The sequence below is a fragment of the Sorex fumeus genome, unplaced genomic scaffold, assembly GCF_029834395.1.
Source record: "Sorex fumeus unplaced genomic scaffold, SorFum_2.1 ptg000018l, whole genome shotgun sequence".
NCBI lineage: Eukaryota > Metazoa > Chordata > Mammalia > Eulipotyphla > Soricidae > Sorex > Sorex fumeus.
This window is the reverse complement of record NW_026606075.1, coordinates 29,907,436-30,125,464: the sequence shown is the minus strand read 5'-3', so window position 1 is coordinate 30,125,464 and position 218,029 is coordinate 29,907,436. Positions and strand designations below refer to the sequence as shown.

The 218,029-nt window shown below is 44.6% G+C and overlaps 5 protein-coding genes, 1 non-coding gene and 1 pseudogene across 7 annotated transcripts; 5 read left to right on the top strand and 2 right to left on the bottom strand.

Moving 5' to 3' along the window:
• Positions 1-1,226: 1,226 nt before the first annotated feature.
• Positions 1,227-27,302, top strand: NAIP (NLR family apoptosis inhibitory protein). The gene is made up of 14 exons (XM_056112418.1): positions 1,227-1,785; positions 2,917-3,016; positions 6,065-6,146; positions 7,601-7,652; positions 8,577-8,696; positions 10,040-10,136; positions 11,819-11,900; positions 14,683-14,740; positions 15,654-17,759; positions 18,740-18,907; positions 20,606-20,758; positions 22,693-22,779; positions 23,526-23,690; positions 26,938-27,302. The coding sequence occupies exons 1-14, from the start codon at positions 1,227-1,229 to the stop codon at positions 27,300-27,302; spliced, it is 4,194 nt and encodes a 1,397-aa protein (XP_055968393.1).
• On the top strand, positions 19,624-20,322 carry LOC130021801 (40S ribosomal protein S6-like; annotated as a pseudogene).
• A 555-nt stretch (positions 27,303-27,857) lies between the features above and the next one.
• LOC130021749 (survival motor neuron protein-like) lies at positions 27,858-40,715 on the bottom strand. Of its 2 annotated transcripts, XM_056112542.1 has the most exons (9): positions 40,610-40,705; positions 39,164-39,235; positions 36,577-36,693; positions 35,350-35,550; positions 35,043-35,216; positions 31,501-31,590; positions 29,770-29,880; positions 29,368-29,418; positions 27,858-28,178 (listed from the first exon to the last, which is right to left on the bottom strand). In XM_056112542.1, the coding sequence occupies exons 1-8, from the start codon at positions 40,682-40,684 to the stop codon at positions 29,371-29,373; spliced, it is 888 nt and encodes a 295-aa protein (XP_055968517.1). In that variant the 5' UTR covers positions 40,685-40,705; the 3' UTR covers positions 27,858-28,178; positions 29,368-29,370. The 2 variants fall into 2 exon arrangements, with proteins under 2 accessions (XP_055968517.1, XP_055968518.1); XM_056112543.1 differs by lacking the exon at positions 39,164-39,235 and having other exon boundaries at positions 40,610-40,715.
• Positions 40,716-42,794: 2,079 nt separating this feature from the next.
• Positions 42,795-48,594, bottom strand: LOC130021793 (small EDRK-rich factor 1). Its single transcript, XM_056112604.1, has 3 exons — positions 48,454-48,594; positions 47,295-47,403; positions 42,795-43,072 (listed from the first exon to the last, which is right to left on the bottom strand). The coding sequence occupies exons 1-3, from the start codon at positions 48,458-48,460 to the stop codon at positions 43,000-43,002; spliced, it is 189 nt and encodes a 62-aa protein (XP_055968579.1). The 5' UTR covers positions 48,461-48,594; the 3' UTR covers positions 42,795-42,999.
• Positions 48,595-49,624: 1,030 nt separating this feature from the next.
• On the top strand, positions 49,625-125,853 carry BDP1 (B double prime 1, subunit of RNA polymerase III transcription initiation factor IIIB). The gene is made up of 39 exons (XM_056112415.1): positions 49,625-49,966; positions 53,583-53,862; positions 54,120-54,229; positions 56,198-56,257; positions 59,124-59,252; positions 61,505-61,638; positions 63,389-63,483; positions 64,691-64,745; positions 66,238-66,381; positions 68,266-68,544; positions 71,225-71,366; positions 72,252-72,407; positions 76,181-76,340; positions 78,083-78,174; positions 78,999-79,197; positions 80,010-80,140; positions 82,660-84,421; positions 85,975-86,150; positions 86,960-87,170; positions 87,899-88,077; positions 90,124-90,337; positions 92,226-92,314; positions 94,584-94,785; positions 95,043-95,236; positions 97,258-97,642; positions 100,316-100,438; positions 104,537-104,573; positions 105,214-105,306; positions 107,052-107,280; positions 109,340-109,491; positions 110,439-110,580; positions 111,358-111,544; positions 112,337-112,400; positions 113,127-113,316; positions 114,552-114,750; positions 118,132-118,171; positions 119,009-119,279; positions 121,495-121,747; positions 123,040-125,853. Exons 1-39 carry the CDS (start codon positions 49,752-49,754, stop codon positions 123,169-123,171), a joined length of 7,905 nt encoding a protein of 2,634 aa, XP_055968390.1. The 5' UTR covers positions 49,625-49,751; the 3' UTR covers positions 123,172-125,853.
• Positions 53,099-53,232, top strand: LOC130021871 (small nucleolar RNA SNORA36 family). The gene has a single exon (XR_008792218.1). It is a non-coding gene; the product is annotated as a small nucleolar RNA SNORA36 family (small nucleolar RNA).
• A 12,518-nt stretch (positions 125,854-138,371) lies between the features above and the next one.
• On the top strand, positions 138,372-203,896 carry MCCC2 (methylcrotonyl-CoA carboxylase subunit 2). The gene is made up of 17 exons (XM_056112496.1): positions 138,372-138,577; positions 153,728-153,794; positions 162,866-162,950; positions 163,854-163,955; positions 166,108-166,235; positions 167,543-167,655; positions 176,380-176,493; positions 179,361-179,425; positions 183,678-183,777; positions 183,869-183,964; positions 186,010-186,082; positions 189,420-189,496; positions 191,362-191,428; positions 192,641-192,797; positions 194,964-195,078; positions 198,704-198,789; positions 202,278-203,896. Exons 1-17 carry the CDS (start codon positions 138,449-138,451, stop codon positions 202,393-202,395), a joined length of 1,692 nt encoding a protein of 563 aa, XP_055968471.1. The 5' UTR covers positions 138,372-138,448; the 3' UTR covers positions 202,396-203,896.
• The last annotated feature ends 14,133 nt before the right edge of the window (positions 203,897-218,029 follow it).

Below are 218,029 nucleotides of genomic sequence, written 5' to 3'. Positions count from 1 at the left end.
GTTTCTTAGGGTACAAGTGGCATGACCTTCTGCTCGCAAGTCATATGTTCCAGCCCTGTGAGCTATGTCCCGACCCCAGGTATTCTGTTTCATGCCTCCAATGTGAGTGACATTGTTGGATGCTGTGCCATGAAGTCCTCCTCCACTGCACAGTCCCAACTCCCCAGGCACTCTGCAGCCAGGAGGGCGGGAGCTGGGGAGACAGAGCTTCTAGAACATTGGCTTTGAGTAGACTGAAGATGTACAGAAGGCTATCTTTTTAAAAAATATTTTGAATTTTACTAAAAAATTATGATTTATGAAGTGATTGATGGTTGAGATTTTTTTGGGGGAGGGCTCCAGTTCACAGGGCTGGAACACATGATTTGCCAGCAGGAGGTCATGCCACTTGTACTCTCAGAAACACTAGGAGTGACTCCCTAAACACAGGCAGGTGTGACCCCCAAAACCCCAGCGATGCTCGGGGGTTACTTCTGGTTCTGTACTCAGGAATCACTGCTGGCAATGCTCAGGGGACCATATGGGATGCCAGGGATCGAACCCTGGTTGGCTGTGTGTAAGGAAAATGCCCTAACTGCTATACTATCGCTCCGGCCCCAGTGGTTGAGTTTTAGATATATAATGTCCACCACCACTGTTCCCATGCTCCCTCTGCCCCTTAGCCTGTCACTTAGGCAGGCATGTTTTAGTATGTTCGATCTAGTTTGGATCTCATGTTCTCAGAGTTGCCGAGTCTGTGGTTTGGTTATGCAGCTATACCACTCTCTATATTCCTGGTATATCTGGAGCCTCTGACTCCCGTTCCCCTATTACTTCCTTTTCTCATCTTCTCCTTCCCCCTTTAAATTTTTTGAAAAATGTTGTTTGTTTGTTTGTTTGCTTTTGGGTCATACCCGGCAACGCTCAGGGTATGCGCTCATGGCTCTGCACTCAGGAATTTCTCCTGGCAGTGTAGGGAGGGGATCAGACGGGATCTGGGCATCAAACCTGGGTCTGTTGCGTGAAGGGCATGCACCTTCCCTGCTGCATCATCACTCTAGCCCCATCCACTTTCCTTCTGTCCTTCTCCCTATACTGTGGGCTCAGGGGCGACCAGAAAGTGCAGTGTAGTAGAGGTTGCTGTCTTCAGAGGCAGGAAACCAGAATAAATGGTTGGAAAGGCTTGGGGAATGGTAAAGACGCGGGAGCTCTAACTCTTCATCAGTGCCTTCTCTCCCTTCTAGAGAATGGCCTCCCCGGAGCAGAGCATTTTCCAGGTGGATGACACAACAATCCAGCACGTGTCTGACCTCCTGGGCCGAGATATGACTGAGTTTGTGAAGGAAATGGTGGCAGAGGAGGAGAAGGCACGGGCCAAGATGCGAAAGGGCTTCAACGCCCAGATGCGAAGCGAGGCGCGGAGGCTGAAGACTTTTGAGACCTACACATCCTGCAGTAACTGGGTACCCCAGGAGCTGGCAGCCGTGGGCTTTTACTACATCAAGGCCGAACATTCCGCCGTGCAGTGCTTCTGCTGTAGCTTAATCCTCTTCCACTCCAGTTTCTGGAGGTCCCCCCTCGAAGACCACCAGAAGCTCCATCCAGACTGTGCGTTCCTTTTGGGCAGAGACGTGGGGAACATTGCCAAGTATGACGTGAGGGTGCAGAGGCTGGAGCAACCACAGGGAGGGGAGCGAGCAGGGTACCGGGAGGAGCGGGCCAGGCTGGCCTCCTTCCAGGACTGGCCCTTTTATGTCCAAGGGGTCTCCCCGCGGGACCTCTCGGCTGCTGGATTTGTCTTCACAGGTAATTGAAATGTTTCCGGAGCATTTTTCCAACTTTAACATAAGTTCCACATTCCCCGCCTCCCCCCCACACACACACACACACATTCAACAGTTTGTAACTTCCTTTCCTTCTTTGTCTTAATGTGCTGATTAGGGAGAAGGCCCATTTAATTAATTTTACTGGAGGTGCAGTGGGTAGGGCGCTTGCCTTGCACGAGGGAAACCCAGGTTTGATCCCCAGCAACCCATATGGTCTCTTGAGAACTGACAGGGATGATTCTGAGTGCAGAGCCAGGAGTAACCTCTGAGCATCACCAACCAGGTGTGGCCCCCAAACAAACAAAACTCAACTTTAGTCATTTTACTTTGGCTTTATTGTATGTTTAGAGGAGCATATTAATTTGCCACACATGCACACACACGCGTTTATTCACACACACACACACACACACACACACACACACACACACACACACAAGTTTCTTTCCCTGTGGGAGAGGTAGCACAATAGCTTGGAGTACATTGTGTGCAGGAGACCAGGGTTAGAAGCCCAACACAGCATGGTCCTCTAAGCGCTGTCATAGCTGATTCCACCCCCCACCCTCCAGCACTGAGCTGGGAGTAGCAACCAGCACTCCTTTTTTTTTTTCTTTTTTTGGGTCACACCTGGTGATGCACAGGGGTTACTCCTGGCTCATGCACTCAGGAATTACTCCTGGCAGTGCTCTGGGCACCATATGGAATGCTGGGAATCGAACCTGGGTTGCAACAACCAACACTCCTGGGAATGACTTCCCCCACCCCAAATAATCAACACCCTTTCCCTCACTCCCCCAGTTATAGCACCAGCTTTGTTGTGGTTCCCTCTGCCAGCTGTCTCAGGGAGGTTCCTGCTCACTCCTGCCCAGACACGGCCAGGCTGTACTCATCATTCCCGATACCAGGGCCAGACCCAGCGGGGCTGGGCTTCCAGGCTCTCAGCACAGAGAGCAATCATGGGTTCTGAGAAGCAGCCAATGGTGGGTGGGGTAGGAATCCCCAAAAGTGGTTTCCTGGGGTGATGTGGCTGTGGGGAAAGGCCTACAGGCAGTGGGCTCTGGGTCTCCCATGGGGGTCTGTGTGGCCGCTCCCACACTTGCCTCTCATGCAGGGAGGAGGGACACTGTGTGCTGCTTCTCCTGCGGTGGATGTTTGGGAAACTGGGAAGAAGGAGATGATCCTTGGAAGGAACATGCCAAATGGTTCCCCAGGTAAGTCAAGAAGTGGCTTTTTACTTGTGATTGTTACTTTTTTGTTATTTTTTGGTTTGGGGGCCATACCTGGTGATGCTCAGGGGTTACTCCTGGCCCTGGACTCAGGAATTACTCCTGGTGGGCTTGGGGGACCATATGGGATGCCAGGGGATTGAATCCAGTTGCATGCAAGGCAAGAGACCTCCTCACTATACTATTGCTCTGGACCCATAATTATTACTTTAAAAAATAGAGAGAGAGAGAGGCTGGAGCAATAGTACAGTGGGTAGGGTGTTTGCCTTGCATGCGGCCAACCTGGGTTCAATTCATAGCATCCCATATGGTCCCTTGAGCACTGCCAGGAGTAATTCCTGAGTGCATGAGCCAGGAGTAACTCCTGTGCATCACTGGGTGTCACCCAAAAAGCAAGAGAGAGAGAGAGAGAGAGAGAGAGAGAGAGAGAGAGAGAGAGAGAGAGAGAGAGAGAATTGAGCTTTCCAAAGTAGAATACTTGGTTTTGATCTTTGCCTGTTCAAGCAAAGACTTCACATGTAAGGGGTTGTGGTCCCCTCTCCTGCCAGGCTTCCCTTACCCTCATGGCCAGACCAGGGCCTCCCAGTGCCCGCCTGTCATGCTCACATATGCTCCCAAGGACCTGTGTTTCCGGGCCACGGGGCTCACACAACTTTAGGGTTTTTTTTTTCTTTTTGGGTCACACCTGGCAATGCTCAGGGGTCACTCCTGGCTCTGCACACAGGAATCATTCCTGGCGGGGCTCAGGGAATCATATGGGATGCTGGGAGTTGAACCCAGGTTGGCTGTGTGCAAGGCAAATGCCCTACCCACTGTGCTATCGCTCCAGCCCCCATCTTTTGGGTTTGGGTGCTTGCTGGAGGCTGCACCCCTTTTCATGGCATTCACCCACAGCAGTCCCAGGAGTTAGACAGCTTTGTACTCAGCATGTGGCACACCGGGGGTTTGAACTTGGAACCATATGCTTTAAGGGCAGATATTCACACACATACACATACACACACACACACCCCACCCTGGGCTGGTCCTCCAGGCCTCAGGAGCAGCACACATCTGTGTGTGGCGGCAGCAGTCTACCCCGGGCCTGCCAGGTCAGGTGAGAGCTAGCACTGAGCCGTAGCCCCAAGCACTAGTCTAGGTGCTCTGCGGTTGGGTCCCTGGAGCCACTGCGGGTGAGCCCAGACCCCAGAGGTGGGGTCTGGGGACCTTATGTGCAGTACAGCAGCCATTCCTCAGCACCACAAGTACCACAGTCCCCGGGGTGTGAGCCTCAGTGACCCCTCACGGATCGGAGTGAGAGCCGACCCCAAGGCTTAACAATATCCACAACAAGGAAGGGAGGTGGGGCAGGAGAATAAAAATCAAGATTAAGGGGCTGGAGCCCCTTAATACAGTGGGTATGGTGTTTGCCTTGCAAGTGGCCGACCTGGGTTCGATCCCCAGCACTACGTATGGTCCCCTGAGCACCGCCAGGGGTAATTCCTGAGTGCAGAGCCAGGAATAACCCCTGTGCATCGCCAGGTGTGACCCAAAAAGGAAAAAGAAATCAAGATAAAAAATTTCTTCTGGCCCCTGGGTGGAATACAACAATCCTCAACAACCTCTTTCCTCTAAGCATACTTTTTTTGTAGCATTGTCAATGGTTTTTCACAACAAACAATGCAAAATATATTATTTCGGTTCTGCTTTGGAGTAGGGGTTGGGATTCCGGATGGAAACACCCAAAGTATGGTGGTTGGAAGGTGTAATGGTGGTGGAAATATTAAATGCAACGGAAAATTGTAAACTACTTTATAAAATAGAGTAAATCAATGAACAACAGGAGGACAGTGCTACGGGCTATTTTAAAAAATTGCTTCTCGTGATAGTCTAGCAGGTAGGGCTTTTGCCTTGCACTCAGCGACCCTGGCCTGATCTCTAGCATCCCATGTGGTCCCCGAGCACCACTAGGCGTGCAAAGGCAGGAGTAACCCTAAGCAACGCCGGGTGTGGCCCAAAAAGCCAAAAACAAACAAATAAATAAATAAATAATAAAAATTACTTCTCTCTGGGGCTGGAGAGATAGTACAGCGGGTTTGCCTTGCACACGGCCAACCTGGTTTGACCCCCGGCATCCCATATGTATTACCAGGAATAATTCCTGAGTGCAGAGCCAGGAATAGCCAGGTGTGACCCTAAAAGAAAAAAAAGTGGCTTTTCTGTGCTGAAGAGATAGTTCAGCAGGTAGGGCTCTTGCCTTGCACATGGCTAACCTGGATTTGGTCCCCAACACTCCATACCGGTGTCCCAAACCGGTGCCGGGAGTGCCCTCTGAGTGCAGAGCTGAGTAAGACTTGAGCATGGCTGGGTGTGGCCCCCAAACCAGAAATAAATAAGTAAGCAAATATGGCTTCTCTCCTGTGGAAAGGACTTAATTTATCTTATGTTAGTTTATGGTCACTCTTGGCAGAACTCAGGGTTAATTCCTGACTCTGTGGTCGGGGGACCAGGTGGTGATCGAACCCAGCCCTCCCTCATACAAAGCTGCATTCGGCCAATTGTGCTCTTTGCCCTAGAGATTAACTTTATACTATTGCACCCTAGCATTGTAGCACTGTCCTCCCATTATTCATCGATTTGCTCAAGCGGGCACCAGTAGCGTCTCACAACAGATTGTGAGGCTTGTTACTGTTTTTGGCATATCGAATACATCACGGGGGGCTTGCCAGGCTTTGCCGAGCAGGTGAGATACTCTAGCTTGCCAGGCTCTCCAAGAGGGGTGGAGGAATCGAACCCAGGTTGGCCTCATGCAAGGCAAACGCCCTACCCTCTGTGCTATCGCTCCAGCCCTACTATTGCACATTATTGATAACAGAAATAAAATAATTATTACATGAAAATAATGATACTCCCCAAGGTTTAGGATACATTTTAAAAGTCTCTTTGAAGTAACGTTCTCCAGTTTTCATTATGTGATTCCATATGTTTAACAGACGTTCATTGTGTATCTATCACAGTATCAGGCTAATGTTCAATTATGTTTACTTATTACAGATGTGAATTTCTTCGAAGTATGAAATCCTCAGAGGAAATTGTCCAATATATTCAAAGCTACAAAGGATTTGTTGGTGTCACGGTAATTTGTCACACCAAATATTCTCTCTCAGTTTGATTCCTGCCATCGGAGATTTAAGGAGGAGGAAGGCTTCATTCGCTACTCTTCCAGCCCACCTTTCATTCTACTGCTCTCTTGGTTCGAGTGAAAAAAATTTCAACCCACTGCTAAACTAGAGCCCTCAGAATTGCTTTTCCAGGGACTGCTTTTCCCAGTCTCATCTCCCCAAAGCCTTCCCTTCCTCTGAGGTTTCCTTTCCTTTGCCTTTCCATCTGGGTATCTGGAAAGATCTTCTGACCTGACCATGACCCACAGTGACCTCACAGCTGCTGCCTGCCTCTGGTCACTCTGTCATGAATTCCCTCGAGGAAGGTGACTAATTCCAGCCCAGAGGGGCTGGAAACAAAGCGTTCACTAGCTATGGTGTGTCCAAAGATCAGAACCCAGCAGAGGGACGTGAGAGAGAATTGTGGGTGGGGTGCTTGCTGTGCGCGGGACCGGCCTAAGGTTTGATCTCAGGTGTAAGCTGGCCCCCAAAATAGCAACCACAAAGAACCCAGCAGACAAAATGGGAGAGGAGTGTTTCAAAGTATGAAATCTGGGCGCAAGGATCAGAGGAATCATGCATACCTCCTCTGACTGCATACCTCCCTACCTCTGACTGTCCTTCCTTCCTAGGGGGAAACCTTCTCACTCATTCTCACTCATTTCTAGGAAAGTGGGTCGGCCTATAGCGTAGCGGGTAGGGCGTTTGCCTTGCACGCAGCCAACCTGGCCAACCCGAGTTCGATTTCTCCGCCCCTCTAAGAGAGCCTGGCAAACTACTGAGAGTATCTCGCCAGCACCGCAAAGCCTGGCAAGGTACCCGTGACGTATTCGATATGCCAAACACAGTAACAACAAGTCTCACGATGGTGACGATGCTCGAGCAAATCCATGAACAACGGGAGGACAGTGCTACAGTGCTACTTCTAGGAAAGTGACTCCACAAGGCCCCCTACTGGGTATTAGTAAAAGATCTGCAGTGCATGAAAATAATTCCAAGGGCTTTCACGAAGCTGACCCAGGTTCAATCATTGGCACCACATATGGTCTCCCAACCCCTGCCAGGAATGATCCCTGAGCACAGAACAGGTCCTGAACACTTCCAGGTGTGCAAATCATTGCCAACACCTCCATCCTACCCCAATTCCAACACTGAGAGATAGAATAACTAAAGGAGTCTGCAAAGGCCTGAGTGCAAGCTTCCTGTGGGGCCCATAGGTTTGACCTCCATGACCATGAGCACTGCCAGGTGCTGCCCCCCACCCCCTAAATAATTAAAGGAGTGACTCTCCAGTAATCCTACCACTCAGTCCAGTGAACACTTTGTGTGGGGGGGAGGGGAGGAAGGAGGGGTGGTGCTTTAATATTTATTTCTAGATATGTATTTCATAAGTTAAACTCTTTATAACACACATTTTTCTTTTCCTCAGGGAGCACATTTTGTGAATTCTTGGGTCAGGAGAGATTTACCTATGGCATCAGGTAAAAAACCTAAGCCTGTTTCTAAAACTCTCTCTCTCTCTCTCTCTCTCTCTCTCTCTCTCTCTCTCTCTCTCTCTATCCCCCCGCCCCCTGTCTGTTTTCAGACATTTCTCAGGGGTTACTCCTAGCTCTTCACTCAGTTATCACTCCTGGTGATATTTAAGCCACTATTAAACCTGGGTCGGCTGCATGCAAGATAAATTCCCACCCATTGTACTATCACTCTGGCCCCCATTTTTTTCTCATTTAATAGTGCAACAAATTATGGGTGGGAACTGTGGTGGGAGGGAACAGAGATAGTACTGCAAGTTAGACACTTAATCTGGCATACAGGAATCTCCAGCATCCATATGGTCCCCCAGCACGCTCAGGAGTGGTTCCTGAGCACTGGGTCTGTGGACCCAGGAGTAAGCGCTAATCACCTCCAGGCATAGCCCCAAAACAACATTTTTTTTAAAGAACTTATACCAGGACCGATGGGATAGTTCAATGGGTAGGGTCTTGCTTTGCACACAGCTGACCCAGGTTTAATTCCCAGCATCCCATAGCACCGCCAGGAGTAATTTGATTCCTGAGTGCAGAGCCAGGAGTAGTACCACCAGATGTGACCCCAAAACAAAAAACAAGACAATAGAACATATACAGGGGCTGGAAAGATAGTACAGGGGTTAAGGCAGTGGCATGTAACTAACCTGGTTCAATCCCCAGCACTCCATATGATCCCTCGAGCACCACTGGGAGTGATCCCGGAGCACAGAGCCAGCAGTTATCCCTGAGCGCTGCCAAGTGTGCCCCCCCACCGAAAAAAAAATAACATAGAGCAAATGTGACATATTCATTCTGTCTGTAGATGTAAAGGGATAGCTTAGGCTCGGATCCTTACAGCATCAGTTTGCTGGTCTCACAGAGTACCTTTTCTTCCAGCATATTGCAACAACAGCATCTTTGCCAATGAAGAACTTCGGCAGGATACATTTAAGGAATGGTCCCAGGTGTCCCCCGAGGCAGCCATGGCTCTGGCCAGAGCAGGCCTCTTCTATACAGGTGAGCCCATCGCTTCAACCCAGACCTGTCCTTGCTGTCCAGTCCACCTCCAGATACACCTTATGGTTCTGGATTGTAATTCATCTAGACTCAAAAATCTTCATTCTTTTCATCTATCACTTTTCTTTGATTTATCATAAATCCTGTTTCCTCACTCTACCTTAGGTGGCAAAGCTTCTGACTTGAAACCATGAGGTCAGGATTAGCAAGAAGTAAGAATATTCTGTCGCAGTCATTATTTTATTTTCCACATATCACTCACCACCTCATCTCCTCTCTCCTCTCATAAATGGCCTTTATATCCCTGCACACATAGAGCGGTGTAGGAATATATAGTAGGATACCAGAAGTACAATGTTTGGAGAGGCAGAGTTCAGCCCTTTCCCCCTACTTCTCTCCCAGCCTTCCTTGAGGCCCCCTCACCCCATGTCCTCACCCTCTTCCTTGCAAACTCCCATCTCTCTCCCCCCCCCACAAATCCTGGTCATTTCACCTTTTTTAGGGTCCTGCAGGCTCTATAACTTCATATTTTTGGTCAAACATAAAGGGAGAATCTAGCCTATTTCTGTAGTGCCTACAGGCCCCAAGACTGAAACAAAAACAATGGTCGCTCCATTTCTAAGTTGATCCTTTGGTAGATTTAAGTACTAATTTCCTTCCAAAGAAATATTAGCTCCTGGGGTCCGAGAGAGATAGTATTATGGTTAAGGTTCATGCATTGCATGCAGATGACCCGGGTCTCCAGCATCCCATACGGTCCCTCAAGTACCACCAAGAGTTCCATGAGCGTCCCTGAGAACTGAGTCAGGAGTAAGTCTTGAGCACCAGTAGGTGTGGCCCCCAACCAAAAGAAAAATAAAATAAATATTAACACCTGAGGACAGTTCATGAAATGCAATAATACAATAATAGACACTGGATTCTTCATAAACTCCCATAGGGGTTGCTCTGTTTACTTTATTTTTTTTCCTCCTGAGCTTCAACTATATTTTTTCCTGATTTATTCATTAAGCAGACTCTTTGGGGGCCATAATAAATGTTAAGTGCAGGGAATTGATTAGGTTCTCTAAAATTAAGTTCTCCTCTTCATTGGGCCTCATTGGACATTCTGACTTGCTGACCTCTTGCCTGGAGTTGGGTTGGAGAGGGGCAGTTATTCAGCAAAGGCCATGTGTATGGGAGCGTTCAGTGGAGTTTGTCATCGCCCCATCAGCCAAGGAGAACATTGTCTTGCTCCAGACATGGTTTGTGGCTTGGTCTTGCAAATAAAGGCCTAGTCACTTTAACTCCGTCAGGTAACAGATGAGTATGTGCGCAGGGCTGACCCTGTCCCCTGCTTGTAGGTATTGATGACACGGTCCAGTGCTTCTCCTGTGGAGGCTGTTTCCTGGGGAAGGCAGGCGCTGACCCATTAAAAGATCATGCCAACTCCTTTCCCAGGTGAGCGCAATGAAGGTCTGTGAGTTTGGGGGCTTGTTCACAGTTTGCCCTCATATTCTTCCTCACTTTGTCTTCTCGGTATCTGTGCCACATTTCTCTGGTTACATGATGAAGAATGAGTCATTTTCTGCCCTCAACAACCTTCCCTCTATGGTTATATTCTCATCATATTTACAGTTGGGTTAGAGAAATACTTTTTGCGGGGGCAGGGGCCACACCTGGTAAGGTTCAGGACTTACTCCTGGCTCTGCACTCAGGGGTCACTCCTGACAGTGCTCCAGGAACCATCTGAAATGCTGGATATAGAACCTGGGTTGGCCGTGTGCAAGGCAAGCACCTTACCCGCTGTTCATCCATATGGCCCTAGATTACCTCAGTAGTTTTGAGGTCCTTCACCCAGTGTCCTTACCCTCTTCCCTGCACACCTCCATCTTTCCCCACAAGTACTTGCTATTTCACCTTTTGGGGCGCTTGCAGGCTCTACACCTTCATATTTTTGTCCAAAAAGCTGGGGCTTGAACTTGCTGTCCTGAGCTTGTTGGGCCAGTGCTTTTAGTCACTGAGGCATTGTTCAAGCCTTTCTCGCCAGGCTTCCAAGCAGCAGGACTGTGTTAATCACCTCGTGAATGGGGTGGCACTGAGGTTTGAACTCACAACCTTGTGACGTCCAGGCATCTCTCTCAAGTCATCCAGCCCCCCTGGAGCTGTCTTCCAGCCCCCCTAATTTAATAGTTAAGATCATTCCCACTGTTTAATGAATATGTTAGTATGAACTCATGCCACCAAATTCACTGGTTATTCTACCATTGTTGTATAAATCATTGACTTTTTTAAAATCCATTGGTCCATCCCTGTGATACTCAGGGACTTGTCCTGCCTGGCCCTGTGCTCACGAGTGACTCTTGGTGGTGGTTGGGGACCTATATGAAGTGACAGGATTGAACCAGGGTTGGCTGCATGCGAGGCAATCACTGTATCTTCTATACTAAACTACAAGAGGGCACTACCTAAATGTCTCCTCAAATGACAACTCTAACAGAATCCATGAAAAACACCAATTTTACAGGCCAGAGATATAGTACAGAAGGTCAAGTGTTTGCCTTGCATGTGGCCATCCCTGGTTCAGCCTTTAACACTGCATATGGTCCCCTGAGTATAGAGCCAGGAGTAAACCCTGAGCATTGTCAGGTGTGGCCCCAAAGCAACACCAACAAAAAGGAAAGAAAGAAAAAGAAAATGTCTATTTTATTCTTAGACATTACCATTAAAACTGTTTTTTGGTTTGGACTTTGGGTCACACCCATGGATAGCTCAGTGCCAGGGATCGAACCCAGGTCTCCTACCTGCAAAGAATGTGATCAGACTATTGAGCCCTAAAACTCCAGCCCTAAAACGGAGTTTTAAAAAATATAATTGATAGTACAACAGGTAGGGCATTTGTCTTGCACATTGGCTGATCCGGGTTCAATCCCCGGCATTCCATATGGTCTCCTGAGCACCGCCAGGAGTTAATTCCTAAAGTTCAGAGCCAGGAGTAACCCCTGAGCATCGCTGTGTGTGATCCAAAACAACTATATATATATATATATATATATATATATATATACATTATACATATTGCCAGTGCTAAATTGCATGCAACAATTTTTTATAACATAACTATTTTTATAACTTGTGCTTAGTTGTCAGTTTCTCCAAAACATGAAGTCCTCTGCAGAAATGATTCCAGACATTCAGAGCAGTGCAGAACTTCCTGGATTCATGGTAATGGGTGACACAACATTGTTTATTTTGTTCATTTTAACAGTCTGTGACCATGTTATTGATTTTGTACAGAAATTTCTCATTATAAATAAGCAGAAAAATTCTACAAATGTCCACTAAACACTTATCATGTGCTAGGTATGGATGGGGAATACAATCATAAACAAGTTAGACATAATGTATAGCTTCAGGGCTGAAGATATAGTAGCACAACAGGTAGGGCACTCGCCTTGCACATGGCCGACCTGGGTTCAATCCCTAGGAATCCATTTGGTCCTCTGAGCCCACCAGGAGTGATCCCAGAATGCAGGGCCAGGAGTAAACCCTGAGCATAGAGAGGTGTGGCCCAGAAGCAAACAAAATTACATAGCTCCCTGAATGTGGATCAATCCCTTTACCTTGGGGCCTACATTCTTGTAGACTTAGAATTGGTTAATATGGTGTCAGCTGGGATTGCATCTGTAACATTCACTAGGAGGATGGTAAGGTCTGACAGGCTAGACTTTCTCAGGGTGGGACAATGTTTTGGCTACAAAGGCAAGTGATCCCGGGACTGCAGTGGCAGTACACTGTGTAGGGCACTTGTATGTAGCCAGCTCAGGTTTAATCCATGGCATCCCATATGGTCCCCTAAGCCACCAGGAGTGATCCCTGAGCACAGAGTCAGGAGTAAGCCCTGAGCATCACTGAGTGTAAACACCCAAACCAAAAAAAAAACAGGAAAAAATACACAAGAGTTTATGTTGACCACTTTAATCTGTGAAATCCCTCAGAGTTCCCTGGGACAGGAAAACCACTCTATTTAAAATGGACACATACATTTGTGGAGGCCGTGCAGTAAGGATAGTTGTCATTCCACAAAAGGAAGATCAAGTAACTTGCTATTCACTTCGTGTGTTTTTGACATGTGTGAGCTGAAAAATTAAATTAGAGGGGAAAAAGATGTAAATAGCTTTGTTGTTATGGAGAAGGCACTATCCACTGATGCCAGGACCTAGGGTCCCACATATTCAAGTCATGTGCTTTACACCTTAAACCATACCCCCAGCCCATAAGTAGCTTATTTTACTTTTTTTTATTTTAATTTTTGTATTTTTTTTTTAGGCCACATCTAGTGGTGCTTGGCGTTTACTTTCAGCTCTGTGCTTAGGGATCACTCCTGACAATGCTCAGGGGATCATATGAGGTGTTGAGAATTGAACCTGAGTCAGTTACGTGAAAGACTAATGCCCTACTCGATGTACTATCATTAGGGCCCCCATGACTTATTTTATGTTTAAATTTATTTGATTTGATTTGATTTGATTTTTGGGACCATACCTAGCTGTGCTTAGGGCTTACTCCTGGTTCTGTGCTTAGATCTTGGTGGTTCTTGGGGGACAAAATAGGATGCTGGGGGTCCAACCTAGGTCACCTGCAAGAAAGGCGAGCACCCTGCCTACTATACTAGCTCTCTGACTCTATTTTTATGTTTGTTTTTGTTTTTGTTGCTTTTCGAGTCATGCCCGGCAGTGCTCAGGGGTTACTCCTGGCTTTGCACTCAGGAATTACTCCTAGTGGTGCTCAGGGGATCATATAGGATTCTGGGATTCAAACCCAGGTCGGCAGCGTGCAAGGCAAACACCCTACCTGCTGTGCTATGACTCCAGCCCCCTCTGACTCTATTTTTATTTTATTTATTTATTTATTTATTTATTTCCGACTCTATTTTTAAAGGGTAAAACACAACTTTCCTTCTTCCCAGGTATGTAACATGAAACCCATTAACAGCTAAGGTCAGAAACTGCACCAAATGGTTCTTAGATACTGTCTTGCCCTAAATACTAAGGATCTGATGTCCTGGCCTATCGTCAGTGCTTGATTGGCCCTTCAAATGGTGCCATGTGACTGCAGATGTGGGCAGATCCTTCATTGTTTCAAATTTGTGGCTCTCCTTCTCTCCATCAGTATCTAAGTCTGGGCTATGTTTATTTGTGAGTGTCTGGGTTATGGCCATTAACGAGCTTATATGTCACCAGAGGCAGTTTGTGAGCGTGACTGCCAGGCTCCTGAAAGAACAGGAAGATGGCAGGATGGGAGATGCATGCTGAAAGTAGACTATGGACCGAACATGATGGCCACTTAGTACACATACTGCGAACCATAACACCCAAAAGGAGAGAGATAGTAAAAGGGAATGCGCCTGCCACAGAGACGGGGGTGAGGGAATGGGGTGGGGTGGTGGGAGGATACTGGGAACATTGGTGGTGGAGAATGGGCACTGGTAGAGGGATGGGTACTCAATCATTGTATGACTGAAATATAATCACAAAGTTTGTAAATCTGTAACTGTATCTCACGGTGATTCATTAAAAAAATTAAAAAAACAAAGAGAACAGGGAGATGAGGGGGAGGTCAGCTATTCCCAATTCCATGTGAACCATGTGAGCCTGGAGATTTTGGGCACAAAACCCTCATACCTGAGTTTTTCAGCAGATTCAACAGATTGGATGGATGAGGCTCATCCAAGCCGGTGTATAGCATGGCAGCAATTGAGCTCTGGAGATTTTTGGCTGCTGGAGCTCTGTTGCGGTGGGTGGGGGGACTCACTTACCCCCCTCCAGGTTGTCCTGAATGAGACTCAGCCTGGCGCAGGATCTGGAGGCATCTCTGCAGCTTGTTGCTATCTTCCGAGATTGTATTTTCATTGTGGGCTATGTTTAGATGGTCAGTTCCCATCTATTACAGGAGGTCCTACCCTATCACATGAATTCTGAATTCATAGAGAATTTTCTTCTCCAAGGAAAGCACACGTGAGAGCCCCTGGGAAGATTTAGTAGCACCCAGTGCTGTCCTGCCAGGTAAGGATTTTGAAGCCACTCATGGGAGTATACAGATATGAGTACACATATTTCTGGGCAGGGGATTATTTGTTTATTTTGTTTTCTTGAGGGGAGGCTCACCTGGTATTGCTCAGGACTTAATTCTGGCCCTGTGTTCAGAGAACATTCCTAGTGATGCTTGGGGGAACATAGGCAGTGCCCAAAACTGAATCACGGTCAGGTGTGTGCCAGACAAATGCCTTAACCTCCTGTACTATCTCTCCAGCTCCATAAAAATGAAACTATTTTTTGTTTAATTTTTGGCCACACCCAGCTGTACTCAAGGCTTACTCCTGGCTCTGTGCTCAGTGCCACTTCCTGGCAGGGCTTGGGGGACTGTGTAGGTGCTGGGGATTGAGTGAGGTTGTCTGCATGCAAGACAAGTACCCAACCCGTCATACATTACTCAGGCCCAAGAAGCAGGGGGCTTTATTTAATTTAATTTGTTTATTTATTTCTTTTTTGGACACACCTGGCAACATTCAGAGGTTATTCATAGCTCTGCACTCAGGAATCACTCCTGGCGTTGCTCAGGGGAACCTTATGGGATGCCAGGAATGGACCTCAGGTCAGCCATGTGCAAGGCAAATGCCCTACTCTCTGTACTATCTCTCTGGCCCCAAAGCAGGGGGTTTTAAAAGAGAGAGTATTTGTTTTTTTCGTTTTGTTTTGTTTGGGGGCCACATCTGGCAATGCTCAGGGCTTACTCGTGGCTCTGCCTCCTGGAATTACTCCTGGTGGTGCTCGAGGGAGCATATGGGGTGCTGGAGATTAAGTCTGGGCCTGCTGCATGCAAGGCAAATACCTTACTCGCTGTGTCCCTCTGGCCCCATAAGCAGGTGAATCTTAATCAAAGACGGTATTTGTAACATTGCCTCCCTTCTCTCCACAGAGACAGTGCAAAGTGAAGCCCAGTGGTTTCAGGAGGCAAAGCGTCTGAGCGAGCAGCTGCGGGAGGCTTACATCAAGGCCAGCTTTCGACGCCTGTCTCTGCTAGATGTCTCTCCCGGGGTGCCCACTGACCTGCTGCTCGGCTGTGACCTGTCTCTTGCTTCCAAACAGATCGGCAGTCCCGGTCAAGAGCCCGTGGTGTTATCTGAGGTCTTGGCCAACTTGAACTCGGTCATGTGTGTGGAAGGCGAAGCTGGGAGTGGAAAGACGGTCTTCCTGAAGAAAATCGCCCTGCTCTGGGCATCGGGATGCTGTCCTCTGTTAAGCAGGTTCCAGCTGGTTTTCTATCTCTCCCTGGGCACTGCCAGGCTGGAGCAGGGGCTGGCCAGCATGCTTGGTGATCAGCTCTTAGAGGCAGGAGCATCTGTCTCAGAAGCATGCCTGGCACACATCATCCAGCAGCTGAAGAATCAGGTGCTGTTCCTTTTGGATGACTATAAAGAAACGAGCGCCGTGCCACATGCCATAGAAAAGTTGATCCAGAAAAACCACTTGTCAAGGAGCTGCGTGTTGATCGCCGCCCGCACCCACAGGGCCAAGGATCTCCGCCGGTACCTGGATACGACACTGGAGATTGGGGTGTTTCCTTTCTATCATACAATCTTCATATTAAAGAGGGTCTTTTCAGACCATTTGCCCTACGTGGAGAAATTTTCACTTTTCTTCTTTATGAATAAGACTTTGCAGGAAATGAATAAAACACCCCTCTTCGTCGAAGGGATCTGCACTCACTGGTTCCAGTACCCCCTGGATGAGTGCTTTGAGGTGATGACTTTCAAGTCCTATATGGAGGGTCTCTTCCGAAAGCACAAAGACACAGCGGCACTGAAAACCGTGGTTTCTGCCTGTGGTGAGCTGGCCTTAAGAGGGTTTTTTGCTTCTTGCTTTAAGTTTAGCGATGAGGACCTTCTCGAAGCCGGGCTTGGTGACAATGACGAGCTAGTCATGGGCCTGATGAGCAAATTCACAGCTCAGAGACTGAAGCCAGTGTATCATTTTCTAACTCCTGCACTCCAGGAATTTCTTGCTGGGATGCAGTTGGTGGCACTCCTGGGTTCAGAGAGACAGGAGGAGCAAGAGCTGGGACTTTATTATTTGAAACAGATGAACTCGTCCATGATGACTCTCGAGGCCTATAATAATTTTTTGAAGTACGTCTGCTACCACTGCTCCTCCAAGGCGGGGCCAATCATTGTCTCCCATTTGCTTCACTTGTTGGATAATCAAGAGTTGTGCGAGACTCTAGCTGAAAATGACGAGTACCTCAAGCACCACCCGGAAATGTCAGAGAATTTACAGCTGATAAGGATGCTGTGGTGGCTTTCTCCGCAGTATTACTTTTCCATAGTCTCAAAACATATACTGACTCTCGCCATCAAAGTGGCTTATCAAAGTGGCACAGTGGCCACCTGCTCTCCATTCCTCCTGCAGTTCCTTCAAGGGCGAACCCTACCTCTGGACCTACTTCAGTTACAGTATTTCTCTGACCACCCCGAGAGCCTGTCACTGCTAAAGAGCGTCGAGGTCTTTCTACAAGGAAAGGGAAGTTTTCGCAAACCAGATCTATCCAAGTTGAAAACATGTTTTGACAAATCCCAGGCACCCTCAATAGAGCAGGACTGTGTGCCTGCCTTTGTGACTGTGGAAGAATGGGAGCAGAATGTAGCTGAGAATGAGGCAGATATACAAAAATATATGAATAGTAAACGCGTCACACCACCAGCCGTCTGCTCTGGTTACTGGCAACTTTCTCCAAAACCACACAAGATCCCCCTTCTGGAAGTCCGTGTGAGAGACATGGGGGCTGTGGATGCAGAGATGCTCAGTGCTCTGATGACCATTTTCTCTGCCTGTCAGCACATTGAGCTCCACCTAGCACACAGTGGGGGCTTTATTGAAAGCATCCGCCCAGCCCTTGAGCAGTATCAGGCCTTGTTCACCAAGTGCACCATAGAGAAATTTGAGCTGAGTACGGTAGAATGGGAATTGCTACTGAGTCTGCACTCTCTGGAATCTCTTGAAGTGTCAGAAATAACCCAGGGACACGGTAGGCGGGAATGTATTGTGGATCACTGTTCTGGTGCATTACTTTATTCTTTTTTTTTCTTTTTAAAATTTTTTTTATAAAGTTGTTCACAATAATTCATTACACTTAATATTCAAACACCAGGGGGCTGGAGTGATAGCACAGCGGTAGGGTGTTTGCCTTGCACGCAGCCAGCCCGGCAGAGCCGGGTTCAATTCCTCCGCCCCTCTCGGAGAGCCTGGCAAGCTACCGAGAGTATTCAATATGCCAAACACAGTAACGAGAAGTCTCACAATGGAGACGTTACTGGGCCCGCTCGAGCAAAATCGATGAACAATGGGAGGACAGTGTAGGACAGTGTATTCAAACACCAATCCCACCACCATGTTATGAATGTTTCCACCCCAAATCCCAAATCATGCCTCTCAAAGCTTGGTACATTAGTGGTGTAGAGTATGAGAGGTCACTCCAGGAATTCTGGAATTTAGAATATGATTATACAGCACATTCACTCATGGGTGAGGCCTATGTCACTCTCTTTCAGTAGCTTAATTTCTGAGCCTCTGGATCATGGCCGTTGATGAGATTTACCTCTGTTTTCATCTAAGAGTTGTACAAAATCAGATAATTAACAACCTAATGTAACTGGCTACATTTAGTTTGTTGACCCATTTTGAGTTGTGTATATAGTAGTCGAAAGTAAAGATTTAACTTCATTCTTTTGCAGGTGGAAATACAGTTATCCTGGCATCATTTGTTGAGGAAATACCTTATTTTTGTGAATCCAAAGTATAACACATGGCTTTCCTTATAGTAACCCAGTAAATTCTGTAAAAAGTAATATCCCCCTGTCCGTATCTTCTTAAAAATGAGTAGTTTTATAAGACACAGAGTGCTTTTATTTGAAAATAGAAAAGTAGCTTAATAAATGAAAATGAAATTTTCAAATAATTTTTCCCTTTGGAATTGTGGACTAATGACAACTATATACTATTTTCTAGAGAAACTCTTCACTAATTTGGACAAGTTCCAGTGCCTGAAAGAACTCTCTGTGTATCTGGGTGATAAAGAAGATGTTTTTGCAGTCATTCCTGAAAATTTTCTGAATCTTAACCATATGGAGAAACTATTGATCAAAACTTCAGCTGAGCATAGTACTTCCAAACTAGGTGAGCGTGATGTTTGATCTACTTGGTTTTACGTGATTTGAGGCAAATAAATTAAGAGTTAAGCTTTTTGGATCTGAGCAGGTCGCTTGGATTCATGGTAAATTGTAGGATTAATATTCTTCATTTGAAAAAAGAGAGCTCTTTGAAATGATTGAACCCCTGCTACATGCAAGTTGTTCTAAGAATGGTATTGTTATTACTTCATTTAATCCTTGTTCTCATTCTCCATGAAGATATAATTATTCTCATTTATAATTGGGAAAATTGAGACCACTGATCCATATCACCACTGTAAGTAAAGCTCCGATGCCTGATCACCCATTACTTCCACCAATTCTCTTCCTCCCACCTTGTAAATCTGAGCTTTTAACCACCAACAATTCCTAAATAGATGGAGGGTACCAGAGATTGAACCTGGATTGACTGCATGCAGGGCACGAATCTTACCCATATACTATCTCTCTGTCCCCAACTTTTTTTTTCCCTTTTTGCCACACCCAGTGGTGCTCAGGTCTGACTCCTGGCTCTGTGCTCAGGGATCACTCACTCCTGGCTGGCTCGGTTGACTGTATGGGATGCCAGGGATTAAACTCGAGTTGTCTGCATGTAAAGCAAGTGCCCTACCTGATCACTCCTTGGTGATCCTTGGTGCCCTTATTAAGTGAAGAGAAAACTGATCTTGAGATGGTGGCTAAGAGGCTCTGGGCTGTCTGAACATGAAGCCAAACATGTCTTACACAGCCACTGGCTGCCAGAAATTCACTGAAGTTGGCCATGAACACAAACATCATTCCTTATATGAGAAGCAGATAGCAACCAAAGTTTCAAGAAAAATGGAAGGGTCATGAGGTCCGGATCAGAGACAAGACTGATAAGCAAGGTTTGCCCATGAAGTTGGGGGTTGACTAAGAGTCAGGTCTGACTGCTGCTGAGTTTGGAGCCTTCCTGTAACAGACCACCGATGACCCATGAAAAAAAGAGCAAATCTGTTTGTGGCTGCATTGTGGATACCAATTTGAGCCTTCTCAACTCGGTCACTATAAAGAACCGGGAGAAGGATATTCCTGGACTCTGATACTACTGTACTCAGTATCCATGGCCCAAAAGAACTAGTAAAATCCACAATCTTCTCAGTTTCTAAAGATGATGTATGTTGTGAATAAGCCCCTAAATAAAGGTAAGAAACCTAGGACCATCCAGTTCAGCATCTTATTACTTGACATGTCCTGCAACACAAAGGCCAGTATATTGCACTGAAGAAACAGTGCTAGGAAAAACAATGAAAAGGATGCAGGGAATACAAACTGTTGGCTAAGAGAAGGAAGGAGGCAAAGGAGAAATGCCAGGGGCAGACTGCCAAGAGTCTGAAGCTGTCTTCTTCGAGAACATCCACCTCTAAGTCTGAATCTAGTTAAAAATGAGTTTTCTGAGTAATGAATAAATAAGACTAGGCATTAAAAAACCAAACCAAACCAAACCAAAACCCATGGCCTTGAGACAGGGTTAGTGACTGTGTCCAACAGCTCAACAGTTCACACAGCTCACTATTTCATTGCAAATTTGTTCCAAGGCTCTATTGGCCTCATTCCTGGCCTGGATTCTAATTTAGCGTTGTTAAAACAGAGTAGTTAAGTAGATGACTAATGCTGCAGAAATTTGCAACCTTTTCTAACTTCTGAACTTTTTGGTATTTTGCAGTGAAATTAATTGAGAATTCTCCAAACCTTCATGTTTTCCATCTGCAATGTAATTTATTTTTGAGTTTTGAGTCTCTCATGTCAGCACTGGCCTCCTGCAAGAAACTTGAAGAAATTAATTTTTACGGACCATTCTTTAACACTGTCCAATTTGGTAAGAAAATGCTGGTAATTTTTTAGGTTAAGATGCCTTTATAGTCACAAAGTAATTTAAATCAGTTTTTACATGAAAAACAGTCCCCACTCAGTATCTTATTTTATTTGGACAAGGCCATATCCAGTGGTGCTCAGGGCTTACTCCTGGCTCTGCGCTCAGGAATCACTATAGGTTTTACTCAGGGGATCATATGTGGTGTAAGAGATCAAACTGGGGCTGGCCATGTGCAAGGCAAGCACCTTAATTCTATCTCTCTGGTTTACAACACTGTATTTTAGGAGAACAGGTGCACATCTCTCTAAATGTTTGCTAAATATCCCACACCCACAACCAAAGTAGCATAAACCCTTCACACCATCCACTAGACCCCTCACACCATTTGTTCCCACTCTACAATTCTCGTCTGGTGACCTCAGTTCTGCAGTGAGAATCCAAGGATTAAGACAGTAAACTTTGTTCTGTTTTATTCTGTTTTGGGGTCATACCCAGTGATGCTTAAGAGATTACTCCTGGCTCTGCATTCAGAAATTATTCCTGGCAGTGCTTGGGGAACCATATGGGATGCTGGGGGTTGAATCTGGGTGGACTGCATGCAAAATAAGCACCCTATTTACTGTACTATGGCTCCAGCTCCAAAATAGTCAACTTTAAAAAATGCAACTGATGGGGCCAGAGCCACAGTACAGTGGGTAGCGTGCTTGCCTTGCAACAAATAGGCTGACCTGCGTTCGATTCCTGGTGCCACATATGGTCCCCTGAGCCCCACCAGGAGAAATCCCCAAATGCAGAGTCAGGAGCAAATCCTGAGCTCTGCCAGAAGAAGCCCCCAGACAAAACAAAACAGCATGATGTTAAAACATAAAAACATTGTGATAAATATGACTTTTTCTTGGTGCTTGCTTTTTTTCAGGGTCACACTTGGCAGTCCCTAGGGGCTACTTCTGCTTTTTGCTCAGACAACCATGCAGTACTGGGACTTGAACCCAGGATTCCCCCAAGAAAGCACTGAGCTCTCTTCAGCTCTACATCCTTGATCTTAAATGATCAAATAATAAGGCGTATCTAGATGTTTAAGCTTAGTTTTCTTTCCGGGGTGTGGCGTGCCCATACTTGGCAGTGCTCAGGGCTTTTCCATGGCTCTGCACTCAGGAATTCTTCCTGGCAGGCTCAGGGATCATATGTGGTACTGGGGATGGAACCTAGGTCAGCCATGCAAGGCAAGTGCCCCATCCACTGTACTATCCCTCTGGCCCCAGTTTAAATGTTTTTTTAATTTTAATTTGGGGGGGGGGCGGAATTGGGCCATACCCAGAGAGTGCTTAGGGCTACCTCCTGGCTCTGTGCCCAAGGATTATTTGTAACAGGCTTGGGGGACTGAAGTACCGGACTGGACCTGGGTTATCTGTACATCAGCCTCTAAACAGTTTTGGGTATCAGGATTATTTATTGGGCGGGAAAGATGGCTCAATGGACTGGACCACATGTTTTGCATGCAGGAGGATCAGGTTCAATCCCTGGCTCTGCATACCCCCCAAAGTGTCAGGAATGATCCCCAAACACAAAGCTGGGAGTAGCTCCTGAGGATTGATGGATATAGCCTCAAAATGTATCTGTTTAATCCTACTAAGCAGTTTTATCTGAATCACTAAATAAGTTTCTATCACTTTAAAGATAACTTTTTAGAGAGAGAGGTAGTATTGCTGGTAAAGCATCCGTCTTTCATGCCGGCTGACCCTGGTTCCATCCCCGGAATCCCATATAGTCCTCAGAACACTGCCAGGAGTAATTCCTGAGTGCATAGCCAGGTATAACCCTTGAGTATCGCTAGGTGCGGACCAAAAACCAAAATACAGAAATAAAATTTTTGTAAAGTCTTTAAAAGCTCTAGTGTTTGGTAGCTGACAAAACGAAATTTTTATTCTTCCTTATAGTTACCACTTTGCAGAATTTTGCTTCTTTGAAGATTCTAAATATTAGGCACCAAGAATTTCCTGACATGGAAACATCAGAAATATTTGGTATGTTTGCAAAATGGTGAGCTAACTCCTGATTGCCCCCTCCAGTGCTTCTTTTTGCACTAGCTGCGTGCAATATGGTTGAATTGATTAACTGCCCTGGTTCATCGGAGGAACTGCCAGTGCTGCACGAATTTTATTTTCCAGTGCTTCATCTCATTCAACACAATATTGTTAGAATGACTTTCTTGTTCTTGTTGTGTTTTTTTGGTTTGTTTTTGGCCACATGTGGCAATGCTCAGCCTGGTTCTGCACCCAGGGATCATTCCTGGCAGTGCTCCAAGGACCATAGAGGGGTACCGGGGTCAAACAAAGATCAAAAGAGGATTGGCGCGTGCAAGGCAAACACCCTACCGACCTGTGGTACTACCTCTCTGGCCCCTGTTATATACATTCAAAAACCTTTTATTGCAGATTTTTTCAAAACCTTACATTCAGTTATTCAATCCCATCATGGAGTCATGAGAAGCAGTTTTAGAAATTTGAGTCTAATACTATATGAAACATCCTAAGCTGTACATGACTTTTTATTTTGTTTTGTGGCCATACCTAGCAGCTCAGGAATTACTCCTGGTGGGCTTGGGGTACCTTAGGTGGTACAGGAATCAAATCCAGGCTGGCTGTGTGCAAGGCCAGTGCTCTCCCAGCTGTCCTATCTTGCTGTCCCTGTGCATTATTGAGGGCCTTGAGTACCACTATTTGACAACGTAGAAAATTCTTTTTTGGCTTGTCTTTTGGTCTCCTGATAGCCCATGCTTTAGGTTCTCTTAGTGACTTGGAAGAACTGTTCCTTCCTGCTGGTGAAGGGATTCACCGGGTAGCCAAGCTGATCATCCAGCAATGTCAGCATCTTCAGTATCTTCGAGTGTTCTCGTTTTCCCGGAGTTTGAATGATGACAGCCTGATGGAAATTGGTGAGTGTTTACCCTCAGGGAGATCTACCTCCAGGTAAGTTGTTTCAGTTTGTATGAAAGTCATCCAGCATTACTCAGTCTTTTTGCTGCAATGTTTTCATAAGAGCATCTGCCTCTTGAAAAATACTTAACTCACTCACCTTTGCATCTAGCAGGTTTGAGTTTCTTCTGGTTAGATTTCAGGGTGGAGGGGATCTGAGATGATCAGGTGCTCAAGTCTATGTTCTTGATGTTTCACATACCTGACCACATACCTCCAGGTTTAAATAGTCCTTTATAGTTTTTTGCTTTTTGGGCCACACCCAGCGATGCTCAGGGGTTACTCCTGGCTCTGCACTCAGGAATTACTCCTGGCGGTGCTGGGGAACCATATGGGATGCCAGGGATCGAACCCAGGTCGGCCGTGTGCAAGGCAAATGCCCTACCCACTGTACTATCACTCCAACCCCAAAAAGTCCTTTATAGTTTTAAGCAATCCTTTAAAATGAAGACTGTTGGGCCAGAGAGGTAATACAGTAGGTAGGACATTTGCCTTGCATGCAGCCAACCTGGGTTTAATCCCTGGCATACTATATGGTTCTCCAAACACCGCCAGGAGTAATTCCTGAGTGCAGAGCCAGGGGTGACCCCAGAGCATTGCCGGGTATAACCCAAAAAGCAAAAATTAAAAAACAGAAATAAATTAAAAAAATAAAATGAAGATTGTTATAGTTACTGAAAACACACACAAGCATACGTGCAATGAATTTTATGATTTTTGGTTTTGGGCCTCAGCATATGGTGCTCAGGGCTTCCTCCTGGCTCTGCACTCAGGAATTATTACTGGCGGTGCTCAGGGGACCATATGGGATGCCAGGGATCAAACCTGGGTCAGCTGCGTGCAAGGAAAATGCCCTACCTGCTGTACTATCTCTCTAGTCTGGATTTTGTTATTTCAGTTGTCTTGGAGTTTTTTGTACTTGGATTTATTCTATCATAAAGGAATTCTTTGAGCTCAGATCTGAGGGTCTCAATCCTCAAATTAGGAAAGTCTATAATACCTTAAACCAAGTTCTTCATAATCTGTTCCCCTGAGGTCTTTGATAATTCAGATATTGTTCCTCTTACAGACATCTCATGGTTCCCTGGCTCTTTCTTCACTTCTTTTCACTCTGATTTTTCTCCATCTTTGGTTCTTTTTTGGTTTCTCACATTTACCTTGAGCACGCTGGTTTATTTGCTGGCTTGTCATGTGACAGAGGCCATCTGTCCCTCTGTCTTGAGCTTTTAGCTCACCTCCCATGCTCTGCAGTTCAATAGTTTCTGGGTGAAGTTTTCTCAAGCTGGCTCTCATACTTTTCCTTTGAAGTCTGTTTTTTCGTTTCATCTTGTTAAACAGCCTCCCTATGGTCACGCTGAAGGGTCATCTAGATTATAGGGGTGGTGAGTTCTAGGGGATCCTTTTGACTGGTTGTCACCTGTTAATTCTTGTACTTATGTCTTCAGCACGATGAGGACTATGCGTGAGTATCTGATTTTGTGCAGCTCATGTAGCTGTTTCAGGATTGTGCTCAGGAATAGCACCTGGAGTCACACACACACACACACACACACACACACACACACATCCAGTTTTTTTTTTCATCCAGAGTTTTTGTGCCACTTAGGAATCACTCTTGGCAGTGTGAGGGGAAACATGTGGGGCGTCTAGGATAGAATCGGGTCAGCTGCATGCAAGGCAAGTGCCTTACCCACTATACTATTGTCACTGTGTTCCCACTGATCTTTTTTCCTAAATCACCTAGTTCTGAAATGAGGTAGAAGCCTAGCTGCAGTCTCAGGGTATGGGAGAGGTACTGGCTTTGCCTGACGTGCACTGCCTTTGGGGGAGTCGTCATCTAGGTCAGTGTGTCTCAACTTTCTCCAACTATAGACCCCTTCCAACCTCCTTTTCTTTTTGTGCCCCCTCTTACTGGTTGTCTCCCTAGGTTCAAGCCATGGCCCATTTATACAGTTTTTACCTTTAAGCCCCCTTGGAGCATCTGGGCGGGGGTGGGGGGATGGGGCGTGTGGGGAACGCCATCAGGGAAGAAGACCTGGTTGAGAATCAGCATGTTCTCTGTTGCCTTCCTTGCTGGGTCCTGGTCCGTCTGGAGCACCTCAGGTTCTCTGCTTTCCACTTCGCCTAGCGGTCTGAGTCTCCATTTGGTCCTTCTGTCATGCTTCCTCCCACATGCAGTCTTTGGCTGAGTGAGACCTAAGCCCACCTTCTCAGTTCTCTCATGGAGGGCACCTCTGCAAGTCCTTTTCTGCCCGCCTTCACCCAGCGCTGCTCAGATCTCCACTGGCCCTCCTAATGCAGTCAGCAGAGGTCTCAGGTTTCCAGGGTGCTTCATCTTCAGCCCATGTCATAAAAATATTGTTTTCTTTTTCTTTTCTTTTTGGGTCACACATGGCGATGTACTCAGGAATTTCTCCTGGCGGTGTTCAGGGGACCATATGGTATGCTGGGAATTGAACCTGGGTCGGCTGCTTGCAAGGCAAACGCCCTACCCACTGTACTATCGCTCCAGCCCATTTTCTTGTTCTTTAACTGTGTTAGGTAATTTATTCTTCCTCACAAAAACAACTATAGCTGCCTGTTGATGTTATTCTGGAAATCTAGAAGCTATTTAAAAATACATTGGTATTTTCTGCTTTTGTTTTTGGGCCACACTTAACGCTCAGGAGTTACTCCTGGCAGCACTTGGAAAACCATACGGGGTGCCAGGGATTGAACCTGGGTCAGCCACGTGTAAGGCAGTGCCCTTCCTGCTGCATTGTCTCTTCAACTCCAAATTTTGTTTTTTTGAGCCACACCTGATGATGTTCAAGCCTTCCTCCTGGCTTCTATGCTCAGGGATTACGACTGGCAGGGTTGTGGGGATTCTGTGGTACCAGAGATTGAACCATGGTCAGCTGCATGCAAGGCAAGTGTATTTCCTGCTGTACTCTGTCTAGCCCCCATTTTCTACTTTTGGTGGTGGTGGGAAAGAAGGTTGGTTCAAAGAACCCAGTTTACCATACCTGAATTAGAAATCTTGACGATTCCAGAGTGATACAGTATAGCAGGTAAGGCGCTTGCCTTGCATGCAGCTGACTGGGTGTGATCCCTGGCATCCCATATTGTCCCTTGGGCCAGGAATAAGCTCTGAGCACCGCCTTGTGGCCCAAAACAAAAAACAAAGAAATCCTGATGACTGATTTCATGCGCATTTTGATTTTACAGCTAAAGTAGCCATCAATGGAGGTTTTCAGAAACTTGAGAACTTAGATCTTTCCATGAATGATAAGATTACAGAGGAAGGATATAGAAATTTCTTTCAAGCACTGGATAACCTGCCAAATTTGCGAGAGTTGAATATTTCTAGGCATTTCATAACCTGCATCAGAGCTCAAGCCACAACAGTCAAGTCCCTGAGTCAGTGTATATCCCGCCTGCAAAGCCTCACCAGTCTTGCCATGGGAAGTTGGCTCCTGGATGCGGAAGACACGGCACTGCTTAATGCCATGAAGGAAAGACACCCGCAAATGAAATACTTAACTCTGCACCAGAAATGGGTGCTACCGTTCTCTCCGATCATTAAGGAATAGATTTAGCAAAAAAAAAAAAGGAATCAAGAAAGTGTTTACCATGCCTGGAGGAATACTACTGAGACTTGGAGTATCTATCTGCCTTACAGAGTCTGAGGGGACCCATCAAGTCTACCAAGTAAGGATGGGGAGTGTGTCGAAAGAGATAGACAAGACTCCAAGGAAGAAAACAAGACTCTGGTTCCGGACTGGATAGGTCTGCTCCTATGCCAGCCCTGAGGTTTTGTTCTCTCATCTTGGATCATCAGTTAATAGAGTTAAGAGAGTTTTACATTATGACTCTTTGCCTCAGTACTTTGCTTTCATCTGTAGACAAATTCTTTTTATTTTCTGGGTTTTTTTTTGGGCCACACCCAGCAGTGCTCGGGGGTAACTCCTGACTCTGCACTCAGGAATTACTCCTGCTGGTGCTCAGGGGACCGTATGGGGTGCTGGCAACTGATTCTGGGTTGGCTGTGTGCAAGGCATACACTCTATGTGCTGTACCGTCTCTCTGGCCACTTTAGACATTCTATCTAACCATACTTTTTTCAAATAAAAAATTCAAGTCACACATAAAAAATTATCATTTATTTTTTAAATGTATTAAAAAAAACTCAATGTACTAACAAAGTTACAATGTACAAATGTGCTCAACCGTGATTTTGACAGATGGGAGTCTTCTGCACTACATGCGACCCTGAGCTCCTGAATAATTCACATTTCCACCGTTCAGTCACTCCAAGACATTATGCCCTGGAAATACCTGACTGGTCACTTAAGCGTGAGTCACATACAATGAGAGGAATGCAGACGATCGTGCACTGAAGAGGAGGCATGCTTGCTCCCATCACCCAGGTGCGCCTTGCTGCCATCCTCCTTGGGGGAGAACTCTTCCTGAATCGGAAAGAAAGCCGGGCTAGAGTCAGTTTAGAAATTTAAAAACTATTTTCCAAAGGTTATTAAGAGAAAATGCGTAAAACATGTTCCTTATAAAATGAAATGACAAGAAAAACAAGCTAATATAAAGACATCCTAATTCCAATTTTGTGAGACAAATAATGGAGAGCAATGTGAAATTTATCTGGAAAACAAAATGGGCAGGAATACTAGGCTGGAAAAAGCACTTGCCTATTAAAGAGTATTACACAAATTGCCTATAAAAATTTAAAAAGTAAAGTTTAACAAAGTGATGATAGATCTACATTTACTAGATTTAAAGACGGCTTTTTGGGGGGCTGGAGAGTGAGCACAGCAGGTAGGATGTTTGCTTTCCACATGGTCCACCCAAGTTCGATCCCCAGCATCCCATATGGTACTCCAAGCACCACCTGGAGTGATTCCTGACCGCACAGCCAGCAGTTAAGCCCCGAGTATCACTTATGGCCCTAAAACCAAAACCCCAAACATCAGTAATGTAATTTAGGCTGGAAAGGATAGTAAGCAAGGAGCCAGGAGAATGGTCTGGCGCAGCAGTGTGTAACCCAAAAATCAAAATCAGAACAAAATAAAACTTGAATTGAGTGCAAATAATCTAATCCATTAATGAAATGAGTAATTCCACTCTTAACCTTCTGAACGCCACAGGAAATGAAACCTGAACACCCAGGTATGGTTCAAACATTGAAAGACAAAAAAAAAGGAAAGAAAGAAAAATGGTATTCACTGCAATGTTATCTATCCAGAATGCTGAATGTTCTAAATACTGGCATAACACACAGCAACTGAACTAAAGAAGTGTAAAACCATTAAAAACACAATGTTAGGAATTTATAGGCACTAAAGTCAGCATGTAGCTGACTCCGTTTCAATCCCTGGTACCACAAATGACTGAGCACCACACCATCCAAAAAAAAATTTTTTTCCGTACCTACACCAACAAATATTTGTGAGATAATTTTTTGGTAACATGCAAATTCTATTAGGGAGGAGAAGATGAGCCCTTTATCAAGCTGTCTCAGGTCCAAAATGTCTTTATGATGTTTTCCATACTTTTTAATACTTTATCATTTGAACATTTTAGCATTTGATTTCTACAAACTAAACAATTCAGACAAAAGGGTAATTATGACAATGGCATACTTACTCTTTAATTGAAATGGGAAGACCTTCCTTCTTTTTGATTTTGTTTGAAACCCTACGAAGAAAGCAAGAATTTTTTAAAAAAAGGCACACTTTGTATAATTTGTGTAACATAAAGGCAGGACCATAGTGTTTCATAAGACATTTTTACCAGCTCTTTACCAAAACATCAAGAATTAAGTTTATAGCCTTTGACTCTGCATTAGAGATGCCAGAATATGCAGGATTTTAAAATGCACTACAATATGCTTAGTAATACAAGAATTATTAAAATTTTAAGGAGAGTGTATTTTTTAATTTTCTAACCCTTTAGATATATGATATTCATCCGCATTTTAGTCACCCACACAAAACAAAATCACAGAAGCACCTACCTGTCAGGAAAAGATTCTGAGTGGTAACTTACCATATAGTAACCAGTGTGATAGCCGCTCATATACCACGAGATCAACATACTGCCCAGTGCCTCAGCATCCTCAAAAGACTCAGGACATATGGGAGGTGGTGGGGGAATTAGCTGGAAATGCAGAAAGAAAAACTTTATTATTATTATTATTATTGCTTTTTGGGTCACACCCAGTGATGCACAGGGGCTACTCCTGGCTCTGCACTCAGGAATTACCCATGGCGGTGCTCAGGGACCATATGGGATGCTGGGAATCGAACCCGAGTTGGCCGTGTGGAAGGCAAACAGCCTATCTGCTGTGCTATCACTCCAGCCCCAGAAAGAAATATTTTAAAGAGAGTAAATGGAACTATGAAGTACAGAGAGCCATTTTACACAGAGAATACTGGATGTCAGTTCTCTTTCCCCATATTCCGTGTCATTTCCCAAGTGAGAATTTTAAAACATGGGGCAAGTGAAATAGTACAGGGGTTAAGGCACTTGTTTTATATTTTGATCCCCGGCATCGTATATGGTCACTTGAGCACTACCAGGAGAAAACTCTGAGAACCCAACCAGGACCTGAGCTCTGCCGTTTGTCAGTCTCCCCTGCCAAATAAATAATAAAACACAAAGCCACTTAAGGTTGCAGATCTGATTCAATGATAGTGCACATGCCTGGCATGGGTGAGACCCTCAGTCTAATCCAGGTACTACCCCGAAGTCCAGAACAAGCCAAAAAACTTGACATTAGAAGGATACCAACCAATAACAAGAGGGGTCAAGAATGGCGAATGGGGCCTCCAGGCCCCCTGAGCACTGCCAAAGATGCTCTCCTCCCCTCCTGCCTCAAAAGAAATTCCTGTGAATAGGAGATACCTCTCTGAGGAATGATACACAACATCTGCCAGGAAGTGGGTAGGCAACAGAGGTCTCAGTTTGGGTGATATAAGGACTGAGCCTGGGAAACAAAGCATAACAAAAAAAGGAAGGGGGGAGTGGAGTGATAGGACTGTGGGGAAAGCACTTGCCTTTCAAGTGTCCAATCCAGGTTCAATTCCTGGCACTCCACATCATGGTTTTCTGAGCCCGCTGGGAGTAACCCTGAGCACAGAACAAGGGGGAAGTCCTAAGCGCAGCTGGGAGGGGTCTAAAAGCCAATAAAACAGCTTGAGGGAGCGTGAGAAATAGTACAAGGCTGAGGCACTCACCCAGCGTACAGCTGTACAACTGCGGTCCCAACTCTGGCCTGAAGCCCAGCACCACACAGCACATGGTCTCCCACTGACAGTCTCCCAAACTCATCAGGTGCAGGTCTGAGTGCAGAGCCAGGAGAGGCCCCAAACAAAAATAGAGCTTGAGCTTTAGTTTTGGGTGTTTGGGCCACACCCAACAGTGCTGCCCTCATATACCTTGCTCCGTGCTCAGATATCACTCCTGGTGGGCTCAGAGGACCACACAGGATGCAGGAGATCAAACTTGGGTCAGCAGCGTGCAACAGAAATGCCCTACCCTTTTTACTCTCTCTGATCCCAGAGCTTGAGGGTTAAACTTTTTTACCTGTTATAATCAACTTCCAGGGGGTGTTAAGAAATCTTTTTTTCCTCTCCCTGGAAAGAGGACAGTCAAATAAGGCAGGTCACAGTAGTCTAGGAACCTCTGATCTAAATGATAGTTCCTAGGCAACTAAATTTTGCTAAACCTCAAAATAAATGTAAAAGTCAAATTTCATCAGAATCCTTTTACACTTACTGGTGGTCCAGAAGGAAGTGGAGGCATCCAGCAGGAGAGGAAGTGTGGTGGCAGTGGAGGTGGCGGGGGACCACTGAACTTCATACCTGGCTGCAAAACACATTTTATCGATTGAATTTTTGTTCTGGCCACACCAAGCAGTGCTCAGGGCTTCCTCCTGGCTTTCTGAACTCAGGGATTGCTGTTGGTGGGGCTCAGGGAACATATGGGATATGGGAAATTAAATCCAGGGCAGTCAACTGCAACCAAAGTAAAACACACACACACACACACACACACACACACACACACATATTTTGTATGTGTGTATGTGTATATATTTGTTTTTTCAGTTACACCTGATGTCAGGGGTTATTTCTAGCTCTGCATTCAGTGATCACTCCTGGCAGGGCTCGGGACAACATGGGCTGCTGGGGATTGAAACTAAGTCAGCTCTGTGCCCTGCAAGTGCCCTACCCCCTATACTATCTTTCCAGCTGTGAAAACATTTTAAAAATAAATTAACAGACCAATTTCAGCATGAAAGCAGAAAAATGATCAATGCCCAGTGTAATTGTGTCCAGGATGATACACAAATTATGTAATACAAAATAAAGAATTTCATGTACTAAATAAATAAGTCGAGTCAAATAGACCCAGAAGTCTAAATTGTTCTCATTTTTCTTATAGACATCCGTGGAATAGAATCCAAGAATTTCTTATTACCAAATGAGTTACAGAACGAATATTTAGCAAGGTACTTCAATCATAAAAGATCCCATCTCTAGGCTGGAAAACTGGTTCCAAAAAACCAGTGGAGTATGTGTTCTGTATGCAGCAGCTGCAGGCTCAATCCCACAATCCTTTGAGCATGAGGCTCAGAGTATCCCAGAGGAATGCTAGATATGACCCTCAAGCCCCACCCCCAATAACAAAAAAAGACCATGTCCCTTAATTTTACTAAGTTAATTATGTAATTTTTTACAAACCTTTTTGGTTGCACAAACAGACTTAAGAGTATATTGGAAAACTGATAAATCTCTAATGAAAAAAAATTAGTCCCGGGTCCAGTAATATGTGATTACATATCTAAGTTCAATCATTCTAGAAACTACATAAACCTTGATAAGAAACCTATTATAGGCCTGGGGATATTGTTAGGGATAGAACTCTTTCTTTAAATATAAAGCCCCTGGTTTGATCCCTGGCACAAGAGTGGTGGTGGATGGGAGGGGGACACTGAAAAATTGAAAAAAATTTAAAGAGCTTTTGATGAGCATTGCTTGATGCTTAAAAAAAAAAAAAGGAAGAAAATTGCACAAGTACCATAGCTTCCAGTAAATAAAGTATTTATGCAAAAGAACTAGACCCTACTTGGGTCACATGACACATAACCTGTAATAAAAACTTTAAAACTTTTAAGTTCAACCATGTACAAAAGTAAGATCAAAATGGATTAAAGACCTCAACATCAGACCGGAATCCATAAGGAACGTTGAAGGCAAAGTCGGCAAAACCTTCCATGACATTGAAGCTAACGGTGTCTTCCAGGATGTCACGCCACTGGCTAAGTAAGTGAAAACAGAGATAGACAAATAGGACTATCTTAAACTAAGAAGCTTCTGCACCTCAAAAGAAACAGTGACCAAAATACAAAGACAGTCCACAGAATGGGAAAGGATATTCGCCAAATACACATCCGACAAGAGGTTGATATCAAGGATATACAAGGTACTGGTTGAACTCCACAAGAAGAAAACATCCAACCCTATCAGAAAATGGGGCGACGAAATTAACAGAAACTTCCACAAAGATGAAATTCGAATGGCTAAAAGACACATGAGAAAATGCTCTACATCATTAATCATCAGGGAGATGCAGATCAAAACCACAATGAGATATCATTGCACAGCACAAATACTGGCCCACATCCAAAAGAACAAAAGAAACTGGTGCTGGCGTGGATGTGGCGAGAAAGGGACCCTCCTTCACTGCTGGTGGGAGTGCTGACTGGTTCAGCCCTTTTGAAAAACAGTATGGATGATTCTTAAAAAATTAGCAATTGATCTCCCATTTGACCCGGCAACACCACTCCTGGGAATATATCCCAGAGAGGCAAAAATGTATAGTCGAAGTGACATCTGCTCTTGTTTGTTCATTGCAGCACTCTTTACAATAGCCAGAAACTGGAAGAAACCTGAATGCCCACGAACAGATGACTGGTTAAAGAAACTTTGGTACATCTACACAATGGAGTACTGTGCAGCTGTTAGAAAAGATGAAATCATGAAATTTACATATAAGTGGTACTACATGGAAAGTATAATGCTAAGTGAAATGAGTCGGAAAGAGAGGGACAGACATAGAAAGACTGCTTTCATCTGGGGAACATAAAGTAACAAAATAGGAGAGTAACACCCAAGAGTGACCGAGATTAGTACCAGGAGGTTTGCTCCATGGCTTGGAGGCCAGCCACACATACTAGGGGAAAAGGGAGCGCAGATAAAGAAGGGAACACCAAACAAAGGGTATTGGGAGGATCCTCCCAGGATGGGAGAAGCATGCTGAAAGTAGACTATAGACCAAACATGATTGCCACTCAATGCCTCTTTTGCAAACGATAGCACCCAAAAGAAGAGAGAAAACAAAGGGGAATGCCCTGCCACAGAGGCAGGGTGGGATGGGGGGATGGGGGGTGGGAGGAATACTGGGACCCGTGGTGGTGGAAAATGGGCACTGGTGGAGGGACGGGTATTTGATCATTGTATAAACAGATACCATTGGGCTACGCTAGCACGCAACCGGGATGAATGGAGACGTTACTGGCACCCGCTCGAATAAATCGATGAATAACGGGGATTAAGTGATTAACTGATAAGTGATAATTGAAACCCAAGCACAGAGATCTGTAGGTCTACAACTGTACCTCATGGTGTTTCACTAATAAAAATTAAAAAATAAAATATGAAAAAAAATAAACAAAACAAAAAAGTTCATGTTCTTAAAACCAAAAGAAACACAAAAATATTAGTATAGTGGGTAGGGCCCTTGCCTTGCATGCAGCTAACCAGGGTTCCATCACTGGCACTTCATAAGGCTCCTGAGCCTGCCAGGAACTCATCCTGCGCACTGCTGGGTGGGACCCATGTATCCCTCCCCACAAACAACAACAAACAACATTTACACTTAACAAAAGTAACCTGGGAGTTCTTTACCATTTATTCATAATAACTATGAATACTGTGCTCTCAAGTTTTGCTCATCTCATCCAAGTGACATGCGAAATAAGAGCTTATCAGCAGTGGACAATATGTATATCTTCAGCTTAAATTTATTTAAACTCTTAGCCTAAAACCTAATATTCCCCAAAAGCAGTGCGAAGGTCATGAGAAACAATTCTGCAACACCATCATATTCTTTTTAAAGATTTCTCAAGTGTATATTTATCTCTACAGAGAGCTACAAAAGTTTCATGGGAAAAGCTTGCAGTCACTCAATGGAGGGTATGACTGTTGATACACCATTAACAGTTTCTCGAGAAGCCTTTTCTGGGTAGACTCTACCTTTCCTGGTCCTGGTCGTGGCCCCAGCCCTGGCCCTGGCCCTGGCATGGGGGGTGGTGGAGGAAGAAACGCGTTCCATGGAGCAGCTTTTGACTTGATGTGATTGGGTTTATTTCCAGGAGATCTGGAGGAGTTCTCACTTTCATCTGTTGAAATTTGACTTTCATTTTCATTCTTTAAAAAGAAAAGACACGTGCATTTTATATAAAGGTGTCATTAAGAAACAGCTCGTGTCAACGGGTCAAACTGACCATTCAGTTTCTCATCTAACTCTCCCTCCATGGCTCCCAGTGCTCTGTGGCCTTACCTCCGTGGCATTCTGTTCTGCAGGGGGTGCAACGTCACAGGTGGGGGTTAGGAGATCAGACAGATTCTGTTCCTCTCTGTTTCCATAGCCAGTGTAAACCACAACACAGGTCTCCCTCTTGAAATCAATGGAGGCGATGGTAGCTGGGTAAACGCAGCCATCCTCGGACCAAACGGCAGTACATTTATCACCAACTTTCCACTGGTTAGAAAGAATCAAAGACACACATAATTCTTCCAAAGAACTTGATCTACAATTTTGTTCTAACAGGACAAGGACGGGGGGCAGGGAAGAGAGTCTTCAGGTAACTGGCTGGGATGGGCAAAGGATGCAGTACTATATCTCAGGGCTAAAAACACGAATTCCAATATACACAGAATCCTTCCCTTTACTTAATAAAGCCCCCAATTTGTCATATAATTTCTGCTATTTATAAACCATGAACAAGTTTCTTAAGTCTCTGAGTCTTATTTTTTCCTCATCTGTGAAGTGGATATAACAGAATCTACCTCAGCTATTTGTTGTGAAGAAAAGAAAAAAAGAAACGTGTGACAAGCATCCAGCATCGTGACCCGACAAAGAGCAAGTGCTGGGCAAATCCTCACTTCCCCTTCATGACCATCAAACGAACAGGATTCAAGAGACTAGTCTCAACAAATTTTAGTATCCAGGTCCATGCTAGAAACAGAAATCCTTCTACGCTGAACTTCTGGCTCCTGATACTGAGTAGGACACCCATTTCTTAGTTCAGGAAATCAAATGCCGCCGGTCAGTTTGAGCCCTCTGAACTCCTTCCTAACAGCACTGCCCCCACACCCAAGTTGTCTAGCCCCTCCCCGATAAAGTTATCATTCACCTGCATTCCTTACATCTTTATTAACATCTGTATTCCCAAACAATGAAGGATCTGACAGCTGTCTTAGAAAATTAGAATCAAAGCAAAAGCAAGCACAGTATTATTAAGTTTAAAGATATGTCATATAATAAGGATAATTACAAACAGTCTTTTGAAATTAAATCTCAGGATTTAAAATAACTTGTATCGGGGCTGGAGCAACAGCACAGTGGGTAGGGTGGTTGTCTTGAACGAGGCCAATCCGGGTTCGATTCCCAGCATCTCATATGGTCCCCTGAGCACCGCCAGGGAGTAATTCCTGAGTGCAGAGCCAGGAGTAACCCCTGTGCTTTGCTGGGTGTGACGCAAAAAGCAAAAAGAAATAAAATAACCTGTTTCGAAGGAGTTGTAGCATTCTTCTTCTGGCCTTTATTCTTCTTAGGTTTTCTTTTAGGTGTGTTTTTTGGTTTATCTGAAGATTCAGAAATATCACCATTCTTTAAAGCAAGCTGTGAAAATATAAACAAAAGCATCATATTAGAAAGTTCTAGGGACTGGGGCAATAATACAGCAGGCAGGGTACTGGCCTTGCATGTGACCTACCTGGGTTTGATCCCTGGCATCCCATATGGTCCCCGAAACCCCGCCAGGAGTGATCCCTGAGCACAGAGTCAGGAATAACCCCCGAGCACCGCTGCGTATGACGCCCAAACCAAAAAAAGGAAAAAAGAAATCAGAATGGGGCTGGAGTCTTGTTTTAATTAATGCCTCACAACGATGGTATTATGTGATCTCCAACCATCATCAGGGAAGCAACCTCAATTAAAAAAAATTGTTAAGTGCTGTGGCCAGAATGACAGTACAGTGGGTAGGGTCTTAACGCATGCCTGACCTGGGCTGACCCCCAGCATCCCATATAGTCCCCCAAGCTCCAATGGGAGTGATTCCTGAGTGCAAGGCCAGGAGTGAGCTCTAGGCACTATAGGGCATGGCCCCACAACAAGCAAAATTAAAAAAAAAAATCAATAAATGCTAAAATGGCCCATGTGGCTAAAGCACTTGTTTTGCAAAGTTTGATCTCTGGTGCCACATCAAGTCAGTGCAATCCTGGCAGCTCTGCTGCCTGTGATCCTGAGCACCACAAGTGATTGTGGCCGCACTGTAGCCAGGCATGTAGGAACACTAGGATAGAAAAGATGTTTGAGGGCCAGAGCCATAGTATAGTGCGGAGGGCACTGTGAGACCAGCGAAAAAAATCTGAAGTTCAATCACCAGGTAAGTACAAACAAGGGAGGGAGGAGGGAGGGAAGGGGGGAGGGGGAGAGAGAGAGAGAGAGAGAGAGAGAGAGAGAGAGATCAATGATCAAAGTGCTTTCTTAATATGCAGCAGAGGCCACAACCCTGGTTTGAATCTTGGCACCACATATGGCTGCCTGAGCTCATCCAGGCATCATGGCCTCCATGCACAGAGTCAGGTGTGGCCCAAAACCCAAAAGAAAAAGAAAAAAATAGGAGCATGTGTGAACTCCTACTCATCACAACAACTGGTTACAAGCTGGTCTCAAGAGTCTAACACATCAGATAGTCTTCGCTTCCTCTTCTGCCACTGGCTACAGAAAATGTTCTTTAATCATCATACACTAAGGGCTTTAAAATAATCAAATCTCCTCCCTCTAACTTTCTATAATATTACATTCTGTTGATCAATATTCTTCTTGCTATTCTCTATGCTTTCAATTTTAGACTAGATCCCTGCAATATCCACAATCCCATCATATACTCATCTTTTCTCCTGGTCACCCTGCATTAGTACTTCTGTTCTAAATGAATATTGGTATGTATTTTTACCAACAAATCTATGAAATGCCTTTTGGTGGTCAGGTAAGTCCCATGTGGTGATGCTGGGGGGAACCATTCGATACCAGAAAAAGGGCCTGGGTTCCTGTGTGTAAAGTATATGTTTCAGACCTTTAAGTCATTTCCCCAGCTCCTAGAAATCCTCTTTAAGGAGGGCCTTAATGTCTAGTTCTTGCCACATGCTACAGAATGACTATGGTAAAGAAAAGGACTCTGCCACCTGGTATGGATGTCCACTCTGTGGACCACTGCTGGTCCATTCACTGTGATCAATCAGACAAACTCAGACACTTGGGGAAGCAACGAAGGGGGATCCTCTGCAAAAATCCTATCGGAACCCTAAAATCAAAAGTGCAACCCACCTTAAAAGAATGATGGATATCAACATTCAGAAACACTGGACACTCAGAAAGATTTGAAGGAAAATTAAATCTAACACACATAACACTTCAAAGAGTGCCCAGAACACCGTAAATACTCTTATCAGCATTAATTACCATACTATTGCTAATTTCACCAATACTGTAATTCACCAAAAGCTTGTTAAATGTTCAAGGGCTGGGGGCTATGGTTCAGTGGCAGAGCTACAGTCCTGACCTTGTGAATTCCTAAATTCTATCCTTGGCACTGTCAACACAATTTTCAAAAATTCAGACTTTTGTCAATCTGGATAAAAAGGACTTCCACACTTAGATACAATGTGAAAGCTTTAAAATCAGTTAATGTAGGGGCTGGAGCAGTAGCACAGCGGGTAGGGCGTTTGCCTTGCATGCAGCCAGCCCAGGTTCGATCCCCAGCATCCCATATGGTTCTCTGAGCACCGCCAGGAGTAATTCCTGAGTGCAGAGCCAAGAGTAACCCCTGTGCATCGCCGGGTGTGACCCAAAAAGCAAAACTAAATAAAATCAGTCAACGTTTAAACTTCTACTTAAACTACCTTTGCTTAAAGAATGACATGGATAGGGTTCTAATTTATAAAGGAAAATACCTAATTAAATTGACCTTACCTCTCAATATTCAAACCTGAAAGTGAATAATGTTAGTACCTTACTGTAACTTTGCTATGTTTTTCTTCCAAATGATGAGGATATAAAAAAAAAGAATTAAGCAAACATTTTATACCTTAAATGAAGCCACAGCTTTATCGTAAGCTTTTATCAATGCTGTATCATCCCATATGTCAGAATCATCACTCTGAGGAAGAAAAATAAAAACTGCATTTTAGGGTGGATTTTATTTTTTAAAGGTTTATTAGGTATTGCTAGGAGTCATCTTACTCCAGTCCAAACAAGATGACATCTCTACACTCTCAATGCATGACCTCTCTGAACAGTCGCTTCACTTTCCTGTTCACATTGAAATGTGGCCACTGTAAATGTTTTCTCTCCACCATAGTTCTCCAATTCCTGTACTGGAGGTGGGGAAGGTATCATCCTTGCTCCTCTGTTTCATTTCCAGATGATTATTCCTCCTTTTACCTAAAAAACTCAAAGTTCTGACTTGGTCACTTAGCCCTCATAGTGGACCAATGAACGGTTTCCCCCATCCCTGTTCTTTCCTTGAGGCTTACATCCTAGTACCCTCTCACACCTGGCGTGATTCTTGGTTATTAAAAAGCCTGTATAGAAGCTGACCCGGGTTCCATCCTTGGCACCCATTGAGTCCCCTGAACCTGCCAGGAGTGATCCCTGAGTGCAGAGCCAGGCGTAAGCCCTGCAAATTGCCAGGTGGGGCCGGCCGCACCAAAAAAGAAAAAAAAAAGGCAAATTCATTCTGAACGACTCTAGAGCACAGCTCCACTAATTCTTTCCTTTCCTGGCACCATCACAAGTCTCGTCCTAAGTCTGAGATCTTACCAGCCCACAAACACGCTTCACTGTTTCTCTTACTTGAAAACAGAAAAGTATAATCACTCCTCTCACCACCCCCCCCCATCTACTTATTAGTCAATTTCTCCACCTTCCAGTGGCGGGATGAATCTCCCGGAAGCGCTCGTTTACAAATGCTGCCTCAAATTTCCCCGTTCCCTACTACTGGATCCTCTCCAACAAGATTCCACGCCACCATTTCACCCGGACCGAGCCGCCGACCCTCTCCGGCTTCCACAAACCCGTTTTACGTGCAGTCTTGTGCCCTTTGTCGGTAAAGAAGCGACTTAAGATTTTCTTCGACTGTATTTCCGTACCAAACCTGCTGCCACCGACTTAAAAATGCTCCTGGTGGGCAGGAACTAGCAGCGAAGTCTTAGCACCGCTGCCCGCTGCGCGATCCAGGTTCGTGCCTCACTCGCCGGCTCAGGGTCGCCGAGCGCGCCCCAAGCCCAGAGCGGGCGAACACAGCCCGGCGCGATGCACGCGGCTTCGGTCAACGCCACCGGGGAACCGCGCCGGGAAGGCGGCGTCCGAGCCCGAAGCCCCCGAGCGCGCAGACGAGGGACCCATGTGCCGTGGCCCGCGGCGAGTCCGACGACCAGTTCCTGCCTCCTCGGCCGGGTCAGGTGAGGCCAGAGCCTGGAGCTTCCGCGTGCAGCGGGCGGCGACGCGAAGGCCGCCGAAGCCGCGTCCTCACCTGGCCGGTGCCGCGCCGGAACAGCACGGACTCCGCCTGCTCCCGTCCGCCGCCGCCGCCTCCGCCCATCGCCATGGCTAGCCTGCTGCCGGCGGCGTGGCGCCACTTCCGGCGCTTCCGGTGACGACTTCCGCCGCGCCACCGCTCCGGCGACGGAAGCGCGTGGTGTCTGGGGCCTCCTGGCCGGCCGCTCTGCGGGCGCCTGCGGAGGGTCTTTGTGTCTCTTCGCCAACGCTTTTGGGACGCACCCAGCGGTGGTCAGAGCTGACTCCCGACTCTGCTCAGAGACCAGAGACCACTCCTGGCGAGGGGCCGTATGGGGTGCTGGGGATCGAACCTGAGTTGGCCGGCAAGGCAAACACCCTTCTCGCCATCTCGTACCATCGTTCTGGCCCTGCTCCTCCTTCACAAATTTTTTATCTTGTATTTTTTTGTTTATCAAAAGGTGGTTACACCCACCACCTGGCCCCCTGGCCCCCTGGCGCCGTGTAATCCCATCAACGGCCAAAACTCAGAGACTATAAAATCCAGCTCCTGGAACCATACGGCTGCATTTGCGGCAGCAGGACATCTTATCAGGACATCTTTTTATGACGTCTTACTATCTCATTCCTACTTTGGATAAACTTGCAGGTTATCCAATGTAGCCTGCCCACAGGGCAGAGTCTGGCAAACTCCCCTTGGCGTGGCGTACCAAATATGCCAAATACCAGTAACAATGATGGGTCTCATTCTCCTGAAGAGCCTTGAATATAATCTCAGGGCTAAGATGAAAGAGGCATTACTGGGGCCTGCTGGAGGCAATCGATGACTAACAGGATGATGAATGAATGAATGAATGAATTTTTTTGTTTGTGGAATAATTCAACCAAAATGCCTGGTGTTTATGTTTGTGTATTTGGGGGCCACACCCGGTGGTGCACAGGCCCCTCCTCGCGGTAGGGGGAACTATTCTCTGACCGGCGACCTTGCGGGGCTGTAGATGGAGGCAACAGCCCCGGCCCATTGAATCACGCTCTGCCAGGGCTCGCACATTTAGACAGTTTGTGACCCTAACATTTAGGTAATGTCAATTTTCTCTCTTTCTCTTTTTTTTTTTTTGCTTTTTTGGGCCACATCCAGCGATGCTTGGGGGTTGCTCCTGGCTCCGCACTCAGGAATTACTCCTGGCAGTGCTCGGGGAACCGTATGGGATGCTGGGAGTCAAACCCTTTGACCAAATGCAAGGCCCTGTCCGCTGTGCTATCGCTCCAGCCCCTCGCCCACATCTTTTACGTAACACACTCAGCAGTGCTCACGGTTTACTTCTGCCTTTGCGCTCACCCCAGGCTGGGGATGAAGAAATGCCAGCAGTGCTCAGGTCTTACTCTTGGCCATGCGTACTGGGATCACTGCAGGCAAGCTAAAGGGGTCATTTGTGGTACTGGGAATCAAGCCTAGAGGGCTTGCATGCAAGACAAGTGTCCTACCAGTTTTACTCTCTCCAGTCTACAAAGCTTGCACATGCACCTAAACCCTGAACTATTTCGCAGGTTCTTGCCCAGCTTTTTTTCTTTGTTTAATGGGGGTTGTATTTGTTTTTGGGCTACTCCCAGCAATGCTCAGGGGTTACTCCTGGCTCTGCATTCAGGGAATTAACTCTTGGTTGTCCTTTGGGGGACCATGTGGGATGCTGGGGATCCAGCCTTGGTCTTCTGAGTTCAAGGCAAATGCCCTATCCATTGTACTATCTACTCTGGCCCCTTAATTCATGTTTTAAAAAAGCTATAAAAGAACTGAGACTTCATTTTATGTTCTTTAGTTGCAATTCCAGGTGGCTTGTACTAAATCTTAAAGCCAATAATTTGATAACAATTTTAAATTAGATTTTAAATTTGGTTATGCAATAGAGTGGATTTTAAAGATCTACTTAAAATTCATGACAAAGATTCTAAGTTTAGGGCTGGAGAGATGGTACAGTGAGTAGGGTGCTTCCCTTGCATGCAGCTGACTCTGGTTTGATCTCGGCATCCAGAAGAGGTCCCCTGAGCACACTAGGAGTATGAGTGCAGAGCCAGGAATAACCCCTGAGACTGGCCCAAAATCCAAAAAAAAAAAAAAAATTCCAAGTTTATATAAAAGGTTAGCTACCCACATTACTTCTCTGAAAATATTCACTACTGATAAAAAATAGTATTCACCAATATTTTGCATGCATAATATGTGTTTTATTCTTTGAAGATGGTTCTGGAACACACTAAGTCAGGCCCAAGGTTAAGTTGAAAAGTTTATAGAGTTTTGAAATGATATGTTACAGCATATGTTATGACTGTTCACTCTACCAAATCTTGATCATAGAGTTTAGTGTCCACCTTGCTGACAGTAGCACCAGTTTTCCAAGTAGCCAACCATCATTTTTCTCTTGTCTGCATGGACTTCTTCTCATTAGCTGCCTTCTGCTTTTGTTGCATGATCTCAGAGTCCCTATAATAAAGGTGAAGTTTGTAAGTTGTTATAGAAAAACTGATTTTATGTTCTCACTTGTTCTCTATATTATACAGAATTAATATTACATATAAATTAAGGAGTAGCTCTGTCTTCATGACATAGCACATTCCTGCAAAGGAAAAACAAGACAGCTACAAAGAAAATGAGATAATGGAAAAAGAACAGTGCTTTTTAGTTCTCTGTTTGAAATAGGCTTTGCTTGCTGTGTGACCGTAATAAAGTTACTTAAGTTTGGAGCCTCAGTATCTGATTCTATGCATTAGAAATAATCTTTTCACTCATCACTTGTCATCCTGTTGATCATCGATTTGCTCGAGTGGGTGCCAGTAATGACTCCATTTGTCCCTGTAGCATGCTAGTGTAGCCCAATGGCATATTGGGGGCTCTTTCAGGGTCAGGGAAATGAGTTATTGTTACTGTTTTTGGCATATCGAATACGCCATGGGTAGCTTGCCAGGCTTTGCTGTGCATTGGAAATAATACAATACCTTTTACTGGAATTCACTGGAGAGAAAATATTAAACCAATGTTACTCAACTGGAAGTCATTTGTCCCATTCCCCATGTGAACTCCCCCTCTCCAACGATACTCCATAGGGACTACTTATAAAAAAAATTGCAAAAATTGGGCTGGAGAGAATGTACAGTGGGTAAGGTGCTTGTCTTGCATGTGGCCAATCCAAGATGCATCCCTGTCATCCTATCTGGTCCCCCAAGCACCACCAGGGGTGATTCCTGAGTGCAGAGCTAGAAGCAACCCCTGAACATAAGTATAGCCCAACAACCCCCTTCCCTGTCCCCATCACAGTTGCAAAACATGGGCCAACGTTATAGTACAGACAGTAGAGTGTTTGTCTTGCATACCATCAACCCAAGTTTGGTCCATGGCACCCCACCGTGTTCCCCAAGTCCTGCCAGGAATGATCCTTGAGCACAGAGCCAGGAATAAGCCCTGAGTAAAAACCAAAAGAAGTCAAAAATATTGCAAAAATGAGGATCTACAATATGAGAGTAGAGGGCTAACTAGTAGGATGGGCAGAGGGGAGAAAGGAAAAGAAACGGAAAGGAAACAGGGTTAGAAGGGACTACAATCACAAGATGGTTGGAAACGTTGCATTAGTCGAGAGTGACTTAAACTTTTTCTATTTGTGGCTCTTTTCACCCTAAGAACTAGGAATTCATTACGCAAGCTGACTTGAATTAATTTTTGTTTGGGGGCCACACTTGGTGTCCTAGTGCTATTTCTGGCTCACTGCTCCGGGGACCATGTGGTATTGGGGATCAAACTGGGACATTGCTGCACCTTTAGAAACCTTTTATTATTGGGGTCTGAAGTGATAATACAGCAGGAAGGACACTTGCCTTTCATGTGCTCAAGCTGGGTTTGATCCCTGTATTCCATGTGGTGCCCCTAGCACTGCCAGGGTTGATCTAGTGCAGAGCCAGGAGTGAGATCTGAGCACCGCTGGGTGTGACCCCAAAACAACAAATACGAAAAAGAAAACCTAAGCATTAGGTATCTAATTAAACACTTTTATAAAGAGTTATGGTTTTTTTCTTAATCTTTATTGTGATATCAGTGTGACATTTAATTGGATGTAGATTTTTTTCAGCTCTGTGTTCCTGGTTTGCTCCTGGCTATGTCAGGGATGAACCCCAGGTCAGCTGCATGCAAAAGAAATGTCTCAACCCCTGTTAAGGCATACTTGTCTCTGGCTCTTATCACTTTTATTTCATTTATTTATTTTGGGTTGGGGCCATGCTCAGGGAATACTCTGACTGTGTGCTCAGGATCACTGTGACCATGTGTGAAGCCAGGGAACAAACCTGGGTCGGCTGTGTATAAGGCAAGTGCCCTACTGCTATACTGTCTTCCTGGAACCTATCAGTATCTTTTTAGTTTTTTATTGTGGTGCTGGGGATGAAACCCAGGCCCTCACACAAGCAAAGCAAGGGCACTCTACTGCTGAGCTAAAGCCTTGCTAAAACTTATCACAAAAAGTATCATAGAAAGAAGATATGAGCAATACAGGCTTAAACCTCAGCAAACGATACTTTTAATACTAATGCTTTGCTGTTCAGTTCCACACATATCAGCAAAGCATTAGTGTTAAAAGTATCATTGTTTGCTGAGGTTTAAGCCTGTATTGCTCACATCTTCTTTCTATGATACTTTTTGTGATAAGGGCTGGAGTGATAGCACAGCGGTAGGGCATTTGCCTTGCGCGCAGCCAGCCTGGCTGAGCCGGGTCGATTCCTCCGCCCCTCTTGGAGAGCCTGGCAAGCTACCGAGAGTATTCAATATGCCAAACACAGTAACAAGAAGTCTCACAATGGAGACGTTACTGGGCCCGCTCGAGCAAATTGATGAACAACGGGAGGGCAGTGCTTTGCTGTTACTATTTTGCGATGCTGTGGATCAAGCCCAGGACTTCACAAGCATGTGCTCTACTGTTGTCCCACACATGTGACAAAATGATTTTTTTCTCTTTGTTTTTGGGTCACACTGGCAATACTCAGGGGTTACACTTGGCACTGCACTCAGAAATTACTCCTGGCTGTGCTTGGGAAGACCATATGTGGTTTCCGCTTTTTTTTTTTTTTTTTTTTTTTTTGCTTTTTGGGTCACAACTGGTGATTCACAGGGGTTACTGCTGGCTCATGCACTCAGGAATTACTCCTTGCGGTGTTCTGGGGACCACATGGGATGCTGGGTTAAACCCGGGTTGGCTGCATGCAAGACAAATGCCCTACCCGCTGTGCTATCACTCCAGCCCTGGTTTCTGATTTCTAACCCAAGTCAGCTACACGTCGAATTATCTGGGGAGATTTTTTAAAGTCAGATTATCTTAGATATGATAATATATATCTGTAGTACCTCATAATTCCCATTCTTGATTCAATTAAATTGGGCTTGGGTGTAGGACACAGGGTTATGCTGATGGCAAGTTTTCCCTGGTGGTTCTGGCCATTGGACTATACTAGCACGTGACAGGGATGAATGGAGATGTTACTGGTGCCCGCTCGAGCAAATTGATGAACAACGGGGCAATAGTTATAGTGATTTGTTTTGGGACCATGGCAATGCTCAGGAGTAACTCTTGGCTCTGTACCCAAAAATTCCTGTCAGTGCTCAGGGGACCATATAAGACATTCTGGATTGAATCTGGGTCATTCACATGCAAGACAAGCACCCCACCTGCTGAATTATCACTCAGGCTCCACATGAATGCAAATTTAAACTTAAGCTAAGTATTTCTGTGGCAGTTTTATATTGTCAAATAGAGTCATATATCGCTGTATTGGTTGGAGCATCTAATTTCTCCAACCAAAAGATCTTAAAATGTCAATTCAGCTTGGGAACCCTCTACCCCACCAAATATACTTTTTGTCTCTTTCAGAACAGATCTCACTATAATTGAGCCTTTCTGGGAGAAGGGTGGATGTCTCCCAAGTTGTGCTCAGGGGATTTGGGAGCCACTCCTGGTGAAACTTGGCCTGGCTGTGTAGGTCAGATGGTTCAGTGCTTCACCTGGTGACATGCTGCTTCTAGGGAGCATCAGTGTTGGAGACACCAGGTCCGCAGCTAGCAGTGCTCAGGGAGTTTGTGATGGCAGGGATCAAATTTTTTTGGGTCACACCTGGCAATGCACAGGGGTTACTCCTGGCTCTGCACTCAGGAATTACCCCTGGTGGTGCTCAGGGGCCATATGGGATACTGGGAATTGAACCTGGGTCTGCCGTGTGCAAGGCAAACGCTCTACTCGCTGTGCTATTGCTCCAGCCCCAGGGATCAAATTTAGGGATCCGCATGCTAGGCATGCACACAAGGCCATTTCCAGCCCATATAATTGAGTCCTCTGTAATCCAGATTATCTTGGGTAAACTGTTCACTTTGAACATGTTGCAACCCTATCATCTAACTGGGTCTTGCATGTGGAAGATGTTCTTTTACTTTGCTAAAAAAAGTCCTTATAGTTTGGTGAAGTTGTATGAGATTCCCCACACAACAAAAGATAGCCTGAGAGCTTTAAACATTTCATTAGTGGGTTGGAATAATGACTAGTCCCTGTAGTTTTTTTATACTCGACACACAACAAATTTCTGCAAGATAGCACAAGTCTACCATGGATTTCAAAAAATGGTTTCATTCTCTAAAATGAAACCTATGAGCTGAGAATTCCCTTAATGTCACTCACCTCTGCTTTCGTTGGGAGGCAGTCAAACTATCCTCTTTTCTTTTCCCCTTACTAATTTCCTGGGATTTCTTCATATTTTTCTGGCGAGCAAGTTCTCGTTGATTTCCACCTCAGAAAAGAAACAGTGACGCCTTTTCCATCTCCAAAGTCAATAATTACAATATAAAGTTCTTACTGAAATCCATTTTTTTCTTTTGGTTTTTGGGTCAGTGACACTGACCCAGCGATACTCCTTGCTGTGCACTGAACAATTACTCCTGGTGGGCTCAGGGGACCATATGGGATATGGGAATCAAACTTGGGCTGGGTGCATGCAAGGCAAGCCAGTTTACCCATTTTACTATCTCTCCAGCCCCTTGAAATACGTTTGCTTTTTTATAGACACACCAGCAGAGTATAGACTGGGGATCTAACAAGGTCTCTTAAGCATCTTTCCTGATCTGACAAGGAAGAAGCTTAGAAGACAAGCACTTAAGCTCTTAAAGAGTATCATTATACCAAACAAAGTGCTCACTATATATATACATCTACACACACACATATATATACATCTATATACATACTCCCATGCATTTTTTTGGGGGAGTCACACCTGGGCAGCTTAGGCCTTACTCCTGGCTTAGCACTCAGGAATTACTCCTGGCAGTCCCCAGGGACCATCAATGGGCTGCACGCTCTCACTAGCATAGACCCCATCTTCAAAACTGACATTCCAATCGTCTTTTGTGTCATTATTTCAAATTCAAGTACTACTTTTTGAAGAGGGGAAAAAAGAGTCCCAGAGCTCCCACCTCACACAAGTTGGACTATCACAACCCCAAGGAGAGATGCTTGTAAAACACGATCCATGAGGGCAAACAAAAGAAGCAGGGAGGAGACTCAGCTGTCCGGTCCCCATCAGGCCTTAGGACTTTAGGTACCCGCAGAAGTCACCTGAAGATCAGGCTCCCCACGCCACAAATCTCACCTCCAGGGCAGCAGCTCTCTAAGGGCTAAACTCCTACCCGAGGGGCAGACACCCGGCTGGCCCTGACCCGACTGGGGCCGATCATCGTCTCTCCTGAATGAAGCCGGGGTCCGGGCCCGCTCGCTTTAAAGGCATTCACCGGCGGATCCCTGGCTCCCCGCGGGCACCCCCCTCATCCACCCGCGTACTCACGGGCCATGCTGGTCAGCCGCCGGGGTCCGGAGAGCGCGCCTTGGAAAAGAAAGGCTCCGGTGCAAGCCCTGCGCGGTGCCCACCGGTTAGTGCGCAAGGCTGAGCCGGAGCGAGGCCCTCCACCCCGCAGAGCCTCGGCGGCGCGGCTGCCCCGCCCACTGAGCCCTGACAACCGCCGCCGGGGTGACTGCGCGTGCGCGGCGGGCCGGGCGGGGCCGCGGCTCCGGGCGGGTGGGTGCACCGCAGGCCCCCTTTCACCTCGCGAGGGTCTGAAGTCTGTTTGGTTTTGGCGCTACGCGAGGCGGTGCCTAGGGCTTACTCCCGGCCCGGCGCTCAGGGACCGTTCCTGGAGGGGCTCGGGGGACCAGTGTGGTGCGGGGGAATCGAACCTTAGTCGGTCGCGTTCAAGGCAAGCGTCCTGCCTGCTGTTCTGTAGAGCCCCTATCGCTGCTGAACAGCTGAGACGGGCTCATTAAAAGCTCGGGCCAGGCTATAGGTAGACGATCTCCGTACAATATGTCTCCCAGGGACCCCATTCTCTCTCTAGCAAGAAATCACGTGCAGTTTCTTCACCCGAGTTTTAAATCTATCTCCACAACTTAAAATTTCTACGGACTTTTGTTTTGAGTTTTGCCACACCCGGCGGTGCTCAGGATTTACTCCTGGCTCTGCGTTCAGGGGTCACTCCTGGCGGGGTTCGGGGACCTTATGGGATGTCAAGGATGGAACCCGGCTTAGCCGCTTACAAGGCGAGCGCATTTCCCGCTGTACTATGACTCTAGCCACACAAGTTAAAATTCCAAGCCCTGCTAATGCTCTACAGACCCCTTTACAAACAATCGAAGAGCGATCAGATAAGAGAAAGAAGGAAAACGGAAGAACAGTTCCCGTAAACCTAGAGGCTGAAGAAGAGCGGGCCGCGGGTTCCTGGGTCGAGCGAGCTCCCGCGACCGGAGCGCGCCTCGTTCCGTAGTTTGACAGTTACCATGGCTCCGGTCGCCGCGCCTCTGACGTCAGCCCGCGGCGCTCCCTGATGACGCGCCGGCCCCGGCGCCGTGGAAGGGCGGGGGGACAAGGTGCAGGGAGACTTGGCTCTCGGTGAAGCAGGGTCATGAAGAAGAGGCGGTGGCGGGAGAAAGGAGGAGGCGGTGGGGGCGCGAAACTGCGGTAGCTGCCGGCCGGGCGGGTGCGGGGCTTCGTGGGGGCGGGCTTGGTTCCGAAAGCCTCTCTCGGGCAGCGGCGGGGCTCGGGGCTGAGCGCGGCGGCAGGGCCGCCTCCCCGGGCCCCCTGGCTCCGCCATGTTCCGCCGGGCGCGCCTGAGCGTGAAGCCGAATGTCAGGCCTAGTGTGGGCGCTAGAGGCTCGGGCGCCGCCGCCCCGCAGCGTGGACCCGACGCAGCTCGGCCCCCGGAGCCCGCCGCGCCCGCTGCTGCCCCGCGGCCCGCCGAGCCCGCGGAGGAGGCGCCGGCCGATTTCGGGGGAGCGGAGCCCCCGGAGAAGGCTCCCAGGAGCGGGTGAGTGTGCGCGGCTGTGGAGGGGAGCGGCCCCGGCAGCTCGCCGGCTTGAGCCGCTGCTTAACCCGGCGAGGACGCCGCTGTTTGCTCCCGCGCCTTCAGTTGAGGGTTCCTGAAAGCCCCGCCGAAGTGCAGTTGGCCCCTTGGACCATCATCACGTCCCCATGCGGCCAGCGGGGATTTGGTCGGGGACTGCAGATCCTCGGCGTGGGGGCGGGGGGGGGGAGGTGAAGGGAGGAATCCGGGCTTAAGACTCTTGGAAGGATACCCCCGCAGGGTGTGTTCGTTGGAGAAAAAAAGACTACCCAGTCTCCAATCTTGAGCTGTGCGTAGCCGGGGTAAATCGTTTAAACCGTTTTCAAAGCCTCTCTCTCTCTCTCCCTCTCTTTCCCCCCCCCCCCCCCCTTTTCTCAAAAACGAATGTGGCCTTTGGTTCTGCGGATGTGGGTCGCCGGGGAGGGGGACGGCGGTCTGGCCCCTGGCTTTGGTTTGGGAGCGTGCCCCTTTAATGACGGTGACCAAGCTTTCTGAGCGGAAGAAGCACGTGTCACGGACCACAGTTTTGGAATCGGGATTCCTCTTCTGGATTTGACAACTTAGTAGGCTTGGCCCAAGTAGAGTTGACCCACCTGTAAAATGGGCATGGTTCTATTCCCGGCTTGGGAGAGGTGTCGTGGAGATTAGAGCTAGCCCAGAGAGTCTGGCTGGCGCAGGGCTCAGCAGGATAGCTGCCTAGAACAAATTTCTCGTTTCGAATCAATGGGATGGGGCCGGAGCAATAAAACAGAAAACCAAAACAGACAAAGGTGGTGGAGTCCAGTGATTAAAGACGAGGCATGTTGGACTGTTTATGCCTCTGTGTCCGTACTGCGTATGCGAGGAAACCAATAAAAACCATGCCTGTCAAATGACAGCGAGATGAGACTGTATTCTGGGAATTCCTTTCAGGTTGGCTTGTTGACATGAGGAGATCTGGTGCTTGGCAGAAGTTATTTTGATGCTTAGTTTTTCCAAGTTTCTTATATAAGTTTGTTTCAAAATTTCTCCTCAGGTGGAGAATACAAATAGTTCTCACTGTTAAATGGCTACAGTATCACAAGATCGGTGACGCTGGATAATTTAAATAAATTACTCAGTCTGTAGTCTTAAAATCACAGCTGTAATCTTTAGCTAGTAGATATGAAATCTTGTGACATTTCAGCTAGTTGCTAAGTCATTTTATTTTATTTTTGCCTTGTTTTTGGTCCATACCCTTGCAGTACTCAGTGGTTACTTCTGGCTCTGCACTCAGGTGATGCTGGGGAGACCTTATGGGATGCTGGGGATCTAACCGGGCATACTTTTTAAAAATTTTTTGGCTGTACCCAGTTGTGCTCAGGGCTTACTTCTGGCGCTGATCTCAAGAATAACTCCTGGCTATGTTTTGGGGGACCTTATGGGGTGCTGGGGATGGAACTCAGGTCAGCAGTCATATGTGAGGCAAGTACCTCCCCACTGTGCCATCTCTTTAACCCCTATTTTTTCTTTTAACCACACTTTTTTTTTTTTGGTGGTCCTTGACAGTGGAATTTTCTTTTTCTTTTGAGGTGCGGGGATTGAACCCTCTTCACACAAGCAAGGCAAGTGTGCTCCCACTGAGCTAGGTGCTTGGTTCTAGCTATAAAAGTTTTTACTTTATATAAGAATTTATTTTGGGGGCCGGAATGATAGTACAGCGGGTAGGTTGTTTGTATTGAACACAGCTCATGTGGGTTCGATATCTGGCACCCCATATGGTCCTCCAAGCACTGCCAGGAGTAATTCCTGAAACAGAGCCTAGGGTAACCCCTAAGCATCGCAGAATGTGACCCCAAAAAGAAAAAAAAAGAATTTTTTTCCTGTCCTTATGCATTTAACATAATTGTATTACATGTAAATGATGTGTGTGCCACATGACAATAAGGGCTGAGATAAGGGTTTCTTAAATTGAATAATTTTTTTTGGCCACACCTGATTTGCTGGGGCCCACTCCTGGCTGTGGTGCTTATGTACCAGGCGGTGGCTGGCATTCTGCATGGCCAGCATGTGCTCCAGCCCACTGAACCATCAGCCCAACTCAAGTGAGATTTTAAATTGAAGACTTTTTTGTAAAGTTTAGGGTTTTTTTTAATTAGTTTTTTTTTCAGTAATGTTTATTGAGACACTGTGATTTACAAAGTTGTTCATAATGAAGTTGTTTCAGGCATACAGCATTTCAACACCAGCCCTACCACCACCGTCCCCTTCCCTCCTCCAATATCCCTCCCACACCCTGCCTTTCCCCGTGACAGGCATATACCAAATTTATTTCATATCGCTTGGTCCAATAAAACTTAAAGGAATGGCAAATAGAATTGTCTGAAAATAAATCTATAAAAGTCAATTTGTAATGAATTGCTATTTGTTCTTAACCTTTCTTAATCTACTAGAGGACAACCAATTGCCCCATCTGTGAGTACAATACTCAGTGCTACATGATAGGAAGTTTTTCCTGTCCTTTAAGGGAGCTTTTAAGGTTTCTTGCAAAACTGGTTTCAAGGCTTGAACTTTCCTAAACTGTTGCCTGTGAGAAGATCTATATAGTGCCTTAAATCTGAACGATAATCTATCTGGGTAGAATATTTTTGGTTAGGTATTCAATTCATTGAGTTTTTGTACTATATCCTTCCATATTCTTGTGGTTGGAAGTGTCTCATTTGATATAAGATCTGCTGTACATCTAATGGGCTTTCCTTTGTACATAAGTTCCTTTTTTGATCTTACTGCATTTAGTATTCTGTTTTTATCTCTACATTTAATTTTTCTGAGTATAGCGTGTTTTGGAGTTTTCCTTATGGGTCTCTTTTCACTGGGGTCCTTTGGATCTCTTGGATTCTGTGCCTGTAATCGTCAACTCTGGGAACTTCTTAGGTAATGTTTCTTCACATTTGACTTCCTGTTCTTCAGGAACTCCAGTGATTCTTATATTGTTCCTCTTGAACTCATCCCATGGTTCGTTGATAGTGAGTAACTTTATAACTCTAAGTCATGATGATTCAATAAAAAAAAGTCAGTAATTTAATCTAGTCTAGGAAGATATCGATATGAGCAATAAACTGAATTTTAAAAATTCTTAACCAAAGTGTTGAGCCTAGTTCAGGGCTGCTTCCCTGTGCTGGTAATTAAACTTTGGGACAGTAAGACACGGGCTGGGGGAGATGATTGGGTAGAAGGTATTTCTCTATTCATTTCTCTCCCGGCCTACAACACACACACACACACACACACACACACACACACACAAAACCACTAAAGAATTCTCTGTTATATAGTAGTTAACTGTTCTAGTATAGGTGCTCTGTTTTAGAGACAGCATAAATATAAAACTTAAAACTTAATGTGCTTTTTAGGGACTTGGAAGTTTAAGAAATGTTGCAATCTTCATAATGATTTATATGCTTAAAAAAATTTGTTGAACAAAATTTCAACCTTTCCCACAATTAGTATACAGTGATTTTTAAAAATATGGAGATTTTCAGATTTTTGCCATAGTTTTTAAAACTAGAATATTTAAAGGTAGATCCATAAAGGTGCCATTTTTCTCTTCCAATTTCAACAGTGATGAAAAGACCGATGGTGAGAATGATGTTGTTGAAGAATCCAGTAAATCTTCCTCTATTGTTTCACAGAGAAGAAAGCGAATATCAAGTACTTCTAGTGTGGTTAAGCCTAATGTCAGTGTTCCTTCAGAACCTGAGCCCTTGTCTGCAGTTAACTCAGAAGTTCCTACACCAAGCCCTGTTCCAACAGCAGAGAAACAGCCATGCTCAGATAGATATCGGATATATAAAGCCCGGAAACTGAGAGAAATGTTAAAAGAAGAACTGAGAAAGGAGAAGGTAAGTAAGAAAAGTCAGAATTTTTACTCTTAGGTGCTCTATTTCTATTTTCATATGGGTAAGACATCAGAGGAAAAGTGAGCATCTGTAATATTTTGGTAGAGGAATTAAACCAAATAACATTTTCCATGTTCATAGAATATCCCTTTTTGTAAGCAGAATAAGAGAAACTATGGACTTAATAAGCTATTTTTTCATGATATTAATTTTTATTTACTTTGTTTACCTACATTTTTATTGTGCGCTTGTGTTTCTAGAAACAGTGGAAAAACAAGTATGCCACAAATGAAAGTCAGAGGCCTCCAGATCGTTCAAAAATGACCATGAGAGACTTCATATATTATCTGCCAGATAACAATCCAATGACGTAAGTAAATTTTATTTGTTTTAGTTTCTTTACATACATAGTGATTTATATACTTTTATTAAAATAAAAAAATACCATTTAAATTTTTTTGTGGTGTTGGGTATTGAACCTGGAATCTGACACAATCAAGGCATGTAGGTCCACTGTTGAGTTACTTCTTCCTCCCTGATGCATCACTATTCTGGTATAGGCTATTATTATCCAAAAAACTGTGGCAAAATTTACAGCATTGTGTGATGATTTCCTTTTAGATATCCTTACAGTTTTGGGGGCCACACCTGGCAGTGCTTGGGTCTACTTTCATCTCAGTGCTTTGGGGCCATGCAGTGCCATGGATCAGGTGTGTGTTGTAACCCTTTGAGCTATCTACCCAGCACTTAAATGGAATTTTATAGCGAAATCAGTGGTATTTCAAGTAACTGCTTTCTTGGGAGGATAAGTTATGTGGTTTGCCTCTGATACTGAACACGAGTTTTGAGGGGCCCGGGGGCTGCGGGGAATGACTCAAGTGGCAGAGCACTTGCCTGCCTTATGTGACTCCCGGGGTCTGGTCTTCAGCCTGGCTTGGCTGTCCAAGTTTCATGGGGTGTGGCCTTGGGAGACCTTTGTGCATCTCTAGGGTGGCCAGTATTAAAAACAGAAAGGTTTTCTTTTTTCATATTACTAGGATAAGCCAAGCCAACTAAATAACTGTTTTGTAATCAAGATTCCAATTCCGATTTTTGTATATTCTAATATTGCCTGAAGAGGTGATACAATGTTTGTTTCTACCTCCTAGTTAAATACAGTGGTAAATTGATCAGTAAAGGTTTTATGAAGAAAGTTTTCATCAAAGGTAGCCTGGGAGGCCCAGAGTTTTCAGTAAACCGTCTTACGTTGTGAGTGTAGTTTTTTCAGGCCCCAGAATGCATTGGTCTCTTTGAAGGAAGGGTCAGCCCTAAGACTTAGTTCTCCTTTTTTTGTGTGTGTGTTTGACAGTAATTAGTCCTCTGTGTCTGGGCTTGATGATTCCCAGCAGGACTTGGAAGACCACAGAATGTCAGAGATTGTACTCAGGACTCTTGCATGTTTTCAGCTCATCCAGCTCCTGGCTTGTGAGTTGTTTGACTTGTAGGAGTTGGAGACAGTCTCCTTGTTACTTCTTGCCTGAGTCCTGGGAGCCCTTTTTATTGAGGAATTAGATGATAAGAGTGTTCTCTACTTAGCGCTTACCAAGTTCATTGTACCTGAGGATCCTTTTTGGGGGGGAGTTTTGGTACAACCCCTGGTACTGTTAGCCCCTGCATCCAGTTGGAAGTTGCTTCTGAAAGTTGCCGGGACACCATTCGGTGCTTTGGATTAAATCTAGGACTCCCATGTGCAAAGCATGCACTGCAGTCCTTTGAGCTATCTCTGTCATCTCTTGATTATGTAAGTTTTGTTTTTGTTTTGGGAGCCACCGCTGGCAGTGCTTAGGACTTATTCCTGCCTCTGCACTTTGGGATCTCCTGACAGGGCTCAGGAAACCATATGTGGTGCTGGGGATTGAACCTGGTTAGTTGAGTGCCAGGCAATTTCCCATACCCTCTGTATTCTCTCTCTCCAGCCCAGTGATATAGTTCTTTTTTTATATATATATATATAAGTTTATTTATTTTTGCCTTTTTGGGTCACACCCAGCAATGCTCAGGGGTCACTCCTGGCTCTGCATTCAGGAATTACTCCTGACGGTGCTTGGGGGACCATATGGGATGCCCGGGATCGAACCCAGGTCGGCCGCGTGCAAGGCAAATGCCCTACCCGCCGTGCTATCACTCCAGCCCCAGTGATACAGTTCTTGACAGAAAAATTGATTGCTGGACCAGAGTGGTATGGTCTGTAGATCTGTATCACCAAGAAGAAAAACAGCAATTTTCTTCTTGAGTATGAATAGAGTTGAAAAGATGTAAATTAGTTATTAAAACGTGTGCTGTTGTTTGTGTTTAATAGTTCTTCACTGGAGCAAGAAAAGAGAACGGAAAAATCCTTGACAACAGTCCAGAGCAAAGAGTGAGTTTCTCATATTATTCTTTTCTGAATATACTCTGCTACGGGTACATAAAAATAAATGAATAAATAAAGTCTCCTTTGCCTTGCCATGCCTGTATTGTTGCCATGACAGGGCCTGCATTGTGGCTGTGGTGGTCGCGTGCATTTGGTGGCAGTGTGTTGGAGATCGCACACTTAGCTGCGCTGTTCAGCCTCCCAGCCACATGTTTATAAGGCAGACATTCTACCACTGACTCTATTCTGGACCTCTTTCCTCCCTCTTTCCCTCTCTTACTCCCTCCCTTCCTCCCTCCTTCTGTCCTATCTCCCTCCCTCCCTCCCCCCTTCCTCTCTTGGTGGGTTTGGGAGGCCCTTTGGGGCACTGGGATAGAACCTGGTTTTTGGCTATATGCAAGGCAAACACGTTCTGCCTTCTGTATTTTAACTTGGACCCCTCAGAAAAGTCTTTGAGTTCTTTTTTTTTTTTTTAAATATACATTTGAGCTTTTGGGTTACAGTTAGTGAAGCTCAGGGGTTATTCCTCGCTCTGCCCAGGTGTCACTTCTGGTAATGCTTGGGGGACCTTATGGAGAATGGGGGAGTGAACCAGGGTTGCCCAATATAAGGCGAGCACCTTAATTCCCTGTGCTGCCACTCCCACCACCTAGAACCTTTCAAACATCAACAGATGTTTCCAATTTTTATTTATTTTTTGGCTTTTTGGGTCACACCTGGCAATGCACAGGGGTTACTCCTGGCTTTACACTCAGGAATTACTCCTGGCAGTGCTCGAGGAATGCTGAAAATCAAACCCGGATCGGCTGCGTGCAAGGCAAACGCCCTGCTTGCTGTACAATCACTCTGGCCCCTGTTTCCAATTTTTATTTTTTATTTATTTATTTTTTGCTTTTTGGGTCGCACCCGGCAATGCACAGGGGTTACTCCTGGCTCTGTACTCAGGAGTTACTCCTGGCGGTGCTCAGGGGACCATATGGGATGCTGGGAATCGAACCTAGATCGGCTGCATGCAAGGCAAACGCCCTACCCGTTGTGCTATTGCTCCAGCCCCCCCAGTTTCCAATTTTTAATATATCATCATTGGCATCTTAGTTGATGTCAGTATAGGCTAGCATGCATTTTATATACTCTATCCCGCAACAGATACAGTTTTGTTGCCACCAGAGACACTATTTTTTGTTACAAATTGTCTTCCATATTAAGTTAGCTTATATCTTAGAAATGTCTTGGAGAGGTCACATGGGAAGTTACTGTAGCCTTATAGTTCAAGACTCAGGGATGGGTGGGAATATTTTGGAAAATTAGCTGCAACAATGGGATTCTGGTTGTTACTTCAAGGGTTATTAAGTAATGATTACTTAGACTCCACATTTAATTTTTTTTTTTTTTGTTTTTGTTTTTGCTTTTTGGGTAGCACCTGGTGATGCACAGGGGTTACTCCTTGCTCTGCACTCAGGAACTACCCCTGGCAGTGCTCAGGGGACCATATGGGATGCTGGGAATCGAACCCGGGTCGGCCGCGTGCAAGGCAAATGCCCTACCTGCTGTGCTATCTCTCCAGCCCCTCCACATTTTAATTTTTTATAAGTATAATTAGATTTTTTTCTCAGTTGGTAAAATATTTTTATTATTTTTGTTTGTTTTTTTTAGCTATACCCAGCAATTATTGAATATTATCTAAGATCATTTGTTCTGTTTTGGTGCTTGGGGTTTTTCTCGGCTCAGTGGTTGAAGGGGGAGGAGGGCTGGGGTTATAACTGGAAGTTCTTAGGGAGTCTGTTGGTATTAAGGATTGAGCATGGACCTCCCAAGTGGAAAATATGTGCTCCAACCATTTGAAATACCTTATGGCCCCGATTGGTAAAAAATTTAAATACAGAGAAGTGTTTTCTAAAAAATATCTATGTTCTCAACTCTAAGAATTTAATGTTGTTATCATATAATATTCACTTCTAAGTTTTCTGACATAGTAGAGTTTAAAGTAAAGGCTTCTCTGTATAACTCCCTGGAGAAAGCCACCAAGACGAATTTGGTATCTGTAATTCCAAATATTTTTATACTGCTTCTGTCTAGTACTGGTTGAGTCTTGGAATATTGTCTTAAGAAAATCCACATTGCTTCAGTTTATTCCAAACTAAAAGTTCTGGAATAAGTCATATGTTACAGACTTTTAGGTTGTGTTTGGGTTAGTAAAACTTTAAGGAAACATAGCCAAGTGGAATTCATTTACTTGTAGATTTTCACCCAAACCTGAGTGTGGTGAGGTGCTCTCCTGGTTCAGAGCTTAGGGGTTGCATCCCAGGGGTACTTGGGTTACACCCGGTGCTTGGGGCTCCCACAGGCACAGCATCATGCCAGGCCTTTGTGTCATCCTCCCGACCCAGCACAGGGGATTTAGTCAGTTGAGAGATATTTGACTTCTTGCTTTACCCCGCTGGTTGTGTAATCTAAAGCAGGTTCTTTTCTCTGAGCCTCAAATGGGCGTGGAAATACTAACCTCAATGGGTTAATAACAAAATTGAATTAATAACAAGATTGGAAAGCTAAGTAACTGTAAGAATGAATTTTGTAGTTTTTTTATAATATCTAGATATTTTAGTCTAATACTTGATTTCAATAGAAAAGAAGAGTATACTATTTCTTTAATTTCAGAAATAGTAAGGATTTCTTGTTGAATGCTGTTAGGTAAAGTGTAAGAAAACCTTACAACCTTGTGCTTATGTACTTAACAGCACGTGTTTTTTAAGTTATAGGGAAAATTGGAAATAGCTAGAAGGATAATCTTGTTGTAATTTATTTTCGGAATTCTCTATATTCAGGAATACTCCCTATCTATCCTTAGGAATTAATTTATCTTTGCAATTGGCAGGCAAGAAAATAAGAATCCTCCTGATACTGAAGATAATGAAGACATAGAAGAAGAGGCAGATGATGGGCCATTGCTTGTTCCTCGAGTGAAGGTGGCAGAAGATGGTTCTATTATTTTGGATGAAGAAAGGTAAATGAAAAATTAAAGAGGGGCTGGAGCAATAGCACAGCGGGTAGGGCGTTTGCCTTGCATGTGGCTGACCCAGATTTGTTCCCTCGCATCTCATATAGTTCCCTGAGCACTGCCAGGTGTGATTCCTGAGAGCAGAGCCAGGAGTAACCGTTGAGCATTGCTGGATGTGTCCCAAAAAAGAAAAAAAAAATCGAAGTGTGGCTTCATGAAAACAGGTGTGCCTCATCTAAAGAGATTGAGTTTATCTGTCACTGTTAATTAGAGTCTGTTCTTTTATTTGTTTTTGGTTTTGGTTTTTGGACCACACCCGGCTGTGCTCTAGGCTTACTCCTTACCCTGTGCTCAGGGATCTCTTCCAGTGGGGCTCTGGGGACCATATGCAATCTTGGGGATTGAATTCAGGTCAGTTGGGTGCAAGTGCTTTACCTGCTGTAAATCTCTACCCTTCATTTAGACTCTGATGGTTATACTTACCTAATGGACATCGTTAAATAGAAAGGCGGTATTAGATTATTTTAGTTTTTGCATTGCTCTGTTTTGTTTGAGAAGATGGTACTGCAGCAAATGTCTTGTCCATTAGCATCATTGTTTAACTGGACATTAGGCTGAGTCATTGAAATGATCACATATTGCCCTCCGGAGAAGTCAGTATTCAAGTTTTATGTATTTTTTTTATATAATTTCTTTTTGCTTTTGGTCACACTTTGCTGTGCTGTGTTTGGGGGCTGCCCCCAACTGATTGCTTGGGGGTGACTCCCAGCAGTGCACTGGGCACCATGTGGTACCAGGTATCAAACTTTGGGTCTTTGCTCAAGCCCTTTGATGTCTCCCTGGTCCAAGTTTTTATGTTATTAACTAATAATATATTCTAGTGTGTGGTGATAACAAAAATACAATGAAATATAGGTTTAACTTGTATTTATTTTTTTTGTTATGGAAAAATTTAATTATACTTTCTGCTTAGTTTCTTAGTTTGGGCCAGAGAGATAGTAGAGAGGGTAAGATACTTGCTTCACATGTGGCTGACCCAGATAGTATCCCCTGCACTGAAGAAGGTTCCCTGAGTACCACAGGAGTAAGTCTTGAGCATAACCAGGTGTGGCAACCAAATCAAACCAAAAAAAAAAACCCAATAATTTATAAGTTATTGAAGTTGCAGCGGGTAGGGCGTTTGCCTTGCACGCGGCTGACCCAGCTGACCCGGGTTCGATTCCTCCGCTCCTATAGGAGAGCCTGGCTAGCTACTGCGAGTATCTCAAACACACGTCAAAGCCTGGCAAGCTCCCCGTGACATATTTGATTTACCAAACACAGGAACAACAAGTCTCACAATGGAGACGTTACTGGGCCCACTCAAGCAAATTGATGAACAACAAGAGGACAGTGCAGTACAGTGCAGTGTAGTGCAAATTTATGAAATTCAGTTGTTTTCTCCAAGTGTATTTCTTTTCTTTTTCTTTTTTCTTTTTTTCTTGTGGGACACCTGGCGATACTCAGGGCTTACTCCTTTCTTGAACTCAGGAATTACACCTGGCTGTGCTTGGGAAACCATCTGGGATACCGGGGAGATCAAACGTGGACTTATGTTTGCAAGGCAAGCACTGTCCACTGTTCTATTGTTCCGGCCCTTTTATTCTTTTATTTATTTATTTTACTTGTGTCTGGTATTGAACCTAGGGCCACATGAATGCAAGTCCTTACCATTGAGCCACATTCTTATCCCTTCAGGTGAAATTTTTGGAAATAATAAACTAGTAATCATTTCATTAAAATGGTGTTTGTATGTGTCTCCTCTAGTTTGTGATGTTGGTTTTATAGTCATTAAATAGTTAAAAGCTTATTTTAATGCTTTGTGTGTAGGAATATAAAGCATAAAATACTTATTTCTCAACGGCGCCTCGGAAATTGGATGTAGGACAGTGATTATTGAATATAGGAGGCAGGCAGAAGTCAAATATTTTTAGGTGACCCAAAGATATTTTACAAATTTCACATAGCTGTTTATATCTTGAAAATAAGTTGAAATTTTTCTGTTTCTATTTTTTATTTCTATTCCATAATTAGGATTTTTCTAATTGTCACAATTTAAGTGAAAATTAGCAGATTCTTAGAAAACATGCATATGTCAAATATTTATTACAGTTCTTATATGACTATCTTGATGAGTTACAAAATGTAACTGTTCAGATATCATTTATTACCTGTTTCCTTTTATTTTTTTATGGATGTACTTAACGTTTTTCTTTCAGTTTAACTGTAGAAGTGTTAAGGACAAAAGGGCCCTGTGTTGTTGAAGAAAATGACCCCATATTTGAGCGTGGCTCTACAACTACGTATTCCAGCTTTAGGAAAAACTATTATTCCAAACCGTGGTCAAATAAAGGTAACAGATTTTTATTTTAAATTCTGTAGGTTATTTGAAGTGAAGTATTTTTAATCTACCTTGAATTACATTAATTCTCTTAAGTAAAATGCAAACTTGAATATTGTTTTGTCTCTAATTTTGCGGGCATGTATGTCCATTTTGCCTCTGACCACGTAATTATCTAATTTTGGTTTAGAAATCTTAGGGGTGAACATTCTGGGCATTTTGTTGGTTTGATTGGGCTGCTCCTGTAAGTAGTGGGGAGACCATGTTGATTGGGAATCAATCCTCTGTCTTCCACTTACAAAATGTGGTCCCCTGGTCCTTTGAGCTGCCTACTGCCCTCATTCTCATCATTTTGATTACAGTTTTCTTCTTTATTAATTCTTGTATAGTAAATTCCATTTTCATGAAAAAGTAGTATTTCTGTTGCTCATAATAATGTTCTAATTTTGGGACTGGGGAGATAGTTCAGTGGGTAGGGTGCTTGCCTTGCAAGTGGCCAACCCAGGTTCAATCCCAGCTTTCTATATGATTCTCTCTGAGTGAAGAGCCAGGAATAAAACCCCTGATCGTCACCAGAAATGACCCCAAAACAAAACAAAAAAAATGGTTGTACATTAGAATTATATAGCAATATTTCTGTAGATAAAACTATACTGTTATATAATACATGTATAGTACTTACAAACACAGTGTTGCTTATTACTTTTTTTTCCCTGAACCTTCCTGGTGATACTCTACTTGGCACTTGGGGCTTGAAGATCCAGTTAATTGACCCATTAATGTTCTACTCTAGCCTGGAGGTGGACATGGGCCACCCCTATGATGCCCAGGGACCATTGGGTGCCAGGGATTGAACTCAGGTCTTCAGTATGCAATGCCTGTGTTCTAGTCCTTTGAGTCATCCTTAATACTTTTTAATTTTAGAAATGATAAAGTGTGGAGTTGGAGAGATAGTACACTTGTCTTTGCACGTGGGTTACCCAGGCTTGATTCCTTGCACTCCATATGGTTTGCTGAGCCTGCTAAGAATAATTCCTGAGTACAGAGCCAGGAGTAAGCCCTGAGCATTGCCAGGTGTGGCCCCAAAACAAAACAAACAAAAATAGATAAAGTTTTTGGTCTGGGAGATATGTCAGAGAGTTGGTATAAATGCTGTGTATGCAGGACCCCTGGGTTTAATCACTGGTACCACATAGTTTCCTGAGCCACCTGAGTACTGATCTGGGAGTAGTCCTCAAGCAATGGTGGTGAGCCCACCCCCACCGCCCTATATCCCCCCCCAGAAACAAACTTGAATGGTGTTCATAGATCCTTGAGATTCTTGTTCGATGCATAGAAATATAACTATGTACCACTTGGTCAGCCTTGCTCTTCAAGCCTGTGTTCTCCCTGGAACATGTATCTTGCTTGTCTTGATACTTCTTTTATGACCTATTTCTACTCTGGAGAATCCTGGGTTCCCTCTCAAACATGGACTTCCACCTCTCTCCCCTCACATCTTTCTAAATAAGTTTCAGTAAAATCCATCTTGCTTCACTAAAAATACAACACACACACATATATTTGTGCATGATACAGATATTAACAGATATTTATAAGATCTATAAAAGATATTCTATGATTAAGGATTTATTGGCCTTAAATAAAAATGTGTGTTAAGTACTATCTTTTGTTTTTAACTCAACATATACTTTAATTGATTAAACGTTTTTCTTTCGAAATACTGAATTTTTTACTTATACTAATTCTCTTATTTTCACAGAAACCGACATGTTCTTTTTAGCCATCAGCATGGTAGGAACTGACTTTTCTATGATCGGACAGCTTTTTCCTCACAGAGCAAGAATAGAAATTAAGGTAAACTAAACCTATTTTTTTTTCTCATACTAAGTTCATTTTCACTTAAGTTCATGGAGGGGCTGAAGAGGTGGTATAGGAAGTGAAGCTCTTGCTTTATATGTGGCTGCAGCAGCTGTGACCCTCGTTAAAATTCTCACCTCCACATTTGGTCCCTTGAGGTCCACCAGGGACTATTCCTCGGCACAGAGCCAGGAACTACTACCCCTGAGCATCACTGAGTATGGCCTAGCACCTTCCCTCCAAAAATCACCAAACTTTTTGTTTTGTTTCAAATTTTGTCAGTAAGGGGCTAGAGCTATAGTACAATGGATAGGGTGTTTACCTTGCACGTGGCCGATCCAGGTTCGATTCCCAGCATCCCATATGGTCCCCCAGCACCGCCAGGAGTGATTCCTGAGTGCAGAGCCAGGAGTAACCCCTGTGCATCGCCAGGTGTGACCCAAAAAGAAAATAAAAATCCAAAAATATTAAATTTTGTCATTTGAGCCACATTTGATGCTCAGGGGTTACTCCCTGAAAATTTTGGCCCTGCAGGCCATGCCGGGCAGGCATTTGAACCTCTGTGCGAGGCCCTTGTAGTTTAGGGCTTCTGCAGCATGGCTCAGGACTCCTGAGGGCCCCTCCTGTTTGTTCTTGGCCAACTATGCAGGCAGTGATATGTGAGGGCCTGAGGACGTGCCGGGGGTTAGCTGGCCACCCTTGCAGTGCTTGGGGGCCTCAGCAGTGCTGAGCTACCCTGTGGTGCCTGGGATTTGATTTGCTGTCAGCCACATGCAAAGCGTGAGCCTCTGTACTGCCTCTGTAACCCTGACCACCTATTTTTATTTGGGGAAAAAATTTTTTTTTAATTATAGTTTAGGTACCATAGTTACACCTGTGTTAGAATTTATGGTATTGATGGTGCAGAGTTACCGCACTTAACCTGGGCCCCTGTTTTTCAGCTTTTAATTTCTTTTCTATCTTCACTTTTCCCCATTGTCGCTGCTGGAGTTGGGCCCACGAAGGTGCTCACCCAAAGCAGCGTAGGACCTGGGCAGCAGCTCATGTCATAGCTGCCCGCCTGCCTGTGCTTGGCACACTGGGAAAGTGTAGGGATGAGGCACTCGTGCCCCCGAGCCATTGCCAGCCCCCTTCATGCTCTTAAGAAGTGTAATCTTGGTTTGGGTGTGAAAATTACAACAGTTTTGTTTTGTTTTATTGATAGAATAAATTTAAGCGTGAAGAGAAAACCAACGGATGGAGGATTGACAAAGCATTTCGTGAGTATTCAGATCTCTTTCATGATACAGTGTTTTGGCAATCCAAAACAACGGCCAGTCTTTTGTCTTCGATCCTGTTGTGTTTGCTGTTTGTATTGTCCCTCTGTTGTCAAAGGAAGGGAAAAAGTAGAAATTTTTTTCTCACAGTTCAGGGCTGGTAATTGATCACAGATAGATAAATAAGAGGCTACAGAGGAACTAATGGTGCCTTTTCTAGGTGTTCTTTATTCTGAGGGAACTAATTAAGGTGTTGTTTCTGAAAGATAGAATACATGCAGATAATGCCTTTCAGGGTGAGGTAGTTCAGTGAACAGTGCTGACCACTTGCTGCATATGGTTGTTGTTCTACCATTGGGCATTAAGGGTATAGCTATGCAATGCTCAGGACAAGTGGGAATCCTCCTTTTATAGCATGCTAATTTCAGGTAATTTTCCTGAAAAGTGAGTGAGTAGATGTTTTTTTTAAAAAATTTATAGTCGGGAAAATTCTTTGTGAGAAGGTGACATTTGCATTTGTATCTTTTTTTTGTTTGTTTTTTGTTTTTGGGCCACACCCAGCAATGCTCAGGGATTACTCCTGACTCTGCACTCCAGAATTACTCCTGGTAGTGCTCAGGAGACCATATGGGGTGCTGGGGATTGAACTCTTGTTGGCCACATGCGAGGCCACATGCCTTACCCACTGAACTATCTCTCCGCCCCCAGTGTCCATTATATTTTAAACAATATTTTTCCCCAGGGCTGGCGCAATAGCACAGCAGGTAGGGCGTTTGCCTTGCACGGGGCCGACCCAGTCGGCACAGGTTAGATTCCTCCGCCCCTCTCCGAAAGCCTGGCAAGCTACCTGTGACGTATTCAATATGCCAAACACAGTAACAACAAGTCTCACAATGGAGATGTTACTGGGCTCGCTCAAGCAGATCGATAAACAACGGGAGGACAGTGACAGTGATTTTTCCCCACTGTGTTTTTAGCTATAGAGCTTGAGCAAGGATTTGACTTCTGTAGTGGATCATTCTTGTTTGTTCGTGGATTGCTCTGTGTGATACAACGCTGTGGGTGGGTTTTTAGTGGCCCGTACCAGAATTCATTTACTTTTCTCTTGGCTGTTAACATTGAAGAGTATATAGTTGATAGTGAAAGTGTTTTGATAAAGGCTTCTGGTGCTAGATAGGCTTTTAAGGACTTGTTTATCATTCTGGTCCACCCTTCTCCAACTCCTTCTTTTTCTCCCCCTCCCCCTTCCCTTTCACTTATCTTTCCCTTCCCTTCCTTCCTGCCTCCTTTCCTTTCTTCCCTCTCTTTCCACCCTTTCTCCTCTTTTTTGTTGCTCCCTAACAGTCTGGGGAGTGGCTGTATTAGTGTAAATAGGGTTGTCCATTTTCCTGCTGATAAACAGCCCATTTGCCTTGATAGTTACAAAACAACTTGAGTTTCCCTCGGTTTTGAAAGAGTGAAAATTTGAAGTTTCTTTTTCTTTTTCTTTAAACAGAGGAAAAGCGTCCTTTTGACTTCGATTTTTTTGCTCATTTGCTTCAGAAAGTTCTTGCTGAAGAAGAGAAAAGAAAACAAAAGTCTGTAAAAAGTCAGCCTTTAAAGGAGAAGAAATCTTCTAAACCACAGAAAAATGTCAAAGGTACCAATTTCAAAAGAAAGGGTATTCTTTTGCTTAATAGTATCTTTAATTGTGTCCCTCAAGTCTCTGAGCATTCTTCTGTAATTCAGGAAATTGAGAACCTTGGGGCATGCAGCTAAAGGGACTTGGTCTCTTTTTTATTTTTATATTTTTTGGCTACTTTTTTTCCTATTAAAATACATTTGGTGTAACATTGTAGAAATTTATAGTGTTCAGCTTATTAATTAGATACATTTTATAACATTATTATCATTGTTTTACATTTCTTTGGTTGTTTGATTGTGAGGGCCACACTGGTGATGCTCAGGGCCTCAAGGGGCAGTGCTTGGGGACAGGTGGACCTACAGTGTCGGTGCCAGGCAGGTCCCTTACCACCTGAGCCACATTTCTACAAGGATTGCCATTGTAGGAGTCATTAGCTTCTGGTCATGCTGTATAATCCTCCTATGGTATTAGTGGTTGGAATCATTAAGTTCTCTCTAGTCTCTTAACAGATTAATACTGCATTAACTTTATTCACTATATTGTACATTGAGTCTTGCAGCTATTCATTGCAATTTACTTTTTTGGCGTTTTTTTCATTGGGGGTAGGTAGGTGTTTGTTCTTGGGCCATGTCTAGTGGTGCTCAGGAGTTATCCCTGAGCACAGCTGGGTGTGGTTGAAAGGGAAAAAAAAGAACCCGGAAACTATGATAACAAGGGTATTTCAATGGGCTAGAGCACATGCTTTGCATGCAGACAGCCTATATTAATTTCCCAGCACCACATCTGGTCCTCGGAGTACTGCCATAGGCCAGGGCTAGCCTCTCTACATCGTTGGCTGCTGTTGCCTGCAAGCTACAACAAATCCAGCCAAACCAAATTCAACCAAAAAAGCAAATGGAGTACATTAAAATAAGAAACATTTTTTACTGCAAAAGAAATGACAACTAGAATAAAAAGACACCCCACTAAGTGGTATAAAACAGTTTGATTACTACACATTTGATAGAGGGTTGATGTACATATGTTTATAAAGCATTTACAAAACTTTACATCGACAAAAAAACTCTTGTGAAAAAATGGAAAGGGTGCTGGTGCTTGTGGTCCCCCAGGTTCAGCCAGGAGTGAATTCGAGCATAGCTAGGATTAAGTCCTGAGGCCCCAGACTAAACAAAGGGTAGGGTGGTAGTTTTGGCTCTTCTACCCCCCCCCCCCCCCCCCCCATATATTTGTGTGTGTGTTTTTGTGCCACACCCAGTAGTGCTTGGGCCTTACTCCTGCACCTTTGCTTAGGGATCACTCCTGGTGATGCTCGGAATACTATATGTAGTGCTGGGGATAGAATTTGGGTGAGCCACCTGTAAAGCAAGCACCTTATTCCCTGTACTATCTCTCTGGTCTGTATAATTTATTTCATCGTTCTCTGTTGGTCACTTTGGGTTGTCATTTTTTTTTTTTTGAGTCACACCCAGCGATGCACAGGGGTTACTCCTGGCTCTGCGCTCAGGAATTACCCCTGGCGGTGCTTAGGGGACCATATGGGATGCTGGGAATTGAACCTGGGTCGGCCGCGTGTAAGGCAAACGCCCTACCCACTGTGCTATTGCTCCAGCCCCTGTCAGGTTTTTTTGTTGTTGTTCTTGTTGTTTTTTTTGGACCATACCCAGTGATGCTCAGGGGTTACTCCTGACTCTTGACAGTACTTGAGGAAAAATATAGGATGCGAGGCATTGAACCTGAGTTGGTCATGTGCAAGGCAAACACCCTGCCCTGCTTTACTATTGCTCTGGCCCCTGTTTGTCATTTTTTGCACAGATTTCTTAGAATATTTATCGTCCCAACTTTTTAGGATTTTTTCTGTCGGTCATTATCCATATTTATAACCAGTTCTTGTATTTTTAGTGAAGAAAGTTACCAGTGAAGGAGTCAGTGATGATCTTGATGAGTCTGTGGGCAATAAAGTTTCAGACACAGAAGGACTTCAGAAAGATGCTCAGACAATTGAAGAACAGTCTTCAGCTTCATCGGAGCAGGATTTGGAACAGGGTGCACCAGAGGCAGACCTAAATCAAAACAAAAGGAGAAAGAAGAATCAGGAGGAAAGTGGCAAACAGGCAGTCAAAAATCATTCAGAAAATACCACTGCTCAGCCAGCGCCATCTGAAGAAGAGAAACAGAATGGTAAGTTTCTTCCATGTTGTGTTTTTTTTTTTTTGCTTTCTGGATCACACCCAGGATTGCTTGGGCGACCATATGGGATGCTGGGGATTGAACCTGGGTCAGCCACATGCAAGGCAAATGCCTTACCCATTGTACTATCATTCCGGCCCCAGTTTCTTCCACTTTTTAGGATGGCATGGTTGCTCGACAAGACGTGCTATAAGTAAAATGGAGAGTGACCCAAAGGCTTGCCTTCTGAAAGTAGCCCTGAGTGACATTTATTAGTTGGCCTTATGTTCATGGTATTGAATGAAATCATATATATTAAATTGATCGTAAATTGATTGTTATTATTATGTTTGATCTTGAGGCTACACCTGGTGGTGCTGGGGACTACTGTCTCTGTACTTGAGGGAACATGCAGTGCTGGCCATTCAGTCTGAGGACCCCATAGGAAAAACATGTTCTGTCTTCCAACGTGTTGAGCCATCTTCCTAACCCCTTTCATTTTAATATGAAGAGCAGAAGGTTTATTGTTGGGGGAAAAATACCTCCAGAGTTAAATGATAAGACTTTTCTCTCTGGAGTTTGACTCTAGACTTTAATACAGTCTCTGTATTTTCGTTAGCAATGATTAGAAGTTACATGCTTATAATTAAGTGTATATTCTTGTATCTGTATGAAATCACAGACTTTCATTGTATTTCTCTAAACCATTGTGTACCTGTTATAAGTTCGTTTGTGTTTGGTTTTGGGGTTACACTCGGCAGTGCTCAGGGCTTATTCCTGGCTCTGCACCCGGGCGAACCTTATAGAGTGCTAGAGACCGAACCCTGGTTGGCTGCATGTAAGGCAAGTGTCCCACCTGCTGTATTATCTCTCTGGCCCTGTAATCTCTTTAATGTCTGTAGAAGTCATTGGAATAAATTGAAAAAAAAAAAAAGCAACTACTTTAGAATGTAGACATAGTAATACTTAAGAGTTGCTAGGGAGGGGCTGGAGCGATAGCACAGGTGTAGGGCGTTTGCCTTGCACACGGTGAACCAAGTTCGATTCCCAGCATCCCATATGGTCCCCTGAGCACTGAGCACCGCCAGGAGTAATTCCTGTGCATTGCCAGGTGTGACCAAAAAAACAAAAACAAACAAACAAAAGAGTTGCTAGGGAATGAGGATTAAGAATTTGGACAAGTCTTTTTGTTTTGTTTTGTTTTCGGGCAATGCACAGGGTTTACTCCTGGCTCTGCACTCACGAATCACTCCTGGCACTGTTCAGTGAACAGTGAGCAGTTTTGTGTTAAAGATTTGGACTGTTGAGCTTGGGGATATAGTTGGCAGTGTAGAGGAACTGCTCCGCAAGCATGAGCCGGATTGTGATTCCTAGCACCACCCTACATTGCCTGTAGTCCCAGTGAGACTGAGGTGGGTCATCCCCGGTGCCCTAGTGAAAAGTGTGCCATGTCTGGTGCAGCATAATCAAGTGTGTTTGCGCTAAGGCATGTGGTCCCCAGTGAGCACAGCAGCTGGCTCTGTGACCTCTGGTCATCATAGCAAAAGCAGCAAGTCATCAAGGGAGGGGCAAAAGCTAAACGATTAAACTTAAAAGCATGTTTAAAAGATAAAATGGAACCTTTGAGGTCAAGTGAAGCTTGGCAAAGATTTCAGCCCTTGTATTTACCAAAGCATATCCTTGAGCATGTCACGTAAGATTTTTGAGGACCTTTTGCGGACCATTTTGAATATTACATGCGGAAATGTAGCTGATGGAAGTAGCTTCTTTTTGCTGTGAATCAGTACATAATAGCTGCTCCCATGTAATTAATTATGACACAGAAGAGATTTGAGCAATATTGCCAAGTCCACTTTTAGTTGTCTAAGCAAGCCTAAATAACAAGTCAGTTTAAACGCTTAAAATTTAAGGAAGATTAAGATAGTTTAGACTTTAATTAAATCTGATCTGATCCTCAAAACACAAATAATTTGTAAGCTGATTAAAGTTTCTTTCAGAGGCCAGAGAGATAATCGTGGGTAAGGTGATTGCCTTGCACCCAGCTGATCTGGGTTTGTTCCTCAGCATCCTATATAAGTACCACCAGGAGTGATTCCTGGTGTAGAGCCAGTAGTAACCCCTGAGCATTGCTGGGTGTGACCCAAAACCAAAACAAACATACAAAAAATTTCTGTGCCTTGCATATAGTAACTGAAATATGTTAAATAGATTACAATTTGTGGGAAGAACCACTGTTATGTAAAATCTTTCATTTTTGGGGGGGGGGGGGGGATGGTCACACCCAGCGATGCACCAGGGTTACTCCTGCTCTGCACTCAGGAATTACTCCTGGCGGTGCTGGGGGACCATATGGGATGCTGGGAATCGAACCTGGGTCGGCCGTGTGCAAGGCAAATGCACCACCCGCTGTGCTATCGCTCCAGCCCCAAAATCTTTCATGTTTTAAGAAAGGTTTTCTGGGGCTGGAGTGATAGTACACACAATGGGTAGGGCGTTTACCCTGTATGCAGCCAACCCAGGTTTGATCCCTAGCATCCCATATGATCCCCCTCGCACAGCAAAGAGTGATTCTTGAGTGCAAAGCCAGGAGCAACCCCTGAGCATCACTGGGTGTGACCCCGAAAGCCAAAAAACAAACAAAAAAAGGGTTTCTGTTGTCAGTGTTTAGAATAATTACGTTTTTTGTTCATAGATAAATGTCAGCCTTTAAGGCCTGAGATAAATGAAGATGATGGCAATAAGGAACAGGTGCTTTTCTGCATTCAGAACTCAGAAGACATCAGTTTCTCCTCTGAAAAAGTGGAGAAAAGAACTGATCCTATTCTGTCTTTAAGGTATTTATTTTATCTTCATAAGCCTTGTTTATATCTTTATCAATTTCTAAGAAGAGAGGTTGAAATCTCCAACTATGTGAATTTGTCTGTTTCTCTTTCCAGTTTTGTTTGTATTTGCTGGGTTCTCTCTGTGTATAGTACTGTGTTCTGTAGTCCTGTGTTTACTAGAACATACTTGTTGAAACATGCCTCCCTGCTTTATGTAAATGTTGATTAACATAGTAGCATGTCTCCAGAAATGTACAAATCAAATGTGGGTATAAAAATCAAAGAAAGCCCTGTTCATTTTTTGACTTTTTGGGCATTTTCCCAAACCTGTTTATTTGTGATTGCTGATTTCTCTGAAGGTTTAATTTTTCTGTAATGTGGAAGAAAAGTCCAGAAAGATAGAAAAATCCAGAATAGGGCTGGGGAGATTGCTCAACTGGTAACAGCACACGTGCATGGCCCTGTGTTTGGTACCTGACACTTTGTGCCCTCCAGAATTACCAGGTAGCTCCCCAGAATCGCAAAGCGCTACTGGAGATGACCCTTAGTTTTTAAAAAATAGGCCAAAATGCTCATTTTGATTCTTCATAATAAGAGGGATTTTCTTCTAAAATGTTGGTTTTTGTGTATTTGCCTTTACCATCTTGATTCAGGGGTGGGGTTGGGAGGAGTCTATGAGGGCCTTCCTGCAACGGGGTGTGGCCATACAGACCGGGAGTCTTTGAAGGCTATACTACGAGTGGCCCTAGAAGGCTACTCAGTGCCAAGGTCAGACCCAGCGCTGCCACTCAGCCCCACCCCTGGCCACAGTTCTGTCATTTTAAAAATTGTTTAAATAGTGTAGAGGTAAGCATCACTGAGAATCCTTTCCCTCTGATGTGTCTTTTTCCTCAATAGTCAGCAGGATGCTATGTCAGTCAGAGGCGAGACCTTGGAATCACATGCTGCAAATTCCCCTCCATCAGATGTCAATGTGGAAGACTTGTGTGAGCTCAATGTTGCTGAGGGTAGTTCTACAGAAGAAAGAACTGTGGTCGTGGAAAGTAAAACACTGTAAGTATTCTACATGGTAGTTTGAGAAATGATGGTAGCACTGCTTTGAGGCACGTCAACAGCATTATAATGTAAATTCCTTACATTATTAATCAGAAATGTGATATCAAGTTTTTTCGGATTTTTTTTTTTGTTTGTTTGTTTTGGTACACTCCCAGCGTGCAAGACAAGCGCCCTACCTGCTATGCTATTGCTCCAGCCCCAAGGTTTTTTTTTTTTAAATATAGGAGTACTGCTATTTATTGAGCCATTGATTAAGCTGATTGAGTTGGGCATGAACTCCACATTACTTTAAAAATAATTTTTTTTAGTTGGATAGCGGGCAGGGCGTTCGCCTTACAAGTGGCCAACATGGCCAACCCGAGTTCGATTCCTCCGCCCCTCTCGGAGAGCCCGGCAAGCTACTGAGAGTATTCGATATGCCAGACACAGTAACACCAAAGTCTCCAATGGAGACGTTACTGGGCCTGCTCGAGCAAATCCGTGAGATAGACCATTACAAAGCAGTTCATAATTGGGTTTCAGTCAACAATGATCCAGCACCCATCCTTCCACCAGTGTACATTTCCCACCACTAGTGTTCCCCATTTCCCCACCACCACCCCCCAGCCCCTCATCTCCCACCCCGAGCCTCCCTCTGTGGGAGGCACTTTCCTTATTGCTCTCTCTTTCCTTTTCCTTTTGTGCATTATGGTTTGTAGTACAGGTGCTAAGAGATGATGGTGTTTGTTCGGGGCATTGGGTATTTTTATTGGGACATTAAGGCTGGAGTAGCTTTTCAATTGGGTGGCAACTTTGGGATGTGGATGTGACTGCCAAATCTTCTGGAAGTATAGGGAGGTGGGGAGAGGTAGCCCATCCCGACCCCGATAAGGCCTGAAGATTTTAGTCACAAAACCCGCATAACAGAATTTTCAGCAGATTATATCTTGCTGAGCTCTGTCCTGAGATGGTGGAGTCAGGCTGGGAGTATGGTGGCGATTTTGGATCGTGGATGCAAGCAGCTGCTGGGGGCTCTGCTTGGATGGGCACAGGCCAACTTACACCTCAGTCTGTTTAGCCATGCATGGGTATGAGATTAACTGTGGCTTTTGATCTCTTTCGAGATTTATTTATGAGTCTCTGAAGCGAAGGTCAGTTGTAGAGATTACAGGGTAGCAATGGAGCTGGTTTCTGCTGCCAATGCTTCCATGACTATTGGGAAGTAGGGGGAGGTAGCCCATCCCGACTCTGAGAAAGTCTGAAGATTTCAGTCACAAAACCCGCATACCAGAATTTTCAGCAGATTATATCTTGGTGAGGTCCATACTGTGAGATAGTGGAGTCAGGCCAGGGATATGGCAGTGTTTTGGATTGTGGAAACAAGTGGTTGCCAGGGACTCTCTGGGTGGGCCACAAGGCCAACCTGCGCCCCCTCCCCCCACGTCCAATATATCCCAGTCTGTTCAGCCATGTGTGGGTTCGCAATTAACTGTGGCTTTTGATCTCTTTTGAGATTTATCTATGGGCCTCTGAAATAAGACCAATAAGTGAGCTTCTATAGCTGAGCCAGAGGTGGTTTGTGGACATGGCTCCCCCATACCTAACTTTTGGCCACTTAATTTCTTGGTAAACTTGGTGCCAGGTTGTTGGGGTCTAGCCAAAGGCACAGTGGCAATTTTGGGGTATCAGGAAGCCTGAAGGCACCATCAGGCTGCTGAAGCGTTTTTATTTTATTTATTTATTTTTTTACTTCAGATTTCATTATAGAAAGATTCTCTTTTGTATCTGATGTGTAATAATTATGTTTTGAGACCAGAATGATAGTACAGTAGATAGGGCATCTCGTTCGATTCCCGGCACCCTGCATGGTCCCCTGAGCCTACCAGGAGTTATCCCTGAATGTAGAGTCAGGAGGAATCCCTGAGCACTGCCAGGCATGTCCCAAAAACCAAATAAAAATACTGACATTTTAGCAAGGGAGAGTTAGTAACTTAAGATGAATTTCTTTCTTTCTTTCTTTCTTTCTTTCTTTCTTTCTTTCTTTCTTTCTTTCTTTTGCCACATTTGCCATGATACCATAGTGTCATAGTACTGCTGGGGAGATTGAACCCCAGGGCTTTCATGCAGGATGTTTGTTCAGCCCTCTGAACTATCCATTTATCCTTGTAAAATGATTTGAAGCCTAAATATTTGATATGAGATAGATTGTACTTTAACTTAGTTTGAGTTCTTTTAGGCTCTTATTTTTACAGTAGTAAATTCGATATTTGTGACTTTATTTTTATTTTTTTAATTTTTTGGCGTCACACCCGGCAATGCACAGGGGTTACTCCTAACTCTGCACTCAGGAGTTACTCCTGGCGATGCTCAGGGGACCATATGGGATGCTGGGAATAGAACCTGGGTCAGCTGCGTGCAAGGCAAACGCCCTACCTGCTGTGCTATCTCTCCAGCCCCCGATATTTGTGACTTTAAAGGGATGATTATTTTTTCTAGTATGTTGACAGTTATTAATATTTTTAGACAAACAGAATAAAAGCAGTACAAGAATGTCCTCAAGAAATATCTCAAAATATAGCACAGCGGCAGGGCGTTCGCCTTACAAGCGGCCAACATGGCCGACCCGAGTTCGATTCCTCCGCCCGTCTCGGAGAGCCCGGCAAGCTACCGAGAGTATTCGATATGCCAGACACAGTAACAACAAAGTCTCCAATGGAGACGTTACTGGGCCCGCTCGAGCAAATCGACGATCAACGGGAGGGCCTTTACCTTTACCTTTACCTTATTCCCCTCATATGGGCTTAAAAGGTAATGATTTTATGAATTCTTAATTGTTATTTACTTTGAACAAAGCATGTTTATATAGAAAATTATATATTATATTTTTTAGAGCAATAATACAGCAGATAGGGCACTTGCCTTGCATGTGACTGACCCACGTTCGATCTCTAAGCACCACAAGGAGTGCTGTCAGGGGTCAAACCAAGGGCCTCACACATAGAGAACATGTATTCTGTCATTGAGCTATATCCTTGTTTATTGTATAATATATCATGGGTATTTTGTACAAGTCTTCTTCTTTTTCTCTTGTGCTATATTTGCCCATATTGCAGAATAACTCTTGATGTTTAAGATTGGGCCTACTTCTGGCCTTGCGCTCAGAGATCACTCCTAATGGGTTCTGGGAACCTTATCAAGTGCTGAGGATCAAACTCTGGTCAACCATGTGCAAGGCAAGTGCCCTATCTGCTGTCAGGTGCTCTAGCTCCAACTTAAACTTGACATTTTAGCAAAGGGGAGTTAGTAACTTAAGATGAATTTCTTTCTTTCTTCTGATTGAACAAGGTTGTTATCTCCTCACTAGTCACTCTTTTTCAATTTTCTTTTTTACTGTAAGTTTAAAGGTGTTCTTAAATGTCTCTAAATGTTTATATATATTATATTGTAGTGCCAGGAATTGGGCTGGAGCGATAGCACAGCAGGTAGGGCGTTTGCCTTACGCGCAACCGACCTGGCCGACCCAGGTTTGATTCCTCTGCCCCTCTCAGAGAGCCCAGCAAGCTACCAAGAGTATCTCACCCGCACGGCAAAAACCTGGCAAGCTACCCATGATGCTTTCGATACGCCAAACACAGTAACAATAAGTCTCACAATGTTACTGGGCCCGGTCAAGCAAATCGATGAACAATGGGAGGACAGTGCTACAGTGCCAGGAATTGAATTCATGAGTAGGTTTTAAAAACTTTTCGTATGAAAATATCTGTATTTTGAAATAATGTTAAATTTTTTAGGGAAGCTGATCAAGAGGAAAATCTTAAACCCAAGGTGAGAGGACGACTCCAGAGACCTAAACCCAATTTATCAAGGGCAGTTGGGAAGAAACCAGTTCTTACACAAAGCAAAACACTTGAAGAGAGCAAGAGTTTACATCCAGAAACTTCCGTTGAAAAGGTATACAATAAGAGGCTTTATGGAAATTTATATTACTTTATCCCTGAGTAATTTGGAATTAGAATGTCTTAAGTTGTATTTAGGCAAACATTTTTGTAGTTTTTTTTTTTTTGGTCATTAAAATTACTTTTAGACTTCCCATGGGGTCCTGAGCCTTGCCATTAATGGATGAGCCAGGCTCATTAACTGGATGAGCCAGGCCAGGCGGTTCGGTACTCAGTGACACAGTGTGATCGGTGCCTGGCAGTGTTTCAGGATTAAATGGTGCAGGGATGGAACTTCGGCTTCCGGAACGCAAGCCACGTGCTCCTCTGGGCTTCGGGAATGCAAGCAACTGCTTCTTCATTTCCTATACTTTTAGCCTAAATTTATTGTTTCTTATTTAGGCTTTCTTGGTGTTAGTTGATCTTTTCTTATCCGAGGTTGATAATAGCATCAACTTACCTACTAATAACTTCTCTTATTGTGTATATTTGGATTTTCTATTTAAAACATTTTTGTAAATAGGACTTTGTTAGGAAAACAGGTAGTGAGTAAAATTTTGGAGGTGATGGAATTAATGGAGCAAAGACTTTTGAATACTTTTCTGGCTCCAGTTATGCATGGTTGAACTGACATTCAAAAAGGTAACCATTTACTTATTGTTGTGGAGGCCCACCTGACAACATACTTTACTGTTTGAGCCATATCACAGGCTCGAAGTGAATCTATTGCTCAGAGCCAGAAAGAAAGCTTTCAGTTTCCTTATATCTCTGGTAACTTTGTTATTATCATTTTGTTTTTGATAATGTACTTTTCATTTAATTGTAGTTATGTTATTATTATTGGTTTTGGGGCCACACCCAGCAGTATTCTGGGTTTACTTCTGACTCTGCACTCCGGGATCACTGCTGGCGGTGCTTAGGGTACCATATTAGGGTGCTGGCTATGTAAGGCAAATGCCCTCCTCACTGTACTGTTGCTCTGGCCCTGATAAAGAACTTTTTAAAAGCGCCTGTTTATTTTTTCCTACTTAAGTGAGGAAAAAATCATTCTTTATTATCATTCTTTCTATGTGATAGTTATAATCTTAAATAATAATCTTATAAGTATAGTTTAATCATAAATTTTTATATTATTTAAATTTTAAAAAAATGGTGGGGCCAGAAATAGTACAGGAGGGAGGTAAGACACTTGCTTTGCATGTGGCATTTCACTGCCATGACTATTGTCCAAATCCCTGGCATATTTTTTGGAGGTGATTGTCGGGACAGGGGCACATCTTGTGCTCATAGCTTACAAGGATCACTCCTGGCACTGCTCAAAGGACTATATTCAGTGCTGAGTATCAAACTGGGGTCAAGCAAGTACCTTAAACCCTGTATTATCTCTCCAGTCTCCATGAAAATGCACAGTTTTAAGACTCTTAATTTATATTGGCAAAAGGATTTCTAGAAAAGCTATACCAATTAAAAATAATTTTTATTGGTTGCGGTTTTGTGATTTACAATATTGTTAGTGACGGCGTCCTTTGTACATAATTCCAACATCACACCCCTCGCCAGCATACCCAAGGCTAATACCAATTTGTACTTCTGTCAGTAATGTATGAGATGTTTTATAATATTTTTATCTGCATTTAGAATTAAAAGACTCTTCTAAGTAAGAAATACAGAAAAATTTTACTGCTTTAATATCCATTTTACTATAAAGTTTGAACTTTTTCATATTAAATGGATTAAATGTAAAAATTGAATTTATAGAGTAACATGGAAAAGGATGAAGTGAATACAGTTGACATTTCTGGAATGGAGAATACAGAGGTAAAGAATGCAGATGTTGAGACTGTACTGAAGTAAGTATTTAGAAAGTAATAAAAATAGTAACTCTTTGGGATAACTAATTTGTTTCCATTTCATAGTGTTTCAATTTTATTTTCAGCTAATGTACATACATAGTTCTTTTGTGTGTTTATGTGTGTGTGTGTATGTGGTGCCAGAGTTTGAATCTAGGGCCTTATTCATGTGAAGCGTGCATGTCTGGCACCACATTCCCATTTTTTACTATGAAAGTTGTTGAAACATAAATAATGTACTTAATGATTATAGAAATGATGGCATGGGTTCATTGAGTTAGTAATTAAATTTCTCCAATTTACTGACAAGATTTTAACAAAGGCTTGTTAGATAAATTACTGATTAATGTTTTATGTTTCTGGTTAATTTTATTAAGATTAAAGGGGCTTCAAAAGGGGACTTTTGTTTTGGATAGGCTTCTAGAGTAGGCCTTTCTCCAGTATGATTCTGGACTAATGGATTCTGGGCAGTACCTGAGGTTTATGCCATGAACTGTCTTCTTTTTACTGAAGACATAAATTCATAGTAGTAACCTAGTGGGGAATGGTGGTATATGCTTTTCAGGTGTAGATTTTTCTAATCTTATAATGAAAGTTCAATTAAAAGTTGCTCTTTTAAAAAAAATGACAGTTCCAGGATTATATTTAGTATAGTTTCGGAGTAGAAGTAGGAATGTATTTGAAGATGTTTTTGAGGACATTTGAAACTTGCTTCCTGTTTCAAATGGTTTACTTGTACTTTACTGGGATATGAGAGTACTGAACATAAGCAATTATTTGATTTTAATATAAACATTGACTTTATCCCTCTTTAATTTCTGTAGTTCGAGTGAAAAAAATTGTCCACAGGAAGATGACGAACCAAAGGTTTTCAGACCTGCACGACCACTAAGGGGACGATTGCAGAGGCCGAAGCCAAATTTAAGTAAAGCTGCTGAAAGAAAAGAGACTCCAGCATCACAGGATAAAAATGGGGCTGAAAATGTAGAAAAGAGTGAAATTCAACCCTGTGTTGATAGAAATGTAAGTACTTTGCTTCGTTCCAGTTTGTTTTTGCGTGTTTGTTTGCTTGTTTAATAAGTGCACGTTTCTTTTACCCTTCTTTTTAAGCAGTGGCACTATACAGTTTTTTGTACATTTTTATTCCACTATAAGAGTAGTATTCTTAGCTAGTAGGATTGGTGATTGGAAAGCTGTGGGACTCATTTACATGGTGGGCCCTCTGCTTTCACTCCACCTCCCATTTTGGACTTGCTGTCTTCCATCACTCAGTGGGTCTTCGAGTTACCCTTTCCTTTGGAAATTAGCTGTGTATGTATATTTATTAATACTGGCTTGGATAATAAAAATTTAAAAGACATCTACTAAAATATAATTTTGGAAATATGGAGTCTACATTTTAGGGTATTTGCATTGTAATTAGTTTCTGTGAAAAGGATCTAATATGAGATTTGAATTTTCTTTGTTATAATTCCCAAGGGCTATAATATGATTATAATAATCAGAAGGTGTCAGTGAGATGGGCCCCTTGGGATAATTCTAGAATTGAGACTGAAGCAGTTACTTGATTTCTTGTTTGAGAGGAAAAGATGGGGATTTTGAAATGAGACATTAAGTGTGGTTTATGAACTTTCCTAAGAAAAACCACATTAAATAACAAAAAAATTAAATAATATTTATTGAATGTCACTTTTGTAAGTGAAATATCTACCATTTTTTTCTATGCAAGCTGGGAAGAATTTAAATGAAATCTTTTATAAATGAATGATGGGTGTTTCACTAAAACTAAGAAAGCTAAGGCTTAAAAATAAAATTTTTTTGTTGTTGTTATTAAGACTCCCAAGCAAGTAGAAGACCAGTCATGTAAAAATTTTGAATGTGAAAATGTCATGTCACAACCTGAGAAAAATGATCCTTCTCAGAATATACAGTTAGATGATCATGAGGCTCCTAATGAATGTCTGAGGTAAGCATCCTCTTATTGTGCATTTAATTTTTAAAATTTGGATAAAGGTTTTGAAATGTTAAACAGATTTTAGAATAAGGGCAAATAGTTTGATTTGTTGTCATTATATTAGGTTATATAGTACTTGAAAATAATACTGCCTTTGAAGAGAGTTTACATCATAGTTTTTATAGTGTTAAATTGGTCTTCATGTTGATTTCTCAGCTAGAAGTTGTTGGAAAAAAGCTGCTTATTGTAATTTCTATCTTGAATTTTCATGGACAGTTTTACCACTGAATATGTACAATAACTTATATAAGTTTAGGTCCAAAAGTGAAAATGCTACTTAATATTTTAGTTTGTTTCTTTGAGATTAGATTTATTACATATTTAAGGTTTATCTAATTTTTAAGTAAAACTTTGTTTTGGAAGATGGTGGCAGGGGACCATGTCTGGCTGTACTCAGAGATAACTCCAGGGATATACATTGCCAGGGATTGAATTCAGGTTGTCAAAAGTCTTTATATTTCCTGATCTACTGTATGTTTTATTTAAAAATATTTTGGAGGCTTCAAGTCATATCTCATGGTGCTCAGGGCTTAATTCTGGTGGTTTTCGGGGAACCATATGGGGTACAAGGGATTAAATGGAGGTTGGCTGCATGCAAGTCCCGACCCTCTGTACTATAGCTCTGGTCATCTACTGTGTGTGTGTGTGTGTGTGTGTGTGTGTGTGTGTGTGTGTGTTTTAATTTATAAAATTTTTGCTTTTTGGGTCACACCCAATGATGCTCAGGAGTTATTCCTGGCTTTGCATACAGGAATTACTCCTTGCAGTGCTCAGGGAATCATAGGATGTCGGGGATCGATCCTGGATCAGTCATGTGCAAGGCAAATGCCCTGCCCACTGTACTGTTACTCCAGCCTCTCTATTATAGGTTTTTTTTTTAATGTAAGAGTATTGCTATTTATTCAGCCATTAGGCTGATTGAATTGGGAATGAACTCCACTCTACTATAGATTTTAAGCTGAAAAATAATCTACTTTGTATATGAGTTCTAATCACAGATGCTGTCCTTAAGTTGGTACACAGGTGTATGAGCCATAAGAAGAGGTTTGTTTTGTTTACTAGGTTGTTTCTGCTTTCTTGCACATGCTTTCCTTGTAATTTGTGCATGGATTGTCTATGAACGTCTGGAAATCTGAGACATACATTTTTTACCTGTAAAAATTAAGCTTATCAAAGTTTACTATTACTTTTTGTTTTTATTTTTTCAGTGCAAGGGATTGAACCTAAGACCTCATGTGGAGTTATATCCCGGGCCCTAAAGTTCTTTTATTACTTAGCGACTAGCTGAACAGTCAGATCTAATTATAAAGTATGTTTTAACCTTAAAATCTGAACTGGGGGCTGGAGCCATAGTACATGGTAGGGCACTTGTGGCTGACCTGGGTTTGATCCTCGGTATCCTAAGCACTGCCAGTAGTGATACTTGAGCACAGAGCCAGGAATAAACTTTGAGTACAGCCAGGTGTGTCCATAGAGTTGCCCCCTCCAAAAAAAAACCTAAAATATTAAAAATCATTTTCTTAGGGCTGGAGTACAGTGGGTAGGGGCATTGTACACTGTGTACGGGAGTTCACTCTCGCCTTGCACACGGCTGACCTAAGTTTGAGCCCCAGCAACTTATATGACCCCCTGAGCCCTGCTAGGAATGATCCCTGAGCACACAGCCAGGAGTAAGCACTGCTGAGTATGGGTCCCCTGTAATCAGTGCCCTGCCTCCCAGGGGGGAAAATAAAGTAAGACTAAAGGGAGGAAGAGAGGCCCTAATTCCTACTCATAAGGCTGATTCATAAACAGATCTATTTGAGATACTGATCAAGTTTGATTATTTAAATGAAGTGCTTTTTTGTTTGTTTTAATTTTTATTTCAAGATTCCTGGGTGAAATAGGAGTAAAGAGGTTGCAGACATACATTGATTTAGTATCTAGAACTAGAAAGTCTTAGCAAGAATTTTCTAAGGATGATATGAAAATTAAGTGATTCTAATTTATTGCTACTCTAATTGCTGTTAGCTTTTTTAATGTATTTTTATCTTGAAACTTTCTTTTACTTTTTCTTTTTATTTATTTATTTATTTTCTTTCTGGGTCACACCCGGCGATGCACAGGGGTTACTCCTGGCTCTGCACTCAGGAATTATCCCTGTATCCCTGACAGTGCTCAGGGGACCATATGGGATGCTGGGAATTCAACATGGGTTGGCCGTGTGCAAGGCAAACGCCCTATACACAGTGCTATCGATCCAGCCCCTAAAACTTTAAAAATTTCAAAAGATAGCATTTTTCTTTCCTTATTTTATTTTTTTGCCCAGGGATTTTTGAGTCTTTCTTGCAGGTTTTTTGTTTGTTTGTTTGTTTGTTTTTTAACAGTTGTGTATTCCTGGTATTTTGGCACTAATTTCTTGACTGTGTTCTCTTTAGCTGTCAGTTTGGTTTAAAATTTGACTTTGTGCCTTTTATTTATTTTTTTTGTAGTAATATTCAAGAGGATAGTACATCAAATGTATTCAAACAAGTTCCAGTTCTAAAGACTCGATTTCAGAAACCAAAGCCAAATATAGGAAGAGGAACTAGAAAAAGAGAAATGTTCTCTAAGGAGGAGGTAGCAGAGGAGATTCTTTCCTCTGAGAAAATGACAGCAGCTTTGAGAGAAATTGCAAGACTGGAAATCTCACCAAGGGAGGAGGTACCCGTAGAGGTTGATACTACTCAAGAAATAAATTCTTCTTTAAAAGAATCTGAAAGAAGAGATATATCTCCCAAGGAAAAGATTGCAGAGACAGTTGACACCACTGAAGAAATGGAAACAGATTTGAAAGAAACTGGAGTGGAGATTTCATCAAGTCAGACAGTAGCAGAGGTGACTGAAGTCATCGAGGAAGAAGAGTTAGGTTTCAAAGAAACTGAAGTAGAGATTTCACCAAGTGAATCAGTACCTGAGGTGACTGAAATCACTGAGGAAAAAGAGTCACATTTAAAAGAAACTGGGGTAGAGATTTCACAAAGGGAGATGATACCAGAGATGACTGATGTCATTGAAGAAAAAGAGTCAGATTTGAAAGAAATTGTAGAAGAGATTACACTATGTCAGAGCATAGGAGAGGTGATAGAAATCTCTGAGGAAAAAGAAACAGATTTGAAAAAAACTGAAGAAGAGATTACACCATATCAGAGGATAGCAGAGATGATAGAAACCACTGACAAAAAAGAGTCAGATTTGAAAGAAACTGGAGAAGAGATCATACTCTGTCAGAGGATAGCAGAGGTGATTGGAATCACTGAGGAAAAAGAAACAGATTTGAAAGAAACTGGAGAAGAGACTACCCCATGTCAGAGGATTGCAGAGATGATAGAAATCACTGAGGAAAAAGAGTCAGATTTGAAAGAAACTGGAGAAGAAATTACACCATATCAAAGGATAGAGATGATTGGAATCACCGAGGAAAAAGAGTCAGATTTGAAAGAAACTGGAGAAATGATTACACCGTATCAGACTATAGAAATGATAGAAATCACTGAGGAAAATGAGTCAGATTTGGAAGAAACTGAAGATGAGATTATACCATATCAGAGTATATCAGAGATGATAGAATTCTCTGAGGAAAGAGAGACAGATATGAAAGAAATTGAAGAGATTACACCATTTCAGATAGCAGAGATGATAGAAATCACTGAGGAAAGAGAGACAGATATCAAAGAAACTGAAGAGATTACACCATGTCAGAGGATAGCAGAGGAGATTGAAATCGCTGAGGAAACGGAGACAAATTTAGAAGAAACTACACAAAAAGAAATACCTCAAAATGAAAGAGTCTTAAATGAGGTCAATACATTTGGTGAAGTAGAGACAGATTTGAGGGCAACTGGAAAAGAAATTTCCCTAACGGAAAAGGCACCGGTGGGGATCAGTGCCATAGAGGAAAGGGAGGTTTTTATGAAAGAAACTGGAAAAGGAGATATGTCCCTGCTGGAGAAAATACCAGGAAATGGGACTGGCAGTGGGGAAAGGAAGGCAGATTTTAAAGAATCTCAAGAGGACATTTTCTTGATGAAAAGCAGATCAGAAGAAATTGGTGCTGCTGAGGAAATGGTGGCAGATTTAAAAACAATGAGACCTGTAGACGTTTCTCTAAGGGAAAATAGAACCGAGGAGACTGGTACCTTAAGACAAACTGAGACAGACCTGACACAGGACAAATGTGGTGACTACAGTGCCAGTCCTTCTCTGAATGCCAGTGTATGTATATCTGTTCCTCAATTTACTTTTGATTGTTGTTCTTACCCAGCACATTTAAACTCTTAACAGCCTTACGTATTTTCTCTAAATTCTGTGATAAGACCCTTGAGTAAAATAGTATTTTTGGTTGAAATAGGGGTTGTTTGGGTCACATCTGACTGTGCTTAGGATTTTTCCTGGCTCTGTGCACAGGGGACAATATGTGGTGCTGGGGCTCGTACCCCGGTTAACTGCACACAAAATGAGTGTCTTAACTAGTTGTGTTAACTCTTTGGTCCAAATAGATTTTTGTGGGTATGAAAATGTTGCTATCTTAATATCATTTTTTTTTGCTTTTTGGGTCACACCCGGAGATGCACAGGGGTTACTCCGGGCTGTGCACTCAGAAATCACTCCTGGCAGTGCTCGGGGGACCATATGGGGTGCTGGGAATTGAACCTGGGTCGGCCGCGTGCAAGGCAAACGCCCTACCCGCTGCGCTATCACTCCAGCCCCTTAATATCATTTTGATATTCTTTTAGAAAAAGAATATAGAAATTGGAGTGAATGTTTTTTTTTTTTTAAACAAAATCTTTATTTATTTGCTTTTTGGGCCACACCCGGCGATGCACAGGGGCTACTCCTGGCTCTGCACTCAGGAACCACTCCTGGTGGTGCTCAGGGGACCATATGGGATGCTGGGAATTGAACCTGGGTCAGCTGCTTGCAAGGCAAACACCCTACCCACTGTGCCATCTCTCCAGCCCCAAAATTGGAGCGAACTTTTGCGAACTTTTATAAAAACAGATTTTTGAATAATTCATTTCTGTATCAGTTTTTGTCTCTTTCTTGCCTTACTCTATTTTTATTCATTTTACGTAACTTTAACTGTAAGTTTCTAGTTACTTGAAGTTCATGATATATCTTTGTTTTCTCTTTTGGTGTTTGGGCCACACCAGTGATGCTCAGGGGTTACTCTGGGCTCTACACTCAGGAATTATTCCCGGCAATGCCTGGGGAACCATTTGGGATGCCAGGGATCAAACCTGGGTCAGCCATGTGCACTGCAAGTGCCCTAATCTCTGCATTAGTGCTATCTCCATTCCTCTGTATTAGAACATTTCAACGTTCTAATATTTTTTTATAGGGTTTTTGTGTGTGTGTGTTTGTGTGTGTGTGTGTATGTAATGTATGTGTGTGTGTGTGTGTGGTGGTTTGGAAAAATGATAATGTTCAATATAAAAGTAAGAGTTACCAGGGCTGGGAGATGGGTTCCAGGCCTGGAGTGCAGTATTCTGTCTCCAAGATCACATGGTCTCTAGAGCACTGCTGGATATTATGCCCCAAAAACAAAGCAAAGCTGACATGTAAAAAGAGAAAGGAAAGAGTTACCTAAATTTGTGTTTTAGGATTTGTAAATTAAGTTTGATTTAAAATCTTCATTTTATTTAAAACTTCAAAGCAAAACAGTTTTTTTTTTAAGTATGTTTAGAATAAAGAGGTTTTTCTTGGACATATATGAAATGCTTAAGGAATCTTGTATTTGTGCTGATTTACTTTAATTATTTCTCCAGAACATTAGCAGTGAACTTCTTCCCATGGTACAAACTTCTGTAGAAGTAAAAACAAGTTCTGAAATGGAAATGTCAAGTTCAGTGCACTCTTTGCAAATTTTAGACTGTGATATAATAGAAGATCAAGGGACGCAGCCTACAGATACTCAAGAGCAGTTTTCAGATGTTAATATAAGGTAAAGTGCATCGGTCTGTATAACCTTTAAGAAAAAGACTATGGGTCCGGAGCGATAGCTTAGTGGGCTGAGTGCATACTTCACATGCAGGAGGTTTGAGTTCAATCCCAGCATCAGATTGTCCCCTAAGCTCCTTCAAAGGTGACCCCTGAGCATGGAGCCAAGAGTAGCCTCCTACATCCCTGAGTGTAGCACAAGAACTAAAAGTTAAAGAAAATACATATGAAATAATTTGCAAATTATGTCCACCTAGCTACTCACTAGGTAACATGAAATATAGCATAATGTTAGGAATTTTTTTAAAACTTTTATTGAGATAACATGATTTTTAATACTGTAAGACCTACTTTTGAGTTGCTAGAGTGATAGTACAGTGTATAAGCACTTGCCTTGCACATGGCCGACCGGAGTTCCATACCCATCATCCCATATGGTCGTTGTGATTCCTGAGGCAGGAGTAACTCCTGGGGACAGCCAGGTATGACCCCAAAACAAAATTAAAAAGCTAGTTTTGAGAGACTGGGAGAGAACTGAGTCATTTTTGACAGCTGATAGTGAGAATTTCTAATATGCTGAATTGTGTGTATCACATGCTTCTAGTTAATATGGGTATGACACAGTTGTACTTTGTGCAAAAATAATGGGATCTCTGGATTGTACAGTTTATGTGTTTCACCATCTGTCGAATAGTCAGATGTCTTTCTGTTAGGAATTGGAATGTTCACTCCTAGTCTTTAAATTGGTGCCCTGTCCCCATTCCCTTCGCCTCTTCAGTTCATTCTAAAACCTGATAATCTTTGTTCCAAAAGCACATCACTTCCTGAAGAGCAGAAGCCAGCTGAAGTTAAGCCAGCACCTTTTGTGAGGAGCCGATTTAAAAGACCAAAACCAAACTTGGCAAGAGCAGCTTTGAAAAGGGAAACCCTGGCAGCAAAAACACCTGTTTTGGGGAAGAAATTGGAACCTGCTAAAATGGAGGGTGCTGTGCTGGCGCAGAACACAGTTCTGTCTGACCAGCAGGTGAGTGATACACAAGCTCAAGAGTGTGTGGTGACTGAAATCAAACTCATAAAGATTCCTCATGCCTTTTCCTTCGTGTGAGATGTGGCTTGAAGCTCACATCATTGACCGTGGATGAGTGCGTCATGGGGAGGGATTGAGGTGGCCTGGGCTCACCTTCAGCTTTTGCCCTCCGCTGTGTGACCGGTGCAAAATGTTGCAGTTTCTTCATTGGAAAAATGGGAATTTAGATAATTTGGGGGAGATGGGGGAGATGTCTGGTTTTTGGCTTTGGGGCCACACCTGTGGCAAGCTCGGGATCTGCTCCCAGCTCTGTGCTCAGCAGTCACTTCTGGCATGCTGGGGGTGAAACCTGACTTCTCATCTGCTCGGCAGGTCAGAATAGAGAAATCTGTCTTCTTTAAAATGGTTCTATGTTGTTAAATTATAAAGAAATCGTCACTATTTAATTCAGTCTCTTACTAATTGAAATGTCAATTGTTTCTTATTTTTGTTGGGGGGTTTTTATACTACTGTGATTAATATCTTTGTACATGATGATATGCTCATTTGAATATTTTAATAAATTAAATCACTTGCAGTTGAAATGCTGAGGATTTAAATTTTTGAGAGAGATCATCCTATTGTCTACAAAGATGATCCTAGTTTGTTCTGCTAGTATAGATGAGAGTTCCTATTTCAGTACACTGTTACGGAGCCTTGATGAAATATCTTTTGCTACCTTCTAGGACGTGTCTCCTCTCACAACATCAGGAGAGAAAGACGAGTCATATCCCAGGGAGGGGGCTGCTGGGGCCCTGCCTTGCGTGCAGTCTGAGCAGGACCCTCTGCCCACAAGTTCTGGTGACTCTAAAGAGGAGGCTGAGTCTACACCAGCCCGGGAAGAGGATGTCGCTATTTCTCTGGGGTGAGCAGGACAGTATTTGAAATTTTAAAGTGAGAGTGCTTTGACATATTTCTTTCTTCACGATCACGATCCTCCCGTTGTTCATCGATTTGCTCGAGCGGGCCCAGTAACGTCTCCATCACAAGACTTGTTACTGTGTTTGGCACATCGAGTACGTCACCGGTAGCTTGCCAGGCTCTCCGAGAGGGGCGGAGGAATCGAACTCGGGTCAGCCATGTTGGCCGCTTGTAAGGCAAACGCCCTACCGCTGTGCTATAGCTCCAGCCCATTTCTTTCTTACTAAAATATATTTATGTTATTTGGGGGCTGGAGAGACAGCACAATAGGGAAGGTGCTTGACTGGTACCTGTTTCATCCCCAGCACCCGATACGGTCCCCTGAGTCCCACCAGGAGTAATCCCTGAGCACAGAACCTGGAGTAAACCCCGAGCACTGCTGATGTGGCCTGTACCTCCCCCAGCCCCCCTCCCAAAAGATACATTTTATGTATTTTAAAAGCAACTCTAAGAACATTTGATTTATTTTTATTCACAAGACTGACTGCCTAAGTTAGAAAGTCAGATGAGTTCAACACATCCTCATGCTTGTCTGCTTAAATTTACTATTAGTTAAAGATTATACACAGATGGGCTGGAGCAATAGCACGGCAGGTAGGGTGTTTGCCGTGCACATGGCTGACCCGGGTTCGAATCCCAGAATCCCATATTATCCCCTGAGCACCGCCAGGGGTAATTCCTGAGTGCAGAGCCAGGAGTGACCTCTGTGCATCGCCGGGTGTGACCCCCCAAAAAAAAAGATTATACACAGAACCGTGCATTAGCATATATATTTCCTTTTTCAAAATTGTAACGGAATACATATAAAATAAACCCCACTGTTAAACTGGGCTTGTTGTTGCTGAGGTGGGACTGTACTTGGGGTTGATATATCTGTGCTGCATGGCCCATCAAGCAGGATGGTTCAGTGCATTGGCCTTGGGCTGGGGACCACCAGGGCCACACAGTCAGGGTCTCCAGGGCTGTACCTGTCTGTGTATGGAGGAACCATGTGGTATTAGGGATAGAACTGGGGTCCCACACATGCAAAGCACACATCCCTGTCCTCCGTACTAGCTCCTTAACCTCTTGGTTTTTGGGGTGTGTATACTGTGAACTGTGCAGCCACAGCCATCATCCATCTGCAGAACTTTTCATTTCTCAGGCAGAAACTATCTACCTATTTAACCGTAATTTCTCATCTCTCTTTTTTTGTTGTTTGCTTTTGGCCTGGAGCAATGGCACAGCGGTAGGGCGTTTGCCTTACACGTGGCCGACTTGGCCGAACTGGGTTCGATTCCGCTGCCCCTCTTGGAGAGCCCGGCAAGCTACCGAGAGTATCTCACCCGCACGGCAAAGCCTGGCAAGCTACCCATGACACATATTCAATATGCCAAACACAATAACAACAAGTCTCACAATGGAGACGTTCCTGGGTCCACTCAAGCAAATCAGTGAACAACGGGAGGACAGTGCTACAGTGCTACAGTGCTTTTGGGCCATCTCTGGCAGTGCTCAAGACATACTACTGGCTCTGTGCTTAGGGGTCACTCCTGGCAGAAATTGGGGGATCAGGTGGGATGCCAAGGATTGAAGCCAGGTCAAGTTGCCTGCAAATCAGACACCCTGCCCTCTGTATTAACGCTCTGATCCCAGTTTCCCATCCCTCTTTCCCTCTAGTTCTTGCCTGTGCTTTCTATCTCTGGATGTGGTCCCTTTTACGCACTGTTGATACAATATTTCATTACCTTTTGGGAATAGAAATTGCTGTTTTCTTTTATAGAATGAGATCTATTTATTATCATGAAGTGATTTAAGTTTCTTCCAATACTCAAAAGTCTTTCTGGGGCCAGTAATAGGGCCTTGCATGTGTGAGTCTTGGGTTTGGAGCAACAAAAAAGGAAAATGACAGTTTAACTATTATTAGAGATGATTCTTTTTTCTTTTCTTTCTTTTTTTTTAACGCTATCACTTTTTTACAGCACACTCTCTTTTCCTTGTCTCTTTCTAGAACTCAGAGTACGAGCAGTTTGCAGCAAGAGATGAAGGAAAGCACAACCCAAAGTGCTGTACCGGTAAGGGGCCGGCTTCAGAGACCCAGACCAAACATCAGAAAGGCTGGGCAGCGGCAGGTAGCATCAGGAGTTGAAGCCAGAGACGGGACACTTCAGGATCAAAGAACAACATTACAAAAAGAGGAAGCGGAAAAGAAATTGCTGGATGCGGTGAGTTATTACTATATAATTAAATTGAGTCCTTCTGTGCATATTGGAATATGAAATGATAGCTCTGGCTTAGCATCTGTACCTGTTCTCAGTGCTTTCCGGATGTCATTGTTTTCCATTTTATGAATTAAATTGCAGTGCCAATGACGGAACCTGGCTTCTCTCCACGTAAGGCAAAGCGGGGGATGCAGCTCTACCTCTGAGCTGCCCCCCACCCGCCCATGCCTCAACCCTGGCTTTGAATATGAATTTTTTTCTTTTTTGGGTCATACCCCGCGATGCACAGGGCTTACTCCTGGCTCATGCACTCAGGAATTACTCCTGGCGGTGCTTGGGGGGCCATATGGGATGCTGGGAATCGAACCCAGGTCAGTCACGTGCAGGGCAAATGCCCTATCCACGGTGCTGTTGCTCCAGCCCACACGCTTGGATATTTAGAAGTGAAAATAGATATTTTTTCCATCCTAACTATGAACACTTTCACTGTGAAAATCTATACAAAGTAGCACCATTGCGAGCCTCCAGAGCTAACCCCTCTCGTGCTCAGTTTTAGCATTTTTAGTAAAAGACATATTAATGCATGTTGTTCATGTTTGTTAACTTGGAACAGAGATTTTTTTGCTGAATAAGTGACTTTTGACATCAAGAAATACAGAGATCTTCCATTTTAGGTGTTGGATTGAATGTCAGCTTAGCCGGTGGCTGATGGATGGCTCTTGATGTTAGAAGCAAATTTGAGTAATCTAATGCCCATTCTAAATGGTTCTTGTCAGTCCTTTTCTCTACCAAGGGAAAATTTACATTTCAAGTGACCTGCTGTCATCAGTGTTTGTAGTCCTCCTCCAAAACACTGTTGTTTTTGGTAGGGGGTGGATTTCTTTGCATTTTCTTTTTTATTATTAGAGTTTCGGTAATACGCCTATAAGTATGTTAATATTTATGGTTTGATGGACTTAGTTGCTACCCCTTGCCCCCAACCAGCAAAGGCTATTTTACACTGTCACGGTCACTGTCCTCCCGTTGTTCATCGATTTGCTCAAGTGGGCCCAGTAACGTCTCCATTGTGAGACTTGTTACTGTGTTTGGCATATCAAATACGTCACGGGTAGCTTTCCAGGCTTTGCCGTAAGGGCGAGATACTCTCGGTAGCTTGCCGGGCTCTCCGAGAAGAGCGGAAGAATCGAACTTGGGTTGGCCATGTTGACTGCTTGCAAGGCAAACGCCCTACCCGCTGTGCTATTGCTCCAGCCCATTAAATACTAGCAATTTGAAAAAAAATTGTTCTGGGATACACTCAGCAGTGCTCGGGAGTGACCCCTGGCAGTGCTCTGGGACCATAGGTGATGTTGGGGATTCAAACCAGGGTCTATGGAATGCAAGACAAGTGCCTTAACCCCTGTACTAGCTCTCCAACCCCTAAAAAACTTTATTTTTGAAAAAATGTCTTTTTTGTTCTGGTTTCATAACAGATGTTTGTTTTATTATAGTTTCTAAAACATTGTATAGGCACTAAACTTCAATAAAATCTTTTTTGGTTCTTTTGGGCACACGTGATGGTGCTCAGGCCTTATTCCTGGCTCTGCACTCAGGGATCACTCCTGGTGGGCTTTGGGGACCATATGTGGTGCCAGGGATTGAACCTGGGTTGGCCACATGTATGGCAAAGGCTCTATTCACTGTACTATCTCTCCAGTCCAGAACTGCAGTGATTCTCGAAGTTTTTTTCTTCACATTAGGAAATTTAATTTTGTGCTTCAAAACATAAGATGTTGCAAAGTTATTTTGAATCTTAATTTTAGAAAATGAAATACCTGTCCTAATACTGACTTTTAATTACATATGTAGATGTGTTGTTGAGAAAATATTTAATATGGTTGTGTCCCTCTAGGCAAATTCTCAGCTTGGAATTGAAATTGAAGTTGTATCCTCCAAAATTTCAGAATGCAGAATGAATGATATTTTAGATGAACAGAAAAGGTAAGTTTGCTTAATGGGAAAGAATCATGTTTTTGCTTTGGATTTCTTCTTTAGATGAGGAAGGTGTATTCCTAATAGTGCTCAGGGAACCATATGGTTCTGGGGATGGAACCAGGGCCCCATGTGAGAGCAAGTGCTGTGGTACTGAGCTAATCTCTAGCTCTACCTAGGTATGTTTTAGTAAGGGTTTTTGCATCATTGATTTCTTTATACGTTAAAATTTTTATGAAAGGTTAAAGAATAACTAATTTTTAGACTAATCCATTTTAAGTCTAGTTATGCAGCTCTTTTAAGAATTGTATGACTGATGGAGCTGGAGTGATAGCACAGTGGGTACGATTTGCCTTGCAAGCGGCCAGCCTAGGTTCGATTCCCAGTAGTAATTCCTGAGTGTGTGAACCAGGAGTAAACTCTGTATCACTGGGTGTGACCCCCCCCAAAAAAAAGAAAAACTCATATGACTGATGGTCTCTTTGATTGTAATTTTTCTGAAAATCGTGGCAAGGATCTTTAGTTTTTTATTTTAAAACTAAAATTTTGGGGGCCTAGGTCCATAGTCGAGGTGGTAGGGTGCTCGCCTTGCCTGATGCCGGCCCCTGTTCAATCCCCAACATTGTATGGTCTCCATACGCTGCCAGGCATTGACCCCAGTCACTGCTGGATATGGATATGGATATGAAACTCCCTCTCCCCTCAGTCTGAATTTTCTATCATTTTAAGTTTTTTGTATCATTAAAAATGTATTTTTCCAGCTCTTCTGGGCCTGAGTAAGTACCACATTGCCAAACCTGAGCCCTGACCCATCAGGCCTATGTTATATAGCCAAGAGTGACTCATGGGTCCCTGAGGACTGCTTAGGAGTGCCTCTCACCCCCCCCCCCTCGACTGCCCCATTTTATAATTAGCATTAATGTACTAGCTATGACTCATAATACAAGCCTGTGAATATCTGCCATATGTAAAACCTGTGTCCTAGGATAGTAATAGTGACATTTTTTCTTTTTGGGGGGCCAAACCTGGTGGTGTTGAGGTGCTGTATTGGTATATTGGCTTGGGGTTCACTCCTCGTAGTGGTTGGGACCAGTTGGTACTGGGGATTGAGTGAACCTGAACCTCCCATAGGCAAAGCATGCACACTAGCTCTTTGAGCTTTCTCCCCAGTCTAAGAGTGGTACCCTTTACTTATTTCTTAAAAGTTCTTGTTTTTTTTTATAGACCACACTCAGCAATGCTCAAGGCTTCCTGTGAGCAACCTAATCGTTGTACTAGTCTTGCTGAACCCTAAGCTTTTTTCTAAGTTAACAGTCATGTTATGGACAGATTGACTGTAGTTTTTAAGCCTGTCTACTCTCAAGTTTGAAGCACCAAGACTGTTTTGACCATTGTATGTTTGTTTATGCTTCAGAACTCAGTTGAGAGCATTTTTTACATGGGACTGAGTAATGATTACTGAGCACAGAGTCAGGAGTGAGCCCAGAGCTGCCAAACCACCTTCCTCCCAAAGAAAGCATGAAATAAAATTTATCTGATATGCCGCTGTGAAATCTACCTTCAACTCTATTGGCATTTTAAAAACTCACTTGTGGCCTAAAGAGATGTACAGTCGATAAGGCTCTTGCCTTGCACATGCCCAACCTAGGTTTGATTGCTGGCATACCATGTGGTACCCTACGCACCACCAGGAGTAATTCCTGGAGTAACCCCTGTGCATTACTAGGTGTGACCCCCTCCCCCAAAGTGGGGGGAGGGGCTGAAGAGAGAAACAATTGTCAGGGTGCTTGGCTTGCATGCAGCCAACCCGGATTCAATCTCTGGCACCCCAAATGGTCCCTCAAACGTTTCCAGGAGTGTCTGAATGCAGAGCCAGGAGTGAGCCCTGAGCGCAGGCAGGTGTGACCCCCAAACAGAAAATTCGGTGGTTTATCTGAAAGTTAAGGAAGAGTATCTTACATATGCTCGAGCTCCCCCACTCGAGCAAATCGACGATCTTACATATGAACATCAGTAAATGAAAATGAAAAATTTTTGATAGTTTTGTAGGATGATTCCCTAGGCTCTACAGAAAATGAAGTTATGAAAGCTTATATGTTCTTCCTTTCATATTTGTCATGTGTGGTTTCATTTTACATGTTTGGTTTTTATTGTCTTCTTTTACTATAGATATATTTTCCCCTTGAACATAAAATTGTTTATGCCCACAGTGTTTAATAGCTATTAGGTAGCAAGAAGTTCTGATTTTGTTTTCAATGAAATCTATGTTTCATTCCAGTCATGAGCATAAAGCAACTGTTCCCAGTCCAGCACCCTTGGTAAGAAGGCAATTCCAAAAGGCTAAGCCAAATCTGGGACGAGCACATGGCAAGAGAGAGGAGCGCTGTCTAGGAAAAGACAGGGCTGGTCAGAGCCAGGCAAAGGAGCCAGAAGAGAATTGGCTGCAGCAAGGAAAGTCTGACACCCAGCTGCTGGAAAAAGTAAGTGTGAAAGAAGAGTTTTGATTACTGGATTCTGTTTTGTCAGGATGAGGAAGGAGTCCACTTAAAAAAAGATATAGTGTTCCCTTTTGTCAGATAACCTTTTTATGACGGATGTGTGACGTTCAGCATTATAAACAGAGTAGGGATGTGTGCGTGCGCGCGCATGTGTGTGTGTGTATACTTCTAGCTTTAATCAAATAAAGTAAGTCATCATATAGACTTCTCATGCAGCATGTTTCTTCTTTACTTTTAAGGACAAGTCTGAGCTTAAGACGTCTCACGAGATTTCAGCAAGAAAGGATTGTATAGTAGGTTCCGCAGAGCCTGGTTTGATGAAGAAAGGTGCTCAGTCAGAAGTTAGACCATCAGCAAGTATTGGAGAAAAAAGTATAGGGGATAATTCTATGTCTTCCATTATTAAAGAGCAACATCTCAGTAAACCACCCAGGTAATGTTTTATATAATAAATATTTTTAACTTTTATTATTTATTTTTTACTTTTTTTTGCCTTTTGGGTCACACCTGGCGATGCATAGGAATTACTCCTGGCAGTGCTCAGGGGACCATATGGGATGCTGGGAATCGAACCCAGGTCAGCCACATGCAAGGCAAACGTCCTACCCATTGTGCTATCGCTCCAGCCCCTATTTTTAACTTTTAGAATAGGAAATAAAAGTAATTTGCTGTTTATAGATACCATACTCTTAACTTATTGCTAGAGTGAAAAAGATCACTAATTGCTGGTTTTCTACAGATAATTGCACAGCATGAAATTGTAGAGAACAATATTGCTGTGTAATCTTCAAATTTACTAAGAGGCTGCCTTTCAATTATTGCAATAACTGAAGCAAAAGGACAGTTACATACTTTGATAGAGGTACTAAGCAGTCCTAAAATAGCTCTGTCACTGTCATTGTTCTCCTGTTGTTCATGGATTTGCTCGAGCGGGCCCAGTAACGTCTCCATTGTGACACTTGTTACTGTGTTTGGCATATTAAGTGCATCACGGGACGCTTGCCAGGCTTTGCCGTGCGGGCGAGATACTCTCAGTAGCTTGCCGGGCTCTCAGAGAAGGGCGGAGGAATCGAACTCGGGTTGGACGTGTCGGCCACATGCAAGGCAAACGCCCTACCCTCTGTGCTATCACTCCAGCCCGAGCAATCGTAGAATATAAATGTATCAGCTTTATCTGTTACTGAACAGTGTTCCATGCCAAATATTTATCTGGGGAGAGGGGAATTAGGCTGTACCCAGCAATGCTTTGGGATCACTCCTGGCAGTCTCAGGGAAGCATATATGGTACAGGGGATTGAACTGGGAAGCTTCCCTTAACCCCTGTACTCTGTTTTTCAGTACTGGTACCCAAGGTTGGGGACCATCTCTGTCCCCAAGACAGGTTTTGCCACACCTCATAAAGCTCAGGGGTTCCTCTTGGCTCTGCATGCAGGGATCACTCCTGGCGGTGCCGGGAGGACCATGTGGAATGCTGGAGATCAGGTCAGCTGCGTGCAAGGCAAAAATACCCTACTCTCTGTATTATCTATCTGGCCCCCAAAATAGGTATTTTAGAAAGATAGTTTGAGAACTAAATAATTAATGGTACTAATTTGTATGTGGTCATAAATACAAATGAAACATATATAACTGTACAATTCTATAATTCTCAAGGAAAGTGGAAGGGATTCTAGCTTCTGAAAAGTAATGCTGTTGGGGCTGGAGAGACAGCACAGAGGGTAGGTCATTTGCCTTGCATGCGGCCAACCCAGGTTCGATTCCCAGCATCCCATATGGTCCTCTGAGCACTGCCAGGAGTAACTCCTGAGTGCAGAGTCAGAACCCCTGTTCATCGCCAGGTGTGACCCAGAAAGCAAAAAAAAAGAAAAATAAAAAAGTAATGCTGTTATTGTATTTCTGCCCTCCCTCTTTTCTACTGAAGAATCTATTTTTCCTAGCAGGGTACACCATTCTGCACTACAACATGTTCTGGCTCAGTGTCCTTTATCTCTTTTTCCTTCTAACATTTTCCAGTCTTTCATGTTGTCTCTGTTTAATAAGAAAACAAAATGGCCAAGAATTTAAAACTTTTTTTAGAAGGTGGAGTGGGGCACATCTGGTATGCTCAGGGGTCACTCCTGACTCTTCAGTCAGGGTTCACTCCTGTTTGGTGCTCGGGAAACCAAATGGGATGCTGGGGATCAAACCCTGGATGGCTGTATACAAGGCAAATGCCCTGTATTATCTATCCAGCCCCAAGAATTAAAACTTTCCATGAAAAATTTGAAGGTAGATACCTCAGAATCAGCTGAATGAGAAACTAGTAATAATAATAATAATTCCTTTTACAGCATAGGTTTTTGAATAGGTGACGGGGGTGTTAATTTTCAAAGCTTGAAGTGGAATTTCACTGCTTTCATTAGAATCATCCTTATGCATGTAATACCAGCATTGTTCTTTTGCTTAAACATACAGTTGTCCACAGCTCTTAAAAGAGCCAAGTTATTCTAAAACTGCTTTGGATCGAAGAACAGCAAGCTCTTCTATCTCTGAGCATGAAACAGATCACAGCGAGAGGAGAACGCACAGAAAGATCAAATCAAATGCTGCTCGAGGGCGCGGATCAAAACGGGTGCGGAGTAAGGCCCCTAAGAAGGAACCTCGAACTTCAAAAGCCATGCTGGTGACCCTTCGCGCCTCTCAGGAAGAAGAGGACGACGATGATGATTTGGACCTCGACTATGAAGAAGAAAGCTACCATCTTGCTCCCGAAGAAGTGAACAAAGCGCCCGTGTTCGTGCCCATTGGCCTCAGATCTCCTGAACCCGTTGCTGCTCAGATCGAAGAAACAATGGAAGAGGTAGAGGGTTTTTTTTTTCGTTTGTTTGTTGGCGTACACTTGGTGCTTTCCTCTGGGCTCTGGGTCAGGAATTACTCCTGGCTCTGTGCTTGGGGAACCGCATGTGGTGCTGGGGACTGAACTGGGGTCAGCTGTAGACAAGCCCTCTAGCCTCTGTTCTACCTCTGTGGCCCTGGAGATTGGTTTCTGATTGCTTGGAACTTCATCGTATGTTGTTTTGCTTGTAGTAGCCCTTTCTTGGTGATTATTAGGATTTGAAAGGTTTGTTCTCTGAGTAGCCTCTACCAAGGGTATTTATTTGAACCCTAGTGGGTTGCATAAGGTACTAATAAAAATCAGTTTTTGTGATCTCTGGTTGCCATGGTACCAGGAATTGAAGCCAGCTCCCTGCATGCAAAGCACGTGCTTTAGCCAATTGAGCGATCTTTAGTCCTCACTGTTTGGTGCTCGGGAAACCAAATGGGATGCTGGGGATCAAACCCTGGTTGGCTGTATACAAGGCAAATGCCCTGTATTATCTATCCAGCCCCAAGAATTAAAACTTTCCATGAAAAATTTGAAGGTAGATACCTCAGAATCAGCTGAATGAGAAACTAGTAATAATAATAATAATAATAATAATAATAATAATTCCTGTTTTTTCTTTTTTTCTTTTTTCATTCCAGGCCAGTAGGATATTAGCAGAGATCTCTCTTCAACTTTTGAATCCAAGTAGTCATAACACATAGAAATTATTTTAACTTTTTTTTTTCCAGATAAGATTTTATTTGGGCTGGAGCCATAGCACAGCGGGTAGCGTGTTTGTCTTGCACATGGCCAACCCGGGTTCGATTCCTCTATCCCTCTCGGAGAGCCTGGCAAGCTACTGAGAGTATCCCGCCCACTCAGCAGAGCCTGGCAAGCTACTCATGGAGTATTCGATATGCCAAAAGCAGTAACAACAAGTCTTACAATGGAGACGTTACTGGTGCCTGCTTGAGCAAGTTGATAAACAATAGGAGGACAGTGCTACTATGACACAAGATTTTATTTAATTAAATTTTTTAATTGAATCACTGTGAGATACACAGTGACAAAGTTGTTTATGATTAAGTTTTAATATACTTTAAAGGCAGATTTTTTTTTGGTGGGGGGCCGTGTCATTCCTGGTGATGCACAGGGGTTACTCCTGGTTCTATACTCAGGAAATACTCCTGGCAGTTTTTGGAGGACCATATGGGATGCTGGGAATTGAACCGGGTTGGTCATGTGCAGGGCAAACACTATCACTCCAGCCCTGATTTTTTTTTTTTTTTTAAGAAATTTTTTTTTGCCACACCCAGCGGTGCTTAGGGCTTAGTCCTTGCTCTGTGCTCAGGAATCACTCCTAATGGGGCTTGGAAAAACCATATAGGGTGCTGGGTGTCAAACTCTGGTCAGCAAGACAAATGCCCTATACCCAGCACTGTACAATTGCTCCAGCTTGAAGGCAGATTATCCAACTTTTGCTTCTTTACTGTTTTTTATACTAATTTCTTTGTTACTAAGGGAATAGGACTCGGATTAACTTCTGTGTAGCTTAGGATATAGATCTTTTTTTTTTTTCCTTTTTTGGGTCACACCCAGTGATGCACAGGTGTTACTCCTGGGTCATGTACTCAGAAATTACTCCTTGCGATTCTAGGGGGACCATATGGGATGCTGGGAATCAAACCCAGGTCGGCCACATGCAAGGCAAACATCCTACCCACTGTGCTATTGCTTCAGCCCCAGGATATAGATCATTCTTTTTAGCTCTCAAATTAGAGGGCCTTTTTGACTAAATAGACTGCTAATTGGCGAGTTCATGAGCGAACCATTATTTTAAATGATGATTGTTACGGTTATCAAGACTTGTATGGGTGTCTCCAGACCTGTATGGTAGAGAGAGAGTAGATGTCACTGTGGGTAGAGTGAGGTGGGGGAGGTGTGAGAAACCTGTTATATGTGTGTGTGCCAGATTGAGCCTAGGGCCTCATGAGAAGCCCATGTGCTATCTCCCTCTATCTCTGTGGTGTGCTAAACCTTTTGGAGTGCTTTCACTCATCTCTGTTATGACCCTTAGAACAATATATGACTAGTTGCATATGTGCCTGCCTGTGTTTCTCAGATTCTGATTTACTTTCGAGCAGGGATTATATTAAGTCAGCTCTGTATCCTTGTACCCGTGATACTCTAGCTTTGAGGAACCCCTTCTTTAATGTGAACAAACCGATAGGAGAAACAATGAGAAGGTGGGGATAATGAAAAATGGAATGCATGGCACTGAGATTTTAGCTTTGGAGATTTTGCCTACTGGTTATTAAGAATTGCAGTTTAAGAATTTAGAACCTTGGGCTGGAGAGCTAGAACAGTGGGAAGGGTGTTTGCCCTGCATACAGCTAATATAGGTTTGATTCCTGGCACCCCATATGGTTCCCTGAACCCCTGGCACTAATGATCACAGAACCAGGAGTAAGGCCTGACCACGATTGGGTGTGGCCAAAAAACAAAATTAAATCCAAACCTTAATTCTAACTTACGCTGAAGTGATGCCTGTTATTTTAAGAATCAGTGCAGTTTTGGTCTTGTGTGGATGGGCATTATTCAATTTAGCATCTTTGTTTTGAGTATGTCAAAGCAAAATAATGAAATAATGAAACTTCATTTTGACAGCTTGAAATAACCATGGATGTTCCAGATGTTGGATGCATAACAGTTGTTGAACAGGAGCTTCTAAATGTAGAAGTAAATCCTCAGGAAGTGAAACAAGATGTCAGTGAGAATATGCTAACAGTTGTAAGCATCCCTTTTAACATTTGTTGTCTTAATTCTGTTTACTTTCAAGCTACTGGAGGACTTGAAAGCTTTATACTTATCATTAGTTGTGCTGGAGGATTGTATAAGGACTTGGGCCTTTGCCTGCCACTTGGCCAACCTGGGTTTAATATCCAATACTTCATCTCATCCCCTGGTCTCCTCCAGAAGTGATCCTGGACTGCAGATCCAGAAGTAATCCCTGAGCATGGCTGGGTATGGCCCACAAATCAAAACCAAAAAACCAACAAAATAATGAATTTGCAAGGAATTTCTTGCAAGTATCCTTCATAAAGAGAATCATAGTATAAAAAGTAGAAACTTAGTAAAATTTTCATGGGCTTTTGTGAAAAGCCTTGACTTGAATTTTTTTTTTTCTTTTTGGGTCACACCGGATGATGCACAGGGGCTACTCCTGGCTTGCACTCAGGAGTTACTCCTGGCGGTGCTCAGGGGACCATATGGGATGCTGGAAATCGAACCCAGGTTGGCTGCGTGCAAGGCAAACGCCCTACCCGCTGTGCTATTTCTCCAGCCCTGACTTGAAATTTTTAAATGAAAATTCAGTGACTGTCTTCATGACTTAAAAAGTATTTATTTTAAAAAATCTTCATGACTTAAAAAGTATTTATTTTTAAAAAAAGTATGAGCATAGCTCTTAATATTCTTGTAAACTTACTGTTAAAAAAATTATGCTATATTATGTGCTACATAGAAATTATTTAAGATGTATTTTCATTTTGTGTGGCAGGCTTCCTGATTTGGGATAATAGGGACCCTCCAGTGCTCAAGGACCATGAGGTCCCAGGGATTGAACTGTAGCCCTGCTTATGCAAGACCTGCACTCTAGCCCTTGAACCATCTTCCCAGTCCTGGGATCACTGTTTCTAAAAACAGTTTTATTAAGATACAGTTCACACACAAACAATTCACCCATTTAAAGTATGTAATTGGTTATTGGAGTATACTTACAGATATGAGCAAACATTGCCATTTTAAATTATTTTTATCAATTTAAAAAGAAATTCCCAGGATTGGTGGAGGGTTGGGTACTCCATCATTGTATGACTGAAATGTAAGCACGAAAGTTTGTAAGTCTGTAACTGTACCTCATGGTGATTCATTAAATAAATAAAAAATTTAAGGGGCTGGAACGATAGCACAGCAGGTAGGGCATTTGCCTTGCATGTGGATGATCCAGGTTCGATTCCCAACATCCCATATGGTCCCCTGAGCACCGCCAGGAGTAATTCCTGTGTGCAGAGCCAGGAGTAACCCCTGTGCATTGCCGGGTGTGACCCAAAAAGAAAAAAATAAATAAAAAAAGAAAGAAAAAAGAAATTCCTGGGGTTGGTTGGAGCAATAGTTATGGGTAGAGCATTTACCTGGCATGTGGCCAACCTGAGTTCAATTCCTGGCATCCCATATGTGCACCGCCCCCCCCCCCCCCCAGCACTGCCAGGAGTGATTCCTGGGTACAGTAACCCCAGAACACTGCCAGTATGGCCACAAAACCAAAAGCCAAAGAGAAAAAGAAAAAAATACAGAATAAAGCAAAAATAAACTCACATTCTCTGTTAATAGTTGTTCCCCATCTCCTCCCAGCCCTCAGCAACCAATCTATTTTTTGTTTTCGTTGTAGACATTTTATGCGAATGGAGTCATACAGTATTATCGTTTGTCTATTTTCACTTGCCCAAATGCTTTCCAGCTCACCTGTGTTGTGCCAGTGCTCCTTCCTTGTTTTAGGGTCTAGTAATATTCCCAGGCATTTTGTTTATCTGCTCACGGATGTGTTGGTTGCTTCTATCTTTTGGCAACTACCCCTCCCCGTTTCCCACATCCTGCAGAGCTCAGGTTTATTTCTCACTGTATATTCAGAAATGACTTCTGGAGATAACCCAGGGTTTTGTATGTGGTGCTGGCAATTTGAACTGGGATCAGTGGGATGCGAGGCAAATGACCTGACACTTGTACTATCTCTCTGGCCCTCTTGGTAATTATAAGTAATGCTGTTATAACATTTGTGGTCAGCTTTCTGTAAACCTTTCAAATGTCGTGTGTATAGTATGAAGAGTAATATTTCTGGGCCCTAGAAAAACTGTATTTGATCACTTGAGAATCTGTCAAACTGTTCTGAAGCTTCTGTACTGTTTTATATACCCTCCTGCAGTTCTAGTTTCTTCACATTCTCTCCAATTTTTTTTTTTTATTTTGGACTCCTTGGATCCTGTTACTCCAAAACCTCATTATAGTTCTGCATTCCCTTTATACTTAGAATTTTGCCATTTCTCCAGAAGTGCTAAATATCTGTCAAGCAAAGCTTCCCACTTGCCTGGCCTGTACTTTAGTACCTGAGCTAAATCATTTTCTTTGTTTCATTTTTCGGTTCACCTGGTGGTGCTTGGGGAACCATATGCAGTTCTGGGTTGAACCCAGGTGGGCAGTGTGCAAAGCAAGCATCTACCTCTTCAGTCCTCAGAGTGGACATCCTGCCTTGTCCTTGGATCAGGGGACAGTAGCTAGCCCTTTGTCATTATGTCTGACTTAATCTCTGTGTGTGTGTGTGTGTGTGTGTGTGTGTGTGTGTGTGTGTGTATTGTCTTTCAGAGAAACTAAAAATACTGAGGAAACTCCATTTTATTTTTTAATCATGAATAGTTGTTGGAATTTATCATATGCTTTTCCCTCTAAGTCATTAAAATGAGCTATTTTTAAATTTTAAAAAAAATTTTTATTTTTGCAATTTTGGGTTATACCTAGTGATTCTCCCTGTACCCGGTGTTTGGGGGATTATATCGGATGCCAAGGATCAAATCTGGGTCAGCTGCATGCAAGGCAGAAATCCTAACTGCTGTACTATGGCTCTGTCTCCTGACCTGTGATTTTCATTTCTTTTATTCTTTTTTCTTTTGTTCTGGGGCCAGACCTGTGAGGTGCTCAGGGTCTTCTTCAGGCTCTGTGCTGGGGGGTTGCTCCCAGTGGTCCTCAGGAGACAGAGCAGTTCCAGGGATCAGACACAGGCCTCCTGCATACCAGGCATGCACTTGGTCCATTAAACGGTCTCTTGGGTCCCTGATAATTATTTCTTACTGTATTGGTATGTTATATTGCATTGAGTTTTGGATGTTAAATCAAAAGTTGTATCCCTGTCATAAAGCTAACTTGGTCATGATGTCTGCTTTTTATATGTTGCTGGATTTAGTTTCCTAGTGTTCATTAAAGATTCTTTTGCATCTTTATAAGTGATGTTGGTTCGTCGTTTTCTTGTGATGTCAGGAGTTGAAATCTTGTTCTCCTGAGGAAGAAGGGCCTATAGCTACTAGAGGAAGGGTTGTGATCCTTGGTTGCCCCAGGTTTGATACCCAGCATCATCTGTTGCCTCTGAGCCAAAAAAAAAAATAAAATGAATTAATCACAGATCACAGATCAGATCACAGATCATCCTGTTATTCATCGATTACCTCGAGCAGGCCCCAGTAACGTCTCCTTCATGCTAGCCCTGAGATTATATTCAAGGCTCTTTAGGAGAATGAGACCCATCTTGTGTCTCATTCTCAAATCACAGATGAGCACAGGAATCAAATTAGAGTTGACATTTGCATGTAACTCAAGGAAATGGTATAAAAAATAAAAGAATTTCACTTCTAAATTTTTTTTATACTGATTGTGAGGGCTGGAGTGATACCACAGCGGTAGGGCATTTGCCTTGCACGCGGCCAAATTGGCTGGCCCGGGTTTGATTCCTCCGCCCCTCTTGGAGAGCCTGGCAAGCTACCAAGAGTATCTCGCCCGCATGGCAAAGCCTGGCAAGCTACCCATGAGGTATTCAATATGCCAAACACAGTAACAACAAGTCTCACAATGGAGACGTTACTGGGCCCGCTCGAGCAAATCGATGAACGGGAGGACAGTGCTACAATGCTACTGATTATGAGTTTATATTTTAAGAGAAAATGCCAGCATCTATTCTTTTGTGATCAAAACTATAACTATACATTTACCTATAAAATGTAGTGCTTTTTAAAGGAATAGCTTATGTTTGGAAGAATGCATTATGTTTTCTTTTCCTCTTTTTAGGAAATAACCACAAGTGAACATACCCAAAATGAAGCAGGTAACTATTAATAAGGAAAACTGCTAAAACTGGTGGGTTATAGCTCATATCACGCTTTTTAGTGGTGATAGCTGGTATCCAGTCAGTTTGCTAAAGAGTTGAACAAAATAATTTTGCTATTAAATATGACATTTCTAGAAGAAATTTTATTCTTTTTTTTTCTTGTTGGGTCACACCTGGCGATGCACAGAGGTTACTCCTGGCTCTGCACTCAGGAATTACTCCTGGCAGTGCTCAGGGGACCATATGGGATGCTGACAATCGAACCCAGGTCAGCTGTGTGCAAGGCAAACGCTCTACCCACTGTGCTGTCGCTCTAGCCCCAAAATTTTTATTCTTAAACTGTAAGAGTTAAATGTTTAAATGAAGAAGTATAGTTTTCCTCTGATATACAGATGTGTTTTCTTTGATGGTATTAAGTTACTTAATATGGGGAGATAATTTTTTGTGTGAGTAAAAGCTAACAGTCGATTTTGTTTTTTTAATTTATATATTGAACAAAACACTGCTCTAATAATGAATTACTGGTAGAGCATATTGAAATCTTACTGGAAGATAAGTATCTGGGTTTAGAAATAGTTTAAATAAATTAATTTTCAGGTTTCTTCCAGTGTTTTACTGTTGGTTTAATTCCTCACAGGTCCCAGTGAAGGAAACACTGAAGCTGCCGTAGCTTTGCTCACAGTGGGAGACGTGCTGCTGCAGTCAGAGATCAGCATGGAACAGGGGCAAGGTAGGAAGGAAAGCAAAGAAACAGAGTCCTTCTTTCAAGAGATTTGAGGAAGAGTTTTGTATTTAAAATTGGTGTCACTTTGCTCTTTTCCTGAAAAACTGTGTTGATTCATCCCTCTTACTTACCTTATTTGTGTAGTGTCCAGCATTTCATAATGCACTTGACTCATTAAGAACAAGTTGCTTTTATGGAATAGTTGATCTCATGATCTATTGTAATCACTATTGACATACTGAACTCATAGGTCACTAGTCACTTTGTACACACTCTTTTCAGCATAGGAGTTACCACTTTGGTTAGTCTTCACAATCAAATATGATTTGAAGGAGCGGTAGCAGTTCTTGGGATAATTTAGTTTTGACTCTCCGGTAGTTTATATTGAGCCACAAGATCTGTCATCCAAGATTTTGGGGTTGGAGCAGTAGTACAGCAGGTGGGGCACCGGCCTTGCACGCGGCTAACTTGGGCTAACCTGGGTTCGACCCCGGGCACCACCTATGGTCCCCCAAACCTGCTAGGAGTCATCCCTAAGTGCAGAGCCAAGAGTAATCCTTGAGCACTGCTGGGTGTGGCCGCCCAAACAAAAACAAAGGTAAGATCAGCCTTAAAGAAAAGCTGTGATCATTATTAAGTACCTTCAGCTTTAAGTACATTAGTACATTAATAATAATGAACACAATAATGCTGGTTATGTTTCAGTCAGTTATTTTGACTGATGACAAGTGATCTGCAGTTGGTTTTGATGCCAATAACTGTATTTACCAGGAAAGTCTCTCTACTTTGTTCCCTATTGGGCTTTCTTATTAAGGGCTGAGTACTGCACTGGAGACTGCCACAAATCACTAGAATGTAAAATCCAGCTTTTTTAAAATACTGTTAAACAAAGTTTATTCTATCTTGAAATTCATCTGAATATATTTATTTGCTAAAATTATTAGAAGTTTTTGCTTTTGCTTATAGTAACCTAAAAGTTCCACTCCATTATAATTATTAAACTGGGGTGGAGCGATAGTATTGGTGATAATGGTGTTGCTTTGCATGTGTGGTGGATGCTGATTCGAATCCCTGCCACTGCAGATGGTTTCCTGAGCATATAGACAGGCGTAGTCCCTGAGTACTGAGGATATGACCCACAACTTCCAGAAACCAAACAAATAAGGAATTACTAACCTGAGAATAGGCCAGGATCCAGGAAGATACCCAGGTGGTTGAGCATACTCCTAGCGCATGTGAAGCTCCATGTTCCATCCCCTCACCTGAAGCCCCATTGGATCTAGCTTCCATGGCCTCTGAGCACTGTTGAGTACCATTAAGTGCTCACTGCTGGGCCCAGCGTAGCCGAGTGGGCCTGGGCCTTTCCCCCAGCACCACTATGTGTGGCCTGTATTTAAATACAGTAACTTAGAGGGCGGAAGCAATAGTACAGCTGGTATGGCACTTGCCTGGCATGGAGCCGACCCAGGTGGATCCCCAGCTCCAGACATACGGTCCCCTGAGCACCAGGAGGGATTCCTGATGCAGAGCCAGGTGTAAGTAAGCCCTGAGCATCACCAGATGTGGCCCCCAAAGCAAAAGAAACCAAACAGATAAAACCCCAAAACCAGACCATAAATTTTAATTTAAAGTAGAAATGAGCAGATTTTACAGTAACATAGGACTTTATAATTGTTGAATGATGAAGGATTTATTTTATTTGGACATTCATATGTATTGGGTCAGTTTTAATTTTCTATTTTTTTCTGCAGTAGGAATATGTGTACTTCCTGATGTTCAGTCAAGGGATAAAAACCATATTCCTTTTAGCCCAGATCATGTAAATCACAGCATTGTGCACGAATGCCAGGACCTTTCTTCACCTGTGACTACTAATTCTCTCCCATCATTGAAAGAAAACAAGATTGTACTGGACGGGCAAAGTACTACAGAAAAAATTGAATTAATGGAGGAAGCAAAAGAAGAAATTCTTTCAAACAGGTTTATTTTGCCTTATTAAGCTATTTCTTTTAAGTTTCAACAGTTACGGTATTCAGTCAGTGTTGTAGTTGAATAAATATATCAGGGGGCCAAAGAGAGAGAATAAGGGTTAAGGCACTTGCCGTAAATGCAGCTGACTCAGGTTCTACTCCTGGCACCACACATGGTCCTCTGAGTCCTCCAGGATTGATCCCTGAAAGCAGAGTCAGGAGTAGGTCCCAAGTACACCTAGATGGGGCCCCAAACTCGACCTCCCAATGGGCCCCCAAATTCATTTAGTTTAGTTAGCTAATAGCTTTGAATAATATGTACATAGATGTAAAGTAGGCAATACCAATTTCTGATCCTTTAAGGTTTGAGTGATTTTTAGATATTATAATTTAAGTTTTTGAGCAACACTGAATATTGCTTATGGTTTGTTTACTCCTGACTCTGTGCTCAGGGAATCACTCCTGGGAAGCTCAAGGGGCCATATGGGGTGCCAGGGATCAACCCTGACTTGGCAACAATCAATGCAAGTGCCCTATGCACTGTATTATCACTCCATTTCCTTTATATTATTATTTATATTTTATTTATTTATTTTGGCTTATGGTCCTGCTTCCGGCAATGCTCATGACTTGCTCCTGGCTCTGTGCTCAGGGGCCAGGAAGTCATATGTGGTGCCAGGGTTCAAGCCTAGGTTGTCCAAATGCCAGGCAAGCACCCTGTCCGTTGTGCTCTCTGCAGCCCCATATTTGATATTACCTCTTGTAAACTCATCTTATTTTTTTGTGAAAAAAAAATAAGATGTGAAACATCATGAGGTACAGTTGTAGACTTACAAATTTTTATGCTTGGGTTTCCGTTGTACAATGATCGAGCGCCCATCTCTCCACCAGTGCCTGTTCTCCACCTCCACTAATCCCAGTATCCCTCCCACCCCCCTCATTCCTCAATCCCACCCTGCCTCTGTGGCGGGGCATTCCCTTTTGTTCCCTCTCTCCTTTTGGGTGCTGTGGCCTGCAAAAGTAAGGTAAAGGTAAAGGCCCTCCCATTGATCGTCGATTTGCTCGAACGGGCCCAGTAACGTCTCCATTGGAGACTTTGTTGTTACTGTGTCTGGCATATCGAATACTCTCGGTAGCTTGCCGGGCTAAAGTAAACTCATCTTTTAATTTTCTCCTTTCCTCCTTTTTCCCTTTTGTTATGGTGGGGGTTGCGCTTGTGGTGGTATTGCTCCCACATGGGTTGTGGTGCGGGTACACTTTCAGGTGTGGTGCTTGCTGGCTGCTATACTCCTGTTTTTGTTTGGGGCTGCACTGAGCAGTTCTGATGGGCTTCTCTGGCTGCATGAGGGGATTGCTCCCGGCCGTGCTGGGCATGGAGCCCTGTGGTACCGGGAGTTGACGTTCCATACACAAAGCATTGTCTGTCCCACCTCTGTACAGTTTTAAAAAATGGGTGGGCGTTTGGGCAACAACGGGCAGAGCTCAGGGGTTACTCTTGGCTGTGCTCAGGGATCGCTCCTTGCAGCACTCAGCCACCCTATTGGGTGCCAGGGATCAACCCTGCTTGGCTGTGTGCGGTCTCTGTGCACATTTTCAGTTGTGATGCTTGCTTGCACTTCCACCGCAGAGCTTGATGGAGTTGCACATCCTTATGTACCAAGGATCATAGGGGCAGTGTACAGGATTCCCCAGTGACCCTCCCGCTTTCAAGGCAAGCGCTGTACCCCTGAGCTATTCCTGGATCCCTCGTTTAGTTTAGTTTTTTTTTTCTCCCCCTCATTTAGTTTTAATGGTTTATATGTTGGAATTGTCACAACATGCTTACCGTGGAGCTTAGCATCTTTTTTATGATCAGGGTGCAGATTTTCTTGAATTAGTCAAGTTCTCTTGACTCTGTCAGTTGTTAATATGTAATTTTAGCAAGGATAAATAAACACTTTGGCCCCTGACAGTGTGGCCCCTGAGAAGGTGGCACATAAATCTGTTTATGTTCGGCAGGTATATTAGAATGAGAGAGAATTCATACATGCACAAACCATTTTTCTCCTTTCCCATTCCTCTTTTTATAGCAATACAGCTTCTGAAGTGACCAATAATTTGAAAATGAGACGTAGATTTGCCAAACCTAAGGTAAATCTTAAGAAGATTTTAGGGACCAGTAGTGTTGGTGCTCATTCTAATTTGTCTGGAACCAAAGGAGAAGAGGAGGAAATTCACAGAGGTAAATTTTGTTTCCTTGAAAGTTACAAAGTTTACAGTTATTGTGACACTGGAAATTACATTGACATTCCAAGTGGATATTCAGTCATTAAAGATATTTTAACTTAATAAAAGTTTCAAACATGAAAATTCTATTGAGTCCCTAGCACCATTGTAGTCACCCAGCTGTCCTCCCTCCATTTTAGGGCAGTATTGCATCCTAGGACCTTGAACGGTCAGCTTGACTGGCTGAAAATCACTGATAGGATCCCTGGACCTCCTGACCCTTCCCCTTCCCCCCACCAAAAAACACACAAAAAACACACAAAAACTGTCATGAAATGTTCTAGTGGGTATGCACCAGTGTCTCTTTTTTTTCTTTGATTTCTGTTTCCCCACCCTAGTTACAAATACTGATTTTGCATAGCACTCACTTGCTCTCTGAGTCTGTTATGTTTACTTTAAAATTGGGTTCTGTGGGATCAGACAGATAGTTCACCGTGTGAAACTGTCTCTTTGAATGTAGAATTGTATGGCAGCCAGGACTGAATTATGCCTAGTGCAGGATTCACTGTTACCTGTTCAGAAATCTGTTCATAATTCTTTGGGGAGGCAGGTATGATCCTCTGGTCCCCAGCATCCTTGGAGGGTGCATTGTTGAACCATCTGGCTGGACATTGGGCCACATCTCTGGCCCAAGCATTGAACCATCTACCTTATTGGCTGTGAAACACTGGGAGAAACTCCCAGACCCCTTAGCACTTCTCTTCCAATAAAAATAGAGAGGGGGGGGAACCCAAAAATCAGTAGCCAGGATTATCCTTCTGCCATGAGAATCAACTTGCTTTTGGACTAAGTTTGCAAGAGCCGCTTAACAATTCAGTGTTCTCTCTCTAAAGAGAGACTTAGGTTTTTAATATGAAGATTTTAAATGGACTATTAGATTATATCTTAACTTTTTTATTCAAGAAACTGAGAAAAGCGCTTCTGATGCGGCAGAATTAGAAGAGAACCTCGGAGCAGTCGCAGCAACAGAAAACTGGGAGCAAAGCAAATTGGTGGATGCGAGTGGTGTCCAGGGGCCCCCGGAGCATGAAGACCTGACTGAGAGGTGAAAGCGGGAAGACATCCTCGTCTCTTTGCTTTGGGTCCTGGTTCTATGATAGCCCATAGGCTTTATTTGTATTTAATCTTTAAATTTTATTTTCATAAGGTATTCACATTAATTGATTGCATTCAACATTTCAACACCAATCCCACCACCATTATTTTGAATTTTCCCACCACCATGCAATCCTGCCTGCCACAGGCAGATGCTAGATATTTTATTTTCTATTGCTTATTTTAGATATCATGAGAGGTCGTGCGGCCCCTTGTGCGGCCGTGTGCTCCTGGAATTCTAAAATTGTAAATGGTTGAGGTCCAGAGACATCTCTGTAGGGAGCTAGTCCATTTTGAGATTCATTTGTGAGTCTCCGGAGCAAGGCCATTAAAGCGCTGAGGTGGCACAGGAGGTAGTTTGTGGGCGTGACAGCCAGGATCTGGAAGGGAAGTCCTGTCTCTCCCACCTCCGTGTGGCCTAGCGTCTTCAGTCCCTGCTCCCACGTACCTGGGTTTTTCTTCTGAAAGTTGGTGGCCACCAGGGCTCGTTTGGAGTAGGCACAAAGGGAACAACTGCTCCATGTGAGGAGGCCCTGTGGAATTATTAGGCAGGGGGTCTGGAGAGATCTCCAGTGAGCTGCTGTCTTCCGGAATTCCAGGTTTCTATATTTTGAAAGTGTGGAAATCATAAAGTCCGATGATCTTGGATGGATCTAGCTCTAAACCTTATTCTGTGGTGATGGCTTGCTACATGCCGGAACTCTAAAATAGATCACTTTCCTTTTAGAAATGAAGATCAGGAGGCAGAGCACCAGCAGGCTCAGATACTTTCAGTTGCCCCAGTTGTTTCTGCAGATCCAAGCAGTTCCCCGCACACACTTGGCTCGAGTGAGGCTCTCGATGAGAGTCCTATGGAAACACCACTGGCCCCGGGCTCAGAGGGCTGCAATGTGCTCACGCTCCACGTGCCAGAGGTAAAAGACTGTTTCCAAATCACATGATAAAAGAGATGTATGTTAGACGTGGTGCATATGTGTATGTGTACATACATTTGCATCTATAAAAATGCATATATGGAAATACCTTTGGAGGTGTCAGTGACGGATCACACTTGGAGACGAGGGGGTAGAATTGGACATCTTGGGCCTCCTAGACAGGCCCTCTACATGGATATGGATATGGATATATAGAGCCATATCCCTGGGCCCCGCACTGTAAGAGTATAAAGCAGTAGAAAAGTTCAGTGCATGTCGCAGGTTAAGTAAAACAAGGTTTTCTGTCTTCTGTGGAGAACAGATGGGAGGGAGCTGCGCTGGGGGCTGGGAGAGCAGTCGACCTCCGTCTGATGCCAACTACTGAGAAGTGCAGAGGCTGCTGTCTGGGAAGAGGGGAGGGGTCAAGGGATTAAGAATTAAAAAAGTATATTAACTGTGTACTTACATGTAATTATATACTTCTTAATATATAATAAGTATATAATTAATAAGTATATTTCCTGCTTAAAATATCCATATTAATAGAATAAACAGAGTTAGTAATTTTGTCAGAATTTCTTTGAATGTGTGTGCATATATATGTATATATAAATATATTTAAAATAAGAAGTTGTTGGTATGATTAAAAACTACAAAATACATTAAAAAATATGTGGTTATATAAGCCAGTGAGTTTTGTAATAGTGAAACTGTTCACTTATGACATCATCAGAAAAAAATTTAAGACTACGATTTGCTGAATCTCACCTCATTTTAATCATTTTATGGCAGTGTGTATCAACTAGTATTCCGGAAATCCAAGAAGAGAATGTAATCGGTTCTCAAGATCTAACAGGTACAAAATTCTGATTCATTAATAAAGTATCATAGAAGGATTTCATGTTTTGTGTGTTTTTTGGCCTAGTTTATTTTTCTTATAAAATGCAACCAATGTCTGTCTGGCCCAATCAGATAATATTTACTCTTTTTTTGGAAGAGGACACTGATTTTTTAACCTAATTTTACAGTTGAAAAAGAGAGTTGATTTTTGTCTTGGAAGATCTTAAAACTTTAAAAAAGCATTTGCTTATCAATTTTATTCTTTGGTATTATAAGTCTTTTTGTTTGTTCTTGCTTTTGGGCCACACCTGGCAGTGCTCAGAGCTTCTGGCTCTGCACACAGGTATCACTCCTGGCAGGGCTTGGGGGGGCTGAATGTACATGATGCCAGAAATCAGAGCCAGGTTAGCTGCATGCAAGGCAAGCACCCTTCCCACTCTGTTATCACCCTGGTCGCTCTAAGTCCTTTCTGTGGTGAGCGATCTTTATCCTTTATGAAATTACCCTCTGAGTAGTATAATTTTTAAAAACCTGGTAATAAGTTGTCATGATACTATATAGAAATGAAATGTATTGATTTCAATTATCTCATGATTCTCATGCTTTTGTTTTTTCTTTCTAACATCAATGTCCATGTTTCTATTATATTTTTTGTGTAAGCATTTAAAGTTTTCACTCACTGCATGGCTTCAGTTCTGCTGTATACGTTTTCATATCATCTCTGATTTTTAAACATTGATAGTGAATGTCATTGCTGCTGATGGACAACAAGATAATGAGGATGAACACACGTTCATCTTAACTCTGGTGGAAATCCCAGCCAATGAAGTGGAAGAGTTTGCTGACACAACTGCCCAGGTGATGCCAAACCCTTTACTGCCAGCACCCATCTTGCTGAAGTCAGTGAATAATGAAGAAACGGGTGATTTGAGGTAACGAATGAGCTAAACTGTTTTTGCTAGGACGGAAGATGTTTTAAGATGAGGATAGTGTTAATTAAACAAGGCATTTGCAATTATTTGTAATTGTCCTGGAGACAGTTTGTAGTAATTGTTGGTAAATCAGAGAACAGATCATGAATTTACTATCTGAAAAATGTGTCATTTAAGCATCAATTAATGTGATATCTTTTGTTTGTTTTGGGGTGGTACCTGGTGGTGTTCAGGGTTCCTGATGGGGCTCAGAGGGCCGTATGAGGATAAAACCTAGGTAGGCTACATGCAAGGCAAGCACCAACTGCTGTACTCTCAAGCCCCTCATACGATTGATACTATTGTATGAAAACTGGTATGTTGAAAGTTAAAATAGCAGTCTGTTTTATAGGGTGGCTTCTTAATATTTTTATTTGTATATATGATTTAAATATAAAAAATCATAGAAAGTTACAAAAATAGTATCCAGAGGTAGTATTTCTTTATATTTTGGTAATTTTAATACTCAGGGCTGGAGCGATAGCACAGCGGTAGGGCGTTTGCCTTGCACGCAGCCAACATGGCCAACCCGAGTTCGATTCCTCCGCCCCTCTCGGAGAGCCCGGCAAGCTACCGAGAGTATCTCGCCCGCACGGCAGAGCCTGGCAAGCTCCCCGTGACATATTTGATATGCCAGACACAGTAACAACAAAGTCTCCAATGGAGACGTTACTGGGCGCGCTCGAGCAAATCGATGATCAATGGGAGGGCCTTTACTTTTACTTTACTAATTTTAATACTAAAAGCTTTTAAGATGTATTTTAACTCAGTTATGATGCTAAATTGATATAAACTGTCTATCAAACAGCATTAAAAATGGAACCCTTTTCTGGGACTGGAGTGATAGCACAGTGGATAGGGTGTTTGCCTTGCACGCGGCCAACTCAGGTTCGATTCCCAGCGTCCAATAAGGTTCCCTGAGCACCGCCAGGAGTAATCCCTGAGTGCAGAGCCAGGAGTGACCCCTGTACATTGCCGAGTGTGACCCAAAAAGAAAAAAAAAATGGAAGCCTTTTATATTGAACTTCTATTAAAATTTAACTTTGCAGACAAGGAAAGCATTAACATTTCAGAATTGCCCATGCACGTACATACACCCGCTACTTTGACTATTGTGGGTTGTTTTAATTGGAATAGTTCAACCTTTGACCTTGTTAACTTCTAACTGATTTATTATGTCCGTCTTTTCTATGTAGTATGAATTTCCCAGTAACTTCTATCAGTCAGGATGCCATGTGTTTATCTGACTCTGGAAGAGAATCTGAAAAGCCTCCTGCCAACTTGGATGTATCAAGGAAGAGATTTCACTGTAGCCTTGATGAGAGTGACAGTGTTCCTCCTGCTAAGAAAAGTTCATTTGATTCAGTGGATAATTGTGAGAAATATTCCTCTGAGGTATGGTAGAATCAGTAAGGAACATGATGACCATATTGCCAGAATCTCGATCTGCTTTTCCCTTTAGATTCTTCATATATGGTTCTAATACTTCTCTCTGTCCCTTCCTCCCTCCTTTCCTTCCCTCCCTCCCTCCCTCCCTCCCTCCCTCCCTCCCTCCCTCCCTCCCTCCCTTCCTTCTTTCCTTCCTTCCTTTTCTTTTTTGTGGGGAGGCAACACCCATTGGTGCTCAGGGCTTACTCCTGGCTCTGTGATCAGAGATCACCCTCAGTGGGCTCGGCAACCATATGGGGTGGGGGTGCCAAGGATAGAACCCAGGTTGGCAGTGTGCAAAGCAGGCACCAAGCACCCTCCCCACTGTACCATCGCTCTTCCCTGGTTCTAATACTTTGCTTTTCTTTTTTTTTTTTTTTTTCATTTTTGGGTCACACACGGTGATGCTCAGGGGTTATTCCTGGCTCTGCACTCAGGAATCACCCCTGGTGGTGCTTGGGGGACCATTTGGGATGCTGGGAATTGAACCTGGGTCGGCCGCGTGCAAGGCAGAAGCCCTACCCGCTGTGCTATTGCTCCACCCCCTCTAATACTTTTCACCATAAATAATTTAGGTAAAATTGGTTGTATATTTTCACTTTCTACCAGTTCTAGTTAGAAGTTAATTGATAGGTAGATGGTACAGCAGTTAAGGAACTTTCCTGACTCACTTTCTACCGGTTCTAGTTAGAAGTTAATGAATAGGGAGATAGTACAGTAGTTAAGGAACTTTCCTAGCTAACGTCAGAGCCTTGCTTGATTCTCAGCATCACATGGTTCCCAGAGCACTGTAGAGTAGGAGCAGCTACACGTCCTCGGGCCCTCGTGCTGAACGGGCAGTCTGGTTGGCTACAGATCACTATGGGGACCCTTAGACCTCCTGAACATCATCACATTAGAGACCACCATCCCTTCTCCCTGCCAAAAAGTAGGGTGGACATCAATCAGCAAAACAAAAAAAAGCATTTTCAGGGCCAGAATGATAGTATGGTGGCTAAGGTGCTTGCCTCCCATGCAGCAAACCCAGGTCCGATCCCTGGCATCCTATATGGTCCCCTGAGCACTGTCAAGAGTAATTCCTGAGTACAGAGCCAGGAGTAACCCCAGAGCATCGCCGGGTGTGGCCCCCAAACAAAAACAAGGCCATTTTCACCTCTTTGTCAGAGGCCAAAAATAAGGTTAAAATAGTATAGTGGGGCTGGAGCAATGGGTTGTGGGTAGGGCACTTGCCTTGCACATGGTCAACCCAGGTTCAATCCCTGGCATCCAATATGGTCCCCTGAGCCCTGCCAGTACTCCTGAACGCAGAGCCAGGAGTCAGCCAAAGATAAATAAGTATCATATTTATCTAGATTGTAGCTGTATCATTTATTTGCTGTGGGACCTCACATGACTCTGAATGAGTTGCTTTTGTGTAAAATGTCCACTATCCACTGTCCTAACGTTGTTCATCAATTTGCTCAACTGGACACAGTAACGTCTCCATCGTGAGACTTGTTGCTGTATTTGGCATATCAAATACATCACAGGTAGCTTGCTAGGCTTTGCCATGCGGGTGAGATACTCTCGGTAGCTTGCTGGGCTCTCCGAGAGGGGCGGAGGAATCGAACTCCGGTCAGCCGGGTTGGCTGCATGAAAGGCAAACTCCCTACCCGCTGTGCTACACTATATAATAGTACTCTAGAAAAGATAATTTAGAATCTGTGTTTTCTTTTTTTCTTTTTATGGCTTTTGGGCCACATTTGGCTGTGCTCAGGACTTACTCCTGACTCTGCTCAGGGATCATACCACATGGGATACCAGGAATCGAACCCTGGTTGGCCACATGCAAGACAAGCATCCTGTCTGCTATACTATCACTAGGGCCCCTGTATTTCCTTCCTTCCTTCCTTCCTTCCTTCCTTCCTTCCTTCCTTCCTTCCTTCCTTCCTTCCTTCCCCCCTCCTTTCTGCTTCCTGTTTTAATTTGTTTTTGTTTCTACTTTATTGCGGGGGCTGGGGGGCGGGATTGTTGGACCACACCCAGCAGTGCTCAGGGGCTGTTCCCAACTCTGTGCTTAGGAGTACTCCATAGTGGTGCTCTGGGGACTATATGTGATGCTGGGGATTTGGAGTAGTGTCATCGGCAGGATGCACAGCAGGTGCCTTATCTCCTGCACTGTCTCTCTGGACCTACAGTCTGTGTTGAAAGGGAAAGTTGCAGCCCACTAGTTCTTAGATGATGGCAGAGCTGGTGTATCCTTGTATGTCTGATAGAAAACAATATCAGAATGACTTTATGGATTGTTGTTCAATTGCTGAAAAATAATAGTCACACGCAGGGTATATTTTACTGTGTGTTGCAGTCTTTTTATTTTGGAGGGTGAGGGTTGGGGGTTGATGCACTTCACTTTTTTTTTACCAGTAGATGAATATGATTTTTCTCCTCAGATCTGTTGAACTGTATTGGTGGATTTCATAATACTGAATCATCTTTGTATTTCTGGGGGAAAAAAATCTAGTTGACAGAGAGAGAGAGAGAGAGCTCCGCAAGGGAGGCCCAAGTTTGACCTCCACGCCCAGCTCCCAAACACCCCCTCCTACCTGGCCAGCCTGCTCAGGCTCTAGCATTCTGGCTTAGAAGTGCTGTTGTTACCCTCGTAATACTGTATTTGGTACTACTTCACTGACACAAGGATAGAATCAGTAATTTGATTCATAAAGGATGCTGGAACTTCGTAAACAACAGTAGCCATGAATTCCTATAGAATGTGTTTTGCCTTATGGATGTGGGATGTTTCTGAGAGAAGCATGCTGCTTCCGTCACAGAAGAAAGGAAACAGTGATTCTTTTAAAAATACATAATTTTGAGGACTGGAGTGGTAGTACAGCGGGTAGGGTGTTTGCCTTGCACCTGGCCGACCCAGGTTTGATACCTGGTACCCCATAGGGTTCCCCAAGTGCAGACCCAGGTCTAGCCCCTGAGCATTGCTGGATATGACCCAAAAGGCGAAAAAAAGAGAAAAAAACTTGATTTTACCTAAGTTTTTCTTACTATTGTTAGTGAAGTGGCCTGTCACAACTGAAGGATAACTTTTCTCCTGCCCTTAAAAGAGTTTCACAAAAATTTTTGTGCTGTTCTCTAGTTTGTGATTGGAGATTTGGTCTAAAACATGTATGCCTACTATTGTTTAAAGCAGAACTATTTTCGGTGCATTACAGATCCCATGAACAGTGTATTATACTGAATCAGCAAATGGGATTTAGACTTAGTTAAAGATGAATGGTTATTGTAACCACTGTTGAAGAAAGGAAATATAATTTAACTTAATAGATTTCTAATTTATTTTGTAAATTTTTTTAAAAACAGGTGTGTTCAAAGGAATTGATGAATGTTTTTGAAGAAACAGGTGAGTGAAATAAACTCGATATAGTTGTATTTTGTAGGGTAGTCCTCGTTGTTTTTGAAGCATCTTGTTCAAATTTGGCATCAAAGTAGTCTTGCGTGCTTTTTTTTGGAGGTGAAGATCACTTATTTTTAGAGGCGTGTGACACAGCTACATCTGTCAGTACTTAGGTGTTTTTCCTAGAGGTGACCCTGGGTCCTTGCCCAGCAACCCTTACTGTGTCTCTGGCCCACAGTCACGATTTTATCTTTGAAAGTTCTCTGCTGAGACTTTTGATTTGGCAGTTTGGTAGTTTAAGAAGCTGTTTTCATCTTTTAGGGAACTGAAAATGATTATGTACAGGGTTTCTATTAAAGTTCAACTGTATTGTCGGAGTTACAGAATTGACTAGAAGCCAGAGCAGTAGTAGAGCAGTAGTACAGAGAATGGGGCGCTTTCCTTACATGCGTCTTTCGTGTGACCTAGGTTCAATCCTGGCATCCCAAATGGTTCCCTGAAGACCACTGGGAATGACCCCAAAACCTGAAAAAAAATTTTGAGTACAAAAGTGCATAATAAAGTTTCTATCTTTACCCAAAGACTCGAAGGTGGCTCTTTTTTTTTGGTTTTATACATGCAGTCAAAATACATTGATTCTTTTTTGTGTCAGAATGTAGAAGTTGTTGCCATAATCTTTTAACCAAGTGTTATATTTACAATAGGTCAGGAGGCTGCAGTAATTTTTATTTAGGTAGGTTTATGATAGAATATCATGTTTTTTCCCCCCTTCAGATACTGCAGTTCCTTTGGAAATACTAATTTCAGTATGTTTGCTTACAATCTGTTTGCTTCTTTTGGAAGGGGTATCACATAAGGAACAAAACGATGTTCATACTTCAGGAAGTATACCTACCACTCCAAAATCTCAGAAGAGGCAACTTGAACCTTCCACTCCTCAGAGCATAGGCTCCAGGTCGCTTGATAAAATAATAGACAGGCATCTAGAAAAGACTCCACCTCTCTTACCTAAGGACAAAATGGTCGTTTCTGATAAGGAAGAAAGGACTTGCTCTGCTTCCAAGTCTGAGCAAATGCATAACAGACCTTCATCTTCAAAGACCTCACTCTCCAGGTAATATGAGAAAATCTCTAATGAACAAGTTCCTCTCTATTCCTGAGTAGATAGAATCTTTACTGAACATATGTGACTACACACACACACACACACACACACACACGTACACACACATATATATGTTCCTATAGACTAAGTTGATGGCTGATATTACATTTCTATAAAGGAAAGTAATTATATCAAAAGAAATAAGTAATGTTGAGTCATTTTGTTTTTGTTTTGGGGCCTCACCCAGCAATGGCTTCAGAGGTTACTCTTGGCTCTGCACTCAAGGATCACTCCTGGTGGTGCTCAGGTGACCATATGGAATGCTGGAGATTGAACCCAGCTTGGCCGCGTGCAAGGCAAATGCCCTACATGCTGTACACTCCTGCCCCTTAAAGCAGTTTTTTCTAGTACCATTTGATATAAACCCATACACACAGAAAGATTCCACATAACAAGAGATTAATTTTAATGCTTGAATCTTTTACTTTTTAGATAGACGTCTTTAGAGTTTAGCACACTTCCTTTTCTAGATTCTCCAGGATCATTACTTCATGATTTATGCTCTCACACAGTGTAGCTGCCTATACAGATATAGAGCTGAGACATGGTGCCGACATGAGGAATTTTGAGTGGAGTCCCTAGGGCATGTGCCATTTCTCCTGTGTGGCTACCACTACCTGTAAGAGTAAATGTGGGATTTAAGTGAAGAGCCAGCCTTTCCCTTCTGTGTTCCTCATACTCTGGAAAGAGCCTCTGACTCGGGCAGCTTCTGTCATCAGCATTCTGTCGAAGCGGGAGGGTGAACAGAAGCTTGTACGAAGGGAACGGGAGGTTAGGACGTATGTATAGCTGGAAAAGGCGTATTTTATGAATGTTCTTTTTTTTTTTTATAAACTGTAGAAAGGAAAGCTTAGCAAATTTCCATTTTTCCTTTTTAATTTAGGGAGGGGCTATGCTTGGGATCATGTGATGATATTTGAGACATCTCTGATTGATGCTTGGACCTGGAGCTCCTGCAGGCAGAGCTTGTGTCCCAGCCCTTTGAGCCACCTCTTTGGCCCCATGTTGTTCTTTAAATTAAAAAAAAGAAAAAGTCACCTACCAATACTCTTGAACTTGTATCCATTCTTGGCAAAACTTGGCCTGCCTATCATGGGGCCAGAGGTGCTGGTGGGCCATCAGATCATACCCAGTGTCTGGCTCAGCTGTGTTTGGGGACCACTAGGACCACACCCAGTGGAGCTGCGGAGGGGGCCATGCTGTGCTATTGGTTAACTGAGGGTCGTGCAGTGCTTCGCAAGTGAGCACTATCTGTCTTCCTCGATGCCAGATTGGCAGTATCTTTCCCGGTCTTAGCCACATGCCAGACATAAAATGAGGGGTCTTACTGGGGCTTTGGGTTAAAATCAGTTGAGAAGCAGGGTTCTGGAACAAGGGTCAGTAAACTTATAAAACACTCACACATACACACAAACACACACACACACACACAAAGGTTTGTGATTCAAATGTTCTCTTGCAGTGATTCAGCTCTATAGTTATAATGCAACAGCAACTTCATACGACCTTATGTGAACAAATAATCATGGCTATGATCTGGCCATGTTGCTAACACACCTGTAGTGATTGCATTTGTATTGCACTCTGATTTCCCGATGTCTGCTCTAGAGCCTGACTACTCCAACCAAGCACCTGGGACCAACAGCAAGGACTTTGAGGGTGTAGGGCCTTCTGCCTGTGAAGCTTGCGATCCATCACAGCATCACTGTGGGGGCCCCTTACATGTGTAGGCAGCGATTGAGAACTCATTAGAATTCTTATTCAAGACTCCTTGTTAAAATAAGATTCCCCAGTGCTTTGTATGCATTATACTTGAGAAGTACTCCTGTACAGTAAACTTTGTCACAAGTATATGCGATAACCGAGTGGTGTCAGCTCTTGAGAGATGTACCATACATGCCATTTTTAACAGTAATGAAAAGAACTCGCTATTAAGAATACAGATAATTCTTGGGGCTGGAGAGATAGCACAGCAGGTAGGGCTTTGCCTTGCATGCGGCCGACCCAAGTTCAATTCCCAGCATCCCATATGGTTCCCTGAGCACCTCCAGGAGTAATTCCTGAGTGCATGAGCCAGGAGTAACCTCTGTGCATCACCAGGAGTGACCCAAAGAGCAAAATAATAATAATAATAATTCTTGACTGTTTTTAATTTCATTTCCAGACCTGGCAGAAGACCCTTGGGATTTTTGTCTTTAATATGTTCAAAGAGTAGTTTGGAGTCTGATGAACCTACTCAGTTTCATAAAAAGAAGCGCCCCAAGCCTCTTATACCTGTATCAAGACAGAATTTGAAAAGATCGAACTCATCCAGTGAAAGGCAGAAAACAAACACAGAGTCCTCTGATGTGCTTCCATCTTCAAGTGGTGTCAGTCCTGCATCTGAGAACCTCAGCAGTTCGGCTGCAGCTTCTCAGGTCCGTGGTAAACACTGGGTTGGGTATGAAATTGGCAAGGAGGGCTGTGACAGTTGCTGTTTTCCTGTGGATGTCAGAAATTAGAGTAATTCTCATTCACAGATTAACAAGCTCTAGATAGTTTAGAAAGAGCCATTGAGGTAGGCTTGCCTTCTTACTGTTGCTCTGGCCTCAGATTTCTTCACTTTTAATATTCTTCATGGATTTAATGAGCATATATTTTGAGTGAGGATTAAATATCTCTATTTGAATCAACTGTCTTTTCCTATCCTTCGGCCGTATAAATTGGGTCATTTGCTTTTTCATAATGATTTGTAGAACTTCTAATGTAGTAAAGAAAGTCCTCCAGTGATACAGTCTGCAGGTGTTTCCCCACTGCGTGTCATTTGTGCTCCCCCCCACCCCCAGTGATGATGTCTCAGTGCCTGGAGGGTCGCACACGTGCTTACTTGGGATGCTCACACATTTCCTTTAGTTGTACCGCTTGGCTCCATGCTTGTCAGGGATCACACACACTCTTGCGTTGTAGTGCTTGCTGGTGACAATGCGCTTCAGTTGTAGTGCTTACGTGCCTGCTCACCAGAGGTCACACTCGTTGTAGCTGCTCCGCTTACTGGGGTTGCACACTGGAGTTGTGTACACATGCACCTGGCCCTGGTGCAACCAAAAGTCCCGAGGCCTCAGCAGCAGGGAGCAAATGTGAGCCTTCATGCTGGCCAGGCAGGAGTCGGTTCCTGAGCCACGTCTTGGTCCCTTTTTGCGTCTTTGATGTGGTGTGCATGGACTTTGCAATGTAGCCTACTTTTTCTCTTTACATAGATGGATTTAACAGGGCTTTCTTTTGTGCCCTCTGGTTTTCATGTCATTTAAAAATACACTCTTCCACACCCCAGGATTCTTTTCCATGGCAAGGTATAGATTTGACTTTTTCTCTCCCTGAAATGCTCACACTGTTAGATGTTAACATCATTTGCTGAATAATCCAACTTTTCTCATTTTTTGGGGGGGAAATGATTGTCTTTATTACTATAGTTCACCTAATAATGTCTGGTCTATGTAGAGGATTCCATTTGTATTGTTATAACTACTCCTGCTACATAGATTCTTAACTAACTTTAGGCTTATTTCCTTGGTAGTGTAGAAATTAAATTATAGTATCAGTGAACATAACATACAAAGCTCTCAATATTTATACCTTTTTTGTTTCAAACAGCAACAATAAGATTACTCTATGTGTATATACCCTATGTGTATAAAAATGTTATTTCATGCTTATTTCTGTTGTTTTTTAGGTTTCTTGTGACCATCCCTTACTGGAAGAAAAATGTAAAAGTGGCTCAAACCAGACACCTGGGGAGGAGCCAACAACAGTGTCTGAGTATTTCTTTGGTGATATCTTCATCGAAGTGGATGAAACACAATGAAAGCCTTTTTCTTTTTTCTTTGTAAGCCTGAAATTTCCAGGGTCAAGTCTTTCATCAAAGCAGTATTAGAAAAAAGGCATCAAAAACTTTTCTACTTTCCTTTAGGTTGATTTTGACTATTTAATGAGCTTGGTTTAGAAGCTTTTATAATCAGTGAAAAACATTGGTGAAGTTCTCATTCTGATAGATTGAACCTTTTGGAAGCACCAAGCCATGAAGACTGGCTTTCTTAGAAATGGCGACTCTTGTTTACATTTTTACTCTTCCTGTGCTGAGCACACGTGGACATTTTAGGATGTCATGAGTGATTGTCTTTATAAATCATAGTGCTAACATATTTGGAGGTGGGTTGTGTTTAAGTTTTAATCAAAACTTCGTATGTAAGGGTTTTTTTTCTTTCTGTTTTTTTCTGTTTTTTGTTTTGTTTTGTTTTAGTTTTTCTTGACGATGAAGGTCTTTTTAACTGATAAAATGGTAAATGTTAAAAAAAATTCTATTTTCAGCTATTTGACTAAAAAAAAGTATTTTTCTAACTCATTTTGGTGTAATATTAGTCCTAATTGAAAATCTAGTATTTAAAACTTATTTATAGTGATAGAACATCAAAAGGCTTATTTATTTTTAAAGTTTTTATTTAAAAGGATATTCAGTTTTAATTATATTCAACCCTCAGATTTTTGGGTAAAGAAGGCATTAACAAATATGTTTGTCTCCTTTCACTCATTAAATTTTAAGATATTTAAAGCAATATTGCAGAAATGTTCTGATAGTGTATATGTTTTGAACACATTTTTTTTTCCATAGTATAATGACTTTGTACTGTGAATTTTTTTTTTTCCAATCTCAGGACTTGTATGGAAAAAAAAGAAATCTTAACTCCATTTTATAAAGCAACTGTCCATACCAAATTTAATTGCTCATCTGCACACACGTGTGCACGCACAGCGGGGTTTTTTTTTTTTAATGAAAAAAAAACTAATTTCTTTTTTTTTTTTCACCCATTAAATTTTGCTTGAGGGATAATTAGATTATTTGTTTTGTTTTGTGATTTTGGGTCATACCCCACATGGGGCTTACGTGCTACTTCCAGCACATTGCTCTGGGTTGTCTCAGGACTCTGCAGTGCCGGGGATTGAACCAGGCTTCCAGATATGAGACATATGCACTGGCCCTTCAGGATATCTTCCCTGCCCCATCATTTTGATTCTATTAAACACAGATATAATTGGGATGATAACCATAAGACTGTTAGTCGTTATTATCTGTATAAATTTAGAGTTTTTTTATTTTGAGATATTTATGATTTACGAATGCGACCTTATTATCCACCTGTGTAAATCTTTGGTGTTTGACAGTAAATTTCTCAAAGAGTTAATTTACTCTTTCATTTGATTAAGTCCCCTGGTTTGCAAAACACAGTAGACCAGGAGTCAAACATTTTCCACAAAGTATTTTTTGAATTTGTGGGCCAGATGGTTTCTGTAGCAAATCCTCATCTCTGCTATTTGTGTGAAAACAGTCACAATACTTTTTAAATGATGCATATGACTCTATTGGGTTTTCAGTTTGACCCTTACATTAGGCAGTGGTTTTTATACATTAAGGTGCTGATATCTTGTATTTATCACTGAAGTTAGGAGTTTAAATTGTGCCTAAAAATTTAAGCTCTGTTGAATGCATTATGAAATACTAATCAGTATTTCAATTGAGAAAATATTTTAAAATTTAGGTAATTGTTTATATAAAAAAGATGGGTCATTCTTCAAATACATTGATAAAATAGGATATGACTCAGCAAGAATTACAATGATCGTAATTTATTAAAACATTGATAGTAGAGCATTTCCTTATGGTAACATTTACAGTTTAAAGCATAAAGGTGGATCTATAAACCTGAATGTTTGAAACCTCTCTCTAGGTGTGCATTTATTTATTTCACATTTTCTATGTCAGAAAAATCATGGTAGTAGATCACATTGCTATTTTAATGCTTCATTTTTGACGTTAAAGAATCATTCTGAGAAGATTCCTTTCTCTAATACTAGTTTGGGTATGAGAGTGCTACAACCAAGCCATTCTTTTTTATCATCCTTGTATAATTTTTTTTAAACTTTGTTTACATCTGTCTTGTTCATCTATAAGGAATTAATTTTATGAAATATGTAATTTCTTTCTGTATAAAGAATAATTTTATTTTTGGGATTAATTGTATTAAATCATGTCAGCTTGCTATATTATCCTACTGTTAAATCTTTAAAATTAATCTTGGGAGAAGAGAAAATTAGTGTATTTACTTTGTAAAAAGTGGTAAGACTTACTTATCTGAAGAATTCATGTAAATTTATGTAAATGCTGCAAAAAATTGTATTTTATAAATCTTAAAGTTGATATTATAGGTCTTTATTTTTTTCTTGACTTTTCCTTTTGAATACTATGTCTTAGCAAGTGATCAGCTTAAGAATTTAAAAGCCTAATTGTTGGGAAATGATTGAGGCATAGATAAAAATATGAGCATCCACTGTTTACCACTATGTTATTTGAATTAGAAGTGACCATGTGTATACTATCTTGCTTGAAGAAGTCTTTTACAAAAAAAGCAGCATCTGTCATTTGTAAATTTTCTTGTTCTAAAGAAAGCAGTTATGTCCTATAAAGTATGTAAATAAAAGTTATTTTATACTACCTCTGTTTTGTTATTTTCAAATGACTGAATAAAGATATTAATGTTTAGTTAACCAAAACTAGTCAATTTTTCATCTATCATTTATGTTTGTTTTTCTTTCTTCTCTAAAAATGCAATATGATTCAAAGAATTTGTTTTTGTTGTTGTTGTTGTTTTGACTATGCTTCCTGCATGTAAGGCAAGTACATTCCTGTTGAGCCACTTCCTTGGCCCTTAATTTTTTTTATATGAATGCTGTGAAGGATTATATATTTGATCATACAAGAATAAAAAAATAGACTTTACCCCATCTTTAGAACATGTAAAGTTACTTTAAAAAAAATACTGCTTGGGGCTAGAGTGATAGCACAGCGGGGAGGGTGTGTGCCCTGCATGCGGCCAACCCAGGTTCGATTCCCAGCATCCCATATGGTCCCCTGAGTACCGCCAGGGGTAATTCCTGAGTGCAGAGCCAGGAAGAACCCCTGTGCATCGCCAGGTGTGACCCAAAAAGCAAAAAAATAAAAATAAATACTGCTTGTATAATGAGTTTTAAGGTGTAAAAATATAATCTCTTTTGGGGGTTATTGAGGGGTTGTTCCCAGTGTCCATAGCTCTAGGAGCAATGGGGGGGGGAGGGGAGGCATCCCACAGGTGAGTCTCAGCCAACTGGATTGACAAATAACCTTATCTCTTTACTCTTTATTTTTCTTCCCACTTATCACTATACTAACACAAATGGAAAAATTTACCCCTGGATAAACTAGGACTTCTGAAGTGAATACTGACAAAATCATGGTGATAAGTTTAGCCAAGAGACATACTTGTGTAAATTTTGATTTTTGTTTTGTTTTTGGGCCATATCTGGTGATGGGGGCTGGAGCTATAGCACAGCAGGTAGGGCGTTTGCCTTGCACGTGGCTGACCCAGGTTCAATTCCTCTGCCCCTCTTGGAGAGCCTGGCAAGCTACCGAGTGTATCTTGCCCACACAGCAAAGCCTAGCAAGCTAACCGTGACATATTCGATATGCCAAAAACAGCAACAACAAGTTTCACAATTTGTTGTGAGATGTTACTGGTACCCGCTTGAGCAAATCGATGAACAGCGGGAGGACAGTGCTATACAGTGCTATCTGGTGATGATCAGCAGTTACTCTTATCTCTGCACTTAGGGATCACACCTGGCAGTCTAAAGGGATCATAAGGGATGCCAGGATGGAACCTGAGTCAAGGGAAACACCCTAAGCTGCTGTATTATCACTCCAGTCCATTTTACTTAAAAGATAATAAATGTTTTTCCAAGATAGACATATTTTTGAGCTTAACTGTCTCTATGCCACTCAGGTCTGCCACAGGTTCAGTCACTCCATCCACTGCTTCTTGGTCTTCATGCTTGAGTCAACGGTGAATGGCCTGAGTCTTCCTGGGTGGGCTGTAAATCAAGGGGCTTGTACTTGCCCTTGTGGAATTTTCTGAGTTTTTCTTCTGAGTCTGGTTAATGACAGGTGATGGGTTTGTATGCAACTCTGATCTGGGACTCTGCTCTGCTTGTCCCTTTGGTTCTTTCTTTCTTTCTTTCTTTCTTTCTTTCTTTCTTTCTTTCTTTCTTTCTTTCTTTCTCTTTCTTTCTCTTTCTTTCTTTTTAATTTTTATTAGTGAAACACCATGAGGTACAGTTGTAGACTTACAAATTTTGTACTTGGGTTTCAGTGCCCATTCTCCACCACCACTGATCCAGTATCCCTCCCACCTCCCATCCCCCCCATCCCACCTTGCCTCTGTGGCAGGGCATTCCCTTTTATTCTCTCTCTCCTTTTGGGTGCTGTGGTTTGCAAAAGAGGCATTGAGTGGCAATCATGTTCGGTCTATAGTCTACTTTCAGCATGCATCTCCCATCCTGGGAGGATCCTCCCAACACCCTTTATTTGGTGCTCCCTTCTCTATCTGAGCTCCCTTTTCCCCTAGCATACACAGCTGGCCTCCAAGCCATGGAGTAAACCTACTGGTACTTATCTCAGCTATTCTTGGGTGTTAGTCTTCTATTTTGTTACTTTATATTCCCCAGATGAATGTAATCTTTCTATGTCCCTCTCTTTCTAGCTCATTTCGCTTAGTATGATATTTCCATGTAGTACCACTTGTATATAAATTTCATGACTTCATCTTTTTCTAACAGCTACATAGTACTCCATTGTGTAGATGTACCAAAGTTTCTTTAACCAGTCATCTGTTCTCAGGCACTCAGGTTTTTTCCAGATTCTGGCTATTGTAAAGAGTCCTGCAAAGAACAAACAAGTGCAGATGTCACTTCGACTATACTTTTTTGCCTCTCTGGGATATATTCCCAGGAGTGGCATTGCTGGGTCAAATGGGAGCTCAATTTCTATTTTTTGAGAATTGTCCATACTGTTTTCCAAAAGGGCTGAACCAGTCAGCATTCCCACCAGCAGTAAAGGAGGGTCCCTTTTTCACCACATCTGTGCCGACACTGGTTGCTTTTGTTCTTTTGGATGTGGGCCAGTCTCTGTGGTGTGAGATGATATCTCATTGTTGTTTTCATCTGCATCTTCCTGATGATTAATGATGTAGAGCATTTTCTCATTGTAGATAACGATGTAGAGCTTTTTAGCCATTCGGATTTCTTCTTTGAGAAAGTTTCTGTTCATTTCGTCACCCCATTTTTTGATGGAGTTGGATGTTTTCTTCTTGTGGAGTTCAACTAGTACTTTGTATATCCTTGATATCAGCCCCATGTATTGGTCAAATATCCTTTCCCATTCGGTAGACTGTCTTTGCATTCTGGTCACTGTTTCTTTTGAGGTGCAGAAGCTTCTTAGTTTGTTTGTTTTTTTCTATCACATACTCTTTTTCTTTATTTTTTAGAAGCTTCTTAGTTTAAGATAGTCCCATTTGTCTATTTCTGTTTTCACTTGCATGGCCTGTGGCATGACATCTTTGAAGATACCATTAACTTCAATGTCATGGAGGGTTTTGCCTACTTTGTCGTAAATGGATTCTGGTCTGATATTGAGGTCTTTAATCCATTTTGATCTTTTGTACATGGTGTTAGGCAGAGATCTGAGCCCATTTTTTTTTTTTTGCATGTAGCTGCCCAGTTTTGCCAGCACAATTTGTTAAATTGTGGAGCTTTCCTTGCTCCACTTCACATTTCTTGCTCCCTTATCAAAGATTAGATGATCATATGTTTGGGGGGAGATGTCAGTATATTCAACCCTGTTCCATTGGTCTGCAGCTTTGCCTTTGTTCCAGTACCATGCTGTTTTAATTATTACTGCTTTGTAGTAGAGTTTGAAGTTAGGGAGGTTGATTCCTTCCATTTTCTTTTTCCCAAGAATTGCTTTAGCTATCCGGGGGCCTAATTGTTCCATATGAATTTCAGGAGTGTTTGCTCCATTTCTTTGAAGAATGTCATGGGTATTGTTATAGGGATCACAATGAATTTGTACAATGCTTTGGGAAGTATTGCCATTTTGACAATGTTAATTCTTCCAATCCATGAGCAGGGGACATTTTTCCATTTCCTCGTGCCCTTTTATTTCCTGAAGTAGTGTTTTGTAGTTTTCTTTGTACGGGTCCTCTACTTCCTTAGTTAAGCTGATTCCTAGGTATTTGATTTTCTGGGGCACAATTATGAGCGGGGTTGTTTTTTTCATGTCACTTTTTTCTCTCTCACTATTTCAGTATAGGAAAGCCATGGACTTTGGGTATTGATTTTATAGCCTGCAATTTTACTATAGAAGTCTATTGTTTCTTGGAGTTTCCTGGTAGAGGTTACAGGGTTCTCTAAGTATAGTATCATATCATCTGCGAATAGTGAGAACTTGATTTATTCCTTTACTACCTGAATGGCCCTTAATATCTTTTTCTTGCCTAACCACTATTGCAAGTACTTCCAGTACTATATTGAACAGCAGTGGAGAGAGTGGGCATCCTTGTCTCGTCCCTGATCTTAGGCTCTCAGTTTTTCCCCCATTGAGGATGATGCTTGCTGTAGGCTTGTGGTAGATGGCTTTAACTATATTGAGGAAAGTCCCCTCTATACCCATTTTGGCGAGGGTTTTCATCATAAACGGGTGCTGGATCTTGTCAAATGCTTTCTCTGCATCTATTGATATGATCATATGTTTTTATCTTTTCTTTTGTTGATATGATGGATTATGTTGATTAATTTTTGAATGTTAAACCATCCTTGGATCCCCGGGATGAATACCACTTGGTCATGGTGTATGATCTTTTTGATGATTTGTTGAATTCTGGTTGCTAGTACCTTGTTGAGAATCTTCACATCCGTGTTCATCAGGGATATCGGCCTGTAGTTTTCTTTTCTTGTGATGTCTTTGTTTCCTTTTGGTATTAGAGAAATATGGGCTTCATAGAAACTGTTTGGGAGAGTTTCTGTTTTTTCAATTTCCTGGAAAAGCTTGAGAAGAACTGGCAATAGGTCCTCTTTAAATGTTTGGAAAAGTTTGCTACTGAATCCATCTGGACCTGGGCTTTTGTTTTTGGGAAGACTTTTGGTTACAGTTTCAATTTCCTTGATGTTAATAGGTCTATTCAGGTACTCTAGATCTTCTTGATTCAGCTTTGGGAGATTATAGGAATCAAGGAATTTATCCATTTCATCTAGGTTCTCTTGTTTCGTGGCATTACAGACTTTCAAAGTAGTTTCTGATGATCTTTTGAATTTCTTTGGTTTCTGTTGTGATATCCCCCTTATTATTTCTGATTTGGTTTATTAGGGTTCTCTATCTCTCTCTTTGTGAGTCTTGCTAGTGGTTTATCTATCTTATTTATTTTCTCGAAGAAGCAGCTCTTGTTTGTTGATCTTTCGGATTTTTTTTTTTTGGTTTCCATGTAGTTGATTTCTGCTCTAAGTTTTATGATATCTTTCCTTCTGCCTGATTTGGGTTCCTTTTGTTGATCCTTTTCTAAGATCTGGAGTTGTGAAGTCAAGTTGTTTATGTGGGCCCTTTCTTCTGTCCTGACAAATGCTTGCAGAGCTATAAATTTTCCCCTTAACATGGCTTTAGCTGCATCCTATAGGTTCTGGTAGCTTGTGTCTTCATTCTCATTTGCTTCCAGGTATCTTTTGATTTTGTACTTGACTTCCTTCCTGACCCACTCATTGTTCAACATTGAGTTGTTTAATTTCCAGGTGTTTGATTTGATTCTTCGTGTCTGTGTGTGTTTCACTTCCATTCTCAGTGCATTATGGTCTGAAAAGATTGTTGATACTACTTCTATCTTCTTGATTCCATTGAGGTATGTTTTGTGTCCTAGCACATGCTCTATTTTGGAAAATGTTCCGTGTGCACTGGAGAAGAATGTGTACTCTTTCTTTTTGGGATGTAAGGCCCTGTATAGGTCTATAAGCCCCCTCTCTTCTATTTCTTCTTTCAAAGCCAATGTTTCCTTGCTGAGTTTTGTTCTTGTTCATCTATCCAGAGGTGGTAAGGCGATGTTGAAGACTCTGGCTAATATTGTGTTGCTAGCAATGTCCTCCTTAAAATCTGTTAGCAGTTGTTTTAAATATTTAGCTGTTTCCTCATTAGGTACATTTCCTGTTTTATGTATCCCTTGATGAATAGAAAATAGCCTTCACTGTCCATTCTAATCTTTCAACCTGAAATTTATGTTGTTGGATACTAGTATGGCCACCCTAGCTTTTTTGAGGGAGCTGTTTGCTTGCAGGATTGTTTTCCATCCTTTAACTTTGAGTCTGTATTTTCTCTGACTGTTAAGATGAGTTTCTTGTCAGCAGCAGAATGTTGGGTCCTGTCTCTGAATTCATTTTGCCACTCTGTGCCTCTTAATTGGTGAATTTAGACCATTGACGTTGAGAGAGATTATTCTTATGGGGTTTTGTGTCATCTTTCTGTAAGGATCTGTTGTGCTTGTAGGGTTTGTCTTGTCTTATAGTAGTCCCTTTAGCCCTTGTTTTAGGTTTGGTTTTGAGTCTATGAAGTTCCTGAGCTGCTGTTTATCTAGAAAATAGTGTACCATTACTTCGAGTTTGAGTGAGAGTTTAGCCGGATAGATTATTCTTGCTGAAGCATTCATTTCAATGAGTTTTTTCACTATATCCCGCCATTGCCTTCGGGCTTGGAGGGTTTCCTCTGATAGGTCTGCTGTGAATCTAAGGGGTGCTCCTTTGTATGTGATTTCCTTCTTTGACCCTGCTGCTTGCAGTATTGTGTCTCTATCGGCGGCATCAATCAGTCTAACTATGATATGTCTTGGAGTGTTTTTGTTAGGGTCTCTTTTAGCTGGCACCCTTCGGGCTCCTTGAATCTGAATGGCTGCATTGTGGAGCTCTGGGAATTTTTCAGCAATGATTTGTTTAACCGTGGCTTTTTCATTGGGATTGTTTCCCTGACCTTCTGGTACTTCAGTGATTCTAATGTTTTTCATCTTGGAATCATCTCCTAGGACTCTGATTTGCTCTAGAGCCATTTTGAGGTCTCTTGCCATTGTTTGTTGTTGCCTGTTGGCTTGGTGCATCTGATCTTCCAGCTCACTGATTCTGTCTTCAGCTGTGGTCATTCTACTGTTGAGGGCAGACACTGAGTTTTTTATTTCATCTACGGAATCTTTTATTCATGACATTTCTGTGTGTAGTTTTCCAATTTCTGCTCTCATTTCTTCTTATAATTTCTCAATTGTTTCTCTCATGTTACCGCATATCTGTCTGGCTATTTCATTGAGTTCATTGAACATCTTCATTACTACATATCTGAATTCTTTCTCAGAGATGTCCTTTTAGGTGAGTAGCACCTACTGAGGCTTCTGGACTCTTAATCGTCCTCCCCAGGTGGTAGGGATTTGCGTTGTTTCTTCATGTTGGTGTGGAGGTATGGGGACTGATACGTTACACTAGATTTCTTGGTATGACTAAACTACCTGCGGCCTAAAATCAGGCCACGCCCACTTCTGAGAAGCCACGCCCACTTCTGGAAAGTCCACGACCCCACGGGTACCTGGTGTGTGTGGGGGGGCGGGTGGGGGGGTACTAGCTGGGAAGCGAAGAAGACCGGCATAGCGGCACAGCGTTGGGGATGAAGAGGAAGAGGCTCAGGTATGCTGTCATCCCAGGGTCCTAGAGGATGCCTGGGGCACTTGCGCAGAGAAAGCCAAGTCCAGGATTCGAATACTGGTAGGTTAACAGACCTGGGAGGGGAAGAAGACAGGCACAGAGTTGGAGACGAACAGGAAGTGTCTGCCTGTCCCTTTGGTGACGCTGATCTGGGCAGCTCCACCTTCCCATCGTCCAGCTGTCCAGATGTTTGACTCTTCCTTTTTCAACAAAGTTCTTGGGCCTTAGTCTTGGCCATGTGTATTGAAGCCTCCGCTGAGGTCTGCTCTAAGAGAAGGAGTGGTCTTGGATTTTTAAGACCATCAAAGATCTTGGTAAACAAACAGCACTGTCCAGCCTTCTTATACTTAGGAATATTCTAGTCCAACAGTCTAGAGAATTGATTTTTATTACAATGCTGTTGACAGCACCCGGCCCAGACAAGGTCAGACCTGAACACCTGAAGAACCTGCCATCAGTACTCATCAATACACTGGCTCGGCTCTTCACTCGCTACCTGTCTGAATGCAAGGTTCCATCCCAGTGGAAAACCAGCAGGACCGTACTACTGTTCAAGAAGGGAGACATCCATGACATTGGCAACTATCGCCCGATCTGCCTATTGTCTGTCATCTACAAGTTGTTCACTTGAGTCATCCTAAATAGGATTGGCAGAACACTAGATGAAGGACAAGCATGCGAGCAAGCCGGGTTCCGCAAAGGATTCAGCACCATCGACCATACCCACACGATAACCAAGCTCATTGAGGTTTCTCTGGAGTTCAAGATGCCACTCTGTCTAACATTCATTGATTTAAAGAAGGTCTTTGATTCTGTTGAGACGGAAGCGGTCATTGAAGCCCTAGCCAATCAGGGCATACAAACTCAATACATCAGGATCCTCCGTGAGCTGTATTGCGGATTCACTACCAGGATCTCACCATTCTACAAAGAAGTGATCGTTGATGTCAAGAGAGGAGCTCGGCAGGGTGATACCATTTCACCGAAACTCTTCAGTGCTATCCTCGAGAATATCATGCGACGACTGGAATGGGAAGGAATGGGAGTGAAGATAGATGGTCGGCAACTACACCACCTCCGCTTTGCTGATGACATTGTTTTAATAACACCAAACATCAGCCAAGCGGCACAAATGCTGGCCGACTTTGACCGTGAGTGTGGAAAGGTAGGACTACAGCTGAATCTTACGAAGACAATGTTTATGAGAAACAGCCTCGTTCCTGATGCCCCATTCGCTCTCAACGGAACAACCATCTCTGAATGCAACAGCTATGTGTACCTAGGTCGAGAGGTCAACATGACAAATGACCTGGCACCCGAGCTGCACAGGAGGAAGAGAGCGGCTTGGAAAGCCTTCAAGAACGTCGAAGAAATAGCTAAGAGGACGAAGAACCTCCGGCTCCGGGCACATCTCTTTGATTCCACTGTTCTTCCTGCATTAACATATGCCTCAGAGACCTGGGCCCTACGCAAACAGGATGAGAACGCTATTCAGGTCTCCCAAAGAAGAATAGAAAGAGCTATGCTTGGAATATCACGTTTCACTCAAATGAGAGAACGAATCCGGAGTTCCGACATCCGTCGATGATCAAGAATCAGGGACGCTGTCTCATTTGCCAAGGTGTCGAAAATCAGATGGGCTGGTCACGTAATGAGATTTAAAGACCACCGCTGGACTAGAGCTGTTACCGACTGGATTCCACGGGATGTCAAAAGACCGCGTGGCCGCCCACCTTCCAGATGGTCAGACTTCTTCGTGAAGATCATGAATGATAGGTTTGAGGCCCTTCATGTTCCCGGAGCGAACAGATGCCATTGGGCTACACTAGCAAGCGACAGGGACAAATGGAGACGTTACTGGCGCCCACTCGAGCAAATCGACGACTAATGGGAAGTTAAGTGATTAAGTGATTAAGCTGTTGTAAACATGATTTTATCATCCAATATCCTCCTTATAGAACTCTCCTTTTTGTAAGATTTTACTGGAGGGTTATGGAGGAGTTTGGGCCCATGCAGGAATTCCATCCTTGGTACCACATAATCCCGTGGGCATTGTTGAGTGTGGCCTGATGAGCTGGCAGGTGGCTTCTGCATGCTCACTCAGCACTATGGTCAGACCAGGTATGAAGGGTGGCACTTAGGTCCCCTTGAGTATGGCCCTCTAGCTCCCAATCTTCAGGGCTAGGACGAAGGAGACGTTACTGGTGTCTGCTCGAGGAAATCGATGAACAGCAGGATGATAGTGATACAGTGATACTTATTTTTAATTTTTTTTTCTTTTTGGGTCACACCTGGCGATGCACAGGGTTACTCCTGGCTCTGCACTCAGGAATTACTCCTGGCAGTGCTCAGGGGACCATATGGGATGCTGGGAATCGAACCCGGTTTGGCCACATGCAAAGCAAATGCCCTACCTGCTCTGCTATCGCTCCAGCCTCATTCTTTTTAATCGTCTGTTTAACACTTTTTTCTTTTTTAAAAAAAATATATATATGAGCTATGTGAAAAACATATGGGCCGTTTTCCTTTGCAATGCAGAACAAAATAATGGGCTGACTGTCACGTAGTGAGGAGGAAAGTCACTGTCACTGTCACTATCCTCCTGTTTTTCATTGATTTGCTCAAACGGGCCCAGTAAAGTCTCCATTGTGACACTTGTTACTGTTTGGCATATCGAGTTGACTAAATTCACTGGCTTTTCCTTTCATTTCACACCATTCTTTAAAGAGTTGTGATTTGTTTGAAATAGATTTTAATTGGACCAGACAGAGAACACGTGTTAGATGCTTGCCTTGCACGTGGTCTAACACAGTTCCATTCCTGGCACCTCATGTAGTTCTCAAACACCTTAGGGGGGATGGCTCACACACAGACAACCCCTTCTCCTACCCCCCATTTCCCAAATATAAAGCTATCAGATATGCATTGCTTCATGCTTTTAAAAGTGACTCTTAGCTTCAAATCTTACCAGGGGCCTAGAGAGATAATATAGCCCATAGGGAACTTGACTTGTCTGCGGCCAACCCAGGTTTGATCCTTGGCATCCCAGAGTCCCCTGAGCACCACCATGGCTGGGTGTGGCTTAAAAACAAAACAAGCAAAACCAAAAAGGTGTCTAGGGCTGGAGTGACAGTGCAGGTGCGAACCTGGCATGCAGTGGATGGTTTGAGCCTCATATATCCGCTGGGCAGCGACCCTGCAGCCTCCGCACCACAAGATGAGGCTAACAACCCTCTTTACTGAAGGCTAAAAAGATTTCCGACAAGCGTTTTTTTCTGATACCACATATTTTGGAATGTGATTACTCTGATATCTCACTGTAACTTGTTAGATATTGTCGGCACAACTAGACTGCACAAGAATTTCAGCTTTGGGGGGCTGGAGAGTTAGTACAGTTGGTAGGGTGTTTGCCCTGCAGGTGGCAACCCAGGTTGGAGCCTCTGCATCCCATATTGTCCCTGAGCAATTCCTGTATGCAGGGCTAGCAGTAACCTCTGAGCATCGCCGGGTTTAAAAAAAAAAAGAATTTTAGATTTTTTTCAACTTGCCCCTCCTATTCTCCTCTCCTGTTTTCTCCAGCGTGCTAACCTCAATAATTGCTCATGGCTGTTTCACACCTTTTATGACTACGAGTCCTATCGGATCAACTTCCCACCCCCGAGTTAATAATTAGCGTCATGGGGGTATGGTGCCGCCAGCAGGTCAATCTGTACCTGTGAGGCAAGTGCATCAGCAGCCTCATGGCGCTTTCAGACTTCCAGATACCCCAAAAATTGCTGCTGTGCCTTTGGCCAGACCCCAAAAACTTGGGGCAAAGTTTACCAAGAAAGTAAACGGCCAAAAGTTAGGTATGTGGGAAACACACCCACAAACCACCTCCGGCTCAGCTATATAATTGGAGGCAAGGCCTCTTTGGTTCCTGATTGAACTGCTTAATGGACATGATCCCAGAGACTCAGAAACGAATCTCAGAACCCAGTGGCTTTAGGTAGAAATGCGTCTGGTCTCTGCATTAGGCTACCGGTGCTGGGCCAATCCAGGTGGGAATAGGTTTCGTGCCTTGGCCTATTCCCCCCGGCGGCCCAGTGGCCGCCATCTGTCTGAGGCCACTGGATAGTCACATTTGGGCCCCCAGTGACGAGACACACAGGGCCTCACGGGATGAGGGTGGAGCCGGGCTTGTCTTCCCCACCCCAACGAGACCCCAAGTCATTGCCCACGAATGGCCTCTCTGGCTCCTGATTAAGCTGCTTAACGACCATGATCCCAGAGATCAGAAACAAATCTCGAAACCCAGCGGCTTTTGTCAGAAATGTGTCTGAACCCCGCAGTAGGTTACTGTTGCTGGGCCACCCCAGGGGGAAATGGGTGCTGTCCCTCCGCCTGCTCCCTCTTGGCAACTTGGTGGCTGTCATCCTCCAGAGGCCATTGGACAGTCAGGCTTGGGCCTGCAATGACGAAACTTGTTGGGTCTCACGGGATGGGGGGGGGGAGGTGGAGCCGGGCCTGTCTTCCCCACCCCAATGAGACCCCAAGTCATCGCCCACGAATGGCCTCTTTGGCTGCTCATCAAGCTGCTCAACGGCCATGATCCCAGAGACTCAAGAGCAGATCTCTAAACCCAGTGGCTTTGGGCAGAAATCCCTCCAGATTTAAGTGTTAAAACTTCAGAATTTCAAAACCACATGGCCCTACTGCAGCCACAAGACATCATATGTTAGTCATAACCAGCAATAGAACACAAATTGTCTATTCTTGCCTTTTCAGCAGATCTGAGTGTTGGGGTAAAATCTTAAATAATGGTGGGTCTGGTGTCGAAATAGTGAATGTGATCAAAGTAGAGAGAGAGTAATGTAGAAATCATCTGCCCCACAGGTAGGGGGAGGGTGTGGGATGGGAGCATACTGGGGTTTTTGGTGGTGGAGAATGGGCACTGGTGAGGGTACGGGTGTTTTATTGTATGACCGAGACTTAGACCCAAAAGCTTTGTAACTGCTCTCACGGTGATTCAATAAATAAAATTATAAAAAATGGGAAAAAAAAGAAAAAAATTAGCGTCATTTGTTTTGAGCCAGCTTTCTTTCCCTCCCTCTCTGAGATCCCCTGTGGAGGGAATAAAGACAGCGCCGCGAAGCAACAAGCCGAGGCCAGGGACGCGCTCAGAGTGCCGCACGGCGGATTCTCCACACGGAGTTCCACACCGAGGCGCGGAAGAGCAACGCCAAGCGAAGGGCCGGGAGCCCCGGCTCTCCTGAGCTCGCGAGGGGACAGAACCTCGCGGGGCTGGGCCTCCTCCTGATTGGCTCATTTTGGAGGGCGTGGTAGGAAGTGCCGACCAATCACGGACGACGTGCGCAGGCACGTGCGGGGTCTGGCTGGCGAATGGGGCGCTAGAGGCGGGTTCGGGCTTGCAAGGACGCGAGCTGGGCTGCCTGGCGAATTGGGCCCGCTGGACCCGCGAAGTGCTGCTCTGGCCGCGTGGATTCTGTTCCCAGGCTGACATGTGGGCCGCCGTGAGGCTCGCTCTGGGCCGGTGCCCCCGCGCCACCCTTCCCGGGCTCCGATCTTATCACGGGGACGCGGTAGCCACGCTGGGCACCCAGCAGGACTCCGGTTCTGCTATCTACCAGGTAGGCTGGGTCAGAGGCTCAGGACCGGGAGCCCTTGCTGAAGTCTGATCTTACGCGTGACCGCCACCACTAGGTCGACGGGGCTCGGCGCTGGCCGGGCTAGGAAGAGGGGTAGCTTCTGTCCTAGCCTCTGGAGCCCCAGAAACGATTTGGGGGCGCGCTAAGGAAGGGAGAAGTTTGAGAAAGAACACTTGCCGCTCAAACACACTGGTTTCACTTTTGGCACCGGCGCTGTACTCGTTGAAATCTTTGATTCTCAACATCTGGTTTCACACTGGGAAACTGAGTACACATTCCCCTTAAGTTCCACCCTAGACCTTTTGGCACTCTAGAGTGGTATTTGCTCGATGCGTTGAGGTCCTCCTGGAGGGAACTAGGCAGGAAGGAATCGTGCAGTGCCTGGGATGAAATCCTTGACTCCTGCATGCGTTCCTGCTCTTTGAGGTTTTTCCAGACCACCAGGTATTTGCATTGGTAATGAAAGGGTTTTTATTCTTGTTTTTTGGAGGGGCGTGGGGGTCTGGGGGCGGGAGGCTTGGTGATAGCCAACTCTGGGAACTACTAGCCCAAGAGAGCTAAGTTTGGATTATACTTAATCGATTTTAGAGAAGTAATTATATTAATAGAAAATACTTATGTTGCAGTGCCTTTCGGTGCCCTTTCTTGGCACTGGGAGGTATCACAAGGTCAAATAAACTACTTAAAACTGGTGAGAATATCTGCTGAAAAATTTCAGTCTGTCCGCTCCATGGTTTCTAAGCATATAAAGATACCATTTAAATTGTGCAAATCACTTTCAGACATTTGAAACATTTCTGCATTTCCATCTGTGTAAAACGAAGGAATTGAAAGCCAACCTACACAGTAGACGAGCAACAGTGTTGAGCAAGAGATATCCAAAAGTTTCTTGATTTCCTGGGGTCAGATAAGAATGTTTAGTTCAGGAACATTAGTTGGGTACTGTGGTATTTGGTGTAGATGTACAGAAATGGCATTTGTATTTGGTGTAGATATACAGAAATGGTGCTTATAACTTTTGGGGGGAAGATAGGGGAGAAAGCAGGTAATTCTGTCCAGTGTGATCAGTGGTTCTAGAGCTTGATAAGGTTGGTCAGGAAGCTGCAAGTAGGAAGTTATGATTGAGTTGAGCCCTTTTTTTGGTTCATTTTTGGGTGTGACAAGTACTTACGCTTACTCATGGACCTATGCTCAGGGATCACTCCTGGTGGGAGTTGGGGGAGGATACGGGTTGCAGGGGATTGAATCCTGGTCAGTTGTGTACATTGTACTTGCTGTGTAATGATTCTGCACCCCAGCAGTTGGATCTCGATAGGAGGATAAGAGCTGCCTAGGTTTGGGGGCCACACCTAGCAATACTCAGGACTTACTCCTGGTTCTGTGCTCAGGGATCACTCCTGGTAGTGCTCAGGGGACAATAGGTGGTGCCCTATTTGCTATACTGTCACTCAAGTTTCCTGGGACTAATGTTTTAACTGGAGGCCCCCAGAAGGCAGTATTTGCCACATGTCACCATACTAGTCCGTGGGTAATGAGACATTGGGCTCAAGTCTGCCTGACTTCCGTCTTTTTTGGCATTACACTATCCTGCTTCTTGGCTATCAAACCTTGTCTAAGGAAGCCTGGTTAGGAAGTATGTCCCTGGAACAGATCCTAGCAGGCATGGCTCCTCTAGGCTGCCACAGATGACCCAGTCTGAGGTGGTCAAGGTCAGTTCCAGTCATTGATAGCTTTTACCCATTGTAGAAGAGTATAATTGCATCAAAATTGTTTAATTGATGGGCTGGAACGATAGTATAGTGGGAAGGGTGCTTGCCTTGCACACGGCCAACCTGGATTTGATCCTCTGCATCCCATATGGTCCCCTGAGCCCTGCCAGGAGTGATTCCTGAATGTAAAGCCCTGCGCTTAGCTGGGGATGGCCCCACAACAACAACAACAACAACAACAACAAAAACCTAATGCTTAATTGCTTTGTATATGCTCTAGAAAGAGCTTTGTGGATGTTTTCTTTAAGAACTGATTTCTAATTTTATTCCAAAGTAATTGGAAAAGATAACCTTGATGATGTCAGTCTTTACAGTTTTATTAAGACTAATTTGTGGTCTAACATGGTCTATCATGGACCCTGAGTTCTGGATATCATTGAGAAAACGTACTGTGCTCTGGTGGGATGGAGCACATGTCCATGAAGTTCCATTGGGTAGAGTTGCTCGGATTCTGATGTCTTAGAATATTCTGTCTGGCTTGTCTGTCCCAACTGTGGTAGAGTGGTAGAGTGTTAGGGAAAATCATCAGACTACGGGAGAAGGGGATTTATTCAAAAGGTCGTGGAGTTCTGTTCTTAAGGCAAGCGACCTATCCCCATATTATCACTTAATCACTTAACTTCCCGTTAGTCGTCGATTTGCTCGAGCGGGCGCCAGTAACGTCTCCATTTGTCCCTGTCGCTTGCTAGTGTAGCCCAATGGCATCTGTTCACTCTGGGAACATGAAGAGCCTCAAACTGATCGTTTATGATCTTAATGAAGAAGTCTGACCATCTGGTAGGTGGGCGGCCACGCGGTCTTTTGACATCCCGTGGAATCCAGTCTGTAACAGCTCTAGTCCAGCGGTCGTCTTTAAATCTCATTACGTGACCAGCCCATCTGATTTTCGACACCTTGGCAAATGAGACAGCGTCCCTGATTCTTGATCATCGACGGATGTCAGAACTCCGGATTCTCTCTCTCCTTTGAGTGAAACGTGATATTCCAAGCATAGCTCTTTCTATTCTTCTTTGGAAGACCTGAATAGCGTTCTCATCTTGTTTGCGTAGGGCCCAGGTCTCTGAGGCATATGTTAATGCAGGAAGAACAGTGGAATCAAAGAGATGTGCCCGGAGCCGGAGGTTCTTCGTCCTCTTAGCTATTTATTCGACATTCTTGAAGGCGTTCCAAACTGCTCTCTTCCTCCTGCGCAGCTCGGGTGCCAGGTCATTTGTCATGTTGACTTCTCGACCTAGGTACACCTAGCTGTATATTATCTCTTTCTTAATTTTCTTCCTGTGAACAAAGTGCTTTCTGTTGCTCTGTATACCTAGTGATTTGGTTGTTACTGGAAAGAGGGCATTTTAAATTTTTATTTATTATTATTATTTTGGCCTTTTGAGCTACACCCAGTGATGCTCAGGGGTTGTTCCTGGCTCTGCACCGAGGAATTATTCCTGGCAGTGCTCTGGGGACTATATGGGATGCTGTGGATTAAACCCAGGTTGGCCACGAGCAAGGCAAATGCCCTACCCATTGTGCTATTGCTCTGGCCCCAAAAGGACAATTTTTAAAGACACCCACATCTGCTTATCCTTTCAGATATTGCACTTTATGCCGGGAAAGTCTTTTACTGACCAATGGGCATGATAAATCAGCTTTGGGGAATCCTTCTGTGGTCCTTTCAGAGCATGCATCTTGCCTGGGCCCATGCGTCCCCTTTTCAGTTTTTCTGTTCTCCTGACTGTCTTTAACCAGCTTTATAAATAAGCCAGTGCATGCCTTGTGTATGTGAGGACCCAGGCCTTATCCCCAGCACCACCTTGATCCACAAGCACAGCCTGGTGTGGACTTGGAAGCCCTGGGTACTGCCCAGTAGGCCCAGGTGGTCCCTGAGTTCCTCTAGGCCTGGGCTGCTGAATCTCACTGGGCTCTAACATTGGATGGTCCAGCAACTTCTCCACTCATCATTAGCAGTGACATCTGGTCCCCTTGGCTTAGGAGCACCTGCCTCCAAAAGAAAAAAAAAATAAAACTTCATGTTCCAAAGCAGCTCACTTCCTCTTTTCTCGTGGTGCAGTAGTGATACTGTCTGACTGAGGCCAGACCTCAGTCTCTGCCTTCCCCCAGCCTGTCCTGCTGCTGGGTGAATGGCATCAGCCTTTCTGGAACTGCCCACAGGTAGAAGGATGCCAGCCAGGTCTGCTCGCTGCCCCTAATATAGAGAAAAGAGGGATTGGTCCTGATACCCCCAACTCCTTCAGGCCAAAGATGATGCTGTCCAGGACGTGGGGCCAGCAGAAGACCACAAGTATTTATTGACACAATGTGTCCGGCTGCTTCTTGACTGACTGTCCTCTTGATGGCCTCAGTTCTCTAATGGTTGGTTTGCTCCCAGCTGTGCTGGGGGGGTGGGGGGGGTGGAGGGGTCAAAGCAGAGCTGGTGCTTGTAAGATACAAACACCTTCTCCCCTGGCTTCTGGTTGGCTAGATTTAAAAACTTTAAATCTATTTACTTTTTTTAAAACCATTTTTTATTGAGGTACTGAGATTCATAATGCTGAAAATTATGCCTTTCATGCATGCATCACTCCCACACCGCACCCCCCACCTGAGGCCCACTTCCCACCACCGTCTTCACTTCCCAGGGCCCCTCCCACCCCTCTTCCTCAGGTAAGCGCAACTCTGAAAAAAGAATCTCCAGTTCCAATGACTTTAGCTACTTGTTGTTCCCTTACTTTCTTTCTTTACATCCTACACATAAGAGAGATTTATTTTATTTTTGGTTGTTGGGATCCAGCTATACTCAGGGATTACTCCCGGTGGGCTCAGGGGACCATAATGAGTGCTAGGGACAGACCCAGGTTGACTGTGTGAAGACAAATGCCTTACCCGCTTCTCTCTCTGACCCTAACACATCAGAGAGATTTGAAATAGGAGCTACTGTGGAAGTGGTTACACCTATACAAATATAACAAAGTAAAGCCAAAATCCTGCTGTTTCACACAATTGTAAATCAATGATAAGTTGATAAAATCTTTTTCAAAAACTATGTCTTTTTTGGGGGGCCAGAGAAATAATATAGAGGGTAGAGTACTTGCCCTGCATGCTGCTGGTCCAGGTTCAATCCCTGGCATGCCTCATGGTTTCTGAACCTACCAGGAGTGATCCCTGAGGGCAGAGCCAGGAGTAAGCCCTAGCACAGCTGGTTGTAGCTTCAAAGCAAAAACTATCTTTTTATATGTCCATATTTTTAAAATTAATATTCTAAATAATTCAGTGCTAATGCACTTTTAAGACCTACTAGTGTATTTTTCCTCAAAAGGGCATATTGTCTTTATGCTAGAAAATATTGTTTAGGTACTGCGCAAGAGGCTGTAATTAAATCTTTGTGGAGGTAAAAAAGAAGAAAAAAAATCTCATCAGACATAGAACATTCAATATAAATGAGATGTTAACTCGTTGTTGAAAATGTATAAAATCCCTTAGCAAGTAAATAGACCTTCCTTAATCTAGTAGAGGGCAACCATAAGTTCCATGAGGGGGTGCCATACTCATTACCAAGTACTGGGGAGTTTGTCTTGTCTTTTAAAGAAGTTAACACTTCTTGCAAAACCAGTTTCAAAGCTTTGAATTCCCTAACCGATTGCTTGTCTGTGAAGCTCTGTATAATTATCATTCCCTCAAATCTGAATGATAATTTAGCTGGATGGAATATTCTTGGTCACTTTTGAGTTTTTATACTATCTCTCTTCATTCTCTTGGGGATCATTTGATAGATCTGTGGCCCTTAGGGACTTTCCTTTGTGTATAAGTTCCTTTTTTTTCATCTTGCTGCTTTCAGTACTCTCTCTGTCTTTGACATTTGTCATATGAGTACAATATGTCTTGGAGTTTTTCTACTTGAGTCTATATTTTGTTTGTTTGAGAGGGGGCTATATTGGGCTGTACTCAGCGCTTACTCCTGGTTCTGTATTCGGGGATCACTTTTGGTGGGCTTGGAAGACCCTATGGAGTTCCAACGGTCGAACCTGGGTTTACCACATGTGAGGCAAGTGCCCCGCCCACTGTACTCTCTGGCCCCAACTTGAGTCTGTTTTCACTAGAATCCTATGGACTTGGATCTGGGTACCAATGAAAAATTCTTACCTATGATTTCCTTTTTCCTTTTTTTTTTTTAAGTCACAAACACCCAGTGGACAGGGATTGAGCCCCCAGCTGGCCACATGCAAGATAAGCATGCTCCATGCTATACTGTTTACTACCTCTCTTACTAGGACTTCTTTAACTCTTGGTTCTCTATTGAATTGCCTTCTTATTCTTCAGGGACTCGGATGATTCTAATACTGTTCCTCTTGAATGCATTCCTTAATTTTCTGGTGTGCTGTCCACTTCTCTTTGGACTGTTTTCCATATTCTATTGTTTAGTAGAGGTGTCTTTTCTTGGAGCTCTTTGACCGTTTCCTCACCTACTGTTATTCTGTTGCTCAGATCTTTTTTTTTTTTTTTTAATTTTTATTAGTGAAACACCATGAGGTACAGTAGTAGACTTACAAATTTTTGTGCTTGGGCTCAGACCTTCTTTTGAGGTCTCTTTATCACCTCCCATACTCCTTATTTCTTTCTGTCTTTCATTCTATTAATTATAACACCATGATGTACAGAGTTGATCATAATACAGCCGTTTTAGGCATTCAATGTTCCAATGCCAATGCTACCAGTGTGACGTTCTCTCTGCCAAAGTTCCCAGTCCTGTCCTCCCACCCCCACCCCAGTCTGCTTCCTTAGCAGGCACCAGCAAATTTATTTGCTTGTTACAATAAAAAGGCAAATGGAATTATCAAAGAATAGATCAATAAAAGTCAATGCATGATAATTGTTAATACCTCACAGTGGTGTTACTAATGTCATTATCGGAGGATTTACTGAGCCGGTTGGTGTTAGTTGAACCTTCCTGCTGCTGTTTTTGCGTACTGAGTTTGGTGGTCTTTTACGTGGCTTTTTCATCACATTCACTGTGATCCTACTGGACTGCAGTATCATGAAAGTTGGAGGTGTTGGACTGGAGAGATTTGGTAGCTTGGTGGCTTTGTGAGGTTCAGTTGTGGAGCTAGGACATTTCTTTTTCCCTTTTTTTTCTTTTGCTTTTTGGGTCACACCCAGTGATGCACAGGGGTTACTTCTGGCTGATACACTCAGGAATTACTCCTGATGGTGCTTGGGGAGCCATATGGGATGCCGGTGATTTGAGCCCAGGTCGGCCGTGTGTAAGTCAAACACCCTACCTGCTGTATTATCACTCTGGTTTTCCTGGGACATTTCTCTGCCAGAGAAATGCTTTCAGGCAGAGAGAGGAATCTTCCTGCCCCAATTCTGAGAAGGCCCCAGAGTCCTCAGCCTGGGCCAGTCACCTGGGACAATTCAGCGGCATCCCATTCTTCTCCCATCCTCTTCATCTCTGCCATTTCTGATAGTGGTTTCCTCATGTTGGCTCTCATGCTTTCTTTTCTTTTCTTTTTTTTCTTTTTTTTTGTCGCGGGGGGGTGGGGGGTCACACCGGATGATACACAGGGGTTACTCCTGGTTCATGCACTCAGGAATTACTCCTGGCGGTGCTTGGGAGGTCCATATGGGATGCTGGGAATCAAACTTGGGTCGGCTGCGTGCAAGGCAAAACACCCTACCCTCTGTGCTATTGCCCCCGCCGCTCTCATGCTTTCTTGTGCTTTGCTGTCTGTGCTGTTCTTTCTCTGGGCTCATTAAAAATCCTCAAGACAGTGTCACTAGACTCACTTGCAGAGAGTTGTCTTCATGCATTAAGCTTGATAATCCCTGCTTCTGTATATTTTCCCATTGTGTTTGCTGTGCTCTTGCTGGGCGGAGGGTGAATCTCTTTTTTGGAGAAAGGGGGGATGGTTTGGGTTATACCACCTGTGCTCACTGTGCACTCAGGGACCACTCCTGGAGCCATTGAACCTTCATTTAAGTTCTAAGGGCTAGAGCACCTACCCTGCATGTAGGAGCCCTGGCTTAGAGCCTGACACCTGGCCACCAAACATTGCTAGGAGTAGCTCCCAGGATGGTTGGGCATGGCCTCAAAACAAAACAATGCAACAATAAAAAATAGACCCACCTCTACTTCAGAGTAGCTGAGTGTCCTTGAACTAGTTCACTACCTCTTGTACCTCATTACACGAGGCATTAATAATTGGGCATAACTCATCAAGTTGTCATTGCAGATAACAGCTGCCTAGAACAATCCAAGGTCCGTGATAAGCTCTGAGGAAGGATAGTTCTTGTCACTTCATGCCTCTCCTTGGGACGTCTGATGGTCTGCACCAGCCAGCGTTTGCTTGAGTCATGCTGGGGAATAAGCATTCTCTAGGTTTTAGTGTTCAACAGAACTAAGCATCTGTTTTTCGTTCTTGGGTCTATGCCTTTGTTACTTCTTTCTCTGCGTCCCAGAATGAACGCCCTCGTACTGCCTTTAGTATGAGGAAGGAGGAGTTGACTAAAGGATCTCCAACATTCTTATTTTTTTGCTTTTTGGGTCACACCCGGAGATGCTCAGGGGTTACTTCTGGCTCTGCACTTGAGAATTACTCCTGGCAGTGTTCAGGAGACCGTATGGGATGTCAGGGATCAGATCCAAGTTGGCCGATTTGCAAGGCAGACGCCTTACCCGCTGTACTATCTCTCCAGAACTGCTACCAAACTTCTTTACAAGGGACCTTTCTTTAAATTTTCTTTGTTTTAAAATCTGTTTTGTTTAGTTTTATGGGCCATACTTGGCTATGCTTAGGGCTTACTCCTGGCTCTGCAGTCAGGGATCACTTTTGGTGGGGCTCAGGGGACTTTATATAGTTCCCAGGTCGACTCTGTAAGGGAAAAACTTACGCCATGACAGGCGGCAGAAATGAGAAAAATCAGGTAGGCCTCAGTTCAGTTCCTGGAACTGGAACAGATTCCGTTTCCCAGCAATAAAACAATGTGTAACTAGCCAACCTGAACCCACGGGAAAGTTCCTGGGCTCAGAAAGTGGGCTCAATCAATCAATTCTCACAATGCCCCAGAAGTTGCATTTTGTTAATCCTAAAAGAACAAGAAGTCTATGTAATCACAAAATTGGTACTGATACTGGAAATTACTGTTTAATTGTTGCTTAACCACTGTTACCTTAGATACTTGCCAAAACACCTTTGTTTGGTAACTAAGATTCTTTTCTGAAACAATAGGGCGTGTACTGCTTGTGTAATCAAACCCTATATAAACTGCTTGCTGCTTGAAGTCGGGGTCGCTGTCAAAAGACAACTCTGTGGGTGAGATAGTAGACCCCAGTATACTCGAATAAAACTCCTGCTACTCTTGCATTATCGTGTTTGTGTCTCTGTCTTGCTGCTTGGGAACCCACAATCCCGGACTTAACAGACTGCATGCAAGGCAAGCACCTTACTTGCTGTACGATCACTCCATCCTCTGTTTTTATTCTTGAAATACCACCTCTCAGTTGGGATCCGTGTAAACACATTACCTGTGGTAAACAGAGGAGGAAAATGCACATACTAAACAGTACAGAAGATTAGAACTTTTAGGCCTTTTTTTGGATGTGTGTGTGTGTGTGTGTGTGTGTGTGTGTGTGGAGGGGGGTCACACCTGTTAGTACTCAGGACTCATTACTGACGCTGTGTTCAGGGATCTTTCTTGGAGGTGCTTGATACCTGGGATCAAACCCTGGCCAGTGTGTGTAAGGCAAATGCTCTATCTACTATACTCTCTCTGGCCTTTGTTTTAAAAATTTGGGCCATACCTGGCACTTTTCAGAGTTTCCTGCCTGTGGTAACAGGGATCAAATCAGGCAAGTGTCTTACCCCTGTACTCTGTGTGGCTTACCCAGAACTCTCGTTGAAGTTGGATCTAACAGCTCTGCCTGTATCTTTCTTTGGTTAGAATTTACTCATAGGCCCAACAATGCCACTTTCAGGAGTATACCCCAGGGGCCTAAAGACACACAGCAGAAACACCATCTGCACTCCTATGTTCATTGCAGCACTGTTCACAATAGCCAGAATTTGGAAATAACCTGAGTGCCCAAGAACAGATGACTGGATAAAGAAACTGTGACACATTTACACAATGGAATACTACAGCGGTTAGGAAAAGTGAACTAATAATATTTGCCTATAAATGGGTGGTCATAGAGAGTATCATGCTGAGTGAAATGAATCAGAAGGAGAGAGACATACACAGACTGCACTCATTTGTGGCATATAAAAAATATCTAGTAAAAGACTAATATCCGTGGCCTAGGACTAGGAGGATTGGTCAGTGGTTGGACTCTACCACAAGTGTGTGTGGGGTGGAGCGTAGGTAAGATAGAGAAGGGACCTGTATGATGATAATAATTGGAAATGATCATGCTGGACAAGAACTGAGTGTTAAAAGCAGGTAAGGGGTATACAAAGGGATATTCATGGCATCCTTTCAGTATCTGTGTTTGTAAACCCCAGTGCCCAAAAGGAGAGAGAGAGAGAGAGAAAGAGTAAGAGTATGCCTCCCATACTCCCATAGACGCAGGCTGGGGGTGAGGGGTGGGGGTCGATGGGAGGGACACTGGGGACACTGGTGCTGGGAAATGTACACTAGTGAAAGGATGGGGGGGACGGGTGTTGGAACACCGGATGACTGAAACCTAATCATGAACAGTTTTGTCGGGGTCTATCTCACAGTGGGCTGGAGCGATAGCACAGCAGTTGGGCGTTTGCCTTGTGTGCAGCTGACCCGGCTGAGCTGGGTTCAATTCCTCCACCCCTCTCGGAGAGCCTGGCAAGCTACCGAGAGTATCTCGCCCTCACGGCAAAGCCTGGCAAGCTACCCATGACGTATTCAATATGCCAAACACAGTAACAAGTCTCACGATGGAGACATTACTGGGCCCGCTCGAGCAAATTGATGAACAACGGGAGGACCATGACCGTGACCGTGATCTCACAGTGATTCAAATAAATGAATAAAACAGTACATTTGAAACTCTAGAAAAAAAAGAATTTAATTGCAGGGTCACCCCTATTCATACAAGGAGTGGGTTATCCCACCATTTCCATCTGGGTTTGCTTCTATCCTGAATAAAATAGGAGCTCCATCTGCCCGGAGCGGGAAGGATGGATATGGAGAAGGCCCCTCCACATGTGCCACAGGAAAGGCCCAGCCTTGAAGACTGGAGGTGTCTTTGGGTTATTACTGAGTTAAGTATCAGGTTGGGCTATCTGCGTTGCGCCCTGTTCTGGCACCTGCTGCGACAAGCAGTGAACTTGGATGCAAACAACTCAGCAAAGGGAAGTAACATGGAGCTGCAGCTGGGGCAGGGGGTGGGGGTCCCAGGGCCCCTGGCCATGGTCCAGGGGTTCTGTCTAGTGCCTCTTCTATCCTGCCAGGGCAGAGCTGTATGACACTGTCACCTCTCTCCCACTGGGTGCTTCGGGGAGATTGGCAGTGGTTGGTCCCTGTCCTGCAGGGAGACAGGCTTAGGTAGGGGAAAGAGCTCTTGCATAACCAGCTGTGATGGATGCTGGTCTAGATTGTGCAATGCCTTGGCCGCTGTGATTGTACCTCGGGGCTTGGCTACTCCTGGATGGCAGATCACTTGTCTTCTCTCTCTCTCTCTCTCTCTCTCTCTCTCTCTCTCTCTCACACACACACACACACACGCACACATACTCTCTCACTCTCTCTCACACACACACTCACACACACACATGCACACACACTCTTTCACATACACATACACTCTCTCACACATTCTCTCACATTCACACTCCTACACTCTCTCTCACACACACTCTCATATACACACACTGTAGGATAACATTGGTTTGTCCTTTCTGCCTTGCCAGAGGGAGCTTAGGTTTATTGGGTTACACCCATCACAGTGCTCCCCAGGCTCTGTGTTTATCTGTGACCTCTTTCTTTGTGCTCTGCTTCCCCAATATCAATCAACTTTATCTCCTAATCAGACTCTGTTAACTTGTAAATATTGCTTTTTGCTTCTCCTTTTATGTCCTTTGCATAGTTAATTCAGAGCAATGTCCTTTTTGTATTGGCACAAGAAGACAGTTACTGCTATGCTTTTGTGACTTGGGAGTTAATTGACTCCAGATGATACTCACTCCTGGGCATCTGTTCTCTCAACTTAAACCTCAGTTGCCCTTTCTAGCACCCCAAAAGCAGGGTCCCAACAAGGGCCTGGATGGACCCAGGGCAAGCTGTGAGCTACCCTGGCACCAGAATGGACCAGGTCAAAGTGCCGTAATACTTAACTATAGTTAAGAGCATTGTCATGGACACATTCTGTCATGATCCAAAAAGTAACAGCTAGATTAGGATCCTGCTAGGAAAGACTAATCTGGCCTGAGCACTGTAATCTGGGATCTATAGTGAGATGTCCCCAGGAGAACCACCCTACGGGCTTAATGTATCTCTTACTGTGTTCATACAAAATAACTAATCTTAAGAAATAGAATTTAATCTAATATATAAAAAAAAAGAAATAGAATTTAAGATGAATGTTTAAATGGTTATTGGACTGAGGAAAGGAGAAAACCCCCTAGGTGGTATTTTGGCCTTGAGCGGATGGATCTCCTGGCTGCAGGTGATCAGGAAGGGCTTTCATATGTTGACTGCGCTACTGGACTTGGGTGTGGTTGCTACCACAAAGGTTTGGAGGGAGTTGGGAGAGACTAGAGGAGAGACCAGGACTGCAAGTCGGCAGAGAGACTAGCAAGGGGTACAGGAGGAGATGGGAAGAAGGGGGACAGGGTGAGATTGGAATGAGGGCCAGGGTGAGACTGGAACAGGCACGTGGGGAGAATGGAATAAATGGTAGTTAATCACCAATCAGCCTGGCCCGTGTTTCCTCCTTTGTCTGCCCATGGCATCGTCCTGGGCAGGGAAGCAGCCCGAGACTACCTAACGCAGGCGACAAGAGAGAACCATGGGCCTTCTTATTTGTTATATGAATACACACTCTCTCTCTCTCTCTCTCTCTCTCTCTCTCTCTCTCTCTCACACACACACACACACACACACACACTCACTCTCACAACTTTCTCACAACACTCACACAGAGGTGGAGAGCTGCTTTTCGTCCTATGGAGGTGGCAGAAAAGCTGGAGGTCAGCTGCGTCTTGATGAGAAGGGGGGAGGGGAAGCAAAGGTACTCAGAAACCTGTTCCTCCTGCAGACCCAAGGGAACCAGGTTCCTGCAGACTCTGGGTGTGTACCAGCGCAGTGGGAACATCTGTGGACACTTTGAGGTTGACAGGAGAGTCCAGTGCCACCTACTGGTGAACTCTGTTCACATTTTCACATGCATTTTCACATTTCTTCTGTTCTCTTAAATAATTCTTAAAGAATTATTCAATTTCCTCTGACAGAGGCAACTCTTAGGGTCAGAAATTTGTCCATTTGTTGCATATGACAATATGTAAAATGCTGTTTATTATTATTATTTTTTTTTTGCTTTTTGGGTCATACCCAGTGATGCACAGGGGTTACTCCTGGCTCATGTACTCAGGAATTACTCCTGGCGTTGCTTGGGAAACCATATGGGATGCTGGGAATTGAATCTGGGTTGACCATGTGCAAACGCCCTACCCACTGTGCTATCGCTCCAGCCCCAAATATTGTTTTATTTTTTAATAGATATTTAAAATAAGTAAAATGTTTATTGCATGCAGGAGTCCTGGGTTAGAGCCCTGACGCCTGGCACCCTGAGCGCTGCTAGGAGTAGCCCCCAGAATAGCTGGCATGACCTCGAAACAGAACAAAGCAACTACAGGAGATAAGTCCCAGCTCTTCTTCGGATTAGCTGAGTGTTCTTGGGTTAGTCCACTAGCCTCTTGTACCTCATTGCACTTTTGGTTTTTGGTTTTACCTGTGACAATATGTGCAGATGGAGCAGGGTTCTTAGATCTCCTCCCACACGCTATAAATATCTGAATACACTTCTGCTCTTGGGCCCAAAAGACAGGAGTGCAGGCTCAGAAGCTGAATCAGCTGGAACTGCCCCCGTGCATGTCAGACTCTGGGGGTTTAAACTTGTGACCACATGCTTGCAAGGCAGGTGCTCTACGTCCCTGTGTTATTGCGCCTTGCCAGTCTGGCTGGTAGGAAGTGGGCTCCGCCTCGCCCTTGCCCTTCTGTGCTCTCACTCCACCTGCAGAGGTGTTGTGCAGTGGGGAGGACACATCACTGCCCGGATTACCCGGGGAACTTTCGAGACAGGTGCCAGGCTGCGCCTCCAGCTGGTGCCCTCAGGATCTCATGTGGGGGTGGGGGTCAGACAGGCATCAGTGCTTATTTAGATTTGTTTGCTTTTTGTTCTGGGGCCACGCCTGGTGATGCTTAACAGCTAGACCCAGCTCGCTGATGTGTGTGTGTGTGTGTGTGTGTGTGTGTGTGTGTGTGGTGGGGGGAGGGTGTCACTCCTAGTGTTCCCTGAGGACTCTGCGGTGCCAGGGGTTTGTGGTTCCACATGCAGAGCATGCATTTCGTCTGTTGAACTCTCTTGGAGACTCTTTTTCAATTTTATTAGTTAATTCATCTTGGGGGAGCCACACCCAGTGGTGCTCAGAGCTGACTTACTTCTGGCTCTGTGCTAAGGGGTCCATATGTGATGCCAGGCATTGAGTCAGGGTTAGCCAGGTACAAGGCAAGCACTTGCTGGGTTTTCTCTCTGGCCCCATGAATGAGACTTATTTAGTTTTCAGCCACATTCAGCGGTGCTCAGGGGTTACTCCTGGCTCTGTGCTCAGGGCTCACTCCTAGTGGTTCTCAGGGACTATATGGGGTGCTGGGGATTGGACCTGGATTGGTGGCGTGCCTTACTGGATGTGCTCTCTCTCCGGCCCCTCCCATGAGTTAGACTTTAAATGTGGGGTTTCTTGGACTCTGATGACACAACAGAGATTACCCAGTGTGGGAATGGCTAGGAGTGACATCAGGACAGTGGCAGAGGGTCTTGGGCCGGTTGGTGGTGGAGGTGCAGTGACAGTGTCCATTAATACCGTTGGCTTTAACACACTTGTAGCTGTGTTACCTCCAACTCAGTAATGTATTAATGATCAGAGAGAGAGAGAGAGAGAGAGAGAGACAGACAGACAGACAGACAGACAGACATAGTGGGTGGGATGAAGAAGAGTTTAATTGGGGTGACTGGACATGGTGACCGCTGTGTGTGTGTGTGTGTGTGGCGGGGGGAGGGCCGTGGGGAGGCTGATGAAAGCCCCTTGGGGTGGTGCCTGATGCTGCTTTCCTTGACCGACCAGTCTCTTGGTAGAAACAGATCACATGTTCTAATGTGGCTCTCCTCTCTTTGTTTCTGTTTTAGGAAAACTATGAACAGATGAGAGCACTGGTGGATCAGCTGCATGAACGAGCACAGAATATAAAACTAGGTAAATGCTCCTCCCCAGCTCCTGCTTTCCTTGGCTGTGTTCCTTTGTAGGTGTTGCTTGTAGAGGAAAACGAGTAGCAGGAGACTCTGCATTTTGTCATCAAGCATTTTTTTCCTCATTGTTCCAATTTTCTGTACCTAAGCACTGCCGATATGTGGCACTGGGGGATAGAAATGAAAATTCTTCAATGTGGATCATTTATTCATCAGCTAACTATTGTTTTTAAGGTCTTATTTCAACCACAGCATAGCACTGAAAGTTACTGTCCTACTGAATGACACTAAACTTTTTATTAATCAGTATTCATACTGCACTATTAAATTTGTAGAGGTAAGCTTTTTCTGCTATGTTATAGAAGCTGGAAATAATTTCCAGGTGGGCTTATTGAAAATTAGATTTTTCGTGGCTGGAGAGATAGTGCAGTGGGTACGGTGCTTTCCTTGCATGCGACTGACCCAGATTTGATCCCCTGGCATCCCTGAAGACCTCCAAGAGTAGAGTGCAGAGCCTGGAGTGGCCCCTGAGCATCACCGGGTGTGGCTCAAAAACAAAACAAACCAAAATATTTTTCCTGAAAACTTTATAAATTGTCATTACTTTTTATATTTGGAAATGTGACATACAGAACACTTTTTGTTGCTGGAAGAAATTGTATCCTAGGGGGCTGGAGCACTCGCAGAGATCTGCCAGGAGGTGACTTCTGAGCACAGAGCTGGGAGTATCCCTGAGCCTCACTGGGGATGGAGCAAAAGAAATTTGAAAAAGGAAGCAGGGTGGGGAAGAAAATGCATCATTGTGGATCATTTATTCATCAATTAACTATTGTTCCTAAGTGTGACCACCGTCTTACATCACATGCCTGCACCCAAACAATGGCCTGTCCCAGGGAACGCCTCCCTGTGTCCTCCATGTCCCCCAGCTGGAGCTGACAACAGGAGGGAGCAGTGGTCCAGGCAACCAGCGGGCCCACTTCCTGTAGATCAGCTGCAAACCAGGACCCTTCATGCTGTTTCTCTGGTTTCTGACAAGCAATACTGTTTTCTTCTTCTTCTTCTTTTTTTAATGTAGGAGTACAGATATTTATTCAGCCATTGATTAAGCTGATTGAATTGGGCATGAACTCCACGTGACCTTTTTTTAAAAATCACCATGAGCTACAGTTACAAAGCTTTCATGTTCGAAATTCAGCTGTACAATGATCGAACACCCATCCCTCCACCAGTGCACACTTTCCACCACCAGTATCCCTAGTATATCCCCCCTCCCCATCTTAGTCCTCACCCGGCCTCCATGTCAGGCAATTTCCCAAATACCTCTGCCTTTACTTCTGGGCATTATGTTTTGCTCAAATTTTCCCACCACCATTCAAACCTGCCTGCCAGGGGCAGATGCTAGATCATTTATTATCCATTTCTCATTTTGAATTTGTTGAGTGCCATGGCAATGCGCTTCTAGAATCCTAGATTGTAAATGGCTGGGTTCCAGAGACATTTCTGTAGGGCACTAATCCATTTTGGGATTCAATTGGGCATCTCTGGACCTGGACTATTGGTGCCCTAAGATGATACCTGGAGACACATTGTGGATATGACAATCAGACCAACGATTGGGTAGGCGGGGAGCCGGGGAGGGACAGCCCACCTCCTCTGCCGCTATGCAGTATGGAGATTTAGTCCTGGAACCTTCATACCTGGGCCTTGCTTGTGGAAGCTGTCGGTCACCAGGATTCTGTCTAGAGTAGTCAAGGAGCGTGCACCTCTTCCACCTGGGGTGCCCTGATGAAATGGGTTCAGTATGGGGCTCGGAGAGATCTCCAGCTCTGTGGTGTCTTCTGGGACTCGCTGCTGTGTCTCTGGCTTTTGATCTCTTTTGAGACTTATGGGTCTCTGAAGCAAGGCTAGTAATAGAGTTTACAGGGTGGCACTGGAGTTGGTTCTTGGGGGTGACTGTGGGTGCTTCCATGTGTAATTGGAAGTTGGGGGAGGTAGCCCACCCCAATTCTGTGAAAGCCTGGAGGTGTCGGTCACAAAACCCGCATACCCGAATTTTCAGCAGATTATATATTGGTGAGGTCTGTCTTGAGATAGTGGAATCAGGCCGGGGGCATGGGGGCGATTTTGGATTGTGGAAGCGAGCGGCTGCCGGGGGGTCTGCTTAGGCAGTCCACAGGCCAACCTGTCCCCCTCCAATTTACCCCAGTCTATTCAGCCATGTACGGGTCCCAGGTTAACTGTGGCTTTTGGTCTGTTTCGTGATTTATCTATGAGTCTCTGAGATAAGGCCAATAAATGAGCTTGCATAGCTGAGCTGGAGGTGGTTTGTGGGTGTGGCTTCCACATACCTAACTTTTGGCCATTTAATTTCTTGGTGAACTTGGTCCTGAATTGTTGGGGTCTGGCCAAAGGCATAGCAACTATTTTGGGGTGTCAGGATGCCTGAAGGCACCATCAGGCTGCTGATGCACTCATCCTGCAGGTAGAGGCTGACCTGTTGGCAGCACCATACCCCCACTGTTTTCTTTTCCTTACGTTATATTTTATATATCCTGATTTTATGCACAAAACATTCCAGCACCACACCCTCTCCCAGAGTGACCACTTCCCTCCACCATTGTCCCAGTGCCATCCTCCTCCCCCTCCAGCCGTACAATCTTGAGAATCCTTGGATCCCAAGATCTTGTTCCTGATCTGCCAGGGATTCTCTACCACCGAATTAAGAAAACTCTGTGGTAGGAGCAGTGGTACAGCGGGGAGGGCATTTACCTTGCACACAGCTGACCTGGACTTGATCCCAGGTACCCCATAGGGTCGCCCAAGCCTGCCAAGAATGATCCCTGAGCACAGCTAGGAAAATACTGGGTCTGGTCCAAGCAAACCAAAAAATTTTTTAAAAGTTGTTTCTACTCAGAGTATCTTGAGAGGGTCGGAAAGGGTAAGGATAGACTTTGCGGCCAGAGCCATTGCACAGCAGGGAGGATGCTTGCCTTGAACGCAGCTCTCCAGATGCCACCCCCAGCATCCCATAGTGTCTCCTGAGCCCCATCAGGAATGCCCTGAGCACTGCCAGGTGTGGCTTCAGAACAAAAGGACGGGTCCTAGACTCCTGACCAACAGAGATGTTTGCCCTCTGACTTATGGCTGGGCATCACGTCCTCTTCCCTGAACAGAAATGTGAGACTTCTGCCGCCTCCGTCCCGGTGGCAAGTGTCCCAGAGCAGTGAAATCAGTGTCTGACTAGGGGCAAAAACAAAGGGAGAGGGAAGGAGGGGGAAATGGCATCAAAGCAGGGAACCTAAAGCAGTTAAGTAGCGTATTCTCCGGTGCCACTATTGCCATATCAGATCACTGTAACTCTAGAAGATGGTGTAACTTGAAATTGACAGTCATTTCAAAATTAAGGGTGAACTTGTGAAACAACATGAAGCCCTGCTGACTGGTATTTCGCTAGGAAGGTTTACATATTAAAAAAATTAGCATGGGAGGAGGACTGGTCAGTGGTTGGAATTTACCACAAGTGTCTGTGGGGCGGAGGGTAGATCAGACAGAGAAGGGACCAATATGATAATATTAGTTGGAAATGATCACACTGGACAAGAACTGATTGTTAAAAGTAGGTAAAGGGCTATACACGACGACCTTTCATTATCTGTATTACAAATCACAATCATTGTCCAAAAGGGGAAAGAGAGAGAGAGGGGCGGGTAGGGGGAGGGAGAGGGAGACAGAGAGGAGGGAGAGAGAGAAAGGGAGAAAGGGAGGGAGAGAGACACAGAGAGAGGGAGGGAGAGAGAGGTGCCTGCTGTAGGGGTGGGGTGGGGGGTGATGGGAGGGAAATTAGGGACACTCGTGGTTGGAAATGTGCACTGGTGAAGGGTTGGTTGTTGGAACACTGTATGACTGAATCCTGATCATGAACAGCTTTGTAAGGGTCTATCTCACAGTGACTTAATTAAAAAAAATATTAGCATAGGGCCAGAGAGAGAGGTAAGGTGCTTGTCTTGCATATAGCCAATCATACTTGCATAGGTTCAATCCCCTGCACCCACATATGGACCCCTGATCTTGCCAGGAGTGATCCCTAAGCGGAGAGCCAGGAGTAAGCCCTGAGCATCACCGGTGGGACTCAAAAACCAAAACCCAAACCAACAGACAAAAATTAATTCAGTCATGGCATGAGGGAAGAAAAGAGGAAAAGTAGTATCCAGAATCCACAAGAACACAGTTGCTAAGGTGGCTGATACAGTGTGGAGGAATTGAACCCACGTTCCCTGAAACAAGTCTTTTAACAAACAAACAAAAATAAATAAAACTTGTGTGTGAGTTCACAAAGTAAACCGCAGGGGCTGCTGATGCGATCCATGTGTCCTTTTGGTGGCCCAGAGCTGCCTCCCCGCCCCCTTGTCTCCCCAACAGAGAGAAGGGAGATGGGGGGGCCACAATCTGTTGGTGAAAATGGCCGTTTAATGCAGAGCTGCTAGCACACTTATAGAACATCTGAAAGGGGGTTGAGGTAAGGACATAAGTGTGATTGGTCATTTACATTGATAAACATTTGGCAGAGAAAATTCTCTTGGGGAGATCAACTCTAGAAGACACTCCGTCTCCCAGGGACATCTACATTGCTTTTATCTTTCCCTTTAGTTGTATAAGTTATCGATACTTGCAGTTGTTTGGATAAACAACAGAATCCCAACACTTAGTTCTCTGCGCTGAGAGCAAGCAAGGCTTTTATCGTAAATCCCAGACTAAGTCCTCAGGCCACTTCAGCTTGTCCTTCCCCATGGGGGTCCTGTCTCTTAAGTCATAAAAGCTTGCATCAAGCTGTTGCATTTATGCTTTCTAGAATGTCCCATTTTGATGCCAGGTAGCTTTGCCACTCGCCCTGGGTCCATCCCAATCCCACGGCGGGACTGACCGTGTGTTACGAACTACAGCAACTGAAGTCTGAGTCAAGTAATTATGAACAAGTAATTATGCCCAGGAACAGATATATTTCAGAGTCAGTCAACTCCCAAATATTAGGAGCATAGCATTAATTTTCTTTCTGTGTTTAGCCGAAAAACATTGCTCTATAGTAAAATATAAAAAAGCTACAGGGGAAATAGAAAAGCAGGTACAAATATGCAGCACTTCAAATACGAAGCAGTACAAATACAAAGTTTAGAATTACCAGAAAGTTTTGGCTTAAAAGTAATCAAGATTGACGGGGGGAACTGTGACAATGAGAGGTAAAATACAAGGGAAAGGTTAAGGATAAACTTTAACCAAATTAGGGCTACAGATTAACATACAAGAGCATATTAAGCCTCTGCACTCAGGGATCACTCCTGACAGGCTCCGGGGACCACGTGTGGTACTGGCAAGCAGTATTATCACTCCAGCCCCAGGACTGTATTTTAAAGGAATAACAGGTTCAAGTGGAAATACGACTCGCATGCACGTGGTACCCTGCAGAACTAAGGACAGGCAGACGCCTGTGTCGCGACTGCCACCTGGCGGTAGTACTGGAAAGATTCGTTGAATTGTGAAACCCAGATACTTTTTCTTTCTTTTCTTTTCTTTTTTCTTTTCTTTTCTTTTCTTCTCCTTTCTTTTACTTTATTCTCTTCTCTTTTCTTTTTTCTCCCTCCCTTCCTCCGTCCTCCCTCCCTCCCTCCCTCCCTTCCTTCTTCCTTCCTTCCTTTTTCTCTTTAATTTCTGTTTGACTGAATATTCCCCCCCCCACTGCATTTTATTTAAACACTGCGATTTACAAAGTCATGTCATGATTATTTGTTAAAGGCATTCAGTATTCCAATACCAGTCCCACCACCACTGTCATCTTCCCTCCACCATTGTCTCCATTTTCCCAACTACCCCTCAAACGGTCCCCATACCAAACCCACAATAATTTACTTTATATTGCTTGTTACCACTAAATAGTTAGTGGAATGATCAAAATATGTTTCAGTTAAAGAAACTTTGTGGAAATTGTTGTATCTCCCCATAGGGACATTAACTACTTGTCTGAGGGTTTACTAAGCTGTTGTTGCAAGTTAAGCTTTCTGTGTTAATTTTTTAAAAATTTTATTTATTTACTTAAAAAAATTGAATCACTGTGGGGCTGGAGTGATAGTTCAGCGGGTAGGGCATTTGCCTTGCACGCGCCTGACCCGGGTTTGATTCCCAGTATCCTATATGGTCCCCTGAGCACCGCCAGGAGTAATTCCTGAGTGTAAAGCCAGGAGTAACCCCTGTGCATCGCTGGGTGTGACCCAAAAAGAAAAAAAAATTGAGTCACTGTGAGATAGACCCTTACAAAGCTGTACATGATTAGGTTTCAGTCATACAGTGTTCCAGCACTGGGGTAATGTTTTCATTGGTCGAGATTAGTTGGCTTCTGCATTACATTCCATCCAATCTTCTGTGCTTCTCCTGGGATGTGAGCATCGTAGAGTCTGGAGATACAGCCCCAGAGCATCCAGAATATTTAAGTGAGCTCTCTGGCCGGGAGCATGATGCTGGCTGTCGGGGTGAATGGGGCTGCCCGGGCTTCTTCAGTAGGGTGGGAACTAGGCCCACCTTCCTCCTGAGCTCTTGAGTCTCCAGGTTCAAGAGATGAAAGTGGGACCGAAAGGAATATTTTAGGAACGATGCAGTTCAGCACATGCGGTGGAAGGAAGGCCGGCTTTTCAGACTCTGAGTCTGTGCAGGTGGGGGTGATGCACACACAGCCCTGGGATCGTTCTTGGGGAACTGGGGTGGTGCCAGGCTGTCTTTGGGGTGGTACCGCTCTTCTCAGCCAGGTTTGGTCTGGAGCAACGGTTCTGTGAGCCAACCCTCCTTCTCCTATCTCAGACCCAGACCGTCCTCCCTGGTGAAGGCACAGCTCACCCGCTGTTCTCAGTGCTCGGCTTGGGTTCTTGCAGAATGGAGAAGAAAGAGTGTCTGCAGCACTGACTGGGACCCGGCCCTGAGGTCAGCCCCAGCACTGCATGGCCCTGAGCACGACACGCAGCATCTTGAGGTGGTCCCGGTACCCCCAGCACTTCCTCACTGGGTGGGGCCTGGTGTGTTGAATATTTCTGGGATTGGCTCTTGGGCTCTCCGAGCACTGTTTGGGAGACCCTCCTCGCCAGAAGGAACTTCATTCACATGTTCCTCTCTATTCCTTCCCTCTGCTGGCTTCTTCCTGGCTAGCCCTTCAGTGGCCACTGTGCCCCCAAGACCCAGACCTGGCCTTCATCCGTGTCATGGGTTTATTTCCTTTTGATCATTTTGAGTGTGGAGGGGGCTATTAAAAGTTTTTGAGGGTTTTTGGCCATACCTAGTGGCATTCAGGGTTTACTCCTGGCTTTGTGCTCAGGGGTCATTTCTGGTGGGGCTCAGGGAACTATATGGGATTCCGGGGATTGAACTGGGATCAGTCGCATGCAAGGCAAGCGCCTACCCCCCTGTGCTGTCTCTCCGACTCCTGATACTTAAATTTAGGTAGTTTTGTTAAGTATTTATACGGGGTAGAGTACTGTGTTTCAGTTGCACAAGGTGATGAATGTCGATATACTTGCACACATGAACTCTCCACCACAGCTAAGGTAGGGGACGTGTCATTCCCCCCAAATTTCCTCTGTTCTTTCGTAGTCTTTCCCCACCTCACTTCCTCCCTGACCCCTAAATCCACCTTGGTTGGGAACTCTGAGTTTGCAGTGATTTGGGGAGAAAGAGAAAAGGAGTTTGACTTAAATTATACCATTTTATCACTGAGTCTCTTCTTCCTAGAATCATTTGCATTTCTAAAGAAGATTAATAGGTACAGTGGGTAAGATGCTTGCCTTGAACATGGCTGACCCGGGATAGATCCCTGGCATTTCATGTGGTCCCCTGAGCACTCCCAGGAGAGACCCTTGAGCACAGAGGCAGGAGTAGCCCCTGAGACCAAAAAAAAAAATAATAACTTATTTATAATCTAAGAAAACATTTTTTTTCTTTTTACTTTTATTGAATAATCTTGACAGACACAGTTAAACTGTGGGTTTCAGTCTTCCAATGTTCCAACAGCCGTCCCTCTACCAGTGTACATTTCCCACCACCATTGTCCCCTATTTCCCGCCCACCGCTGCCCTCTCCCACTGTGGCCCTAACAGGCTCGGGAATGCTGCACTGTGTCTGTTACGGAGGTAATTCTAAAGCAGTGCTTTTCACTGGTTTCCGATGGAGGAATCTTCTGCAGATTCTCAGAGCATATAGCATGGGGCTGGATGTCTGTAGTAGGCATTTAATACCTATGACGAAGGTTTATCATGGGATATCAAGTGGGTTCAGGACATGTGTGGTAGGATCAGGGAGAGATCAGGTGTTTGCTTATTTAGGGATCAGCCCCAGCAGAGCCCAGTGGAAGGGATGTGTGTGTGTGTGTGTGTGTGTGTGTGTGTGTGTGTGTGTGCTCTGTCTGTGCTTGGGGTTTCTCCCTGGCATGGTGCTGAGGATCGAGCCTTTGCCTCTGGCTTGCAACACACGTGCCCTGGCCAATTGAGCTATTGCTCCAGCCCAGATAGATTTTTATTTATCTATTTATTTTTATTTAAAGTGTCAGTGTTTAGGGGGCAGTGTGATAATACAGTGAGTAGGGTGTTTGCCTTGCACGCGGCCAACCTGGATTCGATCCCCAGCATCCCATATGATCCCCTAGCACTGCCAAGAGTAATTCTTGAGTGCAGAGCTGGGAGTAACCCCTAAGCATTGCCAAGTGTGACCCAAAAAGAAAAAAAAATCAAAAACCAAAATAAAGTGTCAGTTCCTTTTTGGGGCCACACCCAGCAGTACTCAGGGCTTACTCCTGGCTCTGTCCTCAGGGATCTCTCCTGGTGGACTTGGGGGACCCTATGGGGTGCTGGGTTGGCCACATGCAGGGCAAGAACTCTACCCGCTATCCTCTTACTCCAGCACTTGTTTACGTTAATCTGAAAAATAGCATTTTCTCACAGGATACATTCAGCTTCTAAAATAGTGCCTCATTTTGGATCCAGAAGTGTGTCTCGAGGGCATGGTTAAAGAGAGGCCGTCTGAGTGACCGCTGTCACGTTTTGATTGCAGGCGGCGGCGAGAAAGCCCGAACACTCCACGTGTCTAGAGGGAAGCTGCTGCCCAGAGACAGAGTGGATACCCTCATCGACCCAGGGTGGGTGCAGCCCAGTCCACCCGCTCCTGCTTCTCTAGTCCAGACTTTTCTTCCACGGGGTTGTAAATAAGTGGTTTGGATTTGGTTTGTTTGGGGGCCACTCCTGGTGATGCTCAGGGGTTACTACTGGCTCTGCACTTAGGAATCACTCCTGGTGGTGCATGGGGGACCATATGGGGTGCCAGGGATCGAACCCAGATAGCCTGCATGCAAGGCAAGCAACTTACCCACTGTCCTATTCATGAGTGGTTTTGAATTCTGCTCCCATGTTTACTGAGAGGCGACTTTCGATCAGGCATGGAGCAGACACTGGTGAGACTGAAGGAGATAAAACCTCCGGCTCTGTTGGAGCGTGTCACAGATTCTGTTTTATTTTGTTTGGGGGCTTCCCCCTGCAGGATTCAGGGCTCACTCCTGGCTCTGCACTCAGGGATCACTTCTAGTGAGCCCAGGGACCACCTGTGGTGCTGGGTATTGAACCCAGGTCACCTGCATGGAAAGCAAATGCCCTATCCACTATAACGTCTCTCCGACCCTTGAAACAGTTTTTTGTGCACAGTGTGTATTTTTTTTTTAAACATGGTATGTATACCAGGGGCCATAGAGATAGTACCGCGGATAGAGCATTTGCCTTGCACATGGCCAATCTGGGTTTGATCTCTGGCCTCCCATATGGTCCACCTAGCACTGTCAGGAATAATGTAACTCCTGAGTTTGAGAAATGTAATTCCTGAGTGCAAAGTCAGAAGTAAGCCTTGAGCATCACCTGGTATGGCCCCAAAACCCAAAACCCAAACCAAAACGTTGATGTACCAAAGGAAGACTCTTGTGCACCTGTTGACTGTTTCCATTTGCTTTCAAATCAGCGACGTCTGTTCAGGCAGCCCTCGTTCTTCCCTGCAGGTCTCCATTTCTGGAATTGTCGCAGTTTGCAGGGTACCAGTTATACGGTAAAGAGGAGGTGCCTGCCGGCGGCATCATCACGGGCATCGGGAGAGTGTCGGGGTGAGTATCTTCCACCTGCACCCGGCAGTGTGGGAGCCAAGGGGAGAGCGGGAAGCTGGTCTCTACCCCTTGCTGCCCTGCCTGGCAGCCTCCGTGCTTTCTGCTGTTTCTGTTACTCGGCTGGAGCGATAGCACAGCGGGTAGGGCGTTCGCCTTACAAGCGGCCAACATGGCCGACCTGAGTTCGATTCCTCCGCCCCTCTCGGAGAGCCCGGCAAGCTACCGAGAGTATTCGATATGCCAGACACAGTAACAACAAAGTCTCCAATGGAGACGTTACTGGGCCCGCTCGAGCAAATCGACGATCAACGGGAGGGCCTTTACCTTTACCTGTTACTCGGGATGGAGGATTCCTACCAGACCTAGATTAGATTCATGGAAGCGGGAAAAATTCCCGCAACAATGTTGCGGCTCCCATCTGATCTCCATGTTACCAGAACCTGCAGTTGTGCGTTGGGCCTGCGGGGGGCGCTGCTCTGCAGGTGCTTTTGGTGTCTCTGAGCTTTCCCTGGTTCCCCCGAGTCACGTGGGAACTTAGTTCAGCGTTTCCAACCCTTTGATCCTTGGAGGCCTAATTTGTTGAACGTGAAAGTCATTACAAGTTTTCCTCCCCTCTAAGGTGGAGAAGACTCAGTGTGACCCAGTGAATAAAGGAAGGTGCTCCAGGGGTTACCACAAAACAGACGATTTCCTGGAGTTCCTTTGTGTAAAAATGGGAAACTCCAGATGTGGGGCTGGAGCGATAGTACAGCAGGTAGAGCACCTGCCTTGCACGTGGCTGATCCATGTTGGGTCTTCACTGGCACCCCATAGGGCCTCCTCATCCCCACAAGGAGTGACCCCTGAGCTCAGTGCAGTGATAGCGTCTGACTGCCACAGTGTGTGACCCCAAAGCCAAAACCAAATAAATAAAAAAAATAAATTCTTCGTTTTTCTAGAAAAGCATATGGCTGTAACACTGAAGACTTGTGAAAATAGGAAGAGCAAATAGAACACTTTTTATTTTATTTTATTTTATTTTTTTGCTTTTTGGGTCACACCAGGCGATGCACAGGGGTTACTTCTGGCTCTGCACTCAGGTGTTACTCCTGGCAGTGCTCAGGGGACCATATGGGATGCTGGGAATCAAACCCGGGTTGGCCGTGTGCAAGGCAAACGCCCTACCCGATGTGCTCTCTCCAGCCCCAACACTTTTTATTTTTTGTAGATTGGCTTCCTGAAAATAAGCTTGAAAGTTTATTTGAAGGATTTTCTTTTTTAAAAAATGTAAATAAAGCATTTTATTTAATTCAGTATCTGAACTATGATCATTTCAACACATAATCTCTGTTAAAGTCACTGAACTAGTTTTAAATTTTTAATGCTGTCTTTATTTTTTATTTATTTATTTATTTATTTATTTATTTATTTTTGGTTGTAGGGCCATATCCAGTGGTGCTCAGGTCTTACTCCTGGGTCAGCATTCAAGGGTAACTCATGGCAGGGCATCGTGGGCCGTGTGTGGTGCTGGGGATCTGAGCCAGATCAGTTGTGTTCAAGGCACGTGTCTTGAATTACGCTTGAACTACGGCTCCAGCCCAGTGCTAAGTCTCCAGAGTCCAACATTTGTGGTTTCCTGGCAATTCAGCTATGGAGCTACCTCACTTCAGAGCTCAAGAGAGACATAGGCCGGTGGTCAGCCACTGGGCAATGGCAACTTTAGGTCAGAGATACATTTTAGTTTCTTTTTCTTTTTTTTTTTTTTTAAGATTTTATTATTGAATCATTAGGAGATAGACCCTTACAAAGCTGTTCATGGCTGGATTTCAGTCATACAGTGCTCCATCACCCATCCCTCCACCAGTGTACATTTCCGAGCACCAGTGTCCCCTGGTTCTCCATCACCTCCCCCCACCCCTGCCTGCCATTATGGCAGGCACTTTTCTTCCCTTTCTCCTTCTCCTTCTCTCTCTTTCTCTCTCGCTCTCTGTCTCTCTGTCTCTCCCTTCCTTCCTCCCTCCGCTCTTTCTCTCTCTTTCTCTCTCTCTCTCCCCTCTTTTGGGCATTGTGGTGTGCAGTACAGATACTGGAAGGTTCTCCGATATACCCCTTTACCTACTTCTAACAACTGGCCTGGAATATTGAGTCACTCTCTTCTCTTGCTGCCCCCCAGGGTAGAGTGCATGATTGTCGCCAATGATGCCACTGTCAAAGGAGGCTCCTACTACCCCGTGACTGTGAAGAAGCACCTGCGGGCACAGGAGATCGCGATGCAGAACAGGCTGCCCTGCATCTACCTGGGCAAGTCATGGGGCTCCCCAGAACCCTGTCATGGGGGCCAGTGCGCTGGCCGCTCGGAAGCCTGCGAGCGGCGTTTCGCAGTGGGAATTCTCCTCCTCCTGATGGTGTGTGTGGGTGGAGCTGGGGCTCAAACTCAGGCTCACACAGCTCAAGGCCAGTGCCCGACCACTGAGCCACACCCCTGGCCTTTCAGTGGGTATTTTGTTTGTTTTTTTTTTTTGGTGACATCCAGTGACTCAGGGCTTACTCCCTGCTCTGCAGTCAGGGATCACTTCTGGCAGGGCTTGGGGGGAGCATGGGGTGCTGGGAATTGAACCCAGGTTGGCGGCATGCAAGGCAAGCACCCTGCCCACTGTACTATTGCTCTTACTCTGGCCCCCAGTGGTTTTTTTTTTGGGCGGGGGGGGGGTGGGTGGGTAGGTCATTTGCTTTGCATGTGGCCAGCCCCGCCTACCCAGGGTCAATTCCTCCGCTCCTCTCAGAGAGCCCAGCAAGCTACCGAGAATATCTCACCCGCACGACAAAACCTGGCAAGCTATCCATGACGTATTTGATATGCCAAACACACTAATAACAAGTCTCACCATGGAGACGTTATTGGTCCCACTCGAGCAAATCAATGAACAATGGGAGGACAGTGCTACAGTGCTTTTTTTTTCTTTTTTTTTTTTTTGTTTTTTTTTTTTGAGTCACACCTGACAATGCACAGCGGTTACTTGTGGCTCTGCACTCAGGATTTACTCCTGGTGGTGCTCGGGGAACCATATGGGATGCTGGGAATCGAACCCAGGTTGGCTGTGTGCAAGGCAAACACCCTACCCACTGTGCTGTCACTCCAGCCCCTGGGTATTTTTTTTTCTTTTTGGGTCACAACCGGCATTGCACAGAGGTTACTCCTGGCTCATGCACTTAGGAATTACTCCTGGCAGTGCTCAGGGGACTGTATGGGATGCTGGGAATCGAACCCGGGTCGGTTGCATGCGCGGCAAATGCCCTACTCGCTATTCTGTCACTCCAGCCCCACCCTGGGTATTTTTTTAATACTAAAAATTATTGTTATGCAGCCGGCCCAGATTTGATCCCCAGCATCATATCTGGTTCCCAGAGCACCACCAAAAGTAATTACTTCGATTGAAGGTTTAATTTCTTTATGGTGTGTCTCATCGATTTATATATAGATTTAAGCATTTAACACAGTTCCTGGCATTTCAGCCTCCATCAAACCTCCCAAACCAAAACCTGCCACTGTCGTGGACACAGTCTTGGTGATCTCGGAGCTGTCCTGACTTCTCTCTTCTTGGTTTCAGTTGACTCAGGAGGTGCCAATTTACCCCGGCAGGCAGATGTCTTTCCAGATCGAGATCACTTCGGCCGTATATTCTATAACCAGGCAGTCATGTCTTCGAGGAATATTGCCCAGGTAATTTCTCATCAATGAGTTCTCTTGTTTTTTTGCTCCGGATATCTTTTGCTAACTAGATACTTGAAGATGTCACTGTCACTGTCACTGTCTCTGTCCTCCCGTTGTTCATCGATTTGCAGCGGGCCCAGTAATGTCTCCATTGTGACACTTGTTACTGTGTTTGGCATATCAAATACGTCATGGGGAGCTTGCCAAGCTTTGCCTTGCGGGCGAGATACTCTCGGTAGCTTGCCGGGCTCTCCGAGAGGGGCGGAGGAATCGAACCTGGGTTGGCCAGGTCGTCCGAGTGCAAGGCAAATGCCCTACCACTGTGCTATCGCTCCAAATGTATCTTTGAAAAACCAAATTTAGTGTTTTTTGGTTTTTCTCTTGAGAAGTATCTCAAAAATCTTTTCCTATTCTTCTGTCATTTTGGTGAAGATTCTTTTTTTCCCAATGTTTTCATACCAATCCCTTTACCAGTGTCCACTTCCCTTCACTAATACCCCTCCCCCCACTTGCCTCCCATCTACTCATCTGTTTCTACTAGAGAATAGTCTTACACTGTAATGGAGTTCATACGCCCAAGGAAAACAAGTTTTTAAAAGAAAGAGCACCCAGAACCATCTCTCTATACTCTGGAGGAGAAACTGCATCATATGTATGAGAAGGACAGTGTGTTCTAACATTGTTACAGCAAAGGTTTCTGAGAGGAAACTGCAGAACCAGCTTAAATGTTCCCTTCCAGGAGACTGGTCATATTTTTCCCTTTTATTTTGGGGATGGGCTACCTCCTAAGCAGTGTGCAGAGGCCCTGGGGCCTGCCCATCAATTCTCAGACAACCAGGCCAGAGATTTCAGTGGAGGACCAGAGGGTGCGGCTGGCTGGGTGTGGGGCTAGGGAGTCACAGCTCACCCAGCAGTACCAGGGATGAAACCAAGGCCCTGTGCATGTGTTGTGGGTGCCCATTGTTTGTTTGTTTTGCATTTGGGCCACATCTGGTGGTACTCAGTGTCTACTCCCAGCTCAGTGCTGCAGGGTTGGGTGGGGTGTTGCTCCCAGCTCTGCCCAGGGGGCTGTGCAGTGCCAGGGTTCAAACCTGGGTATGTACTGCAGCCAGCTGAGCCAGCACTCTGGGGGCCTGCAAATTTTATCTTTAAGAATGAGCTGGAATTAGTGAATCTACCTAAAGAAGTCTCAAAAGTCGGAATATTTCCATAGACCATTGTTGTGTGTTGTGTATATAAATGCAGGACCAGGGAGATAACTCAAAGGAATGGCGACTCTGTCTTGCAGGCATGTGACCCCATGTTCAGCATCACGTGCTCTTCCCCACCCCTGTGCTCACCCCCAGCCTTATCCCCACTCCGAGCACTGCTGAGTATTGTCCTGGCTCCTAGGCATGGCTGGGTGTGAGCACCACTGTACTTCGGGACCCAAGCATTGACCTGTCCAAACTGCAGTGCTGGGCCAAGTTTCATCGGGAGTGGCTCCCCTTGGACCTCTCCCTCCTGCCAAAAAAACAGAAAAAAGAATCTAAACAAACCAAAACCCAGACTGTATGTGATCGCTCTTTTCTGGAAAACTCTGTAATGGGGCCGGCAGAGGAGAGCGAAGTGGTTAAGGCACAGTATGGCAAGAGTAGTGGGAAATGATCACTCCGGACAAGGACTGAAGCACTGAGTGTTGAAAGTAGGTAAAGGGGTATACATGATAACCTGTACTGCAATGTATTGCAAACCATAAAAACATAATGTCCAAAAGGGGAAAGGGGAAAAGAAAGAGAGGGGTGGGGGAGAAAGGTGCCTGCTAGTGGGAGGGAATCTGGGGACTTTGGTGTGGGAGAAAGGTACACTGGTGAAGGGATGGGTGGTGGAACATTATATGACTAAACCCAGTCATGAACAACTTTGTGACTGTTTATGGTTGTGATTCATTGTGATTCAATTAAAAAAAAATCAAATCTAAGAAAAAAAAAAAACACCAAGGGTTAAGGCACATGCCTTGCATATGGCTGACCCTGTTCAATCCCCTTGGCACTATATAGTGTGACCCTGGGGCCCCCGAAGCCACCAGGTTGGCCCAGGTAAGCCCCGGTACCCCAGGCCCAAGCAGCATCTGTCTGCAGGCCTTTGCACTGCATGAGGGCCCCGGTTGTCTGAGAATCACTAGTGACCCATAGACCCCCCTTGAACCATTTGGGACTGGAGATGGGGGCAGAAAAAAAGGGAAGAAAAGGCAAAAGGCAAAAATTCTACTACTTCCTCTCTCCCTTCTTCTATCCCAGGCAGGATTTCCCCTCTTCTTCTTTTTTTTTTTTTTAAATTTTTATTAGTGAAACACCATGAGGTACAGTTGTAGACTTAAACATTTTTGTGCTTGGGTTTCAGTTATACAGTGATCAAGTACCCATCCTTCCACCAGTGCCCATTCTCCACCACCACGGGTCCCAGTATCCCTCCCCCCCCACCCCCCATCCCACCCGGCCTCTGTGGCAGGGCATTCCCTTTTGTTCTCTCTCTCCTTTTGGGTGTTATGGTTTGCAAAAGAGGCATTGAGTGGAAATCATGTTTGGTCTATAGTCTACTTTCAGCATGCATCTCCCATCCTGGGAGGATCCTCCCAATACCCTTTATTTGGTGCTCCCTTCTCTATCTGAGCTTCCTTTTCCCCTAGCACATGTGGCTGGCCTCCCAGTCATGGAGCAAAATTCCTGGTACTAATCTCAGCCACTCCTGGGTGTTAGTCTCCCATTTTGTTACTTTATGTTCCCCAGATGAATGCAATCTTTCTGTGTCTATCCCTCTCTTTCTGACTCATTTCGCTTAACATGATACTTCCCATGTAGTACCACTTGTATGTGAATTTCATGATTTCATCTTTTCTAACAGCTACATAGTACTCCATTGTGTAAATGTACCAAAGTTTCTTTAACCAGTCATCTGTTCTCGGGCACTCAGGTTTTTTCCAGACTCTGGCTATTGTAAAGAGTGCTGCAATGAACAAACAAGTGCAGATGTCACTTCGACTATACTTTTTTTTGCCTCTCTGGGATATATTCCCAGGAGTGGCATTGCTAGGTCAAATGGGAGCTCAAATTCTAATTTTTTGAGAATCGTCCATACTGTTTTCCAAAAGGTTTGGACCAGTCGGCATTCCCACCAGCAGTGAAGGAGGGTCCCTTTCTAGCCACATCCGCGCCAGCACCGGTTGCTTTTGTTCTTTTGGATGTGGGCCAGTCTCTATGGTGTGAAATGATATCTCATTGTTGTTTTGATCTGTATCTCCCTGATGATTAATGATGTAGAGCATTTTCTCATGTGCCTTTTAGCCATTCGGATTTCTTCTTTGAGAAAGTTTCTGTTCATTTCATTGCCCCATTTTTTGATGGGGTTGGATGTTTTCTTCTTGTGGAGTTCAACCAGTACCTTGTATATCCTTGATATCAACCCCTTGTTGGATGTGTATTCAGCAAATATCCTTTCCCATTTTGTAGACTGTCTTTGTATTTTGGTCACTGTTTCTTTCGAGGTGCGTAAGTTTCTTAGTTTAAGATAGTCCCATTTGTCTATCTCTGTTTTCACTTGCTTGGCCAGTGGCGTGACATCTTTGAGATTTCCCCTCTTCTTCCCTGGCCAGCCTTGTCATTCATCATCTTGATACCAACGCTTCCTTTATGCTTTACCTTTGATCCTCTTCTCTTTGGCTTGTATATCTCCTCAGTCACTGAGGGGAACATAAAAATCTCTCGGGCTGTAGGGATAGCAAGTTCCCCTTGTGTTGGGGAGGCCTGAGTTGATCTGTCAGAGCAGCCCCCAAGCACTCCTGGGGTGGGCGCCCGAGCAGAGCATTGATGGTGAAGCCAAGAGGAAAGGACTTGGTCTCATCTCTGTGTCGCTGTGAAACGGCCAACTTCTGCGGCCTGCCCTGTCCCTTCCTTCCTGCCGGGCTGCCCTCCCCAGACCCCCCTCATAGCATCCTCCTGACCTCCAGCATGCTAGAGCCTTGCCCCGGACAGCCTTGTCACTTGTTGCCTTTCTTGCGATTTGCCCAAGGTGTGGGACCCCTTGGGCCCCTTCATCCTCCAGCTTCCTCCTCCTCACCCCCACAGCTACACCCACAGTTGCAGTCTTGATGGTGTCTGGAGCCCCGCCGACACTCCCTGTCCCCCCACATGCTCTCATCCTGCCCTCGATGTCCCCCCTTGTTTCAGGGATGCTGCTGTGGCGGGTCCCCTGAGGGAAAGATGTGGGGGGGGGGTTGAGCTTCAACTGGACAGACCCTGTTAGCTCCCACTGATTCCTTCCTCATGGTGCCTGCCTTCCCGCTCGTGTGGATTTTGATGTGATCCTTGCCTTTTTTTCCTTTTCTCTCAACACAATCCTAAAAAAAATCTTTCCCTCAGTTGTTTTGTATTTCTTGTGAGTTTCTCTGATGCTGGATGCTCACCAACACATACTAAGCCTCTGACTGCCAGGGCTGGGTTTATTATCCCCCTGGACCGGGCTGATTATTCTCTGGATTGTTTGCCCCCCCTCCACCCGGGATCAAGTTGATTTTCCCCTCTCTATTGTGTTGACTTTTCCTCTTGAATTGGGTTGATTTTTTTCCTCCTGGGTCGGGTTGATTTTTCCCCTTTGCACTGGGTTGATTTTTCTCCTCTTGGATTGGGTTGATTTTCCCCTCTGGGTTGGGTTGATTTTTCCCCTTTGAGTCGGGCTGATTTTCCTCCCAGATTGGGTTGATTGTTCCCCCCGGATCAGCTTGATTCCCCCCGGATAGGGTTGACACTATCTTCTCCATCCCCACGGCCACCCTGAGCTCAGGCTTCCTCTCCAGCCCTCCTGTGGCACTACCCTGGCCGCCCGGCCCCCTCTTGCCTCGGCACCTCTGCCACATGGTGACTCTTTCTCTAGTTCCCAGCTTCCAAACCCTGCTTTCTTGGAGACTCCCTGGTACCTGGTCGATCTTGTATGATGGATTCTGACCTAACACAGGGGTTTGGGCTCTGCTGGAAGGTGCTGCTGGGCCCCCCTCTGGGCCCTCATCTCCCACTGCCGTGCCCGCTTCCTCCCACATCTTTGGCGCTAAGTCTCAACCTCTGCCACTTTTGTAGGAAACAGTTTCCCAGAGTTCCTTTCTGGAAGTCATCTTTTCTTCCAGTACTGGGGTAGAGGTGTCGGGGGCGCCCCTCTTGGAGTGCCTCTTCCTGGCTCTGCCCAAGAGTGACTCCGGCTGGTGCCTGGAGGACCTTACGCAGTGTTGGGGATTGGACCTGGTATGAAAGTCAAATGCCTTGAACCCCTCTACTGTCCCTCCAATCCTGTTCTCATATTTCTTTTTTTTTTTCTTAATTTTTTTTTCAATTGAATCTCTCTGGAGAAAAGGCAGCTGATGTGGCCTTGGGGCTGTGGTTCAGTCCCCTGATGGAGACCGTCACTTGTCAGCCTGTGTCGGCTGCCCGCTTGGCTCAGCTCCTCTCCCATTTCATCTCCCCTGTTTTTGCCTGACTATGTTTTGACAGAATCATCCTCTTTATCTTCACTTCCAGGCTCGGTCTCTGGGTTCCTGACGGTTGCTCATCTCTTCTTTCCCTCGCTCATTCGTTATTTTCATGGAGCCCAGCAACACCTATTTAGCTCTTTCGTCTTACTTTTGAAAGTTCCCCGCTTTTTGAGTCTTACATCATTGTTGCTTTGCTCTAAGTTCCTTGACTGAGTTTTGTACTGAACTGGCTTGGATCTGGGTGCTCTAGTGCTGGGAACAGGCTGAGAGAGTGAGATTGTGTCCTGTGCTTCCAATGAAACCTCAAAAAAAAAAAAAAAAGAAACTACCATGAATTAGATCACTGTCACTGTCCTACTGTTGTTCATCGATTTGCCCAGTAACATCTCCATTGTGACACTTGTTACCGTGTTTGGCATATCGAATACATCACGGGTAGCTTGCCAGGCTTTGCGTGCAAGCGAGATACTCTTGGTAGCTTGCTGGGCTCTTTGAGAGGGGCAGAGGAATCAAACCTGGGTTGGCTGGGTTGGCCGCACGCTAGGAAGACGCCCTACCCGCTGTGCTATCAAAAGTGCAAAAAATATAGAGAATCACAGAAGGAAATAGTCTTCTTCCCACCACTCAAATTCATGTGGTATTAGTTTGGCTCCAGGTTTTAGAAGAATGTATTTATCCACAATTCATTTATCTATGCAAAATATTATATTGATGGGCACAGGGAGTATTTCCTTTTTTTTTTTTTTTTTTGCTGTTGGAAGTGTTCCTCTGATGAATGGCTTCCATGAACACATAGGCTGGAGGAGTTTTAGTCATTGGTATCTTTAAACAGACTGATCCGTGTTTGAGAAGCAGAAACAGTGAGTGCTAAACACTTCTGTCCTGTGCTGACAGATAGATATTACGGCATATATGTGCCGCATGCAAGGCAAGCACCTCAGCCTTGCACTTCTCCATTTTTAATGATATAACCTGAACTCGCAGTGCAAGAATGCTTCCTGTGGGGCCACAGAAAGTACAGCACTCCAGGTGCTGCCTTGCCTGTGGCCAAGCTGGGCCCGATCCCTGAGATTCCCCTGAGCACAGAGCCAGGAGTCAGCCCTGAACACTGCCGGGTATGGCACAAAAACAAAAGAATGCTTTTTTGTGACCATCGTTTAGAAGAAAAATGATGAAAGTTCAGCTTATGCTCCCTTTCATTTTTTAAATTTATTAAATTTTTAAAAAATTTTTATTTCTTTATTTTGATTTTTCGGTCACACCCAGTAATGCATAGGGGTTACTCCTGGCTCATGCATTCAGGAATTACTCCTGGAAGTGCTCAGGGAATTGTATGGGATGCTGAGAATCGAACCCGGGTCAGCCGCTTGCAAGGCAAAGGCCCTACCCTCTGTGCTATCACTCCAGCCCCACATTTATTTTTATTTTTGAGTTTCCCCCTACCTCTAAACATATCATTTGTTTTATATAAGAAAAATTAATGGAATACTGGAATTAGCAGCAAAACAGCTTTCGCGTGATAGTTTAATCTGTTAGTGCTCATAGCACAGCGGTAGGGCATTTGCCTTGCACGCAGCCAACATGGCCGACCCGAGTTCGATTCCTCCGCCCCTCTTGGAGAGCCCAGCGAGCTACTGAGAGTATCTTGCCCCCACGGCAAGGCCTAGCAAGCTCCCCGTGACATATTCGATATGCCAAACACAGTAACAACAAGTTTCAAAATGGAGATGTTATCGAGCCCGTTTGAGTAAATTGATGAACAGCGGAAGGACAGTGACAGTGCTCTTTTTCATTTTTGCAGTACTGTTTGTCCCTGTTGGGGGTTATCAACCAAACCTATATATATATTATTCTTCGCGTCAAACTATTTTCTAAGCAAGAATATACTTTGAAGTTTTAATATGAATAATTTCACCACTAAAGTAGAAAACAATAGTCCTCCTGTCTTCAGTAGGAAACTTATGTGTGTGAGTGGGGGGATAGAACAGAGATGGGGGTTGGTACTGGGCTTGGAGGTCAGGATGGGGAGGGGACACAGCAACAGTGGAGGAGGGTAGTGGCTACTCAGGGCGGGAGATGGTGCTGGAAGGAGGTAAGGTGACATGCATGAACCCCCATCAGGAACAGTATTGTAAACCACCCTGCCTACAAGGGGGAAATGTGCATGTCATAGAGGCAGGGGGAGGGAATCGGGGACACTGGTGGAGGGCCGTGGACACTGGTGGAGGGCAGTGGACACTGGTGGAGGGACTGCTCCTGGAACATTGTATTCCTGAAATTCAAAAATGAATGAATCTGTACGTTACAGTGTAACGTAAAAAAAAATTGTTTTTGTTTTTGGGGCACACGTGGCAATGCTCAGGAGTTATTCCTGGCCTTACTCCTAGGAATTACTCCTGGAGGTGCTCGGTGGACCATATGGAATGCCAAGGATCGAACTTCTGTGTCTGCCTGCAAAGCAGATGCCCTAACCACTGTACAATCTCTCCAGTTCCAATTGAAAAAAAAAATTTTTTTAAAGAAAAAAATGGTTCTCAGTTGATTTTTCTTTGAGCAAGAGTTTCAACTTATGCTATTTTTTTTTTCTTTTTGGGTCATACCTGGCAATGCTCAGGGATTACTCCTGGTTCTGCACTCAGGAATTACTTGTGGCAGTTCTCGGCACCATATGGGATGGTGGGGATCGAACCCGGGTTGGCTGTGTGCAAGGCAAACACCCTACCCACTGTACTATATGCTCTGGACCTTAACTTAAGTTACATTATTAATGGCTTTATAAGTTAGCAAGTAGTATTCATATTCAGGGTAAATATTAGACTCAGGTTAATATTCAATATTTGGAGACTTATTTCACTATTTGGTGAGGTAAGCAGTAATTGTTCGAGGACTTGGTATTCATATTAAGTTTAAAAGTCGCCCTTTTGATAGTTTTGCCCCATTGTGAGTAGATGTCTCTTCCATTAGTTTACCCCACTAATGATATCCCTGGTTACTCTTCACTCTGGCAGGGGGATGGTTCAAAAATCTTATAGCAGAGTGATACAATCCCCCAAACTGCTTAGATGGAAGAAGTCAGGGAGCTATTTCCAGTGTTTAGGGAACTCGGTACTTAAAGTGAGGTTCCGGAGCCTTTGGTCATGCCTGGGTGTGAGCTCTTGTAGCGCTGTGGTTGCAGATCGCCTGCCTGCTTGTGGCTGGGCCCAGCCTGACGTGTGTTTGTTGTTGCTCAATTGCAGATTGCGGTGGTCATGGGCTCCTGTACAGCCGGAGGAGCTTACGTGCCCGCCATGGCGGATGAGAACATCATTGTACGCAAGCAGGGCACCATTTTCTTGGCGGGACCACCCTTGGTAAGGACCCACCCTTCCTTCCTTCCCTCCCTCCCCCTCCCTCCCTCCTTCCTTCCTCCCTCCCTCCCTCCCTCCCTCCCTTCCTCCCTCCTTCCCTCCCTTCCTTCCTTCCTTCCCTCCCTCCTTCCCTCCTTCCCCTCTCTCCTTCCCTTCCCCTCTTCCCTTTCTTCCTCTCTGTCTTTCTTTCCCTCCTCTCCTCCTTCCACCCCTCTTTTTTTCCCTTCTTCATTCCTCTTTCCCTTCCTTCCCTCCCCTCCCTTCCTTTCTTTTTCCCTCCCTCCTCCCTTCCCTTCCCCCTTTATGATTTCAAAAGAGTCTCCTTTGATTTTTTTTTGAGTATTAAAACAGGTTTTACTTAAAAAATTATGTTAAAAAGATTATATGCTTGGACTTAAAATCAATGTTTTCCAAGTGGTTGCGTTAATTTAAATAACTATTGAGGGTGACATCGCCAAAAGGGCTACTGCCACAGATGTGAGAGCCTCTGGGGTCATTCAGAGAGCCCCTGCCCGGTTATGCTTGAATATTTTTTTTAGCCACGTGTTCTTATCAGCATCCGCTGATGGGAGGACCATCCATCCCCAATTTACCTTTGTGTAGTGAAGTGTGCTCTGACGGTGAGTTCTTTTTTTATATTTTAGTAGAAAATGGGCTGGAGCTATAGCACAGCGGGTACGGCATTTGCCTTGCACATGGCTGACTCGGGTTTGATTCCTCCCTCCCTCTCAGAGAGCCTGGCAAGCTACCGAGAGTATCCCCCCCACATAGCAGAGCCTGGCAAGCTCCCCATGGCGTATTCAATATGTCAAAAACAGTAACAGTAAGTCTCACAGTGGAGACATTACTGGTGCCCATTCGAGCAAATCCATGAACAATGGGAGGACAGTGCTACAGTGCAGTGCTAGTAGAAAATAAGACATTTCCTCATTAGGAAATGAGTAAAGAAGTGACTACACAGCTGGGGGCTGCAGGCCACAGTCCCGAGAATGGCATCAAGCCAGGGGTTTTCACAGGAACCGCCTTATCTTCCTCGCTGGGCAGCAGCGTGAGGTCTGGTTAGCCTTCAGATTTACCCTGAGACCCCCTCAAGATGCACCCTGGTGGGGCTGGAGTGATAGCACAGTGGGTAAGGGGTTTGCCTTGCACATGGCTGACCCGGGTTCGATTCTCAGCATCCCATATGGTCCCCTGAGCACCACCAGGAGTAATTCCTGAGTGCAGAGCCAGGAGTAACCCCTGTGCATCGCCGGGTGTGACCCAAAAAGCAAAAAAAAGATGTACCCTGGAAAGCCACGTCTCAGCAGCAAGATATTCGGAAGGGCCGTGTTTATGGGCAGAGGGAAGCAGCTGCATGAGAATTCTCGATTTTGATGCTTGTTTTCACAGAAAGTTGAGAAAAAGATCTCTGTAGCCTCATGCATCATGTGTGATGGAGTTGCTCTCATTTAAAGTGGTTGGGAGAAATGCATAGTAATAAGACAAGTTTTTGATGGAACTTTTGTTCTCCTTTTATCTTCTCAACTCGTTAGTAGAATGAGCTGTTTTAATTCTTTCCTTTGACTTTTATCTTTGCACCTATCATAGTATCAAATATGATGTGGGCGTTCAGAAATACCGATGACAAATTGTTATGGTTTTAGTTGATAGCAGTCAGATCACTGGAAATAAATATAGCATCTTTGCTATGTATTTTAAGCCACTTTTAATATGCAGATAACAGTGGTAATTTGTTATTGTCGGGACTAAATACTGTTTAGTCTAAAGTTTTGGGGAAGAAAGGAACCAGTAATTTAGTTCTTGGAGTAAACTGAATGTGAAATTTTTCATGGTCCCTCCCTGTGAAATGATATTTAAGACAGCTTTTGATCAAGTGAATAACAAGCCATTTATTTCTGTGTGTTATTTTTAGATCAGTGTTCATTATCCTCAAAAAGTTTTTTTTCAATTTGAAGAAAAAGAAACAAATTAATCAACCCAAAGAAGAACGAATCAATAAGCAATTCCTAAGGGCTTCAATTACCTAAATGATTTTTCTTTCTTCTTCTGATTAGATTTTCTCAGACTATGATTAAGTCATTCTTAATTCATTACATAATGTTTCTTTGGGGTCAGCTTCAACTGAATGTTTGATGGAGGTAATCTTGGAGATTTCCACCTCCCCCCCCCCCCCACCAAAGTATTGAACCACCTTTATGGGGTTATTTCTGATAGATAATGACAAAAACAAAACAAAAAAAAACACCTAGCAAATACCCTCTAGACATTGATGACATTGATTGAGTGTTCAAAATATGAATAAATCCTTCTGCTTGCCACTAAGAGGCTCCCAGTATGAAGGAAGTGACAGACACTCAGAATAAACATTGAGACTCAGTCTGGCAAGAGCCTGCCTGGAAGACCCTTGAACCATGAACGCACAAGCATTGCTCTGTTAATACCACTGGGGAGACAGTCAATGATGACATGGCCTGGGCAGGCCACGGAAAACCACCCAGAGCAGGGGCTGTGAGGTCAGGCTGAAGGAAAAGGCAGGAAGCAGTGGGTGGCTGAGAGGGAGCCTGGGCAGGCAAAGGCTTTCATGGACAGGTCTCAGCAGCTGGCCCAGGGGGAGTGAGCATTGGGCGTTCAGGCCACGGATGCCAGGGTCCAACGCTCGCCTTCCGTCTGCAGGCAAGGCGTGCTGTGACTCGAATTCCGATTTTCCACCCATGGACTAAAGACTCTGATCTAAGTTCGCTGGGCAAGCACAGTGCTCCTGGCTCCAGGGAGAAACAGTGCTGTGGAGTTTCTGGGTTAGGAGACATGCAGGGTCAGGGGCGTTTGTCTGTGTCAGGAGCCCATCTCACAGTTTCTCCTTCTGGTGGTAGGTCAAAGCGGCAACTGGAGAAGAGGTGTCGGCGGAGGATCTGGGAGGCGCCGATCTTCACTGCAGGTGAAATGGAACTGTTTCTTGGTTTATTCGTTTTGTTTTTGTTGGGGGCCACACCCAGCGATGCTCAGGGGTGACTCCTGGCTCTGCACTCAGTAATCACTCCAGGCAGTACTTGGGGGACCATATGTGGGATGCTGCGGATCCAGCCTGGGTTTACTATTTGCCGGGCAAGTGCCTTACCCAGCTGTACTATTGCTGCAGCCCCCGATCTCGATCTTCATTTTGGGGTAAAAGAAGTTTAAAATGACTGTTTTCCAAGTGGTAAACTTGTCAGTTCAAGCCACACTTCTGTTGTTGTTCTCCCAAGTGGCTATTTTAGGATTCAGTTCTCTGAACTCTTGCAGTGCATTTCCAAGCCGGGGCGTCAGTTTTGCTGTTAGCATGCAGGGCGGGATGTGTGTGTGTGTGTGGGGAGGGAGAGTTTCATGTCTGTCTGACACACTCATCCATGCCTGTTCTATGCTGGCTCTGTGCCAGCTATCTGCGGCAGGGAGCCAGAAGTTGTCTTTGGATCAGAGCTTTCCAAATTATTGGCCTACTGCTCCCTTTTCAGAAAAGAAAAATTACTCCACATACCCCCTCTGGAAACCTGTCTTTAAGTGAAAGAACAGACAGTCCCCTCTCAATTACATGGGATTCTACACCCAGCTCACCCAACTACACAGTCTATACTCATCCCACCCAGTTACACAGGAGTCTATACTCATCCCCCCCAATTATACAGGAGTTTGCACCATCCCCCATCCAATTACACAGGAGTCTATACCCATCCTACCCAATTACACAGGAGTCTACACCCCCCTCCCCCAATTACACAGGCGTCTACACCCTTCCCCCCATTATACAGGAGTCTATACCGATGCCCCTCCCAATTACACAGAAGTCTACACCCTCCCCGTGGATCATTCCAGCACCCCTGAAATTGCTCACATTGGGAAACTGGGTTCTATTTAGTGAGACATAGTAGATTAATACTTACCTTAGAGAATTTTTAAAAAAAAAAGGAAGAAGAAGAAAAGAAAGGTGTGACTGTGATTAGGCGGCCAGAGACCCAGTGGCGGCACAGCAAGAGAAGAGGGCTGGGACCCTGAGGCGGGCAGGGGTCAGGGCTCAGTACTGAGACGGGGTGTCTGCAGGTGAAGTGTGACTTGAAGCAGATCACAGAAGAAATGGACTTTTAATATTCTTGGTTTTGGGGCCACACCTGTCTGTGCTCAGGGCCTGCTCCTGGCTCTGTGCTCAGGGATCACAACCATATGGGTGGCCAGGGATTGAACCCTAGTAGGACGTGTGCAAGGCAGGTGCCCTACCCGTTGTCCTCTCTCTCCAGCCCTGAGAAATTTTTTTTTCCTTAAATTTTTATTAGTGAAACACCATGAGGTACAGTTGTAGACTTACACATTTTTGTGCTTGGGTTTCATAAAGTAACAAAATAGGAGACTAACATTCAAGAATAGCCGAGATAAGTACCAGGAGGATTACTCCATGGCTTTGAGGCCAGCCGCACACTCTAGGGGAAAAGGCAGCTCAGATAGAGAAGGGAGCACAAAATTTTTTTAAAGAATTTTGGGCCACAGGGGGGCTGGAGCGATAGTGCGGCAGGTATGGCATTTGCCTTGCACAGGGCCGACCTGGGTTCGATCCCCGGCATCCCATATGGTCCCCCAAGCACCGCCAGGAGTAATTCCTGAGTGCAAAGCCAGGAGTAACCCCTGAGCATCGCTGGGTGTGACCCAAAAAGAAAAAAAGAAGAATTTTGGGCCACACCAGATGTCCTTGCTTTATCAGTGCTGGGCACAAGAGAAAGTGAAGTGGAGGGTTTTATTCCCGACAGGTTCTAGAGACAGCACAGGCCGGGCCTGGAGTGACCTCAGAGAGGGCAGGGGGAGCTGTCTCGGCCTCTTTTGGGGCTGGCTTGTGGGTGGTGCTTTGGGGTTATTGGGTCAGGACCAGATTAGTCCATTTGAAACCAAAGTGAGGTTGGGAAAAGCTCCGTAGGGGTCCTTGGCAGCGTAGGCACCTGGGTGGCAGCAGAGCCTTTCGAGCACAAAGGTTGTAGGAGCCACATCGGTCTGTAGGTCTGCTCGTGACTCCATGGCCACTCCCTGGTGGGTACCTGCCCGCACTCTCTCTGCTCCTCTCTCTAGCTTTTTCTCTCACTCTTTTCCTCTCTACCATCCTCTCTCTCTCTCTCTCTCTCTCTCTCTCTCTCTCTCTCTCTCTGTTAGAAGTCCCTATTTACGCTTCTCTGATTAGTCATCCTTTGGAGTTCATTTGACGCAAAGCCTTATATAACATAGTGTCTCTTCAAAGGTTTCCTTTTCCGGCTCTTTGGGTAAGCACTGAGCAGTTTTTAAAACAAAAGCCTTTTATTTTCAGTATTTTTTTACTTGGAAGCAGTTCCTTCTGCTTCTGCTTACTTACTGCATGACTACTGTGTCCCTTGAATCCATGGCTGTACTTGTATGATGTGCCACAGTGTTAAGAGATAAGGTCAGTCATAACACGTATGTTAAAGGAACCAAAGGGCCTCCCATTCTCAGAGCCTTTGAAGGGCCATAGAGAGGAGCAAAAATGGCCACTGCTTTTATCTTAGAGTGCCGTGTTGGAAGCAGAGAGTGACAGGGACTCCCCAGTGAGAACCCAGTTCTCAGAAATGCCTCTGAAGGGGAATGTGCCTGCCATAGAGGCAGGGGGCTAGGGGTGGGGGTGACGGGAGGGATACTGGAAACATTGGTGATGGAGAATGGGCATGGGTGGAGGGATGGGTACTCGAGCATGGTATGACCGAAACATAATCATGCCAGTTTGTAAATCTGTAATTGTATCTCATGGTGATTCATTAAAATAAAATTAAAAAAAATAAAAAGAAATGCCTCTGAGGGGTTGGACTTTCTCAACCGAGATCCCAACTAGTCCCTCCTCATAAAATAAACATTCCCTTTTCCCTCCCAGACATGTACATTTACCTAACTTCAGAATTGAAAAAAAAATATCTATTATATTTGGACATCGTAGCACATTTCCGCCTGCCATCAGCTGTCTGCGTCAGGGCAGGGCTAATCCACCAAGCAGGCCTATGCTTCACTGCCTCACTCACAGCGAGCTTGGAGAGAAGCAGGTGTCCCAGCCCAGAGCTGCCCTCTCAGGGCCCCTGTTCTACCTGAGGCCCCAGGTGTGTCTTCACGCCATTGTGTGTGTAACCTCTGATATCTTGCACATGGGGAGAAATTGTTTTTGGGACTCCAGCAAGTCTCTTAGACATGAGAGACACAACTGACTTTTTAAAAAATTTTTGGGTCACACTCAGCGATGTTCAGGGGTTACTCCTGACTCTGCACTCAGGAATCACTCCTGGTAGGCTTAGGGGACCATATGGGATGCCAGGGATAGAACCTGGGCCAGCTGCATGCCAGGCAAGATGGCACCCGCTGACCCACTATTGTTCTGGCCCATGGTTGGCATTCTTGTGAGAGGTTCAGTTAGGTAGGTGCAAGCTCATTTTGTTGTACTCAACTGTGTCCCCAAAGCTTGGCTTGACCTTTATCACCTGCACTTTCTTTGAGGTGAATGGAATGACCCTTAGCTAGAAGTTCACAGCAGTGAAATTCAGTGGTCATAGAAAAAGGATACTGAGGAATACCAAATGTGGGTTTTTCTCTTATTTAGGGGTGGGGTGGGGAAGGGCCCACCCAGCAGTGTTCAGAGCTTACTCTTGGCTCTGCACTCAGGAATTACTCCTGGCGGGTCAGAGGGACCCTGTGGGATCCTGGAGATTGATCCCAGGTTGGCTTCGTGCAAGGCAAGTCTTCATGCAAGGCAACCCTACCTGCTAGTCTACCTCTCCAGGCCCAGAAAGTATGGCTTCTTATGCAGCTAGAGGCAATTGTGTTTTCCCTCTTTGTGAAATGGGGTTAATACTGCTAGATCAGGACACCAGGAGGATTAAATTAATTGATGCCTTGGGGCTGGGCAGATGGTGGAATCCTTGCCTGGGCCGTCTCAGCCCTGAGTTCAGTCCCTGATACTGCATCCACTAGGCCCAAGCACTGAGTTTTTGAAGCCTCAACAGCTGGACTAAGCATCTCCAGGAGTGAGTGGCCCCTGGAATCCCGGAGAGGTTCCCCACACCCCATCAAGGCTGATCTTTCCTGAAGTGTCCTGGAAGGAAAAGTCAAGTCATCCTTAGATGAGAGAGAGCACTTGGGGTTTCAGATATTTCCTTTCCCCTGATCTGTGCTTTACTCTGTAGGAAGTCTGGGGTCTCCGACTACTATGCCCTGGATGATAACCACGCCCTCCACCTCACTAGGAAGATCGTGAGGAATCTCAACTATCAGAAGAAGCTGAGTGTGAGTAGGGGCCGTTCGTTGGTGTCTTGCCGAAAAGTAGGGTGTCTCTTGGTGCCGTGAGCCAGCCAGTAGGGGTTTCCCGTGTCTGCAGGTCACCGTGGAGCCTTCCGAAGAGCCTTTATTCCCCGCTGACGAGCTGTACGGAATCGTGGGTGCCAACCTGAAGAGGAACTTTGATGTCCGAGAGGTGGGTACACTGACCCAGCTGTGAGTGTCTCTGGGGGTGTGTTCTCCGGGCTGGAGTCGGTTGGTTACTCTCCTGCTGCCGGTCTCGCATGGATGAGGTGGAGAGGGCTTCATGAAACTGGGGGGTTGTTGGTAGGTTGGAAATACAGAGAGGCAGAAAGGACAGGGGAAGTGTTTGATTACTGGAAAAGTTTGATTGCAAAATAACAGCAAGGGTATTTTTTTTATTCCTGGGGACATCCAGAAGGCTATCTAGGGCGACTTCTTAATTTTCAGCTATTTCTTCTTTTTTTTTTTTCAATGCTCTTATTTTGGGAAATGGATGAGATGTCTGTAAGTTGTTGAAAGAGATGAACAGGCTGTCTCAGATCATTGTGACATTAGGACAGATGAGATTTTTGGTCAGGTGAGATGTTGCTAGGTTACAAATTGCTAATCTGGTTTTTCGTAGCTGGATTGACAGCTTCCAGTGTGGGCATACGGCATGGAGTCTTTGTATTTGTCCAGTGCCTGTGTCTAGTAGCACAGTTTGTAAATTGGGAAGTTATCTTAATATCTGATTCCAGGCTAGAAATTATCAATTATTTTAGATGACTTTTCCACTTGACTATGATACTACATACTAATTGTAAAAATTGTAGAACATACAGAAACAGAAGTATGGAGCCAATAGCCAAATGCCCTCCCACCAAAAGTACAGATGGGAGGGCATTTGCCTTGCAAGTGGCAAACCCAGTCCCCCAAGCATGATCCCTAAGCACAAAAACAAACACAAAAAATAATAAAAACTGCTTTTTATTTCATCCAGAGAAAACAGTTTATATTTTGATGTGTCGACTTACTTTCTAGGTATGCGTTTTTATGTAGTTGAGAAACACTCTCTGTGGGGTGTGTGTGTGTGTGTGTGTGTGTGTGTGTGTGTGTGTGTGTGTATTTATACACTTGAGAGTTTTTTTTTTCCGGTTTGTTTTTGGGCCACACCCCATGGCGTTCAGGGCTTACTTCTGCCTCTGCACTCAGGTATTTTTTAAGTTGGAGATCGAACCCTGGTTTGTTTTAATATACCTCTTTTCAGTTTGAATGGTAAACACTTCCCCATTCTCTTTTGGGGGGAACTCACAAGCATGCTTAGAAGGCAGGCTTCACATTGGCAGGTCTCGGCCAGCTGGGACAATTCCATGCCAGGGCAGAGGACGTGGTGCGGCTGGGGGTACCCAAGCCACCCCATGGTGCTGGGGGTGCTCCTGAGCTGCAGCCTGCAGCCAGAAGCTGGGGATTGAGTACAGATGTGACCCATGCCCAGCAGACGCCCTGACTCTCTCCCAGCTCTCATTTCCCTGTTCTTTAAAAATTCCTCAAGAAGCACTTTTCCGAGGCCCTAATTCTTATAGTGTTTGGCAGCATGGTAGACTTAAATCAGCACCTTTTAATGTTCTTAACTTTTTGAGACAGGAGGAAGCAGAGGCTTAGGGAATAGGAGGTAATCAGCCTGGGGCTGTTTTCTCAGTAGCAACGCTGGGCGTCTGAGCTGGTTCTTCACCTCCACCTGGTGTGTTTTTCCTTCCTCTCCTGCTAATTCTTCTCAGCTTCTCCTCTCTGTTCCATCTCTGCAGCAGTGAGAACTAAGACTCAGAGGGGTTCAGTAATAGCACGCTCCAGAGCCTGCCACCAGAGCTGGTGCTCTGGGCTTGGAACTCAGGCATTCGGATGCTGAGCCCCGTTCCCCATGTTCCAATTGCTCCCCCAGCTCTTGGGTGATGCGTTTGTGCACCTGTGAGTTCTGAGCCTTGCAGCCAGCCCGCTCGTCTTTCACTGTTCTGCTGTGCCTCACGCTGCTGCTGCTTTGACAGTGAAGTGTAAGATCAGAAGCCAGGATATTTTCAGAGCCAAAAACCATGCGTGAAATTCTGGTGAGAAGAGGTTCTGTTTGGGATGAAATTTTGTAAAAGAGACAAATCCACTCTGACTCTGTTTTCCTCTTAAATGACAAAGATGCAAATAAAAAAGTACTTATCATTTCTCAAATAATTTTTTTTCCCTCTTTAGGTCATTGCTAGAATCGTGGATGGAAGCAGATTCAATGAATTCAAGGCCTTATATGGAGACACATTAGTTACAGGTATGAAGATTGAAAATATGAACATTTTCTGTTGCTTTGAAAAAAAAAAGTCTTTTGTCTCAAGGCTTTGATGTACTTGGCTCAAGCTTTGTTATTTTCGAGTGGTACAAACATGAGTCAGTATTCGGAAGGAGCAGTTTTGTAAAAATCATTCGTAGCTGAATGGCTTCGTGAATTTAGAGAGTTTAAAATGATGATGACTCTTTGCTGACATGGAGACCTTTGTCTGTGGGTTGGTGGCATTATTTGTAAAAATATTCTGACCACAGTGGAAATAATATGTCACTATTTCTGTATCTCTGGATCACCATGATTGATTTGAAAGATTCAGCACCATCTTCCTTGGCCCTTTGATCTTCAATTCAGTCAGGAAGTACTATATATTTAGCTTCCCAGAGGGGAGTACAATCACTTAAACCTCATGCTCTTTGTGTAGGTCTGCTGGAAAAAAAATATTGGAATACTAAGTCTGATAAAGCAAAATAAGGATGTTCATATGCTTATAAAAGTTCATTCATTGACCTAAAGAATTAAGTTTCTAGATCTCTGAAAATCAGTGTTTTAGGGTCTGGGAGATGGCTCAGAGGGTTGGGACACTGGTGAAGACTTCAGCACCAGGCCCAGAATGAGTATCCCTCGGAGTGGTCCCTAAACACTGGGACAACTCTCCTCCCCCAAACAAAACAAAACAAAACAGAACAATGCTTGAGTTACAACTGCCAGACCCATAATAACCTCTGATGGACAAATGGCAGAACAAATTCTTTGAATTGCGGTTGGGCTTTATAAAGACTCGAAAATGTGGTAATTAATCTTAAGACATCATAACAGAGTAGAAAAAGTGACTAAAAGTAAAATCCCCTTTACCAGTGTACATTGAGGCTAAAGGATAAGTCACAATGCTTTCCTTGGTCTGGATTATGAGCAGAAGGGCTCACCCAGAGAGCAGAATTTATGTCTTTGTATTTAAGTGTTTAAGTGATAAAAAGCTTTGTGTTTGATATATGGACAGGATTTGTCACTGAGTAGATCAGGATGTAATAGCTGTCATCGTGTGGTAGGTTCAAACAAGTCAGAGCTGTTTCTGCCTCTCAAAGGGGGATGGGCTCCCTCGGAATCTATTTTTGTATATTTTTGGGAAGATTTCTTGGCACCATTGTCCCTAGAATACCGGGGGTGGGACTGGAGCGATAGCACAGCGGGTAGGGCGTTTGCCTTGCACGTGGCCAACCCGGGTTTGACTCCCAGCATTCCACATGGTCCCCTGAGCACTGCCAGGAGTAATTCCTGAGTGAAGAGCCAGGAGTAACCCCTGTGCATAGCCACGTGTGACCCAAAAAGAAAAAAAAAAAGAATACCAGGGGTCTATCCAGTTTCATCTCTCTTTGACTGGCCTGGAATTCAGATAAGATTGACGGCAGGCAGGGATCGAGAGGAGAGGCAAGAGCGGGTGGGCGGGGAAGTGGTCTGAGGGAAGGAATGAGTAAGGTTGAAAGGGAACATGAGGGAAATGAAGAGAGCTGAGGCTGATGGGGTGAGGGAGTCGGGGGAGTGGGCCATGAGTGGATTTTTCGGAGATGCGGGTAGCTCTGGGTACCCTTCAGGGCTTCTTCCTTGTCATCTACTGACCCAGCAGTTTCTTGGACATTCACTCTTCTCTTTGGCCCACAGGAAGTTGGTAGAGATGCTCCTTCCACAGGTGACTCGTGGCTCTAGCGCAGTGGGGCAAACTCAGGAAGGGCTGAGGCTGGGCCCCACAGTCTCACACAGGACAGGGGAGAGGACACCTTCAGGGGGGCACCGACTGTGAGGAGATCTGCCAGGGTCCCTGCTCTCTTTGTGCAGGCAGAACTCAGTGGGTGGCCTCAGCCTGCAAGAGCACCCCTCCCCATGTCTCCCTGCCCACACGCCCCCTGCCCAAGTATCACATCTGTAAGCCGTCAGCACATGCAACCTAGGCTGGGGGTCTTGAGGGAAAAGATTGAGGGAAATCTAGGGCATCGTCTAGTTTGTGTTTCATTTTTTTGGTATCCAATAAAATGCAATATAAAGAAATACTGAATAAGCGTGAAGAATAAAGGCTCATCTTTGGAAGACTCAGTGTTTGAGCTGCACATTGGCTGACACTGCCTCTTATCCGTTAGGGTTCCTGCAGCAGTTTGGAGGCGTTTGCCTTGTATCAGGCACTAGGTGCTGATGTCTTAGCCGTAGCCTGTCCAGCGTGACCTTGAAGACAGAGGCTTGTGGCAGAAGCTTCATTCTGCTTTATCGAGCACACTTATGGCTCTGAGGGTCCCAGTGTTGGCTCCTGATTTCAGTTCTAAGTGGGCTGTGTGGAGAGACCTTTCTCAGGTTGGGTTCCTTAGATGGGCAAAATTATCTGTTTCCTGCAGTCCCCTTCCAGGCTTACAGGATGTGTTCTGTTTGAATTTGTCTTCTCTCTTATTTCTGTTTTTGTGTATGGAGACAGTGCTTGGTGGGGTAGCAGAAGTGGCAAGATAGAAATGATACTTGTTGAAAGAAGGGAAAAATTGCAAAGATGGGTGGAAGTGGCAGTACTCCTCTCCAAATATTAGATTTTGTTTTTTCTTTTTTTGGGGTCACACCTAGTAATGCTTAGGATTTACTCCTGACTCTGCCCGGGGGACCATATGCAGTTCCAGCCATCAAACCTGTATCTACCACGTACAACGCAATTGCTTTAACCTCTGTACTTATGCTTTTTTTTTTGTCAAATTTACCTGTATTGGGTTAATTAATTCTATTTCAAGGACCCATCATAACCACAGACAAATGTGGTTTGATTTGAGTCACCTGAAACTGGTGAGTAGCTATAACCCTGAGCCTTCTAGGCTCTGTACTTTGAGTCGATGGTTTCATAATTTTCTTAGTGACGGTAGGTAGTAGGCGTTCAAGTGTATGTTACAGTGAATGAATAGATAGCACAGCACATCAATCATTTGATTGAACCAACCACTCAGACACGTGGATAACTTTACACATAACAGAACCGTTTTCTTTTCCTTTTTATTGTACCTGCCACTCGCAGCAATGTACGGTAGGGAAGGGGGTTATTGTAGGGTCCAGGGTGGAACCCAGGGTCTTGCTTATGCTCGGCTGCTTCTCTGCTGATTCACTATCTCCCTGCTCCAACACAGCCCTTTTAAGACCTGCAGAACTTTCAAGTGAAAAACACTGTGATGGCTATTGTCTCTTGCCTTAGATGCCATCTCCTCTTTCAGAATTTTATTTTGTACAAGAATATGTAAGTATGTCATTCTCTTGTGATTCAGAGTCCTATAAAATGCATAAATCTTTTTTTCAATTTTCTTTTGAGGATTTGCCAGAATATTTGGATACCCAGTAGGTATCATTGGAAATAATGGTGTTCTCTTCTCTGAATCTGCAAAAAAGGCAAGTACTGTTAGAAACATTTCAGGATATATTCCATAAAAGCTTTGGAATATTTAGCCAAATGAATTAGCACAGGTGTGTGTGTGTGTGTGTGTGTGTGTGTGTGTTAGACCTTTTTGATTAACATGATGAATCATCTGGACCACTTTTTAAAAAATCAAATGTTTGGGGCTGCAGCGATAGTACCGTGGGTAGGCATTTGCCTTGCATGCAGCTGACCCTGGTTCAATCCCTGATATACCATATGGTCCGCCGAGCACCACCAGGAGTAATTCCTGAGTGCAAAGCCAGGTGTAACCCCTGAGCATCGCTGGGTGTGACCCAAAAAGGAAAAACAATCAAATGTTTGTTTCGGGAAATTTCTATAAGATACTTGAATTATACCTGCTATGGATGAGCATACACTCTGAGGCTACAGGAATGTTTGTCTTAAAAACATACTGCTGAAGTGATTAATTTTTAGTGCTTTTTGGGGGGGGGAGGGGAAGTCTCACCCGATGGTGCTCAGGCACCACTCTTGGCAATGCTTGGAGAATCTTGTAGTGCCAGCAGTTGGACTCAGGGCTCCCGTGAGCATAGCTGGTGCTCCGACCCTGAGCCATCTGCCTGGCCCCGATTCAGGCAGTTTTGACACATGTTTATTCTGTTCAACCTTGTCCTCAGTTGAGCTTGATTCTGTCTTCTCCTTTTTGGGGATGGGGAACAGTGCTCCTTGTTATTGACTCTCTGTTTTGCTTGTTCCTTACTTTTCTTTGGTTCACAGCATTAGAGAGCTTCAGGAGCTTACACTTATCCTCCTTTTTGTGGTTCTCCCACTGCCATCGAATGAAATACTTTGTTCCACCGACCGCTCCTCCCCCCTCCTCTCGTTCCTCTAGTATTTTCACTGCCGCCATGAATGTTGTATTGTTTACATTCAGAGATGGATTTTGAAAGAGATGTTTTTAGAATCTAAATAGTTCTAGAAAGAGGTAGTTCTTGAATATACAAATCTTTGGGCTTTGTGTTCAAAACCACCCATTATGTCTCAAATTTACCCACGTAGGGATACATGCACTTACTTGATAAAACTTTTCCTCCAGAGGGAAAAAAAGTGTAGCCTTAATTTTTCTCTTCAACTGATAGAAGAAATAGCATAGTAAAAAGGTTCTCTCACCACAATGGGAGATGCGTGATGAGAATAGACTATAGACCAAACATGGTTTCCACTCAGTGTCTCTTTTGCAAACCACAGCACTCAAAAGGAGAGAGATAACAAAAGGGGATGCCCTGCCACAGAGGTAGGGTGGAACGGGGTGGGGGATGGGGGGGTGGGAGGAATACTGGGATCAGTAGTGGTGGAAAATGGGCACTGGTGGAGGGATGGGTATTCGATCATTGTATAGCTGAAACCCAAGCACAAGGATTTGTAAGTCTACAACTGTACCTCATGGTGTTTCACTAATAAAAATTTAAGGAAAAAAAAAAGGTTCTCTCCCCAAAGCGGGGAACAGTCAGTTCAACTCTTCCTTAGCTGACTTAGAAAAAAAAATCACCTTCCATTTCTGTATTCTGCTCTTATCATTTTCCCATTGCAATTATAAAGCCGCAACAAAACTGAAATAGAGACACATCCCCACTCACACCAGAAAGACTCTTGAGTAGCATTTTAATTAATTAATTTTGGGCCTTTGAGAATACTTGGTGGTGCTCAGGGCTTACTCCTGACTCTGTGCTCAGGGGTCATCCCTTGATGGGACTTGGGGAACCATATATGAACCTGGGTCAGCCATGAGCCAGGCAGGCACCGACCCTCGTGTGGTGTGTGTGGGCGCCCAGTGTTCACGGGCTTGTTCCCATCATGCGTCTGTCTCCTTTGCTCGCAGGGGGCGCACTTCGTCCAGCTTTGCTGCCAGAGGAACATCCCTCTGCTGTTCCTGCAGAATATCAATGGTAAGACCCTGCCAGCCGGGCCCTTGCAGCGCCCCGCAGAGGTAGGAGTCCCGCTGGCCGTGCTTCTTCCTCATCTGCTGGGAGGTTCCTTGGGACTCCCCAGGCCTGGAGAGTATGTCCCTGTTTTCTTCTGCCAGGGGCTCTCTGTGATGCTCTGGGACCCCCCCCCCCCCCCCCCCCCCCCCGCCCACTCCCAGGGGGCTCTTGACCAGCTGGGCTGTATGTAGAATCGAATGTAGTGGTGCTGGAGACCCCCTCGGCCACCGGCAGAGCCCGTGCCCAGCACCCTGTGGGGCTCCCGTGCCCTCCCCATTTTCTGAAAGAAGTGCTTTGTGAGTTGCTGGCTCTCAGTCATTCACGTGGCCTCCCTCTGCTCCTGCCTGCGACACCCGCTCCGCCTCGAAAAGAACAAGCTGCTACCAGCTTGTCATGTTCTCGGATCAGCGCCAGAGGGCGCTCTCACCCACCGCCGTGTTCCCGGCCTCTGTTCCCCTTAGCTTCTGTCAATCTTGGCTTCAAGGGTGTGGAGGTGGAGCTCTGGGGGCCCCTTCCTGCAACCTGCTAGCACCTATCCTGGCGGTATCTCTGCAGTGGCCTCTTTATCTGTTTCGGTTTGAGGGTCGCACCTGGGGGTGCTTGGGGATCACTTTTGGCGGGGCTTGGGGGACCACACATGATGTAGGGATGGAACCCAGGTTGGCCGTGTGCAAGACAAGCACCCTGTGTGCGGTCCTCTCTTGGGCCTGACCTGGTGTTTCACCCAGGTCGGCACAGCTCCCCAGACCACCGGCCTGTCACATTCTGTCTGCCCCAAGCTGCCGTGTAGCCCGTTTTCTTGCTTTGTTTTGTTTTTTGGGTGTGTATGGGGGTGGGGTTGCACACCCAGCTCTGCTCAGGGTTCAGGGGTTGAACAGGGATTAGCCACATGCAAAGCAAGCCCCTTCCCCCCTGCCTTCCACCCCGTGTTCTGGAAGTTGGATCCTTTTATGTGTGAGGATCTCTCGTGTTGCTGCAGATGAACCACACTAAGAAAATTCTGAAAGTGATTAGAGAAAAGCTTTTGTTTTGCCTTTGAAGGCAAACTTGAGGCGGGGATGGGCCGTTTCGCATTAGGATCACAGGCTCCTGCCTGGTAGAATTGGTTTCAGACCAGCTGCCTTTCTGAGACCCGGCGGGTCCCCTCATCCACACACTCCGTTTCTTTTCTTCTAGGGTTCATGGTTGGGAAGGACTATGAGGCCGAAGGAATTGCCAAGGACGGGGCCAAGATGGTGGCCGCCGTCGCCTGTGCCCAGGTGCCCAAGATCACTGTCATCATTGGGGGATCCTACGGGGCTGGAAACTATGGCATGTGTGGCCGGGCCTATAGGTACGTGGTGGCTGAGATTGGGGGAAGGAAAGTGAAGGGGCTCGTGCCTGAACACTGGGGAAGTGGCCCGGGTCAGGGCCAGGCTGGCTCCAGAAAGGAGCCTGGTCGGGTTCTTATGGGGCGGGTGGAAGTGGTCCCACCTGGCAGTGCTCAGGGACTATTCCTGGCTCTCCTGTGCTCAGGAGTAACCCCCCCCCCCCAGTGGTGCCTGGGGGAGCATGTGCAATTCCAGGGATTGAATTGGGGTCTGTGGGCCAGCCGAAGTAGTAGCCACATGCATAGCAAATGCCTTGCCTGCGGTTCTCTCTGTCCCAGGGCTTTCAAACTCTTGCACCCGGGGCCCCTCCAGTCTGGAAGCTCCCTTGTTTGTTGCCCGGAAATGCTGTACTCAACTCCAGGAACAGCACCGGGCCCCTGACCCAGGCATGCCTGATTGTGACTTTTTCTTTTGGTTTGTTTTGGGACCACACTTGGTGATGCTCAGAGGTTATTCCTGGCTCTGCATTCCAGGATCAGTCCTGGCAGTACTCAGGGTGTATACGGGATGCTGGGGATCGAACCTGGGTTGGCCACATGCAAAGCAAATGTCTTACCCTCTGGTCTATCCCTCTGGCCCCAGAATTGTGATTTTTTTCTTAAAATTATCAATGATTCATTTATATTATGTTGACTAGAATATACATATTCTTTATAAATCTTGGCTCAATTATGCCATCATCAGTGTCATCTAAAAGACTGACAACGAATTTGATGAGAAAGGTACTGCTTGGCAGGACCCCACACAGGGAGTCAGGACTCTCTGGAGAAGCTTGATGGTGATAAGACTTTCTCACATAGCATGAGGAAAAGGTGAGACCTCTCACTTGGCAAAAGCTCTGTCACTTCAAATACGTAAACTAGAAAAGAAGTAAAACTTAAAATCAGCAAGCCAGTTGGCCAGCTCGAAAAGCTTGAAGGCCAACAGTTAAACAGAAGGAAAATGAAAAAGTTAAACAGCATCTAATGAAAAGCAAATATGTTCAAGGGAAGCCAGACACTCGCTTGTCTGGAATAGGTCAACAAACTTGATAATCATCTGATAAAACAACCAAAGAGAGAAAACAGATACAACAGTGTCGGGAGTGGGGAACAGATAGTAAGAGAATATTGTGACTGCTCTTGCACTCAGTAGGGTATTTTTCTCTTTCTTTCTTTCTTTCATTTTTTAATTTATTTTAATTTTTTAATTGAATCACCGTGAGATATAGTCACAAAGCTTTCATGTTTGGGTTTTAATCATACAATGATCAAACACCCATCTCTTCAGCAGTGTACATTTTCCACCACCAATGTCCCAGTATCTCTCTCTCCACCCTCACTCCATCCCACCCACTACCTCTGCGGCAGGCACCTTCCTTCTTACTCTCTCTCTACTTTGGGGCATTATGGTTTGCAATACAGATACCGAGAGGCCATCATGTTTGGTCCTTAGTCTACTTTCAGTCTACTGTGCTGAAAGTAGGCTAAGGACCAAACCCTACACATCTCCCATCCCAAGCAATCCTTCCAACCATCATTGACTTAGTGATCCCTTCTCTATCCCTGCTTCCTTCCCCCCCATCTCATAAGGCAGGCTTCCAACCATGGAGCAATCTTCCTGGCCCTTGTCTCTACTGTCCTTGGGTGTTAGTCTCCTATTATGTTATTTTGTATTCCGCAAATGCACTCAGTAGGTGTGCATGAAATAGGAAGCTGCAGCTTATGCAAACAAACAGTGGAGTCCCCTGGGGACCTTAGATCTCCTGCTGTGCTCAGGCTCCACAACTGGTGAGGAATCTGAGTGGTCTCTGGGCATTGGTATTTGTTTTATTTTATTATTAATTTTTGTTGGTTGGTTTGGGGCCATATCCAGCCATGCTCAGGGCTTACTCATGGCTCTATACTCAGGAATTACTCCTGGCCATGCCCTATGGGATGTGGGGGATCAAACCTGGGTCTGCTACATGCAAGGTAAACACCCTACCCGCTATACTATTGCTCCGACACTGGGTATTTGTTTTAATTTGCAGATGGTTATAGTGTGCAGTCAGGCGCAAGAACCACTCATTATAAAGAGAAACATGCATATCTGAAATTCATTCTCTGTGCCATACACAGAATTAATTGGAACATTCTCCTCCCATGCAGCCCAAGATTTCTCTACATGTGGCCAAACGCCCGGATCTCCGTGATGGGAGGCGAGCAAGCAGCCAATGTGTTGGCCACAATAGCGAAGGACCAGAGAGCGCGGGAAGGGAAACAGGTATGACCATCATCCCTGTCTCCAGGCAGGTGCACACCCACACGTGTCCCAACTGACCACGTCCTTCCACCAGGCCAGGCCGGGCTCTCTTAGAAGATGGTGATTTGGAACATTTTCTGCCTCCTCTTCCTTTTTCTCCTTCTCCTCCTCATTATTATTTATTCAGTAGCATCTTTGATAGAGGCATTTAATTTGAAGTCTCTCTGTCTGTTCATCCTCCCTCCCTCCCTCCCTCCCTCCCTCCCTTCCTCTCTTCCTTCCCTTCCTCCTCCTCCTTCCTTCCTTCCTTCCTTCCTTCCTTCCTTCCTTCCTTCCTTCCTTCCCTCCTTCCTTCCTTCCCTCCCTCCTGCCTCGCCTCTCCTTCCTCCTTCCTTCCTTCCTTCCTTCCTTCCTTCCTTCCTTCCTTCCTTCCTTCCCTCTTCTTTCTTTCTTTCTTTCTTTCTTTCTTTCTTTCTTTCTTCTTTTCTTTCCCACACTGGCTGTGCTCAGGGCATGCTCCTGGCTCTGTGCTCAGGGATTACTCCAGGTGGGCTGGGGGAATCAGACCCACTTCAGCCACACGCAAGGCAAGTGCCCTGCCCACTGTACTATCACTCTGGTGCTTGAGGTACTTGATGCTCATCAAAGTTTTTCAGAGTTTCCAAGGAAGCACTTCAGAAGCTCCGTGCTGAGTAGCTGTAGGCATCAAGATGTTTGATTTTTGCGTCATAGAGAGATTTAAATAAAACCAATTTGCTTCTTTGGTTATATGACTGAAAGCAGCGGGATTGTGGAGTTAATTTTCCCCCTGTTTTACGTTTTGATTGTTAAAGATACCTTGAGTGGGAGGGTCCAGTCATCTGACAAGACTCAAGTGACATTGTTATTAGGCTGAAAATAGAAATGAAGAAAGATGGAAAGGGCAGCTTGATAAAGACAAATCCGCAAGTGGCTGCATTTCAGATGCAAAAAACAAAGTTGGGGGACATATCTGGTGGTGTTTTTTGGGGGAACTCCTCCTGGCTCAGTGCTCCGGGATCACTCCTGGTGGTGCCCATGGGACCATGGAATGCTGAGTCTGAAACGGGGGCTCCCTCATTGTGAAGCGTGCACTTCAGCCCGCCGAGCTGTCTCTCTGACCCCCGGTTCTTACCTGTGTTTCTCTGCTGGAGAGCCTCCTGAGCTCTGCCTCAGTGTCTGGGCCATGTGGACCGAGTCTCAGGCATGGGGTGGTGACTTGTCCACTCCACTTCTCTTGGACGCGCTGACGGAGGAGGCGCCGCCCTCTCGACCTGCCCTTCCTGTGTGATCTCAGCCACTGGCTCTTTTGTGGAGGGGGGGTGCTTCTGATCCCCCCAAGTGCACCTGCCCTCAACTGCCAGCCCCAAGAGCCTGGAAGCTTTAGAGCTGCTCTGCCTTGTCCCAAAACTAACAGGAAGATTGAGATTCTCCCTGATGCTCTGGAGACTCGCCCTGAAGTACAGCCCTGCCCTCTGTGATTCAGAAACTGCTCTTTGCTTGGGCTGATGTGCAGAGAGAGGAATTCTTCAGTTGCACACGTGAAAAGAAAGTCCGTGGGGCTGGAGAGAGAGGACAGTCGGTAGGGCACTTGCCCTGCACTCAGCCCACCTGGGGCTGATCTCCGGCAGCCCACCTGGTCCCCTGAGCACGGCCAGGAGTGAGCTGAGTGCAGAGCTGAGTGTAGGCCTTGAGCACTGCTGGGTGTGGCCCCCAAATTAAAAAAACCAACAAACAAAAAAGCAAAGAAGAAAGTACTTGATTTTAGTTCTTTTGTCTTCCAAAATCTTGACTATAGATGATATGGAGCCGTTCAAACACATACGGAAGTTTGGATTGATTTGAAAGGACCCATTTGTGTGTGGTGTGAAATGGTTTTATCTGGGAACCTTCCAGGAGGTGTTTAGGGTCCATTTGGGGCCACTTCCTGCCATCCTGGGCCACTGGACTGGGCAGTTCAGTGCTAGGGACCACCCCACCACCACCACCACATCCCATCTGGGACCACCAAGGGCCATGTCCAGCTGTGCTGGGAGGGAAGGGGGTGCAGGGAGCAGCAGCCCCACTTCATGGCCCAGCCCCTGCAAGCACACATCCCTGACCACTGCGGTATCTCCCTGTCCCCTGGAATATTTCTTCTGACGGGGGGTGGGGGGCGCAGGGAGGAAGCACACCTACCTGTGCTCTGGGGACCACTCCTAGAAGGACTCAGGTGGTGGTGCCAGGAATCAAACCCGGGTCAGCCATGTTCAAGGCAAGTGCTATACTGTGGCTCTAGCCCCTGGAATTAATTTTTTTAAATTTCAGATACTTCTCAGGGTTTCAGAATTAGTTGGCATGAGGACTTTTACGTCCGAGTTAGTCATCACTTTTCCTGTAGCAATAATGATGGATAAACCATCATCACATTAGGGGAAATTATACTCCAGTTCCCAGGGAAATGGACCAAAGAGGTGACTGCAGGTGTGATTGATGCTTTATTCCCTTTCTCTTGTTTTCCAATGGTTTTTAGCTGCTCCCAATGCTGCGGCTATTTGGGGGTCCTCTTTGGGCGAGTTGCATGATGTCCTCTCTCTGATAGCTGCGCTCAACATTTCCCACACATGCAAAGCCTGTGCTCCAGCCCTTGAGCCCCGTTCCTTATCCATACATTTATCCTTTTTAAAATTTTTGTTTTTTTTACTAAAGTGCTGTACTCAGCAAAGGTATTCATAGTTGAGTTTTAGACATATAACATCGCAGCACTGATCCCCCTCACCAGTGTCAACTCCCTCCAGCAATGTTCCCAGCTTCCCTCTTCTCTCCAACTATATCCCCCCTCACCTCCAGTCTGTCCCGTTGACAGGCACCTTTCTGAGTTTAGTTGTTCCAGTTTGGGTGTCTTGATTTCAGTGTTGTTGACTCTGTGGTTTGGGTATTTGACTCTGTCATTCCTGAACACCATCTTTGTACCTTAGTCCCCTGACCTGACCCCCATTGCTTCTCATCTGTCTCTTCTCCCCTTCCCCTCCATGCTTTCTTTCCTTCTCCTGCCTCCCTCCTTTGGGGATCTACATTATTTTTTAAAAAGGGTGGTTTTTTTTTCATTTTTATTAGCGAAACACCATGAGGTGCAGTTGTAGACTTACAAATTTTTGTGCTTGGGTTTCAGTTATACAATGATCAAGTACCCATCCCTCCACCAGTGCCCGTTTTCCACCACCACGGATCCCAGTATCCCTCCCACCCCCCAACTCCTCCATCCCACCCTGCCTCTGTGGCAGGGCATCCCTTTTGTTCTCTCTCTCTCCTTTTGGGTGCTGTGGTTTGCAAAAGAGGCATTGAGTGGCAATCATGTTTGGTCTATAGTCTACTTCCAAAAAGGGTGTTTATTTTGAATGAAGATCCCCTACTTTCCTGTCTCCCAAAACCGAGGCTGTTAAAGGAACATGGCCTGGTACTGGACTGTGTGAGTCACCCAGCCACTGTCCATGCCTGGGTCAGGCCTTCAATGGGAGACCTGAGCACCCCAGGTGGATGCGGGCTCTGTATTCAGAAATCTGAGGTCCCCTTATTCTCGAGGTTCCCTGGAGTGACTCCAGTGGTGCTCCCGGGCACCAACCAACTGACGCCTGCCTTTCTCTTTCAGTTCTCCAGTGCGGATGAGGCAGCTCTCAAAGAGCCCATCATGAAGCGCTTTGAAGAGGAAGGGAACCCCTACTATTCCAGTGCCAGGTGGGGACCCCCGCGGTCAGGATGGTGGCCCCATGGGTGGGTGGTCGAGCAGCTGTGAAGGACGCAGTCCCCTACCCCCCTGCATATCCCTAGATCCCATGGAGATCCCCCTCCAGCACTGGCACAGTTGTCCCCCTGAATGGGTGGGTTTTCAGCGGCTGGAATGCCCCTTCTCTTGGGCCCTCAGAACCCACCCCAGTGGGGGCATCATCAGGGCATAGGGGAGTTCCAACAGGGGGCGGGCACTTTGAGCAGTTAGTTCTCATCGTTTCATCAAACCCAGAAGTATGGCCTGGTGACTCTTCGGAGACACGGCTCTTCCCAGTTGGGAGCCTGGCGGTGATGGCGTGTGCTAACTGGCACCTAGCAGTGAGCCCCTGGGCGTAGAAGGCGATTTGCCCCGGCTGGGCTATGTGTCAGTGCTCAGACATCCCTCAGCCCGGCGCAGCTCCAGGGGCTGTTTCTTCTGCCCCTTGATGAGCCAATCAATGCACACCCCGGAGTGTGCTTGCAGCCTCTCCTTGTCAACAGCAGCAGCGTTTCTTTATTCTGATGAATGGCACAAGCAGCGTCTTCCGCTTCCTCCCCTGGGCAGATAGAACAAAGGAAAGAAAGATCCGTGTCTTGCAGAATAAGGTTCTGATGGATGAGGACAAGGGAGAAAACTCGTGATAAAACTCAGGACAATCTGTTTCCTTCAGTCCTTGGGACATACCATCGTAGCCCTGCTCTCGGCACTGGGGGTAAAAAGACTGAATTTTTTTTTTAAGTTGTTCACTGTGATTTATTACATTCAGTATAAAGACTGAATGAATATTCTGGGACTGGAGCGATAGCACAGTGGGGGGTAGAGCATTTGCCTTGCGGCTGACCTGAGTTAGATTCCCAGCATTCCATATGATTCCTGGAGCACCACCGGGAATAATTCCTGAGTGCATGAGCCAGGAGTAACTCCTGTGCATTGCTGGGTGTGCACCCCTCCCCCCCAAAAAAAAAGATCGAATGGTTTTTTGTTGTTGTTGTTGTTTTTTGCTTTTTGGGTTACACCTGGTGATGCACAGGGGTTACTCCTGGCTCATGCACTCAGGAATTACTCCTGGCGGTACTCAGGGGAGCATATAGGATGCTGGGAATCGAACTCAGGTCAGCCGCGTGCAAGGCAAACGCCCTACCCACTATACTATCACTCCAGCCCCAAGACTGAATATTCTTAAAGAACAAACTTTAGTCTTTGAGAAATAAATTATTATTCTTTAAACCCTCACATAAACACAATAGCCAGTAAAAGCAAAAAAGAAATAGAAAACCATGGGAAAGGCTTGAGAAAATGTACATTTTATACTCAGAGTTTTGATTCTTTTTTTTTCTTTTTTTTTTTTTAAGTGGAAGATTTTTGGTAGAAGTTCACAGTATTAAATTTTGAAAAATAGCATATTTTGTGTGAGCCCTTCATTGGATTTTCAGCCCTGGCGGAGAGAAGTCATCTCCTGAGAAAGGCTGGATCCTTTATTATTTCCATCTGACATTAGTATTTTTCAGTGGATTATCGGCTGGAGAGCAAATGGCCCGGGTAGACTTATCTCTGAAAACAAAGGCAGAGAGACAGCAGGGTTTCTGCAAATTTCTCCATCATGCCTAGCTCTTGTGTTGAAGCACTTGGTGGCAGAGAATCAGCAACACCCTTTCAAAGACAAAAGGATTGCCAGGCCAGTGCAAGTCTTCTTTAGGCTTCAAAGCCTAAAAAATTGAGAAAATGTATTTTTGTAAGTTGTAAATTTTGTAAAATGTAAATTGAAGCTATCTGTTTGGGGAGCTCTGTCCTACCGGCTCCTATAGATTCTCATGTCTTGTTCTACCCTTACATGGAATACACTCATTTTCTTCTGATTGGTGGGTATTATGATCAGACTTTCATCAGGCATATAGCTCATTAGGGTCTCTTTCGAAAGCCATCATTCGGGGTGAGGGGCCACACCCAAGAACTACTGGATCAATGACAAGGGGATAGAGATCTCTTCCAGTGGTGCTTGGGGCCCTGTGGTGCTGAGGATTGAACCTGGGGCTCCAGCATGCTAAACGCACACTCCAGTCCCTGGAGCCATCTCCCCAGCCTTGGGAACCATCTCTCAGTGTCCATTGATGGACCAGCCTCTTGCTATGCTCTCTGCTACAGGCTTCATAGGGAGTGTGATAAGTTGACCTGGATACAAATTACAGCAGTGGTCCTTTTTTTTAATTAGCTGTGGATACCTCAGGGTCCCTATTATGAAGGTTTTATGGGCAAAGATCTGATGCATGGTCCTTCAGTGTGAGCATGTTTAAAAATTGATGCTCTGTCCGGATGCTGATGGCAGTTTGTTGTTAGTAAGCAGAGTGCCCCCTACTCGGAGTGCCTCTAAAAGGCTATTGCTCTCATTCATTCCTCTTTATAAATTTAAAGTCATTGGTCCAAAGTGAACTAGAATGTCTGCCTAAGATTCTGTTGGAAGCAGTTTCAAAACTACCACTTATTGCTGCAAAAATTTAAGAATTAACTATCCCCATGTTTTATTGATAAGACTGTACTGAAGTCTGTTCAGTTTGTTGTGTGTGTGTGTGTGTGTGTGTGTGTGTGTGTGTGTGTTTAAGTGTTTGAGGGGCTGGTGAGATAGCACAGCAGGTAGGACGTTTACCTTGCATGCGGCCAACCCAGGTTCGATTTCCAACATTGCATATGGTCCCGAGACCGGAAGGAGTAACTCCTGAATGCAGAGCCAGGAGTAACCCCTGTGCATTGCTGGGTGTGACCCAAAAAGCAAAAAAAAAAAAAAAAATAGGAGTTTGAGAGTTGTTCATTAGAAATTGGTTTGAGATCATTCCTCAGGCTTAAGTGTTTCTGCACTTTAGTAGTTGAAAGGACATCAGCTTGATTTGTATGTTTGTGCGGGCAGAAGAGGGGCAAAAACGCCTTTTCTGATACCAGCAGAAATACTTTTGACTCAGGGATTTGTTTGAGGGTTTTGTATCACAGCAGCTCCTGGAGCTATATACTCTGTATGACATTCGGTGGGACCTGGCAGGGAAGTCTTGGCAGTTCTTTTTCTTCTTATCTTTTCTTTTCTTTTTTGTTTTGTTTTGTTTTGATTTTTGGACCACACCTGGCACTACTTAGGGCTTACTCCTGGCTCTGAGCTCAGGGATCACTTCTGGTGGTCCTCAAGGGACCATAAAGGGTGCTGGGGATTGAACCCAGGTCAGCCACGTGCCATGACTTCCAGGGCTGGAGCAATTATTGCAGTGGCTACAGCTCTGGCCCTGGAAGTCTTGGCATTTATCCTCCCTTTGCCCCTTCCTTGAGGGAGGTTTCTGTTGTCTGAGGTGACAGCACTGATTGACTATTCAGGACGGCTGTGCCTGAGCTGAGGGGACACTGGTGTTTTGGGGTATGGAGGACAGAGACGGCTAAGTGCAGTTGGGGTCCTGATAACTCTCATCGTCTTCTCTCTCAGGCTGTGGGATGATGGAATCATAGACCCAGCAGACACCAGACTCGTCTTGGGTCTCAGCCTGAGCGCCGCACTCAACGCTCCCATCCCGAAGACTGACTTTGGCGTCTTGAGGATGTAACTGCAGTCTAAGGCAGCTTCCGTTGGACATGTGTCCAAAATGAACGCATTAGTAGCCTTAACATTCTAGACTTAAAAACAAACAAACAAACAGAGGTTATTATAGTAAGATCTTTAATTTTTCTCTTTCTTTTTTTTTTTTAAAAACACAGTGCTTTGTACTTTTCTAAGTTAAAACCCAGTAAGGTGATTGATGGGATGACTCTAAATTCCTTGTAAGTGTCCTCAGTTTTCTGCAGCTCAGCTGTACCACCCGTCGACGAAGAGAGTCACAGAGTGGTTCTTCCTTAATAGCGGGAAGAGTTCCGTTATCTTGCTGATTCCAAGTATCAATCTCTGAGGTTATGAAAGTGTTCCACTGAAATCATTTTGATTGTGCACAATTTTTTTTCACACACTTTTTTTTTTAAAAGATCTCTATTTCTTCTAAGAGTCAGACTTTCCATTGTGTGCCACCTGGCTCTCCTTACTCCGTTACCCTCAGCCCTCTCCAAGGTTGTGCCACTGAGCGTCTCATGGCTCTACTCTCATGCGTGTGCCTTCCAAGCACTCCACATGCCCTCCTCCCCCAAATGCCATTCTCTGCTGCCATGCCAGGCCTTTCTCTAGGTTTTGCTCCGGCCTCCCTGCTGTTCGCAGTCAGCACCTTCGTAGCCCCCCTTTCTTTCCCATTCACCTCCAGGTCACCGTTTTAATGAATTTTAACTCAGAAACTGTGAATCTATTCTTTTTCTAAAGGATATACAGATTGCACAAAAGTATTTCCTCATTCTCTGCCCTTTGAAGTAGATTCAGTAGGAGAAGCCCCAGAGCTTCTGCCAGTGCCAGGGGTGGAAATCAGGGCCTCATGTGGGCAGGGCACACACTCCTTCCTGTTATGGCATCTCCCGAGACACTGCCTTGAAGGCTCTCCCGATTGTCCCCCAAGCCCTGGCCCCACGAAGCACAGGTTATCTGCAGGATTGGCTTTATACTCCTCAGGCGTCAAGCTCTGTTGACTTTGCTTCCTTGTGCTGGCCTTTCCCCACTGTTTTTGTCTTCCGCTCCCAAGGGCTGTAGCTGTGATCCCCCTGCCTGCAGCCTTCCCCATCGGGATCCAGCTATGCTAGACTCTGTCCAGTTCTGTGAACCCACAGAATGTCTCCCACCCGAGGGCCTCCTCTTGCCTCCACTGTCGTCCTCTCCCTTCTTCATCGGCACTTAGCCATTGTGCCTGGTCCTGTTCTGGTGGGGCAGGCCTTGGCTCTGTGCTTTCCCAGCACTGTCCACTCCCCCGGCACACACTCATGGCGGGCATCAGTGTCTCTTGGTTCTTTTTGCCCAGATCTCCAGTGCCTGGTCTTTCCAGTTCAGATGGGTTGAGTGGGGGTGGGGAAAAAAGCAGATTGTCATTGTTCGGCTCAAGCCACATGGCTCTGGAATGCAAATGATTTATCATCAGATGAATAGAAGTATCAGAGGCTTTCCTAATAAAATCAGTATTTCTGAAAGTTGTATGTTCATGCAAGACTGCCTCTTTGTGTATCAGGGAGTCATAATTTTGAGATGTGTAGCATAGATGATCAGCACTGAACGGTAATGTTTCAAGAAGGAACATGGGCTGGAATGATTGTACAGTGGATAGGAAACCTGTCTTGCATGCAGCTGACCCAGGTTCGACCCCCAGAATCCCATAGGGTCCCCTGTGCACAATCAGGTGTGATAACTGAGCACAGAGCACAGAGCCTAGAGTAAGCCCTGAACGTCACTGAATATCCCATCCCCCCCCAAAAAATAAAGGGAAAACAGCAAATCTTGTATTTGGGGGGTGTCACATGTGGTGCTGTGGGACTACTTACAGCTCTGTGCTCTACGGTTGTTCCTGGTGGCACTATGGGGGACCATGGGTTCAGACTGGGGCCTCCTATATGCACAGCATGTGTACTGCCTATTGACCCATCCAGTCCCTGCATTCATTTCATTTTTTTTTTCATCATCCTGTTAATCGTCTATTGCCTCGAGCAGGCCCCAGTAACGTCTCTTTCACCCTAGCCCTGAGATTATATTCACGGCTCTTTAGGAGAATGAGACCCATCATTGTTACTGGTATTTGGCATATTTGGTATGCCACGGGGAGTTTGCCAGACTCTGCCCTGTGGGCAGGCTACATCCAATAGCCTGCAAGTTTGTCCAAAGTAGGAATGAGATAATGAGTCCCTGCATTAAGAAAAGATTTATCTGTGTGTGTGTGTGTGTGTGTGTTGTCTTTATTTTTACTTTATTTTTACTCTCCCCTTCTCTTTTTTTCTTATGGTTGTCATGATGACCAGGAGTCCTACTTGTTTGTGGCATCTGAGATCTCACAGAAACACCGACACTGAACTTAGGGGCCAGGGAGGTAGTTCAGGGGTTAAGGCACATGCCTTGCATGCAGTAGCCCCCAGAGGGCCACTGGGTGTGGCCTGGAGGCTCTGAGTGCGGCTGGGTGGCCCACGCCGCACAGCATCTTCGGGCCCTCACATTGAACCACCGGCCACAGGTGGGAGGAATCGCTGAGGGGGCCCTTGTGCCTCCTGAGCACCACTCTGGCATCTCTCTGCACCCTCCCACCCCTCGCCCAAGACAAAAGATTGCGCTTGGTGTGTAGTGTAGTGTTGGAGGTTGACATCCCTTGCCTGAAATGTGGCCCCTCGCCACTGAGCATTTCCAGGGGGTCCGCAGTATTTTGAATTGAAAAAGGCATCACTGGCTATTTCACCAGTGACCTAAAAGCAAAACTACCAATTTTCTTTTTCTTTTTCTTTTTAAACATTTTCAGTTAAAATTTGTATCTGTGTCAGGAACAAAATGATTTAAAAAAAATTATTTATTTTGCTTTTTTTTGTCACACTGGGCGATGCACAGGAGTTACTCCTGGCTTTGCACTCAGGAATTACTCCTGGCAGTGCTTCGGGAACCATATGAGATGATGGGGATCGAGCCCAGGTCAGCCACATGCCAGGCAAACTCCCTACCCACTGTACTACCGCTCCAGCCCCACGGTTTTCTTTTCTTTTTGGTTTTGAGTCACACTTGGAGGTGTTCAGGGCTTACTCCTGACGTGCTCAGGGATCACTCCTGGTGATCTGGAGGCCTAGTTGCATCCAAGGCAAGCATCTTTCCCACTGTTCTCTCACCCGCACTTCCGAATGATTGCCTTTATTAAAACATCATAGTTCTTCAGAAGGAACCATGAGTGGGTCGGAAATATGTGGATATTTTAGGAATAATTTTCCCTTAGGAAAACACCACACTAAAACCATTTGACTATCAAAACGTTAAAATGATTGGATTTTTAAAAAATATATACTTGCCTAATTAAATACATTCATAACACTTTACCAAAGCAAGCAGACTTTCTCTCTGTACTAGCTTTCTTGAACTATAATTGCAGACCTTAAGACCGTGAGTACACGGGTCAGTGCTTTGAGATGTGTGGTGTGAGAGTCTCATGATTACTTCACACATTGTTACCTCATAGAGCTGCCATTTCTCATAGTAATATAGTTTTTAGTCTTTTATGTACTTTAGAACAGCATGGGTAATTTAAGACATATACAGCTAGTCTCAGCCTCTCTGGGTACTTAAAGAATGAGAAGGAGACAAAACTTTTCAGTTTTTAGGAAAATTGTTTTCAAATTATGTTATCGAAGAAAGTGTCTTTTGACACTCTCAGAGGGGGCCACCGTTGACCATGTGAGTGACGGGGTGAGCACATGCCTCTTTTCCAGGACAGGGTGTAGCTGGGGGCTCCCTTGGCATGTTTCCCAGCATTTCATTGACTATAACATTTTCTTTCTTTTTGGTTTTTGAGCCACACCCGGTAGTGCTCAGCGCTTACTCCTGACTCTGTACTCAAGGATGACTCCTGGCAGTGCTCGGAAGGCCATATGGGGTTTTGGAGACGGAATCCGGGTTGGGTTGGCCACGTGCAAGGCAAGCAGCCTAGATGCTGTACCACTGGCTCTGGCCCCTCGCTTTGATAGTTTCCAAGGCTAGCACAAGTTCTTCTTCCAAAACGCACTGTGGAAGGTCCTGATCAAAGTCAATTATTTTTGTTTTGGTTTGATTTGAGGGCCACTACCTGGCTGTGCTCAGGGCTTACTCCTGGTCCTGTGCTCAGGGGTCATTCCTGGGGGGAACTCGGGTACCAATTGGGGTGCTGGGGACTGAATTTGTGACAGGCGACCACGTTAACCCTTGGGTTAAGCCCTAGTTTGATTGTTCTCATAAGCCAGCATGCCAGACACCTGCTTCATGCTGGTTAGTAGTTTAAATGAGTCTTTCCTGGAGCCAGGCTGATTGTCAGTGAGTAGGGTGTTTTCCTTGCATGCAGCTGACCCAGGTTTGATTCCCAGCATCTCATATAGTCCCCTGAGCATCGCTAGACATGACCCTTGACTGAAGCCAGGAGTATTCCCTGAGCACTACCGGGTTTGCACCCAAAATGGAAAAATAAGTGAAAGAGCCCATCTCAATTCTTTTGCAATTCTTAGCACAACCATCTTCGGTTGTGCTAAGCACTTTCCACATTCTACTCAGCAATACACAGTTCCTACCTCAGGGAGCCTGATGGGAAACTGAACAAGGATGACCCATTCTTCTGCTCTGTCACAGTTAATTTCATTCACATGAATATGGATGATGGTGATGATGACAGACTCCTACTCGGTATTCAGGAGGCCTGGGGCCCATTTTGGTTATCCTTTGCCTTCAGGCCAGTGGCTCAATGTCAGAACCAGAGGATGTGGTGCTGAGGCTACCCAGAGACCTGGCATTGCTTGAGGGCCTCTGTGGACCATGTGATGCTCAGGATTGAACCAGACTTGGCCATGTGCAAGGCATGCACCCCAAGCTCTGTACTGTCTCCATCCCCTCCTGCTTTGGGTCAGGTTTGAGATGTTAGAGGCCCATGAGACTGGCCCCATCCTTATGCAGCGGCGCGTTTATTTTCACTAGGTGGCCCCATGTGTCCTGTTTCCAAGTGAGGCGTGTGGGCCACCTGAGCATCAGTGGCTGTGCTTTTGGTGGGGCTTGAGGGGGATGTGCCTTGCATCTCCCGGAACCCAACCCAGACCCCCGTTATGCAGGGAATGTGTTCTTCCACATGATCCACATTCCCGGCTCCACTAGCTCGTCTGGGCAGCCACACCCTCTCCTTGGGAAGTCCCTGCTCCTCTGTGTGTCCAGGTGAGTGTGTCAAGCACAGAGTTGCGGCCTGTGTGCCTGGCGGAAGTCTGGAACAAAGGTGGCAGCTGATGTCTCTGGGGTTCAGGGCACGTGGTCAGCTCATTCCTGTCCAGCTTCCTGGAACTACCCAGGGAACTAGGGCCTTGCCCCAAAGAGCCTTGTCACCCCATATTCATCCAGTGGCCTCTTGGGGGGACATAGCCCCCTAGGTTCCTCCCTGACATAGTGCTGAGCTATGCTCATAATAGGTGCTCAGTAAGTATTAGGTGTATTAGCGAATGTGTTCACAGGGTAAGAAAGCAGATGGAGTTTGACAGGTCAGAAGTTGGATCTGCACAGAGATGAGCCTGGGTGCACCATCTCTCTCCAGCCAACCTTTGGGGGAGATGCTTACACGATGAACATTTGAGTCAGCCAAGGGGAGACTGTGGTGGCTGTGGTAAGGGACAAGAGCAAGAAACGAGGCCATTGTCTCAAAGTTACCCATTGTCACTCCAAAGCTGAGGCTAGAAATGAGTTGATTTTGTGACTTTCAGTCTGGCAGCATTCCTATATCTGAGGTTCTAGGGTCAGAACATGAAGAGCGGGAACTGCACCTTGGGTTTGAATCTTCAGTTCCGTTACTTGCTACTTTTAAAACATTGTTATTGCAAGCCAGAGTGATAGTGCAGCAGGTAAGGCATTTGCCTTGCACATGGCCGACTCAGGTTCAGTTCCCCACAATCAGTGTTGTTCCCTGAGCCTGCCTGAAGTAATTCCTGAGCAGCACTGGGTGTTACTCCAAAACCAAACCAAACCCCCAATACAATGTTATTGCAAGGTGGGAGATATAGTACAGGGGTTTAGGTGTTCGTATGCAAGAGGGTGACCTGGGCATAATCCAAGGCACCACAAATGGTCCCCTCAGCACTTCTAGGAGTGATCCCTGAGCACAGAGACAGGAGTAAGCCCTGAGCACCGTCAGATTTGACCCACCTGATGCCTCGAATTGTTACTACTCTTTTTGGAGCAACCATTCTTGTGAGGCTTGAGGGGATGTGTGGTGCTGTACCACCGGTTCTTTCGTTTGGGGAGTAAGTGATTCCGATTCTGTGCCTCAGTTTGTTTCCAGTTGAGATGATTAAGTGACCCCATGTTATTTTATCACGATCATGATCACGATCATCCTGTTGTTCGTCGATTGCCTTGAGCAGGCACCAGTAACGTCTCCTTTGCCCTAGTCCTGAGATTTTAAAAAGTGCCATATTCAAGGCTCTTTCAGGGTTAGGAGAATGAGACCCATCATTGTTACTTATTTTTGGCATATTGGGTGCACCAGGGGGACTTTGTCAGACTCTGCCGTGGGGGCAGGTTACATTTGGTAGCCTGCCAGGTTGTCCAAAGTAAGAATAAGGTAATAAATAAATAAGATAATAAGATGTTATTTTATAATTTCTATTATTTTGTTCTATCATAGCATGTGTTAGAATCACCGAGAGACCAAGCCTGGGGCACATCCTAAACTCTGTTTTCTTTTTCTTTCTTGGGGGGCCATATCCAGTGATGTTCAGGGGTTACTCCTGACTCTGCACTCAGGAATTACTCCTGGTGGTGCTGGGGGGACCATATGGGATGCCAGGGATCAAACCCAGTCGGCCACATACAAGGCAAATGTCCTACCTGCTAATATTATCACTCCAGCCCCTAAACCCTAAGTGTTACATATTATTAAAATAATCATTACTAGGGTCTAATGCAGGATATAAGAAGGTTAGCCAGCTTGTCTAAAATCAAGCAGAGGTCTGGGGTGATAAGTCTATTTTAAGGATCAACTAGCCACACCTCAGTGAGCAAGAAGTTTTCCTGCGACCTGGCAACTGCTGCCAGAATCCAGGCAACAGGCTGAGATGATGCCCAATGTGGCATAATTTGTGTCTCTGCAGCTTTGACATGTACATGGCATCAATGGCTGAATGTTCCCTGAAGGGCGCATTCGAGAACAGATCATTCTGTCTCTGTCTCCATGGGCACAAGGATGTAAAAAGGAACCAGGTCTTTGAAACTCATCCCTTGAGAGTAAGAATGTCAGCAGGTTTCCACATTGCTTATTCCACATTACACTGTAGCAAGAACCAAAAGGAGCCTAATCGTATTTCTTGCATGGTAAGGCTGTCAAAATGGAAATAAAGATGACATATCAAAGCTCCGGGGCTTCAGTCTCTCCGGGCAGACCATGGTTTTATGACTGAGGCTACATTTTCATCTGGCTCAATTCTCTGCGGACCTCTCCAAACTCTGTTCATATCTAATTCTACTTCCTGATTTTGAGTTTGAGATTGGGGCTCAGTTCACTTGTTAGAGCATGTTTTGATTTCTGGACGATCCGCACCACTCTGTGAAGAGTCTTCTTTCTCTGCACACCAGCTAGAACTAGACTCACTAAGTAGTTTTTCATATCTTTGTTTTAATTATTCAGTTGTTGCTTTGATGTTCAAACCAGGCATCTGAGCACAGTTGACTGCAAATAATCTTAGCCACTAGATGAATAATCTGAGAACCTTCTACGTATCTCCATTTTTCTCTGTCACCTCTTGTACTATTATCATACATTTCAATTTTATCTTTGTTATAAAACCTGTCATGTCTGGTTGCTCCTTTTTACTTCACACGACCTTTTAGAAGTATTGAAAAAGAACAGCAAATTGGTTGCTTGCCCACATTTATTATTTAATGCTCATCCCTCTGTGTAGAACTGAATTTCCATCTAGAATAATTTTTTTTCTTAGCCCATCAGAACTTTCTTTTTTTTTTTTTTAAATAAAGCATTCAAAAGTGTCTTTATTTAGCTAGTCTTTTTGGAGGACAGTAACAGCTGGTTAAACACATTTACCCATAGAATGAAATATATGCAACAGTTTAAGAGAATATACATCCATGTATTTAAAGACATTTGTATGCATTAAATGAACATCCATAATTTGTGGAGTTGGACCTATAATCTTATTTTTGTGTAAAACTTACATATGGGGGCTTGAGAGATAGTGGAGCAGATAGGGCACTTCCCTTACATGAAGATGACTTGAGTTTTATCCATGGCACCCCATAGAGTCCCCTGAGCACTGTCAGGGGTGATCCAGAACACAGAGCCAGGAGCAATCCCTGAGAAGTAAGCAACAAGAGCCAAGAGTAAGCCCTGAACACTTCCAGGTGTGACCCCAAAACAAACAAACAAAATTACATGTGTAGGGACAGAGATTTAATCCAGGGTGCATGGGTTCAATTCCTGGCACTTTGTGGTGTGGCCCTGGAGGCCCTAAGCTCTGATAACTGTTTTTGGTAGACCCCAAACCCATAGAACTAAGCAACAGAACCCTGACATGGATGAAAATCATCAGAAGTGGCTCCCACAGCTCCCTGAATACTGCTTGGATGCCACGAATTACATATGTGTTTTTAATCATAGAAAAATCCTGAACAATGGAGCCAGGAATAGAAATATCACTGTTGTACCAGTGAAATGTCTTCTTGTGTGATGAAAATTTCTAATATTTCTAACCTAACTTGCATCACTTTAAAAAAAACTTTTTTTGGTGGGGATGAGGGGATGTGGTTTGGGCCACGTCCAATGGTTCTCAGGGTTTACTCCTGGCTCTGTGCTCAGGGATCGCATCTGGTGGTGTTGAGGGGACCATATGGAGTGCTGGGGGACCATATGGAGTTCTGGGGTGATGGAACCCGGGTTGGCCGTGTGCAAGGCAAACACCCTACCCGCTGTTCTTTTGTTCCAGCCCTGTATCACTTTTATCTCAAGAAAGCCAAATGTTTTTAGCCTATTTGTCTTTGATCTTCTCATATTCTCATTCTATTAAAATTCATGCTTACAAAAATTTGTTTAAAAGTAAATGTTTGAACTGGTGAGATAATACAGGTTAAGGCATTAGCCTTGCAATGGGACCGACACTGTTTCTGTACCTTGCACCATAAATGGTTCCCCCAAGCAGGATCACAAATGTTCCAGAAACAAAACAAAAAATATTTTTTTCTTTTATGGACCATAAGTGACATCAGGACAGTGGAGGAGAGTCTTGGGCATTTTCGTGGCAGTACTTTGGTGGTGATTACTTTGTATATCAGTTTCAAAAGCACTAACATTGTTATAACCATATCACTTATTTATAGTAAACTAAATTTTTGACAAAGTATTGTCTAGGCTGACTTTATTCTTTTCCTGATAGATCCAGCCCAGCATTCACTTTGCTTTCCCTCTTTTCTGTGAAGTACCTCTCACATAGCAGAATCGTGAGTAGGCAGCTCTAGAAACGGACCCTCACATTCTTTAGTGCTTTTGTCAATACAATAGGCAGGTCAGGGCCAGCTGAAACTCCAGTGTAAGAGCTATCCCTTTCCTGGATACCTACAAGTTGCTTTACACATAGTATCTTATTTAGCTTTTTCTATAGCCCTAGGAGATTTAGGGATTAAAGTCCTTAGCATCTCTCTTTTACAGATTTAGGCCTTTAAGACTCAAAGCCAATCAGTAGCTGATGCAAGGCCCCACCTTGCAGACAGCACAGCTGGATTTGTGCCTTGTCTTCTTTTCTTTGGCCTAGCTCTCACTTCTTCTATAATTTTAGGAAATTTAAAAAATACCGAAAAATCTTAGGAACCACTCAACAAGCCCTTGTATTTCCATCAGTCAGAATAAACCAGCTTGGAAATTTATTTTTTTTTGTAGTTTAGAGGCACTGTCAAATCTCTTTTTTGTTTTATTTTGTTTTTGTTTTGGAGGTCACACTGGCAATGCTCAGGGGTTATTTCTGGCTCTGCACTCAGCAATCACTCCTGGTGGGCTCAGGACCTTATGGGATGTGGAGGGTAGAACCCAGGTTGCCATGTGCAAGGCGAACACCCTATCTGTTGCAGTGTCACTTCAGACCGACTGTGAAATCTCCTTCATCATCCCCCTTACCCCATATCCACTCCCCCTGCTTCCATAGTGGATTCAGCTCACCTGGTTTGGTACTCCAGGAAGCTTTTCCTTCTCTGTGAAAGCTTGGTGGCAATATAGCCACCAAACTTTAGGTTGTGTGGGGTGGGGGAAGGCTCTGCAAAGTGGCGGACAAATGACACCCCCCCATTAAGACTTCTTGGATAACCAAGAGCTACTGTAGCAATAAGAGTATAAAACCTCCTGTCATAAACAATTTGGAACATTATGTTATTTTTGTATGTTTAGAATGCTGAAATGTTTGTGTAATTAAAAACAGTATTAAGTTTTAAATACAGTATTAAGGCAAAGCCTGGCAAGCTACCTGTGACATATTCGATATACCAAACACAGTAACAACAAGTCTCACAATGGAGACGTTACTGGGCCCACTCGAGCAAATCGAAAAATGGGAGGACAGTGCTACAGTGCTGAGTTTTTCAAACCCTGAAAAAACTCTTCTGGGGGCTCAAGAATTGCATTGCAATTAACTCAGTGTGATTACAGAGGAAGAGAGAAGTAGCCTCAGTCTGAAAATTCTGAGAATGCCTTTAGTGCAATTCTGTTGCTAATAATAATAATAATAATAATAATAATAATTCTAAGACTATTGCTAGTCTTAACCTGAGCCTGAGTCTGTGAAGCAGTTTTGCAGGCAACAGAGAACATAGTAGGTCTGTCCTATTCCTATGAGTTGCTGGAGAAGGGGGTTCTGGTCTCCAGGAGGATTAGTTCTGGTTAGGAGGAGACAGTCTTTGTGTGTGTGTGTGAGGGGGCGGGGGGGGGGGGCGGGTAGTGGAGGCCTCTCAAGCAATGCCCAAAGTGCCTGGGGTTCATGTCTATTAATACTTGACCAACTGAACTGGATAGTTCAATAGTGCTAGTGGCCTCCAAAGCTACATCTAGCAGTGCCTTAGGGAACATTGGATGCCAGGGATCAAACGCAGGGCCTTGCACATGCATGACATGTGCTCTAACCTTTTGAACTATCTCCCCAGCCCCAAGTCATGAACATTTTAGCTTCTATGTATATCTGACATTTTATCCTGAAATGAAGATAACATGAAATTATCTTGAGTGACCTTAGGGTTAGCCAACCAGCTGCATCAAAGGGCAAGGTAGAGATTTGTCTCAGAGATGTGGTTAAGGCAAATTGTGATTTTTAATGGCATCTTTTAAGGATGGAATGCAGCTTACAGGCATTTATCCAGTCTGTATGAACCCCTATTCAAAAAGATCTGGCCAGAATCCCCCTACGTCTTCTTTCTACCCTTCCCAATCATGCCTTCCTCACATTTTTCCTGTTGGCTACCATTCTGAGAAGGATCATGATCTTAGTGATAAAAAATAGACAATCAAATTAGGATGAATGCCATTAAATATGCCTTCCACAAACATTCTTGCCTTCAGTTGCTCTATATTTTGATTTAAAGCATGTCATTTGGAAAAAGAGAGAAAGGTACAATTCATCTATGATATACTAGGAATATGGTAAAACAAATTCTAAGTTCGTGGTAAATTTCACATATTTTTCCAGATAAAAATAAATCAGTTGTGGAGTTCATATACAATTCAATCAGCCTAATCAGTGGCTTAATAAATTGCAGCACTCCTACATAAAACAATAAATAAATAAATTAGCTAATTAATCCTTTTAAGGATAGCTCATATGATTTTGGGGTACGAGGTTTGTGGAGGATAGAAAATGAATGAAAAGTTCAAAGAATAGGAGACAAATGGTATTTGTAAGTGTGAGATCTGTTTATCCCTTCTCAGTCTTTCACATTAAGCCAAAGTTTCAGAGGAAAATGTAACTGAAATCTCTTGCTATCCTTTTCCTTCAGGAGGATGAATAGGAAGCACATGGACTTTGTATCAAACCTGACTTTTTTTTTGTATTAAATTTGTATCAAATTCTGACTCTGCCACCTGTGTGAGAGATGGTCCACCCTGGCATTCTATTTCCTACTGATATACACTGCTGGATGTACACACTCATACACCCCCCCCCCCCACACACACACCCCACATGCACACGCACACTTCCGTAAGTATGTTTCTCAAGGCATATTTGCATGTGTGTTTATTGATCACTTGCTGACTGCATAAATTCAATGAATATGTTATGAGCCATTTCTGTTCTTTTTTTATTATTTTTATTTATTGAATTTCTGTGGGAAAAGTTACAAAGCTTTCAGGTTTAAGTCTCGGTCATGCAATTATCAAACACATTTCCCTTCACCAATACTTATTTTTCACCACCAAGAACCCCAATAAACGCCCCCTCCCAACCCTCCCAATGCCTGTGAGGCAGATGAATTCTAGTTAACACTCTGTCTACTTTGATTAGATTCGTTGTTTCAACAAAAGATGCACCATTATTATTTAGAGTTTACACCCCCAAATCAGACATGCTGAAAAGGCATTGTGAAATAATTTTTTTTCTACAGCTGTTTACAAGAATCAAGTGATGTTGCGTGGCCTTGATAGCGGCCGTGCGATTTTGGATTTCTGGTATTTTACTTATTAAGCCTGGAAGTATTTCTGCTGAGAGTCAGATAATTATGAGATTGGTTTCTGTGCTCTGGAGCCATGGCCATGCCGGAGAGCCACTCGTGGGGGGCAACTCGTGACCTCAGTAGGGCATGAAGGATGAGCTGGAAACGCCCCACTTCCCATGAGGTTTCAGTCACCCTATCACGACCGGCTCATACCTGGCTTTCCATAAAGCTCCGAGGTGGCTGCCATCTTTCTTTCCAGAGGGAAAAGGCGGAAGGGAGCAACACCCTTACCCCTCCACGCAGGCATGGTGGTGTGGATTAACGCATAGTCCATTCACTTTTCTGCTGCAAGCTGCCGGGTTCTGCGTTAAGTCCTTGTGCTTCTGGAGCCATGGTCGTGTAGGAAAGCCGCTCCTGGGGGGCAACCTGTGACCTCAGTAGGGCATGAAGGACATCTGGAAACACCCCCCTTTCCATGAGGTTTCAGTGAGCCATTTCTTTTGATACAAAAATCGCAACACTGACAATTCACAGTTAGGAATGTGTCTCTGATGGTAATCATTTCTAAATATTTACTTAGTCTTTAAAAGTTGAAATTCTATAATGTATAATATTAAGAACTTATTTATTTTGTTCCTGGATACATTATCTCAGTAAAGAAACCTATGCTAACTTAAAGGTCACCCAATAGTCTCAGCCCTGCCTGTTTATAAAATTCTGAAAGATACTGTAGCTGAGTGTACATTGTATCCTAGTTCAGTAAACACCCGGTGACTAATGCTGAGTAATGTTCATGCTCAAAGCCAACTCACTGGTTTTGACCTAGTGGGAGGAGTGACCTGGGGCAGGTCTCCTTTCAAAGAGGGGTCTTTTGAAAGCCATTTGCCCAGGGAAGCTTGCGATGATGCCACTGAGATGTGGGCCGAGGGAAGGCCACATGGAGGTGGATGGTGATCTCAAGCTGGTGGCCTCCTCTGACCACTCTCATTCAAAAAGAAAAGGAATGGGGCTGGAGAGAGAGTGCGGTGTTAGGGCACTTTGGTTTTGCAAGGGCCAAACTGGGTTCAATCCCCGATATTCCAAATGGTCACCTGAGCCCTCCACGAGTGATCCCTGAGTGCAGAGCCAGAAGTAAGTCCTGAGTAAAACTGGGGTTATGACAAAAACAAAAAACCCCAAATATCAAAAGAACAGGGATGGTGGCAGGAAGAGCTGGTGGAGGCACAGAGCAGTTGCTCAGTCTGGGGCACAGATGGGGCTCGGAGTGGAGAGCCCAGCTTGTAGGCAGTGAGGCTGCGAGTCTGATCCCTGATCGCATCGCTGATGATCAAACCGCATCATTGATGAGTGCAGTTCCTGGAGCTGCTGGTGTGATCAGTGGCACCACAACCTGATGTGTGAATCCCAGTCCCTGGAGCACTGCAGCATCAGAGGGAAGAGGAGGGAGTAATCTAAAGGCTCAGACTCACCACACACACATGCTGTGTGATTACTTACCTTCTTTGGGCCTTACTCAATGTATGTGAAAATGAGAGCATAATATCTGATCCTCAGTTTAAATAAGAACTGTCTTTCAGTTGCTTTGTTTAGAGCTTGACTCAGAGTGAGAGCTCCCTGACCGTCTGACATTAGCAAGCTCAGTGGGTTCGGGTGTGAAAATCTGTTGAGTGCACTCCCCCAAGAGCACTAAAGCACCATTTCTCACGAGTTTAGTAAAATACTCCACACTATCCTGAGAAAAAATAGATTATTTAATGACCCTCCCCCCCCACCTCTTCACCATACAACTGAGAACGATATTTTCCATTTCACTAATGCTACATAGTTTAGAACTACAATTTTCCTGGTGGGTGTAATTATAAAGAATAAGATTTCTGACCAGGCAGGATAGAGAAGGAACCAGTTGACAATATTAGCTGGAAATGATCACTTTGGATAGGAACACTCCAAAAGTGAGTGTGAAAGTAGGTAAAGGGATATACCTGATAGCCTTTCAGTATCTGTGTTGCAAACCATAATGCCCCAAAGGAGAGGGAGCGGGGGAGTGCCTGCTATAGAGGTAGGGGGGAGGCAGAAGGAAAACTGGGGACACTGGTAATGGGAAATGTACACTGGTGAAGGGAAAGTTTTTGGAACATTTTATGATTGAAACCCAATCATGAACATCTCTGTGTCTATCTCACTGTGATTCAATCTCGATAATTTCTAAAATGTTAAAGTTTTAAATGACATGTTGGATCTATTTGGTTCGATAAAAAAAGCTATTATTATATAAAAAAAAAACAATTTCTGCCAGAATATCCAGGTGTAGGTCAGGGAAATGGTCCTTGAGATGTAATCACTAGGTGTTAGCAACTCTCTCCTCAGTTCAGTATGTGCCGTCCCTAGGAAGACAGATCACATAGCCGTTTTGCTCTGGAAGCATCAAAATGTTCTTGCTGATGAATATTGTGTCACATTTCAAATTCAGTGCTGGGTCATATATGATGTCAGTCAGCAGTCTCGCAAGGGTCACCCACTAGCAATTCTGGGAACTCTGGTCACCCCGAATGTCCTGGATCTTGGTGACAAACAAGGCTGTCTCCAAGGTTGACTTAATATGGGCTTAGGTGGGAACCCCCAGAGCAGAGGCTCAACACTGACACCCTTGGGAGATGACTTGGGAGTTGGGACCCCGAGTTTAAGTTCTTAAGATAGCACCTAATATCTCAGTTTGTTATAACTCTCAGGTTGTTCTTTGGGGCAGCTTGTTTGTGGAGTACTATGTGTGCTGTGTGCTCTCTCTCTTTCTTTCTCTCTTTTTCTGTGTGTGTGTGTGTGTGTGTGTGTGTGTGTGTGTGTGTGTGTGTGAGATAAAGTGACAGAGACAGACAGAGACATCGTTCACTTGGGAGGAGAATTAAGGAGGAACGGGAGGTCCAGGCTTCTATTTCCATCCAGTTGACTTTCCAAAGCTTTTC

Excerpts from the sequence above, each read along its gene's own strand:
- NAIP (XM_056112418.1), top strand. The coding sequence starts at position 1,227 with ATGGCCTCCCCGGAGCAGAGCATTTTCCAGGTGGATGACACAACAATC. Across the intron at positions 3,017-6,064 it reads CATGCCAAATGGTTCCCCAG|ATGTGAATTTCTTCGAAGTA; the intron begins GTAAGTCAAGAA and ends TACTTATTACAG. Across the intron at positions 14,741-15,653 it reads ACCCAGTGCTGTCCTGCCAG|AGACAGTGCAAAGTGAAGCC; the intron begins GTAAGGATTTTG and ends TTCTCTCCACAG.
- MCCC2 (XM_056112496.1), top strand. The coding sequence starts at position 138,449 with ATGTGGGCCGCCGTGAGGCTCGCTCTGGGCCGGTGCCCCCGCGCCACC. Across the intron at positions 162,951-163,853 it reads GATACCCTCATCGACCCAGG|GTCTCCATTTCTGGAATTGT; the intron begins GTGGGTGCAGCC and ends TCTTCCCTGCAG. Across the intron at positions 163,956-166,107 it reads GGCATCGGGAGAGTGTCGGG|GGTAGAGTGCATGATTGTCG; the intron begins GTGAGTATCTTC and ends GCTGCCCCCCAG.
- BDP1 (XM_056112415.1), top strand. The coding sequence starts at position 49,752 with ATGTTCCGCCGGGCGCGCCTGAGCGTGAAGCCGAATGTCAGGCCTAGT. Across the intron at positions 49,967-53,582 it reads GAGAAGGCTCCCAGGAGCGG|TGATGAAAAGACCGATGGTG; the intron begins GTGAGTGTGCGC and ends CAATTTCAACAG. Across the intron at positions 59,253-61,504 it reads ATTATTTTGGATGAAGAAAG|TTTAACTGTAGAAGTGTTAA; the intron begins GTAAATGAAAAA and ends TTTTTCTTTCAG.
- LOC130021793 (XM_056112604.1), bottom strand. Across the intron at positions 43,073-47,294 it reads GCCTCCCAACGAAAGCAGAG|GGACTCTGAGATCATGCAAC; the intron begins GTGAGTGACATT and ends CCTTTATTATAG.
- LOC130021749 (XM_056112542.1), bottom strand. The coding sequence starts at position 40,684 with ATGGCGATGGGCGGAGGCGGCGGCGGCGGACGGGAGCAGGCGGAGTCC. Across the intron at positions 39,236-40,609 it reads TCCGGCGCGGCACCGGCCAG|AGTGATGATTCTGACATATG; the intron begins GTGAGGACGCGG and ends TTTCTTCCTCAG. Across the intron at positions 35,551-36,576 it reads CTACAACTCCTTCGAAACAG|TGGAAAGTTGGTGATAAATG; the intron begins GTTATTTTATTT and ends CTTTCTAACCAG.